The sequence below is a fragment of the Pseudonaja textilis genome, chromosome 16 (assembly GCF_049901715.1).
Source record: "Pseudonaja textilis isolate UNSWEBS1 chromosome 16, rPseTex1.2, whole genome shotgun sequence".
NCBI lineage: Eukaryota > Metazoa > Chordata > Lepidosauria > Squamata > Elapidae > Pseudonaja > Pseudonaja textilis.
Genome location: NC_142005.1, coordinates 345,717 through 575,636, shown reverse-complemented (window position 1 = coordinate 575,636; position 229,920 = coordinate 345,717). Strand labels below are relative to the sequence as shown.

General features: G+C 45.2%; 10 protein-coding genes and 2 long non-coding RNA genes across 17 annotated transcripts; 9 read left to right on the top strand and 3 right to left on the bottom strand.

Moving 5' to 3' along the window:
- Nucleotides 1-3,372: 3,372 nt before the first annotated feature.
- LOC113450569 (ras-related and estrogen-regulated growth inhibitor-like protein A) lies at nucleotides 3,373-11,111 on the bottom strand. The gene is made up of 4 exons (XM_026721800.2): nucleotides 10,877-11,111; nucleotides 8,560-8,613; nucleotides 8,358-8,434; nucleotides 3,373-6,920 (listed from the first exon to the last, which is right to left on the bottom strand). Exons 1-4 carry the CDS (start codon nucleotides 10,989-10,991, stop codon nucleotides 6,501-6,503), a joined length of 666 nt encoding a protein of 221 aa, XP_026577585.2. The 5' UTR covers nucleotides 10,992-11,111; the 3' UTR covers nucleotides 3,373-6,500.
- Nucleotides 11,112-23,235: 12,124 nt separating this feature from the next.
- On the top strand, nucleotides 23,236-26,202 carry LOC148124546 (uncharacterized). The gene is made up of 2 exons (XR_015739709.1): nucleotides 23,236-24,078; nucleotides 25,379-26,202. It is a non-coding gene; the product is annotated as an uncharacterized LOC148124546 (long non-coding RNA).
- Nucleotides 26,203-27,478: 1,276 nt separating this feature from the next.
- On the top strand, nucleotides 27,479-39,140 carry LOC113450571 (toll-like receptor 2). 2 transcript variants are annotated; one of them, XM_087913752.1, is made up of 3 exons: nucleotides 27,481-27,771; nucleotides 32,969-33,063; nucleotides 35,263-39,140. In XM_087913752.1, exon 3 carries the CDS (start codon nucleotides 35,295-35,297, stop codon nucleotides 37,806-37,808), a length of 2,514 nt encoding a protein of 837 aa, XP_087769878.1. In that variant the 5' UTR covers nucleotides 27,481-27,771; nucleotides 32,969-33,063; nucleotides 35,263-35,294; the 3' UTR covers nucleotides 37,809-39,140. The 2 variants fall into 2 exon arrangements, with proteins under 2 accessions (XP_026577588.2, XP_087769878.1); XM_026721803.2 differs by lacking the exon at nucleotides 32,969-33,063 and having other exon boundaries at nucleotides 27,479-27,771.
- Nucleotides 39,141-44,430: 5,290 nt separating this feature from the next.
- Nucleotides 44,431-106,080, top strand: ITGA10 (integrin subunit alpha 10). 2 transcript variants are annotated; one of them, XM_026721801.2, is made up of 30 exons: nucleotides 44,431-44,616; nucleotides 55,421-55,532; nucleotides 58,906-59,015; nucleotides 60,996-61,084; nucleotides 64,243-64,357; nucleotides 67,452-67,579; nucleotides 68,707-68,855; nucleotides 70,390-70,540; nucleotides 71,945-72,110; nucleotides 73,928-73,995; nucleotides 74,764-74,908; nucleotides 76,986-77,134; nucleotides 78,082-78,225; nucleotides 79,547-79,750; nucleotides 81,373-81,503; nucleotides 82,416-82,582; nucleotides 82,843-82,985; nucleotides 85,345-85,458; nucleotides 87,267-87,352; nucleotides 88,451-88,592; nucleotides 89,609-89,701; nucleotides 91,375-91,451; nucleotides 92,058-92,147; nucleotides 93,992-94,076; nucleotides 96,415-96,528; nucleotides 97,178-97,270; nucleotides 98,345-98,458; nucleotides 99,805-99,903; nucleotides 101,013-101,126; nucleotides 104,541-106,080. In XM_026721801.2, the coding sequence occupies exons 1-30, from the start codon at nucleotides 44,532-44,534 to the stop codon at nucleotides 104,589-104,591; spliced, it is 3,528 nt and encodes a 1,175-aa protein (XP_026577586.2). In that variant the 5' UTR covers nucleotides 44,431-44,531; the 3' UTR covers nucleotides 104,592-106,080. The 2 variants fall into 2 exon arrangements, with proteins under 2 accessions (XP_026577586.2, XP_087769877.1); XM_087913751.1 differs by lacking the exon at nucleotides 55,421-55,532.
- Nucleotides 106,081-106,399: 319 nt separating this feature from the next.
- Nucleotides 106,400-130,278, bottom strand: RNF115 (ring finger protein 115). The gene is made up of 9 exons (XM_026721808.2): nucleotides 129,982-130,278; nucleotides 125,446-125,504; nucleotides 123,286-123,343; nucleotides 115,020-115,216; nucleotides 112,996-113,070; nucleotides 111,825-111,906; nucleotides 109,301-109,394; nucleotides 108,128-108,243; nucleotides 106,400-107,229 (listed from the first exon to the last, which is right to left on the bottom strand). Exons 1-9 carry the CDS (start codon nucleotides 130,075-130,077, stop codon nucleotides 107,098-107,100), a joined length of 909 nt encoding a protein of 302 aa, XP_026577593.1. The 5' UTR covers nucleotides 130,078-130,278; the 3' UTR covers nucleotides 106,400-107,097.
- On the top strand, nucleotides 118,776-121,963 carry LOC148124545 (uncharacterized). Its single transcript, XR_015739668.1, has 3 exons — nucleotides 118,776-118,985; nucleotides 119,909-120,277; nucleotides 121,210-121,963. It is a non-coding gene; the product is annotated as an uncharacterized LOC148124545 (long non-coding RNA).
- POLR3C (RNA polymerase III subunit C) lies at nucleotides 130,259-148,342 on the top strand. 3 transcript variants are annotated; one of them, XM_087913755.1, is made up of 15 exons: nucleotides 130,259-130,652; nucleotides 131,617-131,910; nucleotides 133,580-133,835; nucleotides 133,923-134,108; nucleotides 136,093-136,181; nucleotides 137,142-137,246; nucleotides 138,396-138,488; nucleotides 139,042-139,122; nucleotides 139,697-139,748; nucleotides 141,006-141,066; nucleotides 142,215-142,365; nucleotides 144,355-144,456; nucleotides 144,540-144,589; nucleotides 146,129-146,278; nucleotides 148,093-148,342. In XM_087913755.1, exons 2-15 carry the CDS (start codon nucleotides 131,764-131,766, stop codon nucleotides 148,169-148,171), a joined length of 1,602 nt encoding a protein of 533 aa, XP_087769881.1. In that variant the 5' UTR covers nucleotides 130,259-130,652; nucleotides 131,617-131,763; the 3' UTR covers nucleotides 148,172-148,342. The 3 variants fall into 3 exon arrangements, 2 of the variants coding, with proteins under 2 accessions (XP_087769881.1, XP_026577589.2); XM_026721804.2 differs by having other exon boundaries at nucleotides 130,302-130,428; XR_015739666.1 differs by lacking the exons at nucleotides 139,697-139,748; nucleotides 141,006-141,066 and having other exon boundaries at nucleotides 130,296-130,652.
- Nucleotides 148,343-149,313: 971 nt separating this feature from the next.
- On the top strand, nucleotides 149,314-167,001 carry NUDT17 (nudix hydrolase 17). Of its 2 annotated transcripts, XM_026721819.2 has the most exons (8): nucleotides 149,316-149,507; nucleotides 151,116-151,238; nucleotides 155,346-155,529; nucleotides 157,078-157,103; nucleotides 159,068-159,160; nucleotides 160,369-160,467; nucleotides 161,740-161,879; nucleotides 164,546-167,001. In XM_026721819.2, exons 1-8 carry the CDS (start codon nucleotides 149,433-149,435, stop codon nucleotides 164,691-164,693), a joined length of 888 nt encoding a protein of 295 aa, XP_026577604.1. In that variant the 5' UTR covers nucleotides 149,316-149,432; the 3' UTR covers nucleotides 164,694-167,001. The 2 variants fall into 2 exon arrangements, with proteins under 2 accessions (XP_087769886.1, XP_026577604.1); XM_087913760.1 differs by lacking the exon at nucleotides 160,369-160,467 and having other exon boundaries at nucleotides 149,314-149,507.
- Nucleotides 167,002-167,781: 780 nt separating this feature from the next.
- On the bottom strand, nucleotides 167,782-176,036 carry PEX11B (peroxisomal biogenesis factor 11 beta). Its single transcript, XM_026721820.2, is given in 5 exon segments — nucleotides 167,782-168,244; nucleotides 168,246-168,471; nucleotides 170,085-170,286; nucleotides 172,469-172,584; nucleotides 175,861-176,036. Coding segments are annotated over 5 exon segments (747 nt in total). The 5' UTR covers nucleotides 175,917-176,036; the 3' UTR covers nucleotides 167,782-168,097.
- Nucleotides 176,037-176,309: 273 nt separating this feature from the next.
- LIX1L (limb and CNS expressed 1 like) lies at nucleotides 176,310-190,070 on the top strand. The gene is made up of 6 exons (XM_026721818.2): nucleotides 176,310-176,681; nucleotides 182,853-183,016; nucleotides 184,384-184,524; nucleotides 186,062-186,157; nucleotides 186,816-186,893; nucleotides 188,168-190,070. The coding sequence occupies exons 1-6, from the start codon at nucleotides 176,354-176,356 to the stop codon at nucleotides 188,408-188,410; spliced, it is 1,050 nt and encodes a 349-aa protein (XP_026577603.1). The 5' UTR covers nucleotides 176,310-176,353; the 3' UTR covers nucleotides 188,411-190,070.
- A 1,096-nt stretch (nucleotides 190,071-191,166) lies between these two features.
- RBM8A (RNA binding motif protein 8A) lies at nucleotides 191,167-195,798 on the top strand. Its single transcript, XM_087913763.1, has 6 exons — nucleotides 191,167-191,332; nucleotides 192,607-192,666; nucleotides 193,544-193,621; nucleotides 193,722-193,858; nucleotides 195,149-195,285; nucleotides 195,380-195,798. The coding sequence occupies exons 1-6, from the start codon at nucleotides 191,266-191,268 to the stop codon at nucleotides 195,423-195,425; spliced, it is 525 nt and encodes a 174-aa protein (XP_087769889.1). The 5' UTR covers nucleotides 191,167-191,265; the 3' UTR covers nucleotides 195,426-195,798.
- Nucleotides 195,799-198,185: 2,387 nt separating this feature from the next.
- Nucleotides 198,186-216,867, top strand: PRRC1 (proline rich coiled-coil 1). The gene is made up of 10 exons (XM_026721817.2): nucleotides 198,186-198,277; nucleotides 203,940-203,999; nucleotides 204,090-204,212; nucleotides 204,939-205,334; nucleotides 206,373-206,527; nucleotides 207,937-208,039; nucleotides 209,231-209,394; nucleotides 211,651-211,754; nucleotides 213,267-213,369; nucleotides 215,315-216,867. The coding sequence occupies exons 3-10, from the start codon at nucleotides 204,116-204,118 to the stop codon at nucleotides 215,522-215,524; spliced, it is 1,332 nt and encodes a 443-aa protein (XP_026577602.1). The 5' UTR covers nucleotides 198,186-198,277; nucleotides 203,940-203,999; nucleotides 204,090-204,115; the 3' UTR covers nucleotides 215,525-216,867.
- Nucleotides 216,868-229,920: the final 13,053 nt, after the last annotated feature.

Sequence of the window (229,920 nt, the reverse complement as noted above, 5' to 3'; positions counted from 1 at the left end):
GGTAGTGGGCAGAGAGTCAGCCTGCAATACTGCATTCTAACCACTGTGCCATCATGGCAGAATGGAATGGAATAAAACAGCAATAGCACTTAGACTTATATAGCACTTCAAGGCTTTATACAGCCCTCTCTAAGCTGTTTCAGAGTCAGCATCTTGCTCCTAACAAACTGGGTCCTCATTTTACTGACCTCGGAAGGACGGAAGGCTGAGTCAACCATGAATCAGTCAGGATCAAACTGCTGGCAGCCAGCAATCAGCCTGCAATGTTGCATTGAGCCTCGGTGGCGCAGTGGTTAGAGTGCAGTACTGCAGGCTACTTCTGCTGACTGTCGGCTGCCTGCAATTTGGCTGTTCAAATCTCACCAGGCTCCAGGGTGACTCAGCCTTCCGTCCTTCCAAGGTTGGTAAAATGAGGAGCCAAAATTGTTGGGGCCAAGAGGCTGACTCTGTAAACCGCTTAGAGACATTGTGAAGCGGGATATAAGTCTAAGTGTCCTTCCTCCCTCCCTCCCTCCCTCCCTCCCTCCCTCCCTCCCTCCCTCCCTTCTTCTTAGAATGCAGCATTGCAGACTAATTCTGCCAACTGCCAGGAGTTCAGTCATGACCGGCTCAAGGTTGACTCAGCCTTCCGTCCTTCCAAGGTCGGAAAAATGAGGACCCGGATTGTTGGGGGCAAGAGGCTGACTCTGTAAACCGCTTAGAGACATTGTGAAGCGGGATGTAAGTCTAAGTGTCCTTCCTTCCTCCCTTCCTCCCTTCCTCCCTTCCTTCCTTCCTTCCTTCCTTCCTTCCTTCCTTCTTAGAATGCAGCATTGCAGACTAATTCTGCCAACTGCCAGGAGTTCAGTCATGACCGGCTCAAGGTTGACTCAGCCTTCCGTCTTTCCGAGGTGGGTCAAATGAGGACCCGGATTGTTGGGGGCAAGAGGCTGACTCTGTAAACCGCTTAGAGAGGGCTGTAAAAGCCCTGTGAAGCGGGATATAAGTCTAAGGGCTATTGCTATTCTAACCACTGTAGCTCCCTGCACTAACTTAGTGCAGAGGTCACCAAACTTATAGTATAGCTGGCTGGAGAAGTTTGGGGATCCCTGTCTTAATGCAGTGTTTCCAGAGGGGGTATTCAGCCAGTTCTGACAGGTTCTGGAGAACCGGGAGCAGAAATGTTGAGTAGTTTGGAGAACCGGCCAATCCCACCTCTGACTGGCCCCGCCAACCTCGTCTCTTCTCTGCCTCCCATTGAGTCCCAGCTGATCGGCTGGGTCTCCTTTGGTTGCCCTGCACAGGAGAACGGAGCTGGAAAGCAGGTTAGTGGGGTGGGGAGGGGAGGGGATTTTGCAGTAACTTTCCCCCTGCCAGGCCCACCAAGCCAGGCCACGCCTACAGAACTGATAGTAAAAAAAATTGAATCCCACCACTGAATGTTTCCCAATCTTGGCAGCTTCAAGATAGGTGAATTTCAACTCCCAGAATTCCCCAGACAGTACCACGCAGCTCTTAAGAAATACTTCCTCCTCTTGTTGGATTTTTCTAAACAACTGAGGATTTTGGGGGGGTAGGGCTGTTCAGATATGTGACTTTTCCATGCACCAAAAAGTGTTACAGCCTCTAAGTGACTTGAATCTGAGATCGTTGGACTTCTCTTCCTTATTGTGGGCTGTGAAGTTGTGTAGCCACTTATCCTGCAGGGGACAGAAGACACCCAGGATTTTTGGGGGGGCCATGAATGAATTTTGTGTAGTCTCCTGCTTGGGCGGGGGGTTGGACTAGATGACCTATAAGGTCCCTTCCAACTCTGTTAATCTGAGGCTCTCTCAACCCTTCAAATGTTTCCTGCAGCGGCACAAAGTTTGGGGGTACTTTTCCTCTTGTGGGATGGAAATTTACCAGCCTCAGGTGGCGCCTCTTGTGTGCAGCAGCCCTGTGGCCTTCCAAGCTGCTTGGCAAGTCCTCCCGGTGTGTGCTTTTCACACCAATTGTCTCGTCCAATTTGGTGCTAGCAACATTTGCAGCCATGGTCTTTCTAGAAAATGCTGTTACCCTGGGAGACCACGAAAGCTGCTTATACATTTGTGTCTAGTTTAATGAAAAGGAGGACCAGGGGTGGCATGGCATCAATGTCCCAATATCTAAGGGGCTGCCCCAAAGGAGAGGGAGTCAAGCTATTCTCCAAAGTACGGTACTTTGAACCGAAGGCAGGACAAGAAACAATGGATGGAAACAAACCAAGGAGAGAAGCAACCTGGAATTAAGGAGAAATTTCCTGACAGTGAGAACAATTAACCAGTGGAACTGCTTGCCACTAGAAGTTGTGGGGGCTCCATCACTGGAGGACTTTACGAAGAGGCTGGACAGCCACCTGTCTGAAATGATATAGGGTTTCCTGTCTGAGCAGGGGTTGGACTAGAAGACCTCCAAGGTCCCTTCCAACTCTGTTATTTAATTCTATTTACATATTACGTATCTAACCTGCTTACATATTAGTACACTAGCTTGACACCTGCGCTTCGCTACGAAACTATGTGGTCAGGCTTAGTTTTTGGGGAGGAAAATAAAGGAGGGGGGGTGGAATTGTGCCTCTGCCTACCAGCATCCATCGGTATTCCTCTGGCTAGCATCCTGTCTGTGAGAGTTGAGGGCTGCTTGGAAACTGAAAGAGTATTTGCTGTGTGAGCAAGGAGACAGCAAGGAGCCTGGGCGTGGCTTAGCTCAACTGTTCTGTACTAAAGCTGCTTGGTGCTGTGAAACTGAAACTCCTCTCCTCTGCTTGTGTTTTGCATTTGGAACAGGTTTCTTTTCAGGGGGGAAAGGGGGAGAACTCCTTAGCATCAGAGCACATTAATAATAATAATATTGGAAATACTAATGCTCTGATGGTAATTTCGAAAAATCCTTTCTTAGTGAGCACCTAGAAGCCAAGAGGAACCTATGTGCTAAATTTCAAGGTTGTAGGTTCTGGAGTTAGCTCAGGAATTCTGGGAATTGAAGTCCACACGTCTTAAACTTGCTAAGTTTGAAGACTCTTGTGATAGATGATAGATAGATGATACATAGATAGATGATAAATTGATTGATAGGTAGGTAGGTAGGTAGGTACGGAGAGAGAGAGAGATGATAGATGGATAGGTGATAGATCAGGGGTCTTCAGCCTTGACAGCTTTAAGACTTGTGGACTTCAACTCCCAGAATTCCTCGTCCCCCAGTCATGTTAGCTCAGGAATTCTGGGAGTTGAAGTCCACAAGCCTTAAACTTGCCCAGTTTGAAGACCCTTGGCTTATGGCATTTTATCTTGCAAATCCAAATATTGGCCACCTGGAATGTTTCATGCAGATGAGAGAATGGCTGGCTTGAGGAAGAAATAATGAAAACTGGCATTCCAATAGGCTGGCAATACAAAACCATCATTTGTTTTAATTTTGTTGAAGAAACCACAGTTTGCCTCATTCATACCGGTTACAAGCAATGATTTTCATACCACAGGGTTTGGGAATTACACAATATCACGCCAACAACAACAAAAGTACTGTACAGGTAATCCTTGACTTCATTTAGTGGCCGTTCCAAGTTAAAACAACACTTAAAAAAATGTGACTGATGACCGTTTTTCACAGTTATGACCTTTGCAGCATCCCTGAAAATTTTAGGTTGCTTGGCAACTGTTTCATATTTATGACAGTCGCAGTGTTCTGGGGTCACATGTTCCCCTTTAGTGTCCTCCTGACAAGCATAGTCAATGGGGAAGCCATATTCACTTAACAACTGGGTTGCTTATTAATTGCAGTGATTCACTTAGCGACTATGGCAAGAAAGGTCATAAAATGGGGCAAATCTAACTTAACAACTCTCTCCCTTAACAACAGAAATGTTGGGCTCCATTTTGGTCATAAGTTGTGGACTACCTGTAGTAGAATCATAGGTGTGAACCAGCTTCAAAATACATCAAGGCCATCATTCAGGTGCATTTTATATGTTAAAAAGCAGCATGTTATAGCACTTGGCATGGCTGTAATTTAAGGAATAAACTCCAATAATGAACCTCAAATGAACACGGCAGTTTGCATCTTATTGTTCTGACCCAGACTTCCTGAACGGTAATCACACACAAACTTATTTTAAAAGCAAGGCTGATTTTATTGGAATGCTAATCTTAAACAGTTCCCCAAGATAAGCACACACCTTTCCGTTTTGTGAAGTGCGCCAAAAACAAGTATCAAATGAACTAGAAAAGAAACCAACCGAAGTACAAAGAGCTTCAAGGAGGACTCTGAACTGATCAAACTACTTTGCTTCCTGCAAAGGTTTAGTCATCTTGGCCTGACTTTTATATCTTCTGGGAGGGGCAATCGCCTCCCAGCCTTACTCCAGAGTTGCCCCTTTTGTCTCAGCTGCTCTCGCCTTCTAGCAGCTCTGCACACACGCACACTGGGAACAGGCTCCCCTTACTCCTCTGCCTCGCTGCTGCCAGATTCCGGAGGCTCCGGAGTCAGCACCCCACTCCCAGATGGCCCGGGCCCCATCTCTGCATCGGACCCAGGACCCTCGTCCGAATCCTCTCCAGACTCCCAGACTGGTCCCCGTTCTTCCCCACTGTCCGATTCTGCTGCCGGCTGCACCGGCTGCCAGTGAACCACAACACTTATCCATAAAAATGTATTTTTTTAAAAAAAATACTTAGGTTGCCAAATCCAGACCTAATCTATAGCTCCACTCTGATTTCCAAAGTTTTAAACAAACATGGTAAGAAGAGATGAAAACACGTCACCCATTTTGCCTTCCCTCCTACACTGTACTTCTTTTAAAAAGGGAATTGTACAGAGTTCAACTGGGACTGGAAAAGAACTTGGCGTGATGCCTAACTATCCAAAGAGCTAAAAGCCTCTTATCTGAGAACTTAATTGAAGAAAGCATGCTGGGCAAAGACTGGGCTGCATGCTGGCAAGTACAGTACATTTTTTGCATTGAAGTCAGCTCTCTTATTTTCTTCCCAACAAACCTAATAATTTCTTCAGTCCCTGCAGAGTTTCCAAAAGACTTCAGAAATGTATTGATGTTTTGGAGGAATTGCTCCATTTAAACAAAAAAAAAATTGGCTGCAAAGTGAGAGTGTTATATATAAACATCTGTATTTCTAAGTATATACAAATGGATGAGAAATATCGGTCTCTGCTCTTTTCACGTTCTTGGACCTGCAGGATGTAGCCCTGGGTTGAGAAGATAAATGGGGAACTTGTCAAATTTGCAGACAAGACACCAAGGTGGCAGGAATAGCCAGCTTTCCAAGAGATAGGCTCAAGATACAGAAGGATCCGGACAGACTTGAACACTGGGCACTATCTAACGAAATGAAATTCAGTGGTGGCAAGAGTGAGGTTCTATATTTAGGCAAAAAAAACCCCAAATGCACAGGTGTGGTATATAGGTGGTACCTGGCTCAATAGTAGTAACTGTGAGAAGGATCTTGGCGGTCCTAGTGGACAGTCACTTAAATATGAGCCAGCCCTGTGCTGCAGCTGCCAAAAAAGCCAACACAATCCTAGGCTGTTATCAACAAGAGGAACAGAATCAAGATCGTGTGAAGTGTTAATGCCACTTCATAATGCCTTGGTAAGACCACATTTGGAATACTTCATCCAGTTTTGGTCACCATATTATAAAAAAGATGTCGAAGCTCTGGAAAGAATGCAGAGAAGAGCAACAAAGAGAATTAGGGGGCTGGAGATTAAAACATAAAAAACAGTCGCAGGAAGTGGATATGTCTAATGAAAAGAAGGACTAGGGGAGGCACAATAGCAGTCTTCCAGTATTTGAGGGGCTGCCGTAACGAAGGGGTGGGGGTGGTGGTGGTGTCAAGCTATTCTGCAAAACACCTGAAGCCAAAACAAGAGGCAACAGATGGAAACTAATCACGGAGAAAAGCAACCTGGAATTAAGGAGGAGAAAATTTCTGCAAGTGAGAACAACCAACCAGTGGAACAGCTTCCCTCCAAGAAATTATGAATGCTCCAACACTGGAAGTTTTTAAGAAGATTAGACAACCATATGCTCTTAGTTCTTCCTGCCTAAGCAGGGGGTTGGACTAGAAGACCTCTAAGATCCCTTCCAACTCTTGGTATTCTGTATAGATGCCAGGTTATTAAAATGCCTGTCATCCAAGAACATCTACGTTTATTCCTGTTCCATATTCTCAAAGTCTGAGCAATAAGCCGTACTCTCTCTTAGAAATGGAGCCCTGTGCCAATCGCTAGAGAGACAATTGTTCTGCTAGCACAGGAAGATTTACTATTTCTCACTGGTTTCCCATGGCAATCAGGAAGAACATTTCAAGCTGTGCAGAGAGAAACCAGCACATCACGTACATGTTTCCTTGCTTCCTTCTGTAATTTTTTATTTTTTTTTTAATCTGAGCGTTCCTGCGAGAAGCAATCTCTGATCAGGTTCAAGCAGCCCTCGTCAGCGTCTTCTATATTTCAACATTTGCTCTTAGTTTCCCCCAGCCCAAGTTTCACTTGGTCCTCCTCCGCCCAAAGATGGCCGACATGCTGCGGACTATCTCCCGGAGGCCCACCGCCTTCTTTGTGAAACTCTTCGAGTCCTGGACCATGTTGAGAAGTTCGTGGAAGACCAGCAGGGAGCCGTGGTAGGTCTCGGCGGTGGAAATTTCAAAAAAGCCAGAGTTGGTGGACAGGGCCAGAAGTCGGCCTTCCTCGCTGGACACGGCCCGCTGATGCGCCAAGTCGCGTTTGTTCCCCACCAGGACAATGGGCCTCCGCCCTGCCCCGTTCCTCCTCTTCAAACGTCGGAGCCAATGGAGCTGACGGCGGGCGAAAGCGAAACTGGCCCGGTCGCAGATGCTGTAGACGACGACGAAACCGTCGGCCCATCGGAGCTGTTTCTCATTCAGGTAGCTCTGGAGGTTGGACACCTATGGAGAGTCACAGAAGAGCTTATTCGAGGACTAGCTGGATCCCCGTGCTTCGCTACGAAACTATGTGGTCGGGCTTAGTTTGGGGGGAGGAAAATAAGGGGGGGGGGGAATTCTGCCTCTGCCTACCAGCATCCATCGGTGTTCCTCTGGCTAGCATCCTGTCAAGTGTGTGAGTTGAGGGCTGTTTGGAAACTGAAACAGTATTTGCTGGTGTGAGCAAGATTTCTCCTTATTTCCAGGCTGAATCTCTCCTTGGTCAGTTTCCTTGTCTGACCTTTGGATGCCTTGGAGAATAGCTTGACCCCCTTTCCTCCTCTCTGTGGCAGCCCTTCAAATATTGGAAGGCTGCTCTCCTGCCTCCCCTGGTCCTTCTCTTCCCTAGACTAGCCAGGCCCAGTTCCTGCAACCGGTCATCGTATGCTTTAGCCTCCAGTCCCCTCATCATCCTGCTCTTCTCTGCACTCTTTCCAGAGTCTCAACGTCTTTTTTTATAGTGCGGTGACCAAAACTGAATGCGGTAGGTACATTCCTACAATGAGTGAGGGGGTGTGGCTCCCAAATACCTTTTCTCAAATCTAAGCATCGAGGTTCTAATGCAAGGGTCTTCAAACTTGGCAACTTTAAGACTTGTAGACTTCAACTTCCAGAATTCCTGAGCTAACGTGACTGGAGGAGGAAGAATTCTGGGAGTTGGAGTCCACAAGTCTTAAAGCTGTCGAGTTTGAAGACCCCTGAATTCTATCATCTATCTATCTATCTATCTATCTATCTATCTATCTATCTATCTATCTACCTACCTACCTACCTACCTACCTATCACCCATCCATATCTATCTATCTATCTATCTATCTATCTATCTATCTATCTATCTATCTATCTATCACCTATCTATATCTATATCTAATCTATCTATCTATCTACCTATCACCTATCTATCTTATCTATCTTACCTATCACCTATCTATATCTATCTATCTATCTATCTATCTATCTATCTATCTATCTATCACCTATCTATCACCTATCACCTATCTATCTATCTATCTATCTATCTATCTATCTATCTATCTATCTATCTATCTATCTATCTATCTATCTATCTATCTATCTATCTATCTATCTATCTATCTATCTATCTATCTATCATCTATCTATGTATGTATGTGTCATATATCTATGTATAACAAGGGTCTTCAAACTTGGCAAGTTTAAGACTTGTGGACTTCAACTCCCAGAATTCCTCCTCTTCCAGTCATGTTAGCTCAGGAATTCTGGGAGTTGAAGTCCACAAGTCTTAAAGCTGTCAAGGTTGAAGACCCCTGCTCTAACGTAACTAAGAATGGGACTGTCCTGTGGACTGGACAGCATTGCCAGTGTTTGTGTTGTGCATGTGCATGTGTCTCTCTGTGTGTAAATGGGGGCATGATGCTTACCTTTGGGCAGGCTGAGTCCCAGATACTAAATGATGCTCTCCGGCCGGCCATCTTCATGTTGTGATTATAAATGGATTCTGGAGGTAAGAATTTTTTTTAAAAAAATCAGTATGTGATGAAGGAAGGAAGGACAGCAGAGAAAGAAGGGAAGAGAATTAGAAAGAACGGAGGGGTTGCCACAGGAAAGAAGAGAGTCACTTACCAATATCCCCGTATTCACCGATGAATCTTCGGGTCAGAAACCTGACAGTCAAAGCTGGAAGGGAAAGAGGAAACTCTTGTCATGGCTGCCATCTCTTCTTTCCAAGCTTCAGGAGGTGACAGCCTGACCTTAGCAACGGGGAGGATGGTGGGGAGATGCCTTTGGACCCCTCCTGTTTGTGGCAGCCCCTTAAATATGGGGACACGACTATCAGGTCACCCCTAGTCCTTCTTCTCTCTAGATTAACCATACCCAATTCTGGGTTTTAAAAAAGAAGCAGATAAAATTGGGTAAAAATACACAATTCTGGGTTAAAAAACATAAAATTGGATAAAAATACACAATTTTGGGTTAATAACCATAAAATTGGATAAGAATGCACAATTCTGGGTTAAAAATACTGATAACGATTGGGTAAAAATACACAATTCTGTGTTGAAAAAAACAAAAAATTGGATAAAAATACACAATTCTTTGTTTAAAAAAACAAAAAATGGGTAAAATACATAATTCTGTGTTAAAAAACAATTTGATAAAAACACACAATTCTGGGTTAAAAAACACAAAAATAGGATAACAATACACAATTCTGGGTAAAAAAAAACCTGATAAAAATTGGGTTAAAATGCACAATTCTGAGTTTAAAAAAAACGTAAAAATACCCAGTTCTGGGTAAAAAAAACTGATCAGGGCTTGGTTTTTCCTTTTTCTTACTGAAATGAGGCATTCATGGACTCCCCAACAGAATGACTCATAATTCAGCATTTAAATCAGCTGGGGTTCAAAAGGCTTTTATAGCTTAATTTAGTTAGATTCCCACCAGGTTTGTACAAGGCATACAGTGCCTCTTACCCTTAGGGAGCTTTGCTAAAACCAATCACCCAGGTAACCCTTGAGTAGGAGAACAACCAAAATTGCAAAATCCAACCTGTAGCTTAATCTCACCTGGCCACCCATCTTTACATGGGAACCATTCTTTGGGGCACAGGTACTTTCCTGGAAAACCCAAAATCTACCTCTGTCATCGGGCATTTATTGAAAAGGCAATTTTTAAAACCAACCAGCCATGGAATACAAGTTGTTCTCGACTTACAACCACAACAGAGCCCACAATTTCCATTGTTAAGTGAGACATTCCTTAAGCGAGTTTTGTCCCATTTTACGACCTTGCTGGCCACAATTGTTAAGTGAATCGCTGCTCTTGTTAAGTTAGCGACACGGTTGTTAAGTGGATCTGGACGCCGCTTGTCAGAAGGTTGCAAAAGGGGATCATGTGACTCCGGGATGCTACGACTGTCGTAAATACGAGTCCGTTGCCAAGATTCTGAATTTTGATAATCGTGACCACGGGGATGGTGCAAGGATAGTGTGAAAAAAACAGCCATAAGTCACCTTTTTTTGGTGCTGTTGTAACAGGTCACTAAATGAACTGTTGTAAGTAGAGGACAGCTTGTAGTGGCAAAAGTCTTGCTCATTTCTCTCCTCTCAGCTGTGTCCCAAGGGACTCAAGCCAGGCATTTGGGACAGCCTGTCCCCTGGGGAGGTTTTTTGCCCCTACACACCACAACCCTGTAAGGTAGGCAGGAAAGCGAGATAAAAGCGGACTTGGAGTTAGGGATCCTGGGCTGCAACAACAGAGGCATGGAATCAAAACCACACGAAGTATAAGCACCGCTTTCTAAAGCCTTAGTAAGGCCACACCTGGAAGGCTGCAGCCAGTTTCAGTCCTCATGTTGTAAAAAAAGATGTTGAGACTTTGGAAAAAGTGCAGAGAAGAGCAACTAAGGTGATCAAAGGCCTGGAGACTAAAACATAGGAAGAAGGGCTGCAGGATTTGGCTATGTCTAGTCTAGAGAAAAGAAGAGGGATAGAATAGCAGTTTTTGAATATTTGAGGGGCTTATTCCCCAAAGTACCTGAAGGCAGAACAAGAAGCAACGGATGGAAACTCATCAAGGAGAGAAGCAACCTGGAACTAAGGAGAAATTTCCTGACAGTGAGAACAATTAACCAGTGGAACTGCTTGCCACCAGAAGTTGTGGGTGCTGCTCCATCACTGGAGGTTTTTAAGAAGAAATTGGACAGTCACTTGTCTGAAATGACATAGGGTCTCCTGCTTGAGCCAGGGGCTGGACTAGAAGACCTCCAAGGTCCCTTCCAGCTCCCGGGCAATGAAGAAATGCGGCCCAGTCGCATTTCCACGCTGGCTGGGGAGGATAGTTGTTGTAGTCTGAGCGCAGGGCTCAGGTTAGCGAAGTGCCGTCCGCAGAAACGAGCCAAGAGATCGCTCCGGAGCGGCGGCGGCGGCAGCAACTTACCCGATTTCCCCACTTCCTCCGCCCCGATGACCAGGACGTTGGCTTCCAGCTTGGGCGAGATCCCTTCGGGCATCTTCCCGGCTTGTCGGAAAGCCGTCTTGAGTTGCACCAACATGGCAACCGGGGGGGGGGCAACAGCCTCGCGGGCGGGCGAGCGAAGCGGAGGAGGAGGAGGAGGAGGAAGAGCCCACCTGACGGCGCCACCTGTTACCCGGCGAGTCTCGCTGTACAAGCCGAGCCGGCCGGTGGGCCGGCCTTTTTATACTGGGGGAGGAGCCTCCGGCCAGAGAGGGCGGAGTCGGCCACGCCCCGCGTCGCGCGAGGACCAGGTGCAGCCGCTAAGGGCACGAGATGCGGGGGCGGGACGGGGGCTGAGGAGTTGCTGCGGAGGGAGGGGAGGGATTGTGGGGGCTGAGGTGCTGCTACTGAGGTGTGAGAGAGAGAGGAGGGAGGGAGGAGAGAAAAGTGGGGAGAAAGGGGACGAGAGAGAGAGAGAGATAAAGGGAGAGGAGGAGGAGAGAGGGATTGGGGGCTGAGGCACTGGTGTGGAGGTTGTATGTGTGAAAGAGAGGGAGAGAGAAAGGGGGAGAGAGGAGGGAGGGAGGGGGAGAAAGAGGAGGAGGAGGGGGACAAAGAAAAGAAGCAAGAGCAGGAGAGGGAGAAAGTGATAAGGAAGGAGGTGTGGGTGGAGGAGAGAGGGAGAGAGAGAAGGAAAGAGGGAGAGAGGAGGAGGGGGGCAGCATAGCCAGAGAGGGGAGAAGATGTGTGTGTGTGTGGGGGGTGTCTTTAACCAAAAAGTCTGGTAGGTAGAAGAACAACTAAGATGATTAGAGGGCTAGATGCTAAAACATGAGGAAGAACGGTTGCAGGAATTGAGTCTGGCCGGAAGAAAGAAGGAATTAGGGGTGACATGATAGCAGTCTCCCAGTATTTGAGGGGTTGCCCCAAAGGAAATGGGGGTCAAGCGATTCTCCAAAGCGCCTGAAGGAGGGACAAGAAACAATGGATGGAAACCAACCAAGGAGAGAAGCAACCTGGAGTTGGAATTACAGTGAGAGCAATTAACCCGTGGAACTGCTTGCCACCAGAAGTTGTGTTCCATCACTGGAGGTGTTGAAGAAGGGCCTGGGCAGCCATTTATCAGAACTACAGGTCGTCCTCGATCTATGACTGCAATTGAGCCCAAAATTTGAGGACCCCTCCCAAAAGGTGAGTTTTGCCCCATTTTACAACTTTTCTTGCCACTGAAGTTGTGAAATTACTCACCTGATTGTTAGGTGAATTTGGCTTCCCCATTGATGTTGGCCTTCTACTTTCTCTCTACTGCCTGCTGCTTCCTTGCCATCTTCTCTCTTTGGTGGACTGACTGTCTCCTTGCCCCCCTGTTCTGTATGTGTCCAAAGGATGGGAGGAAATCTTCCATCTTCCAAAAGGCCAGATCCTGCTGGAGCTCAGCAATTGTTGGCTGTGGTCTTGGAAGGAGGATGGGGCAGGAGCGCCCTCTGGCGACCAGGAAGGAGAAAGGAAGACGTGTTGGAAATGAGAATGTTCTCTGGCCACTTTAAATGGCCCTTAGACTTGTATACCGCTTCACAGTGCTTTCCGGCCCTCTTTCCAGAGCCAGCCTCTTGCCCCCAACAATCTGGGTCCTCATTTTACCCACCATGGAAGGACGGAAGGTTGAGTCAACCTCGTGCCAGTCAGGATCGAACTGCTGGCAGTTGGCAGCGGAGGGAAGGAAGGAAGGAGAAGGAAGGAAGGAAGGAAGGAAGGAAGGAAGGAAAAGACAGAGATGGATGGATGGATAGATTAGACAGACAGACAGACAGAGCACTTAGACTTATATCCCACTTCACAGTGCTTTCCAGCCCTCTCTAAGTGGTTTCCAGAGTCAGCCTCTTGCCTCCAACAATCTGGCTCCTCATTTTACCCACCTCAAAAAGACAGAAGGCTGAGTCAACCTTGAGCCGGTCAGGATCGAACTGCTGGCAGTGGGCAGCAGCGGGAGGGAGGGAGGGAAGGAAGGAAGGAAGGAAGGAAGGAAGGAAGGAAGGAAGGAAGGAAGGAAGGAAAGAAAATAGCAATAGCACTCAGACTTATATCCCACTTCCCAGTGCTTTTACAGTCCCCTCTAAACGGTTTACAGAGTCAGCTTCTTGCCCCCAACAATCTGGGTCCTCATTTTACCCACCATGAAAGGACAGAAGGTTGAGTCAACCTCATGCCAGTCAGGATCAAACTGCTGGCAGTGGGCAGCAGACGGAGGAAGGAAGGAAGGAAGGAAGGAAGGAAGGAAGGAAGGAAGAGACAGAGATAGATGGATGGATGGATGGATAGAGTAGACAGACAGACAGACAGACAGAGCACTTAGACTTATATACCACTTCGCAGTGCTTTCACAGCCCTCTCTAAGCAGTTTCCAGAGTCAGCCTCTTGCCTCCAACATTCTGGCTCCTCATTTTACCCACCTCAGAAAGACAGAAGGCTGAGTCAACCTTGAGCTGGTCAGAATCGAACTCCTGGCAGTTGGCAGAATTAGCCTGCAATATTTCATTCTATAACCACTGAGCCACCATGGCTCTTAAAGCTTAACATTTCAGCAGAATGGTGGAAAAAAGGCTGAGTGGTCCCCTGTTCTACTATTATTAAGGGCTGTAGTGGTAAGAAGACCAGTGGGTTGGACTAGATGATCGCCAGCTCTGACATTCTGTTTTTCCAATTCACAAGGCCATTTGGACACAGGCCCCAGGAAAATGTATAGCTAAAATTGTACAGATAGTTGTTGACTTAGGACCACAACGGAGCCCAAAATTTCTGACGTTAAGCAAGGCATTTGTCAAGTGAATTTTGCCCCATTTTACGACCTACCTTGCCACGGTTGTTAAGTGAATCATTGAAGTTGTTCAATTAGTAACTCGGGTTGTTAAGCAAATCTGGCCATTGGCTTTGCTTGTCAGAAAGTCGCAAAAGGGGATCCCGTGACCCCGGGGACACTGCCACTGTCATAAGTGTGAGTCGGTTGCCAAGCGGATGAATTTTGATCACATGACAGTGAGGATGGTCGTAAGTGTGAAAAGCGGTCCTAAGTTACTTGTTTTCAGTGCTGCTGTAGCTTTGGAACAGTCACTAAATGAACACTTGCAAATCGAGGACTACCTGTAAAGGTTCCGGTGGGTTACCTTGTTTTGCAGCTGGCGGTCCTCCTGATTATCTTTTAATCTTTTAAAGCAGGGCTCTCCAACCTTGGCCCCTTTAAGACTTGTGGACTTCAACTCCCAGAATTCCTCAGCCAGCAAAGCAGGGGCTGTGGACTTCAACTCCCAGAATTCCTGGGAGTTGAAATCCACAAGTCATAAAGGGGCCAAGGTTGGAGACCCCTCTTTTAAAGCATTTACTCAGATGTGGAAGGATTCCTCCAGCTTCATGTAACAGCACCGTGGCTAAAGACGATGGACTCGGAGCGCTGGGGGTGGGTGGGCTGGAATGCCAGGTATTCCTGAGCCAATTCTGGAGTGGGATGGCTTTTCCTGCTTCCTCGAGAGGACCAGTTCTTCCACTCTCCTGCCAGGTCTTCTCATCCACCTTACAGCAGGTTGAGGGCAGGTAAGTCAGCCTGGGGGAGGGGAGTCAGCCGCCCTTTGGGTTTAGGAAAAGTCACCACGGCCAATTCACCATAGCTGACTCACTGCAGCCTACTCACTGCAGCCCACTTGCCATAGCCAATTCATAGCCAACTCACTGTGGCCAACTCACACAGGCAACTCACTGCGGCCAATTTGCCACAGCCAAGTTGCCACGGCAAACTCGCCATGGCCAGCTCGTCATGGGACAATTCTCCATGGCCAACTCATTGTAGGACAACTTGCCACAGGACAAAAATGACATAATATGGAAGAAGTGGTGGAACAGAATCATCTAAGAAAGGCTGCAAAAGGGGGCAGGGGACAGAAACGTGAATGGCAAAAATTAAAATTATTTTCAAGAATTAAAACGGTCGAGATTGTCTTGCGGAGAGTTTTGCTGCGACGAATTGACTGCTGCGAATTGTCCCATGGCAAGTTAGCTGTGGTGAGCTGGCCACACCAAGTTGGCCATGGAGAACTGGGCAAGGCTAGTCCAGGGAAGAGAAGGACCGGAGGAGACAGGAGAGCATCTTCCAATATTTGAGGGGCTGCCCCAGAGAGGAGGAAGGGGGTCAAGCTGTTCTCCAAAGCACCTGAAAGCCAGACAAGGAAGAATGGATGGAAACTGAACAAGGAGAGACTCAACCTGGAAATAAGGAGAAACTTTCTGACAGGGAGAACAATCAACCAGTGGAACAGAAGTTGCCCTCAGAAGTTGTGGGAGCTCCATGCCTGGAGGCTTTCAAGAAGAAACCTGTCAGAAATGGTGTAGTCTCCTGCTGGGCAGGGGGTTGGACTAGATGACCTACAAGGTCCCTTCCAACTCTGTTAATCTGTTGATTGTCCCGTTCTGCCTTTAGCTGATGCTCCTGTGAGACCTTCAGGTCAAACCAGGTTGGAGGCCTTACTCCCAGGCCAGAGTGAGGGATGCCACTCACTGTTGTGGCTGGGAAGCCACAAGTGAAGGGCCGTGGGCAGATGTGTGGAACCACGGCCACTTCTGCTCCCAGAGGTTCAACCATTTCGATCTTCAGCCCCAGCAGCTTTCTCAGGTGGACGGGTCAAATCCTAGATTGAAAAGTGTGTTACATGTATATGCTGCCCCAGGTTGCTGTGAGGCGAGCATCATAATAAACTATAAATTATTACAGGCAGTCCTTGACTTACAACAGTTCCTTTAGTGACCGTTCCAAGTTACAACAGCGCTGAAAAAAGTGACTTAGGGTCATTTTTCACAGTTACAACCTTTCCAGCATCCCCATTAATGTGATCAAATTCAGCCGTTTGGCAACTGATTCATACTTATGACCGTTGCAGTGTTCCTGGGGTCACGTGATCCCCGTTTGTGACCTGACCAGCAAAGCCAATGGGGAAGCCGGCTTCGCTTAACAACGGGGTTACAAGAAAGGTCATAAAAGGGGGGAAAGCTCACTTCACAAATGTCTCACTTCACAACAGAAACGTTGGCCTCGATGGCAGTCGTAAGTCGAGGACTCCCCGTATTTTTTTTTCCCCCACCAGCAACGCCAGCCAGAATTCTCAGGATTCCTTGGGCACTGAAACTGGTTTGAGAACTGGTTTGCTTTTGGCAGGTTCAGGAGGCTGGGGGATGTTTCAGAACGGAGGCCCGGCCAGATTCCTCTGCAGGGTTGTGTGGCACAACCCTCCCCAGCCTGGAACGAGGGGACTGTAGGTTCTCGCTCAAAGGGATTCCGTGGATCCCCAAAACGCAAACATTGAGAACCCCAAGTTGACCTAATTAATTTAACATGATTGATTAAATAATCCAGGAGAGAAGCAACCTGGAATTCAGGAGAGAGACTGGGAACAATTAGCCAGTGGAACTGCTTGCACCAGAAGTTGTGGCTGCTCCATTACTGGAGGGTGTCAAGAAGAGACGGGACAGCCACCTGCCTGAAATGGTATAGGGTATCCTGCCAGAGCAGGGGGTTGGACTAGAAGACCTCTGAGGTGCCTTCCAACCCTATTATTCTATGTTTAGAATAACCCTGTTATTCTATGGTTGCAGGAACTGGGTATGGCCTGTCTAGAGAAAAGAAGGACTAGGGGTGACATGATAGTGGTGCTCCAGTATCTCAGGGGCTGCCACAAAGAAGAGGGAGTCAAGCTATTCTCGAAAGCATCCAAAGGCAGGACAAGAAGCAATGGATGGAAACTAACCAAAGAGCTAAACAACCTGGAATTCAGGAGAAACTTCCTAACAGTGAGGACAATTAGCCAGTGGAACTGCTTGCCACCAGAAGTTGTGGCTGCTCCATCACTGGAGGCTTTTAAATAGAGACTTGGACAGCCACCCATCTGAAATGGTATAAGGTCTCCTGCTTGAGCAGGGGGTGGACTAGAAGACCTCCAATGACCCGCTCAGCTCTATTCTTATTAATAGATCATGAGTTGCATGCCTTAGGGCCCCTAATCTCCAACCTGGCCGAGGAACTCTTGGTGTTGAAGTCCGCCAGGCTTAAAGTTGCCAAGATTGGAGACCCCTGAACAAGAAGATTTTCCGAACTCTGCTATTCTGGTACTCTGACCCACATTGTCCCATTCCTGGTGGACAACTATGGAGGGGCTGAATCAGGGACTCCCTGCCCCTCTCACATCTATGTAGGCTTACTTGAAGGAAACCGAAGCCCTCCACAACCTGGTCTCTGCGGATGGCTTGGATTAGGGCAGGGGGTCGGCAACCTTAAGCATTCAAAGAGCCACAAAGTTCCCCCCATTGAACTCTGGAGCCAACCGGAAGTCCAGTTCCCCCACCATAGAGTCTCCTCCTAGCACGGCATCTTTTTCCCTCTACCTATCCTAACCTGAAAGCCCTATCAATTGTGGAGCGAGGAGGAGCCGGAGTAGAAGGATGAAAGAGCCACATGCAGCTCCAGAGCTGTGGGTTGCCGACTCCTGGATTAGGAAAAGCCAAGCGTGGATCACCGTCTGCTTCGCCAGTCATCTTGACTCCCTACCTCAGCTCTTAACATCAGCAAGCTAAAACAAAATAAAAAGGTTGACTGGCTGTTTGGATTACGTAGGGAGTTGCCAAGAAATAAATGAGCTTTTTAATCTTGAGCAGGAAACATTCAGCCTCGGCCCCTTTTCCTTTCAAAATTCAGAGTTTGTCTCAAATCTACCTCATCCAGCGTTCCTCATCTCTGCCCACACAACCAGGTTAAAAAATTGCCCTCTTGTTAACCCCCTTGGTTGGTTGATTCAGTCTTGCGGCCGTGGCCTGGAGTTTCGTGACCACCTCATGAACTTGACTCATCTGACTTAAACCACATTCTGTCTTTCCTCCGTGAGGTGTGTGCCTGTGTGCCTTCTAGTTGGTCGTGACACCCCCAATGACTGTCTAGATGACTCTGCCCCTGTGGTAATTTTTGGCAGGATTTCAGAAAGGGCTTGCCATTACCTCCTTCCTGGGGTGAAGAGTCAATGTGATGCCCCGGGGCGTGGCATAAACGCTACACAATCAGATAATCAGTAGGAGTTCCTTTATTCACTCCAACTTTGCCCCCAATGTCCTGGCTGGAGAAAAACTCTCCCAAGAACAGCCTTTGGTTGCAGAGAATCAAGTCCAAAACATGGTCAACACAAACTGTAACTATAAGTCCAATCAAGGCAAGATGAGGTCATTAGTCCAGCAGGGCAGGAGAAGGAATTCCAGATGTGGAGGCACAGGAATAACTCAACACAGTTGGGAAGATGCCAGGAACGCAGATAACCAAAATAAACTCATGTTTGCTCCCAGCAGCTGCCACACTCAGCTTGCATCTCTTTTAAACTCTCATTCCCAGCTGTGGCTCATGAAGGGAATCAGGACCCTTTCCTTCCCTGTAAGCCACGCAACCCACGTTGCTCTCTCCTCCGTTCCTCCCTGTGTATCCTAGGATGAAGAGGGGGTGGGCCTGGGTCTTCCTCTGAATTCCCTCTCCCTTGTTCTCCCTCTCCCCTGCTCTGCCCAGATGGACTTTGCCCTCCCCCAGTTTCTTCCAAGTGGGAGCCACACTCCCACTCCCTGTCAACTGTTTGTCTTCCTCCTCGGATTCAGACTCCAACAGGGGCAGGACAGTCAGGAATAGGCTCTAGGTGACCCTAGTTGGCTTTGTGCCTGGGGCAGAACTTAAACTCAGGGTCTCCCGATCTCTAGCCTGAAATTTCAACCGTGATACCAAACTGCCTCTCTTCCTTTCTTTGCAGTTCTTCAAAACTGAACTTGGTTGCTTAACAGTAAACGTGGATCCTTGTACTAGTCAGGGGCTTAGACTAGATGACTGCCAAGGTCCCACCTGACATTCTGTGGTTCCGTGGTTGTTCAGTGAACTGTGTTAGTCCTGAAAGTGGATTTAATACGCTACATATGTTTGGAATGGGATAGAGGGGAGGGGAGGAGAGACAAGGGACAGAGAGGAGAAGAGAAAAGAGAAAGAGAAAATAGAGGGAAGGGAAAGAGAGAAGGGAGGAGAAAGAAGGAGAGAAAGGGGAAAGGAAGAGGAGAGAAAAGTCAAGGGGAGGAGAGGAAAGAAGGAAAGGGAGATAGAGAAGAGAAAAGAAGGGAAGGGAGAGGTGAAGGAGAAAGGAGAGAAAAGGAAGGGAGGGGAAGAGAAAAGAAGGTGAGAGGAGGAAATGGGATGGGAAAGAAGATAGAATGAAGAAAGGAGAGCAGAGAAGAGAAAGGGAGAAGAGAGGAAAGGAGAGAGGGAAGGAGAGAAAAGGAAAGGGAGATAGGCGAGGAGAGAAAAGGAAGGGGAGGGAAGAGAAAAGAAGGGGAGAGGAGGAAATGGGATGGGAAAGAAGATAGAATGAAGAAAGGAGAGCAGAGAAGAGAAAGGGGAGAAGAGAGGAAAGGAGAGAGGGAAGGAGAGAAAAGGGAAAGGGAGATAGGCGAGGAGAGAAAAGGAAGGGGAGGGGGAAGAGAGAAAAGGGGGAGGAGGAAAGGGGATGGGAATGAGGAAAGAAGGAGAGGAGAGAAAAAAGGGAAGGGGAGAAGAGGAGAGAAATCCTAGGGCTGGAATGGACTTTGGAAGTCTTCTAATCCAGCCCCCTGCTCAAGAACGGAGTCTTGATACCATCGTGGACAAGTGGCTGTGCAGTTTCTTCTTGGAAACCTCCAGTGATGGAGCATCCACAACGTCTGGACGGAAGCCTTTCCATGGATTAATTGTTTTTCCCTGTCGGGAAGTTTCTCCTTAGTTCTAGGTTGGATCTCTCTTTGAGGAGCTTCTACCCGTTGCTTCTTGTCCTACCTTCAGGAGAATTAAGTCTTCTCCTTGAGAGCCCCCTCAAGTACCGGGAGAAGGCTACCATGTCACCCCTAAATGTTCTCTTTATTAGACTAGACATGCCTCCTTCCCTCTATGCTGTTGGAGATCTGTCAACATCCTGTCTCACCAAGCTTTAGCAATTCAAGGGGATCCAACTCCCAGCAAGAATTGACCAACTGCTTCTCAGACGCTTCCCAGCAAGACCGGTAGGTGCCGCCTTGGGTTACCAGTTTTAGTCTTTAACTGGCAACTAATTCTTGGCAAATTTCTGCCTGCCCATGTTTACTGTGAGTTGTTCCTTACGAAAAAGGGGAAACTCATTTTTGAAACAACAAAACTGGACACCAGTCTTGGGTTTTTTCTGTCACATTTATTTTGCAACTGACCATTTGATCTCCGAATAAGCCTTTGTATGTTTGAGGTGCCGGCTGTGATTTTTCAGAAACAAGACCTCCCTTTTTAGCAATTCACCAATTTCTTTTTCCCAAGCAGGAAGGAGACGGGTGTGACAGACCACAAGCAAAACCGTGTTTCTCATCCAGGTGATCTTTTAATAGTTCCCAGCCAGAACAACAGGTAGCGAAGAATGAGAAGGTCTTAGCAAGCTAGGAAAGCCCCTGTTTGCAATATAATTCTCATTCGTTTTCAGAAAACAGAACAGTTCCTCGTTGTGAGTCAGTCATTCCTTTTGGTAGAAGTTTGGGGATCACCTAGACTGGAGCATCCTGGAGGGATGATGGAGAGCAGCCTCATCAACCTCTCTTCTGGCCAAGCAGTGTTGGCCAAGCCCACCCATCATGGCAGCCATCTGATGAAGGTAGCCATGTCTCCTGAATCACAATTCGCCATAGCCAACTCACCACGGCCAACTTACTGTGAGACAATTCACCGTTGGACAAGAGTTACACTAATATCAAAGAAATGGGGGCATAGAAGCATTAGAGAAAGAATGCAAAAGGAGGAACAGAATGGAGTGTGAATGACAAAATATAAAAAAAAATTAAGTTATTCTGAACACTTGAATTGTTAAATTGTCCAACAGCGAGTTGGCTGCAGTGAGTTGGCCACAATAAATTGGCCATGGTCAGTTGGCCATAGGGAGTTGGCTTGGAGAGTTGTCCATAGAATGTTGGCCATGGCAAGTTGACATGGCAAGTTGCGGCAAGGTAGCCATGGCAAATTGACTATAGAGAGCCATGGAGAATTGGCTATAGAGAGTTGACCATAGAGTGTTGGCCATGGTGAGTTGACCAAAGAGAGTTGGCCATGGTGAATTGGTCATAGAGAGGCATGGCGAGTTGGCCGTAGAGAGTTGACCATAGAGTGTTGACCATGTCAAGTTGACCATAGAAAGTTAGCCATGGCGAGGTGGCCATAGAGATTTGGCCATGGCCAGTTGGTCATGGTGTATTGGCTGCAGCAAGTTGGCATAGCAAGTTGGCCATGATAAATCCAGGGCAAGTTGGCCGTGGTGAGTTGACCATAGAGAGTTGGCCATGGCAAGTTGTCTGTGGAGAGTTGGTCATGGCGAGAATGATTCTGGAAGATTTGCAGAGGAAAATCCGGAGCCTTCTAGGCTGAGCCACACCCTTGGAAGGAAGATGCTTCCCCTTCCTTGGCTGACAGGAGGGAAGGAGCACGAGTGTCCAGCAGTCAAAGGGTTTTCAAAAGAGTGACTTCCTAATAAACTCCAGGTGCCACTCTGCCAAGGGCACTTATTGTGAAAGAAGTGGAAAAACAGAGACTCAGAACTGGGCTGATTTGGCAAAGTTTGAAAGATCTAAATTGGAAAACGGGATGTGAATGTCTGTCAATCATGGGGAAATGTGGATTTCAATAAACAGCAGCTGGAAACAGTGCAGGTACTCCTCAACTTGCAACAGTGCATTTAGTGACCCTTCAAATTTGCAACGGTACTGGGAAAAGTGGCTTACGGCTGTTTTTCACAGTTACAACCTTTGCATGATCAAAATTCATAAATCATATTTATGAAGTTTGTGGTGTCCTGGGGTCATATGATCCCATTTTACGTCCTTCCAAGAAGCAAAGTCATTAGGGAAGCCAGATTCACTTAACAACTTGGTGACTTACCTTATCAACTGCAGTGATTCACTTAACAGCTGTGGCAAAGAAGGTCGTAAAATGGGGCAAAACTCGCTTAGCAAACATCTCCGCTTAACAACAGAAATCCTGGGCTCAGTTGTGGTCGCAGCTTCGAGGACTGCCTATATAATGTCACATGTTATGACATTTTAGGAACCTTTTTGGCAGACCGAGGTTTCACTCGCACCGGAGTATCGTAGGGCACGCCCTATAAGTGCCTCAAATGGACTTTTGAAACGCAGAAATGTTGCAAAATTAGATACAGCCTCTGCAGCCCTGTCCAATGTTTTGGGAAAGAAAAGCGGGTGGCAGAGTCACACAAAGCAGCTGACTCAAAATTGGGAGCAACCACAGGAAGCCACGTAAGCATGAGCCACTGCGCCAGCTGCATTCGCTCAACATGCCCGGTTTGGTTGTTGAACTCATCCTCTTCTTGGAATTGCCCAGTGCGTGAAGCCATGAAGGCATGAAAACAGTTAGGACGGCAGAACAAGGAAGCCCACTCAGGATGGACCATAAAGTTAAGGGCAACCCACGGAGAATTGAAAGGGTGCAGGAAAGAGCAGCGGAGATGACCAGAGGGCTGGAAGGTAGCGGGAACGGTTGCAGGAAGTGAGGGTGTCTAGTGAGTGAAAAGGAGGACCAGGGGTGACATGAGCCAGAATAAGAAGCAAAGAGAAGAGAAGATACAGAGTGGAGAGGAGAGGGGAGGAGAGAAAGATGAGATATTGGAAGGAATGGAATGGAACAGAATGGAACAGAATAATAGAATTAGGAACAGGAATAGAATAGGGAATAAGAATAAAATAGAAGAGAAATAGAGTAGAATAGTAGAATAGAATAATAGAATGGAATAGAATCATAGAATTGAATAGAATCATAGAATTGAATCATAGAATCAGAATCAGAATAGAATAGAATAGAATAGAATAGAATAGAATAGAATAAATGTTGGAAGGAATAGGATAGAATAGAACAGAATAGGCACTCATAACTTCTTTTTTTTAATAAAAGTTTTTATTTTTAAGACAAACATACACAAACAAAACATAAAAACATCTTCCATTTTATATACATACAGTGTGTCAGTTAGTTACAAGTCTTTTGTGCTGTCCTTTCATAGTCATTACTCATAGTTTATATAGATTTTCACATTGTCAAACTAACATATGCTTATATATTTATCAGTTATTAATCATCCATGACTAAACTATTTATTCCATCATTTTATACGAGATATTCCAAATTTTATTCTGAAATTTATATCGTACTTTCATCCAATGGTTATATATGTCTGTATTATATTTTATATCGATCTATTGAACTTCTATTACAGAATTATCTAATCTATTACATTACCATGTCTTTTTGTCCAACCATTGATAAAACCAATCCCATATCATATAAAATTGCTTATCTTCTTGCTCTCTAATTTCAGGCACCCACAACTTCTGAAGGCCAGTTCTTCCACTGGTAAATTGTTCGCACTGTCAGGAAAAATCTCCTTAGTGTTAGGCTGGTTCTCTTCTTGATTAGTTTCCATCTATTGTTTTCTTGCCTCCCTTTCCATATTTTGGAAAATAAGTTGACCTCCTCTTCTCCATGGCAGCCCCTCAAATACTGGAATATCACCCCTAGACCTTCTTTTCACTAGACTAGCCATACCCAGTTCCTGCAACCGTTCCTCATATGTTTTAGCCATTCCAGTCCCCTAATCATCTTTGTTGCTCTTCTCTGCACTCTTTCTAGAGCTTCAACATCTTTTTTGTGTGTGTATCATGGCAATACTTGCCGTATTCCAAGTGTGGCCTTACACAGGCCTTATTAAAGCGGTATTAACACTTCACGTGATCTTGATTCTATCCCCCTGTTGATGCAGCCTAGGATCACGATGGCTTTTTTGGCAGCTGCAGCACACGGCATATTTCAGTGGTTGTTTACTAGGACTCCGAAGTCCCTCTGGCAGTGGGCTCTGCTGTTGAGCCAGCTTCCAGCAATAAGTCTTAAATCTGCCACGGCTTCATTCTTTTAAGGGGGGAGGGGGTGGGGGGTGGAATGCCAACCTCGCCCTGTGGAGAATGAAGGCCTGTTTTCAGTTTCCTGGAACAAGCAGTGTGGGCGCCAGGTGTCCAGGACGGAGAGAGAAGGACAAACAAAGTGGCATGTCATCTTCTCTCAATGATCTGCGGAAATGACCTTGCAGGTATGCAGGGGTGAGATTCACAAATCCCAGCAACCAGTTCTCTGCCTGGTTGCTGGGTGGGTGTGGCCATGGTGGGCGTGGCCTACTGGAATTTCCGGGAGGGGCGTTTTTCCCCTTCCCCTTCCCCTTCCGGAGGCTTCCCTCGGGACTCTGGGAGGGCGAAAATGGCCTCCCCCGGGCTCCAGAAGACGGAAACAGGCCCGTTTCCGGACTTCCGGTACTTCTGGGAGGGCCGTTTTTCCCTCTCCCAGAGCCTCCGCACATACCCTGCACTTACCTGCGTCGAAAGTGGGCTGCATGGAGACTCTGGGGAGGGGAGGGGAGGGATGGGAGGGGCCAGCCATTCGGTTCCACTACCGGTTCGTCGAACCAGATGTAAATTTAACATCCAGTTTGGCCGAACCAGCTCAAACCGGCTGAATCCCACCCTTGCAAGTATGTAATGCACAACTTTAATAGCTGCATTCACATATTTGTGAAAGTCACAACTACACAGCCAGGGGAGAGGGAAGAAATAAGACCCCTCTCCAGAACGGCCCTTTTGCTAATGCTTTGGATAATGCGCTCTGAACATGGCTAGAGAGAATCTTGCACAATCTAGAATCTAAAACAACCCTTTTATTATTATTATTTTTAACGTGGTTTGCCGCTTCTACGTTTTGTTTCATGTACAGTAGTCCTTGTCATACGACCACAATGGAGGCCAAAATTTCTATGCTTGAGTCAGAGATTTGTGATGTGAATTTTGCCCCCTTTTACAACTTTTCTCCCCATCATTGTTAAGTGAATCGCTGCAGTGGTTAAGTTAATGACAGGGTCGTTAAGTGAATCTTAATTCCCCCTTGAGTTTGCTTTTCAGAAGGTCGCAAAAGGGGATTGCATGACACAGCGACCGTCATAAATAAGAGTCAGTTGCCAAGCACCTGAATTTTGATCACATGAGCATGGGAATGTCGCAATGGTCATAAGTGTGAAAAACGGCCATAAGTCACTATTTTCAGTGCTGTGTTTTCCTTTTGCGACCTTCTGACAAGCATAATCAGTGGGGCAGTAGCCAGATTCACTCCACTGCAATGTTTCACTGAACCACTGGGACAAGAAGAAAGGTCCTAAAATGGGGGCAAAACTCCCTTAACAAATGTCTCACTTAATAACAGAGAAATTATGGGCTCCATTGTGGTCGTAAGTCAAGGACTACCTGTAAACTAAGCACTTACAGGACAGGTTTTGGAAAGGGGAGTCGGGCTACAGACTATAAGTCCTGATTTAGTTCTCAACGTTTTTCTACTTAGATCTGCAGGGAGTATTTCTCACAAACAGGAAAGAGTCCGATTTAAGAGAGTTGGAAGGAACCTTGTGGGTCATCTAGTCCAACCCCCCACCCAACACCTTTTCTGACAGATGGCAGTCCAGCGAAGTGTTGGAAATGTCATCAGATACCTGGATCATACTACCATATGTGGTGGACATGCATTGACACTAAAAATATTGGACTAGAATGCACACGTGGTTGGAAAAAATGATAAAACAACTAATAGTCTTAAAACCAGAGACATTTTTATTGGGAATTTTGCCTGAAGGTTACAATAAAGAGATAATGTATTTGATTATCAATGTATTAACAGCAGCTAGAGTTGTATTTGCACAAAATTGGAAAAATGAGAAAATTCCGATGGAAGAGGAAACAATTAAGAAAATAATGGAATGTGCAGAAATGAGTAGATTGACTATGGCAATTAGAGAACAGGAAGAAAAAGATTATTATAAAATTTGGAATTTATTTTATGAATGGCTAGATAGAAGAGTAAGAAGTTGAAACTTGTAACAATAGTATATCGTAATTGATTGAGTTATACTGAATAAGATAATGAATATAGTTTAGGTAAGGATGTAATATATTTTTGAAAGATAATAATTACAATGTTAAGGATAATATAACAATTGACAAATGTAATATAAAATATTGATTAGAATGGTTATAAATATAAACAATCAAGAAATGTGTGATAATATTATTATGTGCACAAGATATATGTACCCAACCGACACATTGTAGAATCGGAAGATGGTTTTATTTGTTTGTTTTTGTTTTTATAAATAAAAACACTTTTTCAAAAAAGAAAAGACTGGACAGCCGCTTGTCTGAAATGGTGTATTTTATTTTTATTTAATTTGATTTGTCAATCACTTACAAGATAATAGATATAAGAATAAACATAGTTATGAATACATGAAATGGGTACATATAAGAAAAATAAAAGAAACAATAGGACAGGGAGGGTAGGCACGTTGGTGCGCTTATGCACGCCCCCTACAGGCCTCTTAGGAAAGGGGTGAGGTCAATAGTAGACAGTCTAAGGTTAAAGTTTTTGGGGTTTGGGGAAGAAACCACAGAGTCAGGTAGAGGATTCCAGACATTGACCACTCGGTTGCTGAAGTCATATTTCCTGCAATCAAGTTTGGTGCGGTTAACCTTGAGTCTGTATCTGTTGTTTGCTCTTGTATTATTATGACTGAAACTGAAGTATTCATTGATAGGTAGGACATTGCAATGCATGATTTTATATACTATACTTAGATCAGACCGAAGGCAGCGTAGTTCTAGGTTTTCTAGGTCTAGAATTTCGAGTCTGGTGGCATAAGGTATTCTGCAACGAGTAGAGGAGTGGAGAACTCTTCTCGTGAAATATTTCTGGACTTTCTCCACTGTGTTAATATCAGACACATAATATGGGTTCCCATACAGTTGATGAGCTGTATTCGAGTATTGGTCTAGCAAATGTTTTGTATGCTCTAGTTATTAGTGTAATATTACCAGAGAAAAAGCTGCGCAAGATTAGGTTAACAACTCTTAACACCTTTTTGACTATGTAGTTGCAGTGGGCTCTTAGCACTTAGGTCATTAGAGGTGAGTATTCCAAGGTCCTTGACAGAGTTTGGATCATCAACAAGGTCTTGACTATTCAGCCTGTATTTTATTTTCTGATTTTTTTTTTGCCAATATGTAGGACAGAGCATTTATTTGTTGAGATTTGAAGCTGCCATTTGTTTGACCATTCTGATACATAGTCGAGGTCTTTTTGAAGGGTAGCAGTATTGTCTGTGGTGTTGAACAGCTTTACATCATCAGCAAAGAGAATGCATTTATCATTTATGTAGAGCATGAAGAGAGAGGTAGGGTCTCCTGCTTGATCAAGGGGGCTGGACTAGAAGACCTCCAAGATCCCTTCCAACTCTATTCTGATTGATTGAAATAGATCCCCTAACGTTGCTTTTCAACGTCCTCAACAGCGCTGAAGAAGTCAATTGGCGCGCGAGGTGGAAAAAAAGGAGCTGTCCCTTTAAGTGGAAGCCACGCCCCTTTCCTCGGAGTTTAAAAGAGCCTGGAATGCGGGCGGACGAGGCGCTTTAACGCCGGGCGGGTTCGGCGCGGCTGGCAGCTTCTCTGAGGGAAAAGGGGCGGAGTCAGGGGCGGAGCCAGGGGCGCGGCGTCGCCCGTGAAGCGCAGAGCAGACAGACGCCTCTCTGGCGCCGCCTAAAGGCGAGAGAAGTCGCTGCCGCTCCCAGGAAAGCAAAACTCTGCGAATCCGGCCCGGAAAAGCTATCCCGAAGTGCTCGTCCCGACACGCGTTGACTGGACCCCGTTGCAGGGGTATTTCTGCGGGCGTCTGGGGCCGCGTCATGCTGAACCAGGTTAGTGGAGGATCCGGCGGCTGCATCCTGGCTAGTGAGGAGTCCTGGTTATTTATTTATTTTATATTATATTTTCCTATTAGTATCATTTTATAAAGCCTTAGGAAGGAGACAGCTGGGATTTTGCATCCAGTTTTGGGTCCCCACGTTGCAAAAAGAGATGTTGAGACTTTGGAAAGAGTGCAGAGAAGAGCAACTAAGATGATTTAGGGGACTGGAGGCAGAAACATAGGAAGAACAGTTGCAGGTATGTCTAATTTAATGAAAAGAAGAACCAGGGGCAACATGATAGTATTCCAGTATTTGAGGGGCTGCCACAAAGAAAAGGGGGCCAGCTTATTCTTCAGAGCACCAGAAGGCAAGACAAGAAACAAGGATTGGAAGCTAACCAAGGAGAGAAGCAACTAGAATTAGGGAGAAATTTCCTAACAGTGAGAACAATTAGCCAATTAGCTTGCCACCAGAAGTTGGTGCTGCTTCATCACTGGAGGTTTTAAAGAAGAGACTGGACAGCTACCTGTCTGGAATGGTGTATGATCTCCTGCTTGAACAGGGGTTGGACTAGAAGACCTCCAAGGTCCCTTCCAGCTTGATTCTGATTCATATGTTTAGTCAGTAAATGAGTTAACGGTGCTGGTGTAATCAGCTCTAACTTGGTTTGCATCCTTTTTCAAGCCGTGGTTTGTTTAACCCCCCCCCTTTTTTTTTTTTGCACAAATTGCAGTTCAGGTGTGATAAACCAGGAACTCTTTTTACAAACATCGGTGGATAAGTTTTGTGAACTTTAATAAGCATGTTATGCCTTAATGCAGTGTGAGCCTCCCTTGCAGGAGCGGGGTGTGCCTTTAATGTTGTATGTGGGAATGCAGATACAGGTACGATAGTCCTCGGCTTACGGCTGAAATGGAGCCCAAAATGTCTGTTGGTAGGCGAGACAGTTGCTCAATGAGGTTTGGGCCATTTTACGACCTTTCTTGTCACAGTTGTTAAGTGAAACCGTGCAGTGGTTAAGTTAGTAACTTGGTTTTTAAATGAATCTGGTTTCCCCATTGACTTTGCTTGTTAGAAGGTCACAAATAATCACATTGATCAACCAACATCATAAATATGAGTCAGTTGCATGTGACCTCAAGATGCAAACCGTCATAAATATGACCCTGCCACCATCATAAAGATGATGGTGACCGAGGGGATGTGATCATTATGACCCACGGTCTTAAATGTGAAAAATGGTCATCAGTCACTTTTTTCAGCGGTATTGTAACTTGGAACGCTCACTAAATGCATACAGGCACTACCTGTATGGGGACTGAGACATGCTGATGCCACTCTGTGTCCACACAACACCCTACCTGGTTTTGCAAATAGGGTGTCCACAGCACACGTAATGCTAAAATGTGCGGATGGCATATTGGGATGGTTCACACAATGCATTTAGAAGGATAATAATTTTCTTTTCCCCATCTGAGCCACAAATTACTCGGCGCCTGTTTAATCCTGCTAAGTTTGTGTTCTCAGCTGCTCTGTATTACTTTGAGTATCCCTTTAAGCGTGTGATTTGTTTGCTTTAGATATTAGTGTATTTTATGACTAGGCTGTTGCATCTAGCTTTCTTTAGTAGAGATAGTCCTCAGCTTACGAGGACAATTGAGCCTGGAATGTATGTTGCTAAGTGAGAAATCTGTTAAGTGAGTTTTGCCCCATTTTTCTTGCCACGTTTGCTAAGGGAATCGGTGCTGTTGTTCAATTAGAAACACAGTTAAGTGAATTCTGACTTCCTTGTTGATTTTGCTTGTCAGAAAGTCACAAAAGGGGATCATGTGGCACCCCCCCCCCACTGCAACCGTTGTAAATATGAATCAGTTGTCAAGCATCCCAATGTAAACCACGTGACCATGGAGATGCTGCAAAGGTCTTATGTGTGAAAAATGGTCATAAGTCACTTTTTTCAGTGGCGTCGTAATTTTGAAAGGTTGCTAAAAGAACTGTTGTCAGTAGAGGACAACCTATATCATGATATTTTTCAAAAAAAATTAATGCAAGATAGTTCACAAACCTCAGAAGTCCTTTCTTTTCTCCTTGAAGGATTCTGGTTCTTTCCTGCTCACAGTCTCAAAATGTTGAGTTATTTGACTTAACTAGGATCAGCTCACCTGGGTAAATATGCTGTGTGAATGCAGGCTCTTTAAATCAGGGGTCTCCAACCTTGGCCACTTTAAGATTTGTGGACTTCATCTCCCAGAATTCCTCAGCCAGCTTTGCTGGGAGTTGAAGTCTACAAGTCTTAAAGGGGCCAAGGTTGGAGACCCCTGATTTAAATCCACCCTCATTGTACACCACGTACCTTTTTTGGGGGGGGGTTGAGCTGTTCTACCTAAAGAGTGGATTTCACCTGTGAGGAGGGGGGGTGGAGATTGGATGACCTGTTGCAGCAGGTGCATAGAAAGCCTGGGAAAGTAAATTTTTGGCAAGCAATTGCATTTTTTTTGGCTTGTTCCCGATTGTTCAAGGCAAGAATGTTGAAGGAGGAAACTCGATGGTTAGATGGCCATGATAAAATTTAGTGCACTCAAGATCCCTCATGCATGATTAAAGTTACTGTCATGAGCCTCTGCCCTAAACTTTCATTTTGAATCTGGGCAAAATGAAATATTAGCATATTTTTATATGCTAAGAAATGTTAGCATAAATATAGGCTAATAAAAAAGGAGGGACGGGAATTTGTGTGTGTGTGTGAGAGAGAGAGAGAGAGGGAGAGAGGTCAGGTATAGGTGGTCCTTGACCTACGACCACAATCGAGACCAAAATTTCTGTTGCTAAGCAAGACGTGGAGTTTTGCCCCGTTTGACGACCTTCCTTTCCATCGTTGTTAAGGGAATTGCTGCAATTGGTAAATGAGTAACCCAGTTGTTAAGTGAATCTGGCTTCCCCCTTGATTTTGCTCATCAGAAGGTCACAAAACATGGTCATGACACTGCGACCATCGTAAATAGGAACCAGGTGCCATTGATCACGTGGCCATGGGGTTGCTGCAAAGGTTGTAATTTAAAAAAAAAACACAAGACGCATTTTTCAGTGCCATGGGAACTTTGAACAGTCACTAAATGAGCTGTTGTAAGTTGAGGACTGGCCTGTACCATTGGTCTCTTTTTAGTTGCCAGCAGAAAGTGAGTGGGGAAAGTAGGGCATTCCTTAGATGCTTCAGATAATTGCTGGGCAGCTGAAGCTGTTGGCACGGAAGATTATTACTGGAGAGTATGACTGATGGCTCTTGGCTATGGATGTGTCCCATTGGAGAATATACATCCAGGGGATGGGGGGAAGACCAGGGTCAAGGGTGACAATGAATGATGTGTCTCAGAGTCGGCTGCACCCGGGTAACGCCGACATGGTCACTCCTAATAAATCATTTTTTTTTAACTGAGATATGTGGCTAGAGACTTACGATTTGAATGGGGGTGGATTTTCGGAGCCCTGACACCAGGACTGCTTGCATTGTATATACAGGCCGGGCAAAGCCTGGTGCACCTTTGGGAATTAGCTTCTCAGCAGGTCATCACCTATGATGGCAAGAACTAGTTGGGCATTTCTACTCCAGGGACAAGACCTGTGGTGCTCCAGATATTTCTGAACTGCTTCCCGGAATCTGTCAGTCCTGCCCCAGCTGGAGCCCTAAGAAGGAAAGACCCTCGACTCCCTTTGGTGAAGGTGAGGGGTTCTTGGACTGAGGATTAGCGGTGGCAAACAAAACAAGACCAGGGTTCCCACGCAAAAGTTTATGAACATTGCCCCTTCGTCCCGGCCCTCTCCCTCTCCCTTGACCAATGAACAGAATACAGAACAGAATAGAATAACCTTGGAGGTCCTCTAGTCCAACCCCCCTACTTAGGCAGAAAACCCTATACCATTTCAGACAAATGAATATCCAATCTCTTCTTAAAAACCTCCAGTGATGGAGCAACCACAACTTCTGGTGGCCAGCAGTTCCACTGATTAATTGTTCTCACCATCAGGAAATTTCTTCTTAATTCCAAGTTGCTTCTCTCCTTGATTCTCATTGTTTCTTGTCCTGCTTTCAGGTGCTTTGGACCATAAATTGACCCCCTCTTCTTTGTGGCAGCCCCTCAAATACTGGAAAAATGCTATTGTGTCTTCTTTTCATTAAACTAGACACACCCGATGGTGTGCCACCTAGTTATTGTGCCTAGCTATATTGGGAACGGCTTGGATGTTTGATGCAATTCTCATTCCATTCCCAAACTTCATGGCCTTAAAGACTGGAACAGGCTGGTTTTCTCACACCTCTGGTTTCCATCAAGCCTGCCACTTAGAAAGCACCGTTCCTCACAAACAGGAAAGATTCAGATTTAAGAGAGTTGGAAGGGACCCTGTAGGTCATCTAGTTCAACCCTCCCACCCAAGCCGGAGACCCAACACTTCCCCCTCCCTCTTTCACATCTCTACCCGCATAAATGCTTAGTGCCTATTAGGAACCATGGTAGTGTACTGGTTAGAGTGCAGTGTTGCAGGCTAATTCTCCCGACTACCAGCAGTTTGATCCTGATTGGCTCCAGGTTGACTCAGCCTTCCGTCCTTCCAAGCTCGGTAAAATGAGGACCCCGATTGTTGGGGGCAAGAGGCTGACTCGGTAAACTGGTTAGAGAGGACTGTGAAGCCCTGTGAAGTGGTATATCCGTCTAAGTGCTATTGTTATCTTCCTTCCTTCCTTCCTTCCTTCCTGTTAGAATGCAGTATTGCAGACTGTGAAACTGTAAATTGAAGTGCTATTGCTATCTTCCCTCCCTCCCTCCCTTCCTCCCTTCCTTCCTTCCTTCCTTCCTTCCTTCCTTCCTTCCTTCCTTCCTTCCTTCCCTCCCTCCCTCCCTCCCTCCCTCCCTCCCTTCTTCCTTCCTTCCTTCTTTCCTTCCTTCCTTCCCTCCCTCCCTTCCCAATGATTAGAATGCAATATTGCAGGCTAATTCTGCCGACTGCCAGGAGTTTGAATCCGACCAGGCTCAAGATTGACTCAGCCTTCCATCCTTCCGAGGTGAATAAAATGAGGACCCAGATTGTTGAGGGCAAGAGGCTGACTCTGTAAACCGCTTAGAGAAGGCTGGAAAGCAGTGTGAAGTGGTATATAAGTCTAAATGCTATTGTTACAGTTGTTCTATTTCCTCTCCTCCCGCCCCTCCAATAGATGATGGATGCCAGGATGCCAGCAAGGTGCCAAGCCAAAAATGCCTGACCTTGACAGGACCTTTCACCATTGGTTTCGGAGTTCCTGGAGCTGAGGCAAGCTCAGTTATCTCATATTGTTCAGTGCCTGAAAGATTGCTCAGGCCTTGGAAGCAAATCTTGTCCCTCCTGGTGTAAACATAATCTTGGCTTTATCAGTCATTGCAAACAAGGAGGGATAAACTTTGCCCCTTTGGGGACAGGCCAGTCTCTGGAGTTTCTCTTGGGACTCTCCTGCCAGGGCAGAGCAGCTCACGACAAAAGAGTAGGAGTAGAGTAGAGTAGAATTATAGAATAGAAATAGGAATAGAATAGAATTACAGAATTATAGAATGGAACAGAATTATAGAATGGAACAGAATAGAACAGAATATTATTATAGAATAGAATATTATTATAGAATGGAACAGAATTATAGAATAATAGAATAGAATTATTTATTGGCCAAGTGTGACTGGACACACAAGGAATTTGTTTCTGGTGCAGACGTTCAGAGTGTACATACAACAACAGACTGATAAATCATGATCATAATTGTAAAATACAATTACCATAAATCATAAGATACAACACAATTGTAGGACGCTAAATAAGCAATCAACATGAATCATACTAGGATACTTAAATAGTCAATATAAATCATAAGATACAAGCAACAAAGCTATAGTCATAAGATGATAAGGAAATAGGTGAGAGGAAAGATGAGATGGATAATACCGGTAGTAATACAGCCCTACTAAGTGGTTTGACAGTGTTGGGGGAATTAGTTGTGCAGCAGACTGATAGCATGGCGGGGAGGGGAAACTGTCCTTGTATCTATTTAAAAATTTAACAGATTAACAGAGTTGGACAGGACTTTGTAGGTCATCAAGTCCAACCCCCGCCCAAGCAGGAGACCCCACACCATTTGTTTTGGCGTGCAATGCACAGTAGCGCCATTTTGAGGGAAGACGTTGAAACAGGTTATGTCCAGGATGTGAGGGGTGTGTAGATATTTCATAGCCCTCCTTCTGATCTGTGCAGTATATGGGCAGGCTGGGTGCAGTTGTTTTTTTCTGCAGTCCTAGCTATCCGTCAAACTCTGTCCCTCTCCCTGTTTGGTTGCTGTGCCAAACCAGAGGGTTACAGAGGTGCAAATGAGAATGTCAATCATTCCTTTGTAGAACTGGATTAGCAGCTATCTGAGTTGGCACAAAATTGCCTTTTTAGCAGGGGGCTGCCATGGCAGCCGGATCAAGGGCCCTTTTTCTAACTCATAAACAGACCAGCTTGGCGTTTGCCAGGTTACGTCTATCCTTGTCACAAAGGTGTATGCCAAGCTGCCTCTTCTTGCGTTTTGCTTTGTTTTGTATCCTGGGTTGTTGCAAGAAAAGTGAATGCCTCAAGCTTTGCGGGGCTTAAGGGACCCATTCCCCCCTTTTAAAGCCTTCCCCCATCTCAAAATGACCCAGTTTCGAGGTCCTGACAGTTCTGTGAAAAGCAATGGCTACCCTACTGTTCCTTAACAATCAGGGTTATCCTTTACTAGCTCGATACCCGCGCTTCGCTACGAAGCTATGTGGTCGGGCTTAGTTTTTGGGGAGGAAAATAAGGTGGGGGGGAATTCTGCCTCTGCCTACCAGCATCCATCGGTATTCATCTGGCTAGCGTCCTGTCAGTGTGTGAGGGAGTTGAGGGCTGTTTGGAAACTGAAACAGTATTTGTGTGCTCAAGAAGGAGACAGCAAGGAGCCTGGGCGTGGCTTAGCTCAACTGTTCTGTACTAAAGCTGCTTGGTGCTCTGAAACTGAAACTCCTCTGCTTGTGTTTTGCAATTGGAAGAGATTTCTTTCCAGATGGGGTGGGGGAGGAGAACTCCTTAGCATCAGAGCCTGTTAATAATAATAATAATATAGGAAATTCTAAGGCTCTGATGGTCATTTCGAAAAATCTTTTCTTAGTGAGCACCTAGAAGCCAAGAGGAACCTACGTGCCAGATTTCAAGTTTCTAGGCTTTACGGTTCTGGAGATTTTCTGATGATGCGTGAGTGGTATTTTAGATAGATAGATAGATAGATAGATAGATAGATAGACAGACAGACAGACAGACAGACAGACAGACAGACAGACAGACAGACAAATAGAATTGATAGAAGATAGATTTCCACTGAATGTAATCAAGATTGTGAGAGAAAGATGGAAGGGAAGACATTTTTTTTTCCTCCCTGGGGAAAATCCAAATTGACTGCCATCCATTTTATTTTTCTTCCCTGCCCAGGAAAGAAGAGTTGGAAAATGTGAGGAACTGGTATGGGACCATCGCCATCGGCTGGCCTCTTCCTGGTTCTGTGCGTGGCATTCCTGGCTTGGGCCCAGAGTCCTGGGACGTCTCCTTGCCAGTTAGTCTCTAACACCGTCGCTCCTTGCCGAGGCCAAAAGCTGCTCCACGTCCCCCAGGACCTTCCCAGCACCCTGGAGAAGCTGGACCTCTCCTACAACAAGATCGAACAGATCGGCTCGGCGGACTTCTCGTCCTTGACTCGGCTGAAAGAGTTAGATCTCGGTTACAACCACATCTTCTCGATCGCCAACGACTCCTTCGCGTCCAACCTCCTTTTGGAGAAGTTGAGTCTCTTCAACAACTCCTTGGGAGAAATCCCGTCTCTGGCTTTGAGGCCTTTGAAGCGGCTGACTGCCTTGTCGATCTCAAACAACCTCTATCCTCGCTCGAGGCTGGACGAGGTGTTCAGCTCCCTGGAGAACCTCCAAGAGTTCTCCCTGGGCGGCCCTGTTGTTTACACGGTGGGCAGTGAAGACTTTGTTCCTCTGAAGGACATTCCGTTGAAGAAGTTTTTCCTCAAAACTGCTTCCAGTTTGACGGAGTATCAAGAAGGGGCCTTCTCTAAGCTCAACACCGCCGAATTGTGGTGCGACGTGGCACTGGACAGAAACCCGGGGGCCCTGCCTCTTATGCTCCGTGACTTGAAAGGGAAGCAGCTCCATTATCTCCGTTTCCGTAACCTCTTCGAGTTCACCTACTACACCGATTCCGTAGACCTCTTCGCTGGCTTGGCTGAGGTCCATGTGGGAGAGCTGGTCTTCTACAGGGGGAAATTCAACGAGAACCTGCTGCGTTTGGTCCTCTTAAATGTCCAGAAGTCTCACGTGCGAGACCTCTCCTTCATTGCTATCGATTTCGCCCGGTCTCCCGAGTGGAAGCTTCCAGAAGCTGGCATCGCCAACCTGACCCTCCGCCGTTTGTTGCTGAAGGACATCAGTAACCCCGATATTTTGCGTTTTGACTGGACTTTTACCTGGTTTGCTGGGGTAACCTACCTTTCTATTCTCAACGTCAACTTTAACTTCGTGCCCTGTGACGCCTGGGGGGAAATGAGGAACGTGGAGGTTCTAGATGTTTCTAATAACCGCTTGTTAGACGGATACATTTACAACGAAGGCTGTTTATATCAAGGAATCATGCCCAGCCTGGAGCACTTCAATCTTAGCAACAACGCTTTAACCGACCTGAGCACAGTCTCCAAGCTGACATCCAGCTGGCCCCGACTATCTAAGCTAGATCTAAGCCACAATCAAATCAGGAACTGTAAGGAATTGCCGTGTGGTTGGAGCCCCAGTCTTGTTTGGTTGGACTTGGCTTACAACGTAGTCACGATGGGGATCTTCCAGTGCCTTCCCACCCGGTTGCAGTTCCTGGATTTGTCCTACTCTCAGTTGGAACGCCTTGAGATGGCGTACTTTGAGGTCACTGTGGACCTCCAAGAGCTGCGCCTGAGTGGGAACAAGATCAAGTTTATCCCGACCGAATGGAGATGCCCGAATCTCCGGGTTTTGGCCATCGACGGCAACTCCTTCGGTGTCATCGGCAAAGGCTCCTTTGTGAATATGCCACAGCTCACGCAGCTGAAAGCGGGGAACAACCCTTACCATTGTGTCTGCGACCTCTATGGCTTCCTTCAAGAGACCCTGAGGAATGGCAAGTTGCAGATTGTGGACTGGCCCAGCGGGTGGACCTGTTATCATCCCGAGCCCCTGCTCGACACGGCGGTGATTGCTTACACCCCGAGGCTGACCCAGTGTAGTGTCATGGTGGTGGTAGCCATTGCTGTCTCCATCACAGCCACTGTGGTGATCGCCATCATGGTTTTGTGTTGGCGGTTCAACGTACCCTGGTATCTCAAGGCCACCCTCCAAGTCGTGCGCTCCAAATATCGGTCCGGCCGCTCCCAACCGTTGCGCGACTTCACGTACCATGCTTTCATCTCTTACAGCTGCTCCGACGCAGACTGGGTCAGGCGGGAACTGCTCCAGAGGCTGGAGGCCTCGACCCCGCCGTACCGCATCTGCATTCACGAGCGGGATTTCACGCCCGGCCGCTGGATCATCGACAATATCATTGAGAACATTGAAAATAGCCGCAAAATCATTTTTGTGCTTTCGCGCAGCTTTGTTGACAGCGACTGGTGCAATTATGAGCTCTACTTCGCTCACCAGCGGGCGGTGGGGATGAACTTTGAGGACGTGGTTTTGGTGGTGAAGGAAGCCATCGACCCGCAAGCGCTGCCCAACAAGTTTTGCCGACTGAGGAAGATGCTGAGCAAAAGGACTTACTTAGAGTGGCCTTCGGAGCCCGGGCGCCAGGCCTTCTTCTGGGTGCAGCTGACGTCCGTCCTGGGGAAGGCTGAGGTAATCAAGAAGGACCCAAAGGGGGACCCAGGCGACGTTGCTTGCAGGAAAAGCAACATGGCTGACAACTGCCTCGAAATGGATACTGTGGCTGATGCAGACGGTGTTCCAGCGTGTTAAATAGGACTGAGTTTAAGCCAAGAAGGACCTCAGAGTTTAATTAGTGATTTGTTTGATCATGGTTTCTTCAGGAAGCTGCAATGGCTGGATTCACAGATGATGCTCAAGCTGTAAACCATGGTTTGTGAATTGCTATGACTGAGTTCTCACAGCGTGCCAAAAATGCCTACAGGATGGGCTTCTCTTTCTGTTTGAATCTTGGCTAAGACTTGTTTAGTTTAGGGTTCAATATGTTGTCCACAATCCTCAAACTGATTTAATTTAGACCCAAGTTAAGCGTGTTGTGTAGAACCTTCCTGTCAGTATCATTCTACAAAGGGGGAATTCCAGTCATCTTACTGTTTCTTGGGTTTACCTCAGGGTTAACCAAATTACAGAAGAAAGGGGCCTTGGAGGTCATCTAGTCCAAATTAGGGGACTGGAGGCTAAAACATACAATGCAGGAACTGGGCCTGGTTAGTCTAGGGAAGAGAAAGACCAGGGGAGGCATGATAGCAGCCTTCCAATATGTGAGGGGCTGCCACAGAGGGGAGGAAGGGGTCAAGTTTTTTCCAAGAAAGAGAAAGAAAGAAAGAAAAAAGAAAGAAAGAAAGAAAAGAGAGAGAGACAAGAGAGAGAGAGAGAGAAAGAGGAAGGAAGGAAGGAAGGAAAGAAAGACATCTGGGCAAACCATGGATGGACAGAAGACATGCCTAGTTTAAGGAAAAGAAGGATGGTGTGACATGATAGCAGTCTTCCAATATCTTCCAATATCAATATTCCAATGTGTTAACATGGTTCTTGGGTCACAGTGATATCCAAGTGTTGTTGCTGATTTCTAATGCCCTGAACAGGACAATTTTTAGGATATTTTATGGATGGGTGAAGCTATCATTTTTTAGCTAAACAGTCAATTTTGTATGGAAATAAAGGTAGTCCTCGTTTTACAACTGCAATGGAGCCCAACATTTCTATTGCTAAGTGAAACATTTGTTTTAAGTTAATTTTGCTCCATTTTATGACCTCTCTTGCCACCATTGTTAAGTGAGTAATCTGGTTGTTAAGTGAATCCAGCTTCCCCATTGACTTTGCTTGAAGGTTGCAAAAGGGGATCACGTAACTCCGGGACACTGCAACTGTCATAAATAGGAGTCAGTTGCCAATCATGTGACTTTTGATCACATGGCCATGGTGACGTGGCTCCGGTCTTAAGTGTGAAAAATAGCCATAAGTCACTTTTTTCAGTGCCGTTGTAACTTTGAACGGTCACGAAACGAATTGAGCAAGTCAGGAGTTACTTGTATCACTGTCCTTTGTCTGCTTCAGTAATTAAAGTTTTATTAAATATTGTCATTTTGTCTCTTGTGTTTTCTATGAAACGTTCAGCATTTTGCAGTGGTTTTAATTTAAAAGCCCTGGTGGCGCAGTGGTTAGAATGCAGCATTGCACGCTAATTCTGCCGACTGCCAGCAGTTCAATCCTGACTGGCTCAAGGTTGCCTTCCATCCTTCCAAGGTTGGTAAAAGGAGGACCCAGAATTGTTGGGGGCCAAGAGGCTGACTCTGTAAACTGCTTAGAGAGGGCTGGAAAGCACTGCGAAGCGGTATATCAGTCTAAGAGTAATTGCTATCTTCCTTCCTTCCTTCCTTCCTTCCTTCCTTCCTGGGTTTCCTTCCTATCTCCTTCCTTCTTTTTTCCTTCCTTCCTTCCTTCCTTCCTTCCTTCCTTCCTTCCTTCCTTCCTTCCTTCCTTCCTTCCTTCCTTCCTGGGTTTCCTTCCTATCTCCTTCCTTCTTTTTCCTTCCTTCCTTCCTTCCTTCCTTCCTTCCTTCCTTCCTTCCTTCCTAGGTTTCCTTTCTTCCCATCTCCTTCCTTCCTTCCGTCCTTCCTTCCCATTTCCTTCCTTCCTTCCTTCCTTCCTTCCTTCCTTCCTTCCTTCCTTCCTTCCTTCCTTCCTAGGTTTCCTTTCTTCCCATCTCCTTCCTTCCTTCCGTCCTTCCTTCCCATTTCCTTCCTTCCTTCCTTCCTTCCTTCCTTCCTTCCTTCCTTCCTTCCTTCCTTCCTTCCTTCCTTCCTTCCCATCTCCTCCCTCCCTCCCTCCCTCCCTCCCTCCCTAGTGATTAGAATGCAGTATTGCAGGCTAATCCTGCCAACTGCCAGGAATTCGATCCTGACCAGCTAAAGATTGACTCAGCCTTCCATCTTTCTGAGGTCGGTAAAATGAGGACCCTGATTGTTGGGGGCCAGAGGCTGGCTCTGTAAACTGCTTAGAAAGGGATGTAAAACACCATGAAGCGGTATATAAGACGAAGTGCTATTGCTATTTTCCTTCCTTCCTAGGTTTCCTTCCTTCCTTCCTTCCTTTCTTCCCTCCCCAGTGATTAGAATGCAGTATGGCAGGCTAATTCTGCCAACTGCCGGGAGTTCAGTCATGACCGGCTCAAGGTTGACTCAGCCTTCCGTCCTTCCAAGGTTGGTAAAATGAGGACCCAGATCATTGGGGACAAATAGGCTGACTCTCAACTGCTTAGAGAGGGCTATAAAGCACGGTGAAGCGGTATATAAGTCTAAGTGCTATTTTCCTCCTTCCCTCCCCAGTGATTAGAATGCAGTACTGCAGGCTAATTCTGCCAACTGCCAGAAGTTCGATCCTGACCGGCTCAAGATTGATTCAGCCTTCCAACCTTCTGAGGTCCGTAAAATGAGGACCCAGGTTGTGAGTTTATAAACCGCTTAGAGAGGGCTGAAAAGTCCTGTGGATATGAATCTAAGTGCAATTGCTAATTACTATGACATGCCAGTGCCTGTATCTCATTGACCTTGGCAGCAATGAAACAATTGAAGTGGGTAAAAAGCTGCCTATGTTCTGGATGGGAAATCTCAGGGCTGCTGGCCAGGAAGTGGGGAAAAATCCTCAAAGAAGACGGAGACCTTGCTGTCTCGCTGACCAATGAACAGACAGGATGTGCCCCTGAGCAGAGATGGCCCTGAGTCCAGCTCCTTATCTCTTTCTAAAAAGGGAATAAAATATCAGCACGCAATGCTGCTAAATGTCCAGCAGATGGCAGCAGTGGATAAAATTTTGGGATTGATTGAGGATTCTAGGAATAATCCCAACTAAAGTTCGTCCTCGTTTTATGACCACAATTGAGCCAAAATTTCTGTTGCTAAGTGAGGCATTTGTTAAGTGAGCTTTTTACCACCTTTCTTGTCATAGCTGTCCAGTGAATCACTGCAGTTGTTCTTAGTAACCCGGTTGTTAAGTGAATCCGGCTTCCCCCATCGATTTTGCTCATCAGAAGGTGTCAAGAGGGGATCGCGTGACTCCCAGGGATGCTGCAGCTGTCATAAATGTGAGTCAGCTGCCGATTGGATTGGGGTGGACTTGAATTTGGAAGAAAAATACATTGGTTCCAGACCAAATCTGCTGCTCAGATCTGAGCTTTGTGGGCAAATCCCTAATTCCAGTTGCACAAAGCATCTACTCGTATTCCACAAAAATCTTCAAAACATTTTTTTCCCCTCCTGCACAGGAACTTGCAATCTGAGGATGAATACCAAAGCTTGTCAGCAAAAACACAAGATACAAAAAATGAGAAGCACAAGTGATTTTATCTTTTAAAGAGAAGCTTTGCTTTCTTTTGGTAAGCAAACGTTATCCCCCCGCCCCCCCAAGAGGCTTTCTGCAAACCTGAGAGCGGCACAGTGTGGTGAAGAGACCTGTGTTACTTAAAAGCTTGCGGGCTTCAAATTCAGTTCAGCATGCAGGTAAAACTCATTGGAAGGTGTTGGGGTCTTTTTTTAAAAAAATCAGCTCTTTAATGCAGTGGTCCAGGGACTACTGGTGGGCTGCAAGAAAATTTTGGTGGTTCGCAGAGAAATGTCACCCCCAAAGCAATTAATCCAGGCTATGCTATGCTATGCTATGCTAATGCTGTGCTGTGCTGTGCTGTGCTGTGCCGTGCCGTGCCGTGCCGTGCCGTGCCATGCCATGCCATGCCATGCCATGCCATGCCATGCCATGCCATGCTCTGGTCCAAAGCCTGTGTCTTGTGGGGACCAAACCAGAATTTTGCATTTTGTAATTCAGGAGGAGGTTTAAGGGATGCTTGCTTCAAGTCCCCCAGTGCTAAAGGCACCCTTAGTATCCCTAAATTCTCTTGACCCCCATCCATTACCCTGGGCTGCCTGCTTGGGTGGAGACTTGGTGGGCACCCAGTGCCTGGCAACATTCTGCGCCATGCTGCCACCCTTGTCCTTGGCAACGCCACCGGTAATGCAGAAAACGGGCACTCCCAACGCCCAGCCCAGCCCCTCATTAAGTGGGGATTTTGTGAGATCTTTCAACTTAACCTACCTTATTAGTTGATTTTGGCTGGGAACTGGAAGGAAGGCTCAACCAATTAGGTAATTCTATAACTTAAAATGCCCCGAGCTAGTTATAGTGAAGCCCAAACCTTTGGAAGCCCTGTTTGAGGGTTTGGGGGCTCCTGGTAGGCAAACATCCCATCCTCCCACACCACCACCCCAAAATTTTTCTGGATGCTGGAGCACACTCCTTCACTTTAATCCCAATTCACAATTGTTCAGAATGGGGAAATCAATCATTTTGGGATACAGCAGAGAATATCTATGCATGATGATTTAAAGCTATTCAACACCACAGACAATACTGCTACCCTCCAAAAAGACCTCGACTATGTATCAGAATGGTCAATCAAATGGCAACTTCAAATTTCAACAAATAAATGCTCTGTCTTGCATATTGGCAAAACAATCAGAAAATAAAATACAAGCTAAATAGTCAAGACCTTGTTGAGGATCCAAACTCTGTCAAGGATCTTGGAGTACTCATCTCAAATGATCTAAGTGCTAGAGCCCACTGTAACTACATAGCCAAAAAGGCATTAAGAGTTGTTAGTCTAATCCTACGTAGCTTCTTCTCTGGTGATATCACACTACTAACTCGAGCATACAAAACATTTGCTAGACCTATACTTGAATACAGCTCATCAGTCTGGAACCCACATTATGTATCTGATATTAACACAGTTGAGAAAGTCCAGAAATATTTCGCAAGAAGAGTTCTCCGCTCCTCTACTCATTGCAGAAGACCTTATGCCACCAGACTTGAAACTCTAGACCTAGAAAACCTAGAACTACTCTGCCTCCGGTCCGATCTAAGTATAGTATATAAAATCATACATTGCAATGTCCTACCTGCAAATGAATAGTTCAGCTTTAATCATAACAATACAAGAGCAAACAATAGATACAAACTCAAGGTTAACCGCACCAAACTTGGTTGCAGGAAATACGACTTCAGCCACAGAATGGTCAATGTCTGGAATCCTCTACCTGACTCTGTGGTTTCTTCCCCAAACCCCAAAAACTTTAACCTTAGACTGTCTGCTATTGACCTCACCCGCTTCCTAAGAGGTCTGTAGGGGGCGTGCATAAGCGCACCAATTGTGGCTACCGTCCCTGTTCTATTGTTTTTTTATTTTTCTTATAAGTATCTATCTCATGTATTCAAAACTATATTTATTCTTATACCTGTATCTTGTAAGTGATTGACAAATCAAATAAATACTAAAAATACTAAAGAAGCTTAAGAATTGGGGAGAGAAACATAACAAACACTGCATTTTACATACCAGTTAGATCCAAAAGGTATCAAGTAACTATTTCAATCAATATATGCAGTATTATTAACGATATTAGTGCTACAACTAATAATTTGCTTTCTAGTTATGAGTAACAGAATTGGAAGGGACCTTGGAGGTCTTCTAGTCTAACCCCCTGCTTAAGCAGGAAACTCTACACCACTTCAAACCAATTGTTTATCCAATCTCTTCTTAAAAACTTTCAGTGTTGGAGCCTTTCAATTTCATTGCACACATGTTATGCATTGAACAATAAACGTTTGATTTGATTCACAACTTCTGGTGGCAAACAGTTCCACTGGTTAATTGTTCTCACTGTCAGGACATTTCTCCTGAGTTCTAGATTGCTTCTTTCCTTGATGAATTTTCATCCACTACTTCTCGTCCTGCCTTCTCGTCCTTTGGAAAATAAGTTTGTTATGAACAATTAGCTCCTTGTTGATGGTTAACGTTCCCACCAATTGTGCATTTGTGTGGTGAAGTGTGAAATTTGAGACAGTGAGTTGCATCTTCTGCCTGGCTGTTTCTAAATAGAGATAATTCATTGGATGTGTTGCTTGCTCTACGATCAGAACTAAAAGTTTTGCTTGAGTTAAGAAGTTTTTAAAACAGAATAGAATTCTTTATTGGCCGAGTGTGATTGGACACACAAGGAATTTGTCTTGGTGCAAATGCTCTCAGTGTACATAAACAAAAAGAAATGCAGAGGCTTTTTTTTTCTTTTTTAATTTTTCATCTCCACAATTCAAAGCGACTTCTTCATCCCTTGCCAGCTTTGCAATTTGGTATTGTCCACCTTTGTTATTTCGGCATCTGCAAAATACAGGGTTTTTCCTTCTCTCTCTCTCTCTCTCTCTCTCTTTTTAAAAAAACCACGTTGCATCCCACTGAGGGTGGGGTGGGAAAGGGAGGCTTATTTTTAGTGGCCAATCAAAATATTTTCCAAGATGAAGGAGGGAGAAACACACAGAGACTTTTGGTGGCGTGTCAGAAAAACCAGCCGAAGACAGTGCAACCTTTGAGATGCCTCGGCTGGAAGCAACGGACGGCCGTCCAGGCTTGGCCATGCCCAGATAGCCATGCCCGACTGGACCTCTTGGGCGACCCCTTGCTGTATGATGGGACCCTCAGCCAGCCTCCTCTTCCTCCTCCTGCTATTCCCAGGTAGGTTGCCTGGGGCACCTCCCAAAAGTTGGGGGAAGGAGGGTGCCATTCTCGAAAGTGGAGTCCCCCACTTGGAGGAGGCTCAGTGTGTGTGTCTGTGTGTGTTTGTGCATGCCACTCAAAGTGGAGAAGGTCTGCCAGCTTCAGGGTCTCTTCATTTCTCATTGGGAAGGGGGTTTTACATTAAAAAAAAATCTATTTTTTTTGCAAATGAATCAAAATTCAAGCCAGAGACTGTATTTTCTTGCAACCTTGCAACCACGGTAAAGTTGTGTGTCTTTCTTGTTTGTTATTTTGCTTAGAGTGTGTAGCGCCGGGAAAACGATTTCCCTCAATCTAGTACAGGAGCCCTCCCCTTACAACGGTTTGCTTCAAAGTTACGACAGCACTGAAAAAAAGAACTCGGGGCTGTTTTTTGCACTTTGCGACCGGCACAGCATCCCTAGGATGACATGATCAAAAGTCAGATGCTTCATATTTATGACGGTGTGTGAAATCACACGATCCCCTTCTGACAAAGCAAAATCCATGGGGAAAACAGGATTCACTTAACAACCAGGTGACTTAACTTATCGACTGCAGTGATTCACTTTACAACGGTGGCAAGAAAGGTGATAAAATGGATGAGGGGGAGTTATTATTTTATTATTATGATTTATTTACTTTGGTTTTTTTCTACATTGTTTTTTATTTTCTGCAACCCGCCTAGTCGCCATGAGCAAGTAATAGGCTGCTATGTGTGTGTAAGTATGTATGTATGTATGTATGTATGTATGTATGTACGTATTCATATTCCAAAATAAATAAATAATACAAATGGGGCAAAAAAACTCAGTTAGCAAAGGTCTCACTTTAACAACAGAAATTTGGGGCTCCATTGTGGTCAAGGACTACCTGGAGTGGAAATCCAGCTGCTCCTTTTCTGCACTTGAACAAATTTGGTTAGGATGAACAGAGTATTAGACTGAGTTAATCTAAGGATTACAACACAATGTCAGGGAAATGCTTTTATTGTTCAAGGTTTTGGAAACCCTTGATGATTCTTCAGCCTTTAGGGTTTATTGCTGCCCTGCCTGCTTGTTTTTGTTAGCCGTTCATGCATTTTTATGTGTGTAAGGAATGTGGTTAAAAACATCGCCGAACGTATGTGTTTCTTCCAGCAATACAAGTTCATTCTTTTATTTTTAAATTTTGAATATGCAGCCCAGTGTTGATTTTAAATATATAGCCTAGTAGCGTTAATTAAAAAACACACACACAATGTGTGTTTTTTTTCTTGTGCTCAGAAGCTAAACAAAGCTGGGTCTTAGTAAGAATTGGATGGGACACCACAAGGAGATCCTGGGGCTGAGAATTCTCAGAGAGTAACCTAATCTGAGAATTAAAAAAAAAAGAATCACAGAATGTTTTATTTAATTTAAATGAAATGTAGGGTCCTTAAAATTATACAAAGAAGGCACATAGCTGGAGGCAAATAGGGTTAGGTCAGGCTTGCTGTCTTGAGCTACAGACTCTCTCAGAGTTTAAACAAATGATTTATTAGGAGTGACTATGCCGGTGCTACCCGGGTGCAGCCAACTCTGAGACACACCGTTCATTTCCCCCTTGACCCTGGTCTTCCCCCACCCCCTCGATGTATATTCTCCAATGGGACACATCCATAGCCAAGAGCCATCAGTCATGCTCTCCAGTAATAATCTTGTGCACCAACAGCTTCGGCTACCCAGCAATTATCTGAAACATCTAAGGAATGCCCTACTTCTCCCATTCCTTTTCTGCTGACAACTCTAAAAGAAAAGACCAAAGAAATATTTCTGAGTTGACATAGGGACCGTTCAAAGTTTCAATGGCACTGAAAAAAAATGACTTAAGTTAGGACCATTTTTCACACTTATGACCATTGCAGCATCCCCAATGGTCACACGGTCAAAATTCTGATACTTGGAAACTGGCATGGACTTATGACGGTTGCAGTGTCCTGGGGGACCACGTGATCCCCTTTTGCGACCTTCTGACGAGCAAAGTCCATGGAGGAAGCCGGATTCACTTAGCAACCGGGTTACTCACTTAACAATTGCAGGGATTCACTTTACAGCTGTGGCAGGAAAAGTCATAAAATGGGGCAAAACTCACTTAACAAATATCTCATTTAGCAGCATAAATTTTGGGCTCCATTGTGGTCATAAATCGAGGACGACCTGTACGCATCTGGATAGGGCCCGGTTCATGGGTTTAATATCCCAAAGTCCACAGTAAAAAGTCACCAATTCAATCCAGAGTTTACTCATCTAGAAATAAAAATTTCTCTTTTGATTTCAAGAGAAGTGGAGCAAGATTAGCTATGGATAGTTAAAATAATTGCTTATTTTATAGAAACAGCAACTACACAGTGACTATTTCCCCCCAAATATAATGCTCAGCCAAAGGAAAGCAGTCTGAAATTATATAGGGTCTCCTGCTTGAGCAGGGGGTTAGACTAGAAGACCTCCAAGGTCCCTTCCAACTCTATTCTGATTGATTGATTGATTGATTGAAATAGGAGGGAGGTTTCTTGAAATCAAAACTGGGACTCAGATAATGGCTGATCTATAAACTAGCCAAGAGTGGGTAGGAGGTAGGAGGTGGGGGGGAGGAGTGGGAGGAAGAAGAGAAGGACAATAAGGATAAGAAACATAAGAGGAAGAGGAGGAGTGGAGGAGAAAAGGAGGAGAAAGAAGAGGATAAGATTTGGAGGAGGAGGAGAGGAGGAAGAGAAAAATAGGAAGGTGTGGTGGAGAGGAGGAGGAGGAGGAGGAGAATAGGGAGGAGCAGGATCTTTTCCTCTGGGGTGCGTCATGTTTGACTTAACAACATACATGGAGTAACCATACAAAGTTACTGTCAGGGTTCCGGTAGTTGCCCCCATTTAAATCGTGAGTCTCTAGCCGGATTTTCAAAGCTTAAAGAAGATTTATTGGGAGTAAACATGGTGGTGCTACCTGGGTGTAGCCGACTCTGAGACACATCATTTGTTGTCACCCTTGACCCTGGTTTCCCCCCCGATCCCCCGGGTGTATCATGATTCATATTCTCCAATGGGACACCTCCCTAGCCCAGGGTCATCAATCATGCTCTCCAGTTAGAATTTTGCATGGCAGAAACTTCGGTCACCTAGTTACCCTCTTTGAAAACATTTATGGAATGCACTTTCGATTTCCAAGCTGCCACACTGCTCTTTCAAAACCCCTTTCCCCCCTCCCTTTCGGTTAGCAGCTCTAAAAAGACCAGAGAAATATTTTATGAGTTGTTGACATTTACAACAGCAGTGGGAAAAAAGGAACGTACATTTTTTCACAGTGACAACCTTTGTAGCATTTCCACGATCACACAATCGAAAATTCAGAGGCCTGGCAACTGGTTCATACGTACGATGGTCGCCGTGTGCTGGGGTCGTGCCGTGATCTCCTTTTGCGACCTCCTGACGAGCAAAGTCAACAGGGGAAGCCCGATTCACTTAACAACCTGGGTTGCTAGCTTATCGACAGTAGGGATTCACTTAACAACTGTGGCAAGGAAGGTCATAAAATGGGGCTAAAACTCCCTTAATAAAACGAATTCAGGCTTCCTCCGTCGACGTTGCTTGTCAGAAGGCGGCAAAAGGGGATCACGTGACCTTGGGACGCAGCAACGGTCATAAGTATGAATCAGTTGCCAAGCATCTGAATTTTGATCATGGGGATGCTACAAAGGTCGTAGGTGTGAAAAGTCGCTTTTTCCAGGGCTGTTGCAACGTTGAATGGTCACTAAATGAACTGCTTGTAAGCCGAGAACCACCTATGTAATATTTGTACACAGCCATTTAATAAAGGATCTTCATCACGAATATTTTCCTGCACCATAGAAACTGGGGAGGTGTCATCTGAAATTTAGAGAGTGCCCAGGGGCAGAGAGGTGATTTTAATTATGCATACCTGGAATCAGAATAGAATAGAATGAATGAGCTGGAAGGGACCTTGGAGGTCTTCTAGTCCAGCCCCTCTGGTGCTTTGGAGAATAATTTGACCCCCTCTTCTTTGTGGCAGCCCCTCAAATGCCGAATGACTGCTATCGTGTCATCTCCTAATCCTTCTCTTCTCTAGACTGGCCATACCCAAATCCTGCAACCGTTCTTCCTAAATTTTTGTCTCCAGGCCTTTAATCATCTTAGTTGCTCTTCTCTGCACTTTTTCCAAAGTCTCAACATCTTTTTTTGTAGCATTTTGTCTTTTAATGACCCTGTAATATCCCTTGCATCGGGGTGGAGTCAGGGCAACTGAATGGAGCTGAGTGTTTACTGGCCGGATACCCTTCCTGTCGCCAGTGCAGAGTTCGTAGCTGATATTTACTCAATTCTGTTTACCCATTGTGACCTTTCTTTTTTGGGGGTAGGATGATGACCAACATTGGTTGGAGTATTCCAGGTGTGGTGGTCTGACTAGGGTTTTACAACGCGGTATAGTAATCTTGATCTTGATTCTATGCCTCTGTTTATAACAATCCAGGATTGTATTAGCTTTTTTGGTGGCTGCTGCACACTGCTGGCTCGTATTCAGGCAGCAGGTAAACTCTTAACCAAGTCAGTAAAAGTGAAGTTGCCGAGTTACTGAGGCTTAGTGCACTGGGTGGATGATTATTCCTCCTGGGCTCTCTGCAGCTGAACATGGACACAAATGGTCAGTGGGCTGCCCCCTTTGAAATGGGTTTCCTAAATTCAACTGGGGCCAACATTTCAGTCCCTCTGCAGCATCCACTGCAGAGAAAATCAGCACTTTGGGCAGTTTGTGGGAAAAACCATCACGGGAAATGCAAAGCGAACAGCAGTGGCTGTATACTTAATAGCTCTCTGCGGTTAGCCTTGGAAGGAATCTTTATTTTTTTTTCTTTCTTTCTGGGGAAAGCAACACAACACAAGAATCCTTAATTCCATGGAGTGCTTCTGAAAGCATTATTGTATAAAGCAGGGAGAAGGCAGTTAATTTCCCCCAAGAGGCCACATGAGAAACTAGAACAGTTGCGGAGGGCTGAACTTAATTCTGCTCAACATTAATTTTCTTGCTTTATTATTTTTTAAAAAGCATTAAATTATGTGGTTTTGATTACCGTGAAGGTGCATAGGCACACACACACAGAGAAGTAAATTGGGGGGTAATAGCAAAATAATTCTGTCTTCAAAATAAAATCAATGCAGTTGTGCTGCATGGAGAATGTACACTTATTTATTTTTGATTTCTAAATGACCTCAAATGGGCCGCATAGAGGGAGATGTGGCCTGGGGACTGTAAAACGTCCAGGTCTGATATAAAATGTGTGCATAGACCCATAGGCATCTCTTTGCACAATACATGTAGTCCTCGACTTATAACAGTTTTGTTTAGTGACGGTTCAAAGTTACCACGGCACTGAAAAATGTGGCTTATGACCATTTTTCAGTTACAAATTCTCAAAGATCCATCTCATCCTGGGCACCCTTTTTTTGAACTATTACCATCTGACAGACGGTACAGGATAATAAAAACAAGGACAAATTGGAAAACAGCTTCTATCCCAGGGTTGAATTCTGTTGAATTCCACTGTATAGTGCAATGTTGGTGTGGTGTTGGGGGTTTTCAGTTCGATGTGTGGAGTGTGGCTTCGGAGAAATGGGAATATGGCAGCAGATTTTTATAGGGGGAGTTTGACCGGGATGTGAAAAGTGTTTTTGTGCTGATTCTGGGGTGACACTTCAGGACTCTCTGTGTGTGTGTGTGTGTGTGTGTGTGTGTGTATGTTTGTGTGTGTGTGTGTATGTTTATTCTTCGGAACGTACAGTTCCTCTGGGAGACCTAATTTAATTAGATCTGTTTGTGTGTGCAGACCATATCCTTTGATATGTGGATTAGGTCTGGGTAACTTATTGGAGGAAGTTTGCTCATTTTAGTTGATTCGCTTAGTTTCAGCTTGACCGTCAATTATCTAGTAGTGCAGACACTGATTCTCAGACCACTGTGGATTCTGTTAATGTTTTAAGGGAAGATGGAAACAGAAGGAAAGAGAGAGGGAGGAGGGAGGGGGGGAGGAAGGGAGAGAGGGAGAGAGAGAGAAAAGCAAAAAACCACTCACGCATCATCACAAAATCTCCAGAACCATAAAGCCTATAAATTTGAAATTTGGCACGTATGTTCCTCTTGGCTTCTAGGTGCTCACTAAGAAAGGATTTTTCCAAATGACCATCAGAGCATTAGCATTTCCTATATTATTATTATTTTATTATTATTATTATTATTACTATTAATATTATTATTATTAACATGCTCTGATGCTAAGGAGTCCTACTTCCCCTCCCCACCTGAAAAGAAATCTCTTCCAAATGCAAAACACAAGCAGAATAGTTTCACTTTCAGTTTCACAACACCAAGCAGCTTTAGTACAGAACAGTTGAGCTAAGCCACGCCCAGGCTCTGTTTCAGTTTCCAAACAGCCCTCAACTGTCTCACACACTGACAGTACGCTAGCCAGATGAATACCGCTGGATGCTGGTAGGCAGTGGCAGAATTTCCCTCCCTTATTTTCTTCTCCAAAAACTAAGCCCAACCACACAGTTTCATAGTGAAGCACGGGTACCAAGCTGATAGGTAGGTAGGTAGGTAGGTAGATAGATAGATAGATAGATAGATAGATAGATAGATAGATAGATAGATAGATAGATAGAAAACTTTTCACACCAAGAAGTGGAAAAACTTAAGCAGTTCATATAGCAGAATGTTTTCCTGTCAATCAGAGGTTACATCAGCCCTCCCCCCCCCCCAGGGAGGGGAGGCCTGTTGCAGGCCCCACTTCAACTACTGGAGTTTGGGGAGGGGGCTGCTTCTCTGCCCTTTCCTGTGGCAATATTCTTCTCCCTGGAAGTGGGGCAGCCCCCCTCCAAAATACCCCGCCATCCGAAAAGGAGCCAAAGTAGGACTCTAAGGCCTCCCCAGAGCACGGCAGCTGTGGGGATGGTTGGAGCTTCACCTTTTAACTAAGTTTAAAGAGTGTTTGCTCATCCTTGCCGCATTCTTTAACTTTTTCTATACTGGTTTGATATTTTAACACTTTGTCGTAGAGCAACTCCCTCTCTGAGGGAGACCCGACACCTCAAAACCGTGACAAATAAACAAACAAACAAATAAATAAAATTAAAAATAAATAAGATTAAAATTAATTAAAATTAAAACATAAAATAAATAGCAAAAGTTTAGGTGTTGCCCTTTCAGAGCTAGGCACCGGAGAAACAGGTTTTCTCTGGTGGAGATGGGCAGTCCAAAACTGTGGTAAACAAACAAAACAAAATACAATTTAAAAAATTAATTAATTAAATAGCAAAAGTTTAGGTGTTGCCCTTTCAGAGCTAGCCACTTGAGAAACAGTTTTTTTCTGAGGGAGATGGGTGGTTCAAAACTCTGGTAAATAAATAAATAAAATTAAACTAAAAAAAATAAATTAGTTAAATAGCAAAAGTTTAGGTGTTGTTCTTTCAGAACTGGCCACTTGAGTATTAGGTTCTCTCTCAGGGAGATGGGTGGTTCAAAACTGGCAAACAAAACAAATAAATGAATGAATTAAATTAAAAAATAAATGAAATTTTAAAAATAAATCAAGCAAATAGCAAAAGTTTAGGTGTTGCTCTTTTAGAGCTAGCCACTTGTGGATCAGGTTCTCTCTGAGGGAGATGGGTGGTTCAGAAACTGGTAAATAAACAAATCCATAAAATTAAAAAATGACAAAATTTTAGGTATTGCTCTTTTAGAACTGGCCACTTGAGGATCGGACTCTTTCTGAGGGAGATGGGCAGTTCAAAACTGGGGTAAATGAACAAACAAATCAATAATATATATTTTTTAATAAATAGGGAAAGTTTAGGTGTTGCTCTTTCAGAACTGGCCGCTTGAGTATTAGGTTCTCTCTGAGGGATATGGGTGGTTCAAAACTGTGGTAAATTAACAAACAATCATTAAAATAAATCAATAAATAAAAATTTAAAGAAATAGGAAAAGTTTGGGTGTTGCTCTTTCAGAGCTGGTTACATGAAGAGTGGCCACAGTTGTTAAGTGTGAATCACTATAGTTATTAAATTAGTAACACAGATTGTTAAGTGAACCTGACTTCCCCCATTGATTTTGCTGGTCAGAAGGTCGCAAAAGGGGATCACGTGACCCCCGGGGAGGCTGCAACCCTCATAAATGTGAATCAGTTGTCAAGCATCCGAATATAAATCATGTGTGCCCATAGGGATGCAGCAATGGTCATAAGTGGGGAAAACGGCCCTACGCCACTTTTTTCAGTGCCACAGTAACTTCAAACAGTCACTAAGTGAACTGTTGTAAGTTGAGGACTACCTGTGTTTGAGCGAGACAAACAGACCAGTGGTGGGATTCAAAAAATTTACTACCAGTTCGGTAGGCGTGGCGTGGCTTCGTGGGCGTGGCAGGGGAAGGTTACTGTAAAAATCCCATTCCCTCCCCACACCACTAGCCTGCTTTCCAGCTCCGTTCTCCTATACAGGACAACCAAAGAAGACCCAGCCAATCTGCTGGGACTTGGGAAGTGGAGAATAGATGGGGGCGGGGCTAGTTGGAGGTGGTATTTGCCGGTTCTCCGAACTACTCAAAATTTCTGCTACCGGTTTTCCAGAATCCTCTGAAACAGACATGCAAGATTTTTTGGGTTTCATTCAACTTCGTGGCTCAGGAAAATGCTTTGAGACTGTGTGTTTAAGGCAGCCAAAGATTTCTTCCCAACAGCGAAAATACATTCAATGAGACACATTCCTTACAAAGCTCAGTGGTCAAGCTTGTGGTGGAATGAAAGTGGGCCTGTCCTGGGTATATACAAGAATCACCAACTATTTATATGTAAAAATTTTATTTTCAAGACACAACCCTCTCTTCTAGCTCACTTCCCTTGTTTTTCTCTGGAGTTTGGAGACTGTGGAGCTGCAGACAGAGGTGGCATTGTGTGGAGGGGAGGACTACACCCTTTCCTTACAGATCCTTTTGCAGGAGACTTAAACGGTGTGCTCTTTTCCAGACACTGAGCTGTTGTTGTGGAAGCGAGCTGGGGATGAGCTCAATTGGAGATCGCCTCAAAGGCTTTTATGAAAAAGATGAGAGACAGAGACAGAGACAGAGAGAAAAAGAATTGTTTTAAGCCAATGCATTTATATTGCTTTCTTTTGCAAAGACATAGTGCAATGTAGGGACGCGGTAGCTCCGTGGCTAAGGCGCTGAGCTTGTCAGTCAGAAAGGTCAGCAGTTCGGTGGTTCGAATCCCTAGCACCACATAACGGAGTGAGCTCCTGTTACTTGTCCCAGCTTCTGCCAACTTAGCAGTTCGAAAGCCCATAAAAAAATGCAAGTAGAAAAATAGGGACTGTGCTGGTTAAACAGTATATAGTTAGTTTGGGAATGAGCTGTCCCCTTAAGGGAATGCCTCATGGGAAATGTAATTAATGCCTCATGGGAGATGTAGTTCATGTCATGTGGTCACATCCTGATTGGTCACTGAATTGACCTCTGGTGGGTTGGGAGAAGCTTTGTTCATTCTTGCTTGGACCCCAGCATCGTGCTGGAGTCTCCCTTTGCTGTATCGTTATGGGATGAAGATCACTATCTTTTCACACTATGGAGACGACAGTGCAAAGATTGGACATTAGATGAATCTCAACATAACTGTGAGTTATACCTTGAGGATGCCTGATATAATCCAATAAAGAAACTTTGTATGGAAGCCTTTGTAGTGTTTAACTCTTTGTCTCAGGAATTTAGAGAAGATAAATATTGCCTGAGACGAGACAGGGACCCCTTTGGTGGGAAGGTGACAGCATTCCGTGCGCCTTCGGTGTTTAGTCCTGCCGGCCACCTGACCGCGGAGTCGTCTTCGGATAGCGCTGGCTCTTCGGCTTTGTCATGGAGATAAGCACCACCCCCTAGAGCCGGAAAACGATTAGCACACGTGTGCGAGGGGAACCTTTATCTTTACCTTTAATGCAATGTACTGGTTTTGATTAGCAAAGCATCATATATACCTTTGTATATAAAACATGGTGGAGAGAGAGAGAGACAGAGACAGAAAGACAGAGAGAATTGTTTCAAGCCAATGCATTTATATTGCTTTTCTTTTGCAAAGACATAATTCAATGCACTGGTTTTGATTAGCGAAGCATCTTGTATTAGACACTTTATCTAACCTTGATGTCAGCTCAAGAGACACTTTCTGTAAAAAGAAACTGGACGGCCATTTGTCCAGAATGATACAGGGTCTCCTGCATGAGCAAAGGCTGGATTAGGTGAATCCTCCAAGGTCCCTTCTAGCTCTGTTTGTTCTTTAAGTGTTTCTCAACGGAGGCAGCTTGAAGATATGTGGAACTCCCAGACTTCCCCAGCCATGCTGAATCATTCAAACTCATCCGATAATCAATTATCAGGCTGATGTTTTGATTCAATCCTCCCCAATTTGGACGCTCACCTAAAAATGTTTTCAATGAGTTTGAATCCTGGTTATTTCATGGACGTATCTCTGCCATTTTCTTCTTCCAGATTATTTTCTTTGACTTCTCTTTCTAGCCCAGATTCAAAAACTAACCCAGTCCCCAGCTTTGGGGAATCTGCTAAGCTTGACCCACTCGCTTTGCAGATTGAAAACAATGCATAAATGCATTCCCTTCCAATGCCCCAGTAAAGCTTATTGTCTGAACGGTGCCTCGTCTTGGGCGTGAAAGGAGAAAGAAAGTGGCAAAGTCTCCAGCTGTGTCTATTTTTCCTCCCTCAAGGCTGGATCATCCCCTTTAACATCGATGTGAGAAGACCTCAAATCTTTCGTGGGCCGCAGGAAGCTCAGTTTGGCTACAAAGTCCTGCAGTTCACAGCCCAAGGGCAAAAATGGTGAGTCCCTGCAGCTGCTTTGCGGCTGATTTTTTTTTTACTCTTATGGTTGTTGTTACTCATTTATCTGGAAGCTAATCAAGGAGAGAAGCAATCTGGAACGAAGGAGAAACTTCCTAATGGTGAGAACAATTAATCAGTGGAACTGCTTGCCTCCAGAAATTGTGGGTGCTCCATCACTGGAGGTTTTTAAGAAGAGACCGGACAGCCACTTATCTGAAATGATACTATAGGGTCTCCTGCTTGAACAGTGGGTTAGACTAGAAGACCTCCAAGGTCCCTTCCAGCTCTATTCTGATTGATCGGAGTGCCCCTTTATCACAAAGTTTCTGTCATGCCCCTGGTGGAGACTGACTCTGAGGGAGAGAAGGAACAGCAGACAGGGAGTGGAGGTGTGGCTCCGGAGGTTGTGGAGGGGGCTGAGGAAGGGCAGGGGTGGGCTGAGTAGTAAGAGAAGGACCCAGGCCCATCCCCTCTCCCATCCTAGGGCATGTAGGGAGGAGAGGATAAGGGAGAGACATGGTCCACTCAGGAGGAGAGGGCCTAGATCATCTTCATGGGCTGCAGCTGTGACAACTAAATAAGAGGACGGACCTGCATACGAGCAAGTGCTGGAAACAAAGTGTGTAAATATCTCTAGTTTATAGTTCCTCTCTGATTTTGGCATCTTTCCTAGTGTGTGTTATCTGTGGATGTCCTCCAGCCCTTATCTTGCCTGGTTTGTGTTGCTTTTTTCCTTCTTCTTGTAACTGTTTGTGAGGGAGTTCTTTGTCTTCCGTCAAGAATATTCAGAGCTTGGAAGCAAAGTGAAGGGATAAAAGGGGCTTCCCCTGTTTTCTGTGACTGTGGGGTTTTTTTGTATATCTCACCCTGGGTCATCACAGTTTGAAAATGCACTTTGATTTTCCTACCATCCAATTTTTGGGACATTCAACAACCTTCAGTGCTGCTTTTTGAATCATTAAGGACACTCTTGAGTTGCCTTGCGGATTTCCCCAGTCCAACATCAGCTGTTTTGAGAAACATTTAATAAAGTACAACAGAACAACTGGCAGCCTTCCCTCTGGAAATCATTTAGAGATGAACGCAGGTGGGAGAATGCAGCAACCGCTCCCAACCTGTGATCTGAGTCCAAAGATCAACCCAGAACAGGAAATATGCTTGGAGGCCATTTGGGCAGCTGTCCCACTATGGCAAAAAACCGCAAGGTCTGAGATGGAGCTGATGAATGGGTTCCACAGATGGGGCAGGAAATGGGGTGAGTCACATAACAGCTAAATCACAGGAACAATTTGGGGGGGCAGGGGGAACCTGGTGTTCAACTTGAAGATGGGATCCTGCAGAAGAAGAAAATGGAGATGTAGTGACCGGCTGATGAGAAAAAAATCCCCAAAGTATGATAATTGTTTGTAATAGGAAATTGTTGTCCATCATATTGTAATTTTCCATTACAGTTACTCATCAACATATGACCAACAATTGAGCCCAACATTTGTGCTGCTAAGCGAAACATTTGTTAAGTGAATTTTGCCTCATTTTATGACCTCTCTGGCCACAGTTGTAAAGTGAATCAACTACAGAACACGGTTGTTAAATGAATCTGGCTTTCCCCCATTGACTTTGCTTGTCAGAAGGTCTCAGAAGGGAATCACATGACCCTGGGACACTGCCACTGTCATAAACATGAGTCAGTTGTGAATTTTGATCACGTGACCACGGGGATTCTGCAAGGGTTGTAAGGTAGAAAAATGATCATAACTTTTAGGTCAATTTTTTCACTGTCATCGTAGCTTTCGGTCTCTAAAAGAACTATTGTAAGTCAAGGACTACCTGTATACTTCCGTTCCAGTTAAAGGTCCACAACTCTTTATTCCTTTGTTTAGTTAATTGTTTGGCGTCCTCAAATCAGACCCAGTTTTGGATGAACAGATGGACAAGACTTCAAAATCACCTGAAGTATTAGTATCGCTTTATAAATTCTTAGTAAGTGGAAGTCTGCATCCAGTTTTATCCCCACATTACAAAAGAGACTTTGGAAAAAGTACAGAGAAGAGCAACTAAGATGATTGAAGGCCTGGAGACTAAAACATGAAGAACAGTTGCAGAAATTGGGTGTGGCTAACCTAGAGAAAAGGAGGACGGGGCGGACATGATAGCAGCCTTCCAGTATTTGAGGGGCTGCCACAAAGAAGAGGGGGGGGTCAACTTATTTTCCAAAGCACCAGAAGGCAGGAAGAGAAACGATGGATGGAAACCAATCAAGGAGAGATCCAACTTAGAACTAAGGAGAAACTTCCTAATAGTGAGAACAATTAACCAGTGGAACAGCTTGCCACTGAAGTTATGGGTGCTCCATCACTGGAGGTTTTTAAGAATTGGACAGCCATTTGTCTGAACGGGTTTCCTGTTTCAGCAGGGGGTTGGACTAGAACACCTCCAAGGTCCCTTCCAGCTCTATTCTAATTGGCTGATTGATTGAAATGCCTCTCTGTATATTCATGATTGCAACCCTGAAAGAAATGTTTGTAAAAGCCAGTGCCTTTTTGACTTTCAAAGTTTGGTTGTCACTCTCAAAATAAACAAGGAAAAATCAGTTGAAAATTGAGGCTCTCAGGACAATAGGATGGTTTCAGTTGGTGAATTTCCAATATTTATCTGTAGGAACCAAAATTAAATTACTTCACAGCTACACTGGTAAAAAAATGGATCCAGCTGCTCAGAATTCATCTCTGAGTCCTCCTTTGTTAGAACTTATTGGAGTGGGGGCGTTATTAAAGGGTTTTCTGCCCTTTTTCCCACCCTAACAAGCAAAGAAAAGTTGCAAATATAACCAAAAAGAATCCTTCACAAATGAACAATAACAAAATCTCATGGTTTTTGTCCAGACATACCTTTTTCTCCCCTAAGATAAATACATCATGTTACTCAAAGCCAGGAGGAATATGTGGGTTACATTTTGGCAGCAATGAAGACCAATCAGGAGAATTTCAAATGAAAAGACAATATGTTTTTGGTGAATTGTAGGAATGGGGAGATTGTCTGGATTATCTTGTGCACACATGAAAAACAGATCAAGATGTTCAAAAGCTTCATTCTCACTGGTCCAAAACCCAATATAAAACCCATCTACACGAGTGACCAGGGCTCATTTAAGAGCCGTCCCTTCTGTTTTCCCACCGTGGGAAATGTGGTTGGGCGGGATTTCTGGTTGTCCCCCAATATAGTTTTCCTGGTACAATTGCAATTTTATGGCAGTTTCCTCATTTTTAACCCTCTCGTGTTTGCTCAATGTGCCTCATATTGATTTTATGTCTAGTTTCGGATGAGGTTTACTTTTATCAAGTCTTTGTAACACAGATGCTTCTCTCGATAGGATGTTGGTGGGCGCACCTTGGGATGGAACCGAAGATGACCGGAAAGGTGATGTTTACAAGTGCATTGTGGGAGAGAGGAAAAATTCAACATGCACTAAAGTCAATATAGGTACACATTTTGAAGTATCCATACCATATTCAGAAATATATATGAATCTCTTGAGAGCCAGTTTGGTTTAGTGGTGAAGACACCAGGCTAGAAGACTGTGAGTTCTAGTTCCACCTTAGACACAAAAGTTTTAGGCCAATTAGAGGGGAGCTCTAATGACACCTTAAGCATGGAAGGCATCTGAGTGACTCTGGGCCAATCCTTTGGAATGCTCTCTAATGGTCTGAAAAGGGAACAGGCCATGCTAGGTGGTCTTCTTCTGGGGAGGGTCGGCTCACAAGCCACTGGGTGATTATTTTTCTGCCCACCTTTAGGGCAGGAATGCGAGCCCCTTCTGGGAAGCAAAATATTTGTGTCTTCACTCATATTTGCCCAAATGGCATCAAAGAGCCAAATTAAAGGTAAAGGTTCCCCTCGCACATGTGTGCTAGTCGTTTTCCGGCTCTAGGTGGCGGTGCTCGTCTCCGTGACAAAGCCGAAGAGCCAGCGCTGTCCGAAGACGTCTCCGTGGTCATGTAGCTGGCAGGACTAAACTCCGAAGGCGCATGGAACGCTGTTCCCTTCCCACCAAAGGGGTCCCTATTTTTCTACTTGCATTTTTTTTGCATGCTTTCGAACTGCTAGGTTGGCAGAAGCTGGGATAAGGAACGGGAGCTCACTCCATTATGCGGCGCTAGGGATTTGAACTGCCGACCTTTCTGATGTTGTCTTTAGCCACTGAGCCATTGCATTCTTCAATTTCACAGCCACATTTTAGCAACTGGCTGAGATGGCTAGAAGATCCAGGCCTAAAAGGAGATGTCTATAAGTTGCAATGGAGGGTCAGGGGGTCCTTCCTAGCTCCAAAAGGAAAAGGAGAGATGTTTGAATCCTTGATTTTAAAGGGGCTTTTGTGGCCCACCAATGCCACCCCAAAATATATTTATCTAAATCCGTTAATAAGGGAGATCCCCTCACTGCCTGAAGTCAGAGGTGTGCTGACCAACTGCTCCGAGGACGTTTTTCCAAACATGTTTTCAGGGTTTTAGGCCTTAATTGTGCAGCTTCCTCTTCTTCTTTAAATTGTGGTGCCCAGAAGTAGAGGTGGGGTTTGACCAAGGCAGAAAACCGTGGAATTATTTCTTCCCATGAATTGAAAATTAAACTAAAAATGTCTTTGCTTTTTTTAGCAGCTGCCTCATCCTATTGACTCATAGCTGTGATCAACAGTTGTCAGGTCCTTTGCACATAGACTGCAATCAGCCCCCACCCACCCACCTCATCCCCCGCTTCCAGGGCTTTGTGCCTTGAAATCTCTTTCAATTTTTTTTACAACTACTGAATACAGATTAACAGAGTTGGAAGGGGTCTTGTAGGTCATCTAGTCCAACCCCCCGCCCAAGCAGGAGACCCTACACCATTGCTGACAGATGGCAGCCCAGTCTCTTCTTGAAAGCCTCCAGGGATGAAGCGCCCACAACTTCTGAAGGCAACTTCTGTTCCATGGGTTGATTGTTCCCACTGTCAGAAAATTCCTCCTTATTTCCAGGGTGAATCTCTCCTTGTTCAGTTTCCATCAGTTATTCTTTGTCTGGCCTTCGGGTGCCTTGGAAAATATCTTGACTCCCTTCCTCCTCTCTGGGGCAGCCCCTCAAATATTGGAAGGCTGCTATATTGTCTCCCCTGGACCAGCCATACCCAGCAACCGTTCGTCGTATGTTTTAGCCTCCAGTCCCCTAATCTTCTTGGTTGCTCTTCTCTGAACTCTTTCTAGAGTCTTAAAATCTTTTTTATAGTGTGGTGACCAAACTGAAAGGAATCAAACTCATGGGCTGAGTGGGCTAAAACAGACAAGTTGAAGCACATCAGTAATTATACAGGAAAGCATGATATAGAGGCGCACTTTTCAGCAGGATCCAAAGATTGCATATTCCTTTTTCTCTCTCTCTCCTTTTTTCTCTTTCCTTCCTCCTCCCCTCCCCACTTCTGAATCACAACTAGGTGACATGAGTCTCCGGAATATTTCCAGGCAAATAAAAAACATGCATTTTGGGATGACGCTGATAGCTAACAAAGATGACGGGTTTGTGGTAAGTATCTCTTGCAGTAAGTTTTTCTTTTTTAAAATAAAGCACATACCCAACCACATATTTTTTAAAAAAAGAGAGAGCGAGAGAACAAGAGCTATAAAAAGCTAACTCTGCTGCAGTAATTTCAGTTGCCAACCCATTAAATGGTGAGGCTTGACCGGGTTGCTGGAAGAGCAGCCTTGAGCAGAACAGGGTGAGTTGGGCACGTTTTTGATGGCTGCTGCTCACCATGTAAATTGTTCACACGACATGTTTAATCTTGCTGCCAAAGTGGCTTATTTGCCCCATCAGGGGTGGTATTCTACTGATTCGGTTTGAGCGAAGCAGGTAAAAAATGTTACCCTTTGGCCGAACTAGGAGTAAAAAAACATCTACCAGTTTGGCTGAACCGGTATTTGTTTTTCTTTTCTCCCAACGATCAGCTATTCCGACAATCAGCTGTGCCGGGATCCCCCTCACTGTCTTACTGCTTCGCCCAGGAAGCTTCCCTGAGGCCCAGGGGGCAAAAAGGGGCACAGGGGGATTGCTGTGTGGCTCTCCTGCGCTCGGTTTTTGGCCTCTTAGGCCTCAGGGAAGCCTCCTGGGAGCAAAACCAGCCTTCCAGGAGACTTCCCTGAGGCCCAGCAGGCAAAAATGGGGGGGCATGGGGGGGTGCTGCAAAGAAGAGGAAGAGGAGGGAGAAGGAGGAGGAGGAGGAGGAGGAGGAGGAGGAGGAGGAGGAGAAGAAGAAGAAGAAGAAGAAGAAGAAGAAGAAGAAGAAGAAGAAGAAGAAGAAGAAGAAGAGAAGAAGAAGAAGAAGAAGAAGAATGGATAGGGAAGTTGGAGAAGAAGGGAGGAAGGAAAAGGAGGAGAAGGAAGGCTAGATAGGGAAGTTGGAAAAGAGGGGAGAAAGGAGGGAAGAGGAGGAGGACGAGGACGAGAAAAAGAAGAAGCCACGCCCACCCAGTCACATGGCCATGCCCACCTAGCCACACCCACAGAACCGGTAGTAAAAATATTTGCATCCAACCCCTGTGCCCCATATATCGAACCACAGGGTCATCTATAAGCTGAACCAGCCTAACATTGTCAAAAGATCTAGACTGAAATCACAGAATAACAGGGCTGGGAGGGACCTTAAAGATCTTCTAGTAAGAAAATAAGGACTAAGAGTGACTGGATAGCAGTCTTCAAGTATTTGAGGGGCTACCATGAAGAAGAGGGGGTCAACTTATTTTCCAAAGCACCAGAAGGCAGGACAAGAAGCAACGGATGGAAACTCATCAAGGAGAGAAGCAACCTGGAACTAAGGAGAAATTTCCTGACAGTGAGAACAATTAACCAGTGGAACTGCTTGCCACCAGAAGTTGTGGGTGCTGCTCCATCACTGGAGTCTTTCAAGAAGAGACTAGATAGTCACTTATCTAAAATGTTGCAGGTTCTCCTGCTTGAGTAGGGGGTTGGACTAGAAAACCTCCAAGGACCCTTCAAACTCTATTCTGATTCATGGATTGATTGAATGAATAAATAACGAACAAATAAATGAACAAATGTGCCTTTTGGCACCTCCTGCTGAAATGCACCCAGAGAAGGAGCAAATCGGATGCATCTGTAAAGGCAGCAGAATTCCAAAGCCAGCCTCTTTCCTCAGATGCTTTTCTGGCCTTGCTCGCTTTTAATGGATTGTCCAGGAGTGTGAAACACTTTCTCCAGTTTAATTTTGGTGGCATTCCAGAGTACCTGGCTCAGATTTGGAAAACAGGATGTTGGATCTTCGGATTCATGGCTAGTGTGGGGGCAGCCCTGGCCAAGAAGCCTTTTGCTCCTTAATTCCTAAATGTTCCCCCCAAGTCCCCCACCTCCTCCACTTTTCTACTGATGATGATTTTAAGGCTGCATTCCCACAACAGACTGAATACTCCGCTAACCTATCTTTTGGTTTCACACAGTATATGCAATGATATTGTGCATTAATATTATTAAATCTTCAGTTCGATTCACAGTCTGGGATTGCTAAAAACTGAACACTTCAGGTCCTAACCAAGGACCTGAGAGCTGTTAAGTCTATACAGGTAATCCGTGACTTACGACCGCAATTGAGCCCAAAGTTTCAGTTATTAAGCGAGGCATTTGTTAAGTGAGCTTTGCCCCGTTTTACGACTTTCCTTGCCACTGTGGTTAAGTGAATTACTGCAGTTGATAAGTTAGTAATCCGGTTGTTAAGTGAATCTGGCTTCCCCATTGAGTTTGCTTGTCAAAAGGTTGCAAAAGGGGATCGTATGGCTTATTTATTTCATTTATTTAGTTTAGTTTGTCAAGCATGTATGAGAAACCAAGTATAAGTATGAACATAACATACAAACATGTAGATATAAACGGGTATAAGTATAATAAATGGGAGCTGTAGGAGAGGGATGGTAGGCACGGTGGTGTGCTTATGCATGACCCCTTATGGACCTCTTAGGAATGGAGTGAGGTCCACAGTTTAAGGTTAAAGTTTTTGGGGTTTGAGGCAGAGCTGGTATTCAGCCGGTTTCTACCAGTTCTGGAGAACCGGTAGCAGAAATGTTGAGTAGTTTGGAGAACCGGCCAATCCCACCTCTGACTGGCCCCGCCAACCCCATCTCTTCTCTGCCTCCCATTGAGTCCCAGCTGATTGGCTGGGTCTCCTTTGGTTGCTGTGCACAGGAGAACGGAGCTGGAAAGCAGGTTAGTGGGGTGGGGAGGGAATGGAGATTTGGCAGTATCCTTCCCCTGCCATGCCCACCAAGCCACGACACACCCACCAAGTCACACCATACCCACCAAGCCATGCCCACAGAACCGGTAGTAAAAAAAAATTGAATCCCACCACTGGTTTGAAGATGCAACAACAGAGTCCGGTAGGGCATTCCAGGCGCGACCCACACTGTTGCTGAAGTCGTATTTTCTGCAATCAAGTTTGGAGCGGTTTACTTTGAGTTTGTATCTATTGTTTGCCCCATGTGTTATTGCGGTTGAAGCTGAAGTAGTAATTGACAGGTAGGACATTGCAGCAGACAATTTTGTGAACTATGCTTAGGTCAGACCATAAACTGGGACACCCAGCCCAAATCCCTTTGCACCCTCCTTCTTAAGGGGAGACTGCAGTCCAGTAAGCCACTCCAAGTTCTCATGGAGATCCTCTCTCTTTCTGGCAGGCCTGCGCTCCCCTCTGGTCCCAGGAATGTGGAACATCCATGTATAACACAGGGATGTGCACTAGCTTGGACAAGGACTTCCGGCTGATGGAAAACATTGCTCCAACGGTTCAGAGTAAGTTTGGGTTTTGTTCCTTGGACTTCTAAACTATTTTAACTTTGAAAGATCCTCTGGCTGATTCTATAGGGTCCTCCTCCGTGGTGTGCTATAAACCAATGGTGCTCCATTGCAATGTGTGGACATGTTCCTTGGGTTGACTCTAAAGCGCAGCACAGATTCATGCTCACTTTGTGGGTGGAGCAATTTAAGGTTTTGCACAAGTCTGAGCTTCCAATGGACTTTTTAAAACTTGCAGGTTGTTCTGACCCACGCCCTTTTCCAACAAATCAAACACAATCCAAAGGGAACAGAAATCTTGTAATGCTTCTGCAAAATAATTAGCTGTGATAAGGACAAGCCTTGCCAAACTGTGTGAGACTTGCCAAAAGATAACAGACAAGAAATAATTTGCAATACAAGATTCTTCAAATACAAACTCGGGATACTGGAATGTCTACGAGGCTGGAGTTTCAAAACGTCTTTGCCTTCTGCAAAGAACTTTCATTTCACAGCTGGCTTTTATCTTCTTGAAGGAGGGGCCATTACCTTGCAGCCTTACTCCCAAGTTGCCCATGCTGTTGTAACTACTCTTTCCTGCAAGCAATCTTGCACTCAAGTGCTCTTGGCACAGGCTCCTCGGGAACCTCCTCATCGCTGCTGCCAGTCCCCACAATCTCTGAAGGCAGCAGTCCACTCCCTGATGGTCCTGGCCCCTCATCTGAGCTCTCCTCAGCCATCCGCACCTGCTGTTGGATAACTACAACACAGGTGGTCATAAGTGTGAAAAAGGTCATAAGTCATTTTTTTCAGTGCCTTTGTAAGCTCAAACGGTCACTCAATGAACTGATGTAAGTTAAGGGCTACCTGTACTATAATTCTAAAATTGTAACGTATCTAATTGCCAAGTCCTAAAATCAAATTTTCATTGTTTCCGTTCTTAAGTGAGAAATCCAAAAGTGGTGCCCAACTAGAAATGAAGCTAGATAAGCTTTTGTCTTTCCCCAGAGTGACTTTCAGCCATCCAGGCTGGTGAGTGGGACCTCCCATCGCTCACAGCTGGCTCCAGGTTCCCTCCCATGAGTCAGGCCCATCATTCGTTCCACAGGAGGGCTGACTAAGTGGCTAGAAACACATCCTGGGGTTTTAGAAAGCCTCACATGTCCATGACTCTCCTGGAAATGCCCAGTTGTGGACTTACATTTATCAGAAGAGCTGGGATTGTTTCCAACAGGATTTGAGGAAACATGGAAGAGAGACGTAACAAATCAGAACATTGAGTGGTGGGGTAGCCTGGAGGTGGAGCTCTCGTATCACAATCAGGAGGCTGTGAGTTGGATCCTAGGTAGAGGCGAATATTTCTCTCTCTCTGGGCACAGATGAGTATATATCTGCTGAACATAACTCCTCATTGGCAACAGGAAGGGGATCCGGCCAGTAAACACTCGGCTCCTTTCAGTTGTCCAGACTCCACCCCACAAGGGATTATGGGGTCATTAAAAGATGATGAATTTCAAACAGAACATTCTTCTTTCAGCATCAGTGGACATGCTGAAAGATCTAAGCAAGGACAATTGAAGGAGTACAATCCTTATCAGCCCTAACCAGCATTGTCTGGGCCCGAAGTGAATCATAATTCCCCACTTCCAAAGCGGGGGAAGGCTGGCATAAAGGCCATGTGGTATTCAGTGGCTTCCTTTGGTACTGTATTCCAAATTGGTTATCGGGATTTGAGATGGCAGTTTGGGTGTTGCACAGATCCATCCTCAATCATGGAAGTTCAGCGGTGGGCTTTAGACCAGTCCATCTCCTTCAACCTACTTCCAGAATTTCAGAGAAACAAATAGCAGCAGAAGGATTGTGTAGGCCACCTGCTTCCCAAGGGAAGACGAGATATAAATCTAATATGAAATATAGATTTTCTAAATTGGGTGAAAATACTGGGGAAAAGAGGAGGGATAGCCAAAAGTTGCTTAGGATTGAAAGCTTAAGGATTTTGCTGCCCATACAGGTAATCCTCAATGTACAAACACAATTGAACCCAAAATTTATGTGGTTAAGTGAGAAATTGGTTAAGTGAGTTTTATGAATTTTACGAATTTTCTCATCACATTGGTTAAGTGAATAATTGCAGTCGTTAAATTTATAACCCAGTTGTTAAGTGAATCTGGTTTCCCCATTGTCTTGGCATGTCCAAAGGTCGCAAAAGGGGATCATGTGACCCCGGGACACTGCGACCATCATAAATGTGAGTCAATTGTCAAACATCCGAATGTAAATCGTATGTACATGAGGATGCTGCAATGGTCTCGAGTGTGAAAAATGGTTATCTCACTTTTTTCACTGCTGTTGTAACTTTGAACGGTCACTAAATGAACTGTTGTAAGTCGAGGACTTCCTGTACTCTGGGACAGCGGTCGCCAACCAGTGGTCCGTGGCCCACTGGTGGTCCGTGAGAAAATTTTGGTGAGCCACAGAGAAATCTCACCCCCAGAGCACCACCCCCCAAAGCAATTAATCCAGGCTGCGCAGGAACACAAGGCTGCGCCGCCCACATGGCCCGCGGGAACCCTCCCCGCCCACTCACTCCTTACCCCGGCAAACTTGCCTGCTAAGTTGTTATTTTTCCTTTTTCCGACCATCATCTGTTCTGCTGTGCTGGGCGATTTAGATTAGCCAAAAAGCAGGAAATGGTTGCATTTCTTACTTTCTAGCTAGTCTTTAGATCTTCGGCTCTGCTTTTAAGCCGAACCAAACCTTCCTTAGGACTGAAGCAGTGCAGACTCAGATAGCTGATGACAGAAACACAGATCTCTAAGTGAATCTGCCTGCCTGCTTTGCCTGATTTTGGGTAAAAGTTGCTCTTTTTAATAAAAAATTCAATATTTATATAACTATTTATAATATTTACATACAAGCCTTGCCCAGCCAGTCACATGACCACCAAGCCACACCCACAAATTAGGCCACACCAACAGAACCGGTTAGTGGTCCCTAGGATTTAAAATTATGAGTTTGGTGGTCCCCGGGGTCCAAAAGGTTGGCGACTGCTGCTCTGGGGTATCCTTTGCCACTGCCTGACCTTTGCCACTGTTCACTGACCTTTGCGCAGGATGTTCAACCTATATGGACATTGTGATTGTCCTGGATGGCTCCAACAGCATTTACCCATGGTATGAAGTGCAGAATTTTCTTAGCAACATTCTCAGCAAATTTTTCATTGACCCAGAGCAGATCCAGGTGAGTTTTTATTTGCTTTTTTCCAATCTCAATCTTTGTTTATGGATTAGCCCCTGGGCCATATCAAAGTGCAGCGTTTGCTTTTCCATTGTTTCTTGTGGTTCTTTTAAGGTTTAAAATCAGTGGGACATGAGCTCACACCAGCATCTCTGGAAAAGAGACGTTGTCGGGATTCCAGCGATCGCCCTAATTAAATCATGAGCCTTCAAAAAACTTCAAAGTATTAATTAGGAGCGACATACTGGCATGACCTGTATGAAGCCAATTCTGGCATAAGTAATTACAGTTACCCTGCTTCCCCTCTTCCCCCTCCCCCACCAGGTGTGCCATAAATCAGTTTATCCTATTAAGCACATAGGTGTCATCTATCACATTCTCCAATTGAAGTTTTTCCCAGACAAAAGCTTCAGTAGCTTAGCTACTTTCTTGTCCCAGGCAATACTTTATCTCCCCAAATTCCTGGGATAAGCAGTTAAACACTACAAAGGCTTCCATACAAAGTTTCTTTATTGGATTATATCAGGCATCCTCAAGGTATAACTCACAGTTACGTTGAGATTCATCTAATGTCCAATCTTTGCATTGTCGCCTCCATAGTGTGAAAATATAGTTATCTTCATTCCATAACGATACAGCAAAGGGAGACTCCAGCACAATGCTGGGGTCCAGATAAGAATGCCCAAAACTCCCTCAGCCCAATCAGAGGTCAGTTCAGTGACCAATCAGGATTACAGATGTGACCATGTGACATGAACTACATCTCCCAAGAGGCATTAACTACATTTCCCATGGAGCATTCCCTTAAGGGGACAGCTCTCATTCCCAAACTAACTATATACTGTCTAACCAGCATACTATATACTGTCTAACTAGCACAGCTACAATCTTTTTAAAGATAAAGTTGGAATGTGCTTCTAAGTTCATTTGCTGTGTGCTTCTCCAGTCCTTTCCACGCCACCCCGTTTCTTACGCCAACTTGGAAACAAGTGTAGGAATGTTTTACAAGTTGGCAGACCTTGGGGAAGGTAACATAGACCAGGCTGCCTTTATGGGATCAAGGCCTCATGAAACCCACCCACCCTTCTCCCCAAAACTGAAGAGGGGTCCTTCTCCCCTTGGCCTCACAGGTGGGAGTCTTGCAGTACAGCGAAGTTGCGGTCCATGAATGGACCTTGAGGGATTACAAGACGGCAGAGGAAGTCATCGAAGCTGCCCAGAATATCAGCCGGCAGGAAGGACTCGAAACTCGGACGGCTTCTGCCATCCACAAGGCCTGGTAGGTTCTGGGAGGCGAAAGAGAAGGTGGGAAGGTCTATGGAGATGCTCCATCGTCCTCCAGTCCCTGGTTGTCCCAAAGGTGCTTTTTTTCCAAGAGGCAACTGGACTTTCTGGGTTTTTTTTGAAGACGTTTGGCTTCTCATCATATATGGATAGCAATAGCACTTAAGATGGATGGATGGATGGATGGATGGATGGATGGATGGATGGATGGATAGCAATAGCAATAACTCTTAAAGATAGATAGATAGATGATAGATAGATAGATAGATAGATAGATAGATAGATAGATAGATAGATAGATAGATAGAGCTAAAAATTTGAAACTGCATTATCAAACTTGGAAAAATGCAATTTGTGAAAGATAAGTTTGTACAAAGATTCAAAGTGTGAAATTAGATGCATCCTTGCCTGAGAAATCCTTTCTTTTGCTGCACAGAGCTCGTGCTTTGATTGATTAACGGACAGCAAATCGTCATAAGGTTTTCCCACATCAGCAGAATTTCAATGCACCAACATTGTCCAAATTTTACCAAGGCAACTTGTCACATTTGGCAAACAAGACCTGTGGCTTTAGAATTAGAGTAGAGTAGAGTAGAGTAGAGTAGAGTAGAGTAGAGTAGAGTAGAGTAGAATAGAATAGAATAGAATAGAATAGAATAGAATACTTTATTGGCCAAGTGTGATTGGACACATAAGGAATTTGACTTTGGTGCATATGCTCTCAGTGTACATAAAGGAAAAATAATATACATTCATCAAGAATCATAAGATACAACACTTAGTGATAGTCATAGGTTACTAATAAGCAATTAAAACGTATTAGGAAGCAAAACAATATAAATTGTAAAGTTACAAGCAACACAATTATAGTCATAAGTGGGAAGAGATAGGTAATATGAAGGATGAGAAGAATAATAGTAATGCAGACTTTGTAAGTAGTTGGACAGGAATTATTTGTTTAGCAGAGGGGATGGCGTTTGGGGAGAAACTGTCCTTGTGTCTAGTTGTTCTGCTGCTCTATAGTGTCATTTTGAGGGAAAGAGTTGAAACTGCTTATGTCCGGGATGTGATGGGTCTGTAGATATTTTCACAGCCCTCTTTTTGACTCGCGCAATATACAGGTCCTCCATGGAAGGCAGATTGGTAGTAATTGTTTTTTCTGCAGTCCTAATTATCCTCTGGAGTCTGGGTCTGTCCTGCTGGGTTGCAGAACCAACCCAGGCAGTTACAGAGGTGCAGATGACAGACTCAATAATTCCTCTGTAGAACTGGATCAGCAGCTCCTTGGGCAGTTTGAGCTTTCTGAGTTGGCACAGAAAAAAAATTATCTGTTGTGCTTTTTTGGTGACATTTTTGATGTTAGGTGTCCATTTTAAGTCTTGAGATATGATAGAACCTAGAAACTTGAAGGTCTCTACTGTTGACACTGTGTTTTCTAGTATTCTCTAGTCCGGGATCGGGGCATGGCCTTGCCAGGGAGAAGAACTTTTTCCCAAAGTCTCGGTTTCTTTTCTGGCTTCTGCCTGCAGCACGGAGGCCTTCAGTCCGGAAAGAGGGGGCAGAGAAGGCGCTACCAAGCTGATGATCGTGCTCACCGATGGGGAGTCCCATGATGGGGAAGAACTTGAAGACGCCTTGGAAGAGTGTGAGAAACGGAATGTGACGCGTTACGCCATCGCAGTAAGTGTGTCAGCAGATGGAGGGACAAACACACAGGGTGTGGGTGTCTCTCTGTACAAGGAGGGGAAAGTTCCAATATAGTTGTAAATCCCCCTTGTAGTTTATTTTAGCCAGCAATCTGAGCGCAACAAAAATTTTAACAAAATTCTTTTGTTAACTTCGACATCAGGTATCTTGGATCTGGAAGAATGCATCATGCAGAAAGTATCTGTGTTAGCATTTTTAAAAATTAAAAGAAAGAGAAAAAGCATTGTCAGAAGAATAATTCTGGGTTCCAACTTGAGCTGGGGTTGCACAAGAATAAATAAAAATGAGATCTTGGGGTGGAGAGGGGCGTTCCTTATTTATTTCCCAGTCCAACCTACAATCCTGGATTTCCTGGTGGACTTTTGAAGACTGAGCAGGCCCAATCATACAGGATAACAAGAGTTGGAAGGGGCCTCAGAGGTCTTATCCCCCCCATCCCCCCCCCCAGGAGACACTTTCCTTGTTAGCTGTTTGAAATCAGCCAGGTTCTGGGCATATATCTTCATAATTGTACTTCCCTCTCAATCAGTCCAGATGAATTGGTCGTCCATCCCTTTGATTTGCTTCTCTGTGAGGTATCCTTGACTGATCCTGAGAGCATTTTGGTGCTTGGGAAATGCGCTGGTCATACCCTTGGGGAAGAAATCCATGTGCCTGGCTTCTCTTGGGCAGCATCAATCAATCAATCAATCAATCAGAATAGAGCTGGAAGGGATCTTTGGGGTCTTCTATTCCAACCCTGTTCTAGTCCAACTCCCCGTCCAAGCAGGGGACCCTAGACCATTTCAGACAGGTGGCTATCCGGTCTCTTCCTGAAAACCTCCCGTGATGGAGCACCCACAACTTCTAGAGACAAACTCAGTGGTGGTATTCTAATGGTTCAGCCTGGTTTGGGCAAACTGGTAGTAAAGAAAAACAGCTCCTGGTTCCGCCGAACTGGTATTTCTTTCTTTCTTTCCTTTCTCCTCCCAACGATCAGCTGTTCCGATGACCAGCTGTGTCAGGATCTCTCTCACTGTCTTATTGCTTTGCCCTGAGCCCCAGGAGGCAAAAGGGGGCATGAGCCTCCCCCCCAGGAGGCTTCCCTGAGGCCCAGGAAGCCCAAAAATGGAGCATGGGGGGGGAGGGGGTGCTGCAAAAAGAAGAAGAAGCCACGCCCACCTAGCCACTCCCACAGAACCGGTCGTAAAAATATTTGCATCCCACCCCTGTTTAATTGTTCCAACCGTTAGGATATGCCACCTTAATTCTAGGTTGCTTCTTTCCTGGATTAGTCTCCATCCATTGTTTCCTCTTGCCTTGCCCTTCGGGTGTCATCACGTCATGGTGTTTTGCCATCAGAAGTCCTGAAATGATGTCTCTGTTCCCCCTCCCCAGGTCTTGGGCCACTACATCCGCCGGAAGAAAGACCCCAACTCGTTCATCAACGAAATTAAATACATTGCCAGTGATCCCGACGAAAAGTACTTCTTCAATGTGACAGATGAGGCAGCCCTCAACGATATTGTGGACTCTTTAGGAGATCGGATCTTCAGCCTTGAAGGTGCTGGGAAAGGATGCGGTGTTAGCAACGGGGGGGCGGGGGGGGATGGGCAGGGGGGGAACGGAACCCATTTGTATGAAATAGGATAAGGTCTCCTGCCTGAGCAGAGGGCTGGGCTAGAAGACCTCTAAGGTCCCTTCCAACTTGGTTATTCTGTTAGGGTAAGTAACTGTTGCTGGGATATATGTCAGTGTAGCACAGTTGCAATTCTAGTAATTCTGCTTGAAGAATAGAAATAGAAATAATAGAAATAGAAATAGAAATAATAGAACTAGAAATAATAGAAATAGAAATAGAAATAGAACTTGGAACGGAACTGGAACTGGAATAGAATAATGGAATGGAAGGGAATAGAATGGAAGGGGAGGGGAGGAGAAGAGAAGAGAAGAGAAGAGAAGAGAAGAGAAGAGAAGAGAAGAGAAGAGAAGTAAAAAAAAAGAAAAAGAGAAGAACCTTAGAGGTCTTCTAGTCCAACCCCTGCTCAACCAGGAGACCCTCTACCATTCCGGACCAATGACTGTCCAGCCTCTCCTTAAAAACCTCCAGTGATGGGGCACCCGCAACTTCTGGTGTCAAGCTGTTCCACCAATTAATTGTTCTCACCGTCAGGACATTCTTCCTTAATTCCAGGTTGCTTCTCTCTCTGATGAGTTTCCATCCATGGTTTCTTGTCCTGCCTTGGGGTGCTTTGGAGAATCACTTGACTTCCTGTCTTCTTTGGGGCAGCCCCTTAGATATTGGAACACTGCTATCATGTCACCCCTAGTCCTTTTTCCGAATATCATGTAATGTAACTCTAGTCCTCAAGTTATGACTGGCAGCTTAGCAACTGTGCCGACTGACTCCCCCCAAAAGTACTACTGATGACCTAGATTCAAAGTTCCAATGGCTGCTGCCCCCCCTCCTATGGCCAGGTGATTGCATCATACAGCGCACCTTGCGAAGAAGAGGCGGTATGTCATGGTTGCATGACATCCTAGACCAGCTGAAGCTTCTGGGTCAGAGGTGGGTATTCAGCCGGTTCTGACCAGTTCTGGAGAACCGGTAGCGGAAATTTTGAGTAGTTTGGAGAAGTGGCCAATCCCGCCTCTGGCTGGCTCCGCCCCCATCCATTCTCCGCCTCCCATTGAATCCCAGCTGATTGGCTGGGTCTTCTTTGGTTGCCCTGCACAGGAGAATGGGGCTGGAAAGCAGGTTAGGGGGTGGGGAAGGAATGGGGTTTTGCAGTAACCTTCCCATGCCACGCCCACCAAGCCACAACCCACAGAACCGGTAGTAAAAAAATTTGAATCCCACCACTGTTCCTGGTGGCCTTCAGGGCAGGCCCATGTAAAAGTCCCTGCAGTAGTCAAGCTGTGAAGTGATCAGGGCGTGAGTGACTGTCTGAAGCCCACTTCCCTCAGTCTAGGGAAGGGCACCACCAATGGCTCCAGATGGGGCGTCAAAAGCCTTCCTGGTCACAGTGTCACCTGCTCGTCAAGCAGGAGCTACAAATCTAGGAAATCTCCTCCCCCCGCCAAAAAAAAATGATGGACCAGCCCTGAAGGGGAAAGTGCTACCCCTCCCAAGGTCAAAGATCCTCAACTTTTCACCAAACACGGACTTGGGCACACACAACCGTCACGGCAATACCCAAAGTCTTCTTTTCTAAAGAAAAGCTATTTATCCCTCTTTTCTGATAAAACTGGCCTCCAGTAATACGTTGGTATCAAGAAGGTGAGATTTATTTAACAAACCCCGCCTCCCCCATTTTTTTAATAGTATTTTTTTTTATTTTTCGGTTTCAAAAATACATGTGTTTTTTTTTTTTTAAATAGGGACCCGTGAGTATAACTCTTTTGAGCTGGAAATGTCTCAGGTTGGCTTCTCCACCCACCTGCTGGAGGTAAGAGACCAATCGGGCTTCTCTCGTTTCCAAATGTGAAGCGGTATATAAGTGCTAAGTGCTATTGTTATTATTTATATAAACTTTAAGTAAAGCAAATTTATACAGCCGCCCGACTCGCACACAGAGGACTCCATGCGGCTTACAATCTGGAAGCCAGGCAGCCTTTGGGTTGCTCTTCGCTTTGAGTATGTTGGATGTTTGGACGGCTGTGGTGTCCAGTGGTGGCGCAGTGGTTAGAGCCCAGTACTGCAGGCTGCTTCTGCTGCCTGCCGGCTGCTTGCAATTTGGCAGTTCGAATCTCACCAGGCTCAGGGTTGACTTGGCCTTCCAGCCTTCTGAGGTGGGTAAAATGAGGACCCAGATTGTTGGGGGCAAGAGGCTGACTTTGTAAACCGCTTAGAGAAGACTGTAAATGCACTGTGAAGTGGTATATAAGTCTGAGTGCTATTGCTATTTTCCTTCCTTCCTTCCTTCCTTCCTTCCTTCCTTCCTTCCTTCCTTCCTTCCTTCCTTCCTTCCTTCCTTCCTTCCTTCCTGTTAGAATGAAGAATTGCAAGCAAACTCTGCCCACAGTCAGGAGTTCGATCTTAACTAGCTCGAGGTTGACTCAGCCTTCTATCCTTCCTAGGTCGGTTAGATGAGGGTCCAGATTGTTGGGGGGCAAGAGGCTGACTCTGTAAACCGCTTAGAGAGGGCTGGAAAGCATTGTGAAGCGGTATATAAGTCTAAGTGCTATTGCTATTGTCGCTGCTTCTCTCCTGGCAGGACGGAATCCTCTTTGGGATGGTGGGAGCCTACGACTGGGACGGGGCCGTGCTCAAGGAGGGCCAATCGGGACGGGTCATCCCCCCACGGGAAGCTTTTGCAAGAGAGTTCCCGCGAAAGCTGAATAACCACGCGGCCTACTTGGGTAAGGAAAACGGCAGAAGGAAAGGGCAAAGGTGTGAGCTAACCTAGCCTTCTGTTTCTAACAGTGATCGATCCTATCTCTGGGAAGGAGTTGAAGAATGCTCCTCAGTAGTTTTCCCAGAGAAGGTAGACTGCCCCAGCACCTGGGAGCTTCATTTCTCCACCATGCCTTACAGAGCTCTGGGATTGTCTTTCAATTAATCAGAATAGAGCTGGAAGAGACCTTGTAGGTCTTCTAGTCTAACCCCCCACCCAAACAGGAGACCAACCACCATTTCTGACTGGTGGCAGTCCAGTCTTTTCTTGAAAGCCTCCAGTGATGAAGCTCCCACAACATCCAAAGACAATTTCGGTCCCTTTTGGTCAGAAAATTCCTCCTTATTTCCAGGTTGAATCTCTCATTCAGTTTCCATCCATTATTCTTGTCTGGCCTTCAGGTGCCTTGGAGAATAGCTGGAGACCCCCACTTTCTCTCTGTGGCAGCCCCTCAAATACTGGAAGGTTGCTCTCCTGTCTCCACTGGTCCTTCTCTTCCCTAGACTAGCCAGGCCCAGTTCTTGCAACCATTCGTCGTATGTTTGAGCCTCCAGTCCCCTCATCATCCTGGTTGCTCTTCTCTGCCCTCTTTCTAGAGTCTCAACCTCTTTTTTTATGACCAAAACTTGATGCAATATTCCAGGTGCATTCCAGTATTCCTTTTAAAGCCATCCAAGCTCGTAACCACTCTTCCAGTCTGAAAGGTAATAAAAGAATCCAATATCTTTTTCAGCAGATATTGCCAGGGGCTTTTTAAATAAAGAAATGCAGGGGTGGTGGTGGTTTCGTGGTCATTTCTACACAAGGAAAATACTCTGTGTCTATTATGGTTTCATTCAAACTATGCTTAAAATCTCCCTCTCACAGAAAGGAATTATTATTATAATACCTAAAATCAGTAAGACATATAAAGAGAGTTGGTATACTCAATCTTTATTAGGCTATAATTCTCAATTTCATCCAGGTACCACATGTTCTTAACTTTGTTTCCCTCGTGAGCAGAGTCCCTTAATTTATTGGAAGGTTTAAGAAAGTGCTGTGAAAAACATTTTGAATCTGAACCAAGCTGAATGCACTTTGACTTTGAAATTATTGTTCCAAGTGGAGAATAGCTATTTTGAATTTAAAATGGTCTTTTTCAATCATCTTGGGAGTAATGTCACTTAAAACATAGTGTTTTACATTCCAGACAGTTCAAAATGTTTTTATAACTCCTAGTTTAAAGACTTGTGCTAAGTTAGCTACCCTAATCCCCAAGCGAACATCACGAGAAGTGCTAGTACCACTTCATAATGCCTGAGTAAATCCGTACTTGGAAATACTGCATCCAATCTTGGCCACAGTGATACAAAGAAGATGTTGAAACTCTGGAAAGAGTGCAGAGAAGAGCTATAAAGATGACTGGGGGACTGGAGGATAAAACGGTTGCAGGAACTGGGCCTATCTCGTCTGATGAAGAAAAGGACTAGAGGTGGCAGGATAGTTTTCCATGTCACAGAGAAGAGGTAGCTGACCTCTCTCCAAAGCATCTGAGGGCAGGAACAAGAAATAACGGGTGAAAGCTTGTTCAAGAGAGATCCAGCCTAGAAGTAAGGAGAAATTTTCTAGCAATGAGAACAATTAATCAGTGGAACAGCTTGCCACCAGAAGTTGTGGGGGCTTCATCACTGGAGGATTTTTCAGAAGACACAGCCATTTGTCTGGGACAGTATAGGATCTCTTGCTTGAGCAGGGGATTGGACTAGAACAGTGGTCCCCAATTTTTTCGGGCCAGTAGGGTGGGGAGAGGGGGTCCATCTGAGCGGCAGGTGCTTGAGTGTGTTTGTGTGAGCTGTGCTTGTGCAAATGGTGTTGCACTTGCCTGCACACTCGTCCACCACTTGCATGGCTCTGGTAGTGGGCTGCAGCCCATGGTTTGGGGACCCCTGGACTAGAAAACCTACAAGGTCTCTTCCAACCCTATGGTTTGATATTCCGTCCAGGATGGGGAGAGCCCAGAATTTCTGAATTTTGTCATTTTCTTTTTTCTTCCCCTTTCTCAGGCTACACCGTCTCTTCAATCAGACTCCGGAGTGGCCGAAGGCTCTACCTGGCCAGTGCCCCCCGTTTCCAGCACAAGGGGAAAGTTATCCTCTTTGAGATGGATGGAAAGGGCGGCGTGTCCATCTCTCAGGCCCTGACAGGAGACCAAGTAAGGCAAAATGCAAATGTCATTCATCGCTGCCTTTTTAGCAGAAGCCATTTGTAACAGAAGCAGGAGGGGCTAAAAGACCCCTGCGAGTGGGGGGTTTCTTTGTGGCCATCTTAGTTTGGGGGGATGAAAATAAGGGGGGTGGGAATTCTGCCAGCATCCATCGGTATTCATCTGGCTAGCGTCCTGTCAGTGTGTGAGAGAGTTGAGGGCTTTTTGGAAACTGAAAGAATATTTGCTGTGCGAGCAAGGAGACAGCCAGGAGCCTGGGCATGGCTTAGCTCAACTGTTCTGTCCTAAAGCTGCTTGGTGCTGTGAAATTGAAATTGAAACTGAAACTCCTCTTCTCTGCTTGTGTTTTGCATTTCTTTCCAGGTGGGGAGGGGGAGTAGAACGCCTTAGCATCAGAGGGTGTTAATAATAATAATAACAATATAGGAAATATTAATGCTCTGATGGTCATTTTGAAAAATCCCTTCTTGGTGAGCACCTAGAAGCTAAGAGGAACCTACGTGACAAATTTCAAGTTTGTAGGCTTTACGGTTCTGGAGATTTTGTGATGATGCATGCGTGGCATTTCGTTTTTATATATATAGATGTGTCTGATTTTCTGGCTGCTGAGTACAACTAGTCCTCGTCTTACAATAGTTTGCTTAGTAACAACAGCATTGAACAAAGTGACATAACCATCTTTCATACTTACGACCGTTGTAGCATCCCTGTAGTCACGTGGCTTACATTCAGATATTTGACAACTATTTCATATTTATGACGGTCGCAGTGTCCCTGGGTCGTGTGATCTCTTTTTGCGACCTCCCAACGAGTGAAGTCAGTGGGGAAGCCAGATTCACTTAATGACCGTGTTATTAATTTAACTGTGGCAAAAAAAAAAAAAGACCCTGTGTGAATCTGCCAGGGTTTGACACAGTCTTCATCGTCTCGTGCAGATTGGATCCTACTTTGGCAGTGAAGTTTGTCCTGTGGATGTGAATGGGGATGGCGTCACCGATGTCTTGCTGGTGGCGGCCCCCATGTACCTGGGCCCGCAGAACAAAGAGATCGGGCGTGTTTACCTTTACAGGGTTGGGCAGGTGAGTGCTGCTGAGGGCTCTATCGGAGTTCGTGTTGAGTTTTTATTTCTGTAAGACACCCCGAGTCACTCTAAGGTGCTTTTTTCAAGAGGCAACTAGGCTTTCTGGTTTTTCTAGTTAGCAGACAACCAGCTAAATAGGAGCCAGCGATGTGCAGCAGCAACCAAAAAAGCCAATGCAGTCCTAAACTGCATTCACAGAGGGATACAATCAAGATCAAGGGAGGTACTAATACCACTCTGTAAAGCCTTAGTAAGGCCACACCTAGAGTACTGCATCCAGTTTTGTTCAACACATTATAAAAAAAGATGTTGAGACTCTAGAAAGAGTACAGAGAAGAGCAACCAGTATGATGAGGGGACTGGAGGCTCAAATATATGATGAATGGTTGCAGGAACTGGGCCTGGTTAGTCCAGGGAAGAGAAGGACCAGGGGAGGCAGGAGAGCAACCTTCTAATATTTGAGGGGCTGCCCCAGAGAGGAGGAGGGGGTCAAGGTATTCTCCAAGGCACCTGAAGGCCACACAAGGAACAACGGATGGAAACTGAACAAGGAGAAACTGAACAACCTGGAAATAAGGAGAAATTTTCTGACCGTGAGAGCAATCAACTAATGGAACAGAAGTTGCCTTCAGAAGTTGTGGGAGCTTCATCACTGGAGGCTTTCAAGAAGAGACTGGATTGCCACCTGTCAGAAATGGTGCAGGGTCTCCTGCTTGGGTGGGGGGTTGGACTAGATGACCTACAAGGTCCCTTCCAACTCTGATTATCTGTTAAATCTGTTCTTTGAAAATGTTTCGCTTCTCATCCCAGAAGCTTCTTCAGCTTTGACTGGATGGCGGGGAGAGTCAGAGCTGAAGTCAGAGCTGAAGAAGCTTCTGGGATGAGAAGCGAAACCTCTTCAAAGAAAAACCAGAAAGTCCAGTTGCCTCTTGAAAAAAAAGCACCTTTGGGACAACCCTGACCTGGATGATTGAGAATCTCCAGACACCCGGAGTGAGTTGGGTGGCCATATAAAATTTTAAAATAAGTAAAAAATAAAACATATGGAGAAAATACTGCACAAAGTGAGATTCCTCCCCCCCCCCCATTTTGTGGCTGTGCACCCACAACGGTGTAGGGTCCCCTGCTTGGGCAGGGGGTTGGACTAGATAACCTACAAGGTCCCTTCCAACTCTGTTATTCCAACCAATCTCAACATCTGTCTGGCAATGCAAGAACAATTCTTTTCCTGATGTGAGTGGATGCAGACATTACGAAAGGAATGTCTTTGCTTTTAATAAGCGTCTCTCTCTCTTTCCCTCCCTCCTTCTCTTTTGAAGTCACTCCTGACTTTCAATGGGACCCTCTTTCCTGACCCCAGACCTCAGGATGCCCGCTTTGGCTACGTCATGCTGGCTGTTCCGGATCTTAATCACGACGGCTTTAATGATGTAGTTGTGGGTGCCCCCTTGGAAGACAACCACCAGGGGGCAGTCTACTTGTACCACGGCTACCGGACAACTGTATTACCCCGCTTCAAACAGGTGAGTGAGCGCCAGCATTGCCCACTTTCCACTTCTACTTTTCCTTTAATATGATTTTTAATTCAGTGCCATGGAGCTACAAAAGCCTGGTTGAACTGAGTGAATTCACTTCCCATAGCTCTATACCAGTGGTGCCAGCACCCAGAAGGCAATGTATACGGGGGGGGGGGGCACACCCCCTGCGCATGCGCGTGCAATCTTCCAACGTCCCCTTACCTGCACTGCGCATGTGCATGGCTCCCAGCTGATTTTTGGCCCGTTTAAGGTCTTTTTCGGCTTCTCAGAGGCTCGAGGAAAGTTTCTGCAGCCTTTGGAGGCTGAAAAATGGGGTCGTTTCGTCACTTCCGGAATTTCTGGAAAACCAGAAGTGACAAAACAGGCCTGTTTTTTGGCCTCCGAAGGCTGCAGAGGCTCCCTTCAAGCCTCTGGGAGGCCAAAAAAGGCCTCAAACAGGCCGAAAATCAGCTGGGAGGCATGCACATGTGCAGTGCAGGTAAGCTTGGCTGGGGCTCGTATGCCCATACCAATGACTCTATATGCCACCTGTGGCATGCATGCCATAGGTTTGCCATCACAGCTTTATATAGTATAGGTAGTCCTCCACTTACAACAGTTCGTTTTGTGGCCATTCAAAGTTACAATGGCACTGAAAAATGTGACTGATGACCGATTTTCACAGTTACAAACTTTGCAGCATCCCCATGGTCACATGATCAAAATCCAGACGCTCGGTAACATGGACCTCCTCACTCCATTCCTAAGAGGTCTGTAAGGGGCGTGCATAAGCACACCAGCGTGCCTCCTACGGTCCCCATTTATCCATTTCTTCTTACTCATGTATATACTCATACCTGTATGCTTAAATGTTGATATGTTATGTTCATACTTATACTTGTTTTCTCATACATGCTTGACAAACAAACAAAACAATAGAATAGAATACTTTAGAATAGAATTCTTTATTGGCCAAGTGTGATTGGACACACAAGGAATTTGCCTTGGTGTAAATACTCTCAGTATACATAAAAGAAAAGATACATTAGTTAAGAATCAAGAATCATAACGTACAACAATAAATGATAGTCATAGGGGACAATCAGCAATCAAATCATACTGGAAACCAGTCAATATAAATCGTAAGGATACAAGTGACAAAGTTACAGTCCTACAATCACAAGTGGGAGGGGATGGATGATAAGGGGTGATGAGAAGATTAATAGTAATAGTAGTGCAGACTTTGTAAATAGTTGGGCAGTGTTGAGGGAATTAGTTGTTTAGCAGAGTGATGGCGTTTGGGAAAAAACTCCCCTTGTGTCTAGTTGTTCTGGTGTGCAGGGCTCTATAGCATCGTTTTGAGGGAAGGAGTTTAAACAGTTTATGTCCGGGATGTGAGGGGTCTGTAAATGAACAAACAAATAAATAAATTTAAATAATGTCCCAGGAGTTTCTTTTGATGCATATGCCAATGGGATGGTTGATATTATGTCTCTAAACATACCCGGGGGGGTGGGAGGCTGCCTAGGACCCCCAAAGTCCTCAGTTTTGGAAATGCAGGCTAAAAAAAAGGCAGCCACGAGTGGCTAAGTCTGTTCCCCCAAAATGGTTGCTTTCTTCCCTGGCAGCGCATCGAATCCGCAGCACTTCGCTTGGGCCTTCGCTATTTCGGCCGCAGCTTGGATGGGCAGATCGACATGGATGGGGACGGCCTGGTGGATCTGGCTGTGGGGGCTCAGGATGCTGCAGTGGTCTTAAGGTGAGGGGCTGGAAGGAGGACCAGGGAAGGTGGACCCCCATTCAGAGCGGGGAATGCTGGCGCCTGGCAGAATTGCCATGGAACAAGGGTTACCCTGATACCGAACAAATGGTGGAATAGAATCATTAAAAAAGGGATGCCAAAAAAGAGACAAAATGAAATGAGGATCACAAAAATTAAAATACAGGTAATCCTCAACTTACGACAGTTTGTTTAGTGACTGTTTAAAATTACAACAGCAATGAAAAAAGTGACTTATGACCATTTTTTAAACTTATGACCTGTGCAGCATCTCCATGGTCAAGTGATTTACATTTGGATGCTTGACAACCAACTCACATTTTGTCACATTTATATGTGCTTTTCCTGCAGTGTAAAACTAGAGAAATAAAATATTGAAATATACTATTAGGGACAGATGAAAAATTGATAAGGAAACTATGTAGCTTCCTACTAAGTTTTAAAATGGAAGATGAACAAGTAAAAGAAACAATGATATTATGGGCAAAAAACTTTGGCAATGCTATAGAATTAGATAAATGGCAAAAACGTTGGGAAAGAAATTACAAACTGACAATGGCTACTACCACAATAAGGAAAACCTAGACAAAATGTTTTATAGGTAGCATCTGCCACCAGCAAGACTAGCAAAGATGCTTAAAAATATGTCCGCCAAAAGTTGGAAGTGTAAGCAGATGCCAGGTACCTACTATCATATGTGGTGGACATGTATGAAGGCAAGAAAATAGTGAGCAAAAATACACCTGTGGTTGGAAAAGCTTGATTAAGCAGCATGCAGATTTAAAGCCAGAAATATTTTTGTTAGGTATGATACCAGAAAGCTATGATAAAGGGACTATATACTGAATGCCTCATGTAATTAACAAATTATATTTGTTGGCAATGAATCAGATCCAGGAGAATTGTGCAGATCAATGCATCCATCTCAGTCAACCCTCCTTCCATCAATGTCATCCAGAAAAACTGCCAGAGAAATGGGAAGGAATCTCTCTGCATGACGGCCAACTTCTGTTTTAATGTGTCTTCACGCTCTCTGGGCCCCCGGGACAGCCACTTGAGTAAGTGTCTCCCACATCAGAAGTCTCTCTTACTGTCTACCTCGGTTAAACCACTGGAACCAAGGTGGGGCAGCTTTGGGGCACCTGGCCAAGGGAGTGATGGAGAGGAATGGCAGGAAAAAAAAAATCTGTTTTTTAAAGCAGTGTTTCGATTGTGCAATTTCTGGACGGGCTGCAAAAGGACTTCAGCGGCTACGTCTGGCCCACCGGGACCCATCCAACCTAAAGAAACTCTCCTCTCTCTTATCACTTGATCCTAGGTATAAAATACAACATCTCTCTGGACGACAGGAAGTTTGGCACAAGAGCCGTCTTCGATAGCAGCTCTCAAAAGCTGCTTCAGAAGAGGACTCGGGCCACCGTGGGCAGGACGGCGTGCTCAACAGCTCGCTTCCACATCATTGTGAGTGTGGCAGGGGTTCAATCTCTGACCCTTGGGACCTAACTGATTCAAACTGTCTGGTTGGTTGGCTAAAGAGGGGCTGTGAACATAGCATGCGCCTGCTGTATCCATCTGGCTTCTGATTGCTTTCTTTCGAATGAAAAGAATTTCTTCCTTAGCGGAAGAAACTGTTCTAACCCAAACCTTGTTCCAAGGAAACAAACACGAAACAGAGGTAACCGCCAAACCTTTTAATGATTCTTTACGAATTCCATTCCTTCATGGCTAAAAGGCTGTTTCAAACTAATTGTCTCTGATAAGAACAAGCCTTGCCAAGGTGGTACAAGGCTGTCAAGAACACTAGATAATGTTACTAAGAAATATTTCAAACACAAAGAGTCTCCAAACACCAACCAAGATATTCCGAATGTCCACAAGGCTTGAATGCAAGAACTTCTTTGCTTCCTGCAAAGAACTCCGGTTTCTCAGCTGGCTTTTATCTCTTAAGGGAGCGGCCATTACCATGCAGTCTTATTCCCGAGTCACCTGTGCTACTGCAGCTGCTCTTTCCTTTGAGCAGCCCTGTGTGCACGAACACTGGGCACAGGCTCCTCGGGGACCTCTTCAGCACTGCAGCCAGCCTCCACAATCTCCAAAGGCAGCATTCCTCTCCCTGATGGTCCTGGCCCCATCCCTGCATCACACACAGGTCCTTCATCCGAGTCCTCGCTCTCCGAGACCTTAGCCGTCCGCACTTACTGCCAGCGAACCAGAGCAGAAACATATAATTGGAAAGAACTTATAGGTCATGAGAGTGGTGGTTCTTTCTCCAAGCTTGTGGGTTGATTTCCAAACGTTTCTCTACCCACACTGATACCGAACAACACCGATTCGATTGGAGCAATACAATACAGCCACACTACCATCTGCCACACACATAAGTTCATTGAAGACTGGCATTCCGCAATCAATTTGACCAGCAGGCACATTGACTTATCAGCAGCCTATGACCTCAGAATTTAAGCCAACCACAGAGAAGGCCCCAACTCTCAACTATGTTACTAGTTACTATCCTTGAAAAACTATGTATGGAATGCATTTTTGATTTCCAAGCTGCCGCATTGCTCTTTCAAACCCCTTTGCCCCCTCCCTTTCTGTTGGCAACTCTACAAAGACTATAGACATATTTTATGAGTTGACACAACCCAAGCAACACTCCCAAAACCAGCTCTTCACCTCCCAATGACCCTCACTTGATGCGACTCACATCTGCCTCATCACAAGATCTGTCACAAGACCCTCACCTCACCTGACCATCACCTGATGTGACCCTCCCATCACAAGACCTACTGACCACATGAAGTAGAAGAACACCAACACTGACATCCCCTAAATTCCGCTGAAGGTGTTAACTAGCCTGGTAATGAAACATTTGGAAACCAAAACACAAGCTCAGAGAATGAATTTCCACCCTCATCCTACACCCGAGCTACGGATATTTGCCACTATTGCAAACCACTATTGCAAACTTATGCGTCATTTTAGTCCAATTCTCTTGGCAACTTTAAGATTTATGAACTCCCAGAAGCAGTCTATACATCTGAAAGCTGAATCCAAGGAGCTGAGGTCCACATATCTTAAAGCTGCTGACACACTGGTCCAGAATGATGGAATGAGCATGAGAAAAATCACTCACACCATCATGCTTGGAAAACACTTTGTCATGCCCCTGATGGAGACTGACTCTGAGGGAGAGGAGGAACAGCCGACAGGGAGTGGAAGTGGGCTCCGGAGGTTGTGCGGAGGCCGGCTGGGCAGTCAGAGGAAGAACCAGGCCCATCCCCTCTCCATTCTAGGGCATGCAGGGAGGAGAGGATAAGGGAGAGACGTGGTCTACTCGGAAGGAGAGGGCCTTGATCTTCTTCATGGGCTGCAGCTGAGACAACTGAATAAGAGGAATAATGGACCTGCGTATGGGCGAACACTGGAAACAAAGCATGGAAATATCTCTAGTTTATGGTTCCTCTCTGAGTTTGACGTCCTTCCCAGTGTGTGTTCTGTTATCTGTGGACGTCTTCAAGCCCTTATCTTGCCTGGTTTGTGTTGCTTTTTCCCTCCTTCTTGTAACTGTTTGTGTGGGAGTTTTTTGTCTTCCATCAAGAATATTCGGAGCTTGGAAGCAAAGTGAAGGAATAAAAGGGGCTTCCCCTGTTTTCTGTGACTGTGTTCGTTTTGTATCCCACCCTGGGTCATCACACACTTTCCAGAGAAAAAACTGAAGTACATTTCCATCCATCTTGAAGGGGAAGGAAGCATCCTAGGAATTTCAGGGCCAGTGTTAGTTTTCCAAAAAGTCTCAGGTTTTTTTTCTTCCCTGCAGGACACCTCAGATTACCTCCGGCCGGTCACCATCACCATGAAGTTTGCACTGAGTGAAACTGAGCCACCCAGGCCTGTACTGGATGAGAAGCTGCCCACCACTGTTAAAAAACTAGTAAGTGGAACTAGCCGTGTGCTATTCACACACACATGGAGGCATGACATAAACTGCCCATTCAGGAGGTGGTAAAAGAAAGGCAAATGGGAAGCAGTTTGGTTATTGGTAATTAAAAAAAACAATACAGCTACCTGTGAGTCTTAGACGGGAAGTCCTCAACTTACAAGTTTGTTCAGTGACCATTCAGATTTATGATGGCACTGAAAAAAGGACCATTGTTCACACTTCTGACCACCGCAGCATCTCCCACGGCCATGTGATCAAAATTCAGGCGCTTGGTAACAGGTTCATATTTATGACCGGGGTCATGCGATCCCCTTTTGTGACCTTCTGACAAGCAAAGTCAATGGGCAAAGCAGATTCACTTAAGAGCCAGGTTACTAACTTAACAACTGCAGTGACGCATTTATTTGGCAAGAACGGTCGTAAAACGGGGCAAAACTCACTCCACAAATGTCTCGCCTATCAACAGAAATGTTGGGCTCTATTATGGTTGTAAGTTGAGGACTGCCTGTGCTAGTGCTTTGACTCCTATCCACAGAATTTGAACTGTCTCAGAATTGCATACATTTTAAAGTTACCAAGTTTGAGAACACTAGGCTAAAGACCTCAACTGCTCACAATTATTTTCCCAACACATGAGCTGTTGGAATAAATCCAGTCTTGTGAGCAGATTTAGTAGGAAACCTTGAGGTTTGAAAACAGGATAATAGAGTCTTTGAATCCAATGCACGGGGCATACGAATACGAAAGCTTCAAAGCCAGAAGGTAAACTGGATTTTCCCTTCTTAGATAGCAATAGCACTTAGACGTATATACCACTTCATAGTGCTTTACAGACCTCTCTAAGCGGTTTACAGAGAAGGAAGGAAGGAAGGAAGGAAGGAAGGAAGGAAGGAAGGAAGGAAGGAAGGAAGGAAGGAAGGAAGGAAGGAAGGAAGGAAGGAAGGAAGGGCAATAGCAATAGCCCTTAGACTTATATACAGTTTCACAGTGCTCTCCAGCCCTCTCTAAGAGGTTTACAGAGTCAACCTCTTGTCCCCAACAATCTGGGTCCTCATTTAATTGACCTAGGAAGAACGGATGGCTGAGTCAATCTCGAGTCGATTAGGATCAAACTCCTGACTGTGGGCAGAGTTTGCTTGCAATTCTGCATTCTAACAAGAAGGAAGGAAGGAAGGAAGGAAGGAAGGAAGGAAGGAAGGAAGGAAGGAAGGAAGGAAGGAAGGAAGGAAGGAAGGAAGGAAGGAAAATAGCAATAGCACTTAGACTTATATACCACTTCATAGTCCCCTACAGCCCCCTCTAAGCAGTTTACAGAGTCAGCTGCCTGCCCCCAACAATCTGGCTCCTCATTTTATCCACCTCGAAAGGAGGCAAGGCTGAGTTAACCTTGAGCTGGTCAGGATCAAACTCCTGACTGTGGGCAGAGTATGCGTGCAATTCAGCATTCTAACCACCATGCCACTATGGCTCATAGATATTTCAAGATGACATACTTTTCTCTATACCGAAGGTTTGAATTAAAGAAAAATGGATTGCGTAATCTTTATAGTTCAATACTTAAGCAATAATTTCAACATACTTTGAATTGCATTTGCAAGCCATTATTCATGCTTACCTAGGTTAGCCCAGTTTTGTTAGTAAAGAAGGATGAAGATTAAGGAAAAATGTGCATGCATCACTCCTAGCTTGAGCCACTCCTATTCAGACATTTCTCAGATCTCAGACAATCGGAAACTTATCTTTAAGAAGGGGGGAGGAAGCAAAAACTGTACAGAACCAATCAGCTGCCTGTTTTCCAGATCCCCTTTTTCAAAGACTGTGGTGAGGACGATGAGTGTGTAACAGATCTGGTGCTACAAGCTGAGATGGATATCAGTGGATCCAGGTAAGGATCATCTGATCCAAAATATCTTGCAAGTTAGGCAGTTAATGGGGATTTAAAAAAATAATAATGGGCGCTTATCTTGGTGTCTTAAGTGGCTCTAGGATTCCAATAACCAGGCACAATTTAGAAAACACCAACTAAAACCCAACTGGAATATTAATGGCGAGTTGTGTTCAATAACACTTCTTGGAAGTACATAAAATTCTGCAGAATTTAAGCTGTCGGTTGGTTGTCCGTGATCAGATGTAGAACTTTCTCACATCATGTTAATCTTAAAGATTGAGAGAAGTACTAGAGCAGGGGTCCTCAACCCCCCAGGCTGCAGCCCTGGCCTATTCGGAGTTGGGCAGCGCGAGAGCTGGCTGGAGCGCGCGCGGCTCAACTTGTATGAGTAGTGGGCTGGTGGACACTCTGCATTTGCAGCCGTCCCATTGCTCACGCAAATCAAGCTGCATGCATGCGCACTGGACCACTACTCGTGCAAAAATTGTGTCAGGATTCCAGCAATCGCTCTAATTAAATCATGATTCTCAAGCCAAACTTCAAAAAACTCCAAAGGATTCATTAGAGGCGACATACTGGCACTGCCTTGTATGCAACCAACTCTGGCAGACATAATTTACAGTCCCCTGTGACCCTGTTTTCCCCCTTCCTCCTGGGTGTATCATAAATCATATTCCCAAGTTGAGCACGTTCACAGGCTGGGTGTCATCCTTCACGTTCTCCAATTAAATATATTCAGGGCAAAAGCTCTGGTAGTTTAGTTACAATCTTTTAAAGAGAAGAGTTGGAATGTACTTTCGCTTCCAAACTGCTGCACTGCTCCTCCAGATTTCCTTCCCCCACTTTTTAAATGGCAACTACTAAAACAGGCATAGGAATGTTTTATGAGTTGACAGACTGAATGTGCATGTAGCCCACCGCCCCTGCGGCCCAGTTTCCCCACCCCACAGCCAAGCCACTAAAGCCGCAAAGGTTGGGGACCGCTGAGCTAGAGTAGAGACTAGTGAATATTTAACCGCCCTCTGTAAGCCAAAGCTGGGACCCTCGTTCTCTTCCTGCAAGTCACAGGGTTGTCATCAATTTTCCTCCTTCCAGGCAGAAGCCTCATGTCATCCGTAAAGGGAAGAGGAAAATGGTGGTTGACGTCCTTCTGGAGAACAGGAAAGAAAATGCCTACAACACCACCCTCCAGATCTGGTTTTCCAGAAGTCTCCACTTCTCCAGCCTTGGGCTCAAGGTATGGTGCCCCTAACCCAAGCAGGGTTGGCAATGGGATGGCCGGCCAAAGGAGCCCACTCTAATTTCCACTCTAATTTCTAAAGAGGCTGGAAGTGCTTCAAAATTGGAGGAAAGTAATGACTTTGGTTACTTACATATACAAAAAGAGGTTGCCTCGAATAACTGAAGTCCCAGCAAGTCTATTTAGTTCGTTCAACAATTAAATCCCAACTTTCTTTTAAACATTCCTTGAGCATTACATGACTTAGAAGCAAGATTTCGGTTGAACTTTGGAAACAGGCTTGGCCCTGCGATTGGCAAACTTTGACTTGGAATCTACATTACAGGGTTGCCCCTGCAAGTTGTATTTCTTTCATGGTTAAACAACGGTGTGTGAACCTAGTTACAGATAGTTGGGTTGGGATTATATTTTCAGGAACATGGAAATTAGAAATAAGTAGCAATACCACTTCGACTTATATACAGCTTCATAGTGCTTTACAGCCCTCTCTAAGTCATATACACAGTCAACATCTTGCCCCCAATAATCTGGGTCCTCATTTTACTGGCCGTGGAAGGTAGAAGGTCTTTCCTCAGAGAGCCTGAGATGACATGCACTGGGATCTCCCATAATTTTATTCCACAACAGCCTTGTGAGGTAGGCTGGGCTGAGAGCAAGCAGTCCAAAGTCAAGCCAGCCTAATGCCTCAGTGACTAGAGGATCCCGGAAAATTGCTGCCAACTCCTGAGATTCTTCTTAAAGCTCTCTTATTTGATGCCTAAGCCATAATCCTCCTGGTTTTACTAACAGGTTAATCCTGAAGCTCCAGAGTTTCTTCTCAATTGTAAGGTTTAATCAGCGATGATAATCGAACTGCTGGCAGTCGGCAGAATTAGCCTGCAGTACTGCATTCTGACCACTGTGCCACCATGGCTCATTATAAAATAATGAGACAAAACCAATGAAAAGAAACACTGCCCCAAACCTCCCCCGATGCTCAGTTCAGTTTATTCTAGCTCTTCTTTCTCCCACAGGGGGAGAACCCCGTGAAAATGGAGTGCTCGGTTTCTTCCGCTCAGGCCCGCGTGTGCAGCGTGGATTATCCCGTCTTCCGGTCCTCGGTGAAGGTGAGTAAAGAGAGATTTGCTGGAGCGGAGGTCAACCTTTACAGCTTGGTGGCCCTGTGGGGGGAAGAGGGGAGAACCAGATGGTGGAAGCAGCAGCCTGCCTTCTCTCTCATGCGCATGCCAGCCCACCACTCACACAACTCAAGCTGCCGGGGCGGCCCGGTTCCAAATGGCTAAAGCCCTGGGACTGGGGACACATGCGCTAGAGAATCTGGTGAGGTTTGTTCGTTTATTTGTTTATTTATTTGGTGTGCCAATTGCTTACAAGATAATAGGTATAAGGTATAAGTATAAATAGATAATAGGTTGGTTGAAGGCCTCTCAGTTTAGGGATAAAAAGGCATGCATGTCCGTTTTAAAGAATCACACGATGCCCTAAATGGATTTCGGTAGACAATGGCCACTTATGTTTGTTTGTTTGTTTTATTTTAGTTTGCCAAGCATGTATGAGAAAACAAGTATAAGTGTGAACATAATATATAAGTATGAACAGGTATAAGTATAAACATGATAAATAAGTACGAATAAATGGGAACCGTAGGAGAGGGACGGTAGGCACGCTGGTGCGCTTATGCACACACCCCCCTTTACAGACCTCTTAGGCGTGGAGCGAGGTCCACAGTAGACAGTCTAAGGTTAAAAGTTTTTTGGGGTGTTTGAGGACGTAACAACAGTGTCAGGAAGTGAGTTCCAGGCATTGACCACTCTGTTGCTGAAGTCGTATTTTCTGCCATCGAGTTTGAAGATGTTTACCTTAAGTTTGTATCTGTTGTTTGCCCGTGTATTATTGTGGTTGAGGTTGAAGTAGTCATTGACAGGTAGGATGTTGTACCAGACAATTTTGTGTACTATGCTTAGATCGGACCGTAGGCGGTGTAGTTCTAAGTTGTCTAGGTCCAAAATTTCAAGCCTGGTGGCATAAAGTATTCTCCTGCAAGCAGAGGGGTGGAGGACTCTTCTCCAGGAGCGGGACTCAAAAATCCCAGCAACCGGTTCACTGCCCGGTTGCTGGGTGGGCATGGTCAAGGATAGGCGGGGTCTACTGGAACATCCTGCTTCTGGCCTCCGGTGGGCCTCCAGAGCCTGGGGGAGGCCGTTTCACCTTCCCAAAGGTCCAGAGGTCTCCCCCGGGCCTCTGGGAGGGCGAAAACAGCCTCCCCCGGCCACTGGAGACCCACTGGAAGGCAGAAGCAGGCCCATTTCCGGACTTCCAGAAGGCCCCCTTTCCCCCCTCCCAGAGCCACCGGGCAGTAAATGGGCTATGTGGGAACTCCTGGGAGGGGCAGGAGGGGTGGGGCCAGGTTGTTGGTTGAAATACTGGCTTGCTGACCAGCTGTAACTTTAACATCCGGTTCGCCCGAACCAGTAGAATCCCACTCCTGCTCTTCTCATGAAATAGCTCTGGACTCACTCAATTGTATTACTTACCATTGTATTAATTACCGGTAGTCCTTGGCCCACATCCATAATGGAGAGCGCTCATTAGGGTTGTGGGTCATGATCTTTGTAAGTGGGGTCAGTAACCTGACTGATCCGATCAAGTGAACGCCACAAGTGCCAAGGCCAACAGATGAGCATGCTCCTTCTTGAGCAGGGGGTTGGACTAGAAGACCTCCAAAGACCCTTCCAACTCTGTTATTCTGTTATTCCTTTTCTGTCACTTTCCTTCGCAGGTGGCCTTTGCCCTTGAGTTCGAATTCAGCTGCTCCTCTCTTCTGAACAAAGTGCAGGTGAAGCTTACAGCCAGCAGGTGAGAACTGAGGCTGGGGGATTATAGAAGCCTATTTGCACTTGATGGCAAAATGTTGGGAAGAATAAAATGAATTAGTCCAAAAGGGGAAACACAGGTATAGCCCTCAGCTTACAACAGTTCATTTAGTGACTGATCAAAGTTACAAAGGCACTGAAAAAAGAGACAGGACTGTTTTTCACACTTATGACCGTTGCAACATTCCCATGGTCACCTGACCAAAATTCAGACGCTTGGCAAATGACTCATATTTACAACAGTCTCAGAGTCCCAGGGTCACGTGATCCCCTTTTGTGACCTTCTGACAAGCAAAGTCAATGGGGAAGCCAGATTCACTTAACGACCCTGTCACTAAGTTAACAACTTCAGTGACTCAAACAAAGGTGGCATGAAAAGTCATAAAATGGGGCAAAGCTCACCTAACAAATTTCTTGCTTAGCGACGTAAATGTTGGGCCCAAATTGTGGTCGTGAGATGAGGATTACCCATCCCTGGAATTCAACATTTGAGCCTTTTCACCGTGAAAAGCCCGGGTTAGTTTGTCATGCCTTGAGAAGGGCTTTCACCAACCCATTAAAACCCTTTGTCTGCCTTTCTTCCGTGCAGTGACAGCAATGAGTTGAATCAGACAATGGCAGACAACACGGCCCAGCCCACCGCCTTTGTCTCTTACGAGCCTGACCTCTTCCTGACCAGGTGAGTCTCTGTGTGTGTGTGTGTGTGTGTGTGTGTGTTGTCTGTGCCCCCCCCCCGTTAGGGATGGAAAGATCCCAAGCAAGTCAGACCTGCGGACGAATAGAGTAGAGCAGGACAGGACAGGACAGGACAGGACAGGACAGGACAGGATAGGATTTTATATTGGCCAAGTGTGATTGGACACACAAGGAATTTGTCTTTGGTGCATATGCTCTCAGTATACATAAAGGGAAAAATAAAATATATTCAACAAGAATCATAAGATACAACACTTAGTGATATAGGCTACAAATAACCAATCAAATCATGCTAGGGAACAAATAAAACAATATAAACTGTAAAGATACAAGCAACAGGGTTATAGTCATAAGTGGGAAGAGATAGGTAATAGGAAGGATGAGACGAATAATAGTAATATTTACTAAGTAATTTGACAGTGTTGTGGGAGTTAGTTGTTTAGCAGAGTGATGGCATTCGGGGAAAAACTGTCCTTGTGTCTAGCTGTTCTGGTGTGCAATGCTCTATAGCGTCATTTTGAGGGTAAGATTTGAAACAGTTTATGTCCAGGATGTGAGGGGTCTACAAATATTTCCACAGTCGTCTTTTTGACTCGTGCAGTACACAGGTCCTCAATGGAAGGCAGGTTGGTAGTAATTGTTTTTTTCTGCAGTTCTGGATGGAAAGACATCCCAAGCAAGTCAGGCCTGAAGACAAATGGCTGCATTTCTTACCAGCCTGACTCATTATTTGTTGTGTTTGTAGGATGGTTTCTTGGATGGTTTATAACAAACAATTAAAATAATAGTTTAGAAACTTTAGAATTGATTTGTGGGCGGGGGAAGGTGTCTACCACTAAAATGGACTATAGACAGTCCTCAAATCGTAACAGTTCATTTAGTGATTGTTTGATGTTATAATGGCGCTAAAAAAGCGACATGACTGTTTTTGACATTTATGACAGTTGTAGCATCCTCATGGCAGTGTGATCAAAATTCAAACTTCCGGTTGTGCTTCCGTCAATTGTCCGCGGTTTCACTCCCTGCTCTCTTGTTGGAGGGTCCCAATTGGGACTGGAACCACCTTGTAGGGATGGTGAATAAAGGGGACCACCTGTCAGGTTGAGGGGAGCTGCATCTCCCCTCCCTGGCAAGGAAAACCCCCTCCAAAGACAAGCGGTAGCCCAAAATGACTACCAGGAAGACGGGAGGCAGTCCAGGAAACTAAGACTGTGCTGGAGTGCAGTAGCAGTGAATGATGTGTGGACTGAGTGACAATCTATCGAACCTTAAGGTAAATAAGCAGAAAAGAATTCTTGTAAAGAACTGGGCTAGCTGCAATTAGAATATAGGAGAAAACTGGGAAACGCAAGGAAGTTATTCTTTGGAAAAAAGAGAAAATTAAAACGGAACGTATATAAATTGGGGAAAATTTTTGGAAAAAAAGAGAGCATTTAATTGGAACTGATGATTGGTCATGATTTGGCATGAAAAAGGCATTATTTAAAATGCTGGAATTGATTGTTATAAATAGAGCAACTGACTCATATTCATGATGGCCGCAGTGCTCTGGGCTCATGGGATCCCTTTTTGTGACCTTATGACAAGCAAAGCCACTGGGGAAGATTCACTTAACAACCATATGACTAAGTTAACAACGGCAGGGATCCACTTAACACCTGTGGGCAAGAAAGGCCGTCAAATGGAACAAAACTCATTTAACAAATGTCTCACTTACCACATGAATTTTAGGCTCGGTTGTGATCATAAGTGGAGGACTGCATTCTGAACTTCCAACTCAAAGGATGTCTCCGATTTAGGCCCTTCTGTTTTTTTGTTTTGTTTTAGTGAGTCTACCCTGAACCGTTATGAAGTGCATCCTGTGGGGACCTTCCCGACTGACATGAGCCCAGAGTTTCGGACAACCATCAAAGTAAAGATGTGGAAAAGAAGGAGCAAGACCCTGGGAGGAATGGCCAGCTTTGGTTCAGCGCTTCCGGCAGGGTGGGGAGGGGGAGGGGGAGGGGTGTGTGTGCAGGATACAGCACTGCAGCCTTGGACACAGGTGCCGGCCAGGAGTGGACTTCAAAAATATCAGCAACCGGTTCTCTGCCCGGTTGCTGGGTGGGCGTTGCCATGATGGCGTGGCCTAGTCGGCCTCCTGTACCATAGTGTGTGTGTGGGGGGCGTGTTTTCGCCCTCCCTGAGCTCCGGAGGCTTTCCACGAGCCTCCAGGAGAGCAAAAATGGGCTCCCACAAGCGCCGTCTGGAGCGCAGCAGTTTCTGACTGGTTCTGGAGAACCGGTAGCAGAAATGTTGAGTAGTTTGGAGAACCGGCCAATCGCGCCTCTGACTGTCCCCACCCTCATCTATTCTCCACCTCCCGAGTCCCAGCTGATGGCTGGGTCTTCTTTGGTTGCCCTTCACAGGAGGACGGAGCTGGAAAGCAGGTTTGTTGGTTTGGGGAAGGAATGGGGATTTTGCAGTAACCTTTCCCTGCCACGCCCACCAAGCCACGCCCACAGAACCGGTACTGCCCCATGCAGGCTCTACACTTACCTGGCATCGAAACAGGCCGCGTGGAGACTCCTGAGAGGGGTGTGGAGGGGTGGGCGGGGCCAGCCAGGGGTGGGATTTACCGGTTCACCGAACTAGCCATAAAACTAGCTACGGCTTTGCCCAAACCAGGACAAACCGGTAGCAGCCCACCCCTAGTGCCCCCCCTTTCAACTCACCACAGCCAATTCATCATGGCCAACTTGCAGCGGGATGGAGATGAGACTAATATTGAAGAAATAGTGGAACGGAATCATGAAAGAAAGGACGCCAAAAGGGGGGACAGAAGGAAATATGCACGACAAAATGTGAGAAATATTTATGTAGTTATTTGAAATAACTAAGTTGAATTGTTGGATTGTCCTGCAGTGAGTTGTCCCGTGGCAAATTGACTATGGTGAGTTGTCCCATTTCGCCTCTGTGATGCTGCCTCCAAGTGAGGCTTTGAGTGCTCTAAAGCAGCCTTTTCTGTCGGCTGCAGGAACAAAAAGGAAGAAGAAAAGTTGAAAGACTTAAAATACACAATGAACCTAAAACATACAATGAACGGTTGCAGGAACTGGGCCTGGTCAGTCTAGGGAAGAGAAGGACCAGGGGAGACAGGAGAGCAACTTCTAATATTTGAGGGGCTGCCACAGAGAGGAGGAGGGGGTCAAGCTGTTTTCCAAAGCACCTGAAGGCCAGAGAAGGAATAATGGATGGAAAGTGACCAAGGAGAGATTCAACCTAGAAATAAGGAGAAACTTTCTGACAGGGAGAACAATCAACCCCTGGAACAGAAGTTGCCTTCGGAGGTTGTGGGAAATCCGTCACTGGAGGCTTTCAAGAAGAGACTGGACTGCCATCTTTCAAATGGTGTAGGGTCTCCTGCTTGGGGGGGGGTTTGGACTAGAAGACCTCCAAGGTCCCTTCCAACACTGTTAATCCTTTAACCCGCTGCTGCTGCTGCTGTCTTTTCTCTCTCATTTTTTCTCTCTCAACTTAGCGAGAGCCACAGTTCAACTTTAAGAATCTCTCTCTGCTTTTGGCTTTTTCCTTCTTCCCTGCCAATCCCTTTTTCCTTTTTTCCTTTTGTTTTGTTTCATGCTTTACTAGGGAACCAACAGTAAATCTTTTAACAGATCTATTGGAAAATTCTCTGGGAGAAAATGGTGACTAGAGGTAGTCCTCAACTTACAACAGGTCATTGAGTGATGGTTCGATGTTACGACGACCGTGAAAAAAGTGGCTTACGACTGTTTTTCACACTTATGACCGTTTGCAGCGTCTCCATTATCCCGTGATCAAAAGTCAGACGCTTGGCAACTGACTCCTACTTATGACAGCCATAGGGGCCAGGGGGTCATGTGATCCCCTTTTGCAAACTTCTGACCAACAAAGTCAACTGGGAAGCCAGATTTCACTTAACAACCGTGTTACTAACTTAAAACACCTGCAGTGATTTACTTAACAACTGGGGCAAGAAAAGTCGTAAAATGGGGCAGAACTCACTTAACCAATGTCTCACTTAGCAACATAAATTTGGGGCTCAATTCTGGTCATAAGTTTAGGGCTCCTACCTGTACACCAAGCGCCTTCTCTGCGCGCAGTTTGAAGATTTCATCCATGTTGCCCCAAAGGAGAAATTAAGAAGCTTCTTTGGAAAAAAACAACAACCTTACATTCACGTCCCCATTTTTTAAAAAGATTTTCTTTTGATTTTCTTGTCCTTGCAGATACAAAATCTTGCCTGTTATGCAGTGTCCAACCTCTCACTCCTGATGGCATTTCCTGCCACGGGCTATCAAGGGAGGGAATTCCTCTGGGTGACCCGCATCCTTGCGGATAATGTAAGTGGCTTCAGTTATGCGCCAGTTCCCATGGCCCAACAGCGCCCTTCCCAGATGACCCACAACTCCGAAACGCTGGCTTGAAGAGCTCTGTATTATGACCCAGTTCACCTAGGACAGGGGTCCCCAAACTTGGCAGCTTTAAGACTTGTGGACTTCAACTCCCAGAATTCTCCAGCCAAAGCTGGAGTTCGGCGGTTTGAATCCCTAGAGCCGCGTAACGGAGTGAGCTTCCGTTCCTGGTCCCTGCTTCTGCCAACCCAGCAGTTTGAAAGCAGAAAAATGGGTGGGAAGGGAACAGCGTTCCATGCGCCTTCGGCGTTTAGTCCTGCCGGCCACATGACCATGGAGACGTCTTCGGACAGCGCTGGCTCTTCGGCTTTGCAACGGAGATAAGCAGCGCCCCCTAGAGCCAGAAACGACTAGCATGGATGTGCGAGGGGAACCTTTACCTTTAAAGAATAAGGAATTGGGGTCCAATCTGACTGTTCACATTAGGCTGCGTTTTTGAAATGATTCTTAACTAGAAACAGTTTCCAGAAAATTATGTTGAAACATCAGAAAAATAGCCCACATTCAGTTTTGGGGGTGGGGGTGGGGAATTGCAATCCAAGCAGCAATTTGATGCTTTATTCTTTTAACTCTTAAGGTGACCTGCAGCTTGCCGAATCGTACCGAGTTTGGATCAGCTAATAGTGTGGTTCCATTGCACCCAGAAGAATTGGCACACACAGACAGAGTGGTGAGTCCACGTTTGGTTCCATGGTTAAGATGCTGGCCTAGAAATGGGAAAATTGTGAGTTGGACCGGTCCCAAACAAACCAAGTTTAGGATTTAATTGGCTAGTCTTAAACTCCGGCATGCCAGTAGTTGGGCAGTCACAAGATCTTCTTACCGCATTTGGAATACTGCACAAAGTTTTGGTCACCACGATAACAAAAAGATATTGAAACCCTAGAAAGAGTACAGAGAAGAACAACAATGATGATTAGGGGGTTGGAGGCTAAAATATATGAAGAACGGGTTGACTGACCCTCTCAGTGCCTGGCTATGTTTAAAAAAACCAAGCAGGGCAGACTTAGTCACTATTTGAATGGGAGACCACTAGGAAATCCCAAGCTGGAGGCCTCATTGCAAAATAAAAAAAAAACCCATCAATCAGAGCTGGAAGGGACCTTGGAGGTCATCTAGTCCAACCCCCCCTGCTCTAGCAGGAGACCCTATGCCATTGCAGACAAGTGACTGTCCCATCTCTTCTTAGAAGCCTCCAGTGATGGAGCAGCCACAACTTTTGGAGGAAAGTTGTTCCACCAATTAATAGTTCTCACTGTCAGGAAATTCCTCCTTAGTTTTAGGTTGGTTCTCTCCTTAGTTACTTTCCATCCGTTGCTTCTTGTCCTGCCTCCTGGTGCTTTGGAGAATAGCTTGACTCCCTCTTCTTTGGGGCAGCCCCTCAAATACTGGCAAAGTGCTATCATATCACGCCTAGTCTTTCTTTTGATCAAGCTAGACATACCCATATGTCAAATCCCAAAGAAGGCAAGATCCAAGATCCACGCTGCTTCCAAGGAAACTGGGCAAACCTCCCCGTGAAGTGGCCCTGAGTAGCCCTCAAGCCAAATCAGGCTTCCCTGCCCTTTTTCCTGATTGGGCGTGTTGTGGGAATCCAGCCTGAAGCCTCTTAGGTGAAGAAAACCATCCCGAAGCCAGCACCGGTTTCTTTTCCTTTGGCCATAGCATGTTCTATGAGCCCAGCAATCACGTTTTCTTCAAGTAGATTCGGGATTAAACCTCCAGCGCCTTTCCTCCCCTGCAGAATTGCACCAACGCTGGCTGCCAAGTGGTGACCTGCCAACTGCAGCGGCTCGAGAGGAGCTCCGAAGTTACTATCCACTTACTCAGAGCCGTCCGGAACGAGTTTTTCCGGAAGGTGAGTGCAGCCGCAGTGCCTCCTGCCCTGTGTGCATTCATGTGTGAGAAACAAAGGAGGAACTTTCTCTTCGCTCACCATCCGTGGACTTTATTAGCACAGCTTGTGAAACTACTGAAGCTTTGCAGGGTTGTGGTTTTTATTTGTTGGACAAAGTCAGCCACTGAGGAGTCTTAGCTAGTTTAATTTATAAACCGCTGTAATATGCAAAGCAGAATAAATACATGAGTACGAATAAATGGGAACCGTAGGACAGGGACGGTAGGCAGGCTGGTGCGCTTATGCACGCCCCCTTACAGACCTCTGAGGAATGGAGTGAGGTCCACTTAGACAGTCTAAAAGTTTTGTGGGGTTTGAGGATGTAACAACAGAGTCAGGGAGTGAGTTCCAGGCGCTGACCATTTTCTACCATCGAGTTTGGAGCAGTTTACTTTTGAGTTTGTATCTATTGTTTGCCCGTGTGTTATTGTGGTGGGAGTTGAAATAGTCATTGACAGTGCAGGGAGTTGCGTAACTCCTGTAACTATGTGTGTCATAGTGAAAAGAAAAGAACAGAAAGAGAAAATGGAATCAGGCAGTGTGGTCCCAAGGGAGGTGGGGGAGAGAGAGGGGAACAGTCTGCTGCAAGGAATATTTCACTGGATTTTAGTTTAAGGCAGGAGTCCTCAACCCCGGGGCCGCAGCCCATTATTGGGCCGTGGCCTGTTCAGAACCAGGCTGCGAAAGCAACAGAACGGAGCATGCACGCATCTTGACTTGTACAAGCAGCCTACCTACATGCCCACGTGGGCAACTCAACATATGCAAGTGGCAGGCCAGTTCCTCTCCCCACTCCGGTCCAGGCCACCAAGCCGTAAAGATTGGGGGCTGCTGGATTAACTCCACCTTTTTAATATCCCTTTTCATGTTATGGCAAAATCGCATTCAGTAGCTTTGAATTGCATGTTTTGAAATTCAGTGCGCCGTCTTGATTATTTTTTTTGTCGCTTTTCTGCTTGGATCAGATGGGATCGCGATCTGGGTGCTTGGCGACCCATGCACACCTACGACCAGTTGCCAAGCACCCCACAATCCTGTGATGGGTCTCTTGTGACTTTCTCTGCAGGCTTCCCCAGGAAGTCAATGGAGAAGCCAGCAGGAAAAGTCATCAAGTCAATGGATTCCACTCTGGTTTCCACTCAGCCTCAGTCCTCACTGCACCTCCTGCGCACCTTCCTTTGCACCCTCACATGCCCTCCCCCCACACCCTCACACAGACACACACACATGCACACAACACTCGCTGTTGTGAATCCTTTTCAAAAAAGGATAAGGATGCACCCTCACCCTTCATTTTGTGGATCTAGGCTAAATTCAAGACAGTGAAGATCATCAGCAGCATCACCCTGAACATCCGAAAAGAAGACAACCTGTTTCTCCTACCAAAAGCTGCCCACCAGCGGCAGGTAAGACATGGGACTGAGACATGGCCTGGTGCCCGGCGCAAGCAGCCGGATTCACACGTGGAAGGTTCGAATTGTATAGAATAGACTATAGACTAGACTAGACTAGACTAGACTAGACTAGAATAGCAGAGTTGGAAGGGATCTCTGAGGTCTTCTAGTCCAACCCCCTGCCTAGGCAGGAAACCCTACACCGCTTCAGACAAATGGTTATCTGACGTCTTTTTAAAAAAAACTTCCAGTGTTGGAGCATTCACGACTTCTGGAGGCAGGTTGTTCCAATCCAGGCTCCTGTCCCCAGCAAAGGAACCTCCCAGCCTACGGAACTTCTGCAGAAGTATTTCAAAATTGAACAGAAAGACCAGAAATCAATAACAGAATCTCTGCTGTGCGTGTAAAGGAGCCTCAGTGTACTCCTCTCCCTGGGTACAGTCTTCACTATAAAAAATAACAATATGGAGTTAGAATAGAATAGACTAGAATAGAGAATAGAATATAGACTAGAATAGAAAAGCATATAGACTAGAATAGAATAGAATAGAATAGAATAGAATAGAATAGAATAGAATAGAATAGAATAGAATAGAATATAGAAGAGTAGAACAGAACAGAATAGGATATTGGAATGAAGGAATAGAATAGAACAGAATAGAATACAGAAGAGTACAATAGAACAGAACAGAATAGGATATTGGAATGAAGGAATAGAATAGAATAGAATAGAATAGAATAGAATAGAATAGAATAGAATATAGAAGAGTACAATAGAACAGAACAGAATAGGATATTGGAATGAAGGAATAGAATAGAATAGAATAGAATAGAATAGAATAGAATAGAATAGAATAGAATTATCATAGTTTTGGCTTCCCCGGAAACAAACAGATGGGTGTGGGGGGGGGGTCAGGTTTACGTCTCTTGTGGCTGCACAAGGACTCACGGTTAGCTTCCCACTTGACCCCTCCCCCTTGCCTGGTTGGGAGTGTCCCAACACCTGGATTACTCTGTAATCTGATTAAGAGAGGGCTGTAATGCCCTGTGAAGTGGTATATAAGTCTAAGGGCTAGCACCTTCAGAATCACGGCCTTCTCAGAAGTTTGGTCTCCTTGCAGGTTGTCTTGGAGGTTATCCAGTCCAAACTGGTGCCTCTTTCCCTCTGGATACTGATTGGCAGCATCCTTGGCGGTCTCCTCCTGCTAACCGTGGTCATCCTCTTCTTATGGAAGGTAAGAACCTGTTGGGATCCACATGGACAGGCCACCTGGGGGATGCTTGAATTTGGGTTCCTGTACTCAGCGGTGTGTGTGTGTGTGTCTAGAGATCTTAAAAGAGTCTGTAATTAACTCTGCAAAGGTATAAATTGATAAAGGTATAAATTGATCCTATCTGTCTCCCAGCTAGGACAACGGTTGAAAATGAAAAGGGAGTGTTAACAGGAGGATTGAAAGCTATTAAGCAGATTGGGATGAATTCATCATACTCATTGTATTTACTTTAGGCTGAAACGTATTTATTAAAATTACAGATTACTCTTTTTTTATTTTAACAATCCTGAAATTAAATCATGTCATATCAAATTTAGTTTTGGGCTCAGCCTCCAGCTTTAGGAGGCAGGGGGCCACCTGTGGCTCCCAGAAGCCCCCTCCCCAAATGTGTTCTGTTGAAGCTGCAGTTTCTGCACTGGGGAAGGGGCTGTTGCGAATACAGGCAGCCCTTAACCTGCAGCAGTTCAATACGGGTAGTCCTTGACTTACAGCAGTTCGTAGTTACAGCGGCACTGGAAAAAGTGACTTAGGACCATTTTTCACACTTACGACCGTTGCAGCATTCCTCAGGGTCACATGATCAAAATTCACATGCTCGGCAACAGGTTCGTACTTATGATGGTCACATTGTCCGGGGGTCACGTGATCCTCTTTTGCAACATTCTGATGATCAAAGTCAATAAGGAAGCCAGATTCACCTAACGACCGGATTACTGACATTAACTGCAATGATTCACTTAACGACAGTGGCAAGAAAAGTCGTAAAATGGGGGGCAAAACTCACTTAGAAAATTTCTAACATAGCAACATAAATTCTGGGCTCGGTTGTGGTCCTAAGCCGAAGACTACCTGTAGAGGAGACTCTACAGTTGAGACTCTAGAAAAAGAGCAACCAGGATGATGAGGGGACTGGAGGCTGAAACATGTGAAGAAGGGTTGCAGGAACTGGGCCTGGCTGGTCTAGGGAAGAGAAGGACCAGGGGAGGCAGGAGAGCAGTCTTCTGATATTTGAGGGGATGCCCCAGAGAGGAGGAGGAGGGGGTCAAGCTATTCTCCGAAGCTCCTGAAGGCCAGACAAGGAATAATAGATGGAAACTGAACAAGGAGAGATTCAACCTGGAAATAAAGAGGAATTTTCTGTCAGGGAGAACAATCAACCAAGGGAACAGAAGTTGCCTTCGGAACTTGCGGGAGCTTCATCACTGGAAGCTTTCAAGAAGAGTCTGGACTGCCATTTGTCAGAAATGTAGTGTAGGGTCTCCCGCCTGGGTGGAGGGGTTGGACTAAATGACCTACAAGGTCCCTTCCAATTCTGATTATCTGTTATCTTGGGGTTGAGGATGGAAGCATCACAACCATAAAGCAGAAACTCATGCAGGAAAATGGCAGAAACCCAATTTCTACCCCCTATTTGCATATGGGCAATGGGTGGGATTCAAAAGCCCCTTCAATGCCAAAGAAACGATGATATGGGTAGCCCTCAACTTACAATCACAATTGGGGCCAAAATCCCGTTGCTAAGCAAGGCGGCTGAGTGAGTCACAACCACTTTTGCTTACCATACTACAAAAAAAGATGTTGAGACTTTGGAAAAAGTTCAGAGAAAGCAACTTAATAAGATTAAAGGCCTGGAGACTAAAACATATGAAGAGCGGCTGTGGGGTTTGGGTGTAGACTAGTGTAAAGAAAAGAAGAAATAGGGAGGACATGAGAGCCATATTCCAATATTTGAGGGGCTGCCATAAAGAAGAGGCGGGTCAAGCTATTCTCCAAAGTACCAGAAGGCAGAACAAGAAACAATGGATGGAAGCTAACCAAGGAGAGAAGCAACCTGGAATGAAGGAGAAAGTTCTTAACAGTGAGGACAAATAACCAGTGGAACTGCTTGCCACTAGAAGTTGTGGGTGCTCCAACACTGGAGGCTTTCAAGAAGAGACTGGACAGTCGCTTGTCTGTGATAGGATAGGATAGTATCCTTCTTGATCAGGGGGCTGGACTAGATGACCTCCAAAATCTCTTCCAGCTCATTTATTGTTTTACCATTTGGGGGGGCCGTTACAGTTCATCTTCAGTTGTTAAATGAATCATGCAGTCATTAAGGAACTGAGCTTCCTCCATTGACTTTGCTTGTTGGAAGCTGGCTGGGAAAATCACGGTTGGTGATCCAATTGACACTTCAACTGTTGTGAGCTCATTGCCAACCATCCGAACTGCGATCACGTGGCAGCAGGGATGCTGCAGTAGTTAACTCAAGGACTGGTTTCAAATTACGGTACTTTTCTGAGTGCTGTTGTAACTAAACCAAGGGTCTTCCACCTTGGCAAGTTTAAGCCTTGTGGACTTCAACTCCCAGAATTCCTGGGCTAACATGACTGGAGGAATTCTGGGAGTTGAAGTCCACAAGGCTTAAAGCTATCAAGGTTGAAGACCCCTGATCTATCACCTATCATCTCTCTCTCTCTCTCTCCATACCTACCTACCTACCTATCAATCAATCAATCATCTATATATCTATCTACGTATCATCTATCACAAGAGTCTTCAACCTTGGCAAGTTTAAGACTTGTGGACTTCAACTCCCAGAATTCCTGAGCTAACGTGATTGGAAGAGGAATTCTGGGAATTGAAGTCCACAAGTCTTAAAGCTGTCAAGGTTGAAGACCCCTGCAGTAAACAAATGGTTCTAGCTGTACAGGTAGTTCATTGATTTACGACTGCAAGGGAGCCCAAAATTTAAGTGAGACATTTAATTAAATTAATTTCGCCCCATTGAACAGGCCTTCTTGCCACAGCTGTTAAGACAAATCACTGTACTTATTAAGTGGATGTTAAGTGAATCTGGCATCCCCATAGACTTCGCTTGTCAGGAAAGTCACAAAAAGGGACCACCGAGAGACTGCAACCGCCATAAATGCGAGTTGATTGCCAAGCACCTGAATGTTGATCATGTGATCAGGGGGATGCTGCAATGGTTGTGTGAAAATCGGTCCTAAGTCACTTTTTTCAGCGCCGTTGTAGCTTTGAACGAGTCACTAAACGAACTGTTGTAAGTCGAGGACTACCTGTGTTAATTGTGTAATTTAAATTTACCGCAGGTCCTGAAAAATGAAGTGTCTACATTTGAGAGAATGTGGGAAAATGCCATTCCTCACTCCCAAGAGTGGGAATAAAGAATTCTTCTTAGCAGATAATTCACAAACGTTTCCCCACTTAGCTTGCTAGAGTTAAAAAAAAAAAAAATAGGAAAGAAAGCTTAACATTGAGTTGCAATTGGATTTGGAAACTTCAGAAACGAAGATTTTAAGCTTCCGATTCTCTGCAGTGTAATAACCTCTTTTTTTGTTTTCCTGCTTCTCTTCTTCCTCCCAACCTTAGGTTGGATTTTTTATACACAAAAAGCCTGGGGAAGATGAAAAAGAGGAATAAAACGAGTTGGTCAAACAAAGCCCAAGAGGAAGGAGCATCTGTGGGTTAAAACCCAGAAGGGGACCTGCGTTTTTCTGTCTCAGCCACCTGAGGACCAGAGACGTTCAGGCTGCTTCAACAAGAATTGTCTCAAAATCTTACGGCAACGTCTTTGCATTTTAGGGAACAAGCAAGCACAACCTTCTCTCCCCTTCTGTGTATTTCGATGTACGCCGTCTAAATATCGCCAGAACTGATTTATTCAGGCAGATCAAAAGCTGCATTTGCCTGCAAGATTTGCGTATGGAAGACGACAGATAACCACGCATGTGGATTTTAAGCGGGTCGCACATTTCCCCACATGGAAATCCTTCATTCCAGATGCTTTCGCCCCCCCACCCTTTAAGAGGAAGATTTTAGGGTTCAGTTTGACATTTGTAATGCTGCCCACATCACACCAGAAGCTGCCGCTGGGACTGCCTGTCGGGAATCTTGCTGAATGGGTGTGCCTTCCCAAAGTATGGCGTGTTGTTAAATTGGCCCCCTTGCTGTACCCAATAAGAGGCGGTTGTGATGTTTTTCACACAAATTTGGGTATGGCACCCCCATCCTGATCACGATGCCGCTGAATTTCTGAAACGTTATTCTAATGAAAACAGGGATTTTATAAATTGGGGAAGTCAGTCTGCCTCCTTTTTTAAAAAAGCATTGTGTGGAAGAGGGTTAAGCCCTAGCCACCCAATGCTAGCAAAAGTCAAGGTGGTGGTAATGTGGTCTCCCTCCCCCTTTGACTAAGCGGTTGGCTCTCCAAATCCAGAACTCCTAAGAGTTTTAACAAACAACTTGGGAAATCACCATCTTTGGTTGCTTCAAGCCAAGGCGGCCTAGAACAAGAAGAAACGGGAGTGAAGGCAGACTTCCTCCTGAGTCACCATCAAAACTGAATGAGGAGCCTGTGGCTGGACTCCAACTTCCATCAACCTCAGCCAACGCACAATAAGGGGAATTGCAGTCTTCCCCATTTCCAGCCAGGGCCTCCAGTTCTCAACGGCAGCCTCTATCCTCCCTGGGCAACCGGTGAAGTCTGCAACCAAATGGAAGGACTTGGAAGGGGTAGCGGGCAGCTATTTCTGCCAGTTGCTCTGCATCTTTCTGCACCGCATAAGGAGAGCCTCGTCCTGTAGAGAGAAACCTCCATGGGTAACCAAGACTTGGGAAGAATCGTAGGGCAGTGAAGGATTGTGCAACTTTCTCTGGGTCTTAAGGGGCCCTTTGGCCACAAGCTGTGGGGCTCTTAATGGCCTGGAGGTAACTTGCCTTCCAAGGGCCGAGGCTGCCAGGTGGGCAATTCTAACTGCTCTCTGATTCTGCCTCAAATGGCCGGAAAAAGCCTCCAGGAGGCCTTGCCTGCACAGTGGCCAACTTGCCCTACACATCTCGGTTCAAACGCCCTGCCAAAAATTACCTTCACTGTCTGGTTTCTTAGTAAAGACTTTATTCAATAGCAAAAGGCACACTTTTACAACTGTGAAGCTGCCAACGGATTCTTTCTTTCCTCGTCTGTGTGTGTGGGTTTTGTTTAAAATAATTAATAATAATCATCTTTTCTGCTTTGCAACCTGACCTGGGCTAACTCACCTGCCCCGCCCCACTTTCCTGCCCTTTGAAGGCGAGAGACGGATCCGGCTTTTTAAGGAGAGGGTTTCCCCCCTGGCTTGGTTGGGGTAGGAAGTTCGGACATGATTGCGAGAGGTTTAAAAGCCGAGGAGAAAAGAATGGCGGAAAGTTGAAGAGAAGGGGAAGGGGGGGGGAAGAAGAGAGACAAGCCGTTTTTCCTGGTGTTTTTAAGCAATGCTATTCGCGTTTTCAATAGGGGAGGATACCTGGCAAAGCCACTTCTACTGTAAGAGACAAATGGAGTCCGTTTGACAGCAAGAAGCAAACCGGACAGGTGGGCATTTCCGTTCAAGCAGAGGAATCCAGCCACAGGAACACCTGCCTTGCGCAGAGAAGCGTGGCCCTGTTTGCTTCCACAGAAACCTGGAGTGGGGGGGAGGATTGGGGCTGGGTGGGCTTCCCTTCTCCTTTCCCCTCCCCCCCTTCTGAACCCAAGACCCCAGATGCAGAGTGAGCCCCACCAGCCCCGTCCCTGCAGGCTCCTTTCGGCTCCTTCCGAGCTTTCTGTTTCCTGTCCACGTTACGTGGACAGCCAGCCAGCAATCAGTACAGATATCAGAGGGGGGGAAAAGGTCCACAAACTTTTAATAGACGACACTCCTGCCCCTGCAAGCACTAACGTGGCCTCTCCAGACCGGAAGGTTCCTCGGTGACTGTTTTTCAGAAAGGGGGGGCCCGGGCTTCGACGGGGAGGGGAGGTGGGTGAAGGCCGCTTGGGCCTGCTTTCTCTCTTCTTGCTACTCGCGTGTGTGGTTTGAGTAATCGTACAATTTACATCCGTAGCCAAGAACGCGGCAGGCTCCTTTGCGTGCCCTTCTCTCTCCCAGCGGCTCCGGCGGGGTGGGAGGCTTCAGAAAGTCCATCGGTCATGCAGGTGGCTTGGGCTGCTAAAGGAGTTGCTCGTGGAGGCCTCCGTGTTCGGAGCTTGCTGAGCCGAGTCCTCCCCGTTCAGACTCTTCCGGCACACGGGACAGGTGTCGTGCTGGCGAAGAAGGAAAATGTGTGTGTGTGTGTAGGTGTGTGCGCGAACGACTGGAACCAAAAACCAAACTCCTCCTGGAGGGAGGATGTTCTCTTCTTGTGGCTTCCAGTGGTTCAGATACAGAGCTGCGGTGGCGCAGTGGTTAGAGTGCACTTCTGCTGACGGCCTGCAATTTAGCAGTTCGATCCTGACTAGCTCAAGGTTGACTCAGCCTTCCGTCCTTCCGAGCTGGGTAAAATGAGGACCCAGATTGTTGTGGGGGCAAGAGGCTGACTCGGTAAACTGCTTAGAGAGGGCTGTGAAGCAGGATATAAGTCTAAGTGCTATTGCTATTGTCCTTCCTTTCCTTCCTCCCTCCCTCCCTGTCAGAATGCAAAATTGCAGTCTAACACTGCCCACACTCAGGAGTTCGATCCTGACCGGCTCAAGGTGTTGACTCAGCCTTCCAAGGTCGGTAAAATGAGGACCCAGTTTACTGGGGGCAAGAGGCTGACTCTGTAAACTACTTAGAGAGGGCTGGAAAGCACTGTGAAGTGGGATATAAGTCTAAGGGCTATTGCTATTTTCCTTCCTTCCTTCCTTCCTTCCTTCCTTCCTTCCTTCCTTCCTTCCTTCCTTCCTTCCTTCCTTCCGGGTTAGAACACAGAATTGCAAGCAAACTCTGCCCACAGTCAGGAGTTTGATCCTGACCGGCTTATCCTTCTATCCTTCCAGCCTTCTATCCTTCTAAGGCGGATAAAATGAGGACTCAGATTGTGACTCTATAAACCATTTAGAGTGGGCTGTAGAGCACTATAGAAGTGCTATTGCTACTTGCTGTGGTGGCACCAGAGATTTCCTGCCCCAAAGCCAGGGATGACCCCCCTCCGTACCCCCACCTGCCTGAGCCGAGACTCACCAGTTCCAGCCATGGCACAATGCAGCTGCTATGGAAATAGTGATTGCACGGAAGTTGCCGGACCTGCTCCGCCACAGTGTAGTCTTCTTTGCACACGGGGCACTCCAAACCCGTATCTGCAGGAGAGGGAAACGTCAGTGCCAGCGGCCAGAGGGGGAGGGAGTTACTCCCAGGCTCAGGGGGGAAAAGAAAAAAGAAGAAAACACCGGAAAAGAGAGAGGTTCCTGGTGCCCAGACATTTCAGCGCCAAAAGGATGCCAGCTGCTAAAGAGACGAAAGGGAGGTTGGTGGGAAGTGGAGGGACGAGGTGGCTTTGAGGTTGTAAGTCCCAGGAAAAAGCAGAGAGACAGAAAAGCATCCCAAAAGAAGGGGAAAAAAAGAGATTCAGAAAGGAAAAGGATGAAGAGGTTCAGAAAGGGGATGAGTGCCAAGAGCTTGGACTTGTCACACTTGAGTGATAAAATTTAGCAATCGTCAATTAATCAGGGTATTGGGCGGAGCTGGTTATCCTCAAAGAGACCTAAGCTCCAACTTCCCTTGGAATGCAGCCTTGGAATTGCCCTTAAGACTCTTCCCAAAAAAAGACTGTTGAGAAAGAAGGGAGGAAAGGAAAGGAAAGGAAAGGAAAGGAAAGGAAAGGAAAGGAAAGGAAAGGAAAGGAAAGGAAAGGAAAGGAAAGGAAAGGAAAGGAAAGGAAGGAAGGAAGGAAGGAAGGAAGGAAGGAAGGGGAGGAAGGAGGGAAGGAAGGAAGGAAGGAAGGAAGGAAGGAAGAGAAGGAAGGAAGGAAGGAAGGAAGGAAGGAAAGGGAAGGAAAGAAAAAGAAAGGGAAAAGGGAAGGAAGGGAAGGAAGGAAGGGAAGGAAAGGGAAGGAAAGAAAAAAGAAAGGGAAAAGGGAAAAGGGAAAGGGAAAAGGAAGGAAAGGAAAGGAAAGGAAAGGAAAGGAAAGGAAAGGAAAGGGAAGGGGGAAGGAAGGAAGGAAGGAAGGAAGGAAGAAGGAAGGAAAAAGGAAAGGAAAGGAAAGGGAAAAGGGAAGGGAAGGAAGAAGGAAAGGAAAGGAAAGGAAAGGAAAGGAAAGGAAAGGAAAGGAAAGGAAAGGAAAGGAAAGGAAGGAAAGCAGCCTTGTCAAACTGGTTCCGGAGAAGTCCATCAAAAGTGATGAAAACAGGAACTTACCCACTTGTTCCTGAGTGACGGTCACAGTCGGGAGGGAAGAAATTTTCTCTTTCTCAGCTGGGGGAGGCCCTGTATTTTCCAAGTGTCCCATAAGCTGCAAGAGAGGTGAGAGAGGAGGTGGTGGTTACCCAAGAGAGGTCTTAAAGCTGAGGGGCTGACCGTTGCGAAGTAGGTGGGAAGAACCCTTCTCTACGCCAGAAGAGGGCTGTTGGAGCCCCACTCCCCCCAGCACAGCTGCATGGGAATCAGGCAACCGGTGAAAGGTGTTTTAAAATGCACGCTCCTTCAGAAGGCAGGAGGTCTATGGAGATGCTCAAGCCATCCAGGTCATGGTTGTCCCAAAGGTGTTTTTTTTTTTTCAAGAGGCCACTGGACTTTCTGGTTTTTCTTTGAAGACATTTTGCTCCTCATCCAAGAAGCTTCTTCAGCTCTGACTGGATGGTGGGGAACGGAAGGATTTATACTCCTTGCAGACAAGCTGGTCATTTGCATCCTTTTAGAGAGACATTGAGGCCACTTGGAGGTTTGTCTGTGTCCTCAGGGTCACCTGAGTAGTGCAAATGGGTGTGGAAGGACCCATTTATCTGAGGACACAGATTTATTTGAGGACACAGATACTCCAAGTGGCCTCAACAGCTCTCTGAAAGGATGCAAATGTGTCCCCAGCTGTGTCCTCAGATAAATCTCTCTCCTCAGATAAATGGGTCCTTCCACACCCATTTGCACTACTCGGGTGACCCTGAGGACACAGACAAACCTCCAAGTGGCCTCAACGACTCTTTAAAAGGATGCAAATGACCAGCTTGTGTGCAAGGAGTATCAATCCTTCCATTCCCCACCATCCAGTCAGAGCTGAAGAAGCTTCTTGGATGAGAAGCGAAACATCTTCAAAGAAAAAACAAGTCCAGCTTCCTCTTGAAAAAGCACCTTTGGTTCAGAAGGCAGAAGCTTCCAGATCTTTGGGTCTCAACATTCAGTAGGACTCCAATGTTGCAGCCCATTGCTCAAAATCCTAGGAGGGCCTATGCAGCCGTTCCGGGTCATTATCCAGACAGACTCTCAGCCTAGTTCTGGTTGACCCAACGTCCCCTTGCCGTTGTTCCCAGCAGATCAAAACTGTACAGGTAGTCCTCGACTTACCACAGTCCACTTAGTGACCGTTCAAAGTTACAACAGCACTGAAAGTGACTTACGACCATTTTTCACGCTTACGACCACTGCAGCATCCTCAAGGTCACGTGCTTGGCAACTGACTCATATTTATGGTTGGTTGCAGTGTTCCCAGGGTCACGTGATCCCCTTTTGGGACCTTCTGACAAGCAAAAATCGAAGGAGAAATCAGATTCACTTAACAGTAACTGCATGACCAATTTAAGAGCTCCAAGTGATCCTCTTAACGAATGTGGCAAGAAAAGTCATAAAAAGGGGGCAAAACTCACTTAACGAATGCCTCACTGAAGACAATTATGGGCTGAATTGTGGTCGTAAGTCGAGGACTATTTGTATTTCAGGGGAATTTGACCCATAGCCTTCTTTTTAAGATCTGATCCTAAAAAGCCTGCGGCAACACAGATTGCCTTATAAAGGGCAACGTTAAACCAGAATGGTTTCAGTTAGTTACCAACCTGAGTGGCTTGATTGTCATGTAATAATATTAAGCCCAAATAGATGGGACTGTATATCATACCAAATTAGAAATAAACATTGTGTGCCAGCGTCAAGTGTCAATCAGGCCAACTGTTTCGGTATCTGTATTCACACAATATACTTATCCAGCTCATGAACTAGTCCGTGCGTAGCTTTGTTAAGTGTCTCCTTAACTAGGTGTGTTTTATCTTGTGTGAGTTAAGTGTGTGGATCTCTGTGTGTATGTACTCATGTTGTGTGAATCTAGCCTGCCTGGCTGATCGGGGGCTCCATTTGTTGTGAGTGCGAGTCGGTGTCAGTTGTCAACTCATAAAATATTTCTATGGGTCTTTTTAGAGTTGCCAGCAGAAAGGGAGGGGGAAGCAGTGCGGCAGCTTGCAAACCGAAACTGCATTCCATAAATGTTTTCAGAGATAGTAACTAGGTGACCGAAGTTTCTGCCTTGCAAAATTCTAACTGGAGAGCATGACTGATGACTCTGGGCTATGGATGTGTCCCATTGGAGAATATGAATTAGGATACACCCAGGGGATGAAGGGAAAACATGAAGGGTCAAGGGTGACACTGAATGATGTGTCTCAGAGTCGGCTACACCCAAGCAGTGCTGGCATGTTAACTCCCAATAAATCCTCTTTAAGTTTTGGAAGTTTGGCTCGAGAGTCAAGACTTGAGACGCCTTTTAGCGCTGCTCCAAATGACGCAGGTTCCCTTTTGCAAGGGCCAGCAAGAGAGATGGGCCGGTCGACGGGACGTGGACGAGCAAAGGGAGACTGTGGCATAGGTGCAAAGCCCCAGGTGTCAGGACAGGTGCCCCATAGGTGTGCCTGCCAGAGGAGAAGGGCAGCCTCGCCCGGAGCCCGCTGGCCGGTGCCTTTACCTGGGTCAAGACAGCATCGAGGCCACTCTGGTCCCACGCGTAGTCCCCAAAGCTAGAATGCAGCCTGCCCTGCATGCCTCCCCTGGAGGGAGGGAAAGAAAAGGGAGCTCAGGGAGGGGGGCCCGGGGGAAAGTGCGGCTTTCCCTCCCTCAGCTTACAAGCCCCACACGGTGGACCAGGACTTCCAGCCCTCTTGGCTACCCCCAAGCCGTCATTTTCTGCAACGCCTAGTCGGGAAAAGACACTGAGAGAGGCAGCTCCTGGGTCCCAGGGGAGAGAGGTCAGCTGCAATGGTCAGCACAATTCTCCAAGGACAACTGGGATGCAGGAGATGTGAAATGGGGGAGGCTCTGCCAGTTCAAGGGCAGGCCTGGAGCAGGACCAAAGACCCCGAGATGAAGAGGAGGGGAATTGCCTGGCTGAGATTCGAGCCATCTTCCCTCAACAAGCTCCCAGCCCTCCCTTCCGCTTCTAAGACTACTCGCCATGGCCAACTCGCTGCGGGACAACTCACCGCAGCCAACCCACTGCGGGACAAGAGTCACAGTAATAACGAAAAAACGGTGAGCAGAATCATGAAAGAAAGGCTGCCGAAGGAGGGACAAAATGAAACCGTCATTTAACGACCCCGTAATCCTTTGTGCAGTGTGGAGTTTGGGCAACTGAAGGGAGCTGAGTGATTACTGGCCGGATGTGGAGTTTTGTTCAGCAGATACGCTCCCATTGTGCCCAGAGAGAGAAATATCTGCCTCGACCTCCGGTCGAACTCAGAACCTCCCGACTGTGAGCTGAGAGCTCCACTGCTAGGCCACCCCACCGCCCCAGGGACAAAATGAAACATGAATGACAAAAATTAAAGTATTTTTTTAAAAAATGTTTTAAATAATTGAATGGCTGAACTGTCTCGCAGTGAGTTATCCTGTGGCGAATTGTCCCGTTTTGCAAAGCCAGGCCTGGAGCAGGACCAAAAACCCGGAGATGGAGATGAGATTCAAGCCTCTTCCTTCTTGAAGCTCCCAGCCCTCCCCTTCCCAGGGTCTGAGCCGAGAAGCGGCTTGAAAAGGTCCCCCAATCAGGGTCCCGGAAGAACCCCAATTTCACACAGTCACCCAACGCCTCAACCCAAGCACCGAAGGGCACGTAACTGTCACCCCAAGCAGACGTCACTCACCAGGAGAAAGAGGGAGGCGGCGATCCAGGAACGGCTGAATTTGCAAAGAAGCCAGCGAAGATCTGCTGAATGATTCTGCTCCAAGCATGGTGGCGATTTGTCCGGTGGGAACAACAGAGAAAAGGTCACAGGTAAGAAAGGAGCAGCTGTACTTGCAGAAGTTGCCACCTGGCCGAGAGGAAGCGCACCTGCTAATACCCATGACGACGTTTTCCGGCAGCCGAACAAGTTCACCTTAGGCGAAGCAGGAAGCGTCACCCGTCCCCTTTGGCAAAGGGTGCGACAGTATCGGATGCACAATGAATGCTGAGCTGGCTGTTAGAGCCCAGGTAGGATCATTATGAAAACTACAGGTAGTCCCCGACTTACAACAGTTCATTTAGTGACCGTTCGATCACAACACCACCATTTTTTAAAAAATTTACTCTGACCAGAGAGAATACAGGATGGGACTGGATTCTCCCTTTGACTCCCTGAGAAGAAGCATGTCAGGTAGGACCAACGCCCCTTCTCCACTGAGCCAAAGTGTCAGATCCGTGTATCTGTCATTTCTTCAGTGGCAGAAGGAAAGGGGGGGGGGGCACTGATAAATCTTTTCTTGATGTAACCTGAATATATTTAATCTTATATAGAATTTGTATAACCTACACATGACACAATGGAGGGAGAAAACCCAGATGGCCGGAACCTATCACCTCTGAGAGGCACAGCCAGGAGATGAGAAGACCATACAAATTCCACAGTGAGATGTGTCCTGGGAAACTCTGGAAAAGATCGTTCTAAAAAGGGAGTGGGGGGGAATTAATATGTTGGCTCTTTGTTTCACTAAATACGTATCAAGATAAGAGGAGGGGTTCTAAACTCCCTTATGTATCCCTGTATGCCTGAGGGACCTTAGACGCTGCTTTGAACTCCTACATGAATTCTCTCATCTCAATAAAGGATTCCTTTTGCTACGTTTGGTTCTCAGAAGTTCATTCTTGTTAATTGAATGGGAAAAAGCCTGACACAAAGGGAGAATCCAGGATGGGACATACCAAAGCTGGCTGTTGACTGTCCTGCGGGTGGGAACTGGACTGGTCCGAGGTCCCCACCTCTACATGAACTGCCCTGCATGACTCTCCTTCCAAAGGATGCCTCCGCCGAGGCAAAGGAGTCAATCCTATAATGTCTTATGAATGGGGTCACAGACGACCAGTTGCAGCTCGACAAATGTCTAGAACTGATACCTGCGTTGCCCAGGCTGCAGTGGTCGCCGCACTCCCGGTTGAGTGCGCGGTGATTCTCCTGGGCGCAGGGAGAGCCTGTAACTCATAGGCTTTAGCAATACAGGCTCTGAGCCAGCGACCCACGGTGGAAGGTGCCCCCCTGCAGCCCAAAGGTGACGGCTAAGAGGAGGCGTACAGGGATTCGGTCTTCCTGAAGGAAGAGGTTCGTTCGATGTAAATACGGAGGGCCCTCCTAACGTCCAAGGTGTGCCATTTTCTTTCCAGTGCAAATTAGACTCTGGACAAAAGTCAGGCAAAACCAACCGTTTCCCACAGTTACAACCCCATGCAGCATCCCTGTAATCAGGTGATCAAAATTCAGATTCCTTGGCAACTGGTTCGCATTTATGACGGTTGCGGGGTCCCCTTTTGCGACCGTTTGGCTTGAGTTGAGGGCTGGACGAGAAGACCTCCAAGGTCCCTTCCAGCTCATTCCTTCCAAAACAGACTTTCTGGGAAGCAAAGTCAACGGGGCAAGCCGGATTCACTTAGCAACAGGGCTACTAATTTAACAACTGCCGCAATTCACTTAACGTGGCAAGAAAAGTCGTCGAACGGTTGCAAAATTCACGAATGTTTCGCTTAGTAACAGAAACGTTGGGCTCAATAAACAGCTGTAAGTTGAGGACTACCTGTTCTGGCTTCGAGGCTACCCTTGTTTTCACCTTCACTCAGGGAAATCCCCCACCCCCTTTCTCTGACAAGCTGTCTGTCTCTACTGCACGGAGAGCTTGAACTCGCCCCTTTGTTTCTTACCCTTCAATGGCCGGCGACCGATCTGGCCGTGTGCTGAGGCGGGGCCGATACCTCCGGGCCATGGGCAGTCGCGGGGGTCGGCTTGGTCCCCAAAGGTCCGCGTGGGCTTGGTGGCCTCTCTCGTTCTCCCTGCCATTGTGGTCCAGAGAGCTGCTCAGGAATGGAAAGACCATGGAACGATCCAGCTGGTCCCAGAACTGAGGAAAGGAGATGGAAAGTTCAGGAAAAGAGTCTTAAGAGGCACAAGGAAAACTCTACCCGAGGGAAAAGCAGGATTTTCCCTCCCAGGAACCGATCGCCAGGTTTCCGATGGACGCCCTAATTAATTCATGAACCTCGAGGCACTGTTTCAAAAGAAATCCAATTATTTATTAGAAGCAACCTGTTGGCACTTTTCCTAAGTGCAGTCAGCTCTGCCCAACATAATTTACTGCCCACCTATGACCTGGTTCCCCCCCCCCTCAGAGTGTGTCATAACCAACATAACGTTTCTCCAAGGAAGCACTTTCCCGGGCTGCAGAAAACATCCCTTCCCAGTTGGGCTTGCTAACCTGGGACACAATCTGGAGAAAGGGATGTTTCTGGTCATAGCTCCATCAGATCTCTCCCTCCCCTTCTTATGGCAACTCGGGAACAAGCCAGGAACGCTTTGCAAGTTGACACCAATATTTATACAGGTGATACTCAACTTACAACCGTTTGTTTAATGACCGTCCAAGGTTACGGCGCTGAACAAAGTGACCGATGACCGTTTTTCACACTTACGACCTTTGTAGCATCCCCAGGATCATGGGAACCATATTCAGAGGCTAGGCAACTGGTTCATACTTATGACCGTGGTTGTGTCCCATCCTTTTCCTCAGCTTGGTTGGGTGCCCTGTAGTACACAGCCTGTAGTACACAGCTAGCTAGCGAGTCTGGCAGTGATTCGGTGACCATGGATGGAGCCAGAAGGCTGCCTCCAACTGACCAGGCTTTAGTGGCTCGCTCTTGGCCAAGGAGCTTCCTGACTTTCACCACATTGCAAAAAAAAAAAAGAAAGAAAGAAAAAGGTGTTGAGACTTTGGAAAAAGTACAGAGAAGAGCTACTAAGATGAATAAAGGCCTGGGGACCGAAGCATATGAAGAATGATTGTAGGAATTGGGTTTGGCTGGTCTCGGGAAAAGAAGGACCCGGGGTGACATAATAGCAGTATTCCAATATTTGAAGGGTGCCACAAAGAGTTTTGGTTTTCCCAGTTGCCATGCATGGCTGTGAAAGTTGGACCACAGGGAAGGATGAGTGCCGAAGGATGGAGGCCTTTGAACTCTGGGGCTGGAGGAGAAGAGGAGATCCACCGTGACTGCTCTTTAGAAGGCCGGATCCTGAAGAGGAAACTCAAAGACTTTGGCCACCTCGTGAGAAGGAAGAAGGACTCCCTGGAGAAGAGCCTAAGAGGGCAAAAGAAGAAGAAGGGGACGGCAGAGAAGGAGGGGGCTGAAGGAAGTCACTGATGCAGTCGGCGTGAGCTTCAAGGGACTCCAAGGGATGGTAGAGGACAGGAAGGCCTGGAGGAACGTTGTCCATGGGGACGCGATGGGTCAGACACAACTTTACAACTAACAACAACAAAGAGGAGCTGGTCAACTGATTTCCCAAAGCACCAGAAGGACAAGAAGCAATGGATGGAAACTAACCAAGGAGAGAAGCAACCTGGAATTAAGGAGAAGCTGCCTAACAGTGAGGACCAAACAGGCTGCCACCAGAAGTTGTGGGTAGTTCAACACTGGAGGTTTTTTAAGTGGGCAGCCACTTATCTGGAATAGGATATCGGGTCTCCTGCTTGAGCAGGGGGTTGGACTAGAAGACCTCCGAGGTCCCTTCCAGCTCTATTCTGATTGACCGATCCCGACTCTAAAGCCGGAGGGCCAGAAGAATTCCATAAACAGAAGGAAGATGCAGTCCTGGAGCTCTTCCAAAGCCCAACGGTGTGAGTGGCTACAGCGGCTCAACCAGACTCAAGAGTCAGCTTAAGATGAGCTGGGAGGGCCAGGAGCTGCCCCCCCTCCGCCCTTTTGTGACTAAGCTGACATTAAGCAACACCCCTGAGCCAGTTGAGTTCAAAGGAAAGAGGAGCTCAGGGAAAGCGGCTGGCTTGAGGTCAAGAGTGACAACACACTGAGCCCAAGGGCTAAATTCAGAATCAACAGATGGGAGGTGAGGGAACCAGCTTTTATTTTTAAAAGAACTGCCTACAGATCCAAACATCTGAATTGCTCTGAGCCAAAATTCCTCCAAGACATTGTAGCCTGAAATAATTATTTCAGTCTATTTATTCCAGGGGTGGGTGGGTGTTAAAGGTGACAGAGATTTATTTCAATCGGTGCATATGGTCCATCTGACCAGTAAGATCCTGAGCAACTAACAAGAACTGAAATACAACACAAATGTATGCATTTATATCTATATAAAAGCCAAAGACCACTCAGGCATCATCAAATCATCTCCAGAACCATAAAGCCTACAAACTTGAAATTTGGCACGTAGGTTCCTCTTGGCTTCTAGATGCTCACAAAGAAAGGATTTTTCAAAATGACCATCAGAGCATCAGAATTTTCTGTATTATTATTATTAACATGCTCTGATGCTAAGGTGTTCTACTCCCCCTCCCCACCTGGAAAGAAATCTCTTTCAAATGCCAAACACAAGCAGAGGAGTTTCAGTTTCACAGCACCAAGCAGCTTTAGGACAGGACAGTTGAGCTAAGCCACGCCCAGGCTCCTTGCTGTCTCCTTCTTACTCACACAGCAAATACTCTTTCAGTTTCCAAAGAGCCCTCAACTCTCTCACACACTGACAGGACGCTAACCAGATAAATACCCCATGGATGCTGGTAGGCAGAGGCCAAATTTCCCCCCCTTATTTTCCTCCCCCAAAACTAAGTCCGACCACATAGTTTCGTAGCAAAGCATGGGTATCGAGCTAGTACGGTATATAAATGGACTATCACGAAGTGGCTCCCACCATTCCCCTACAGCTTGGCCTGGATTACAGATAGTCCTTGACTTACAATAGTTCAGTTAGTGACTGTTCAAAGTTACAATGGCACTGAAAAATGTGACTTAGGACCATTTTCCACACTTATGTTGTTTTTGTAGTATCCCCACTGTCACGGGATCAAAATTCAGACGCTTGGCAACTGGTTCCTATTTATGACGGTGTCTCAGGCTCACGTGATCCCCTTGTGTGATCTTTTGACCAGCAAAGTCAATGGGGAAAACCAGATCCGCTTAACAACCGGGTTACTCACTTATCAACTCTGGTGATTCACTTAAGAACTGTGGCAAGGAAGGTCGTAACATGAGGCAAAACCCTCTGAACAAATGTTTCACTTAGCAACAGAAATTTCGGGCTCCATTTTGGGGTTGTAAGTCAAGGACTACCTGTAATCGGTTCCGTGGCTGATTTGGAGCCCAGAGGGAGATGCGCCTCCATCCTTTGACCCACTGGGGTTCACCCCATAATGTGACCTTCTGCCCTCACCTGACCTGGCTGCCGCTGGCACAAACAGCTGGCGGCCACATCAAGAGCCTGGACGCTCAGTGGCCAAAAGCCTTCCAGACCCATCCGAGAGAGATTGTAAAAGATATTTAATGAACAGATTCAGAAGGTGGAATTCAAGGGGACACGGAGGGAGGATCTGCATGAGTCAGAGAAGGCTTCCCACGGCCCCTCCCCAGCCGGTCCAAGATAGCATCGGCCACGCAAGCAATTCCAAAGCACGGCAGGAGGAACATCAAGGACTAATTATAACGTTCAAACCAAAGCGGCTGCGTGAGCTCAGGCCGCCAATTATAATATAATGATCATATATGTGGGGCATAGGCGTAATTTTGTACTCATTTATTTCTTCTGTCGTGGTTATGTAGTGTATATTGAAAGTGGTAACCGTTTGAGAGCCGTATGCAACGAAATTTCGTTTTAAGGTATGCCAATTATTGAACAAAGTGATGTTATTATTCTACATTTTGTTCTCTATTGTATTCTATATTTTACTCTTTATTTTATTCTATCTACCCTGTTTCTCCAACAATACGGCCTCCCCCAATACGAAGTCCCAGCACGTTTTATAGGCATGAAATGAAATTAAGCCCCTTCCCCCAAATTAAGGCCTATATTAAAACATGCGAAATGGTGGGGGATGGTGGGGGGGCTTGCCGTTAGGAAGTACTTTTGTTGCATACCCGGATATGGTGCTGCCTGCGTTGACCCCGATACAAAGTGCCCCACCAACGCCAAGGTCAACATCCAAGCCGTCGCCGCCAGCCCGAAGATGCAAGGGGGGGGAGAATTAAGTCACCCCCCGAAAAGACGGCCTAGCCTTTTTTTCGGGGCTCAAAAAAAAATAAGACCCAGCCTTATTATATGAGAAACACAGTATTTTTTACTCTCCTATTCCATTCAATTCCATTCTCTATTCCATTCTCTATTCTATTCCATTCCATTCTATTTTACATTCTATTCTATATTCTATTCTATTTTACAGTCTATTCTATTCTATTCTATTCTATTCTTTCTATTCTATTTTACAGTCTATTCTATTCTCTTCTGTTCTTTTCTACATTCTATTCTATTTTACAGTCTATTTTGTTCTTTCTATTCTATTCTATTTTACATTCTTTTCTACATTCTCTTCTATATTCTATTCTATTTTACATTCTGTTCTATTTTACATTCTATCCTACATTCTATTCTATTCTCTATTCTATTTTACATTCTATTCTATATTATTCTACATTTTACTCTATTCTATTCTAGATTTTACTCTCTATTCTATTCCAATTCTTTTTAATTCTAATTCTTTCTATTCTATTCTCTACATTTTCTCTTCTCTTCTACATGCCAGCAGCATCTTCCCAACCCTCTAAACCAGGGCTGTCATACTCGTGGCCTGGATATGTCACACGCTGCCCACGCCCATGTCCAGTTTAGCAAAGGGGGAAAAAATCCTGATACGTCACATGAGGACGTGAGTTTGACACCCCTGCTCTAAACCCTGGTGAAGGGATTCGGTTTACTGAGTTAACCCCATCGCCTGGGTTCTCACAACACAGGAAGCCTCTGTTGGGTTTGTGCCACATAGGAAGCCACCGACCAGCCAGCCACCCACCTGGACACCCTGCGGGGGTCTGCAAACTCAGCCTCCAAAGAGAGGGGCAGCCCAGCCTGGAGACAGGCAGCCTCCATCCATGGCCTCACACTACAGCAGAGGCCAGAGGTAAGGTGCTTACCTCCTGGTGAAGCATGGGTCACACCTGGCTGGTTCAGTCGTCCCTGCCAGGCTTGGCCGCAAAGCAGGTGGGAGGGTCAGCGATGTCCCCACTGAGAGGTAGTGGGAGGCAGACTGGCAGCTGAAATGGTCGGGAAAGCTCTGAATAGCTTCCCTCATGCAGCATCTGCCCACTCCTTTGAGTTTGTCTCACACAGCAGCAACGGCACCCATCTAAATATAAAGCGCCTTGCATCCAATGCTATACTTGGTCTGACTGGCAATGCATTTGCAAAAGCCAGGAGTCAGCCCTCTCTTTGCCTGAAGATGCTATTCAAACGCTCGGCTTTTGCTAAAAATCTCCTCTCTATATATGAAAGACAAACACCCCTGAGGCATCATCACAAAATCTCCAGAACCGTAAAGCCTACAAACTTGAAATCTGGCACGTAGGTTCCTCTTGGCTTCTAGGGGCTCACTAAGAAAGGATTTTTCAAAATGACCATCAGAGCATTAATATTTTGTATATTATTATTATTAACACGCTCTGATGCTAAGGAGTTCTACTTCCCTTCCCCACCTGAAAAGAAATCTCTTCCAAATGCAAAACACAAACAGAGGAGAGGAGTTTCAGTTTTAGTTTCACAGCAGCAACCAGCTTTAGTACAGAACAGTTGAGCTAAGCCATGCCCAGGCTCCTTGCTGTCGCCTTGCTCATAGAGCAAATACTCTTTCAGTTTCCAAACAGCCTTCAACTCTCTCTCACACTGATTGGACGCTAGTCAGATGACTACCGATGGATGCTGGTAGGCAGAGGCAGAATCCCCCTCCCCCTTTTATTTTCCTCTCCAAAAACTAGCCCGACCATATAGTTTTGTAGCGAAACATGGGTATAAGAGCTAGTTTTTTAATATCAAAGTTGTCTCTTCCACGTTTTGCAGGGGTGCTGAAAAGTTGGAGAAGCTCTTTGAACGTAGCCTAAGGGATGATCTGTGCCCCACACGAGCACTAAAATTAGATAAATAAAACGAATGAGTCCAAAACATGATACAGGTAGTCCTCGCCTTTACAACCGTTGGTGTAGTGTCCGTTCAAAGTTACAACAGTGCTGTGGCTTAGGACCGATGTTCAGAGTTACGACCTTCGCATGGGATCCCGTGATCGAAATTCAACGGTTGGCCTCTGACTCATACTCATGACGGCTTCTGTCATGCAATCCTGTTTTGCAACCTTCTCACAAAGCAAAGACAATGAGGGAAGCCGGATTCACTTAACAACTGGGTTACTAATCAACTGCAGGAATTCACTGAGCAACCGGCGCGAGAAAGGCTGTAACATGCGGGGAAAACTCACTTAACAACAGAAATTTTGGGCTGAATTGTAGTCGTATGTTGAGTTATGACTTTCAAGTGGAACAATGCTGGACGTTTTACAACACTGGAAGTTTTTAAGAAGAGATTGTCTGAAATGGTGTAGTGTCTCCTGCCTAAGCAGGGGGTTGGACTAGAAGACCTCCAAGGTCCCTTCCAGCTGTTATTCTAAGTCACAAGTTGTGACGGTCATATAGTAGGTCACTATTTACAACCTGTTGTGGAACACTGAGCTCTGTGGCCATTAAGCCAACATACTGTTTGCTATAGGCTGGGTTGTTTTTTTTTTGCTGGGAAACCAGATGTAAACACTGGTTCCTGGCCCAATCACTGTAAACCATGGTCGTGTGATCTGTAAATGTGGGCCCATTCCCAAGCACCCAAAAGCGGAGGGGCATTGTCACCAGAAGGTCAAAACCAGATGTTTTGTTGGGGGGAGGGGGGCTTATTATAACTTTGTGGACGCAGTGGCTAAAGACGCTGAGCTTGTCGATCAGAAAGGTCGGCAGTTCGGTGGTTCGAATCCCTAGCGCCGCGTAATAGAGTGAGCTCCCGTTACTCACCCCAGTTTTCGCCTGAGCAGCCTCACAGACCTCTTTTGAGCTTGCCTCCACTCTGCTCTCCGTGCCATCGGATCGAGTGGGGGAGGCAGCTGTTCCTCATCCGAGGGGATTGGCAGCCACTGCTTGTCAGCAGCCGATCCTCCCCTGTGTCTGTGAAGGCAGGCAGCTCTCCATCCGGGCAACCACCTCCCCAAATGCCCAAGGGGCCTGGGGCAGCATCGTCCTCAACCTGTGGCCTCTGCAAGCATGCCAAGGTAGACATGCCACCCTCGTCATGAAGTCCTGGTTCCAACTCCTCATCCGAACTGGGATCTGATGACAGTCTGGACTTCAACTCCCAGAATTCCCTAGCTATGCTTTCTTTTTCTTTAGCCCTAAACTAAAGAATAAGGGGACGTGGTGGCTAAGACGCTGAGCTTGTCGACCAGGAAGGCCAGGAGTTCGGTGGTTCGAATCCCTAGCGCCGCATCACGGAGGGAGCTCCCGTTCCTTGTCCCAACTTCTGCCAACCTATCAGTTTGAAAGCACGTAAAAAAAAAAATGCAACTAGAAAAATAGAGACTCCTTTGGTGGGAAGGGAACAGTGTTCCTCCGTGTGCCTTCGGCGTTTAGTCCTGCTGGCCACATGACCAGAGAGACCTCTTCCGACAGCTCTGGCTCTTCAGCTTTGTCACGGGGATAAGCAGCGCCCCCTAGAGCTGGGAACGACTAGCACAGATGTGCACGGGAAGCCTTACCAGAACGTTTAACAGTCACTAAGCAACAGGTTATAAGTTGAGCCCGATCTGTACTTGTTCATTGATGTATTGAGGAAAATAACCCAATTCTTTATCTACTTTTCAGCATCACATTGAGGGTTACACTTCCTCAAACAACCCATGGCTTCTTTTCACACCCGTGTCTTTTTCAAACTAGGGATCCCCCCAAAATCTACATCATCAAAAAAGGGCCACACCCCAAACCAGACCCAAGTAGTTTTTTTCGGGGGTGGGGGGTGGAAAGGGAAGGACCCCTCCCCGATACAGCTGTAGAAAAAAAAAACAGAAGAAAAAAAAAAGAAAGAAAAAAACCCAGGAAAACTCACCTCTGCAAATGGGGTGGAAGGACTTTCATCATTGCCGCTGCTGTTGCCTTCTAAAAAACTAGAGCAAGAAAGAAACAGGTTGTGGGAGAATGCCAGGGCTTAAAGAAGAGGGATTCCCAACCTTGGCAACTTTTAAGATATGTGGACGCCAACTCTCAAAAATTCTCATCTTCCTGGTCACCAACTTACCAGGAAGAGAACTAATGGGGTCTAGGATACCTCGCCAAGGCCAACTTGCTGCAGGACAAGAATTAGACTAATATCAAAGAAATACTGTGTTTCTCCAAAAATAAGACCCTGATTTATAAAAAAAAAAATTGCCACTGATAAAAGGCACCAGGTCTTATTTTCGAAGGATGTCCTCCACTGACTAACCTCACTTGCACGCGTCGCCCCTGGCCTCCTTTTCACTGTCAGAGGCCTTCAGGAACTTCTTGTTCTGAGGCTGACAAGGCTTTCCTGAAGGCTTCTGTAGCCAATAATGGAGATCTGGATCGATCCAGAGCTCTGTTATCAGATACAGAGGCCTTCTGCAGCTTTGCTGGCTGCAGAAGAAATGGGCCAGAGAGGCAGGTGTCGGGGTGTGCGAAGCCTGGCTACAACTGTCCAAAGTTTAGTAGTAGGGCAGCTCCACACCCCCATCCTCACCCTAGCTTAATTTTTACCCAGGCACTCTGGAGTGGGCGGGATCCTAAGTAGGGCTTCTTTTGGGGGCTAGGGCTTATATTAGGCGCATGTGTAAAAAATCAAGCTAGGACTTACTTTCAGGGTAGGTCGTATTTTCGGGGAAACGGGGTAGTCGTATAGAATCATGAAAGAAACGATGCCAAAGGAGGGACAGAATGAAAGGTGAATGACAAAAATTAAAATAATGCTTTAATTATTTTAAATAATTCAATGGAATTGTTGAATTGTCCCCATAGTGAGTTGTCCCATTCCCAGCTAATAGGAGGTCTCTCTCCCAACCCAAAAGCAAGCTTTCTCGCAGAAGAGCCGTATGAGGCAAGAGGAACTGCAGAAGCCCGAGTTTGGGTCTTTCTCTTTAAGACAGGATTCCAACAATCGCCCTAATTAAATCATGATTCTCGAGCCAAACTTCAGCCAACTTCAAAGGATTTATTAGAGGTGATATACTGGCACCCTAACCCTGTATGAAGCCAACTCTGGCATATATAATTTACAGTCATCTGTGACCCTGTTTTCCCCCTCCCCCCAGGGTGTCTCATAAACCAGATTCTCCAATTGAGCACCTTCATGGGCTGAGTGTCATCAATCACATTCTCCAATTAAATATATTCCGGGCAAAAACTCTGGTATTTTAGCTACAATCTTTTAAAGATAAGAGTTGGAATGTACTTTCTCTTCCAAACTGCTGCACTGCTTTTCCAGATTTCCTTCCTCCTTCCCCCATCTCCCTTTTTTATGGCAACTACTAAAACAGGCAAAAGAAAGTTTTATGAGTTGACATGAGACCCCAACAGGATGTTTTGTCCTGCACTGAAACACGCAGCAGAAGCACCAAGCAGAGCTCAGAAAGTGGCTTTTGGGGATGCTACGGAAAAAGGGGGAAACAAGTGGCCACAAGAGGGTTTTTCTCCTGGGCAGGATAGTTTTCTAAAAAAGCTTTCTGAACAATCCTAAAAGTGCTTTTTCAAGAGGCAACCGGAGTTCATTTAGTGACTGTTGAAAGTTACAGCGGCACTGAAAAAAGCAACTTATGATCATTTTTCAGACTTACAACCCTTGCAGCATCTCCATAGTCATGTGATCAAAATTCAGACACTTGGCAACTAGTTCGTATTTATGACAATTGCAGCGTCCCGGGGTCACCTGATCTGCTTTTACGACCTCATTACAAGCAAAGTCAATGGGGAAGCCAAGTCTTACTAACTGAGCAACTGCAATGATTCACTTATCCACCGTGGCATGAACAGTCTTAAAACGAGGCAGAATTCACTTAGCGTTTCCCTTAGCAACATTAAATTGCTGAGCTCAAATGTGTCCATAAAGCCATAAGCCGAGGACTACCCTGCTACCCTTTCAACTCCCAGAATTCCACATATTTTAAAGAAGCTGAGGTTAAGAAACACCCTTCCAAAGGAGAGAAGAGGATATATAAACAGACATGCTGTTGTTGCTGGTCAGGAAATGGAAGATTACCTGGAATCATCTGTTACTTCTTCAATGAAGCCGGATTCACATCGGGGACATGTGTATTCCTGCCAAGAAAGGAAGAAAAAACAAACGGGGCCATAAGATTTCAGCCAATAATAACCATGTGTCATCCATCCCACTTAGTTTTAATTGGCAAAGAAAGACTCCTGGTTCATTTTCTTCCCCAAGACTATCCTTTACAGAGGACAAAACAAGTACAGTTTAGAGCAAGGCCGAATCTGTCAGCTTGGCCTGAAAAAGATGCAATTAATAGGCACAGCAATAGCATTTAGCCTTATATACTGCTTCACAGTGCATAGCAGTAGAATAGGAGAATTAAATATAGAATAGAAAATATAGAATTGTATAAAATAATAGATTAGAATAGAATATAGAATAAAATATAGAACGGAATGGAATAGAATGGAATGGCATAGCATAGCATAGCATAGAACAGAACAGAAGGAAGGGAACGGAATAGAATAGAAAATAGGAATAGAATAATATAGAATGTAAAATAATAGAATAGTAGAAGAATAGAATAGAATAAAATAGAAAAGAATAGCAATAGCCCTTAGACTTATATACTGCTTCACAGTGCCTTTCCAGCCCTCTCTATGCTGTTTACAAAGTCAGCATCTTGTTAGATGCTTAGATCCGGGTCCTCATTTTATCAACCTTGGAAGGATGGAAGGTTGAGTCAACATTGAGGGGGTCAGGATTTAACTACTGGCAGTGGGCAGAGTTAGCCTGCAATATTGCATTCTAAGCGGAACAAAGGAAGGAAGGAAGGAAGGAGGGAAGGAAGGAAGGAAGGAAGGAAGGACGGACACTTAGACATATCCCGCTTCACAGTGTCTCTAAGCGGGTTACAGAGTCAGCCTCTTGACTCCAATAATCAAGGTCCTAATTTTACCGACTTCAGAAAGATGGAAGGCTGAGTCTGGCTTGAGCTGGTTAGGATTGAACAGCTGGCAATGGACGGAGTCAGCCTGCAATCCTGCATTCTAACCATTGGGAAGGAAGGAAGGAAGGAAGGAAGGAAGGAAGGAAGCAAGCAAGCAAGCAATAGCACTTATATACCCTTCACAGTGCTTTTAAAGCCCTCTCTAAGCAGTTTAGAGTTGGCCTCTTGCCCCCAACAATTGGGGTCCTCATTTTACTGACCTCGGAAGGATGGAAATTGTGGTATGCCCATGGTCACATGATCAAAATTCAGATGCTCAGCAACTGATTCCTATCTATGACGGTCGCAGTGTCCCTGGAGTCATGTGGTCCCCTTTTGTGACCTTCTGACCAACAAAGTCAACGGGAGAAGCCCGATTCACTTAATGACAATGTGATTAGTAACTGCAGTGATTTCACTTCAACAAATGCAGCAAGACAAATTGCCAAGATGGGGCAAAACTCAATTAACAAATGTCTCCCTTAGCAACCTAAATTCTGGGCTCAAATGTGGTTGTTAAGTCGAGGACTAGCTGTTACCTTTGCAGGATTTGCAAAATATTGTCCAATATCTACTTTGTGGTCTGGTCTGGTGGCTTCCAAGTAACCAGCTATTATGTTAGCAAATTGCTTGAACTAGGTCATCAGATTAAACCGGCATACACCTTATCTGCTTGGGCCCTGGGAATGACTTGTTCTCTACCATCTCGGAATGTGGGACAGGGAATAATCCCATGTACTACAGACAGGCAGATTCCAATTAAATGTTTTTTTTTTTAAATCCTGCCTAATGGGGAGAATTCTAAGGACCAAGTATGTCTTTCCAAGCACAGACAACATCCCCATTTCTCAAGCGTGGAAATTTTAAGCTTCCTGGGGAATTCTGGGAGTTGAAGTCCACACATCTTTAAAAGTTTCCAAGGTTGAGAAATACTGGATAAGACAATAAATAAATGGGGTGTTTTTAAATTAAGAGTCTTGCATGGAGTAGGGCTGCACTCTCAGCCTTCCATGTTTTTACTGTTCTGCACACCAGAACAACTGGACACAAGGACAGTTTTTCCCCGAATGCCATCCCTCTGCTAAACAACTAATTCCCACAACATTGTCAATTTATTTACTAAGACTGTATTACTATTATTCCACTCATCCTTCCTAGCATCTATCTCTTCCCACTTAAGACGATAACTGTGTTGCTTGTATCTTTAGAGTTTATATTGTTTTATTTGCTTCCTAGTATGATTTGATTGCTTAGAAGAACAGAATAGAATTCTTTTATTGGCCAAGTGTGATTGGACACACAATTTGTCTTGGTGCAAATGCTCTCTGTATACATAAAAGATACATTCGTTGAGAGTCAAGAATCATAAGGTACAACACTTAATAATAGTCATAGGGTACAATACAATATTAGTAACCTATGACTATCACTGTGTTGTATCTTAGAATTAGAAGAACTTTATTGTCTGTGGATGCACCCCAGCAACTGTTCACAATAAAATAAAACCAAAGCACTTAAAAATAAAGATAAGATAGAGTACCCACGTCTCCATTTGCAATTTGAGAGTACAATATCTACGAATATACACAAAATATACATCCAATTCCTTGTGTGTCCAATCACATTTGGCCAATAAAGAATTCTACTCTAATTCCATATCATTTCAGACAAATGGCTGTCCAGTCTCTTCTTAAAAACCTCCAGTGATGGAGCCCCCACATCTTCTGGTGTCAAGCAATTCCACTGGCTAATTGTTCTCACTCTTAGGAAGTTTTTCTTTAATTCCAGGTTGCCTCTCTCCTTGATTAGTTTCCATCCAGTGTTTCTTGTCCTGCCTTTCAGACGTGTTGGAAAATAAACTGACCCCCTTTATGGCAGCCCCTCAAATACTGGAATACAGCTATCATGTCACCCCTAGTCCTTCTTTTGGATCTCAATGGAAGGTGATACAATAAAGGGAAACTGATCAGCAGGTTAAATGTGGTTAACAGCCATTCAGCAAGCTAAGAGTAATTTTCAAGAACAAACTCCTCTATGTCAGAAGAGAAAATTTTTCAATCAGTGTGTGCTACCTGCTCTAACATAAAATCTGGACACTAACATCACAATCGACACAAAAGCTACCAGTGGCACAAAGAACCATGGAAAGACGAGACAAGATAGGAAGACTTGCACGTAGATTAGAGAAGAAACGAAAGTATATGGTGCCATCGAGAGAGTAAAAGAACTGCAACGGAAACGAGCTGGTTTCACAGCCAGAAGAACCGATAACAGGGGGACCAAGGCAGACGTAGAATGGATCCCACTGGATGAAAAGCATCCACGAACGAGAACTAAAGCAAGATGGATTGATGACATCGGCAAGTATGGAGGACTCAACTGGCAAAGAAAACCCAGGAGTGTATTGGTTGGAAATATCCGGAAGAGGCCTTCATCAGACCATGACTAGAATTATGATGATGATGATGATCCATAATTCCCAAAATCGTTCTTCAACGTAAGTTTTTCAAGAAGAGACTGGACAGCCATTTGTCTACACTGATTTAGAATATCCTGCTTCGAGGTGGGGTGGGACTAGAAGACCTCTTAAGGTCCCTTCCAGCACTGGTACAGATTGTCCTCAGCTTACAACAGTTAGCTTAGTGACTGTTCAAAAGCCACAACGGCCCTGGGAAAAAAAACCTGTGACTTAGGACTGTTTTTCAACAACCTTCGCAGCATCCCCCACCGTCACGGGGGATCAACATTTGGAGGCTCAGCAGTGGACTTGTCTTTGCGCCGGTCACCGTGTCCCAAGGTCACACAATCCCCTTTTGCAACCAAGCCAAGTCCATGGGGGAAAGCCAGGTTCACTTAACAACCAGGTTACTAACTTAATGACAGTGGCGGTGCGCTTTTAACAAAACGAGGCAAAAGGAAGGCCGTAAACACCGAGGGGGCACCAAACTCAAGACTTAACCAGAGGTCTCGCTTAGGAACAAAAAAAAACCCTTGGGCTCCACGGGGGTCGTAAATGGAGGAGTCGCCTGTCTGGAGCCTCCTGCTTCAACAGGAAGTAGACTAGATGACCTCTGGGTCGTAAGTCGAGGACTCACCGGATTGGAGCCTCCTATTTCAACAGGGGGTCAGACTACTAGATGACCTCAGGGTTGTAAGTCGAGGACTCATCTTCCTGGAGCCTCCTGCTTCAACAGGGGGTCGGACTAGATGACCTCCAAGGGACCCTTCCCACCCTGTTATTCTGCTAATGTTATAAAACTCCGCCTTTTCCCACGCTGGTGACTTCGGATATCTTGGACCCCCCGCTCCTCCCCAGCATCCCCCCCACCCCAGCCTGGACACATCCTGGGGGCGCCAGGTTGGGGAAAGAGGCTTGTGCCCTCCATCCAACCGGCTTGGGGCGAAGCGGGGGGACCCTTCCGAGCGGGATTTGGGGGGGAGGTTTTCTGCGAGGGTCCCCGTCACCCCTCCCTTCCTTTGCAAGGGGGCTGCGGAAGCTGCCTTCCTTCCCACCCCCCCACGAACCCCGGCCGCCCCTCCCCCCCGGGTCTTCCCCGCAACGGGCGGCGGCGGGGATGGTTGATCCCGGCACTCACCGGCAGCTTGGGGCTGACCTCGCCCTTGCAGCTGTGGCAAAAGAAGCGATGCTGGGAGACGGCGGCCGTTGCGGCAGCCGAAGAGGCCTCCGCCATCCTCTGCCCCGCCGAGCCTCCACCGGGCTTGGAAAGCGAAACAGCGCCGCTGGGCCGACGCCGGCCACAGAGCCACGCAAGGCCTAGAGCGTCAGCCAAAGCGGCAAAGCCGGGTGGGACGCTCTAGCCGCGTCGCTTCCGGGGCCCTCTTGTCGACTCCCGCGAGAGAGGAACCGAGGCCGGCGATAGGCCTTTGCGGGAAAAGAGAAGGCGCTTCCGGCGGAGGCTCCGTTGCCATGGGGACCGAGGGAAGGGCTTGAGGCCTAGGTAGAGAAAATCTCCAAGAAGCGAAAAAAAGAAAGCCAGCAAGTTGAGGGTCTCCAGCCAAGAAGAGGAAAAACCGAGGAGAAGGTGACTGACTCTAGGGAGTCCTCGGCTTACGGAAGTTCGTTTAGTGGCCGTTCGAAGCTACCACGGCACTGAGAAAAGGGGCTTTGGGACCGTTTTTCACCCTTACGGCCCTGGTCACGTGATCAAAATTCAGGCGCTTGCGGCGTCCTGGGGTCCTGTGATCCCCTTTTGCGACCTTCCGAACAAGAAAGTCAATGAGGAAGCCAGATTCGCTTAAGGACCGTGTGAGTAATTTAACAACAGCATGGATTCACTTAACAATTGAGGCAAGACAGGTCGTAAAATGGGGCGAAATGCACTTAACAAATGTCTTGCTTAGTAACAGAAAATCCAGGCTCCATTGTGGCCATAAGTTGAGGACTAGCTATCAAGGGGAGGCTCTATAGGGCTGGCAGAGGGCTGGGGCAGGCATCCTACTCCGGTGGGTGGGGGGGGCTGTGGGTCTGGTGGGGGGGGTCCCTAGGTGGTATTTCTGGCAGAAAAGGAGGGAGGAGAAAACATTGTCTTGTTTTAAACAAGACAATTGTTTAAAATTTTCTTTTATTTTGTTAATTGATAAAAAAAAAACTATTGACACTTCTATTTCTGAAAGCATTCAATTTGCAGCATTTTTGCACACCTGCCTAACATTTTTTCACAGTACCCTTACAGGTAGTCCTTAACTTACAACAATTCATTTTGTGACCGTTGAAAGTTATAAGGGCACTGAAAAAAGGGACTTTGGACTATTTTTCATACTTAGGACCATTGTAGCACCTCCGTGATCACACGATCAAAATTCAGGTGCTTGGCAACTTTCATATTTATGACCGTTGCAATGTCCTGGGGTGATATGATCCCTTTTTGCAACTTTCTGAGCAAAGTCAATGGGGGAAGCCAGATTCACTTAACAACCGGGTTACTAACTTTTCAGCTGCAAGGATTCATTTAACAACTGTGGCGAGAAAAGTTCGTAAAATGAGGCAAAACTCACTTAACAAATGACTTAGCAGTATAAATTTCAAAGCTCAATTGTGATTGTAACTTGAAGACTACCTATACAGATGATGCTCAACTTATGAGTCTATACTGAACCACTAACTTTCTCCTCCATCCCTAAAATCCAGCAAAAAGAAATCGGGAAGTTTTAGCCCGGGGTTCTGAATATTTATACCAAGTAGACTCTGTATAAAGCCTTTCTCTTTTCAGATGCAGAGCTGGTGATTTATACCGAATGGTAGAGTCTTAATTTTCATATTGGACCCTGAAATCCTCACTGGAGTTGTTTACTGATTTGAAGTGGCTCGTATATTTTATTGCCGTCAATTATACATAGCGTTATCATTGTTCAGCAAGATGACCCAGGCTGAAATCAAACTTTGTTCTCTCCTGCTCTGTGAACATTTTGGTGAAATTGTGGAAAAGGTTGGAATGCAGCTCATCCGTATGGGTGGACAGACGTTATGGATGATTTCCCAAAACACAGGCATATCACTTGACCAGGTAGATTGATTATTTTTTAAAAGTAATTTTTTTATTTTTGATACAGATAATCAATCTTCCATTAACCGGAATGTCGTCTGGATACAAATATCTTGTGCAATAACAATTAGAGTTTACAGCATTATTCATTACATTAATATTAATTCTCTACTCTTAATATCGATATACATAATATATCTAATTAATTTAACAATCCTCATCTTAACGTATTCAATTCTATTATCATATTTTCTATATTTCAGTAATCTTTTGTTTCTAATTTTCATATTTATTCTCTAGCCATCGATAAAATAATTCCCATATCACACAATATTCAGTTTGTTCCTTCTCTTTAATTGCTAGTGTTAACCTATTCATTTCTGCATATTCTAATATTTTCCTGATCACCTTCTCATCAGCAGGAATCTCTTCACTTTTCCAATTTTGTGCAAATACTATTCTAGCTAGTAGATTGATTATTATTATTATTGGTTAATCTTTTATGAGGTTCAGAGCCTTTGGGACTGGTTGGTAGCTCAACAGCTCGAGTCCTAACCAGGGACCTAGGAACTGTTCAGGTAGTGTCAGAGGATATAAGCTGTTCCATGTAGGGTGTTCTTTTATAGACTCATGGTATTTTTTATTTTTATTATTATTATTATTATTATTTGCATAATAGCAAAAGAAACCTAAACTAAACTAAGATTAAGGATCCATGGTTCCCACTGATGTTCTCACTCACACTCAGCAATCCTGAGTGGAATTAAGTCTTCAAAAGTTGGTTTAGAGCAGCGGTCTGACTTTGTGGACCGGTGAGAGCCGGGGAGGGATGATTCCATGTAAATGGCGAGTGAGCACACGTGTGTGCATGTAGCTACATTTGCAGTGGCAAGCATGTGCACTCACCAAGCATACAAATGGAGCTGCACACACTCACTCACCCATCACTTCTGCGGCCTGGTTCCAAAGGGCCCGGTTCTGGGCCTCGGCCTGGGAGTAGAGGACCCCTGGTTCAGAGAGTCATGCAGTCAGCTAATGGATTTCAGCAAGCCATTTTTTCCCTCAGCCATTCAATATAGGATTAGCTATGTTTTACTTCACAAGACTATTGTAAGGTTTTGGAAAGGAAGAGATTTGCAGTTTTGAGGGGAAGGACACCTTTGAAATCTTGTCCCAAATATGCTTTTTCAGGAGGCAACTGGACTTTCTGTTTTTTTCTTTGAAGACGTTTCACTTCTCATCCAAGAAGCTTCTTCAGCTCTGACTGGATGATGGGGAACGGAAGGATTGATACTCCTTGCAGACAGCTGGTCATTTGCATCCTTTTTAGAGAGTAGTTGAGGCCACTTGGAGGTTTATCTATGTCCTCAGGGCCACCTGAGTAGTGCAAATGGTTCCTGTAGTCTGCATTTTTTTCCCCTGGAAATGGGTTCATATTCCCGCACCATTCAAAGGGAGTTCATCCCAAAGTGCATGGCTAAGAGTCTATCGAGATTCTCAGTCATCCAAGTCTTGGTTGTTCCAAAGTTGCTTTTTCAGGAGGCCATTGGAAAAGCCCTTTTGGCACAACCATGGGCTGGGCAACTGAGAATCTCCATAGACTTTGAAATCTTGCTGTTGTTGGCACAGACGTGACCTGCATTCTGGAGAGAAGTACATATTAGGTTTCCTTTCCTCTACCTTTATGCAGGTCCGGAAAGCTCTCTGTGTCCTCATCCAACACAACTTGGTGATATTCCAGCAGCAGAAGCGAGGCCAGGTAGAGTATGAAGCCCAGTGCAGCCGAATGCTGCGGATTCTTCGCTATCCCCGGTACATCTACACAGCTAAAACTCTCTATAGCGACACAGGGGAATTGATTGTGGAGGAATTGCTACTCAACGGCAAAATGACAATGAGCGCCGTAGTGAAGAAGGTGGCTGACCGGCTGACCGAGACAATGGAAGGCGAGTAGGAGCTGGTGGGTTTCTCTATTGGGAAAACGCTGCTTGCGAAGGCCACCAAAGAAAGGTTTCTTGTGTCTTTGTCCACAGATGGGAAAACAATGGATTACAGCGAGGTCTCCACCACCTTTACATGCCTGGCAGATACGCATTTTGTTCAGAGATGCCCTTCGCTGTGCGAAGGTTCTGAGTCTACCGAAGCACGACCTTCCCCCACGCCTACGTTGGCCTTTAATGAGAAGGATATGTATGCTGTTCCAAAGCTGAACCTCATAGGTGAGGAGCGACGTAGTTTAGATAGCATACGATGATGGAATTAAACCAGTGAGGTACAGCTGGCATTTAGAGCCTCTCAAAATATTTTAGAAGCAACAGGAGCAGGAAGAAACCAACTTGTTTGAGGAGAAGAATGAAATTAGAATGGAATGGAATAATAATACAGTAGAGTAGAGTAGAATAGAACAATATATAGAATAGAATAGAATCCCTATATATAATAGCGAAATACCACTCGAGCATGATCACAAAGTTTCCAGAACCGTAAAGCCTACAAACTTAAAATTTGGCATCTAAGTTCCTCTTGGCTTCTAGGTGCTCACTAAGAAAGGATTTTTCAAAATGGCCATCAGAGAATTAATATTTCGCATATTATTATTCACACGCTCTGATGCTAAGGTGTTCTACTCCCTCTCCCCACCTGAAAAGAAATCTCTTGCAAATGCAAAACACAAGCAGAGGAGAGGAGTTTCAGTTTCACAGCACCAAGCAGCTTTAGGACAGAACAGTTGAGCTAAGCCAGGCCCAGGCTCCTTGCTGTCTCCTTGCTCACACAGCAAATACTCTTTCAGTTTCCAAACAGCCCTCAATTCTCTCACACACTGACAGGACGCTAGCAAAATGAATTCTGATAGATGTTAGTAGGCAGAGGCAGAATTTTTTCCCCTTATTTTCCTCCCCAAACACTAAGCCCGATCACATAGTTTTGTAGCGAAGCAAGAGTATTGAGCTAGTAGGAGAATATGTAGAATAGAATAGGAGATGAATAGAATAGGAATTAGAATAGAATAGAATAGAATAGATATTGGAAGGAATAGAATGGAATAGAATAGAGTAGAATAGAATAGAATAGATATTGGAATAGAATAGAATAGAATAGAATAGATATTGGAAGGAATAGAATGGAATAGAGTAGAGTAGAATAGAATAGATATTGGAAGGAATAGAATGGAATGGAATGGAATAGAATAGAATAGATACTGGAAGGAATAGAATGGAATAGAATAGATACTGGAAGGAATGGAATAGAATAGATATTGGAAGGAATGGAATAGAATAGAATAGAATGAAATAGGAATTATTTATTTATTTAGCATACGGCAAATACAAGGACTTACAGTAGTTCAAATGTTAATGTCCAGTCCACCCAGCCATTCAAGGACAGGGTGGTCTATGTTGAAAAAAATCAGACCAGTATAAGCTCTTGATGGACATTCAGACACAATGGGGTGGTTATTTTGTTGAGGAGCACCACAGTCATACTGAGGGGTAGAGACAAGACGCCACTTAAACAGGGAATCCTGGCAGACACCATGTTGGGTACAGATCCTGTTCAGGGTTGACCAGGGAAGGACAAACACCTGGCATCTTTTGCGTATAGGGTCACCTATGTAACTGGGCGTTCAGCAGCCCGTTTGGCTTTCCACTGTGTGTTGATGTCGAGGTTGTTAAGTTGAAATAGAGATAGGGATAGGGAAGAATAGAATAGAAATAGAATCTGGAAGAGACCTTAGAGGTCTTCTAATCTAGCCCCCTGCTCAAGCAAGGAGACCCTAGACCATTTCATACAAGTGACTGTCCAGTCCTTTCTTAAAAATCTCCAGTGATGGAGCACCCACAACCTCTGTTGGCAAGCTGTTCCACTGGTTTGTGTTCTGTTCCACTGAATTGTGTCTTTCCTGCCTTAGACAGCGAAATTTAACATCGTACGTTCTGTTAATCTTATTATATGTACTACGACTCTCTCACACAAAGAACCCTATAAATATCGTTATACGACTGGGCTGACATAATTGATCCAGTCCTCAGTTCCTGTTTTTTCTACGATAAAGATAGGACTTTTATCTTAGCAGTCAAGGGTTCCGCTTGAAGGAATTTCACCTGAGAGTAACAGATGCAGATCAAGCCTACAGTATTCCTGGGGGAGGGAAGGAAGAGACACGTTTGCTGCTGCAAGAAATACATTTTCTCTTTTGGCCAACAGGAAAGGGAAAGCGGAAGCATTCAGACAACTCCAAGGAGGACGGTGAAAGAGGGGCAAAGCGATCCAAACAAGACACGGAAAGCGAAGAGGTAGCGTGGCCGCTGCTTCCAGGACAACTTACGATGGGACAAGAACTGGGCAGTAGAATGCAGATGTCAGAACAGATTCTAGTGGCAGATGGCAGAGGAAACCATCCGTTAAAGCTGTGGTCCCTGACCTTTGCAGCTTGGGGTCTGGGCTGGTGGGGAGAGGGAAATCGAGCTGCGCAAAAGGTGGGCCAGTGCGCGAGAGGCACGCAGGCTTACATGCAAACTGCACGTCAAGATTCCGGCAGTTACCCCAATTAAATCATGAATCTCGAGCCAAACTTCCAAAACTTCGAAAGGATTTATTGGGAGTTAACATGTCCGGCACTGTCTGGGTGCAGCCGACTGAGGCACATCATTCATTGTCACCCTTGACCCTGGTTTTCCCCCCATCCCCTGGGTTTATCATAATTCATATTCTCCAATGGGACACCTCCGTAGCCAAGAGTCATCAATCATGCTCTCCAGTTAGAATTTTCCACGGCAAAAACTTCAGTTACCTAGTTACTATCTTTGAAAACACTTATGGAATGCAGTTTCGGTTTGCAAGCGGCTGCACTGCTCCCCCCTTTCTGTTGGCAACTCTAAAAAGACCATAGAAATATTTTATGAGTTGACAGTGCAAGCAGCTTGACTGCAAGTTGAATGGTGTGTGTGTGCGCATCGGCCTGTCGCTTGCATGAGTGAAGCTGCGCACACACAGGTGCACCATTCCGCTTCATGCACTGGCCCGCTTCCCCACATGGCCTGTTCCAAATAGACCATGACTTGGGGGTAGGCCGCTGTTCTGACCCAGCTCCCCAAACTCTGTAGTTGAAGCAATGATTCCTTTATTAGCCGAGGATTATCTGTATGTGCAAATTGGCAAATTAAGGGTGTGCATTGAGGTGTTTGGACTGGGGCGATAATAGGAATCTCTTCTTAAGAGATTCTGTTTTTTAATCTCCACTTGGCCCATTTCAGCCTTCTGTAGACAGTGGAATCTTCTGGAAAGTCAACATTGACCGTTTCCACCAGCATTTCCGGGATCAAGCAATTGTCAGCGCTGTGGCCAACAGGATGGACCAGGTGAGTAGCATCTTCCTCAAATTATTCATTACTGATTAAATAAATGTACAAGGCTATGCAACCCACACATGACTCCCTCCCTCCTGATCATAGCTGCTAACTAAGGACTGGCTTCTTTTCTTTGACATTGTCTGCCTAATGGCTGGATTTTCTTGCAAAGGAAAGCTACAGCTATCTTCCTGGCGAGAGGAAATAGGAGAGAGTCGGTCACACCTGCCTTTCCCTGCACTGTGATGTAGAATAATAGGCCAGATAAAACTCAATCCAATCCAAACTCAAACCAGAGGGGTAGAATTAAAATCGCGTGAAGTATTAGTGCTGCTTTATAAATTCTTAGTTAAGGCCACACCTGGAATCTTGCATTCAGTTTGGGTCCCCACATTACAAAAAATATGTTAGGAGCGGTGCAATGGTGCCCTAGATGGAGCTCTCACTCATGATCAGGAGGCTGTGAGTTTGATGCTAGGTAGAGGCAGATATTTATCTGGGCACGATGAGAATATATCTGCCAAACAAAACTCCGCATTGCTAACAGGAAGGGCATCTGGCCATTAAACATTCTGCTAGCTCCATCCAGTTGCCCAGACTCTAGCCCACGAGGGATTTGGGTGTCGTTAGATGATGATGATTACAAAAAACATGGTGAGACTTTGGAAAAAGTACAGAGAAAAGTAACTCAGATAATTAAAGTCCTAGAAACTAAAACATACAGTACCATGAACTGTTGCAGGATTTGGGTTTGGCCAGTCTAGAAAAAAGAAGGACAAGGGGGGGACATGATAGCAGTCTTCCGGTATTTAAAAGGCTGCCACCAAGAAGAGGGGAGGGTCAACTTATTCTCCAAATCACCAGAAGGCAGGACAAGAAGTAACAGGTGGAAATTAATCAAGGAGAGAAACAGCCTAGAACGAAGAAACTTCCTGAGAGTGAGAACAATGGAATTGGAACCACCAGAAGTTGTGGGCGCTCCATCCCTGGAGGCTTTTAAGAAGAGACTGGACAGCCACCTGTCTGAAATGGTATAAGGGCCCTTGATTGAGCAGGGGGGTTGGACTAGAGGGCCTCCATGGTCCCTTCCAGCTCTATTCTGATCGATTGACAAGGGAACGGCCTCTGTTACATCTCCTAACTTTTCTTCTGCCTCCACAGACCAGTAGCGAAATTGTCCGGACTATGTTGCGAATGAGTGAAGTCACAACCTCTTCTAATGCCCCCTACACCCAGCCGCTCTCTTCCAATGAGGTGAGGCACCCTTTCAACGTCAAGTCGTGGGGTTTCATTTTATGGCCAGAGGAGGTAGAGCTCAGCCAAAATGCCAAGAGATAAAACGCTATGCCGTTAGTCCTCAGTGACCAGATCGATGTGGCTCTTGGAGGCGCAGGCTCCCAGCCCAAAAAGGAGTACAGGTAGTCTGTGAATTACAACAGTTCATTTAGTGACTGTTCAAAATGACAACGGCACTGAAAAAAATTGACATCACTGTTTTTCACACTTACGACCCAGTGGTGGGATTCAGCCAATTTGCATATGTTCGGGAGAACCGGTGGTTAACTTTCTGAGCAGTTTGGTGAAGTGGTTGTTGGAAGAAACCGTGAGGGCAGAGAACCGGTTGTTCAATTATTTGAACCCGTTGTGGCATTCCCGCGGTCACATGATTTCCATAGATAAATGAGGTGATCCCAAAGGTGCTTTTTCAAGAGGCAATGGACTTCCTTGTTTTCCTTCAAAGAGCTTTCGCTTCTCATCCAAAGAACCTCATCTTCAGCTCCATATTTTCTTTTTTCTTTTCTTTAAGATATTCCGGTTACTTCCGACTGGCTACAACATCTCCAAGCAGATTCTTGATCAGTACCTAACTTTACTAGCAGATGACCCGGTAAGAAAATTATTTTTTTCTAAAGCCTTACCAGTGCTTCAGGAAGGTTGCATCCTTTGGATTTCCCTTTATTCAGACCTGAGACTTTTTATCTCTATGATAAAAATCAATCATTCAGGACAACTGGAGACACGTGAACAATATACAGTATAAGAGCTTTATTATGAAGCTTTTGCAAAAGGGAATTCTGCCCTTGGGCAGAAGACATGGTTCCCAGGAAGGCTGGGGTTTATATAGTTTCAAATATACAGTCTCTGCCCCTTTCCGGGTTCACAATCTATCCAGCTACGTATCTCCCTACGCAACACCCTCTTATTATTGTAGCGTAACATCTGTTTCCTCATCCTGTTTACCCGTTTCCATTTCCAGTAATCTCCATCATTAACATGACACTGGTCAGCATAACCTGCCAAATATATAACCTTTATACAAAACAGTAGAAAATTCTTACATAATATTCTAGTAAGTTATCTTAGGTTTACACAGAGGTTAAAAATGGCGTTACCATTGCTTTATATTTTCACAAGTGTAATTCTACATATCACAATCTCCAAGCCTTTTATTCTCTCCACAGCTTGAATTCGTTGGGAAATCCGGCGACAGTGGTGGAGGGATGTATGTGATCAGTATCCTTTGTGGGGGGAGATCTTTCGGTGTCACAAGGACCACTCTCAGAATCAGAAGGGAGCCACATGAGTAACTAATACAAGAAGGCTGGGGTCAACCGTCCCACTCAGTTATCTAGCAAAGAAAGACTTCTGGCTGTTTGTTTTTGCCAAGAGTATTCAGGTAGTCCTCCACCTACAACAGACGCGGTGGCTCAGTGGCTAAGACGCTGAGCTTGTCGGTCAGAAAGGTTGGCGGTTCAAATCCCTAGCACCGCATCACAGAGGGAGCTCCCGTTAACTTGTCCCAGCTTCTGCCAACCTAGCAGTTCATTCGAAAGTATGTAAAACATGCAAGTAGAAAAATAGGAACCACTTTGATGGGAAGGTAACGGCGTTACGTGCGCCTTCGGGCGTTTAGTCCTTCCAGCCACATGACCATGAAGACATCTTTGGACAGCACTGGCTCTTCGGCTTTGTAATAGAGATGAGCACCACGCCTTAGAGCCAGAAACGACTAGCACGTAGATGCGAGGGGAACCTTTACCTTTATACAGGTAGTCTTCGACTTACAACAGTTCCCTTAATGACCATTCTAAGTTACAACAGCACTGAAAAAAAGTGACTTATGTCCATTTTCTCACAAGCGTTGCAGCATCCCCATGGTTAACGCGATGCTTGACAGCTGACTCACATCTCTGATGGTCACAGCGTCTCCCGGGGTCACCTGATCCCCTTTTGCGACCTTCTGATGAGCAAGTCAGTGGGGAAAGCCAGAGTCACTTACCTGTGACTAATTTTAACAACTGCAGCGATTCGCTTAACAAAGGTGGCGAGAAAAGCCGTAAATGGGGGCAAAACCCGCTTTAGCAAATTTCTCCCTTTTGGCAACGTGCATCCTGGGCTCAGTTGCGGTCATAAGTCGAGGACTACCTGTATTGGAAAGAGCCAGCTGCAGTAGGCTGCTTGGGGGAGAGAACCAGCAGTGTGTTGGGGAAAACTGTGTTGGGGAAAAACCAGCAGCCCTTATCCCTTTTTGGCTCTGGATCTTCTCTGCTGCTCTCTCCAGCTCTTTGCACGCACGCACGCACGCGCACACATACACACACACACACACACAGCCCCCCCAGAATAGCCCTCAAGGAAAGTGATCTTCCAATGGGGAATAAAGGCTCTTTGGCCCTTCTTGAGTTTCTCCTGGCTCTTCTCAACTTCAGCCAATCCAGGGGACGAGGGTCATTCTTGTGGCATCTTTTCCGTAACATTCTTCCCAAACAGATCTTCATAAGGGCCTGGCCTCTCTAGCCACTGCAACGCTGGAATCCATTGTGCAGGAAAGGTAAAACGAGGTCCCTCTCTTACTGATCTTTCCACATCGGAACGTTGTTTCGTAACCTTTTAAAAAAAGTAGATTCACTTTTCAATTTCCTCGGAAGAGGCTCCCGCCTCCCCTTATTCTCCAGGAAGCCTGTCTCGTGTGTCCTTTCTCCATTTCCAAAGATTCCCATTCAGTAGATTTCAGATCATCCAAGCAGTGGAGATTCTGCAAATTCTCCTAATCAATTTTGAATGTCAGCCTTTTGGGTGGGTCCCTCCTTTTTAGGAGATGGGACCCACAGCATTCCTTGCCTCCCCCACTCTAGTGGGTTGGATGGTTGTGACCAGGAAGAGGTGGTTTGAAAGGAAAGGTGCAAGTGTATGGGGGGGCGGGAGAGAGAGACACAGAGAGAGAGAGAAAGAGAGACAGACAGGGAGGGAGGGAGAGAGACAGACAGAATGAGAGACAGAAACACAGCGAGGAGAGAAAGAGACAGAAAGAGAGACAGACGGAGGGAGGGAGAGAGAGAGAGAGAGAAAGGGAGAGACAGACAAACAGACCGAGAGTGAGAGAGAAAGACAGAGATGGAGAGAGACAGAGAGAGAGAAAAAGAGACAGACGGAGAGAGAGAGAGACAAACAGAAAAAGAGACAGAATGAGAGACAGAAACACAGCAAGGAGAGAAAGACAAAGAGAGAGAGAGACGGAGGGAGGGAGAAAGGGAGAGACAGACAAACAGACTGAGAGTGAGAGAGAAAGACGGAGAGAGACAGAAAGGAGAGAAAAAGACAGACAGGGAGGGAGGGAGAGAAAAGACAGATGGAGAGAGAGACAGAGAAAGAGAGAGGCAAACAGACAGAAAGAGACAGAGATAGGGAGAGAGAGAGAGAAAGAGAAAGGCACAGACAGAGAGAGATAGAGAAAGAGAGGGAGAGAGAGAGAGAGAGAGAAAGACGAGAGAGAGAGAGAAAGAGAAAGACAGAGAGACAGCCAGAGAAAGAGAGAGAGAGAGAGAAAGACAAACAGACAGACAGAGAAAGAGAGACAGTCAGAGAAGGAGAGAGAGAGAAGTATACCTGTTCTCTCTTCAGTATAGGAAAAAATGGGTTCATCAACTTTTTGCTGCCCTGCTCAGAACAGGCTCTTCTTCGCTTCCCTCCTGACTACAGATTTGGGTCCCGCTGTGCCCGCATCTTCCGCCTTTTATTAAGGAAGAGGCACCTGGAACAGAAGCAGATCGAGGACTTCGCCATGATCCCAGCCAAAGAAGCCAAAGAAATGATGTACAAAATGTTGTCGGCCAATATCGTATCTCTGCAGGTACCAGCTGTCCCCCATATCACCCAGCACAAAGGCCGAGCCATGCGGGGCTTTGTCTGGAAATTGAGGTGACCTGGCGAGGCATTGATGGGCGTGAGATTCTTTGCAAGCCTTCTCAGGCTGCAGGTTGGCCAGGGGATCCTCGAGTGAAGGTCATGAAAGAGAGAGCACAGATTCTGCCATGGGTTCCCACCGAGATATTCTATGTGGGAGCCAAATTGATGCTTGCTTTTGTTGGGGCAACTTTTAGGAGGCAATACAACGATAACACTTAGACTTATATCAGTGATGGCTAACCTTTTCAGCTTGGTGTGTCGAAAATCGGGAAAAAGTGTAGCCTTCCTCGGGTCGTGTGTCACTTCAAGAAATATCAATAATTTGGTTTATGACAGACTGGGCTGGGGTGATCACACAGGGCTGTGAAACTCGTCTCCCTGGTCTCAGGGCTGCAGGTGCAGGATGTGGGGATCGGAAGGCCACCTTACAGGGCTGTGAATTTCATGGATCTCCTTTCCTCCTGTAGCGTTCCTGCGGTAATGAAACTGACAAACCTCAGTTTATGGCGGTTAAAACTGGTTCTCTGCTGCAAATATCTTGCGGCAGCGGTGACACCACGCCTCCACGCAACAAGCAGGGAGCAGGGATTGGAGCAGAGCACAGGCAGCCTCTAAATGTGCAGGTTTTCCCCACACCAACAGGCGTGTCAGTCAAAGTGCCTCGGTGTGTCACAAGTGACACGTGTGTCATAGGTTAGCCATCACTGACTTATATCCTGATTTACAGTGCTTTACAGCCCACTATAAACGGTTTACAGAGTCAGCATATTGCCCACAAACAATCTGGGTCCTCATTTTACCCACCTCGGAAGGACGGAAGGCTGAGTCAATCTTGAACTGGTCAGGATCAAACTGCTGACAGTCGGCAGAGTTAGTCTGCAATATTGCATTTTAACCACTGCGCCACCACGGCTGGAAATGTAAATGTGAGAAACGGTTATAAGTCCCTTTTTTTCAGTGTCACTAAAAGAACAGTCGAGGAGTAGCTGTAATCAAGGTCAAGTTGCAGGGGAAATACAATGTATGCATTTTTAAGTATATATATAAAAGCGAAATGCCCGTCACGCATCATCACAAAATCTCCAGAACCGTAAAGCCTACAAACTTGAAAACTGGCCCCTATGTTCCTCTTGGCTTCTAGGTGCTCACTAAGAAAGGATTTTTTGAAATGACCATCAGAGCATTTTGAGTATTTCCTATATTATTATTATTAACACGCTCTGATGCTAAGGAGTTCTACTCCCCCTCCCCACCTGAAAAGAAATCTCTTCCAAATGCCAAACACAAGCAAAGGAGAGGAGTTTCAGTTTCGGTTTCACAACACCAAGCAGCTTTAGGACAGAACAGTTGAGCTAAGCCACGCCCAGGCTCCTTGCTCTCCTTGCTCACGTAGCAAATACTGTTTCAGTTTCCAAACAGCCCTCAACTTTCTCACACACTGACAGCCAGATGAATACTAATGGATGCTGGTAGGCAGAGGCAGGTTTTTTTCCCCTTATTTTCCTCCCCAACAACTAAGCCCGACCAGATAGTTTTGTAGCGAAGCACGGGGATCGAGCTAGTATATATATATATAAGAGCCCTGTTCTCATATGACGAGCACGAAGTGGCTCCCACCATTCGTTTGTTAAGTGAATCTGGCCTCCCTGTTGACTTTGCTTGTGAGAAGGTCTCAGATCCTGTAATTCCTGGACACGACAACGGTCATAAATATGAGCCAGTTGCCAAGCGCTGAATTTTCATCACATGACATTGGGGATGCTGCAAAGGTCATAACTCTGAGAAACGGCCGTAACTCTCTTTTTTTTTCCGTGCCGTTGTAACTTTGAACGGTCACTAGATGAACTGTTGTAAGTCGAGGACTGCCTGCAGTGGTGTATCAATACTAGCCAATTTAATCACTTCTCTGGCTTTGCTTTCCTCCCCAAAACAGGAAATCCCCAAAACTCCAGACCACGCACCTTCCCGGACTTTCTACTTGTACACAGTCAATACTCTCTCGTCTGCCCGGCTGCTCCTCCAGCGCTGTTACAAGGTTTGCATCCCACTTTCCTTTTTTAAAACTTCTCTTAAGCCAGACTGCCTTCATGGCAACCTCTTGTTTTCGCTCCCTTTCAGTGTGTGGCCAACCTGATAGAACGGCGACTCCACGAGACCAAGGAGAACCGGTGAGTCCGGAGTCCTGAGGATACAATTCGGCCCTTTGAACCCAACTCTGTGTGATGATGGTTGAAACCTTAAAAACTTCTCCAACTCCAAGACAGTTGGGGAGAGCTGGCACACTTTGTAACTCTGTGTCCGGATGGTTTTTTTCAAGTAATCTTTTATCTCTCTCTCTCTCTCTCTCTCTCTCTAAGTGCTATTGCTATTGCTATCCATCCACTCATCTAATCAGCTATCTCTATCTATCTATCTATCTATCTATCTATCTATCTATCTATCTATCTATCATCTATTTATCTCTAAGTGCTATTGCTATTGCTATCCATCCACTCATCTAATCAGCTATCTATATCTATTTATCTATCATCTATCTATCATCTATCTATCATCTATCTATCTATCTATCTATCTATCTATCTATCTATCTATCTATCTATCTATCTAAAAGCGAAAGACCACTCACGCATCATCACAAAATCTCCGGAACTGTAATGCCTACAAACTTGAAATTTGGCATGTATATATATTCCTCTTGGCTTTTAGGAATGGGTTTTTCGAAATGACCATCAGAGCATTAGCATTTCCTATATTATTATTAACACCCTCTGATGCTAAGGAGTTCTACTCCCCCTCCCCACCTGAAAAGAAATGCAAAACACAAGCAGAGGAGAGGAGTTTCAGTTTCGGTTTCAGAGCACCAAGCAGCTTTAGTACAGGACAGTTGAGCTAAGCCACGCCCAGTCTCCTTACTGTCTCCTTGCTCACACAGCAAATACTGTTTTAGTTTCCAAACAGCCTCAACTCTCTCACATACTGATAGGACGCTAGCCAGATGAATACCAATGGATGCTGGTAGGCAGAGGCAGATTTCTCCCCGCCCCCCCTTATTTTCCTCCCCCAAAACTAAGCCCAACCACAGTTTCATAGGAAAGCAGCGGGATCAAGCTAGTTTATTTTATATATAAAACTTAAAGAAAAATAGAAGTAGAAAATTAGGGGAAGGAGAGACGGGGGGCAGAAAGTGGAAAAAAGAAAAAGAAAGGCATTGTCTTCTGACTCTTTTTAGCCCACTACAAGGTAGAAACGCTCCTACCTCAACTTTTTGCTTCTGCCCATCAGTATATAAGTAGCCGTTTCTAAAACGACAAATCTATCTGTTCGACAAAATCAAAGTTTCTCATGAAATATTTTGTATCTCCGGGGCATCTGTTGAACTCACCTGAGTGGTAGGGTGGCTTATAGGGGGAGCTCTGGCCTCACAGTCAGGAGGCTGTGAGTTCAATCCTAGGTAGAGGCAGATATTTTTCTCTCTGGTCACAATGAGAAATATATCTGCCGAACAAAACACCGCATTGGTGACAGGAAAGGCATCCGGCCAGTAAACACTCAGCTAGCTCCATTCAGTTGCCCAGACTTCACCCTGCAAGGGATTACGGGGCTGTTAAACGACATCTGCTGAAGTCACCTGGCCTTTGGCCTCGTGGTCTCTGTGATTCGAGCAAAGACCACAAGACCCTCTGACCGTGGCCTTTCTCTCGTGGCAGGCGTCTGCTGGAGAAGAGCCAGCGGGTGGAGGCGATCCTCGCCTCGGTCCAGGCCACGGGGGCTGAGCAGGCGCAGCTGCAGGAGATTGAGGAAATGATCACGGCACCCGAACGGCAGCAGCTGGAGACCCTCAAGCACAACGTCAACAAGTGAGTATGGCCCAGGTAGGGGTGGGTGGGAGTGGTTGAAGCCCTTACCCCACCTCACGGAGTCGCCAGCCTGGGATTGTCCATGTGATGACCCGGGGCGTGGCACAAAAATAACAAAAGTCACAAAAGTAGAAAAATTTCCTTTAATACCTCCAATTTGGCCCCCAATGTCCAGTTATCCTCGGCTGGAGATCAAACTCTTCCAAAAACAGTCTACAAAGGGAAGAAATGCAGTCCAAATCCAAAGTACAGATAAAGTAGAAATAAAAAGACCAACACAAACCACCCTGGAGTAATTAACACGAAAGGCCAGGATGATAAATTGGAGACTTCCAAAGGATAACGCAGCACCCACAGTTGGGAGGATGCCAAAACCCAGATAAGCCTCGACAAAGATAATGCACTCTTTGCTTCCAGCAAGGAGCTGTGTGCAAACGCCCCACTTCTATCCTGTTCTCCCAACTGCAACTAATGAAGGGAATCGGGGCCTTTTCCTCCCCCATAATCCACATTGCTCCCTTCTCCGTTCCTCCTTGCATACCCAAGGATGAAGAGGGGATGGCCCTGGGTCTTCTTCCTCTGAATGCCCAGCCGGACTGTGCCTGTCCCCCATTTCTTCCACAGCCACTGGAGCCGCACTCCCACTCCCTGTCAGCTGCTCAATCTCCCCCTCGGAATCAGACTCCAGCAAGGACACGACTGTCCAATCCTTTCAGAAGCCAAAGTTGACAGAATTCAGTTCTCCAAATTCAGCCCCAACCACCAATACAGGCTAGGAGGGCAAAGAAAGGGAGCCAAGACGGGCTAGATGAGATAAATCAAAATCATGTGAAATATTAGCACCGCTTTATAAATTCTTAGTAAGGCCACACCTGCAATACTGCATCCAGTTTTGGTCACCACATTACAAAGAAGAGCAACTAAGAGGATTAAAGGCCTGGAGACTAAAACATACGAAGAACAGTTGTAGGAATTGGGTTTGGATAGTCTAGTGAAAAGAAGGACCAGGGATGACATTATAGCAGTATTCCATATTTAAGGGGCTGCCACAAAGAAGAGGGGGTCAGGTTATTCTCCAAAGCATCAGAAGCAGAGGTGGGATTCTACCAGTTCACACCTATTCTCTAGAACCGGATGTTAACATTCTAAGCGGTTCGGAGAACCGATTGTTAGAAGAAATTACCGGGCTAATCCTGTAAGGAAGTCGGGAAGGAAACATTCTGGGGTTGCTTACAGAAACTGCCTCTCCTTATTACATTCTTGGCGGGACTAGACTTCCTGTCTCTGGAACGTCTCTGGAGTTTTTTCCCCCCTCCTTTGCTGGTACTTTGCTTGCGTTGAGTTCAAAGTTACAGTGGCACTGGAAAAAGTGACTTATGACCCTTTTTCACACTTACGACTGTTGCAGCATCCCCACAGTCACGAGAGGCCAGGCGAGGAGATGCGTGCCTTGATGTGAGTGATATTGAGTTGGCCACGCCCAGCCAATAACATGACCACCAAGCCACGTCCACTCAGTCACATGATCACCAAGCCATGCCCACCACCTAAGCCACGCCCACAGAACCGGTTGTTAAAAAATTTGAATCCCACCCCTGACCAGAAAGGCAGGACAAGAAGCAACGAGTGGAAACTAATCAAGGAGAGAAGCAACCTAAAACTAAGGAAAAATTCCCAAACAGTGAGAACAATTAACCAGTGGAACAGCTTACCAATAGAAACTGCAGTTGCTCAAGCAATCAGGCCAACTGGTTCAATGATTAAAAGGTGCAACCTTTCCATGAATTGTATTTTCTCTTTCTTTTTCATTCAAGGCTCGATGCCAGTGAAAACCAAGTGGATGAAACCATCTTCATTTTGGAATTGTACATCAACAGCACCATCAGGCACTGAGCCATCGGCTGGAGCTCAGAAATTCCCGTCTTCTAATTTTTAAAGTCTGATTTGTTTTGTTTTCATATAAAAAAGATATGTTTTTTAAAAAAAATACTGCCTTCATGCAGTGGTAGTTTTTGATGAAGGAAATGTGTGAATTGAGAGTATAAAGGTAGTCCTTGATTTTGATCGTTTAGTCTGACCGTTTAATGACTGCTCAAAGCTACTTGGAAAAAGTGATGTACAACTTTTACTCGCACTTACAACTATTGCACTACCCCTGTGGTCACATTATCACAATCTGGGTGCTTGGCAATGGCTCACACTTGCAATTGCAGTCCAACTCCCTCCACGAGTAGGCGAGTCAATTTCAATGGCTGTCCTGTCTCTTCTTTAAAACCTCTAGTGATGGAGCACACACAACTTCTGGTAGCAAGCAGTTCCACTGGTTAATTGTTCTATTAGGAAGTTTCTCCTTAGTTGCAGATTGCTTCTCTCCTTGATTAGTTTCCATCCGTTGCTTCTTGTCCTGCCTTCTGGTGCTTGGGGGAATAGCTTGACCCCTTCCTCCTCCTCTCTGTGGCAGCCCCTCGAATATTGGAAGACAGCTCTCCTGCCTCCCCTGGTCCTTCCCTTCATTAGCCAGGCCCAGTTCCTGAAACTGTTCATTGTATGTTTAAGCCTCCAGTCCCCTAATCATTTTCAGTTTGGTTGTAATTTCGAAAGGTCCCTAAGTGAAGTGTTGTAAGTTGAGAACTACCCTGTACTGCCAAATAAGGAAGCTATGGTCAAGAGAGAGAAAAAAATCATGAACACGTACTATCTGTCACAAAACATAGCATAACAAGCTTGCAATGCACCTTAGAGGTCATCTAGCCCAACCCTTTTTATCGAGCTGGTGACCTTACACCAGGCTGTCAATCAAGTTCCCAAGAACTGAGCTGCAGGAATCAACTCTGTCAGAAATGGTGTAGTAAGGTCTCCTCCTTGGAGGTAGGGGGGGGTTGGACTAGGTGACCTACAAGGTCCCTTCCAGCTCTGTTATCTGTAATCCCGGATCTTCTGGAGTGCCACCAACCTGGCTGAGCCAACCAAATCCACAGGAACCGACTCCTTTGGCAAAGAAAGTCGGCCGCAGCCGCTAGAGGGCGCTCTCCCAACCAAGAGAAGCGGCTGCAGCTCCAGGGAACCGCCGCTAGAGGGCCACCTCCCTCCATGACCAGCCGAGATTCTCGCAGGAGTGGCAGTTCGTCCTTCCTGCTCCGAAGGGCCCCAGACCATGCTGGCCGGCAGGAGGGTGGCGGTGCACGTCTGCAGAGGGGGCGGCTTCCCACAACGGGCCCGTTTCGACCAGGTAGCAGGGCAGGAAAGGCGTGGGGGGGCGCTGCTTGCGGGGGAGGGATAGCCTCAAGATCACATAAAGTCTTCATATCAATGGAGGATTTTGAAAAGAGGCTGGACAGTAGGGCAGGGGTCTCCAATCTTGGCAACTTTAAGACTTGTGGACTTCAACTCCCAGAATTCTGGGGGTTAAAGTCCACAAGTCTTAAAGTTGCCAAGTTTGGGGACCCCTGGTATAGGGTGTCCTGCTTGAACAAGGGGTTGGACTAGATGATCTCCCAAGGCCCCTTTCAACTCTCTTATTCTGTATACCACTTTATAATGCCTTGCTAAGTAAGACACACACACACACACACACACACACACTTGGAATATTGCATTAAAGTTTTGGTGGCCCTATGATTAAGAAGATGTTTTGAGATTCTGCAGAGTGCAGAGAAGCACAGTAAGGATGATTAGGGGGCTGGAGGCTAAAACTTACTTAGGTTGCAGGAATTGGGTATTTCTGATAATGAAGGACTAGATGGAGACACGATTGCAATGTTCCAATATCTCAGGGGCTGCCCCAAAGAAGAGGGAGTCAAGCTATTCTCCGAAGAACAGAAGGCAGGACAAGAAGCCATGGGTGGAAACTAACCGAGGAGAGAAGCAACTTAGAATTAAGCAGAAATTTCCTGACACTGAGAACAATAAACCAGAGGAACAGTTTGTCTTCAGAAGTTGTGGGTGCTCCATCAATGGAGGATTTTAAAAAGAGAATGGACCTTCACCTGTCTGTAATGCTATACTATATAGCAGGTGTCGCCAACCTTTTGGGCCTCAGGGACCACCAAACACATAATTTTAAATCCTGTGGAATGAATGTTGACTGATGGTGGCTTGCTGACACGTGTGTGTTTGTGTGTGTGTGTGTGTGTGTGTGTGAGAGAGAGAGAGTTGATCTAACCTCTCCCCCCACCCCATGAACACACAGAGGCAGGAGTGGGATTCAGATTTCTTAAGAGTGTGTTCTGTGGGCATGGCCTAATTTGTGGGTGTGGCTTGGTCATGTGACTGGCTGGGCATGGCTTATATGTAAATATAAATATTTATGTAAATATATTTTTTATAAAAATATTTAAATTTTTTATAAAAAGGGCAACTTTTACCCCAAATCAGGCAAAGAAGGCAGGCAAATTGAGTTGCTCACAGAATCATTCAGAGATCTATCTATCTGCCATCGGCTACCTAGTAGAACAGAACAGCTGATGGCCAGGGTCAAATAAAAGGAAAAATAGCAACTTAGCAGGCAAGTTTGTCAGGTAAGGAGTGAGTAGGCGGGGAGGATTCCTGCGGGCTATGTGTGTGGCGCAGCCTTGTTCCTGCACAGCCTGGATTAATTGCTTTGGGGGGGTGCTCTGCGGGTGACATTTCTCTGCAGACCACCAAAATTTTCCCATGGACCACCGGTGGGCCACGGTGGCTGTTCTAGTCCAACTCGCTGCCTCGGCAGGAAAAACCGTATACCTAGTATGACTTAAAGAAACTCGATTTGCTCCCTCCGGAGAGACCCTTCCCCCTCAGCCAGGTGCCAGAGAGGGACTGGGTGCAGGAATGATCACAACTTCTCCTTGGCTTCCAGAGCATCGTTGGCCACTGCTGCCCACCCCACGAAGACGGCGGCATCGTGCACTGCGCTCTGAAGCCCCCCCAGTTCCTCGTTTCTGACCGGGAGTTTCCTGGCTCCACCAGACTCCTCTTGAAGGTACGAAGGGATTTGTCTCCCTGGGAAACAACAGAGACTCTTCTCTGCCTTCGATGCTCCTGAGAATTTTATACAGGTAGTCCTTAACTTACAATAGTTCATGTAGTGACCGTTCTAAGTTATGACGGCACTGAAAAAAAGGACTTGTCACCATTTTTCACGCTTACGACTGTTGCAGCATCCCCCTGGCCACATGTTTTACATACAGATGCTTGGCTGCTGACTCACTTTTATGGTGGTGGCAGTGTCCTCGGGTTGCGTGATCCCCTTTTGCGACCTTCTGACAAGCTAAGTCCATGGGGAAGCCAGACTCACTTAACAACCATGTTAAGCTTAGCAGCTTAACAGCTGCAGTGAGTCGCTTAACAACTATGGGCAAAAAGGTTGTAAAATGGGGCAAAACTCATTTAACCGATATCTTGCCTTCAGGATATACATACATCTTGGGCTCAATTGTGGTTGAAAGTCGAGGACTACCTGTGTAAGCCGGGAGGAAAACTCCTGCAGGACAGTTGTAAAGTTTTTTGAATTTCTTCTCTTTTGATGGATTATTTTTCATTAGAAAGAACCCAATCCTAGTTTCAGAAGTGGTGGTGGTATGTTGTATGGAACTGAGGGTCTTTCTTTCTTAAGGGATCAAACGGGGGCAGAACTGATACCGATTCACTTAACATGCATGTTACTATTTTTTTTTAAATAAATTTTATTGATTTTACAATTAAAACAAACCAACAACACATACATAAATGAAAGAGAGAAAAAGAAGAGAGGGAGAAGAAAATAGAAAGAAAAAAATAGAAAACAATTAAAAACATTCTCATCTTCAACAGTTTGTAAGACCTCTTTTTTTATCCTTATTTTATGCCATATACACACACCTAATCCTTACATATATCTGTGTATCACTATTATGGATCTATCCTATCCTCTTTTGCCCTTTAGTGTGAAGTCTATCTTTGGTCTATCCATTTGTACCAGCAGTTCCAGCTGTTGTAGTATATTGAAGTGTCTTTATTTTTTAATGCCAAAGTTAATTTGTCCATTTCTGCACAACTTGAAATTTTTTGAATGATCATCTCCTCTGATGGAACATGAGGCTGCTTCCAACATTGTGCAAAAGCCAGTCTGGCCGCTGTCAAAATGTGTATTATTATATATTTCACTTTTTTTTATATTTGTTTATCAAAGATCCCTAACAGAAAGGACTCTGGTTTGAATTCAATCTGTTCTCTTGTCATTTCTTCCAGCCAATTTCTAATTTTCTGCCAATATTTTTGGGCTTCTGTACAGGACCACCACATATGGAAAAAAGTTCCCTCTTTTTTTTTGCATTTCCAGCAATTCCGACTCATATTGGGGTGCATCTTCACTAATCTTGAAGGAGGAAGGTGCCATCTATAAAACATTTTATAGGTGTTTTCTTTGTATGCTACTGATTTTGTAATTTTATTATTTCTACCCCAGACCTTTTCCCATTCTGTTATGGTGATGCTACGTCCTATATTCCTACTCCAGGCTATCATGTTCCCTTTTACAATTTCTTCTTCTAATTCTACTTCTAATAAATAATTATAAAATTTTGTTATATTTTTTTGGCCTGATCCTAATAAAATTTTATCTAATTGCTGGAGTTTATTGTTAATTCCAAATTCTTTCTTGTCCTGTTTATATCTACTTTGAATTTGAAGATATGCCCACTGATCAATTTTTAGTCCCCGCTCTTGAAGTTCTTGCCGCGATTTCAAATTTCCTTGTGTATCCAATAGGTCCTTATATTTAATCATTTTAGTGATATCCAGATTATTTGGGTGAATCATCGCCTCCATTGTTGAAATCCAAATCGGTATTTTTAAATAGTGTTTTTTCCATATTTTCTTCCAATTAGTTAATAATGAGTCTCTGATTAGGTGTCTGTGAAAATATTTCTGGCTAGTTTCCCCTACATCCCATAAAAAAGCATGCCACCCCCTCTGCAAGTCATGGCCTTCTAAGAATAATATTCTCTTATTGGTTAAATTCACCCATTCCTTCAACCATACTAAAGAGGCTATAATACAACTCTCAATTTGGAAGTGCCAGCCCTCCCCTGCTCTTCATATCCTGCATTGCCTTTAAATTTATTCTAGGTTTTTTTCCTTGCCAAATTTTACAGTTATTTTATTAAGTTCTTCACAAAAAAAATTTGTGTACTTTGATTGGGATCGTCTGAAATATATATAGAAATTTTGGAAGAATATTCATTTTAATAGCAGCAATCCTGCCTAATAATGAAAGTTGCAGCTTGCCCCATGTTTCTAAATCCTTCTTTACCTGTTGCATCAATTTATCATAATTGTTTTCCTTAAGCGTCTTACAATGTGCTGTCAACCATATTCCTAAGTATTTAACTTTATCAGTTGTATTCCCATAACTTCTTCTAGTTCTATTTTCTGTTTTTCTGTTAAATTTTTAGTCATTAATTTTGTTTTCTTCCTATTAATTTTAAGTCCTGCTACTGCTCCAAATTGTTCTAATTCATTCATCAATGTTTGTCCTCTTTCTATTGGTTCCTCAATGAAAAAAATCATATCATCCGCAAACGCTTGCAACTTATATTCTTCTTTCTTAACCTTTAATCCTTTTATGTCTGGGTTCTGTCTAATTTGCATTAGTAATGCTTCTAATGATAATATATGAAGAGCAGGGGTGAGAGTGGGCAGCCCTGTCTGACTCCTTTTTCATGCATGTTACTAATTTAACAATTGCAGTGAGTCACTTAAACAAATATGGCAAGAAAAGTCGTAAAACGGGGCAAAACTCACAACAAATGTCTCGCCAAGAGATATAAATTCTGGCCTCAATTCTGGTCATAACTCGAGAACAACCTGTAGTCATTGTGCTTGTAAATCGAGTCATCACCTGACCGGATGCCATTTTATGACCATTCTTACCATTGTCATTAAATCAATCACAGAGTAATCATTCTAATCTGGTTTATCCAACGATGGGAAAAACGTCAGAAGAGTTGCAAAATGCGATTGTGTGACCGCGGGACGGTGCAACAACTGGTTGTAAATGCCAACCGGCTGAAGAAACAGCAAAGCAAAAAACTGAATTTTGACCAGAACTGTTCCTGTTAGGCATAATTAAGGGAGAATATAGCAAGACTGACAGATATATTATTGTACATATAACAACTGCTGCTAGGATTATATATGCACAGCACTGGAAACGGGGAGATATACCACAAGAGGGAGCAGTGATAAGGAAAATACTAGACTGCGCAGAAATGGACAGGCTGACTTTAGAGTTAAAAGATAGAGAGGAATTGATGTATTATTCAGTCTGGGGCGCCTGGTGTATATGGTTTGAGAATAGAAAGAAAAGTAATACTGTAATTAAAGAATATGAAGTTATATGTACTGAATGTAGAATTAACAGAAAATGTACTATTTAACCAGTGGTATAAGCAAGAAGTAAGGAATAGAGAATTAATAGAAAAAGTAATATGTAATAATTGCAATGTAATAGAAAATTAAATCTAAGAATATGGTTAAGAAATGTAAATGATGTCTTCAATGTTGATGCAATTGTTTTTTTTAATGTTTTAAAATTGTTGGGAAAACTGAATAAAGTCTATTAAAATGCGCAGAAATGATCAGATTAACTATGGTATTAAAAAATAAGGAAGAAGGTGATTTTTTAAAAAAATATGGAATATATGGTATAATTGGCTAAAAAAAAAGGAACTAAAGATGTTTAGTGAAAACAACCAAAGAAACCCTAAAGAAGAATTGGATATATGACATATTGTGTATGTGAATGTATATATATGTAAAATACTGCAAATATATAAATATGGTAATTTAATAATAACATAAATAAGTAAGGACTTAGTAAACAAGTGATAGATTTATTGGTAGTAAATGAATCGAACTGTCACTGAAGAATATGCATACTGTTATAACAATACGGTAAAATGTGAGAACTTGTTTCTCTTTTTAAAATTTTCTTGAAATCTTGAATAAACTCTTAAGTGAGTACTCATGTCAAGATCTCCCTGTATCACGAGTGTGAAATCTTCCATTTCCAGGATCCTGGCTACTTTTTTCCCCGTTTCTTTTCCAGCGCCCCCCCTTCTGTCCCATCAAGCATTTGACTGCAGAGCAAAGGGCTTCTCTCCCCACAGAGACTCGGCACCAGGGGGTGGATGTCGGGGTGGCCGTTCTCCTGGAGTCCGCAAACCAAAAAGTTTTGTTGACCCGTCGGGCGAGGATGCTAAGTCTCTTCCCCAATACTTGGGTGCCTCCTGGTAAGAACCAAAGTGGGGGGGATCGGGTGCAAGAGGATGGTAAGGCCTAGTGGTGGATTAAGGCTCACTGGTGCCCTAAGCACTGACAAATCTTGGTGCCCCTCTCCTTTGTACATACTGTACAAACCAACCCCTTATTCTCAACTTTGTGGTGCCTGGTGTCGTAAGCATGTGCTTAGTCTACTTCATGGTTAATACACCACTGGGAAGGCCGCAGAGACCCCTGTAACCCCAAGGATAGCAATAGCCCTTAGACTTATACCTGCTTCACAGTGCCTTCAATCACAGCCCTCTCTAAGCGGTTTACAGAGTCAGCCTCTTGCCCCCAACAGTCTGGGTCCTCGTTTTACCCGACTTCGGAAGGACAGAAGACTGAGTCAAACTTGCGCCGGTCAGGATCGAACTGCTGGCAGTGTGCAGAGTTAGCCTGCAATCCTGCATTCTAACTACTGGGAAGGAAAGGAAGGAAGGAAGGAAGGAAGGAGTACTTACATACCCCTTCACAGTGTTTCACAGCCCTCTCTACGCGGTTTACAGAGTCAGCCTCTTGCCCCCCAACAATCTAGGTCCTCATTTTACCCGACTTGAGCCTGATCAGGATCGAAGGAATCAAACTCCTGGCAGTGAGCAGAGTTAGCTTGCCATGCTGCATTCTAACCACTGTGCCACCACGGCCGTTAGGACGCCTTTGGCTTAGAAAAGCGCTCCAGCCCCTCTAATCTTCAAGCTTAAGATTTTCTTTTGGTAGAAAAGTTGCGTTGCTCACTGTAAGCAAACAGATCCTGAAGTCAGATAACTGAAGAGCCCGTTAGCTGAAAGATTAAGTGGTTAATCAGAATAGAGCTGGAAGGGGCCTTGGAGATCATCTAGTCCAACCCCCTGCCCAAGGAGGAGACCCTATGTCATTTCAGACAGGTGGCTATCCAATCTCTTCTTCAAAACCTCCATTGTTGAATCACCCACAACTTCTGGGGGCAAAATTAATTGTCTTCTCTGTTAGGAAGTTTCTCCTTAGTTCTAGGTTGCATCTCTAATACACGGTTGTTAAATGAATCTGGCTTCCCCTATTGACTTTGCTGGGCAGAAGGTTCCAAAAAGGGACCACGTGATCCAGGGACACTGTGACCGTCATAAATATGAACCAGTTGCCAAACTGACTTAGCAGCTGCAGTGATTCAACTAGAACAGAATACCTTTATTGTCATTGCATTCCACAAATACAATGAAATTTGAAAGCTACTCCAGCACCGTGCCCCAAACACCACATCACACTCACACTACAGAATATTTAAAAATTAAAATAATAATAATAATTAAAAACCTAATCTAAAACCTAACTAAAACATTCAGTAAGTTAAATAGTTTAAAAATGCCACTATACAACTGAGGCCCGAAAGGTTGTAAAATGGGGCAAAACCCACTTAACTGATGGCTCGCTTAACAACAGAAATTTGGGATCAGTTGTGGTCATAAGTTGAGGACTACCTTTACTGAATCTAAGTTTTCAGAAGCAGCCAGAAACTGGCTTTTTTTTTTTTTGCCTTGCAGGTGGCCATATTGAACCGGAAGAAGAGGTAAGGCCTTTTTTAAAATCCAAACCAAAAAGGGAGAATCCAGAGAGAATCATCCAAGGGCAGAAATAGGGAGCTTTTGCTGGGAAATGTTAAGAGTTTGCAGAAATCCAAGCAGCACACGCATAAATAAATCAGCAGGATTCATTTATAGAAGCAACCTTTTTGTATACAATATAATATAAAACATGATGCATGTATACAATACCCATCCAGCTCTTGCAATGTGGCAGCAAGGTCAAGGATAAGAAGCAGAAGCAATCAGAACCACAAGAACTCAGAAACAATATTAAAAGCACAGAAGCGCACCAACTCTTATATATATAGCCCAGTTACCCTAAGGCAAGCCCAGGCTCCAAGCCATCTGACATGGCTCACAACGGGTGCTCATAATTTCTTATATATTGAACAGAAAATTTGGCCAGTATTTTACAGGCTTTTAACCCAGACTTCTCCAACCTTTCCAGGTTGCTGGCCCGAAAGGAGTGGAGGGGTGAAAGAGAAGATGGTTGTGGGAGGGGCAAGGTATGTGTGTGTGTGAACACCCGTTGCTCACACGAGTAGGGCTGTGAGAATCTGTGATGTGGGGACTCGCAAGTGGGGCTTGTGCGCAACTACCTGGGGGCCTGTGGCCAATGGGTTATGGTCCTGTTCTAACCCACTTGGAATCCTCAAATCCTGATGAGAAGAAATTCTGTCTTTGCAAAAGGTTAAAAAAAAAGAAATGAAGGCCGCCTGTGTCGGAATGGGCCCAACTCTCCTCTGGACAATTTAACAATTAAATTTTATTATTTGAAATAAATAAAAAAATGTTTTTATTGTTGCCATTCGCATTTCATTCTGTCTCTCCTTTGTCCTCCTTTCTTTTAATGATTCTTGTTCTTTCTGCGCCAACTCAGGAAGCTCAAACTGCCCAAGGAGCTGCTAGTTCTGCCGAGGAATGATTGAGTCTGTCATCTGCACCTCTATAACTGTCTGGTTTGGTTCTGCAACCCAGCAAGACAAACAGACTTCAGAGAGTAATTAGGACTGCAGAAAAACCAATTACTATCAATCTGCTTTCAATCGAGGGCCTGTATATACTGCACCAGTCAAAAAGAGGGCTGTGAAAATATCTCCAGACCCCTCACATCCCGGACATAAACCGTTTCAACTCCTACCCTCAAAACGACGCTATAGAGCCCTGCACACCAGAACAACTAGACACAAGGACAGTTTTTCCCCAAACACCATCACTCTGCTAAACAATTCCCATAACACTGTCAAACTGCTTAGTCAAACTGTATTACTATTACTCTTCTCATCCTTCCTATATTACATATCTCTTCCAACTTATAACTATAACCATGTTGCTTGTATTTTTACAATTTATATTGTTTTATTTTTTCTCTAACATGATTTGATTGCTTATTAGTAGCCTATATCACTAAGTGTTGTATCTTAAATACTTGACAAATGTTTTTTTTTTATGTACACTGAGAGCTTATGCACCAAAGACAAATTCCATGTCTCCAATCACACTTGGCCAATAAAGAATTCATGTTCTGTTCTGTTCTATTCTATTCTATTCTATTCTATTCTATTCTATTCTATTCTATTCTATTCTATTCTATTCTATTCTATTCTTTCTCTGCTCTGCTATTCTATTCTGAATTCTATTCTATTCTATTCCACCATTTCTTTGATTATTAGTGTAACTTTTGTCCCATGGCAAAATGGCCACGGCGAGTTGTCTCATTCTGACATAGACTGCCTTCATTTTTTTTTTAGCCTTTTGCCAAGACAGAATTCCTTCCCTGAATCCTTCAGGCCTTCTCCCACCAGGCCTTCAGGATTCCACGTGGGTTAGAAGAGGGGTTCCCCCCAACCTGTGGTGAGAGGCTCTCTTCGGAGTCGCAACTGCCCCGATGCCCACCGATTTCAGGAAGCTGCCCCTTCTCCCACCCTTGTTTCTTCCTTGTCCGCAGCTGCTGGATGCCGGGCTGCGGGAGCTGCAGGAAGAGACTGGCTTGCACCTGAAGGATGGGCAATTGTGCTGGGAACTGCTGGCCCTCTGGGAGGTAAGAGGACCCCCAAGATGGGTCTTGTGATGACGCAGCTGTGGCTCACATCAGGTGAGGGTCTTGTGATGGAGAGGTCAGGTCGGGTGAGGGTGATTGGGAGGTGAAGTGCTGGTTTTGACGCGGTTGCAGGCGTGGTCTTCATCCAGTTCTGACCGGTTCTGGAGAACCGGTAGTGGAAATGTTGAGTAGTTCGGAGAAGCAGCCAGTCCCGCCTCTGACTGGCCCCGCCCTCATCTATTCTCCACCTCCCGAGTCCCAGCTGATTGGCTGGCTCTTCTTTGGTTGCCCTGCGCAGGAGAACAGAGCTGGAAAGCAGTTTAGTGGGGTGGGGAGGGAAGGGGGATTTTGCCGGAACCTTCCCCGTCACACCCACCAAGCCACGCCCACCAAGCCAGGCCACGCCCACAGAGCCGGTAGTAAAAAAATTTGAATCCCACCACTGGCTCAGAATGATGAGTTGAACCCCAATCCTGAGTAGCAAGGATGCCAGAAGAAGCATGTGTGAATGTCCCCTCTGGTATCTGCAGCTTGGCATCCCAAATAAGGACCAAGCAGGCCCTCCCTCTCCTTTGGGAAACCCCCTCTGCAGAGGTGGTCTTCAGCCGGTTCTGACCGGTTCTGGGGAACTGGTAGTGGAAATGTTGAGTAGTTTGGAGAACCGGCCAATACTGCCTCCGACTGGCCCCGCCCCCATCTATTCTCCGCCTCCCAAGTCCCAACTGATCAGCTGGGTCTTCTTTGGTTGCCCTGCACAGGAGAACGGAGCTGGAAAGCAGGTTAGTGGGGTGGGGAGGGAATTTGCAGTATCCTTCCTCTGCCATGCCCACCAAGCCACGCTTACAGAACCAGTTATAAAAATAAATTGAATCCCATCACTGGGGGTTTGCGTGGGTTGGTTGAGGATTGATGTTATCGCTGGTTGGTTGTGTGACTGATTTGAATTCTGAAGGTTTTATAGGCTGGTGGTGGGTCGATGCATCGGTGGATGGAATTGCTTGTGGAGCGCCAGGCCTTGATGAGCATGGCCGGTGGCAGCCTGGCCAGTAATTCTTCTATTGCTCTTCTATCAAAATGGGTCTTGGATTGCTCTGTAACGAAGCATTTAGAAACCAGCCCACAAGAACTTCCACCCTCCTCCTCCACCCGACTACAGCCATTCAGCGCTATTGCAATCCCATTTTACTATGTCTTGTCTCCCCCTGCAGTCAGTGTATCCGCCACGGCTGAGCCAAGGTTTGCCCCAACGCCATCACATTGTGGTCTACCTGCGCTTGGCCCTGCACGAGAGCCACCAGCAGCTCCAAGTGAGTGGGGCACGTTGGCCACGCTCCGCTCCCCACTGAGGTGTCTGCAGCAGAAGTGTCTTGCTCTTAGTAGCAATAGCAATAGCCCTTAGACGTATATACCGCTTCACAGGGCCTTTACAGCCCTCTCTAAGCGGTTTACAGAGTCAGCCTCCTGCCCCCAACAATCTGGGTCCTCATTTTATTGACCTCGGAAGGACGGAAGTCTGAGTCAACCTTGAGCTGCTCAGAATCGAACTCCTGACTATGGGCAGTTTGCTTGCAATTCTGCATTCTAACTGGAAGAAAGGAAGGAAGGAAAGAAGGAAGGAAGGAAGGAAGGAAAAGGAAGGAAGGACAATAGCAATAGCACTTATACCACTTCACAGTGCTTTTACAGCACTGGGAAGGAAAGGAAAGGAAAGGAAAGGAAAGGAGGGAGGGAAGGAAGGAAGGAAGGAAAGGAAGGAAGGAAGGAAGGAAGGAAGGAAGGAAGGAAGATAGCAATAACATTTAGATTTATATACCACTTCACAATGCTTTCCAGCCTTCTCTTACAGACAGCCTCTGGCCCCCAACAATCTGGGTCCTCATTTAACTGACCTTAGAAGGATATGGAAGGCTGAGTCAACCTCGAGCCGACAGGAATCAAACTTCTGGCAGTGGGCAGAGTAGCCTGCAGTACTGCATTCTAAGCACTGTGCCACCACATCTCCTGGCATTAATCCCAATTGGTTTGACTTTTCCTCAGAGAGCCTGAGATGACATGGACTGGGGTCTCCCTTAATTTAACTCCACAACAGCCTTGCCAGGTAGCCTGGGCTGAGACTGAGCAGCCCAAAGTGAGGCCAGCCTCAGTGACTTGAGGATCATGGCAAATTGCCTCCACCTCCTGACGTTCTTCTTAAAGCCCTCTTATTTGAATCATGGTTTGATGCCTAAGCCACGATCTCCCTGGGGTTTACTAACAGGCCAAGCCTGAAGCTCCAGAGCTGCTTCTCAAATTTAATGTTTAATTAAGAGTTTGTAATTTGGGGGGAATTTCTTACGGTTGAAGGGAGGAATGTCAACACATGAGAATGGAGGCCATGTTGTTCAAAAGACACGGAGACTAGATTGTAATGGTTCTCTTGCACTCTCCCAGTTGGGCTGCCACTGGCAGGAGCCTCAGCCTGCAGTAAACGAATCAAGGGCCTTTTGGGTTCTTGGAGGAACCCAAGAAGGGAACTGATGCTGCAGGATGGGTTGTGGGGAGCCTGCCTGAATTGTACATTGATCCAGATCTTTTGCCAGGCCAGGCTGAAGCCCAATGAAGCCGAGGTCTCCGCTGTGGCTTGGCTGGACCGCCTCACCCTGGCATCCATTGTGGCTACAGAGGATGGAGCAGAAGGCGAGGCCCCAGGGGTGGGCAGGGAGGCACCATCCACTGTCAGGTAGGTGGCAGGGAAGAGCATCCCGGTGTTCTGACCCAGCTCCCCAAACACGACAAACCCTCTGAAGTGAACGCAAAGAATCCTTTGTTAGGAGCATCGGCAACCCCCCCAAAAGTGTCTCTCTCACCGCAGAATAACAAGTCCGTCTGTCCGTCTGGGAGATGAACAGTTGTCTGCCACCCCTATTCATCTCCGCCCCCTGCCTTTGATCCCCAGAGCTAAGGTGGGGCTTTGCTAGCAGTGGTGGCTGTTCTGTCCCAAAGACCGGCCCATAGATTTCCACTGCTCTCCTCTCCTCTGCTTTCGGTGCATCCAAGCGTCAGGCACTGGATGCAGCTGTTCCTCTTCCTCATCAGCCACCTCCAGACCTGGGAGCTGTTGGCTCTCCATCTGAGGGCTGATGGACAGCCCAGGCTCCGCTTCCCCCCCCCACTCTCTCTCTGCCAGCTCCATTCCCTCTTCCCTCTCGGAGCTCTCAGGTTGCCCTGATGCTGACCCCAACTCCCACTCTTCCTCCTCCTCTGACTCGGATCCTGGAGGGGCCAGCAGCCAACAGGCCACAACACTTGGCTCTTCGCCTCTTTTTAAAGCAAGAGCAAAGGGTGTAGTCCAGTAGTCCCGAACCTTTCCAGCTTGGCAGCCCGGCCCAAGGTGTGAGTGGTAGGCATTCACACACACAGCTCCGTGTGTACAAGTAACACGCGCCCACCACTTGCGCAAACGAAGCTTCGTGCGTGAGCGGAAGGTGCTGGCATTCACGCATGAAGCTCGTCACACAAATGGAGGGCGGTTGTGTTGATGCACGAAGCCACATTTGCATGAATGGAGCTTCGCAAGCGAGCACAAGTGCCCTCCACTTGTACGAGTGGAGCTTCACACAAGCAACCCATTTCTCCCACAAACAGGCCATGGCCCGGTACTGGCCCACAGCCAGTTTGTGGATCTCTGGTCTAGTCCTCATAAACTGGCTGAAGGAAACCTAGTTTGGTCCATCGTGATTTGTTCCTTCTCTTTGGTAGAGAGTTCTCAGGAAAATCAGTCTCTTTCATTCAGCTAAGAAAAGGGCTATTATTTAAGGCTTTTCAATCTATACTATTCTGAATAGCTTCCCCTTTATATAGGCTGGAAAGAATTAAAGGTTTGTCTCGCCATCTCGACGAGGAGATGGCCCAAAGTTCTCTCCCCTTCCTGCTTTAGCTCATCATTTCTGAAACTTCCACAGATAAATGTTCACAGTTTACATTTAGAAAATCATTAAATATATGATGGTTCTATTGTCATGCAAACTAAGACCTCGGTTGAATTAATAGCTGCTTATTCCTCGTTTGAACAATTGTGGGGCCAAACTAGCACAGGAATAGGAATAGACATAGGATAGAATAGAAGATGGAGAATAGAACAGAATAGAATATATAATAGAAAATGGAATGCAATGGAATAAGAGAGAGAGAATACCGTGTTTCTCACAAAATAAGGCCGGGCCTTATTTTTTTTTGAGCCCCGAAAAAACGGCTAGGACATCTTTTGGGGGGGGGGTGAATTAATTTCTCCCCCCCCCCCGGCGCACCAGCGCCATCTCCAACAACAGCATCTGAGTCACTGCCACTTTCCCCCCGTCCCTGTAACAACAGGAAAAGATTTTTTTGAGGTACCTGGGAGCGCCACGTGCTGCATTTTGGTTTAATCCCGAACAGCTGGGTGGGCGTGAGAAGAGACGAGCAAGCGTCTCTGCTGCTGTTACCGTTGGTGCTCCAGCCTCGGGCTCTGCAAGTTTGCAAACGTCCCGGTGCACCCAGGCTGAGCTGCAGCTGTCCCTCTCTCGCTAGCACCGTCTCCAACAACAGCGGCAGCAGCAGCAGGAACCACGGAAGTTACAGAGGCGGATCCCCCACTCGAGAAGCGGCTGAAACGCTTCCACGGTTCCCGCCACTGCTGCTGCTGTTGTTGGGGATGGCGCTGGCGAGAGAGGCGCCAGCACCGGTGGGAACCATGGAAGCTACAGAGGCCTGAGAAGCGGCTGAAACATTGCCGGACATCCACGCCAACGCCGCCCACCTGCTGATCTGGGTAAGGGAGCCCTCCGTGCTCCACTATGGTGTTAGGAGCGCCTGATGGTGAGGCGTAGCTGCCCGCGGGGCACTCCTACTGGCAAGTTCCCCCCCGCCTCCCGCCCCCCAATTTCGCATATTTTAAACTAGGCCTAAATTTGGCGGGGAGGGGCTTAATTTCATTTTATGCCTAGAAAACATGCTGGGTCTTCCTATGGCGGGGGGGGGCCGTATTGTTGGAGAAACACAGTAGAACAGAACAGAACAGAATAGATGGAAAGGGACCTTGGAGATCTTCTAGTCCAACCCCTTCCTTAGACAGGAAACCCTATACCATTTCAGAAAATGGTTCTCCAGTCTCTTCTTAAAAATTTCCAGGGCTGAAGCATTTACAACTTCTGGAGGCAAGTTGTTCCACTGATTAATTGTTCTAACGCTCAGGAATTTCTCCTTAGTTCTAGGTTGCTTCTCTCCTTGATTAGTTTCCACCCGTTGCTTCTTTGACGGATCTCTTCTCTTCTTAGCAAGAAACTTGGGGTGGAGGAGACAAGGGGCAGACTGGTCCCCTTCCCCACATTTATAAAGGTCTTTGGGCATCTTGTTTCCCATTTTGAGCAGCATCATCAAACTGGAGAAGGGCTCAGCCAAGACCCTGGTGATCCCAACCGCCGCCTTCCTGGCCACGGCACCAGGGGAAAACGTGGAGTGTGTCAGCACCGGGACCAAGTACGCCCTCCGGCAGTGGCTAAACATGTCGTCCCTCTGAGCGGCCAAGGATGCTCAAAACGCCTGGGAAACACGTGGACCAATTCCCCTGGGCAGCACTCCAGGGTCCACCCGATGCCTCTCGAGTTAACTTGGCAATATTTAGCTCCAGCAATCAAAAAATTCTTGGTTTTGTTATGGATTCCAGGGGAAATCTGTGCTCGAGTCATGGTTCAGTTGCTAAAAGATAAGAAGTCTTAGTTTTTGCCTTTCCCTGGAGTTTACATTATAGTTGGTCCTCAACTTACAACAGTTCATTTAGCGACCGTTCAAAGTGACAACGGCACTGAAAAAAAGGGACCGTTATGAGAGTTTTTCACACTTACAACTGTAGCAGGATCTCCATGGTCACATGATCAAAAAATCAGATACTTGTGTCCTGACCAAGGCTTCCTGAGTCCATAATTAAGCACACACAGTTAAAACAACTCATTTTATTTTCAATGCTGGTAATAAGTCCCAAGCAGTCCCTCGAGATAAGCACCCACCTTTCTTTCCTGTGAGGTGCTGCCAACAACAGAAATGCAAAATGAACTATAAAAAACCAACCAGTACAAAGTCCACACGGAGCTTCAAGGTTGAATCCGAACAGAGTGAACAACTTTGCTTCCTGCAAAGGTTTCTCTACCTTTGCCTGTTCTTTATACCTTCTGGGAGGGGCAATCACCTCCCAGCCTTACTCCCAAGTCGCCCCCTTTTGTCTCAGCTGCTCTTGCCTTCTAGCAGCTCTGCACATACGCACACTGAGCACAGGCTCCCCTTGCTCCTCTGCCTCGCTGCTGCCAGACTCCAGAGGCAGCACCCCACTCCCAGATGGTCCTGGCCCCATCTCTGCATCAGATGCAGGACCCTCGTCTGAGTCCTCGCCAGACTCTCTGACTGGTTCCCTTTCTCCCCACTGTCAGAGTCCGCTGCCGTCTGCACAGGCTGGCGGCAAACCACAACAGGGGTCACTGTAAGAGCAGTAAAGCATGTGAAAGCCACCGTTTTATGACCTTTCCTGCCACAGTTAAGGCAATTGTGGCAGTTGTTCAATTAGTAACCCAGTGTCAGTCCTGGAGCCATTCCCTTCCCCTGGCACTTTCCGGGCTGCCACAGCAAAGTGAGTCGAGATGTGGGAACAGGACAGGGGGAAGTAGATATACCATGTTTTCTCGAAAACAAGACCCTGTCTTATTATTTTTGGCCACCAAAAAAGGCACCAGGTCTTATTTTCGGGGGATGCCCTCCACTGACTTACCTCACTTGCGCGCGTCGCCCCCGGCCCCCTTTTTGCTGTCAGAAGCCTTCAGGAACTACTTCTGCAGCCGGCAAGACTTTGCTGAAGGTCTCTGCAGGGGATAATGGAGCTCTGGATCGATCCAGAGCTTTGTTACCAGCTACAGAGGCCTTCAGGAAAGCCTTGCCATCTGCAGAGGAAATGGGCCGACAAGGCAGGTGTCACAGTGTGCAAGGCCTGGCTGCAACTGTCCAAAGGTAAGTAGTAGGGCAGCTTCACCTCCCCCCAAGCTTAGAGTGGGCGGGATCTTAATTAGGGCTTATTTTGGAGGTAGGGCTTATATTGGGCGCACATGTAAAAAAAAATCAAGCTAGGATTTACTTTCAAGTAGGTCATATTTTTGGGGAAACAGGGTAGCAGGGGGATTGTAGCCAAAATAAAATTCTTCCCTCTGAGAACCAAGGATTTTCCCACCAGGTATAAGGAGGTGAGATATGAGACGAAGCGACCCTTGGACTGTGGCCTGACTGGACCGTGTGAACGACTACATGGGCAGGGGAAAGAAAATTCTAGAATTGGGTATCCCCAGATGTGCCAATGACATGCCTAATAAATCTATGCTTTGAGGAACGTGCCTGCCTTGGCGGTTTGATTCTGTTGGGTGTGTTACTTAAAACCCTGACACCTGGTTAAGGGAATCGCTGCAGTTCTTAAAGGTACTAACATGATTGTTAAGTGAATCCAGCATTGATGTTGCTTGTCAGAAGGTCGCAAAAGGGGATCAAATGACCCCAGGATGATGCCACCGTCGTAAGTATGAGTCAGTTGCCAAGTGTCTGAATTTTGATCATGTGGCCCTGGGGGAGGCTGCAACGGTCGCAAGTGTGAAAAATAACACATCACTTTTTTCAGGGATGTTTTAACTTTGGTCGCTAAATGAACTGTTGTAAGTCGAGGTCTACCTGTATCCTACAAGTATGTCGATGAAGATTTTCAGTCACCCAGGTAGAATTGTCTTGGAAATTCAGGCATGACAACTGGCCTTATTGTTACCAACACTCATAAAAATAAAAACTATGAGAAAAAAAAACCTGCTTACATTTGACTCTTAACTACTTAAATTTCAGGGGTTACCTTTATTTAAAAATGTTTTTTTTATTTTGAGGAAGGGAAATAATTTGCCATGAGTAAATAGTGCTATAGATCCCAACATTGACCTGTTAAGTCGTATATCCCCATTAACAAATGTGAGTCAGTCTAGTATCCAAATGTTGTTCGCGTCCTCAAACCTCTGTCCAGTCCCAACTATTAAAAGCCAAAAGCCCCTGAACACGGGGAACAAACTTGTTTTTGCCAATCTCCCAGGGGTGGTATGCTACCGGTTTGGACTGGTTCAGCCGAACCGGTAGTAAAAAAGAAAAGCTAAGCTTCCAATCAGCTGAGTGGTGGAAAACAAGACTTAGGGACAGGATAAAACTTAGGGACAGAAAAGCGCATGGAAGGAAGGGTCACTCCTAGCTTTCCCTTTCTTCATTCTCTCAGCTGATTGGCTTGTTAGGGGTGCGCATGCAATCACCCACCAAACCATAATTTTGTCGCTACGACTACGGTAGGATCCCACTACTGCAGTGGTCACCAACCAGTGGTCCGTGACAAAATTATTTGCATTTTTATATTGCACTAAATACTATATATCTTTTTTAAAAAAAAATCATATTAGTGGTCCGCAGGGTTTAAAATTATGTAGTGGTCCTTGAGGTCTGAAAGGTTGGTGACCCCTGCACTACTGCACTCTCCCCAGTCTCCAGCTGAGAAGCCACCTAACTGCGCCCTATCTGCCAGGAAGACCTTTATTAACCTACAACATGGCTAGTGTATTTTTCATTTTATTTGCTTCTTCCTAAATAAATAAGACATGAAAAGGCGGATGCTCCAGTTCCCCCTGGCCTGATAACCCCAAATACTAAAGGCTCCCCACAAGGGCCATTCCCACAGTTGTTTGTCAACCTGCTGGGTTCCATTTAAAGAGTGTAGAAAGGAGGGTCTCTCATCCTTTCTCCAAGGCTCGGAGGAACTTCTGCTTCCTGGCTGGCAGAGCCTGCCATGTTATTAGCACCCCCCAAGCGAGTTTCCGCCAGGGGGAAATTCAGGAGAGGAAGGAGCTCGGCTTAGCCTCTTGGCACCGATCAAGGTTTCAGCTTCAGCCACGGGTGGAGGATGGTGAGGATGGAAAGGACGGAGGAGGTCAGGCCACAGAGCCCCACGAAACCAGAGCTGCTCCTGTACAGGCCCAGCTTGTCCAAGGGAATGAAAATGTCACAGGCGTTTTTCATCCACGTCCAGGAGGAGGGGAGGGTTGTTCCGGAGCACTTGGGCCAGGAGAGCGAGCTGCAGCTTCACCTTCAGGGCCAGCTGCTGGAAGCCACGGTCGTCTCCTGGGCCAGATCTGCCGTTCCGGCAGCTTCCTTTCTGGGACTTTGCGTTGGTCTCGCGCTCCATCAGGAGCCGGATTTCGTAGGCGTCTCGGCTCAAGTTCATAATCAGCGCGAAGAGGTAGTATCTGAAAATGGTGCGAAGGGAAGATGGAAAAATCCCGAAATCTTAGCTTAGGGGTCTCCAAACTCAGCCACTTTAAGACTTGTGGACTTCAACTCCCAGAATTCTCCAGCCAGCATATGCTGGCTGGGGAATTCTGGGAGTTGAAGTCCACAAGTCTTAAAGTCGCCAAGTTTGGAGACCTCTGTCCTAGCTGGAGCATAAGAGAATATATCTTCAAACCTATGACCACAACTGAGCCCAAAATGTATCTTGCCAAGTGAGACATTGATTAAGTGAGTTTCGCCCGTTTTACAACTTTTCCTGCCACGTTTCCTAACTGAATCACTGCAGTTGTTAAATTAGTATGGTATAAGGAAATTAGTTTTTAAAGAGCATCTTGAAGTTCGTAGATCGATAACAGATTAACAGAGTTGGAAGGGACCTTGTAGGTCATCTAGTCCAACCCACCACCCAAGCAGGAGACCCTACACCATAGGTGGTATTCAGCAGGTTCTGACCAGTTCTGGAGAACCATTAGGGGAAATTTTGAGAAGTTCGGAGAACCGGCAAATACCACCTCTGACTGGAGATTTTAGAGTATCCTTCCCCTGCCACGCCCACAAAGCCACACCCACAAAGCCACGCCCACAGAATTGGTAGTAGAAAAATTTGAATCCCACCACTGCCCTACATCAGGTTCTGACAGATAGCAGTCTAGTTTCTTCTTGAAAGCTCCCACAACTTCTAAAGACAACTTCTGTTCCATGGGTTGATTGGTCTCTATCAGAAAATTCCTCCTTATTTCCAGGTTGAATCTCTCCTTGATCAGTTTCCACCCATTATTCCTTGTCTGGCCTTCAGGTGCCTTGGAGAATAGCTTGACCCCTTCCTCCTCTCTGGGGCAGCCCCTCAAATATCGGGAGGCTGCTCTCCTGTCTCCCCTGGCCCTTGTGTTCATTAAAGTCAGATTAACAGAGTTGGAAGGAACCTTGTAGGTCATCCAGTCCAAATCCCTGCCCTCAAATATTGGAAGACGGCTGTCCTGTCTCCCCTGGTCCTTCTCTTCACTAGACTAGCCAAGCCCAGTTTCTGCAACCGTTCATCGTATCCAGTCCCTTAATCATCTATAACCGCGATGGCGAACCTATGGCACACGTGCCACAGGTGGCCCGTTTGAGACAGTTTTCGCCCTCCTGGAGGCTCGAGGGAAGCCTTGGGAAGCCAAAAAAACAGGCCTTCTGAAAATACCAGAAGTGCCGAAACAGGCCCGCTTTTCGGCCTCCCGAGGCTGCAGAGGCTTCCCTCAAGCCTCTGGGAGGGAGAAAATGGCCTCAAACGGGCCAAAGAACAGTTGGGAGGCGTGTGCATGCACAGGTGCAGGTGAGAGAGCAGGGTGGGGGTGTTGCATGCGCATGCCCAGGGAGGGCCAGGGCACATTGCATTCTGGGTGCTGGAACACACGCGTGCTTTTGGCACACCACAACAAAAAGGATTCCCATCACTGATCTATAAGGTTTCCTTTGTGTTCTCAGGATCGGATTCGCCATTCCCTCCACAACCTGGAGCCCTCAAGCAGCAGACAAATCTCCCTGGGAGGGAGGGAGGGAGAGGGAAGGGAGGGAACTTCCATCTCACCTGAATGAACGCTGGCTCCACTTCTCCTGGTCCATGTGTGGAACAAGGCCTGATTTCCCGGCCCACAAGATGTTGTCGCAGGCAAAGTACATGGCTCGGTTTAAATGGCTCACTGTGATGCAGAAACGGAGGACGATGTCTGACAGGTGGATGGCTCTTTTGGCCGCCTCCAGAGCATCTGCAGAATTCCCCAGTCGGAATACTAGAAAGTAAGGCCAGAGTCATGGATGTGCACAATCCAGCCGGTCTTATTTCCACAGCTCACCAAGGGAGAGGCCTTGAAATATGCTGTGGGTGGATTGGCAAACAATTACTTTTTTATTTTTTATTATCAGTTTTCTTTTTAGTCATTTATAATATAAAATACAAAAGCAAATCATAGGAAAAATAGGGAAGGGAAAAGGGTAGAAAAAAAGGGGGGGGGAAGAAAAGGCATCGACTTCCTGAATCTTCCTGAATTTGGTGCAGTAGAATAAGATAATAACATCAAACCTCATTTTTTTACTTTTACATAATAATATAAACTTAGCCATTTCTAGAACAACAAATCTATCTGATCCGTAAAAGCCAAAATCAAAGTTTCATTTTTTTTCCACCTCAAGCAGGAAGTCCAGAAGCGGTTTCCAAGAAGAAACGAAAATAATTGTGTTTTTTTTTTCCTTTAATCAAAACAGTCAATTTAGCCAATCTCTGCTGATTCCATCAATTTCTGCAGCCCTTCATCCATTGTGGGTATCAAAAATGTCCATCCATTTTTGTGCATAAAGTAATCTCGATGCGGTCAACAAACTAGAATTCAGGAGAAACGTCCTAACAGTGAGAACAATTAACCAGTGGAACTGCTTGCCACCAGAAGTTGTGGGCGCTCCATCACTGGAGGCTTTTTAAGAAGAGACTGGACAGCCCTATGTCTGAAATCATATAGGGACTACTGCTTGAGCAGGAGGTTGGGCTAGAAGACCTCCAAGGTCCCTTCCAGCTCTATCCTGATTGATTGATTGAAATATAACATCGAAGTTCCAGATTCTTTTTTCCAATTCTTTATCCATTAAAGCCCAAAGAAGTTTCTGGTTTTAATCTTTATATTCGCTTTCAGAGTCTTCTGCATTAGGAGAATGGCAATTACTTGGATGGATCCTTAAGGCAGCTACTTTTGGTTGACTTGAGCGTTGTGGGTGAGGAAGGGGGGCAGAGAGAACAAAAACCCTCCAAAAGATTTCCTACCATCAGGTGAAAAAGTAAGCACATTCCACTGAATTATTCTACTTTTTTTACATAAGTGACACACTTACATTTTTGGAATAAATGCAAATTTTATACAGGGGAAAAAAAAGTAGACTTAACGACCACAATTGAGCCCAAAATTTATGTTGCTAAGGGAGACAATGGTGGGATTCAAAAAATTTTTTACTACCAGTTCTGTGGGCGTGGCTTTGGTGGGCGTGGCAGGGGAAGGATACAGCAAAATCCCCCTTCCCTCCCCACCCCGCTAACCTGCTTTCCAGCTCCGTTCTCCTATGCAGGGCAACCAAAGAAGACCCAGCCAATCAGCTGTGACTCGGGAGGTGGAGCATAGATGGGGCGGGGCCAGTCAGAGGCGGTATTGGCCAGTTCTCTGAACGACTCAAAATTTCTGCTACTCTCCAGAACTGGTCAGAACCAGCTGAATATCTCCTCTGACTTTGCCCCATTTTACAACCTTTCTTGCCACAGTTGTAAAGTGAATCACCAAAACTGTTAAGTTAGTCACACAGTTGCTCAGTGAATCCAGCTTCCCCACTGACTTTGCTTGTCAGGAGGTCGCAAAAGGGCATCACGTGACCCTGGGACACTGCGGCCGTCATAAATATGAACCAGTTGGCAAGCGCCTGAATTTTGATCGCATGATCGTGGGGATGCTGAATCCTTTCCTTTCCTTCCCTTCCCTTTTTCCTTTCCTTTTTCCTTTCCTTTCCTCTTTCCTTTCCTTTCCTTTTTCCTTTCCTTTCCTTTTTCCTTTCCCCTTTCCTTTCCTTCCCTTCCCTTTTTCCTTCCCTTCCCTTTTTCCTTTCCTTTTTCCTTTCCCCTTTCCCCTTTCCTTTCCCCTTTCCTCTGTCCTGTCCTGTCCTTCCTTCCTCCTTTCCTTTCCTTTCCTTCCCTTCCCCTTTTCCTTCCCTTCCCTTTCCTTTTTCCTTTCCTTTCTCTCCCCCTCCCCTTCCTCCTGCTGCCTCCCTCCTTGCTTTCATTTGATAGCTGTGCCTCCTGAGTCAGCTGCAAATTCCCCTTCAGAAAAGGAAGGGAAGCCCCGTCACTCTCTCTCCCCCCCACACCTTCCTGCCCTGCCAGTGCCCGAATGCCCGCTGGACCTCTGCCCTCCCGCCCCTGTCAATTCCTGTCACACTTACGCTTGCGTCCCAAGCTCAGATGAGCCTCCAGCTGCTTGATCCTTGCAAGGAAGTCAGGGCCAGCTCCATTCTTCTGCAAGGCATAGCTTAATAGGGTGCAGGCATATTGGGCAGCTCTAGGAAAAAACAATAAAGAGACCCAACTGAGATTTGTCAACTAAAGAACCTAAAATAATCTTCATGCAACAAACTGGAGTCTGTTAGTTTATAAGCTAAGCAAGACAAGTCAATAAAAAAAAGAGAAGAGAGGAGTTATAGGTCAAGTCATTATCCTACAATTTGGTATGGTCCAGATTTGTTCAACAGGTAGTCCTTGATTTACAACAGTTTGTTTAGTGAGTTCGAAGTCACAACAGCACTAAAACGGCTGTTTTTCACATTTATGATGCAGCATCCCTGGGGTCATATGATTAGAATTCAGATGCTGGGCAACTGACTCACACTTATGATGGTTGCAGTGTGTCATGCCCCTATTAGAATCTGACTCCGAGGGAGAGGAGGAACAGCCGACAGGGAGTGGGAGTGTGGCTCGGGAGGTTGTGGAGGAAACTGGGGAAGGGCACAGGCTGGCTGGGCAATCAGAGGGAGAAATGTGAATGGCATGGTCTACAGGGGAGGAAAGGGCCCTGATCCCCTTCATGGGCTGCAGCTGGGAGGACTGTTTAAAAGGACAAACTGCGCATGGCCCAGTGCTGGAAGCAAAGTGTGAAATAATTCTAGTCTATCAGTTCTTATCTGAGTTATCTTATCCTTCCCAGTGTGTGTATGTCGACATCTGTGGACGTCTTCAAGCCCTTATCCTGCCTTTTCTCATTAATTGCTTCAGTGTGGCTTGTTTTTTTTTTTTTTTTATAATTTATATGTATTCTGAGTTTGAACAGAATTTCTTCCTTTTCGCAACTGGTTCATGGGGGAGTTTTTTTCTCCAGTCAATGATAATTGGACCTTTGAAGCCAAGTTGAAGGAATTAAAGGGACTTCACCTGTTTTTTGTGACTTTGTTGCTTTTGTATCCCACCCTGGGTCATCCTACAGTGTCCTGGGATCACGTGATCCCCTTTTGTGACCTTCTGATGAGCAAAGTCAATGGGGGAAGCCCTGATTCGCTTAGCGGATGTTGGGACTAACTTAACACCTGCAGTGATTCCCTTAACAACCGAGGCAAGAAAAGTTGTAAAGTAGGGCAAAGCTCACTTAACAAATATCTCACTTAGCAACAGAAGTTTGGGGCTCAATTGTGGTCATAAATAGAGGACTACCTGTACTAAGGTTAGAATCCAGCTGGAAACCCATCCAGTCCAAGAGTTCTGATGACTTAAGCTGGAGGATTGCATTTATACATTTGTCACTTATTCCATAATTCAAGGAACTTTCCATTGGGTGGAATCTGCAATAGTAACTTTAACTCAACTATTTGGTAAGGATTTCTCTTGACTTTGGATAAAATTTTGCTTCCCTAATTTATGGCAGTGGTTATATAATTGCAACTCACACATGTCTTGACAAGCTCAATATGGACAGATAGTTTACTTGCATCAATGAAACCTGTGATCTTTCTCTTCTGCTAAAGTCCCATTTCTGAAACTGAATCAACATTGTATTTCCATCAAAAATTAAACAATACTTTGAAAACTGAAATCACTAACATTTATGTATGGAAACAAAAACTGGATATATCTGATAGTGGAACATCAATGATTGCAAATGTTAAAAGACTTGTAAATTGGTTTCATCATATTTAAAACTGAAAACTATTTAGCAAAAAAAAGTAATTTTGATTTTATTGGATGCCCCAAAGAATGTTGTTAAATGATGGATGTCAGATCTTCTTTGTGGCTATATAAAAAAATTGAGAGGTGTCCTTTTGGAACTATATAAATTGGAATAATATTTTAATAAATGTATAAGTAGATTCATAGGGAAATCTTTTACATTTTGACTTACATTCCAGAAATATAGAATCTGACTTTTGCCAAGAACTTAACATGTGCAATTGCTTAAAGAATTATTCTGAGAAAACAGACAAATATTATTCTAAATATTTAACAAAATCAGTCATGTGTAGTTTATCCATTTTTGAAAAAGCAATTAAAGCATAGTAAAGCAATGACATAATATATTTTCCTTTCACATACATGCCACAATTAGATTACTAGGTTTTAATAACCGAAGGAAAATTCAGCATATGGTTTGCTTAAATTCTATTATAAATTCTCTCATATTATCTTGTCCTATGTGATTACATACACATAAGTAAACCATAAGTTTCCCTGCAGAAAGAAAGAAATTAAAGATCCACTTTTAGGAATGAAACACAGCATTTTTGCTATCACCTATGAGGACAAGATTTGATGTCCTCATTACTGATCTTTATGCTGTCTTCATTGCCTCAGTTTCCAATACACACATACACATAAGAAAACCATAAGTAAACCATATATTTCCCTGCAGAAAGAAAAAAGTTCAGGATCCACTTTTAGGAACAAAACGCAGAATTTTTTCTATCACTTATGAGCACAAGATCTGATGTCCTCATTACTAATATTTATGCTGTCTTCATTGCCTCAGTTTCCAATTAACCACAGACACCCAAAGTTTTTCCAAAGTAGTTGCCAAAAGCTCTCTTTGAAGAAGCACTGGCGGAGTGCAAATGAGGCAAGAGGTAAATATTTGGATGACTTAAATAAGGGCACCGCCTTTTTCATCCGTGGGGGGAGGACGAGAGAAAAGCAACCTCAAGAAGAAAAGTAAGAATGTGTTGCCAGAGTTATGGCCGTGCCCTAGTTATGCACAAGCCCATGTTTGCAATGAAAAGCAACAGCCTTTTAAGTAGTTTGTTAAATGAAACTTCTGCAGGAAAACAATAATTCAAAGAGTACCAAGGACCCGAAAGTTCAGTCTTGGGCTACAGATATTCTCTTTTATTGATATCTAATGAGATTAATTCAACTTAAACCAAATGCTTCGCATGAATTTTAAAAATACAGATAGCCCTCGACTTACAACAGTTCATTTAGTGACCGTTTCAAAGTTACAACAGCACTAAAAAGGGGGCTTGGGACCGTTTTTCAGGCTTATGGCCATTGCAGCATCCCCTGTGGTCATGTGATCAGAATTCAGACGCTTGGCAACTGACTCACACTTATGATGGTCACCTTTTGTGACTTTCTGACAAACAAGGTCAATGGGGAAGCCGGGTTCACTTAACAACCAGGCTACTAACTTAACAACTGCAGTGATTCACTTAACAACTGTGGCAAGGAAGGTCTTAAAACGGGGCAAAGCCCAAAGTTCTCACTGAACAGAAATGTTGGGCTCAACTGTGGTCGTAAGTCGAGGACTACATGTAAAGTCCTCCCGGGTGGTCACCCACAGCCCTTCGCCCGTGCAAACCTGAAGACCCGCTCCTTGGCTTGGCTTTGGGCGCTGAAACGGACCCAGGAATCCATGGCGGAGACCGAGGGGCGGTAAAAGATTAACCAAACCGAGCAACCTCCACCTCAGCCCTCGCCCGTCTATCGGGCCCTCGGAGAGGTAAATACCTCCACTTCCGCCTCCGTTTACGGGAGCGCGTGAGGGTCAAATTTATCCGAGGCTTGCGATTGGCTCGCGCTGAACGTACTGGGATGAAAGTTATGACGTAAGCCCAAGAGCGTCCGCCTGCTTCTGTTCTCGATCCCCATTGGCTAAAGCCTCGCCGAGGAGCCTCCCAACTCCAACTCGGGCCGTCCGTCTCCTGGCTTTCGAGAGACTCACGACGACGATTGGGCAAGAGGGCCGAAAAGCCCGCCTCCTGTCGGAGAAGGCTTTCTACCATTGGTTGCTGGCCAGGGCTGAGTGACAGCTCCGCGTCTCTTCGCCTACGGTCGCCCGCAACGGAGGGGCGATGGAGTCGCTCCGCGTCCAGCGGCTGCAGCCGGGCGTCGGCGGGACGCTGCGCTCGCTGCGGCCCGGCGTGACGACGGGGGCGCTTCCCTCGGCCGCCTCAGCGCCGCCTCTCCCGCCGCCCCCACCGCCGCTCGGGCTGACGCTCACCTTGGGGCCGCCGCCGGCCCCTCCGCCGCTCCCCCCCTCCCTCTTGCCGGGAGTGACGGCCGGCGCCACCGCTGCCGCCAGCCCTCCGGGAGCCGCCGGGGGCCCTCCCGCCGTCCTGAGGGAGGCCGTGGAGGCCGTGGTGCGGAGCTTCGCTAAGCACACGCAGGGATACGGCCGCGGTGAGGAGCCGCGCCCTTCCTGCCGAAGGCCCGCGCCCCTCAGCTTTGCCTCCTGCCGGGGTTGCTGCGGGGCCGAACGAGGGGGGGGTGGGCAGCCTGGAGACCCGTCAGACATCGCTGGTCCTCGACTTATGACCGAGATAGGAGTGGGGGGGGGTTCCATTGCTGAGCAAGACGTTGTGAAGGGCATCTTGCCCCATTTTACGACCTTCCTTGCCGTCGTTGTTAAGTGAATCCCTGCAGTTGCTAAATTAGTCACCCGGTCGTTAATTGAGTCTGGCTTTCCCATGGACTTTGCTTGCCAAGAAGGTCGCAAGAGCGGATCAGGTGACCCTGTGGGGAACCCCCACAGCCATCCTAAATGTGAATTTATGACGAATGTGAATCGGTTGCCAAAGTGCAACTTTTAATCCTGTGATGCTGGCAACAGTCGTAAGGGTGAAAAAGTGTGAAAAACGGTCATTTCTTCAGTGCTGCAAACTTGGAACGGTCACTAAGCGAATTGTCGCTAAGTGAACGGTCATTAAGTTGAGGAGTATCTGTCATTCCTTCTACTTTGCCTTTAGATAGTTCTTGACTTAACGATACATCAGCCGTCATATATACAAACCAGTTGCCAAGCATCTGAATTTGGATCGCGTGGCCGTGGGGAGTCTGCAATGGTCAGAAGTGTGGAAAAAGGGATTAGTCGCTTTTTTTCAAGGCTGTTGTAACTTTGGCCACTAAACGAGTGGTTGTAAAGCATGGATTACCTGTAATGGCTAAGTCTTAAGAGAAGTGTGAGCAGGGCGGAATGGGACAACTCGCTGCAGCACAATTCGACAATTTAATTATTTAAAATATGTTTAAAATATACTTTTTTGTCATTCGCACTTTATTTTGTTCTTCCACTGGCATCCTTTCTTTAATGATTCTGTTTGACTATTTCTTCAATATTAGCGTAAGTCAGAGGTCTCCAAACTTGGCAACTTTAAGACTTGTGGACTTCAACTCCCAGAATTCTCCAGCCAGCCATGCCTGCTTTTTTTTTCTCCCTTAATCTCCTAAAGTGGAGAGAGGTTGCACAGGAAGGGATTACAAGAGTCAGCTATGCTGGCTGGAGAATTCTGGGAGTTGAGGTCCACAAGTCTTAAAGTTGCCAAGTTTGGGGACCCCTGCTGTAAGTCTTTGTCCTGTGGTGAGTTGTTCCACGGTGAGTTGGCCATGAGGAGTTATTGTAGACCTGGAGCAGGGGTCGTTGGTTTATTTATGATGGCTGTGCCTCTGAACATAGTCAGAGTGCTTTTCTCCTTGGTGTGTTGCACTTCTGATCATGCAGGGAACATTTTTCTAAACATAGGGCTATCAAATGCAGAGACCATTCTCCAGAGATAGAGAATAGGGTGCACTTCATTGTTGATGATAAAAGCAACCGCGATAAGACTACAGCCATGATGGCGAACCTATGGCATGCGTGCCACAGGTGTCATGCAGAGCCATTTGTGCAGGCATGCGAGCCCCAACCAAACTTACCTGCACTGTGCATGCGCGCGCCTCCCAGCTGATTTTCAGCCCGTTTGAGGCCGTTTTCCCCCTCCCGGAGGCTTAAGGGAAGCCTCTGCAGTCTCGGGAGGCCGCAAAACGGGCCTTCTGGAAATACCGGAAGTGCCAAAACAGGGCCGTTTTTCGGCCTCCTGAGGCTGCAGAGGCTTCTCTCGAGCCTCCGGGAGGCTGAAAACGACCTCAAACGGACCGATAATCAGCTGGGAGGCATGTACATGCCCAGTGCAGGTAAGGGGGCGGGGCGGGGGTTTTGTGCATGCATGTGCAGGGGGGCGGGACACATTGCATTGTGGGTGCCAGCACGCACGTGCTTTCAGCACAGCACAACAAAAAGGTTCGCCATCACTGGACTAGAGCATAAAAGCGTGCATGGACTCAACTCCTGACAAGTTCATTTATAGGTGAAGATGTGTCCAGGTGGTGAATCCTTCATCTTTGTAGTTTTTTTTTTAAAGAGGACTATCTCAAGGATGGTTTAGTTGTTTTTACTGAAGATTGCAGTAAATGGGACTCTATAATTATGGTGTCTCTTAATTCTACATTGTAATTCTAGGTTTCTTTTTTTGGCAGTCTGTGCTTCTGAGCAAAGGCTTCTGTTTCTGTCAGTCTGATGTGACATCTTGCTTTAATAATAGCACTTTCATGGAAGCCATGGCGAAGCAGATTGCATTGTTTACTTTGTGTAGTTTTTTTATTTTATTATGTTTTCATTACTATGATTAGCAAGGAAGAGACAATTTACTCAGTAGAAGTTTACTTGGCTAGAGGAATGCATGCAATCATAACATATTTAATGGAGAGGCTGTCTGTTGGACAGTCTTTCAAAGTAGATTGCTGGAAATCATCCTTTGGGATCAGGAGTCAAGCAGAAGCTATAAGTTTTTGTCTCAAGCATCAAAGTGCTGTTAACCATACCTTGAAAACTTGTATTTCCTGAAACATAGTGGGCAACCATAAGAGAACTGGTGAAGCATCCCAAGAATTTTCCCATTGGGTTAAAAAAAAAAAATCAGGTGTGTAATTTTTTGTTTGTTAGAAGAGGCTTGGAAACTGTTACGAATGAGGATCCTGAATCCAGGTATAGGAGTGGCAGAGATAAAAGAAGGAGCAGACTTTCCTTAGTTCCAGGTTGCTTCTCTCCTTGGTCAGTTTCCATCCATTGCTTCTTGTCCTGCCCTTCTGGTGCTTTGGAAATTGCTTGCTCCGCTCTTTTTTTGTGGCAGCCCCTCAGATCCTGGAAAACTGCTATCATGTCACCCCTAGTCCTTCTTCTCACTAGACTAAACTCAATTCCTGCAACCATTCTTCTTATATTTTAGCCTCCAGCCCCCTAATCATCTTTGTTGCTCTTCTCTGCACTCTTTCCAGAGTCTCAACATCTTTTCTATATTGTGTAGACCAAAACTGGATGCAGTACTCTAGGTGTGGCCTTACCAAGAAAACTTTACTGTAAAGTGATCTTGATTCTAATCCTCTGTTGATGCGGCCTAGAACTGCATTAGCTTTTTTGATGGCTGTAGCAGGCTGCTTGCTCATATTCAAGTAGTTGTCCACTAGGTCTTTTACATTCCTCTTGCAGTTACAGCTATTAAGCCAGGTTCTACTTATTCTATACCTGTTTTTTTCTGGCCTAAATGTAAAACTTTCCTTTTCTCACCATTGGATTCCATTTTATTAGACAGGGCTCAGTGCTTCTGTATCTTGAGCCTATCTTCTGGAGTACTGACTATTCCTGCCAGCTTGGTGTCATCAGCAAATTTGGCAAGTTCCCCTTCACTCCTGCAAATTGTTATAAAGATACTGAAGAGTTTTGGGCCTAAGATAGAACCTTTAGGTACCCCACATATTACTTCAGTATCTCTGTGTAGTTCCATTAAGGACTCCATGTTGAGTGCAGTTGGTCAGCCAGTTACAAATCCATTTGGTGGTGATGCTGTCTATCTCACATTTTTTTAGCTTACCATGAAGTAGGTTGTGGTCTACTTTGTCAACTGCTTTACTGAAATCCAAGCATACTGTATCCATTACGTTTCACTGTCCACTAATTTAGTCACTTTGTCAAATAATGAAATAAGGTTTGGCATGATCTGTTTTTGACAAACCCATGTTGGCTTCTGGTTATAACTTTTGCTTGCTTCTAGGTGTATCTTTTCCAGGATCTTCCCAGACATTGAGGTCAAGCTGATTGATCTGTAGTTTCCTGCATCCATTCCCCCCTCCTTTTTTTTTTGAAGATGGCAACCAGTTAAAGGAGTGGATAGTTTTAACTCCGCTATCAGCATAATTTATGAACATTTTTATTTTTATTTTCAACATCACAAAAAATTATACCAGCTAAAACATAATATTTGGAAGGGAACCTAATAATTTAACCTCTGGGACTTCATGCCTGAAAGTTTTATGTATTTTTTAGTTGTCAAAAAGAGCAACATTCTCTATTAATAAAATCCTTTTCTCAAAGTGACCTTATTTTATGATCGCCTTCGTTTCTATTTATATTCAGCTGCAAGAAAGCTTATTCAAGTTTGGAACCTGTTTGGACTGCAAAGTATTTGTTCTGGAATTCTGTAAAGTTCTCTCAATTTTTTTTCCTCAAAACTTATTTTATTGTTTTGAGTAAGAATAGAGAAAGATATATTAAAGTGTTTAATACAATTGTAAGGGGGAAAAACACTGTTTTCATATCGAGAACTACAGTTGTTTGTTTGGCTGTTGTTGTGTAGCTGGAGAGGATCCAATGAATGCTATTTTGTACATTTTACACAGTAAATGCTTGGCAGGCAGCCTGTAGCTTAGCTGCTTTTCTGGCTCTGAAAGCCTGCAAGGACATATGAAATCATTTACTCTTTCTTCTTAAATATGCAAGTCAGATGTGTGTCATGCGCAAGGCAAGGACCAGAGTTTGGAGCCAGGAGAATAAACAGTGTTTATAAATAAAAACGTTTGACTTCTGACTGTAAACATTTGCACTTTGGTAGCAGGAAGTGTAGAAAAGAAATGCTTTTCTTCATGAGCATTTTTAGAGATTTCTTTCTTTGTATCAAAAGCTTTCCTGCTTCACATGGAGATTTTCTTATATGGAGGAGCTGAACTTTCCAACAGAAAGCTAGTGTTTCTTCCGTTGCTTAGGATTCATAAATATTTAGCATGCAGGTAATCCTCCACTTACGACCACATTTGAGCCCAAAATTTGTCAGAAGGTCACAACGGCACTGAAAAAAATCACTTATGACCATTTTTCACACTTACGACCGTAGCAGCTTCCCCATGGTCACATAATCAAAATTCAGGTGCTTGGCAACTGGCTCCTATTTAGGTCGGTCCCGGGGTCACATGATCCACTTTTGCAACTTTCTGTCAAGCAAATTCAATGGGGAAGCCAGATTCACTTAACAACCTTGTTACTAATTTAACAACTGCAGTGATTCACCTACAAAAGTGGCAAGAAAAGTCATACAATGGGGGAAACTCACTTAACTAATATTTCATATGTCGTGGACTACCTGTATGCCCAGCATTTTCCAGTTGATTAGTAATCCTTCGTTTTGAGTTTGTTTCTGAAAGGCTGAGATAATATCTTCTAGTTACCATTTAAAAATTGTAGTGTCTATGTAGGAATTAATTATAGAAGCTGTGTGGACATCCTAGAGGAGTGTTCTATGCTGTAAGCCAAGGGTCTTCAAATTTGGCAAGTTTAAGACTTGTGGACTTCAACTCCCAGAATTCCTGAGCTAACATGACTGGAGGTGGAATTCTGGAAGTTGAAGTCCACAAGTCTTAAAGCTGTCAAGTTTGAAGACCCCTGATTATCTATTTATCTATCTATCACCTATCTCATCTGTCTCTGTAATCAATATATCTGTTAATCATCTATATATCCTCTGTCTCTAATTTATAACATCTATAGCTCTGTGTTTATCTTATATCTGTCTATCATCTATCTATCCTATCATCTGTCTCTAATCAATATCTATAGCTAACTGTTAATCATCTATATCAATGGTCTTCAAACTTGGCTAGTTTAAGACTTGTGGCCTTTAACTCCCAGAATTCCCGAGCTAACATGACTGGAGGAGGAATTCTGGGAGTTGAAGACCACAAATCTTAAAGCCGTCAAGTTTGAAGACCTCCTGTTCTATCACTATCCATTACCTCTCTCTCTCCCCGTACCTACCTATCTATTTACCTATCTATCAATCTATCATCTACATATCTATCTATGTATCATCTATCATCTATCGCAAGGGTCTTCAAAGTTGGCAAGTTTAAGACTTGTGGACTTCAACTCCCAGAATTCCCAAGCTAACATGATGGGAGGAGGAAGAATTCTGGGACTTGAAGTCCACAAGTCTTAAAGCTGTCAAGTTTGAAGACCCCTGCTATAAGTAGTCCTTGACTTATGGCCAATCGCTTAGCGACCATTCAAAGTTATAATGAACTTCCCTAGGGCTACTTGCAACCTGGTTCTGCGGTTACAATAGTGAATCCAATTGTGGGTCTAAGTTGAGGACTATCTGCAGTAGCTCTCTGGATTCTCCAATTGCAGCAATGATCGGGAAATCTTTACGCTGCAGATATGTGTGTAAATAATTGTTAATATTCTTACAGAGACTCCTTTTCTATTTTCAGTCAATGTTGTTGAAGCGCTTCAGGAATTCTGGCAGATGAAGCAATCCCGTGGTGCTGATCTGAAAAATGGCGCTCTGGTGGTTTACGAGATGGTCCCATCCAACAGCCCTCCTTACATTTGCTATGTTACGTTGCCAGGAGGGAGCTGCTTTGGCAGTTTTCAGGTTAGATGTGTCTTATTTATGGGATCTTAGACTTGAACTGTGAGGTCGTGTAGAGGTGCTCTCCTCCCACTCAGAAGGTTGAGAGTTCAATCCTAGGCAGCGGCAGATGTTTCCCTACCAGGGTGCAAAGGAAAAATATCTGCTGTGAACTCTGCATAGGCATCAGGAAGAGCATCAGGCCAGTGAACGCTCAGCTCCATTCAGTCGCCCCAAAGCAAGAGATTACAGGGTCATAAAAAGAAAAAAACAAATTACAGAATCCTAGTCAGGTGGAATTGATGAAAATATCTTTAGTTTTGAACAGCCTTTCTTTTCATAAAAAGACAAGCTATGAGACGTAATGTTCTGTACTGTAAATGTGAAAAATACAAAGTGTGTGCTACCTTTAGCAGCATAATATCAGCAATAAGTTTCAGAAATACTGTATTCCCCAGCTATTCCAAATCCTGGGCTTAACAGAACCTAAGCAGCAGAGATCTTCAGGTAAATTATTCGGTTTTTGAGATTTGAATAGGCATCTGAAAGAAACAGGAATGTCTGAACCATAGCACTGGGTCTTTAGAATCAAGTAGCTAGAGTTTGGTTTTAAACAGTAATTTTATTGACAAACTAGCTTGATACCTGTGGTTTGCTACGAAGCTACGTGATCAGGCTTAGTTTTGGGGGGGAAAAATAAGGGGGGAAATTCAGCCTCTGTCTACCAGAATCCATCAGTATTCATCTGGCTAGTGTCCTGTCAGTTGAGGGCTGTTTTGAAACTGAAACAGTATTTGCTGTATGAACAAGGAGACAGCAAGGAGCCTGGGCATGGCTTAGCTCAACTGTCCTGTACTAAAGCTATTTGGTGCTGTGAAACTCAAACTGAAACTGAAACTCCTCTCCTCTGCTTGTGTTTTGCATTTGGAAGAGATTTCTTTCCAGGTGGGGAGGGGGAGTAGAACTCCTTAGCATCAGAGCGCATTAATAATAATAATATAGAAAATACTAATGCTCTGATGGTCATTTCAAAAAATCCTTTCTTAGTGAGCGCCTAGAAGCCAAGAGGAACATAAGGGCCAAATTTCAAGTTTGTAGGCTTTACGGTTCTGGAGATTTTGTGATGATGTGTGAGTGGTATTTTGCTTTTATATAGAGAGATATTATTGTGGCATTTTTTTCTTTAAATGTACGTGCTGACTTTCAGCATCCCATGAGTTTCTTTCTTGGATGTGAGCTTTCAAACCTTTCTGACGGTTGCAGCCTATCAAAGAATAGCAATTCAATAGTGCCCTTTGCAGTATGATGAAAATTTAGGGATAACTTTGTTTATTTACCCAGATAGTTTCTTTCTTACATCTGCCTTGCATTCTTCTCCAACCCCATCTCAGTTTTGTCCAACGAAAGCTGAAGCCAGAAGAAGTGCTGCAAAAATTGCACTGATGAATTCAGTCTTCAATGAACATCCATCCCGTAGAATCACGGATGACTTTATTGAGAAAAGTGTCACGGAGGCCTTGGCATCTTTCAACGTAAGTGCTTTTGAAGGTCCTGTAATTAGTTGGGAAACAGTTGTAGGGAAAATTCAAAAATCTTTAGGAATCCTTCTGGAATAGCAATAGCACTTAGACTTATATTCCGCTTTATAGTGCTTTACAGCCCTCCCTAAGCGGTTTACAGAGTCAGCCTCTTGCCCCCAACAATCTGGGTCCTCATTTTACTGACCTTGGAAGGATGGAAGGCTGAGTCAACCTCGAGCCTTGGTGGGATTTGAACTGCCAAATTGTAGGCAGCTGGCTGCAGAAGTAGCTTGCAGTACTGCACTCTAACCACTGTGTCACAGAGGCTCCTAATCCTTTATTGGTGAGGCCTCTAAACAGCTCTCTGGGTGTGTAATGAAAATAAGTATCTTAACCATTGTTGTGTACTTCTCCCAGTTATAAGTGTGTGTACAATATTTACCTCGGGCCCTTTCAATATCTTTTTTTTGATGCCCAATTGTTCCTTTTGTATTAACAAGATTTTTAGAAGTGTTTTTCTCCTGCCTAGCTGTAATTGAGCCCACAAGTTCATTTGTATGTTGTGACGGTCATAAAGTGGCCATTCTATGACTGTGCTCAATTTTACAAAGTTGTTTCTGTTGGTCGCTAAACAAACATAGCAATAGCCCTTAGACTTATATGCCGCTTCACAGTGCTTTATGCCCTCTAAGCGGTTTACAGAGTCAGCCTCTTGCCCCCAACAATCTGTGTCCTCATTTTACTGACCTCAAAAGGATGGAAGGCTGAGTCAACCTCGAGCCGGTCAGGATTGAACTGGCAGTCGGCAGAATTAGCTTGCAATACTGCATTCTAACCACTGCGCCCCCATGGTAGTCATTAAGCAAATGCTGCGGTTGTTGTAGGAGATGACCAGGTGGGATCAAATACACCATCAGTTTGGAGTTTTTGTGTTCCTGTAAGAGACTTAAGTCCAGCCCCTTTCTCTCCCCCCATCCCCCCGACCCTGAAGTCTGTTATCTGGTGCCAATTTGCTTTGACCATTAGTAGTTCAGATTCTTGTGTATCAAGAGCATGAAATCAATTTGTAGTATTTTGAATTCTGTCGTGGTTCCTGACTTCTTGCACCTGACAATTGTTAAGTGAACCCATAAAGTTCATTGTAAGTGAACTTCATACCCAGATTGCAAGTCCCTTTTGGAGGGGGTGGGGGGGTCAGTTGTAACTTTGGGCAGTTGCTAAGCAACCAGTCATAAGTTAAGCGCTACCTCTGCCACAGCCCTACGGAATATTCATATATTGTAAAACTAACTTCCAAAAACTGCAGCTCTGTGAAAACTCTTCTTAAAGTAAGAATCCTTCTTGCATAAAAATGTGATCTTTTTACCGTAATCCAAGGGTCTTCAAACTTGGCAAGTTTAAGACTCATGGACTTCAACTCCCAGAATTCCTGAGCTAACATGACTGGAGGAGGAATTATGGGAGTTGAAGTCCACAAGTCTTCAAGCTGTTGAGTTTGAAGACTCCTGCTCTAATCCAATCTAACCTACAATGTTTGTCTTTCCAACAGGGTAACAGAGAGGAAGCAGATAATCCAAGTACAGGAATTGGTGCATTCCGCTTCATGTTGGAGTCCAACAAAGGGAAATCCATGTTAGAATTCCAGGTATTCTTAATTGGATTATGCGATTCAGACTTTTGCTGCTAAAACCTGACCTATTTGCCTTAATTTCAAGTAGCTGTTTGTGAAGAGGAAATGCAAAATATGCAGGAGAGGTGGAATTGGCATGGAAATGTAGTATTGTTATTGTTCTCCACAATGTGTTGACCGGCTCTGAAATATCATCAGATATCCTAAAATAAAAGCCTCTTGCAATGCCTTTAATGCAATTGCTTAAGGAATTAACGGTGGGTTCATTTGATGGTAAACTGAGAATCTCTTTCTGACATTATCAGAATTAGATTTTAAGAAAAAGTTTGGAAACCTCTGGGCATTGTTGAAAGATGAATCACTCAGCAGTTTTTATGTTAACAACCTGGAGGCAAATTATCATGTGCAATATTCAGAAATGCAGTGCTCAAGGGGAGAGGGAATGGCTTTGGGCACATCCAGTCATGCCTCCAGAAGCTGTAAATGCTCCCAACACTGGGAGTTTTTAAAAAGATGTTGGATAACCATTTGTCTGAAGTGGTGTAGGGTTTCTTGCCTTAGGGGGTGGACTAGAAGACCTCCAAAGTCCCTTCAAACTCTGTTATTCTATTCTAGTTCATGCCTTTTTTCTGCTGATAACAATGCTCAGAATTGGCCTGCTTTCTTTTGGCAGGAACTGATGACAGTTTTCCAGCTGCTACACTGGAACGGTAGCCTTAAAGCCATGCGAGAGAGGCAGTGCTCACGGCAGGTAGGTTTGTTCAAAGGATCTGCAGCTTTTTATGCCTGTAGCTGGTGGTGGACAGAAGCCGAGGTGCATCTGGTATTGCTGAACATCTTTGCTGTGAGCTTCCTGAAGCTGCTGGAACTCAGTACCACCTGGAGAGCTGCAGGTTCTCCTCCCTCTATTTTAAAACAGCACCAGTTTTGGTCTCTGTGGAAAACAAAGCAACATATGAGAGATTCTTGCAGCTTAAGAGAAGTGTGTGAAATCGAGAAATTGCACTTTTACTCCCTTTCTTTAAGCCAGAAGAATCTGAGCTTGGGCTAGTTCCACTTGTCAATCCTTGATTGAAATAAAAGATTGAGAATAGGCTCTAGCAACAAGGTACAGGTAGTCTTTGACTTACAACAGTTTGTTAATAGACTGTTCAGAGTTCCAACGGCACCAAAAAAAGGGACTTATGACCATTTTTCAGAGTTACGATCGTCACAGCATCCCCTTTATCACATGATCAAAAATTCAGACGCTTTGCAACCGGTTCATATTTATGACTGTTGCAGTGTCCCGATGTCATGTGATCCCCTTTTTGCGACCTTTCGACAGGCAAAGTCAATGGGAAAGCCAGATTCACTTAACAGCTGCATTACTAGCTTATCAACTGCAGTGCTTCACTTAACGACTGTGCCAAGAAAGGTCATAAAATGGGGCAAAATTCACTTTAAAATGTCTCAATATAAATTTTGGGCTCAGTTGCGGTTGTAAGTTGAGGACTATCTGTACTTTACTGACAATAAAGCAGTTAGAGATTAGAGCAGGCAGAATCTGTTGTCTAGGCACGAAAACATTGCAGTTAATTTTCCTTTTCCCGGGGCCACCCCTTCTGCAATCAGTTACTGTCCAATTCAAAATCCTGGGTTGCTTTGGAAATGGACCCAGTGTTCTTACCCTTCCCCTCAGCACATTCCTTTTGTTGGCCTTGTGCTTGTGCTCCTCAGCTCAGGGCCGGCTCTGCTTCAATCCCAATCCCGCCCCCCCTCCCCCCCCCCCACATTCCAATCTCTTCCCCCCACCTCCCACCTTTGCTATGCCAGGCTGGTAAAAGACAAAGCGAAGCAACAGCAGCAGAGTGGCAGCCATAACGGTCACTTGCTGTTCCATGTTTTTGTACGAGTTTTTTGAAGGATGGTTTACGGCATGAAGCCGCCTGCCTGACTGGAGAGAGAAAAACCTCTTGGCTGGCTCTGTTATCTGGAAGACCTCCTTTCTCCCATTCATTTGTGTCCTCTTTCCTCCTTCACCAGGAGGTGCTGGCACACTACTCCCATCGTGCTCTGGATGATGATATACGGAACCAGATGGCAACGGATTGGGTCAACCGAGAGCAGAACATCCCAGGGGCCCTTTCCAGGGAGCTGGCCTCGACCGAGCGTGAACTGGACGAAGCTCGGCTAGCTGGAAAGGAGCTGAGATTTCACAAGGAGAAGAAAGACATCCTGATGTTGGCTGCTGGCCAGCTGGGGAACCTGCATTCTTCCAACTGCTAGGACTCTCGTAGCTCTTTCACTCCCTTCTTAACTACTCTCTCTTCCCACAATAGTTTGCTGAAGAAGTCAGAAGGAATGTTACAAATATGAAGAAGCCCCATGTTCAGCCCGATTTTTTCCTAATTTTATCGTGCAATGTGATGTTTGTGTTTGGGAGACTTTAGTGCAGAATTTGAAAATAACCTTAATTGCCTTAATTTTTAGTTCTAAGTGTCAGGTGTCCTCCCATTAGAGAAGGAAACTGAGGGTAACCTTTTTGGGGTGGGTGGGTGGGGAAACTGTCGAGTTGGTTCAGAACTCGGCTTCAATTCTAATCACCTGAAAGGTGTCATTGAACAGCCTCCAACGCTTTGCTTTCCAAGGACAGAGGACCAATTGCACACTTTTTTAAAAAAAAGATTGTTGAAAATTCTGTATAGATTTTATACTTGGACCTCCGGTTATCTTTTCGTTCTGCTGAAGAACTTTTTGTAGAACATACTAATAATGTAACTTTTTTGGGAGAAATAGACCTTTGTTCAAATCTTGATTCTATCCAGGTTGTCAGTATTAAGTAGAAAAGGAACACTGCCACAGAAGAATGGCAGTGTTTGTTATTAGGAGTATAATGGATTGATATATGCTACGCAGATGTGTACCTACAGCTAAAAGTAGTTTGATATACACCATCTTATAAGTAGAGCACTTAAAACACCCTGTTTCCGTTATTGTCCAATCTCCAGTAGGATTCTATTTTAACTGGACTGATTGTCACTTTTTTCAGTGCCATAAACTTTGAACAGTCCCTACACTACTGTTGTAAATCAAGGACTACCTATATTGACCATGACTTAATTTTATATTGTTGCTGTGTTCAAGATTTACTTTCAAAATCTTAGGACACATTAAGGAATGTTGGTCTCCGGCATGCCAGGTTAGTTTGGTTCTTTGCTGGTTTTTTTCTCATGTGTAAACAAGCCCTGATCCAGTACAAAAACTTGGTGTACGATATCTCTTGATCAAAAATTTCAGGCCCTCTTAAGGTAAATGAAGCAACTTGCAAAAGTTTGGTGGTCTGTTCTGGTTGATTATTATAGTAAAAATTTGACCGATGGGGGAAATATTAGCTGGTGATCAATGGGCTCAAGGTATTTTTTTGGTCTTCATGTCTTCAATATCTTGCCATTTGTATACATGAAATAAAACAATATCCTCTTTTTATATATATATATATATATATACATATACATATTTATATTTATATATTTTATACATAGGTATTGTTTACACAATATTAATGTTTAAAGCATTTATAAAGTTAGCTTGCAACTAAATTCTTTGAAGAAGAATACTAGTTCAGACTAGTCTGGCTGACTGGTAAGACCCATATTTGGGTTATGTCTCTTACCTGAATCTATCCAGAGACAGTCTGAATAGGTCTCAGTTTTCACATGACCCAAATGTGAAATACTGTACTTCCTTCTGGTGCTGATGTTTTTTCCCTGACCATGCAGCAGCTTCCCCCCCCCCCTCTGTTTTCTGTAACTATTGGTAATCTCCATATTATCTGTGCAGTATTACCTACAATACTCCCCTAGGCTGCTTGACTCTTTCATGATTTGTGTGTTCACAACTTTGTAATGCATAGTTTTTGTGTAATAAACAGGATTTGGGAAAAGCCCTTCCTCTTGTTCATTCCATTGCTTAGAAGCGAAGCCATCACCCACCATTTTATATTTCCTATTTCTGTGCTCTTCTTGGGGAAAATCCAGACGTCTTGCACCTTGTTACTCAAGGGAGGCCTGCAGCTTCTTCCTCTATTGCTGTTGCTCAGTGTACAGGTAGTCCTCGGATTACAACCAGAACTGAGCCCAAAATCTCTGGTGCGGAGTGAAGCATTTGTTAAGTTAATTTTGCCCCATTTTACGACCTTTTTGTGCCGCCATTTGGTGAATCACTGCAGGGGTTAAGTCAGTAACACAATTGTTTAAGCGAATCTGGCTTCCCCATTTACTTTTGCTTGCCAGGTCGCAAAAGGGGATCACATGTCCCTGGGACATCAGTTATCATACAAACAGGTAGTCCTCAACTTCATGACTACAAGTGAGCCCAAAATTTATGTTGCCAAGCGAAAAATCTGTTAAGTGAATTTGTTCCATTTTAGGACTTTTCTTGCCACATTCGTTAAGTGAATCCCTGCAATTGTTAAATTAGTAACCCAATTGTTAAGTGAATTCTGTCTTCCCCATTGACTTTGCTAGTCAAAAGGTTGCAAAAGGGGATCACGTGACCCTGGCACACTGCGACCGTCATAAATATGAGTCAAGCATCCGAAGGTAAATCACATTGAGCGTGGGGAGGCTTGCAATGGCCATATGTGTGAAAAACGATCATAAGTCACTTTTTTTCAGGGCCACTGTAACTTCGAGCAGTCACTAAACGAACCGTTACCTGTATATATGCGAGTTGCCAGTTGCTGAGTCAAATTCAAGCGGCCATTTGGAATCTGGGGCTGCAATGACCCGTGCCCGGCGCAAGGGGGCAGTGCGCTATGTCTCTATCATTCTGATTACAAACCGGCGGCACCAGGAGCCACGCCCCCAAGAGTGCCGCGCAGACTCAGTTGCCACCTTGTAGGGGCGACCTACCTCTTTTTTTTTTTTCCAGCAGCCACGCTTCCGAAGGAGCTGCGCAGACTCAGTTGCAGTCTTGTAGGTCGACCTTCTCTAAATGGCTGCCGGGACCGTCCCTTTCTTTTCTTCCCAGGAGGCGGTTGCGCTTCCTTTCCCGGCCGGAAGCTATCCCGTCCTCCCTTGCGAACTGGTAGGCAAGTGATTTCGACGGCGGCCTTGGAGGGTTTCGCTTAGTGGACCAACATGGCTGATGTGCTGGACCTTCACGAGGCGGGGGGCGAGGACTTCGCCATGGATGAGGACGGCGACGGTATGAGTCTCACGCCCATTCCCCTTTAGCCCGACCACGTCGCCAACCACCCTGCGAGGTGGGCCGGTGAAGACCGGCTGGGGCCGTGGAGGCTGACCAGCTGCGCATGCGCGCTGTTTAAGACTGCCATAGAACTCATTTTACTGGTTATTTACTGAAATTTCCCCAACAATTAACCCGAGGAACTGCTTGCCACCAGAAGTTGTGGGTGTTCCATCACTGGAGGTTCTTAAGAGGAGATTGAACAGCCATTTGTCTGAAATGCTATAGGGTTTCCTGCTTGAGCAGGGGGTTGGACTAGAAGACCTCCTAGGTCCCTTCCAACCCTGTTATTCTACTGCAGGGGTCCCGAAACTTAGCAACTTTAAGACTTGTGGACTTGAACTCCCTGGGAGTTGAAGTCCACAAGTCTTAAAGTTGCCAAGTTTGGAGACCCCTGTTCTACTGCATTCTGATTATATTGTACACCACCCAGGGCCCCTTGGAGGAAGGTGGATGGTTGAGAACTATGAAGTATTAATAGGAAACAAAGGAAATGTAAAGCCAAACTTTAAAATCATTAAATGTTTTATATATTGATGTTAAAATTATAGTTAAAAAGCTGTTCTCCCTGCTGTTCTGTTGAATGGGCTTATTTTCTTTGTGTGTGGATTCTGGGTTCTTGTCTTTGCTTTTATTGCATTTAACAGTTAAGGGGCTTATCCTGAATTTTGTTACTTTCCACCGAAGTAGGGAGCATTCTGTCAGGTCATCTAGGAATCCTGTGATTGTAGATCTTTTTCTTAGCTCATTGCTTCTATTCTTAACATTAAGAATTTTATCACAAAGTATTTACTTATAATCTGTTTCTTATTACAGGTAGTCCTTGATTTACAACCACAATTGAGCTCAAAATTTATGTTGTAACAAATATTTGCCCCGTTTTACAACTTTTCTTGCCACAATTGATAAGGTGAATCACCGTAGTTGTTCAGTTAGTAACATGGTTGTTAAATGAATCGGGTTTCCCCATTGACTTTGCTTGTCAGAAGGTCGCAAAAGGGGATTACAGGACCCCAGGACAATGCAACCGTCATAAATATGAACCAGTTGTCAAGCATCTGAACGTAAACCGCATGACCATGGGGACTTTGAACAGTCACTAAATGAATGGTTGTAAGTCGAGACTATATTGTGAATTGGGTTTTCAGAGTGACTTTGCAATCATTAAAAGCTAAGCGCTTTCCATTCTTGGTTGTTGTTAATCAACCCAACTATATTTGGTTTCTCTTCAGAAAGCATCCACAAATTGAAGGAAAAGGCAAAGAAAAGAAAAGGAAGAGGTTTTGGGTCAGGTAAGTTCTTTCAGTTTAGCTGCAGTTGTTCGTGAGGGTTAGAAACCAGGTGTGTTCCTGTCCCACCTTAGGCAGGAAAAGCAATTGGGGTGACTTTGGGCCAGTTACCCTCTCTTAGCCTAATGTACCCCCACATGGTGGTTGCTTTGGGTAAAATGCAGGAAAGAGTATTAGGTAGGTTTGCTACCTTGAATCACTTAAAGAATAATAAAGGCATTTTATTTATAAAAATGGTAAATGTGGGATGTAAATAAATATAAATAAGTGGTATTGCCTGTGACAGGTTCCTTCCCAGCCTACATGAGATACAGGCACAGTTTGGGATGGAGAGAGCAAAAAATTGTGCTTGACCGACACTAAAACAGAATAAAGTCTTGTTTGTGTCATCATTGTGAGTTTTTTAAATGCACATTCCTCCTGTTTATAGTGCCAAGCTGCCCCTAGAGCCATGATGGCACAGTGGTTAGAATGCAGTATTGCAGGCTAATTCTGCCCACAGCCAGCAGTTCAATCCTGACTGGCTCAAGGTTGACTCAGATTTCTGTCCTTCCAAGGTCGGTAAAGTCAGGATCCAGATTGTTGGGGGCAAATAGGCTGACTCTGTAAACCACTTAGAGAGGGCTGTAAAAGCACTGTGAAGCGGTATATAAGTCTGAATGCTATTGCTATCTCATCTTCATTGTCTGGGAGGGGAACTGTGCGACGCAGGTTTCTCATTTGCTATTCTCTGAAACTGAGAGCCACCTTACAATACCTCCAGGGACACATACAGTTGTTACTTGTATTTAATTACATACGATATGTGTGTGCGACTTTTTTTTCCCCTCTTTTAATCTAAAACCTGTTTTCTCTTTTGCTTATGGGCGTCCCTGAACAGAGGAGGGTTCCAGAGCCCGAGTCCGTGAGGACTACGACAGTGTGGAGCAAGATGGTGATGAACCGGGGCCTCAGAGATGTGAGATGATGCCCTTATTTTTTTTCTTTCTTTCGGCATGTCAAAGTTTTCATTTATATATTCAAATGGACCTCACTTTTGGCTCCTTGTGTTGCTGCAGCGGTGGAAGGTTGGATCCTCTTTGTCACGGGGGTGCACGAGGAGGCTACAGAGGAGGACATTCACGACAAGTTTGCCGAGTTTGGGGAGATCAAGAACCTCCACTTGAATCTTGACCGGCGGACAGGCTACCTGAAGGTACGCAAAGATCCAATCTGGGTCAGTCAACCAGGACCAGAGGTTTTGGACTCTTGCTGGAACCTGTCTTTAAGGAACTTCTCTCTAGGAGACCTTGTGCTGTTCTGTGTGTGGTATTTAGAGTGTCTGTTGTAAGTGGCCTTTTGGATGTTGCTTGGGGTGTGTTGGTGACCGGCTTTTAAGATGTTGGCTGTCGTTTCCTTGTGCTGCCAGCCCTCAACTTCTAAGTACTTGAAAAGCTGGTGGTAAATCACCACTCCTGTTGACTGACGAGGTGCCCGTTTCCCACGCTTCAATCATTTCCCTGGCTGTTTTTGCCCCTGCTCGGCCAACAATCTTAGTGTGTGGGGGTTTTATTTTATCCCAGTTCAGTCTAAATGACCATTAGGTGATCGCTCTATACCAGGAGTGTCAAACTCATGGCCCATGGGCCAGATGTGTCACATGCTGGCCACGCCCATGCCCAGTTTAACAAAGGGTGAAAAGTCACGTCACATGATGACACGAGTTTGACCCTCTGCTGTACACACTTAGACATATCTGAAAGTATGTATGCATGTGGGCTGTTTGTGGGGCCTTTTTCTTTCCAAAGAAAGTCGTAGAACAGTCACCTAATGGTCATTTAGACTCAGCTGGGATGTGGGGAAAAACATTTGTTTTGATGGAGGTCCTTGGAGTGGTAGTTATTCCAGATTGTCTGGTTTCTTGACATGGGTTGAGTTTACAAACTACAGGTAGTCCTCAAGTTACGACCACAATGGAGCCCAAAATTTCTCTAGTTAAGTGAGACATTTGCCCCATTTTACCACCTTTCTTGACCCTTCTTGTTAAGTGAGTCACAGCAGCTGATTGTTAAGTAAATTTGATTCCCCCCATTGACTTTGCTTGGCAGAAGGTCACAAAAGGGGAATCACATAACCCTGGGACACTGCAATGGTCAGATGTATGAACCAGTTGCCCAGCATCTGAATTTTATTCACGTGATCATGGATGGGGATGCTGGAAAGATTATAAACTCTGAAAAATGGTCCTAAGTCACTTTTTTCAGTGCCATTGTAACTTGGGTCACTAAACAAGTTGTTGTAAGTTGACTGCCTGTACTAAGCCAACACTTAGTTTGCTTGCTTGTGGCATAGTCTGTGATTTATTCTCTTAAACTATGGCTAAGGAAGCCAAAGATAATCCTAGATTTTGCCAGTACTGAGTGCCATCAAGAGTAAGCTATGCTTTGGGCCGACTGAGGAAAGCGTATTTGTGAGCGCTCACATCTCATCCCCAAACGTCTCACAGGGTTACACGCTGGTGGAATACGAAACCTACAAAGAAGCCCAAGCAGCCATGGAGGGACTGAACGGCCAGGATCTGATGGGGCAGCCCATCAGCGTGGATTGGTGCTTTGTCAGAGGGCCTCCGAAAGGAAAACGAAGGTGAGTTGTTGCTTTTGGAAGCCCAAAAACAAACTTTCCCAAATGGCAAGAGACCACGCTCCATTTAACGTTCTCTTGGTCCGTTTCTGCCTAGGAGTGGCCGTAGAAGAAGCCGAAGTCCAGACCGGAGACGGCGTTGAAGGGGCTTCCATTTTTCAACTCCCGCGCTGTGGGTACCTCAGACTTCGCCTTCCTAACTCACAGGCTGAATTCAGGAGGGATGGGGGACGCAATTGGGAAAGGCTACTATAGCATGTAGTCTTGGCGAAGGGAAAAGGGGTTCCCACTTATTTGCCCTAATTGCCACCTGTTTAATTTTGTACTTGCCTAATTGTTTTAAATTTTTTCCCCCTTAACTTTTTGACTGTGGTTATCAAATGACTTCTCATTTGCGGGGTGTCCTTTGGATTCTGCTCTCTTTTCTGTGTTTGTAAACATACTTCTGGTTTTAAGCCTGTAAAGAATCTCTAGAGCAGCATTCAGAATAAAAGACTATGTTTTTTTTAAAAAAAATACTGTGTTAAGCCTTTTTATTCCAGGCATCTTCAACCTTGACAGACTCATGGACTTCAGCTCCCAGACTTCCTCCTCCTCCAGTCATGTTAGCTCAGGAATTCTGGGAGTTGAAGTCCACAAGTGTTAAAACTTGCCAAGTTTGAAGGCTTTATTATAAAGCCTCAAATGGCACAAACATGACTTACACTTGCAACTCCTTATTCATGAGTCCATTGAATAGTACCTGCCCTTTCAAAATTCTAGTCACTTGAGACCCTTGAACCCGGGAGAGTGCTTATGTCCATATTCGAGTACAGGGTGAAGTTTTCTTTGGGGGTGCAACTAGACTTTCCCCAACATGGAGAGCCCTTTAAGGCTGAAGACTTCAACTCCCAGCATTCCTAAGCCAACATGCTAAGAATGCTGGGAGTCCCCATCCTAACATCTGGAATCTCAAAGGAGAGGCAGCTTTACTCCAGAAACTTGCCACGGCTCAGCTCTGATAACTTTGCAAATTGTTTAATAATTTTTCAGTCTTTGCCCGATCTCTACAACACACCAGGTAGGAAGATCTATCCTGCAAGGCCCAGGTTCCAATTTGTTTCAGCTCTTCAGGTACATTTTTCCAGAGTGCGTTTGACTCCAACGTGCAATTTTGCTTGCTATTGTTTTTTGAACAGCAGCGAGTTACCAACACAATTGCTGGCTGATCCAGATAACAGATAATCAAGAGTTGGAAGGGACCTTGTAGGTCATTTAGTGCAGCAACCCACCCCCCCACAAGCAGGAGACCCTACACCATTTCTGACAAATGGCAGTCTAATCTCTTCTTGAAAGCCTCCAGTGATGAAGCTCCCACAACTTCTGAGGGTAAGCTGTTCCACGGGTTAATCGTTCTCACTGGCAGAAAATTCCTCCTTAGTTCCAGGTTAAATCTCTCCTTGTTCAGTTTCCATCCATTATTCCTTGTCCGGCCTTCAGGTATCTTGGAATATAGCTTGGCTCTCTGTGGCAGCCCCTCAAATATTGGAAGACTGCTCTCCTGTCTCCCCTGGTCCTTCTCTTCCTTAGACTAGCCAGGCCCAGTTCCTGCAACCGTTCTTCATGTTTGTCTCCAGGCTCCTGCTCATCCTGGTTGCTCTTCTCTGCACTTTTTCTAGAGTCTCAACATCTCTTTACCTCACTATTTTCTTAACAGCTGCAACTGCTTCCTCCAAGCTTCCCTATCATTTTTGCAAATGCTGACCTTTTTGCAGAATCCATAGCAGGAACTTTCTCTAAAGTTGAGGAAAGCTATAGAAAAACACACCATCCTGATGAACTTACTATGGGTCTGTAAACCCAAATGTGTTTGAGAATTGTGCTCCACGTATTGTGAGGGGTGTTGCTGATTGTGGAAAGAGACCCTTGGAGAGCTGGTCAACTCCCAACCAGTAAACCAGTTAAGTCATGTCCCATTCCTGCTCAACCCAAGAGCAGGTCCCTGTGTTGTTGTCACCCCAGAAATCCACAAAATCCTTGTCAACACAAGCAGAAGCCCCGGAGAACACGTCCCTCTTCAGAAACCCTGATTTTTTTGAGATGAATTCTTCCTCCTTTAGGGGAAAACAATAAATAAGCCGTATGGGGGAGCTGACATGGGCACTTTTGCAATAATTACAATTACATATAATTGTTTAACTTCGACATTCAGGTAGTCCTCAACTTATGACCACAATGGAGCCCAAAATTTATGCCACTTAGTGAGACAGTTGTTGTTTTGCACAACTTATCGTATTTAAGTGAATCATTGCAGCTGTTATGTTAGCCCACTTGTTAAAGCTTCCCCACTGACTTTGCTTGTCAAATTGCAAAAGGGGATCATATAATCTTCAAACACCGTAACCGTCATAAATATGAAATTCATTTAGTGACCATTTAAAGTCATAACAGCACTGAAAAACAGGACTTATGGCTGTTTTTCACACTTTACAACTGTTGCCACATCCCCTTGGTCACGTGATCAAAATTCAGACACTTGGGCAACTGGTTCATATTTACGACCGTTGCAGTCTTGGGGGGGGGGGCGTCAGGCAATCCCCTTTTATGACCTGACAAGCAAAATCAAAGGGGAAAAGATCCGCTTAACAACCACATTCCTAACTTATCAATGGCAGTAATTCCCTTAACGACTGGGCAAGAAAGGTCGTTCAAACGGGACAAAACTCACTTAAGCATATTATCTTAACAAAATGATATCTTGGGGGGGGCTCCATCGTGGTCGTACATCGAGGACTACACAACCCTACCCGCTGCCCGCTGACGCGCGTCTCTCTAAACGTGGGAAGGCACCAAGGGGAGGCGAGGCGGCGCCACGGCCTCCCTCCCTCCCTCCCTGCTTGTGGCCGCGGTGGCTCCTCCTCCTCGTGTCTGGGCGAGCGAACGTGGCAGCCGGCGGAGGCGGCCCCGGCCGAGCCCGCCCCTCCATTTTGCACCGGGAGCCGAGCGGGAGGCTGAGGTGAGGCCGCACGGAGGGCTTTCCTTTCACGGGGGGTGGGGGGGGAAGGGGAGGGGTCGTCGCTGAGTGGGGAGGACACAGTATGAGTGATTATTGTGGTTGAGGGCTTTTAACTTTGGGGGGAGGGAGGGAGGGAGGCAGGCGCGCGGCCGCTCCCCCTCACACACAGTCCCCTCACGGAGGCTTATCGCCGCACGCCCCCCCTCGTGCCCGCGCCTGGCACAGGAGCGCGCGCCGGGGCCTCAGCGCCGTGGTGGTGGGGGGGGTGGCGGGTGGCTCGGAGTGGGTGGGGGAGGGGGAGGCACGTACACGCCGGGCGGCGTCGGCGGCGCAACGGAGCGAATCGCCAAGACGTGGCAATGCCGGGCGGCGCGTGCGCAAACGGTGGCAAATGCCTCCCAGGCCAGCCAGCCTGCCAGCCAGCGACCCCCCCCAACCTCTCTTCCCGCCCCCCGGTGGCATGTCGGGAGTCGTAGTTCTCTTGGACGGCCTTGTATCTTTCTATGGTAGGGGTCTTCAAACTTGACTGCTTTAAGACTTGCGGACTTTTAACTCCCAGAATTCCAACTCCAGTCATGTTAGCTCAGGAATTCTGGGAGTTGAAATCCATGAGTCTTGCCAAGTTGGAAGGCCCTTGTTCTTTGGCTTCTCTTGTTTTGTTTGTTTTCCTCTCTTTTGCTTTCCTTTCTTTGGGACTGATTCCTCCCAACGTTTGCTTTTTCTTTCTCTTTTTTTTTCACCGGGTTCTCCCCCCTCTTTGGGCCTGATTCACTCATTCACACACAAACACACACAAAATCAGGTTATAATAGAGTTAAAACAGAACACCAGAGCTGGAAGGGACCTTGGAGGTCATCTATTCCAACCCCCTTCTCAAGCAAGAGACCCTATATCATTCGGGACAATTGGCTGTCCAGTCTCCTCTTCGTAACTTCCAGTGATGGAGCACCCACAACTTCTGGTGGCAAACAGTTCCACGGGTTAACTGTTGGGGAAATTTCAGTAAATAATCAGTAAATGTGTTCCATAGTCGTCTCAAGCTCTCGCTAAACGGGAAATAGGTACTGAAATGAATAAAAGCAGCGCGCATATGCAGCTGGTCAGCCTCCACGGCCCCAGCTGGTCTTCACTGGCCCACCTCACAGGGCTGTTGGCGATGCTGACAGGCTAAAGGGGAATGGGTGAAATAATTTCACTATTTGCCAGAAGTTCAGGAATTATTTAACAGATAACATAATCAGAGTTGGAAGGGATCTTGTAGGTCATCTAGTCCAACCCCCCGCCCAAGCGAGAGATCCTACACCATTTCTGACAGAGGGCAGTCCAATCTCTTGAAAGTCTCAAGTGATGGCGCTCCCACAGCTTCCGAGGGCAATTGACTTCAATAGAGTTGGAAGAGACCTTGGAGATCATCTAGTCCAACCCCCCTCCACCCAAGCAGGAGACCCTACACCATTTCAGACACATGGCAGTTCGGTCTCTTCTTGAAGCTCCCACAACTTCCGAAGGCAACTTCTGTTCCATTGGTTGATTGTTCTCACTGTCAGAAAGTTTCTTCTTATTTCCAGGTTAAATCTCTCCTTGTTCAGTTTCCATCCATTATTCCTTGTCTGGCCTTCAGGTGCCTTGGAAAATAGCTTGACTCTCTCCTCCTCTCTGGGGCAGTCTCTCAAACATTGGAAGACCGCTATCATGTCTCCCCTGGTCCTTCTGTTCCCTAGACTAGCCAATCCCAGTTGTATGTTTTAGCCTCCAGTCCCCTAATCATACTGGTTGCTCTTCTCTGAATTTTTTCTAGAGTCTCAACCTCTTTTTTATAATGTGCTGAGCAAAACTGGATGCAGTACTCTAGGTGTGGTCTTACTCAGGCTTTATAGAGTGGTATTAGTACTTCCCTTGATCTTGATTGTATCCCTCTGTTAATACAACTTAGGATTGCATTAGCTTTTTTGGCTGCTGCTGCACACGGCTGGCTCCTATTTAGCTGGTTGTCCACTAAGACTCCAAGATCCCTCTCCCAGTTAGTGTTATTGGGCCTGGTTTCACCCAGTCTATGTGTGTCCATTTGGTTTTTCTTGCCTAAGTGTAGGACTTTACTTTTCTCTACATTGAATTTCATTTTGTTAGATAGGGCCCAGTGTTCTAGTCTATCATGAGCCTATCTTCTTGGGTGTTAGCTCTTCCTGCCAGCTTAGTATCATCTGCAAATTTGGTAAGTTCCCCTTCTATTTCCTCACTTGTCGTTAATGAAGATATTGAAGAGTCCTGGGCCTAAGATGGAACCTTGTGGCACCCCACTGCTTACTTCCCTCCATATAGACTTAGACCCATTAAGGACTACTTGTTGAGTACGGTTTGCCAGCCAGTTGCGAGTCCATCTAGTGGTGGTGCTATCTATTCCACCTTTTTTCTAGCTTACTAAGAAGTAGGTTGTGGTCTACTTTGTCGAATGCTTTGCTGAAATCTAAATATATTACGTCCACAGTATTTTGCTGGTCTATTAATTTAGTCATTGTGTTGAAGAATGAAGTAAGATTTGGGGCATCCAGTGAGGATGGTGGGGGTTGTTTTAGTTGTCCCACCATCAGGTCTAGTGGTTAAAGCATCAGCAAGCTAAAAACTGGGAGACTTGAGTTCTAGTCCTGCTTCAGGCTACAGTTACAAGCCAAAAACATGAGTTTGGTTCAGTCACTCTCTCTGGGCTCACCTCACCAGGGAAAATAGAAGAAGGAAAGATTATTGGGTATATTTGCTGCCTTGAACAATTTATTAAAAATAATAAACATGGGATTAAAATTTAATCAAGAAGTTCCAATCGTAGTACAGCAATAGCAATAGCACTTAGACTTATATACCACTTCACAGTGCTTTACAGCCTTCTCTAAGCATTTTACAGAGACAGCATCTTGCTCTCAACAGTGTGGGTCCTCATTTTACTGACCTCGGAAGGACGGAAGGCTGAGTCGATCTTCAGCCGGTTAGGATCGAACTCCTGGCAGTGGGCAGAGTTAGCCTGCAATGTTGCAGTCTAACCACAAGGAAGGAAGGAACACTTAGATTTATATCCTGCTTCACAGTGTCTCTAAGCGGTGTACAGAGTTAGCCTCTGGACCCCAACAATCTGGGTCCTCATTTTACCGACCTCGGAAGGACAGAAGCCTGAGTCAATCTTCAGCCGGTTAGGATCGAACTCCTGGCAGTGGGCAGAGTTAGCCTGCAATGTTGCAGTCTAACCACAAGGAAGGAAGGAAGGAAGGAACACTTAGATTTATATCCTGCTTCACAGTGTCTCTAAGCGGTGTACAGAGTCAGCCTCTTTCCCCCAACAATCTGGGTCCTCATTTTACCGACCTCGGAAGGACGGAAGGCTGAGTCAACCTTGGGCCGGTCAGGATAGAACGGCTGGCAGTGGGCAGAGTTAGCCTGCAATACAGGCAGTTCTCAACATACAACCACAATTTTGAGCTCAATTTTTTTCTGGTTGAGTGAGCCATTTGATAAATCAGTTTTGCCCCATTTTACGACCATTTTTCTTGCCACAGTTGTTAAGTGAATCGCTGCCATTGTGAAGATTGTGAAGTGAATTTGGCTTCCTCATTGACTTTGCTTGGCAGAAAGTCGCAAAAGAGGATCATGTGACCCATGGGACACGTAAAATGGTCATAAATACGAGTCAGTTGTCATGTATTTGAATGTAAATCACGTCTCAATGGGGATGCTGCAATGGTTGTGAAAAAACGGTCATAAGTCCCTTTTTTCAGTGCTGTTATAACTTTGGTCACTAAACGAACTATTGTAAGTTAAGAACTGCCTGTACTGTCCCAGGGCTCCTTAGGTACAGGTGATTAGCAATCCATTTAGTGACCATTTAAAGCTTCAATGGCACTGAAAAGATTCACTTATGACCGTTTTTCACATTTACAACTGTTGCAGCGTCCCCATGATTAACGTGATTAAAATTTGGGTCCTTGGCAACTGGCATGGACTTTTAATTCTTGCAGCATCCCAAAATTACGTGATCACCATTCGTAGCCTTCTCCAGCAGTTTCCAAGAAGCAAAGTCCACACAAAACCAGATTCAATCTTTCTGACCAAGGCTTCCTGAGACCATAATTAAGCACAAGTAAAACAACTCTTGTTTTATTTCAGTACTGGGAATTATGTTCATTCCCAGCCAGTAATGGGTACCAAACAGTCTCTCGAGATAAGCACCCGCCTTTCTCTCCTTTGAATTGTTGCCAACAACTAAAGCACCAAATTAACTGTAAAAAAACCCACACAGAGCTTCAAGGATTAATCCGAACAGAGCAAACGACTTTGCTTCCTGCAAAGGTTTCTCTACCTTTGCCTGTCCTTTATTCCTTATGGGAGGGCAATCACCTCCCAGCCTTATTTCTGAGTTGCCCCTTTTGTCTCAGCTGCTCTCGCCTTCTAGCAGCTCTGCGCACACATACTGGGTACAGGCTCCCCTTGCTCCTCTGCCTCGCTGCTGCCAGACTCCAGAGGCAGCCCCCCACTCCCAGATGGTCCTGGCCCCATCTCTGCATCAGACACAGGACTCTTGTCCAAGGCCTCCCCAGACTCCCAGACTGGTCCCCATTCTTCCCCGCTGTCGGATTCCACTGCCATCTGCACAGGCTGCCGATGAACCCACAGCATGATCAACAACGTGATTCACTTAACAGTAAGTGGAAATGTTGGTCTCAATTGTGGTTGTAATTCGAGGACTGTAACTGCATTCCACAGGTCCTTCTCAGCTTGGCTGATCTTCACCTCAGTTAGTTTTGGGGGGGTGGTTTTCCTTGGGATCTCAAACTAACTAATTTTATTTTAATTTTCATCTGTCTTGTGCAAACCCAGAACATTATTCCTGAGCTGTTCACGTTGTGTAAATCCAGCCTCTCTCCTGTTGTTCCTTTCTTCTTCTTTGCATTACTGTCCTTCTCTTTGAGTGGTGCGGTGGCCTAGAGGTAGAGCTTCCGCTTCACAATCAGGCGGCTTATTTGATCCCAGGTAGAGGCAGATATTTCTCTCTCTCTGGACACATTAAGAATGTATCTGCTGAACAAAACTCCGCATTGGCAACAGGAAGGGCATCCGGCCAGTAAACACTCAGCTCCTCCATTCAGTTGCCCAGACTCCACCCCGCAAGGGATAAGGGCCATGATGGCAAACCTATAGCATGTGTGCCACAGGTGGCACGCAGAGCCATCTGTGCCGGCACGCAAGCTGCAGGCAAACTTACTTCGCTGTGCATGTGCATGTCTGACAGCTGATTTTCGGCCAATTTGAGGCCTTTTTCGGCCTCCCCAGAGGCTTCAGGAAGGCTTTGCAGGCCGAAAACTAGCCCCGTTTTGTCACTTCCGGTATTTTCGGAAAAACAGGAAGTGACAAAACAGGGCTAGTTTTCGGCCTACAAAGAAAAGAAGCCTTCCTCAAGCCTTTGGGAGGCCGAGAAAGGCCTCAAACCGGCTGAAATCAGGTGTGAAGTGCAGTGCAGGTAAGGGGGCGGCAGGGATGGATGGGGTTGGGATTCGCCCGCATGTGTAGGGGGCGTGGGGTGTGTGTGCATTGCCTTCTGGGTGGCATGCAAGCGCGCCACCACTGGATTATGGGGTCGTTAAAAGAGGATAATTGCTGTCCCACTTTTCCTCTCTTCCAGGACAAATTTTAAAGCACAATGGAAGGTGTCCTGTGAGCAGGAGAACCAGCAGCAGGGCAGGTGAGTGGTCCAGGTAGCCCTTTGTGATCCTTGTTGGATTCCAGGTTTCCTCTTATCCTGACTATGGTTTTCCTTGCCTCCCCACCGCAGGATTGTGTCGCTGAAAGAAAAAAAGAATGATGGAAGAGAGTGGGATAGAGACAACGCCCCCCACGACCCCCCCACCCACTGCCACCTGGGCTGCCTCTCCTCCTGCACCCCCAGTCTCACGAGGTATCCCTTCTCCGACCGTGTCCCGTCTTCTTCATGGTTGCACCCAGAAGCTTCCCGGTTTCCCTGCAAAGCCAAAGCGTGTGGAGTGGGGCGGTGGTTGAACAATTGTGGGCGGTCCCGTTCCCACCCTAGATAGGATCTTTTCTTTCAGCAAGGCCGTTAATTTCACCATCATGGCCAGTCCCATCCGGCTTGCCCTCAGAAGTGGTGGGAGCTTCATCCCTGGAGGCTTTCAAGAAGAGTCTGGACTGCCATCGGTCAGAAATGGTGCGGGGTTTCCTGCTTGGGAGGGGGGGGTCCCTTCCAACTCTGTTAATCTGTAAAGATCAGAAGTTCCAAGAAGAGACTGGGGATCCAGTTGTCCTGAATGGTATAGGATCTCCTGCTTGAGCAGGGGGTTGGGCTAGATGACCTCTAAGATCCCTTCCAAGTCTTGTTATTCTGTTCTGACAAGCAAAGTCAATGGGGAAGCCAGGTTCACTTTAACAATCAGGCTACTAACTTAACAACTGCAGTGATGCACTTAATAACTGTGGCAAGAAAGGTTGTAAAGGGGGGGGCAAAACTCACTTAACGAATGTGTCACTTAGCAACATAAATGGTGGTTGTAACCCAAGGATTAACTTCTATTTCACATTTCTATACTCCTTCAAAGAAGGGTCTCCAGGGACCGATTTTAATACCCTTTCTTCGTTGTTGTTTTTTTCCCTCTTCCCCTGCCGGCAGCCCCTCTCCTCCTTCCAAAGGACCCCACTACTTCCTCTTTTCCTTCTCCCGCCTTCTCCCCCACTGCACCCCCCCTGGTCTCCCCCCTTCCTCCTGCACCCCCCGCTTCTCTTTTGCCTCCTGCAGCCATTTGCACAAGCCCCCCTCCTGGGACCACCAGCCTGCCCTCCGTCGCTGCTCCGATGACCTCCACTTTTGGTAACCCCATGACTCAGTTTCCCGCAGTTGTGCCACCACCGCGAGTTGCTCCCGGGCCCCAGGAGTTTTCCGTGCCTCCCACCGGGCCTCCAATCTCGGGCTTTTCCATGACTTCCAGCTATGACATCACGAAAGGCCACGCGGGACGAGCACCCCAGACCCCTCTGATGCCCTCCTACACAGCCCTTCCCGTCACAGGTATGCCGATTGAGCTTCTGGGTTCTAAACACCTGTCTCAAACCATTGGATGTCATGACCCAAAGGTGCTTTTTTCAGGAGGCCACTGGACTTTCTTGGTTTTTTGTTTGAAGAGGTTTCCCTTCTCATCCGAGAAGCGTCTTCAGCTCTGACTGGATGGTGGGGAATGGAAGGATTTATATTCTTTGCAGACAAAGCTGGTCATTTGCATCCTTTTTAGAGGGTCGCTGAGGCCACTTGGAGGTTTATCTGCATCCTCAGATAAACATCTTTTGAAGACATTTTGCTTCTCATCCAAGAAGCTTCTTCAGCTCTGAATGGATGATGGAGAATAGAAGGATTTATACTCCTTGCAGGCAAAGCTGGTCATTTGCATCCTTTTAGAGACCTGCTGAGGCCACTTGGAGGTTTGTCTTGCATCCTCAAGGTCACCTGAGTGGTGCTCCTGGTTTCTGTAGTCTGCATTTTTTTCCTCTGGAAATCCATTCCTACTCCCACACCATTCAAAGGGTGTCCATCCCAAATTGTATAGTTAAAAATCTATAGAGATTCTCCATCACTCAGGTGATGGTTGTCCCCAAGGGGCTTTTTCAGGAGGCAACTGGACTTTCTTTGTTCTTTGAAGATGTTTCTCTTCTCATCCCAGAAGCTTCTTCAGCTCTGATTGGATGGAGGGGAAGGGAAGGATTTACCCTCCTTGCAGACTGCTGGTCATTTGCATCCTTTTTAGATGGTCGTTGAGGTCACTTGGAGGTTTTGTCTGTGTTTTCAGAGTCACCTGAGTGGTGCAAATGGATGTGGAGCCTTCTTGGAACTGTTGGAAGGATTTTATCTGTTATTTATTATTTTATTCTAGGACAGGGGTGTCAAACCTGTCCCAAAGAGAGGAGAAGCAAAACGTCTTCTAAGAAAAACCCCCCACAAAGTCCAGTGGCCTCCTGAAAAAGCACCTTTGGGACAACCTGGATGACGGAGAATCTCTGCAGACGATGGATGTCATGGCTGCAGCCCTTATATGCACGTATTCTGATTTTTCAGGTGCCTTGGCAAGCCCTCTGTCGCAGCCGGTCCCTCTGCCTGCCTCCCCCTCAGCAAGTGGCTCTTCCATCACTTTCCCAGAGGATCATGGAGACCCCCAAAGCATTGGGGTGTACAATGAGGCATCTGCGGGAGGACTCTGGGGCTTCATAAAAGTAAGCTGTACTTTTCTAGCGACCACGTAATGTAGCAGTCCCCGGCCATTGCGGCTTGGCAGCCCGGCTGGAGGGGAGGGGAATCGGGCTGCATGAGGACATTTACCTTTGTAGCATCCTCCCATGGTCACATGATCAAAACTCAAACACCTGGCCACTGTTTTTATTACAGGACAATAATAAAAACAAAGACAAATAGGCTGAAAAACAGCTTCTATCCCAGGGCAGTCATTCTATTGAATTCTACTGTCTAGTGCAATATGAATGCAATATCTGTTCTGACCAAGGCTTCCTGTGACCATAATTAAGCACACCCTTAGTTAAAACAACTCTTTTATTTCAGTGCTAGGAATTATGTTCATTCCCATCCAGTAATGAGTCCCAAACAGTTCCTTGAGATAAGCACCCACCTTTCTCTCCTTTGAGTTGCAGCCAACAACTAAAGTGCCAAATGAACTGTAAAAAACCAAAGTCCACACAGAGCTTCAAGGTTGAATCCGAACAGAGTGAACGACTTTGCTTCCTGCAAAGGTTTCTCTACCTTTGCCTGTTCTTTATACCATATGGGAGGGGCAATCACCTCCCAGCCTTACTTCCAAGTCGCCCCTTTTTTCTCACCTGATCTTGCCTTCTGGCAGCTCTGCACACAGATGCACTGGGAACAGGCTCCCCCGGTTCCTCTACTTCGCTGCTGCCAGACTCTGGAGGCAGCACCCCACTCCCAGATGCTCCTGGCTCCATCCCTACATCGGGTGGAGGACCCTCGTTCGAGTCCTCCTCAGACTCCCAGACTGGTCCCCGTTCTTCCCCACAACAATATCAGCGGTTTTCAATTCAATGTATAGAATGCGAAGGTGTTGTGTTTGTGTTTATTTTCATAGTCATAATGTACACTGAAGATGGTATTTAACTTCGTTGTACGAGGCGCAACGACAATAAAATAAAATAAACTAGTTCATTTTTTACGACGGTCATGTGATCCCCTTTTGCGACCTTCTGCCAAGCAAAGTCAGTGGGGAAGCCAGATTCACTTAACAACGGGGTTACTAACTTATCCACTGCAGGGACTGGCTTAACAACAGAGGCAAGAAAGGTCGCAAAATAGGGCAAAACTCATTGTTTCACTTAACAACAGAAATGTTGGCCTCCATTGTGATCAAGTCGAGGACTACCTGTACTGGGGGTTGGAATTTTCAGGATTGCACAGTGCTTAAGTTGGCAGGATTGGGAAACACTGGCCTAACCGATCTGTCCTGATGCTACTGATTTCAGGAGATGCTGAATATCCGATTTCTTCCCCAAAGTAACCATCTAGAAAGCTAGCAAAGGAGAAATGCAGCCACTGTTGGGGCCTTTTGTTAGCCTGACAGGCAAGCTAAGTTTGATGACTTCCACCTTTGTTCCCCCAGGGCGTGGCTGGCAATCCTATGGTGAAGTCAGTGCTGGATAAAACCAAACACTCGGTGGAGACAATGATTACAACGCTGGATCCTGGCATGGCCCCCTATATCAGTAAGGGAAGCTGCAACTTATTGTGTTATTCTGAACCAGGACTTTGCCTGCTCTTAACTGTCAGTGCTGCCCCAATCAAGTCACTTAGGAAAGAAAGACCTTCGACTACATTTAGGTCAGTGGCTTCCAATGTTTTGGGCAACAGGGACCGGTTCCATGGAGAGGGGTTTTTGCGTGGATCGGAGGGGCGTGGTTTCACATGCTGCCTGCATCCCATGGATGGGGCTTCGCTTGTTGTATGGACCAGTTTCTGGTATATCGCAGACCGGTGCTGGTCCATGGACCGGGGTTGGGACCCCAGATTTAGGTGAAGTGATAGGTTCTTCTACTAAAGGTTGCTGGTTGCAGCCAACAACTTAAGACTTCTGGACTTTAACTCCCAGAATTCCCCAGCCAGCAAGCCTGGCTGTCAACTAAAAAAAATATTTTTTTGGTCTTTTTAGTTGCCAGCAGAAAGGCAGTGGGGAAAGTAGTGCATTCCTTAAATGCTTCAGATAATTGCTAGGCAGCCGAAGCTGTTGGCATGCAAGATTATTACTGGAGAGCACAATTGAGGACTCTTGCCAATGGATGTGTCCCGTTGGAAAATATACATCCAGTGGGTAGGGAGAAGACCGGGGTCAAGGGGGAAATGAATGATGTGTCTTAGAGTCGGCTGCACCCCGGTAACGCTGACATGGTCACTCCTAATAAATCATTTCTTTTTACTCTGAGAGATGTGGCTAGAGACTTCTGATTCGAATGGGGGTGGATTGTTAGAGCCCTGACACAGGCAACTTTGAGACTTCTGGATTCAACTCCCAGAATTCCCCAGACAGAAAACTTGGTTACTTTAAGACTTGTGGATTTCAACTCCCAGAATTCTCCAGCCAGCATGGCTGGGTGAGAAATTCTGGGAGTTGAAGTCCATAAATCTTAAAGTAGCCAAGGTTGGAGACCCTTGGTTTAAGGTCTTCTCCAGCAGCACAATTCAGAAGCATCAATTTTTGGCACTCAGCCTTCTTTCTGGTCCAACACCCAAAGCCATCCATTATTCCTGGGAAAACCATAGCTTTGACTCTACGGACCTTTGTTGGCAAGAGTTTCAAGTGTGTTTTGTGATAAAAGCTTTCGTCTTAAGTTACGGTGTGGCCAGCTTGTTTTGGCTTCATCTTCGGCACAAAGGTAATTTTGGGTGTTTCTGCTTTCTAGAATCAGGAGGAGAGTTGGACATCGTGGTCACCTCACTGAAAGAGATCAAGGTCGCTGCAGTGAGACAAGCTTTCCAGGATGTTTTTGGTATGGCTACCGTAACGGGGGAGGACGGCCACTCCAACATAGCCCCCCAGCCTGTTGGCTACGCAGCTGGATTGAAAGTGAGTGATTTGGGAAAGTGTTGAATTTCCAAAGATTTGCAGAATAGAGCAGAGTAGAATAGAAATAAGAATAGAATAGAAATAAGAATAGAAATTAAAATAGAATAGAATAGAATAGAACAGAACAGAATAGAATATTCTTTATTGGCCAAATGTGATTGGACTTCAAGGCATAAGCTTTCAGTGTATATAAAGGATATAAATGAAAATCATAGTCATCATAAAATATGTTCATCATAACTCATAAGCATCATAATTCATAAGCATGTTGGCACTTAAAGAACAAGGTATACACAACATGCTGAATTCTCAACCCGGTTTAGGAAAAGGCAGATGTCATTTTTTTACTGAATATCCAGAGAGCCAACGAATAAACCAGATAAGGTCTTAGTGGGAAGGAGTGGTTCACATATTAAGCCAAGACAAAGCTACTTTGATTCCCACGGATGCTGAATCAAATTTTGAGCCTAGCTGAACGTATTGTGGAAACCCAGCCAGAGAATCATTTGAGTTCTGTTGGGAAAAAATATCAAATAACCCATAGGGTTGATTTGCACGTGGTATTAAGCCATGAGGTTTTACTGTGGCTTACTGAATTGGTCACAAATAGCTTATTCGCTGCCCTTAGCCATAAATCTTGGTTTATAAATCACAGCCACTAGGTTTATCTAGTGGAAATATAATTATCACTAATAATAAAAAGGTTTACTGTATAACATCATAGAATTATAATCGGTGCACATATATCACACCCTTAACTTTTAGATTCTGAGGTTCTTGAAAAGAATTTGATGCCAATGAAGGCCAACACTAGTTAATGAACCAGTTCACATTGTTGTGAACAGATGATAATATTGCTTCTTCCAGGTCCCTGGGAAGGACTCGATAGGTGGATGAAAATGCCAATTTCAATCCTGAACATCTGATTTTCATTGACACTCTGCAAGATTTTGCTACCAACTGAATTATGGAAGGTTCAGCATTTGAAAAACAACAAAATCAGATAAAAATTGTCTGTTTGTCCTAGGCTTTGGATAAAGGAGAAGTAAAATAGACAGTTTAGATATACAATTCCATTCTGGCTATCCCAAATGTGCTTTTTTCAAGAGGCAACTGGGCTTTATTGTTTTTCTTTGAAGAAAAAAACATGAAAGGATTTATACTCCTTGCGGGCAGCTGGTCATTTGCATTCTTTTAGTGAGTCACTGAGGCCACTTGGAGGTTCATCTGTGTCCTCAGAGTCACCTGAGTAGTGCAAATGGGCGTGGAAGGACCCATTTATTTGAGGACACAGATTTATTTGAGGATACAACTAAACCTCCAAGTGGCCTCAACAACTCTAAAAGGATGCAAATGACCAGCTGTCTGCAAGGATTATAAATCCTTCCATTCTTCACCATCCAGTCAGAGCTGAAGAAGCTTCTTGGATGAGGAGCAAAATGTCTTCAAAAGAAAAAGTTGCCTCTTCAAAAAGCACCTTTTGGACAACCATGACCTGGATGACTAAGAATCTCTACATCCATTCTGGCTGATCTTTGAGTGCCCCACCAGTCTTCCCTAAAGCTTAAATTGTACAAAATACTCAAATGGAAATAAACCCAGTGGTCAGCAGGGCGGTTTTGCTCTTGGGGGTGGCATGCAGGGCTGTGATTCGATTTGGTGTCTTTTATTTGTTTTCCTAGTATGTTTTATTTTATTTATTTTATTAGTATTATTTTATTTGATTCAATTTGGTATCTTTTGTTTTCCTGGAATGTTTTGATTGCGTATTAGTAAGCTATGTATGATTTGATTGCTTATAGTAACCTATTACTATTACTAATACTGTTGTATCTTACGATTCTTCGTGAATATATTTTATTTTTTCTTTATGTACACTGAGAGCGTATGCACCAAAAACAAATTCCTTGTGTGTCCAATCACACTTGGCCAATAAAAGAGTTATATTTTATTCTATTCTATTCCTTCCAATATTTATTCTATTCTATTCTATTCTGTTCTGTTCTGTTCTATCCTATTCTATCCTATTCTACTCTACTCTACTCTACCCTACCCTACCCTACCCTATCCTATCCTATCCTACCCTACCCTACCCTACCCTATCCTATCCTATCCTATCCTATTCTATTCCTTCCAATATTTATTCTATTCTATTCCAATTCTGGGCCTTGTTTTGGTTTAGTGGATGTGGTTGGTCCAAAATAAGTGGCCAGCCCTGTGTTGTTTCATGCTTTTGGTACTTTCCTTGATTTTTAGGGGGGTCAAGAGAGGCTGGACAGCCTACGCAGGACTGGGGTCATCCACCAGAAGCAACCAGCCGTGTCCGTGGAGAGTTTCATCGCAGAATTGCTCCCCGACAAGTAAGACAAAGTACTTCAAACGCAGATGGGAATTCGCAGTTAGATAAAGAATTGCCATCCCCCCCTCTTCTCCTGCCCCCCCTCCCTCCTCTTATAAAGGTAGTCCTGACTTACGACCGCAATAGAGAGCCCAAAGTGCCTGTTGCTAAATGAGACATTGGTTGAGTTTTGCCTCAGTTTATGACCTTTCTTACCACAGTTGTTAAACAGCTCACTTAGCAACTCCGTTAACTTAGTCACACTGTCGTTAAATGAATCTGGCTTTCCCATTGACTTTGCTCATCAGAAGGTCACAAAAGGGGATCAACATGGCCTGGGACATTGCCACCATCATAAATAGGAACTAGTTGCCCTGAGTTTTGATCACGTGACCATGGGGGTGCTGCAATGCTTGTGAGTGTGAAAAATGCTCATAAATCACTTTTTTCAGTAGCCCATCTTCCCTCCAGGGAAGAAAAAAGCAACCTTCCTGTTTCCCTTTCCCCTTCTTCTTGTTTATTTATTTATTTTCTCTCTCTCTCTTTATCTATCTATCTATCTATCTATCTATCTATCTATCTAACTATCTCTAAGTGCTATTGCTATTGCTATCCATCCACTCATCTAATCAGCTATCTCTATCTATCTATCTATCTATCTATCTATCTATCTATCTATCTATCTAGTTTTACAATCAAGGTAAAAACTTAACAGAAACAAAAGGTGAGAAAAGAAAAAGGAAGAAAAAAAACTCAAAGCACGGAAAGAAGACAAGCTTTCAATTTCTTTGGGGCAAACAATTATAATTGTACAATTATAAAATTCTCTCAATAGCAAAAGAAAGCTCACTCTTTTCTATTATGAAGTCTTTTTTTCTAATTAACAAAACAAAACCTCGATTAATCATAAGCATTTTCCCCCATTCTATGCAAAAAATCTATAAGGGCTTTCCAATCAGCCATAAATATAGCTTTTGTTCCCTTCTGAGGAATGCTAAGGCAGTTTTGCCCCATTTTACGATGTTCCTTGTGCCAGTTACTAAGTGAATCACTGCCATTAAGTTAGTAACACGGTCATTAAGCCTCCCTCGTTGACTTTGCTTGTCAGAAGGTCGCAAAAGGGGATCGCATAACTCCGGGACACTGCAGCCGTCATAAATAGAAACCAGATGCCAAGCGTCCAAATTTTGACCATATGACCACAGGGATGCTGCAACGGTCATAAGTGTGAAAAATGGTCGTTTTTTCCGCAATGTCGTTGTAATTTCATCATCACTAAATGGATTGTTGTAAATCAAGGACTACCTGTATGAACAGGCAGAGACCCGAACTGGGGGAAATTGGGAAGATCTGGTCTAATTAGCCTCCGGGTGGACATCAGTATGATGGAATGTCTGAAACCATGTAGGGTTTCCTGCTTGAGCAGCGGGTTGGACTAGAAGACCTCCAAGGTCCCTTCCAACTCTATTCTGATTGATTGATGGAATAAAAGCTAAAATGTACCCCCCCCCCCCAAAAAAAAAAATCTTTACAGGTGGTTTGATATTAGCTGCCTTATCCTGGAGGATCCAGTCCACGGGATTCACCTGGAAAGCTTTACTCAAGCCACACCGATACCTCTGGAATACATACAACAGGTGAGTCTTTATGGCCCCCTAAGGTGAGATCATCCATCCCCCAGGCAGGGATGACAAATTTCAAAACTGTGTGTGTGTGTGTGTGTGTGTGTGTATCTATATCTATATAAATTGTGTGTATATGTGTGTGTGTATGTATATATATGTATATATATTGTTCGGAAAATACCCGAACAAAGCTGAATACCATACATATAAATACCCGCGAAAACTTAAGAAAACATATGTATGTGTGTATATACTGTATGTATGTGTGCATATGTATGTATATATGTATGTGTGTATATATGTGTGTGTCTGTGTGTGTGTATTTTTTTGAAGCAGGAAATTTAGAAAAGCGACTGTTTTTCTAAAGAGGCTTAATTCGGTCTTTTTCAGAATGGGGGTGGGGGAATGCATCCGTGGGAATAAAATCAAGGAGAGAAAAAAAAACCCAGACTCCTATAATATGTGACTTTGCTCTTCTGGTTTGTGTTCTTTTTAGTGAATAAAATGTTAAAGCAGGCAGGTCTGCCCACATTATCAAATCTGGTTTAGTCTCTCACCATCACCTATGATTTAATATTATGAGAGACCCAGCCAGTTGTGGCTTGTTCAATTGTGGCTTGAAACAGTTATTGTTTCCTAGTATGGTTTGATGGCTTATTGTACTCTATGACTATCATTAAGTGTTGTACCTGATGATTCTTAACTCTTGACGAATGTATCTTTTCTTCTATGTACACTGAGTGCATTTGCACCGAGACAAATTCCTTGTGTGTCCAATCACACTTGGCCAATAAAGAATTCGATTCGATTCGATTCTCTATTCTATTCTATTCTATTCTATTCTATTCTATTCTATTCTATTCTATTCTATTCTATTCTATTCTATTCTATTCTATTCTGTATTCAACAAAGAACAGCCATGTTTCATGCCCTCCTCTCAGACAACCCTTGCATAAGAATAACAGGGTTAGAGGGGACCTCTAGAGGTCTTCTAGCCCAACTGCCTCTCAAGGAAGAAACCCTATACCAGCGGTCGCCAACTGGTGGACTGTGAGAAAATGTTGGTGGGCCGCAGAGAAATCTCACCCCCAGAGCACCCACCCAAAGCAATTAATCCAGGCTGCACAGAAACACAAGGCTGTGCAGCCCACATGGCCCGCGGGGACCCTTCCCGCCCACTCACTTCTTACCCAGCAAACCTGCCTGCTAAATTGCTATTTTTCCTTTTTCCGACCATCATCTGTTCTGCTCTGCCGGGAGATTTAGATTAGCTAGGAAGCAGGAAATGGTTGGATTTCTTGCTTTCTAGCTAGTCTTTAGATCTTCGGCTCTGCTTTTAAACACAGCCGAACCTCCCTTAAGACTGAAGGTTCTATTATTCCGTGCAGACTCATGGCAAGCAAATTTGAGAGACCGAGCTAGCCGATGGCAGATAGACAGATCACTGAATGATTCTGTGAGCAACTCAATCTGCCTGCTTTGCCTGATTTGGGGTAAAAGTTGCTTTTTTAAAAATAAAAAATGCAATATTTATATATTTATAATATTTACATACAAGCCATGCCCAGCCAGTCACATGACCACCCAACCACACCCACAGAACCAGTTAGTGGTCCCTGGGATTTAAAATTATGAGTTTGGTAGTCCCTGGGGTCCAAAAGGTTGGCGACCCCTGCCCTAGCCCATTCCAGACTACCGGCTATCTTTTTAAAATCCATTGTGCACTGATGGAGCAGCCACAGCTTCTGATGGCCAGCTGTTCCACTGGTTATTTGTCCTCACTGTTAGGAAGTTTCTCCTTCATTCTAGGTTGCTTCTTTCCTTGGTTAGTTTCCATCCATTGCTTCATTCCCGGGCTCACGCAAATACCGCCGCAGAGTAAAAGGCACACAGAAACCAAGCCTGTGGCCCTCACCTTCTCTGCTTCTCTGCTCACCCGTCTCCCTTCGTTTTGCAGGCGCAGAGTTTGACTCCTGCGGACTACAACCTCCGGTGGTCGGGTTTGTTGGTGACGGTGGGCGAGGTGGTTGCCAGGAATGTGCCGCATGTCAGCTGCCCTGACTGGCACGCAGCGTTCACGGGCATGTCCCACCAACAGATGATCTACAGCGCAGCCAAAGCGATCGCAGGGATGTATAAGCAGCGTTTACCCCAAAGGACCATTTGAAAGGAAAATCGAAAATCTCTTCCCGAGCCCGAGAAGAATCCATGGAAGCAACGAGCATTTTTACTGCAGGGTTGGGGAGGGAGGGGAAAACACTGTTTACTCACAGCTTCTCATCCTGGTGCTGTCCCCTAGTACGTTGGGCTGGAACCTCCTGGGTTGCAAATCAGCGTTTTTGGAAAGGCACCAGGTTGCATTAATTAAAATACCTTCAGAGCGGCGCACATTTCAAGTTAAAACAGTAAAGCTGCTGATTAATATTAGTCTGTCATTAGAGCTAGAGAAGTTCCCTTTGGAATAATTGAAAATCCAAAGTCAGAAAAACCCATTTCTTGGTGTTTTGAATGTTTGTAAGAATGGATGATGGGGATGAATACTTAAAGGCCTGGTGAAATCACCCCTTTTTAAGTTTTTTATCTGTCTTGTCTTCATCCTAGGGAGTTGAGAGAGGCAGAGGCAACCAAAATGGGATTTTAAAACAGAGGGAAAAAAATATCCCAGATTTGTCTATTATCTTGCAAAAGTTTAACCCAGATCCAGTGACAACTCATTCTTGGGCTCTTTTGCAGAAATCTTCCAAAATAGGGCATTATGGAACAGTTGTAATTCAGGGTTCTTTTCCATATATTTTTTTTCAAGGTGAGTTTTGTACGAGACCCTAGTTTAAATCGTTCATTTTACGTGAAAGGCTTTCTCTGCCTTTGAAACTGATCAGCTCAGACATACAGTTCAAGTTATGGAATTTAATTATGGAAATTAAAACGCTGGTTTGAAACAATTGAACTGTTCAGTCGAGTTTAATCCAGAGATTTTATTGGTTTTTTAAAAAACATTTTTCAGCATTTTCTTCCAACAAATTTATTCAGGGGAATTGCCTTCCCATCACATTTCAGAATCAAAATTTGCGTAGCCATCTTAGCACAGGTTTAATAGAAGTCATTACGTGATATTGTCCGTTGAGTCTCAAGCCATATTGCATGTAGCAAGGATGGTGCCGGGCCGCCATTAACACAAGCAAATAAATTGCATTTTGTTTAGCAGTTAAATGTAACCGCTACTTTCACAAATGCAAATTCTTATCCCTCTTCTGCCTCTTATTCTCTTATCTCCTATTCTGTACTTGGATGCTGTCAATTCATATTTATAAACTTCTAAGGAAGAGAATATTTTGATAACATTTAGTATAAGCTTCTCAATTTATATTGCTTAACATTTCTCTTTTTCTAGAAGCTTTCAAAATACAATTTTATATAGAATACCTGGTTAGCCAGTTTCTTAATATTTTCCCAAGAATGTTAATTTGTTTTGATGTAAATCAGAATTAAATCAATACTGCTCCAGTAAAACTGTTGTTTTTCTCTTTAAAGCATTTAAGCATCTTCAGCAGATCCTAAAACCTGGCAATCATATCCACCTACCATAGAATTTGTAGAACGTTCTTTTTCAACTGATCGATCAGGATAAAAGCTAGAAGGGACCTTAGGGGTCTTCTAGTCCAACCCCCTGCCTATACAATTTCAGACCAGTGGCTGCCTAGTCTCTTCTTAAAAAACCTCCAGTGATGAAGCACCCACAACTTCTGGTGGCAAGTTGTTTTACTGGTTAATTGTCCCGTCAGGAAATTTTGTAATTTCTTCTTAAATTAGGTTATTTCTCTTGCTTAGTTTTCATCCATTGTTTGTCTTGCCTTTTGGTGCTTTGGAGATTTGACCCCCTCCAGCCCCCCCCCCCCCTTTGTGGCAGCCCCTCAAATACTGGAAGACCGCTATCATGTCACCCCTAGTCCAATCTTGCAACCTTTATTCACCCTTTTTCCAAAGTCTCAACATCTGTTTTTTTTGTAATGTGAGGACCAAAACTGAATGCAGCCTTCCAGGAGTGGCCTTACCAGGGCTTTATAAAGCGGTGCTAATACTTCATGTGATCTTGATTCTAGGCCTGTTTATGCAACCAAGGATTGTTATTAGCTTTTTTGGCTGTTGCCGCACACTGTTGGCTCATGTTTAAGTGATCGTCCACAAATTTTTTTGAAACTTGATTTTTCTTGCCACTTTTGTTAAGTTGAATCACTGCAGTTGTTAAACCTTGTGACACGGTTAAGTGACTCTGACTTCCCCATTGACTTTGCTTGTGTCACATGACCCTGAGGACACAAGATAAACCTCCAAGTGGCCTCAAGGACTCTTTAAAAGGATGCAAATGACCTACTCTCCAAAGCACCAGAAGGTAAGACGAGAAACAAGGGATGGAAACTCACCAAGGAGACAAGCAACCTGAAGCGAAGGAGAAACTTCCTAACAATGAGGACAATTAACTAGTGGAACTGCTTGCCACCAGAAGTTGTGGGTGCTACTCCATCACTTTTAAGAAGAGGCTGGACAGCCATTTGAATAACATGGTATAGGGTCTCCTGCTTGAGCAGGGGGTTCGACTAGAAGACCTCCAAGGTCCCTTCCAACTCTATTCTGATTGATTGACCGGGGACACTGCAACCATCATTAACAGGAGCCACTTGTCAGGCATCCACATGTAGAGCCCATGAGCTTGGGGATCATAAGGGTGGATAATGGGTCCAAAGTCACTTCTTTCAATACCATTGTAACTTCAGTCACTAAACGAACTGTTGTAAGTCAAGGACTATCTGTTTGGCTTCATTAATCATAAACAAGCACTGGAGCAGAGAAACTTTGTGTTTTGAGACTTGTTAAGTCTTGGGTTTAGACAACACACTTAACCTTATTAAAGGAGCCCATCTCTGGCACACTCCCAAATTATTCAATCTTGCACTGAAAAATTCAATCCACGTTAAGAGTTAACACCAAGTTTAATAAAAGCATGTGAACACAGCCACTGACTTTCATTGACCAAAGGATTAGAAACACACAGTGGTGCCTATCTGAAAACACCAGGTTATTTTTATAATTTTTAACATACCTTTAAAATTCAATATAGTAGCCAAAACCTTATGACCACAAGCAAGCCCAACATTTATGTTGCAAAGTGAGAAATTTGTTAAGTGAGTTTTGCTCCATTTTACGTCTCCACGTTTCACCGCCGTTCTTAAATTGGGTTAGCTGGTGAATCTGGCTTCCCTGATTTGTGACCACATGACCTTGGGACACTACAACCATCATAAATAGGAGTCAGCTGTCAAGCATCCAAATGGAAGTCATGTGATTGTGGGGAAGCTACAATAGTCATAGGTGTGAAAAATGGTCCTCACTTTTTTTCCAGTGCTGCTGTTAACTGAGCAATCACTAAATGAACTGTTAAATCCAGGACTACCTGTATGTCTTTTGCCTAATACATATACTTTTGAGGGTGCATGTGGGCTTCGGTTCAGGATCGTCACTCAAATAAATCCAAGTATTTTTTGATCCCTGAGATTTTCTTCCTTTACAAACATCCTGTGCCACGGATTGGATGGCACCTTTATAGTGGGATCCTTGCACTTTTTGAGGTGGAAAAATTTCAGTCTCGAGACCTCGATAGGCGTCTTCGGCCATTCTGAGTGACTGAAAGGTGGGTTTTCTTGCCTCCTGCCAAGACCCACCAAAACCAAAATTTTCATGGGGCAACATTGCTTCATCTAAAGTCCACCTGCAGCAATATTTCTGAACACAAGTATTATTGCAAGCCTTCTGAAATTACGTGGGGAAGGATCCTGATCCTTTCCCAAACTGTTAGAAAATTATGGTGTTAAAACGTTAACACCCTTGCAATCCAGCTTTCCTAGTATCAAACCTGTTGCAGGGAACCCTAGAGCTGGAAGGGACCTTAGAGGTCTTCTAGTCCAACCCAAGGCAAAAGACCATGTATCATTCCGACAAATAGTTTTCCCTATCTTTACTTGATGGAGCATCCACAACTTTGTGGATGACTGATTTTTCCTGCAGTTTCGTTATTTTATGTCACTTAGTGACTGCTCAAAGTTACAACAGGGACTGAAAAAAGCAACTGATGCATGTTCTCATTTACGACCATTGCAGCATCGCCATGGTTACGTGGTCAAAATTCAGACGCTCAGCACTGACTCGCATTTATGACGATTGCAATGTCCTGGGGGAGGGGTCACAATTCCCTTTTGCGACCTGACAAGCAAAGTCAAGAAGGAACCCAAATTCACTTAACAACCAGGTTACTAATTTAACAACTGCAGTGATTCACTTAACAGATGTGGCAAGAAAAGTTGCAAAATGGGGCAAAACTCCAGATTTCTCACTTAGCAACATAAATTTTGGGCTCAATTGCTATGGTAAGTTGAGGCTACTACCTGTATCTCCTTCTATCCACCTCATAATAAATAGTTGGCATTAAAACAAAAGGATAGCTAAGCAAAGCAAAGTTTTAAAGTCCAGTTTCGATTTCTTCCCTTTCCAACTGATTAATAAAACACATTAACACAGCAGCATTCGATTTCTCTGCATATGGACCGGCATTATTGGACCAAGCATGAGGCTATGTCCACGGGGCAAAATTCAAGTGCTTCCAAAGTTCTGCAGCCAAGCCACACCCTTCCCCCAAAATCTCAGGCCACGAGGCTCTTATGGCAAACTTTGTCAAATCTCCTCCTCCCGGGCTTGAATTAGACAGGCCAATCCCATTCCAACAACAGGTCTTTCTTTTGCTGGGGTCAAGTTGCAACTGGAAACTCCGGTGTTAAGGCTTCTAGCTTTTTCCTGTTCATGAAAATGAAAAGCCCAGGTGAGCAGAACTGAAGTGAGCCTCGTACTTCACATCCCCCCCACCAAAAAAAGTGTACACAGTACCCCAATCTCTTCTTAGCTCCGCAGCCAGAAAACGGCAAAAAAACAAACAAAACAAAACCAAGAAACACCCGGCTGCATCTGGGTTAAATGAAAGCAAGGGCATCGCAGGGACTTGAACCCCATCCTGGAATCCAGGAGTGCCAACCACCAATGCCTTTTGCTTTTTTTTTGGTTTGGGCAATGCAGCAAGGTGAAAAGCAAAACCTGAGAAAACACAACTTTGTTCTCTCAGGAAAAGAAAAACCTTTGTGTTTTTTTTCCTGCTTCCACTTCTGACCACGTGCCACGACCTGAAAGAGTCTTAGCAGAATTGCAAACACCCTCCCTCCCCACAGCCACCTACACTGCCTAGCGCTAGGTCGGCCAAGAGGCTCCCCACCCACATTATGTCCCTCAAAAGACAGCAAATACCGTTGCATTTCGTTGTTACTTGTTTGTTGCTAACACACTTTGTAAGAGATTTTACTGGATTTGTGCCAGGCACACGAACATTGTTAAGAAAACTAAAAAAATTTTTTTTTACCTTCCTTGAACTGGGCTGTTGGCTTCCAACTTTAGATGTTATAGGCAACATTTGCTCTGATGTTTTCAAATATTTTATAACAGATTACCTTGTGAACAGCAGCCCTGGGCAGGATCCAAGTTTAAGCATGAAGTCAACTGTTGTGTTTTGAGCTACATGTTGAACAACTTGTTCCTGGAAAATTCTTAGCAAAAAAAAAACCTGGTTGCAGCACAACCCCCTACCCTCCTCCTCCTTCACCCTCTGAGACGCTGCTCAATGGGTCCAACTGGCAATTACTACCATGTTAGGCATTTGGGCAATCCAATGACAACCACCTGTTGCATTTACTGCAAGGAGGCTGGTGATTATCTCAAACAAGCCGGTCTTCATTACCTTTTTGTCATTTTAAAACATCTGCCTCCGCTTTAATATTGTTACAGGTCCATTTTAAAGAGTACCTGTTGATGAGGATACCCGAGACATTCAGTACACCAGGTCTCAACTCATTCCTCAACTCCCAAAGGAGGATTCTTACAGAACCAGCCTAAAATGCCCTCACAGTCAGATCAGCATGAAGCTGGGTTAACCTAGAGGCAGAAGGGAGATCAGTTAACACCTCCAGTTCCCTATCTTTGCAACAGCATGGAAAAGAAAAAATATGTTCACCTGTTTATTTTTGTCCACTGCAGTGTGAAAGTCATGTCTGGAGGAGGTTCCTTCTACTGATCTGTGAAAAGCAATCTAGACCCAAGGGTGCCCCCCAGCTCCTCCCAGCAATCCCATCACATGAGAGAAAAAAGGGGGTGCTTAAGAAGGCTATTCTTACTGGAGTGGTTTCTGTGCTGCCTCAGGAGATGGCTTTTTGAATGTTGTGTGTTCTTGAATCGAACTGTTAAGAAAATAGAATAGGAAGAACCCCCGCACACACAAAAAGCATTCTACTGCTGTCAGGAATTGGGTAGAAATGTGAAGTTGACTTGCCAGTTAAGCTTCCTGGGAGCTGTGATCTCTTGTGTCAAAGAGCCTAAGATGCACCTGGAAAAAAACTAAAGGCTTCAGTACCCCCAAGCCCTCCCCCATAAGCTTAAGAGGAACGGAAAGTTGCACAGGTACCGTCAATTGCACTTGTCTCTCAGCCAAACAAGAACTGGCTACACTGCAGGATTGTATGGGATGGTCAGATTCTCTCCTTTCAAACCACAAGCATTTTTTTTCTGTCACTCCTCAACTGGACTCCTCTTTCAACTAGCATTATCACTGAGCCCAAGACAAGCCGGTTCATATGCTCTACACAAGCAGATCAAGCACACTGCATCACATTACTTGCCAACTTAACAGGCGTGGCTTCAGATAGGGTTCTCTTGGTGGATTCTGAAAAAAAAGAACTGGAAGAAACAGTGAGCCCCTCCCACCCACACACACACCACCAAGCTGCCACCAAAAAATGTGCCATTATTACATTGTGCCATTATTACACGAGTAACTCACTGCCAAGGCCTTCACAGGAAGCACTGCAAACAGGGTGGGAACAAGAGATGAGTATGTAAATCACCCTGGAGAACTTCGCAAATAGCTTATCCTCTAGGCAGTACGAAGCCTCTGAAACATAACACCAAACAAGTGGTTGCCCACCCCCAATCCCTTCCATGGGTGGCATTGGAACAGATATCACTAGTGCTACCAGAGATGGATGCAAGCAGATTTAAGTGGCATGCAGATTTCTAAATATAGAAGCTTAGGTGTGTTATTCATACTGTTAATGCACATACTTGATCCTTATGAATTTAGGGGTTACCCAGTTTAGCTGAGCAAAGGATAAAACTCTAGGTAGAAGGGAACTTCCTAAACTAGCATATGTCAAGGAATATTGTTACTTACCCCAAAACCTCTAAGTATTTTTTCCCCAACTTGTCTAGTTTTAAGTATTTTAGAAATCGTCCCACAAGAAGAGCATTCTTAGTTAGAAGATCACTATATAGTATTGCCAAGCGCCTGGATTTTATATATATATATATATATTTTCTCAATGATGGAGAGAAGAGAGGAAAACATTGTGCAAAGGAAATCTCCTGCCTGATTTAGAGTCTTCACCTCTATTTTTCTGTTCTTGTCCAATAGAGATCAGATGGTGCTCGTGGAGAGAGATTCTGAAAGATCAAGAAGAAAACCCCACACCCACCCACACCAAAGGCCACAGAGCTATTCACAAACAATTAAAAATGAACCCAGAAACAGCATGTTTTATTTGAACCATGACAAAAGATACAACTTCCTATCCCTTTGGCAAATACTGAGCATTTATTACTGTACAAAAATATTGGTATGTGCAAGACTTTATACAGGTACTCAAGGGCTACACCAAGGCACTCCTTCGCTGTCATCAATTAACTGCCACTTGAAGTGGCCTCTATAGCACAAGGAGGCGGCAAGGCAGGCAGTCGAGGCCTGGGAACAGGGGGAAGAGCCTTTATCAACTGAGCAAGGGCTCATTTAGAAGGTGTCTGGGGGCCACAGGCAGCCCAGCAAGCGCCTTAAAACCGGAAAGGGGCTATAATGCATTATGAAATTCCAGGATTTCATTCCTAAAGCCCTGGAAACGAACATTTAACTCGCTTTTCCCCTAACATGCAATTCTTTTAGAAATGGTCAAACTTATCTGTTACCAGTTCAGCTCCCAGATGGCATGAAGCAAACCTTTGCTGAGGCAAAACCACCAACACAAATCGCCTGCTCTCCAGTCCCAAAGACGAGTGATCCAATTCTACCATGCTTTTCTCTCTCTCATTATTCTCTCTTCAATTCCATCTTAAGATTTAGGAAATCATTCACACATCAAATATTTTGAAGCCAGCTGGGTAGAGAAAGCACCTTTGCCAGGTTTCCCCTGAAGATTCTCTTAATTGGTTAATATTGCCATTTGTAGACACAGGCCTTCGTGCACTGCTTCTTAAGGTGTGCTCCTCATTTCCATAAGAGGGTTAGGAAATTTCCCATTTGATTTCATACACTTCAAATTTGCCTGCTTCACTGCTTATAGCTTTGTGGATCTTTTTTCCCCCGTTGGCAGAGATTCTGGCTTTTTCACCTGTTAAACATCTGGGACCTTTTCTTTCCATCAAGCAAGAGGCCATCTAGAGCATTTCTGCCTTTATCTTTGGCACAAGGGTGTTGCTCCCTCTGCTTTTTATGATGCCAAGGCTTTTCAAGGTGGTTAATGTTGAGAGGACGGATCTGAAAAAGGTCTAGACAAGAGTTGTTCCACAGGCCACCCTCCCCCACCCCCTCAACACAAGACAAGATACATCATGAGCTATGAGCAGTCAATGGAGATTATGATTACTGTTGTAATAATAATTAGGTAAAGTCTGCAATCACTAATGTTTAATTTTTTTCAGGCTTACAGAATCAATGCAACTCATTCTTAAAACCAACGATTTGAATTACTAAAAGGGAAACAATCAAAAGCAGAATCTTACTTGCAAAAATTATACCAACTACCCCCGGACCGAATACACACACAGGATCATTCAGTTCCTTCTCTTTTCTCCCTGAAGTCTCTTAAGAGAGATTAAGTACCTGCAAAAGAGGCCAAAAGAGAACCACAAACTCCTATATCTACAGATTATGATTTCCTCTTTCACTTGCCAGTTTCCCACCTGGGCATTGCAGCCCCAGAATTTTAAATTTCCAAGCCTTCCTTTCAGAAAAATCCACATCAGTATATTCTCAGGGGCTTCCTTCTCCTCCCCTTAATAGGAAATGTGAGAGTTGGATCTATTTTTACAGATCAGTCATCCTACACAGCTTTTTAGCTGGAAATCACTTCTGTATAAGCATTTGCCATTAAAGGCCGGTTTCTTCCAATTGTCTCCATTTCTACTTCAGAAAATTACTTGCCAGACTAGCTTATTTTTCCAGACCTAAAAGTTATGGATATCCTGGAGAAATAATCTAAAAAAAACACAGATAATTATTCTCCCTCCGCCCTCCCATAATACTGGTTAATTAAAAGCTCCCCTCCAACTTCATATCGAACACTAGTATTTTTTTCCCTTAAGAACTTAGCTTTTTTAAACTTCCCAGCTCTCTTCCGCACATGCTGCGTAAATGGATCCCAATTCCACAACAACTTCCAATTCTAGGCACTGTCCTTTCTTCCCGGGAAAGTGAGCTCCAGCCTCCGAGGGAGGGTGGTCTTTGCCATTAAGGACAGCCACTTCTAAGCCAAGCCACCAGAGGATGCTATAGAGTACCTGCAGAGAAGCTAGAGAGAAGCTGGCATTTATCCTCCCCACCCCCACCCCACCCCAAAAACACACTCCCCAAATCAATCAGTTTGCTGTCTAAATCTCTGTATACTTAGCCCTCTCGCAGGGAGAAAAAAAAAAGGGTGGTTACACCAGAGGTTGGACTTATGGTCCTGCGCAGTTCCTCCCCCACTACAGACGCCAAGAAGCCACTTCTCCTCCTACGGGTTTTAAGTTTTCATTGCCTGGTTTCATTATGTTCCTTCCTTTGCTTGTTTACACTGGAGTTATTTCAAGTCATCCTCAAGTCACTTCCTTGGCACTTTTTTTTCCTTATGAAACACAGGGGACTTTTGTAGATTCCTCTGGCTCTACATACACCTGAAGGGACAAAATCTCAACAACATTGCAATGCCCTCCCCCCTCCGCCCAAAACAGCTCTCCGCCCACAAATGGCTAAAAATCAAATACAATTCTCAAACCCTCTTTTTATGCACTCTACCTGCAATGCTGTCGTCCCCACCAAGAGTTCGACTCACCCACACAGCCTCAAGGATCCTAGCTACTATTTTGGAGGGAGGGAGGGAGGGGGGGGGGAGGAAGAGGGAGCACGCAGAAACAATGGCTACTTTCTAAGCACAGGAAACTGCTGGCTTGGTTGGCTTGCGAAGACTGCCCCATAGGTTCCCAGCAAACAGCCGACTAAGTACACCTGTAAAGAGAGAGACCAACATCCCCGCCCCAGACAAACCCCAATATTTATGAACAGCGCAGCCCCTAAATAAAAAAGACGGGTGCCACAAGATGAGGCGGTTACCAACTACGATACACACAGGACTTTTTTTTTTTTTTACGGTCTTCTTTCCCTCTCTTCATGGTTCCCCAACACCAGATTCTTGGGTTGTTCTAGAATCATCTAAGGCATCTTCCCTTGACCTCTCTTCTACTTGCTTTTCCTTCCCTGCTTCACAAACAGCTTGGCTTCCTTGCGGGGTGGGGTGAATCTACCGACTTCCTAGTTTTCCTTGTTCACACCAGTTGAGATAACAGCTTTTTTTTAAAAAAAAGTCTTTTTTTGGCATCTTATCTCCAAACTTGCTTTTTTAAACAGCGTCCTGACCAATATATACCTCCTCAATGAGGTTGCAAAACAAGTCCTTGGGGAGATTAAAGCCAATGCCCTCTTAAAATGGCTTTTGGTTCACCATCGCCACAGCCTTAGCTAAAACGTTAAAACTAGCACTGGGCAAGTAGAGGGTTGTTTATGTTTTAAGTCCTTTTTTTGCCTTCCTCTTCGCTAAGTTTTCTACTTCTTTAGCCGAGATCTTTGACTTCTTTTTTTTTCCCCACCTGTCTTTCCTTCTCTCTTCATCTTCTGCGAGATCTTTGGCTTCTTTTTTTCCCCACCTGTCTTTCCTTCTCTCTTCATCTTCTAAGATGCCTTCCACCCTTCTCTAAGTCTTGCCTCTGTTGAAGTCTTCTGTCTTGTTTTTCCTACTTCAGCAACAAGGCTCACAGGTTTTCTTTAAATAGAGTGCGTCTTGTTGCCCCTTCTTTTGAAAAATAAAACCCTTTTCTTTTTTTCTTCATCACTCTGCTTCAAGCAGACTCTGTACTCAAGCTATTTTTTACCCCGAACCTATTTTTTCGTCTAAAGCTGAAAATTCCAGCATTTTTAAAAAAAATTCTACCATCTTCCATTATTATATCTTGTTTTCTATCTTCCATTTTCTTGATCTTTCTTCAAAGCCTTGAGAATATTTTTCTTATCCTTAGTTTTTCTGTCTTGATCTCAGATTCCAGGGCATATTTTTTTTTTTAAATAAAGCCCTTTGACAGTAATTTATCACTATATTTTAAAGATATTCTTCTCCAATCTTATTTTCTGGTTTAATTTAAAATTTGCCTAGGTTGCCTATACTTTTTAAGCATTAAGTAGCTGTTAACTAAGCACTTCAATTGAATAAAAGCCTCATTTGTTTTTAAAAAAATCCTTAACTATCCCTTTTTAAGAATTTTAGTCTTTTATTTTCCTTTTTAAAGTCTAGTTATCTCTTCAACAAAAATAGCCCCCCTATCTGTCCTAACCTCCCTACAGCTCTGACAACAGAAAAGCTCGAGCCACTATTTATAGGTGGACATCTCACACTCTGGAATCTGCAGCTCCTTCCACCACCTACCTCAGAAAAAATAGTGCCTTTGCATACACAGGCCTGTAGGGGGAGAGGACTTGTTGATTAGTTGTATAATTAGTATTTTCTCCCAAACTAATACATGATTCTCAAAACATTGTTAAAATGTTGAGTCGTTATGCCCCCCTGAGCCTTTTTAAGCAGAAACCAATTTAGGAAACATTATGCAAGATTGATCCTTGTATTCTGCCCCAAGTAATTTATAATGTAACTTATAAACCAGAAATAACAGTTCATTTAGTGACCATTCAAAGTTACAACAGCACTGAAAAAAGTGACTTATCACCATTTTTCACACTTATGACCATTGCAACAACTGACTCATGAGGGTTGCAATGTCCAGGGGTCATGTGATCCCCTTTTGGAAACTTCTAACAGGCAAAGTCAATAGGGAAGCCAGATTCACCTAACAATCATATTGCTAACTTGACTGCAGTGATTCGCTTAAGAGTTGTGGCAAGGTCATAAAATGAGGCAAAACTCACTTAACACATTTTTCACTGAGCAACATAAATTTTGGGCTCAATTGTGGTCATAGTTCAAGGATTACTTGCATCTATACACTCTGAGACTAAACTGCAAACTTCATATTTGGTTTCTAAGCTAGAACACAAGGATTGCTGTATAACCTTGTTACAGAAAATGCCCCAATGTTAAGTTACAAAGTACTGCTTTTCCCCAAATGCCACTACTTAGGTTTTAAGTCAGCTTCTATTTTGATTTTAAAAAGGGGTTTATACCGCCTTGTTCTTTTGAGGTGCAATATGTAGCGCAAGTCTCCAGATCATCCCTGCAAGGTAGACCAGCCAGGGAATCGTCAAACACCTCCATGGCTTACCAGGATTTGATTCCTGAGAGTTTGCACCCCCCCAATACACATTAAATCATATGGGTTTGAAACTGCACGTCCTTAATTCTTTTAGTTGCTTTGTCCTCCAATGCCTCCAATGAGTCCAGATTATACCCAGCGTTTAACTTCATGCAATATTAGCATGGAAATCCGACCCGGGAATGGAAACCCAACCAAAAAGGGGTTGTAAAAAGTCCGCTCCTCCCTCCCAGCAGATGGACAAGGGAGCTCGGCGGCCATTTTGTGTTCGCTCTCGGCGCAGACACCATCTTAACGTTGAGAGGAAAGGGGGGCGGGGCTCACGAGGCGCGGAGGGATACCGTGAGCGAAGGACGGGGAGGGTGGAGAGGCGATTATGTCGCAGCAGCGTCCGCTCCGCCAGGCGAAGGGAGGGGGAGCAGGAGCGGCTGGTTCTAACCGGCTCAAACCAGTCCTAGGCAGCCGGGAAGGTTCCGGATGCCGCAGGGCCGCAGCGCGCACGCGCAACTCTGCTACGCCGTTTGCTCCCCCATCCCTCCTGCTTCCGGCCTTTTCTGAGGGGATTTTTTTTTGACAGTTTTACTTTATTCACAATATGTGAAGAAATAATGTTTGTTACGTGTTTCAAGCAGGGCTGGTATATCTCCGTTTGCCTCGGGTGACAGAACTGACTGTTAGGCCTGAGTTTCCATTATTGTGTAAACATGACATAGGGAACCTGGGGACTGAATTCACCGCCCATTTTGTTGCGTTCATTTGTTAGCCTTCGCACTTGGGTGACCGAAAGCTCTTTAATTGACCTGGAGAAGCGTAAGGGATTAAAAAAAAACGGGCAAAGGGCTGGAAGAGATTTAAGAAGAGTCTGGACAGCCATTTGTCCAGAATGGGATATGTTGGAATGGACCTTGGAGGTCATCTAGTCCGACCCCCTGCTCAAACTTTTCTAGGTCTCTCCAAGGCAATATTCTTATGGGTCATTGCACCTCAGTTCTCACAAGCACCTTTACTGTATTTGGTTGCAACAGCATTCTCTTAACTCCCATAGGGTCTCCTGCTTTGGGGAGGTGGACTAGATGACCTTCAAGCTCCCTTCCAACTCTGTTATGCTTATTATTCCTCCCTTAATATTCCTCAACCACAGAAACAAGAATAATTTACGTCACTAGGAGAATGATTTGCTTGAATCATTCTAGTGATGTAAATTATTCTTGTTTCTGTGGTTGAGGTCTCTGATGTTTCATGGTAGGCCTTTTGGAAGGATCTATAGAGCATGGCCCTGAGGAAATATTAACTGGGCATTATGAGGCTTGATGTCTTTGTCCACTTTAGCTGTTGCGTTTCCCAGTTTTTGTTGTACTTCCAATTCCTTCCTTCTGCAAAGAAGATGGAAGACCTTCACTGGGATCTAGAACAGGTGGCGGAGGAGTCCAGAATAGTTTTTGACACTATACACCAAGATTTACTTGTGATTCTCACATGACAGTTGGAGATTAGGCACACTGTCTTGGTGCAGGTCTGTTACAGATTAACAGAGTTGGAAAGGACCTTGTAGGTCATCGAGTCCAACCTTCCACTCAAGCAGACCCTACGACACCATTTCTGACAAATGGGTAGTCCAGTTTCTTCTTGAAGGCATCCAGTGATGAAGCTCCCAGAACTTCTGAAGGCATCTTCTATCCCATTGGTTTGCTGTTCTCACTGTCCTTGGGTTGGGGTGGGGAAGGTGAGAAGAGATTGCCCTGGTAGGAGCTCATTTTGGGAGGCTCCTGCAAGATTCAGTGCCCTCACCCCTACTTTAACAGGATAATTGTTGCTTTGAAGACAGTTGCCATCAATATCAATCTCTATGGAGATTCT

What these genes read in the sequence shown, in the direction of transcription:
- PRRC1 (XM_026721817.2), top strand. Translation starts at nt 204,116, where the DNA reads ATGATGGAAGAGAGTGGGATAGAGACAACGCCCCCCACGACCCCCCCA. An exon ending in TGGCATGGCCCCCTATATCA is followed by an intron (nt 208,040 to 209,230) that starts GTAAGGGAAGCT and finishes TCTGCTTTCTAG; the next exon opens with AATCAGGAGGAGAGTTGGAC. An exon ending in GCAGAATTGCTCCCCGACAA is followed by an intron (nt 211,755 to 213,266) that starts GTAAGACAAAGT and finishes AAATCTTTACAG; the next exon opens with GTGGTTTGATATTAGCTGCC.
- LOC113450571 (XM_026721803.2), top strand. Translation starts at nt 35,295, where the DNA reads ATGGGACCATCGCCATCGGCTGGCCTCTTCCTGGTTCTGTGCGTGGCA.
- LIX1L (XM_026721818.2), top strand. Translation starts at nt 176,354, where the DNA reads ATGGAGTCGCTCCGCGTCCAGCGGCTGCAGCCGGGCGTCGGCGGGACG. An exon ending in GCTGCTTTGGCAGTTTTCAG is followed by an intron (nt 183,017 to 184,383) that starts GTTAGATGTGTC and finishes ACCCCATCTCAG; the next exon opens with TTTTGTCCAACGAAAGCTGA. An exon ending in AGGCCTTGGCATCTTTCAAC is followed by an intron (nt 184,525 to 186,061) that starts GTAAGTGCTTTT and finishes TCTTTCCAACAG; the next exon opens with GGTAACAGAGAGGAAGCAGA.
- POLR3C (XM_087913755.1), top strand. Translation starts at nt 131,764, where the DNA reads ATGACCCAGGCTGAAATCAAACTTTGTTCTCTCCTGCTCTGTGAACAT. An exon ending in AAGACACGGAAAGCGAAGAG is followed by an intron (nt 136,182 to 137,141) that starts GTAGCGTGGCCG and finishes GGCCCATTTCAG; the next exon opens with CCTTCTGTAGACAGTGGAAT. An exon ending in GAATCCATTGTGCAGGAAAG is followed by an intron (nt 141,067 to 142,214) that starts GTAAAACGAGGT and finishes TCCTGACTACAG; the next exon opens with ATTTGGGTCCCGCTGTGCCC.
- RNF115 (XM_026721808.2), bottom strand. Translation starts at nt 130,077, where the DNA reads ATGGCGGAGGCCTCTTCGGCTGCCGCAACGGCCGCCGTCTCCCAGCAT. An exon ending in CGTCACTCAGGAACAAGTGG is followed by an intron (nt 108,244 to 109,300) that starts GTAAGTTCCTGT and finishes CCTCTCCTGCAG; the next exon opens with ATACGGGTTTGGAGTGCCCC. An exon ending in TTGTGCCATGGCTGGAACTG is followed by an intron (nt 107,230 to 108,127) that starts GTGAGTCTCGGC and finishes CTTCTTCGCCAG; the next exon opens with CACGACACCTGTCCCGTGTG.
- LOC113450569 (XM_026721800.2), bottom strand. Translation starts at nt 10,991, where the DNA reads ATGTTGGTGCAACTCAAGACGGCTTTCCGACAAGCCGGGAAGATGCCC. An exon ending in GGAGGAAGTGGGGAAATCGG is followed by an intron (nt 8,614 to 10,876) that starts GTAAGTTGCTGC and finishes TTTCCCTTCCAG; the next exon opens with CTTTGACTGTCAGGTTTCTG. An exon ending in CGGTGAATACGGGGATATTG is followed by an intron (nt 8,435 to 8,559) that starts GTAAGTGACTCT and finishes TCTTACCTCCAG; the next exon opens with AATCCATTTATAATCACAAC.
- NUDT17 (XM_026721819.2), top strand. Translation starts at nt 149,433, where the DNA reads ATGCTGGCCGGCAGGAGGGTGGCGGTGCACGTCTGCAGAGGGGGCGGC. An exon ending in CCACCAGACTCCTCTTGAAG is followed by an intron (nt 151,239 to 155,345) that starts GTACGAAGGGAT and finishes TTTCTTTTCCAG; the next exon opens with CGCCCCCCCTTCTGTCCCAT. An exon ending in GAGGCACCATCCACTGTCAG is followed by an intron (nt 161,880 to 164,545) that starts GTAGGTGGCAGG and finishes CATTTTGAGCAG; the next exon opens with CATCATCAAACTGGAGAAGG.
- RBM8A (XM_087913763.1), top strand. Translation starts at nt 191,266, where the DNA reads ATGGCTGATGTGCTGGACCTTCACGAGGCGGGGGGCGAGGACTTCGCC. An exon ending in AGGAAGAGGTTTTGGGTCAG is followed by an intron (nt 192,667 to 193,543) that starts GTAAGTTCTTTC and finishes GTCCCTGAACAG; the next exon opens with AGGAGGGTTCCAGAGCCCGA. An exon ending in GGCGGACAGGCTACCTGAAG is followed by an intron (nt 193,859 to 195,148) that starts GTACGCAAAGAT and finishes AACGTCTCACAG; the next exon opens with GGTTACACGCTGGTGGAATA.
- ITGA10 (XM_026721801.2), top strand. Translation starts at nt 44,532, where the DNA reads ATGCCCGACTGGACCTCTTGGGCGACCCCTTGCTGTATGATGGGACCC. An exon ending in GTGAAGCTTACAGCCAGCAG is followed by an intron (nt 91,452 to 92,057) that starts GTGAGAACTGAG and finishes TCTTCCGTGCAG; the next exon opens with TGACAGCAATGAGTTGAATC. An exon ending in AGTTTCGGACAACCATCAAA is followed by an intron (nt 94,077 to 96,414) that starts GTAAAGATGTGG and finishes TTGTCCTTGCAG; the next exon opens with ATACAAAATCTTGCCTGTTA.